The sequence below is a fragment of the Rana temporaria genome, chromosome 4 (genome assembly GCF_905171775.1).
Source record: "Rana temporaria chromosome 4, aRanTem1.1, whole genome shotgun sequence".
Taxonomy (NCBI): Eukaryota; Metazoa; Chordata; class Amphibia; order Anura; family Ranidae; genus Rana; species Rana temporaria.
Genome location: NC_053492.1, coordinates 112811810 through 113042399, shown reverse-complemented (window position 1 = coordinate 113042399; position 230590 = coordinate 112811810). Strand labels below are relative to the sequence as shown.

Genomic DNA, 230590 nt, shown 5'->3' with positions numbered 1-230590 from the left:
ACTTTAACATTCTAAACTGTTACCATATGTGCAGTAGACACCTAGATGTACCCATATACAGTGGAAAAATTGATCCTCTGCAGATTTTGTAAGTTAGGTGTATTTTAAATGATAGAGACAAAATATCAACCAAAAATCCAGAAAAAAACACATGATACAAATGCTATAGATTGAGGTGTAGTTCCGTGAGTAAAATAAGTATTTGATCCCCTTTCAACCAACAATAATTCTGTCTCCCACAGACTGGCTACAGTATGTGCTCATGTGGTACAAAGGTTAATCCTGACAATTTAAGAAGGTAGCTCCTAACAACAACTCATTATGTGTATACAAGACATCTATCCCAAGAATCTCTTTGTTCCATTCAAACCTCACCACCATGGGCAAGACCACAGAGCTGTCAAAGGACGTCAGGGACAAGATTGTAGACCTGCACAAGGCTGGAATCGACTACAAGACCATCAGCAAGAAGCTTAGTGGGAAGGAGACAACTGTTAGAGCGATTATTCGCAAATGAAAGAAATGCAAAATGCCAATCAATCGCCCTCGGTCTGTAGCTCCATCCAAGATTTTGCCTCGTGGGGTAAGGATGATCATAAGAAAAGTGAGGGATCAGCCTAGAACTACATGGGAGGAGCTTGTGAATGATCTCAAGGCAGTTGGGACCACAGTCACCAAATAAACCATTGGTAACACAATACACCACCATGGATTGAAATCCTGTAGTGCCGGCAAGGTCCCCCTCCTCAAGAAGGCACATGGACAGGCCCATCTGAAGTTTTCCAATGATTCAGAGAAGGATTGGGAGAAAGTGCTGTGGTCAGGTGAGACTAAAATGTAGCTCTTTGGCATTGATTCGACTTGCCATGTTTGGAGGAAGAAAAATGATAACTATGATCCTAAGAACACCATCCCTACAGTCAAGCATGGAGGTGGAAACATTATACTTTGGTATAGGTCAAATTTGCTGCATTGAAGGGCCAATGGCCAGGGCCATGTATTGTAAAATCTTGGATGAGAACAATCTTCCCTCAGCCAGAACACGGAAGATGGGTCATGGATGGGTCTCAGCATGACAATGACCCAAAACATACCACCAAGGCAATAAAGGAGTGGCTCAAGAAGAGGCAGATTAAGGTAATGGAGTGGCCTGGCCAGTCTCCAGACCTTAATCCTATAGAAAATGTATGGAGGGAACTGAAACTTTGAGTTGCCAAGTGATAACCCAGAAACCTTAAGGATTTAGAGAAGATCTCTAAAAAAAAGATTGGACCAAAATCCCTCCTGAGATGTGTGCAAACCTGGTAACCAACTACAAGAAACGTCTTACCTCTGTGCTTGCCAACAAGGGTTTCTCCACCAAGTACTAAGTCATGTTTTGCTTGGGAATCAAATACTTATTTTACACACTGAACTGCAACTCAATTTATAACATTTGTATCATGTGTTTTTCTGGATTTCTGGTTGATATTTTGTCTCTATAGTTTAAAATACACCTATGATAAAAATTATAGACCCTTCATTTCTTTGTAAGTGGGCAAACTTACAAAATCTGCAGGGGTTTGAATAATTATTTTACCCACTGTATGTCTCAAGCTTCCCAAAGAGCCCAAAAACCTTGGAGCTCTAATATGCAAATTTCTGCAAGCTTAGGAGGGGGGCAATCCTTAGCTCTAGACCGCAGTAGCTGGTTTAATTTGCATAACAAGTGCCTTGGTTTTCTGGTCTCCCTGTGCTGTCTATATGGTATCTGACTTTTCATGCAGGCACCTCTGGATATCTTCTGTACATGTCTGTTGACAGTTTAGAATGATCCATTCCTTTAAATATAATTTGGTGCCTTTATATTGGGTTTCTATAGAGGAACCATTTGGATCCCTTTTAGCTCAAAAGCGGCTAGTCCATACAGAGATATCTGCAATTAATATACAAATTTGGACTTTTAGCTAAAAGTTAATGGTATGTTCACCTACTCATGGTTGGCCTATCCCTCTGACCTGGGAGCATGTCTCATCTTTTGTGACCCTTCTGAGATCATTCAAAAATACAAAACATGAGCAGTTCTGTAATGTGCTGGACAAGATTGACACACTGGCGCTTTCATCAGAATGTCATACTTGAGAAAAGTTGGTAGTACCCAATGTTGAGATGCATGAGTCTGGGGGGGGAAGGATGGGGAAATAATTTTGCACAGGTGAGCCACTATTAGAATACATATTTTATATCTGGTAGTGGTTTTGCTCAATTCGGGTTTACTTTAATTATATGGCAGAATTTATGGTTTAGGAATTTCTAGATGTCTTGGGTTGGCCTTTTTCTTAAAAAAAACTTTTTGTGTTAAAATCATGGAAAAAAATAGACAAACAGCCAAATTACATTTTCAGTGTAGTTAGATTTTTTTTTAATTTAAATAACTTTGTTATTTAAGAAATTCTGAAAATCTTTGAACTCAACTTGTTGATTTTATTTTATTCTTTTAATTTTGCTACAATACAAGCTGTCAGTTCTTTAACTTTTTTGTTTTTAAAACCATATCTTTAGAGTGAAATGCATTGTAGATAGATTCCACATATGCAATAAATGACGTATCTTTTGACCAATAACCAATTAATTCCTATCAACCACTATGGAGAAATATTGTTACAAAAGTGCATTATTGAACATTGCAGAGAGGTGATCGCAGTATAGACGTATATATATATATATATATTTAACTACAAAATGGTTTTATTGGTCTGTTATTATTTTGTTCAGATCTTCTTCCTTCATTTTGTTCTGATATTTCATGTTTGTCATATAAAGACTGAATAGTATGAAAATGTGTGGAATATCTTAAAAAGTTGGTGTGTTGTGTCTGTTTTTAATTTTGTGAATTGCTAAAATGGATGAAGGTTTTAATTTTTTCTGAAAAAAATACAACGCATAATAAATAATCACTTTCTCAAGGTTAAAACCTCGTACACATGCTTGTTTTTCTCGGCAAAAACCAGCAAGAAAACTGCTGGCAGAGCTTTCTTGCCGAGTAAACCGAGCGTGTGTACGAGGCTTTCAGGTTTCTCATCTGGAAATCTGGCCAGAATCTCGAAGAGGAAAATAGAGACCCTGCTCTCTATTTTCTTGTCAAGATTCTTGTCGGCCTGTTTCCTGACGAGAAACCCAAGAGTGTGTATACTTACCTGTCGCCGTGGAAACCCGTGCATGCTCAAAATTACTTTGTCGCATGCGCAGTAGCTTCCACGGGATAGGTAGGGTGAAGCAATATGGCGGTGATGGCATCAAATGTGACGAGCGCATGCTCGTTGTACGCGATGACATCACCGCGTTCTTACCTTTCAAGAGAACCGTGGTTCTTTTGAAAGGTCTGTCTGTACACTCGGGCGGCAAGAGATTCTTGCCAAGAATCTCGTCAGAAAAAACAACGACGAGATTCTTGCCCGTGTGTACAAGGCTTTAGGGCCTGTTCACTCAAGCAAGACCCACTGAAAGTGCAGCCATTGGTGTGTGCTGTGAGACACAGTGCCAATGCGTTAATCCCAGCACATCGAATTGTTTACTTTTTTCACAGAACTTTATTTAAATGTCACAGCGGATATGCAATGCAGTAGTTTGCAATGCATCCTGCTGCGCTGAAAAAGAGTAGTGCATGCAGTACTTTTTTCAGCTCACACAACAGCAACGCTGTGGTGTAAACTTGTACCATCTAAGACAAGGTATTTGGCCTTGTCTGTGCATTGGGGTCACACTGGAGATAGCTGCATCTGGTGTGAGTGGACTTTAAACTGCATTTGATATCACATTATGTTATGCTACCCTCACTATGTGGTTCAGGCGCTCAGGCAAATTCATCATAATCATGTTTATAGTCATACCATTGACCTTTACCATAAGGGCTATATACATATTCACAAAATCTCAAATTTTAGACCTTAACCACTTGCCGACCTCCTCATGTACATATACGTCAGCAGAATGGCATGGACAGGCACATGTACATACCTGTACGTGCTCTGCTTGACGTGGGTCGGGGGTCCGATCGGGACCCCCCTCAGGACATGCGGCGGTCGGGGAGCGATCCGGGACGACGGCGCGGCTATTCGTTTATAGCCGCCCCGACGCGATCGCTCCCCGGAGCTGAAGAACGGGGAGAGCCGTATGGAAACACGGCTTCCCCGTGCTTCACTGTTGCGGCGCATCGATCGAGTGATCCCTTTTATTAGGGAGACTCGATCGATGATGTCAGTCCTACAGCCACAACCCCCTACAGTTGTAAACACACACTAGGTGAACCTTAAATGTTACAGCGCCCCCTGTGTTTAACTCCCAAACTGCAACTGTCATTTTCACAAATAAACAATGCAATTTAAATGCATTTTTTGCTGTGAAAATGACAATGGTCCCAAAAATGTGTCAAAATTGTCCGAAGTGTCCGCCATAATGTCGCAGTCACGAAAAAAATCGCTGATCGCCGCCATTAGTAGTAAAAAAAAATAAAAAAAATAAAAATGCAATAAAACTATCCCCTATTTTGTAAACGCTATAAATTTTGCGCAAACCAACCGATAAACGATTATTGCGATTTTTTTTACCAAAAATAGGTAGAAGAATACGTATCGGCCTAAACTGAGGAAAAAAAAATGTATATATGTTTTTGGGGGATATTTATTATAGCAAAAAGTAAAAAATATTGCATTTTTTTCAAAATTGTCGCTCTATTTTTGTTTATAGCGCAAAAACTAAAAACCGCAGATGTGATCAAATACCACCAAAAGAAAGCTCTATTTGTGGGGAAAAAAGGACGCTAACTTTGTTTGGGAGCCACGTCGCACGACCGCGCAATTGTCTGTTAAAGCGACGCAGTCCCGAACTGTAAAAACACCTTGGGTCTTTAGGCAGCATATTGGTCCGGTCCTTAAGTGGTTAAAGAAGAACTCCACCTTTACCTCCCCAAAACAACAGATGCCTTGTGTGTGTAAAGGAATTACAACCCCACTGTCAGTTTATGTGTAACTTACCCCCTTTAGCTGTACATCAGGTTTCTGTGTCTGTGATGTCACTCCTCCTGCTGGCTGAATTTCAAAGTTCTCCGACTTCCTTTTTCCTTCCTTTTCCAATCCTGATACTACATGGCCCATGATCCTTTGATCCTCTGTGGTTTCAGGGAGGGCTATGGTAGTCACTTGTACCAGTTCTAGGAGTTGATGTGTGTGGGTTCAATGGTTACTGTGGGTGTTTCTGGGCTTTCATGTGGGTGGTAAAAGGTGTAAATGTGTCATACCTCCTCTTGTGTCATTCCTGTCTTGCAACATGCTAAAGAATAATGGCTTACTGCAAGACTACAGAGAAAGGGCAAGGGGATGTTGTATGTAAATTAGTTACTTCACAGAGAGCAGGATCTGGGGGGTGGGACTCTCTCTGTTCACACTGGTCGGCATATTTAACTTGGCAGGACTGAATTATAATTGTGATCCATTCAATCCTGCCCAACAGCAGCACAGCTCGCTTTCAGAACAGGCTGTGTATGAAGGGGGTTCCTTCTTGAATAATGCTGTGATCTCTGAGGTGGGAGGCTTGGACTCCTCCTGTAGGTGTGACTGGGTGGGATTGAATGCTAATTAGGATGTATTCCATGCCATCCCATCCACCATCAGATGTTATGGAAATTACATTGTTTACAAAGTCTGAAAGACTACAACAGGGAGTGTTACAGGCTCTAGCTGCTGCAGGAAATGGCTGTGGAAGGGACACATTCTATCAACAGGATATACAGAGTGTCACATGATACAAAGCCACAACTAAACCCAGGACATCAGGGAATCTGCAGACACTAGAGCTACGTGGTACAGAGGTATGATCTATGCTGGGATTGACCATTCAGTTCTAGTAAAAAGAAAGTTGGAGCTCAGCTTTAAAGTAGAATTATGGCCTCCTACAAAAAAAAGTGCTGCAACACTTGAAAGTAACTGCATTTGCATCTACCCCTCACCCTTAGTTCCCTAGCAAAGTCTCACAAGCACCTGGTGAACCTGCCACTGAAGTCCACTTCATGCAGCTTTTTGTAATGGAGGGACAAGGCTGCTTAACTGTTACTGAATTTAAAGCAGTATAATCCCTTATCTTGACTGTGGCTGCTTGCAACACAGTGGGATGATATTTTTGATTCACAAGCTTGCAGTTTGCCAGTTAGCAACTGGCTACACCTAGCCCTGCCCACCCACTGCCTTCTGGACTGGCATTATTCTGGATTCTGCAGCATAATCACCATTTGCAACATTAACAGCTAAGTGTTTGTGTTTTTTATTACAATTAGTTTCCTCTTGAAGAGGACCTTTAGCCTGTTTGCAAAAAAATTAAAAGTCAGCAGCTACAAGTACTGTAGTTGCTGACTTTTAATTAAAGAACACTAACTGTCCAAGGATCCAGTGTTGTCCTCACCTGGGCCGGTTCTTTGCCGTTCTTCAAGTCTTCCCACTAGGAATGTTTGAGCCATGTTGTGCTGTTTGAATAGTCCCACAGCCTCATAGGACCTGTGACGTGTCCCAAGAGTTTGCGGCCAGGAGCAAGTGCTTGCCAAAGCTAAGTACCCCACCCCCACAAAAAAAATTCCCAAAGTGTTATGCCGTGTACACACGATCGGATTTCTGATGGAATAAAATCCGATGGATTTTATCATCGTAAATCCGATGAAGCTGACTTTCATCAGTCTTGCATACACACTATCAGACTAAATTCCGACCGTGTCAAAACGTGGTGGCGTAAAACACTACGAGGAGCCAAAAAAATTAAGTTCAATGCTTCAGAGCATGCGTCGACTTGATTCTGAGCATGCGTGGATTTTTCTCTGATGGAGTTCCACACAGACGATCAGGATTTTTGTTTTTTTATCCATAGGAAAAATTTAAAACATGTTCTAATTTTTTACACCGATGGAAAAAAGACAGATGGGGCCCACACGATTGGTTTGTCCGATAAAAAAAGTCCATCGGATAAACCGATCGTGTTTACACGGCATTAGAGGGGGAGAGGACATAAAGTGGGACTTAAGATGCACTGTATGTTCTGTCCTCCTTCTTGCAATCCCTAATACAGGCTACACAATGGACCTATTTTTACTGTGGTCTGTGCACGTGCAAACATGAATAAAAATAGGTCATGCAGTCTATTGTAAATGTCTGCATTCCAGGCTGCAGTTGCACCACACAGTGACCACACCACTAAAATAATTAATTTTGAACCATATTAGAATAGATATTGACAGTGTAAGATTGGGGTGATCAGACTCCAGCGGTAGGTGCATTTTTTAGTGAGTACGCCAGTCCAGAACTGAATTTTTAAGGGCCTGGTAGCCCACTTTAATTTAAAAGCACAAAAAGTTCACAAATACATCAGTAGCCCTTCCACTTGGGCTACCTCTACCATGGCGAGCGAGCCTAAAAAAAATATTTTTCCCCTTTTTCCGAGTTTTGGGTTAGGGTTAGGGTTGTTGGGGTTAGGGTTTCCCATTGAAGAATATGGCTAGGAATTGGAACAGGGACCTCTCCCAAAGGTCAGAAGGCGGGTTCCCAGAGGTCAAAGGTCACAGGGCGTGGCTGACCCACCCCCACCAAAGTGTACCGCCTACCCCAACTAAGTCGGGGAATGAACATACTCAGCACTTTACTCAACACTTTAGCCTCCTGGCTTTCATTCTTGCCATCCGGCTGTTTCAGGCCTTTAGCCTAGGCCTAAGTTCTGTTCCTCAGAACAAACAGAGTTTCCTAGAGATAAGCTCACTCCTCGCTTACTCCTGGTCAGTGCCTTGCTGCCCAATCACCAATGACATCTGCCTCCTGCAGACATGCATACTCTAGCTGCACCCATGCAGCGTCTCTGACTCCTCTCAGAGTGATGGGAGTTCACCTGACTCCCAGCACAGACTTCCTGTCCGTGGGGTGGGGCTCTGAGCCATAGTCAGGTCAGAAGTAAATAGCTGAACACACAGCTGTGCAATTAGTGCGTCTTTCTCTCCAAAATATGGCATAAACCAGCCATCTTTCAGGTAGGACAGAGTCCCACCACCACAACAGTCATGCAAAAAAATAGGTATTATAGGTACTAGTTATAGCACAACTAAGCATGTTCACACCCTGTATTTGAGTTATATCTATTAGAAACATTTAATTAGGGCAGAGAGGAACACAGTAAAGTTTTTTTACAGTGGGGAGAATAACTATTTGATCCCCTGCAGATTTTTTATGCTTGCTTCCTTACAAAGAAATTAAGGGTCTTTATCATACGTGCTTGATTGTAGGGATGGTGTTCTTATGGTCATGGTCAGCATTTTTCTTCCTCCAAACACAGAAAGTCCCCCTCCTCAAGAAAGTATTGTGGTCAGATGAGACCACAATTAAGCTCTTTGGTATTAACTCGACTTGCCTTGTTTGAAGAAAGAAAAATGCTGACACGGTCAAGCAGGGAGGTGGAAACATGATGCTTTGGGGCTGTTTCTCTGCTAAAAGTACAGGCCGACTTTGCCATATTGAGGGGCCAATGGACAGGGCCATGTATTGTAAAATTTTGGATGAGAACCTTCTTCCCTCAGCTACAACACTAAAGATGGGTCTTTCAGCATGACAATGACCCAAAACATACCGCCAAGGCAACAAATGAGTGGCTGACGAAAAAGCACATTAAGGTCATGAAGTGGCCTAGCCAGTCTCCGGACCTTAATCCTATAGAAAATTTATGGAGGGACCGGAAACTTCGAGTTGCCAAGAGACAGCCAAGAAACCATAGGGATTTAGAGAAGATATGTAAAAAATAGTGGACCAAAATCCCTCCTGTGTTCACCGGACTTTTGTGTGACTGTGTATATGCAAGGCAGGCTTGACAGGAATTCCGTGGGGAAAACCATTTTTTTCTTTTTTTCTTTTTTCTATCCGACGGAAAAAGCAGTCGTGTGTACTAATCATCAGTGTAGGCCCACAAATCAATGGACAAAAAAGCTGTTGTATGCTGGCAAAAGTTGTGCCTTCAGAAACCTGCTCCTGCTCTCATCATAAAGAATGATGTGTGCTAAGCTGCTGAGGGATGGCAAAGTAAGCATTGCTCAAGAAGCATGAAGATTTTCAAATATTCACACCTGTGCAAGGGCAATATAAAAGTAAGGCCTTGGATGAAGTAAAACAAAGTGCATGATTTGTTAGCCAGGGAAAGCTTTTTGTGTTCATCTTTGTGTTTTTATTTTTTATTAAGGCCTGACTTTAAGGCCACTGATCTAGCTTCATCCAATTCAAGAACTTTAGTGGCCATCAGAGCCACTTTTATTGGACAGGAAGACTATAGATGGGTATAGTTTAGCTCAGGGATCTGCAATTAGCGGACCTCCAGCTGTTGCAAAACTACACGTCCCATCATGCCTCTGACTCTGGGTGTCATGCTCGTGGCTGTCAGAGCCTTGCTATGCCTCATGGGAATTGTAGTTCTGCAACAGCTGGAGGTCCGCTAATTGCATATCCCCGGTTTAGCTTCTGGTTAGGGGTTAGCGATTATAGTCACAGATTCTCCACTGCCTACATAAGCAAATGGTAAAAGTTGCCCTCCTTCAAGAAACATATTTTGCTACTGGCAAAACTATCCTAGCAGCAATAACAGATATTTTATCACATGGTATCACTGTACCAACCCGGAAGGCAAGACTAAAAGGGTATCCACTGCCCTACATAAATCTTTACAGGCCCAAATCATTGATTAACCTCTTGCCGACCACCCACCATAGTTTTACAGCGGCAGGTCGGCTCAGCAGCCCAAAATCACGCAATGTAACGTTATTTTGCATGTCAGCCACTAGGGGCGCGCGCTGGTGCCGATGCGCGTGCCCGGCGGGCGGAATCACCGCCAGGCACCCGCGATCGCTCGTTACAGAGCGAGAACCGGGAGCTGCATGTGTAAACACACAGCTCCCGGTTCTTTCAGGGGGAGAAATTACTGATCGCATTTTCATACAATGTATGAACAGCGATCTGTCATTTCCCCTAGTCAGTCCCACCCCCCCTTCAGTTAGAACACAATGAGGGAACATAATTAACCCCTTCCTTGCCCCCTAGTGTTAACCCCTTCCCTGCCAGTGACATTTTTACAGTAATCAATGCATTTTTATAGCACTGATCGCTATAAAAATGCCAATTGTCCCAAAAATGTGTCAAAAGTGTCCGAAGTGTCTGCCATAAGGTCGCATTACCGATACAAATCACAGATAGCCGCCATAACTAGTAAAAAATATATATTAATAAAAATGCCATAAATCTATCCCCTATTTTGTAGACGCTATAACTTTTGTGCAAACCAATCAATAAACGCTTATTGCGATTTTTTTTACGAAAAATATGTAGAAGAATACGTATCGGCCTAAACTGAGGAAAACAATCGTTTTTTTATATATTTTTGGGGGATATTTATTACAGCAAAAAGTAAAAAATATTCATTTTTTTCAAAATTGTTGCTCTATTTTTGTTTATAGCGCAAAAAATAAAAACTGCAGAGGTCATCAAATACCACCAAAAGAAAGCTCTATTTGTGGGGAAAAAAGTACGCCAATTTTCTTTTTGAAGCCACGTCGCACGACCACGCAATTGTTTGTTAAAGAGACGCAGTGCCGAATCGCAAAAAGTGGCCTAGTCATTGACCAGCAAAATGGTCCGGGGCTGAAGTGGTTAAAAAAAAATGACCCTCTAGATCAGGGATATGCAATTAGCGGACCTCCAGCTGTTTCAGAACTACAAGTCCCATGAGGCCTAGCAAGACTCTGACAGCCACAAGCATGACACCCAGAGGCATGATGGGACTTGTAGTTCTGCAACAGCTGGAGGTCCACTAATTGCATATCCCTGCTCTAGATAGATACTTGCTATTAAAACTCAAACTCCACGATTCTATATTCGCCATTGCCAATTTTTATCCACCATCAATACCTTGCAAGTTACCAATTGCCTTCAATATCTCCATTTTCTTGAGAAGTTTGCAAAAGGGCAGATAACACTAGGGGAGGCTTTATTCATCCAATAGATCTCTTAAATGACACCTCACCAGCAGTAAAACTTGAATAACTTTCAAAACCTAAATGTAATCTTGCTCATTTAAAACCTTCTGTAAAATGACTACATTTTACAAATAGAGATGTTTACTTTATAGTACATGGTACACATAATTGAACTGACTATAACTTTGTCACCCAGAGGTTTTAAAACGGTCAACCAAAAGCAAGTATAGGCCCATAAATATCATTGCGGATGTAATATCTCTGGAACGGTGAGTATTGGGATTGTTATATCATGAAATGCTTACTTTTTTTCCACAGTTTTTAAGTGTAAATCTTAAAAGGGGGGTTCTGTTGGCTGAAAATAAAAATTTAAAACAGGTTCACGCTATGAGGATTGTTTTGTTTTCTTTGTGTCACGAGACATTTTTCCAGCAATGAGTCATTAAATGGAAAAACCTAATCTGACAGAAGATATATGTCGGGAGTGATGCACTTACCCTTTATGAGTATCGATAAGGATTTAAGGAAGTGTGGTTGCTGCTTGCCCAACATCCATCTCTACATATCAAAGCTGTTTTATTAGATCCATTTTAAGTGTTTAATTTGAGGGTAGCAGTGTCATGTGGTGCGGTGAAGGCCTGCCATCTCTTCTGACAAGATCCCATATGAACACTCTATGGTCTCTTTCACACTGAGGCCCCATACACACCATAGAATCTATCCGCAGATAAATCCGTGCAAACGGGTTTCAGCGGATAGATTCTATGGTGTGTACACTCCGTGGGATATTTATCCGCAGATAAATCTCCCCTGGGATGGATTTCCAGCAGATGGATATTTGCTGACATGCTCAACAAATCCATCTGCTGGAATCCATTCCAACGGATGGATCCGCTCGTCTGTACAGACTTACCGGATCCATCCGTCTAAAGGGATTCCCCGCACGCGTCGTAATGACTTGACGCATGCGTGGAATTCCTTATATGACAGCGTCGCGCCCGTCGCCGCGTCATAATAGCGGCGACGGCGCGACACGTCATCGGCAGAGGATTTCAGCGCGGATTTCAATGCGATGGTGTGTACACGCCATCGCATAGAAATCCTCTGAAATCTTTGAGAGGATTTATCCGCGGATACGGTCCGCTGGACCGTATCTGCGGATAAATCCTCTCGTGTGTATGGGGCCTCAGGAGTATTTCAGGCGTTTTAGCGCTAAAAATAGAGCATAAATAACGCCTGAAATACTCCTACCCCAGAATTCTCAATGTGAAAGCCTGAGGGCTTTCACACTGAGGCGATGCGCTGGCGGGAGAAAAAAAAATATCCTGCAAGCAGCAACTTAGGAGCGGTGAGAGGAGCGGTGTGTATACCGCTCCTTCACCGCTCCTACCCATTAAAAACAATGGGACACCGCGATAATACCGCCGGCAATGTGCCTCTGCAGAGGCGCATTGCGGGCGGTATTAACCCCTTTTCGGACGCTAGCGGGGGTTAATAACGCAACGCTAGTGGCTGAATACCGCCGCAATTCCGACAGGATAGCGGCGCTATACCGCCACCGCTTATGCTGCCCCAGTGTGAAAGGGGCCTATAGAAATTATAACATTTTGTTTTTTGTGCCTGTTGAGACTTGACCTTACCACAATTTGGTGTTTTTCATATCACCTTCAAGCGCTGCTTTAACCTATGAATAACATGCTATGGATTTCCAGGGATGTTGTTTTTCATGAATTGTTTATTATAGCAGGAGCTTATCTGTTTATATATACTGTAGTACTTTTGTCCATAAGTGCTGGATCAGCTGTTCTTAGTTGCTTTTAATTGAGCCCCATAAATATGGTCTGATCTTTCTCTAGTCCTTTGTAGCATAGCCCTAGGGGTTCATGATATTAAATATTGTACCTGGTGCCTAAATGATATTCTGCTACCAGACACGTTATGTGTAATTGACATCAGAAATGCCTATCGAAACTTCTTCATTAACCACTCGGCAGACAACACCCCTCTCCCAACACAATGAGAAGTGCTATAGTGTGTCTTACATGGACTGTTTATCTCATATGGTGCATGTCCCAAAAAGAGATACACCACTGAAATTAACAAGTTACTGCACAAACTTACAATTTTGTATACTAAGTGTCACAAATCAGGATCCAACCTCTTTCCTGCACAGCTTACTATGGTTTAACACCATTTACTTGAAATCCAAGACATAGGGGGTTATTTACGAAAGGCAAATCCACTTTGCACTACAAGTGCAAACTACAAGTGCAAAGTGCACTTGAAATTGCACTGGAAGTGCAGTCGCTATAAAACTGAGGAAGTAGATCTGAAATGAGGGGAAGCTCTGCTGATTTTATTATCCAATCAGGTGCAAGCTAAAATGCTGTTTTTTTATCTTGCTTGCATGTCCCCCTCGGATCTACAGCGACTGCACTTCCAAGTGCACTTTCAGAGCAATTTCAAGTGCACTTTGCACTTGTAGTTTGCACTTGTAATGCAAAGTGGATTTGCCGTTATTAAATAACCCCCATAGTCTCTTAAATTCCAAGGCTAGTTTAAACACATCTTGTGAATGCAGTCTCCTCGCACAGCTTCATTTTCACCAACAAAGATATAATATACTATCCATCAGTTCCCTACCCTCGAGCCTAGTACACAAGAACATATACATCTTAACACATTGAAAGACTATTCTTCTAAATTATACAACTTAAACCACAAATTTGGCTTACCCTCTAATGAAAGGAAAGTAAAAATAAATGATTTATATTTAAACAACACCCAACTACCCACTTTGTTCTCTGAAGGATTTGAATCCTTAAAGCGGGAGTTCACCCATAAAAAATTTTTTACCCTTAGATTGATGCTCATTTTGTCTAGGGGAATCGGCTAGTTGTTTTAAAATCGAAGCTGTACTTACCGTTGTAGAGAGCGATCTTCTCCGCTGCTTCCGGGTTTGGTCTTCGGGACTGGGCGTTCCTATTTTGATTGACAGTCTTCCGACAGGCTTCCGACGGTCGCATCCATCGCGTCACGAGTAGCCGAAAGAAGCCGAACGTCGGTGCGGCTCTATACTGCGCCTGCGCACCGACGTTCGGCTACTTTCGGAAAATCGTGACGCGATGGATGCGACCGTCGGAAGTCTGTCGGAAGACTGTCAATCAAAATAGGAACGCCCAGTCCCGCAGCCCATACCCGGAAGCGGCGGAGAAGATCGCTCTCTACAACGGTAAGTACACCTTCGATTTTAAAACAACTAGCCGATTCCCCTAGACAAAATGAGCAGGAATCTAAGGTTAAAAAATGTTATTTCCGGGTGAACCTCCACTTTAAACTCTTTCTTTTGGAGGATGAACTGCTTCTTGCCATCAAACAAACCTTCAATGTAAACTCCCAGGATCAGTTGGCTTTACTAACATGTTTTAGAAACAATATCAACAATAATTTACCCATCTCTTATTAGAATCCATTAATTTGATCGAATTATACTGTTTTTTACCCCGCAAAGTTCTACAGGCACATATTTCATTGATGTTGAAACCAGGCAAGGGTGACACAGACCCAAAACACCTACCACCCTATTTCATTACTCCATAACTGAAGATGTTCAACTATATTCCAAAATACTTACCAATCGCTTACAACTTGTACTGTACTTTCTTTGATCAACCCAGGTAGTGTTTGTGTCACATAGCGAAGCAAGAGATAACAGCATTAAATCCATCCAACACCCAAAAATGGAATCTCCCACTGTACCTATTGTGAATAAATGCTGAAAAAGTATGCCTTAAAGAGGTTGTAAAGACAAAAATATTTTCCTCTTAAATTAAAGTCTGACAGTAGCTAATAAAGTAAAAAGTAATGTTTTGCATTATAACTAGTTTGATACCTGTTGAAATGGAGCTGTTTTATTCACCTTTGTCACTCCTGAATCGTTATTCTCACTGACTTCCTGGTTTGCGGTGCGCATTCATTCTTGCTACATCACGGCCTAATGGGAACTACAGCTCCCATTAGGCTTAGCCTCCATGCCTGTAAGGGATAAGAGAGCATCTTCATGCAGGGCTGTAGTCATAGGGAGGGGGTGAGCACATTCTGCTTTCCACCATGCAAAACGGCTCAGATGCTGGTGGAAAGCAAGAAGAGGAGAGACAGGAAATGGCATTTTCAAACCTTACTGTATTTTGGAGGTCAAAAGGAAAAACGAGGTAAGTGATATTTAAATGCTCTAGCTTACAGCAATCAATTGATCTTATATAAAACAAACCTTTAGTGTTCCTTTAAGTTTGACTGGGACTGCCTTAAAATGATTCTGATGAACATCAAACTGAGCAATATCATGATATCCAAAATCATGGCACTATATATCTTTGCCCATGCCAGAGTTAGGACTAATGGCTCTCTATCCTCTAGTTTCCCTGTTGCACATGGGATGCATCAAAGCTACCCCTTCTCCCCAATTTTTTACTCACAATAGAACACCTGGCAACTGCTCTTCAGGCCAAACCCTCCATCTATACAGAGCCTCAAACTTGGATCAACGGAATATAAATGTGTGGGTGATTTATTACGTTATGTCTCAGCCCCAACGACAAGTTTCCTGGTAATCCTACAAAAATGTAAGGTATTTTGTGCCCTTTTATCTCCCTACTTCTACAGTTACTTCAACCTAGCACTCTTTTTCCTTTAAATGACAGCAATCATCCATAAATGATCTCTCCCAACGTTTTCATTGAACTATATAAAACGACATACACACGATCAGACTTCAGACAAACTTTTCCGCGGATTTTTGTTTGAAGGGAGTTGGCTGGGCACACCCATAGCATACACACGGCAAGACTTTTCTGCAAACTTTCCCAAACTTTCCCAACATCACATGTTTTTTCTGCTCTTTACCGCCACCCTTTGGTCAACTTCTGCTATTGTTGGTTGATTTTAACATTGGTTCTGGGCATGCGTGTTTGTACTTGGGACAAAAGTCCAATGAACTTCTTTACACACGATAGAACTTTGCACCGTAGGACTTTTGTTGCGGAAAAGTTTGTCCGTTTGCAGAGCAAACTTTTGTCCGATGAAAACCGAAAAAGTTTGTCCGATGGAGCATACACACGGAAGGATTTTTTTGAAAACTTGCTTATTTTGAAGTTTGTTGTCAAAAAGTCCTACCGTGTGTATGGGGCTTAAAGGGGTTGTAAAGGTAAAAACATTTTTCCCAAAATAGCTTCCTTTACCTTAGTGCAGTCCTCCTTCACTTACCTCATCCTTCGATTTTGCTTTGAAATGTCCTTATTTCTTCTGAGAAATCCTCACTTCCTGTTCTTCTGTCTGTAACTACACACAGTAATGCGAGGATTTCTCCCTGGTGTGGAGAAAGCCTCTTGAGGGGGGAGGGGCGAGCAGGAGTGTCAGGACGCCCACTAACACACAGCTCTTTTCTCTATCTGCAAAGTAGAGAGCGTCCTGACCATCCTGCTCGCCCCTCCCCCTCGAGAGGCTTTCTCCACACCAGGGAGAAAGCCTCCCATTACTGCGTGTAGTTACAGACAGAAGAACAGGAAGTGAGGATTTCTCGGAAGAAATAAGGACATTAAAAAGCAAAATCGAAGGATGAGGTATTTGAAGGAGGACTGCACTAAGGTAAAGGAAGCTATTTAGGGAAAAAATGTTTTACCTTTACAACCCAGTGTGACATTCAGACCTGCTTGACACTACTGCTGTCCTGGTTTGGCATATTCAATATTATTACCGTAATACTATATTTATTCGAAACTATCCTTATTCTCCTACTTAAAGCTTTTTCTGTAAAAACTTCAGCATCTTGGTAATAGATTTGTCTGGCACCACAATCACTACATAAGAGGAAGGTTTTACCCTATATCACATAACTTTCTTATTGGCATGGGCACTAGATTGGTTCCATTAGAAAACCCACAAACATTGGGAAACTATTGAAACCTTGCTCTCCCCCAGAGATTCCAGGGCATTTCTATGGTCCGATACACTGGTGAGATCTGAACTTAGACTCTGCTTTGATACTATGCTGGCTGAGGTCAATGTTTAAAGTGATCGTAAAGTCTTTTTTTTAAATAACAAACATGTTATACCTACCCTGCTCTGCAATGAAATTCTACAGAGCGGCCCTGAACCTCCTCTCTTTATGTCCCCTGCTGGTGTTCCTGGCTCCTCTGCTTCTGAGTATGCCCCCATTGCAATTGCTATGGGGACACACCTGTGGGCTAACTCCCGAGTTACGCTGTCTGTGTCCATAGACAGAGAGTGTGGCTTGGCCCCAGCCCTCTTCACAGGATTTGATTAAGAGCAGCTGGAACCAATGGCTCCTGCTGCCTCAGCAAAGCCTGTGAGACCAAGAAGTGGGAATAGAGAGCTGCTACAGGGGGGGCGTGTCCGGTTGGCAGAGAGACCAGACGTGTGAGACTTCAGTTCTGTCTTCCGAGTGGCATCCTGCAGGCATCCTATATCCGATTTGTACCAGACCAAATACTCCCCACGGTAGTGGGAACATTCCAGGCTGGCATCCATGGTGAAATACAGATTCAGATGGCTCCAGGACACAGGCAGAGCAGCATGGCATGCTGCTGCAGCCACCCATCTCCACTCCTCACAAGAAATCACAGGCTCTGGTGAGTGAATCTGCCCCTGCTCCCCACTGTGCACAGCCAGACCCCCTGCAGTCCCAGGACTCCCCCAAAGACAGTGAGGATGGCTCAGGCCCTGATTCCCCTCCTGCGGAGCCCACCCTGGCCTCCATCATGCATGCTATACAGGACTGCAGGGCCTCTCTCACTGCACAGATTGCATCAGTCCACATGGACTTTTCTCTCCTGAAGCAAGATGTGCAAAATTTAAGGGACAGAGCTGGGGAGGCTGAAAAACGTATCAGCTCCCTTAAAGGTATTGTCCACCCCTTAGCTGTTACAGTGAGGGACCTAACAGGGGAAATGGCGGCCCTCCGCGCAAAAATCGATGATTTGGAAAATCCTTTGAGGAGGAACAACCTCCGCTTCGTTGGTTTCCCTGAAAGGGCGGAGGGCTCCCACCCAGAAAAAATCCTATATAATTGGCTGAGAGACATTTTTGGGACTGACGCACCATCCTTTTCATGTCATTGAGCGTGCCCACCACACCCCTCGGCGTCCCCCGCCTTCTGGAGCACCCCCACGATCCATTATAGCAAGGATCCTCAACTTCCAAGACAAAGTTTCTATTTTGCGCCTGGCCCGAGAGAAGGGTCCACTTAAATACAATGGAAACACCATCTCAGTGTACCCCGATTTTTCAGCAGATGTCCAGCGACAACGCACCTCCTTTGCGGCAGTGAAGGCCCGCCTGCATACGGAGGGCCTCTCCTACGTCATGCTTTTTCCCGCCAAGCTGCGCATCATTTATGAGGGTAAAGCGCACTTCTACAACAACCCCAAGGAGGCTATGGCCTGGCTCAATGATCGATGCAGAGTTCTTCTTAGGCACAGGGCTGCCTAATATCTGTGGTCCTAGGCCCCTGCATTCTCCTCTATGTTTGCCTTGAACTGATTATGGATTAGTTCCATTTTGGAGGACTCGTTTATCTTGACTGCAGTGTCTGATCCGAATTTTCATGAAGGTATGGTATGCCTCCCTGCAATAGGCTTGGGAACTATTACCCTGCCATCTTTAATCCTAATAGACTGAACTTCCTCCTTATTAACAGGCCTATTCCCCTACAACTTCTGCCGGTTGTTTACTCTACTGCATTCACTGTTGGACTGTGATGCTTTTCTCCCCTACAATGCTGCTCGGGAGTCTCTCTGGACTCCACTACACCCCCCATACCAGTTAGTGGCAAGGCCACGGTACAGCTCTCCCTCAGTTTAAGGAGGGGGGTTTTCGTTTTACAGTTCAGGGATCCAAGGCTCGCTATGTTGGGGTTGGCCGAGCGGGGAGGGGGGCAAGGGATTTTATCTAGACATTCTGGGACTTTGTTGGTGTTTTTTTCTCTTTTTTTTTCTATGTTCCTTTTTGCACTTTTTGACTCCTATATTTTTTCTTAGGTTGCTGCCTATGGCAGACTATTAATGTTTTTTTATTATTTCATTGCTGGCTCATGATGTCCCGATGGCGGATCCACGCACTTTTTTTTACTCATGTACATGTATGTGCTTCAGGTGGCGCGGCCTGTCTGGTCATTTATATTCTTGTATGCATGTTACTTTGTGCTTATTTACTACTGTATGTTTTACAATGGCAAAGCCGCTAAGGATAGTCTCCTGGAATACTAGAGGTCTGAATGCACCCCAGAAGAGATCCCTGGTCTTTTCAGTATTAAAAAAATGTCGCCCGCACATCATCTGCCTCCAAGAGACTCACCTTACAGGCTCTAAAACAAGGGCCCTAAAACGCCCGTGGCTGTCTAACTCCTATCATGCCACTCATACTAATTACTCCAGGGGGGTTTCCATCCTCCTAGCCAAATCTCTCCAAGGTGAGACGGTACAAGTTAAAACCGACCTAGACGGGCAGTTTATTGTTCTTACTTTGCAAATTTCTACTGTCACCTTTACCCTGGTGAACATTTATGTGCCCCCCCCCCCTGTTTTCGGTGGAGGTACTCTCTAAGACTGTCACTTCAGCTCCTGACTAGACCCCCTGGCCCCTTACTTTATGTGGGGTACTTTAATTCTATATTGGATCCAACTATGGACCGCCTGGGTGGTGGAGGTAGACCCTTTCCCTCTTTTCTAGACTGGGCACGAGTTCATGGCCTTACAGAGGTGTGGTGATGGAAACATCCGGATGTACGCCACTTTTCCATGTCCAGACTGGATATGTCGTTTGCTGCGGCTGAGACCCTCCCTGTTGTCTCTGCCGTTTCATATCTGCCTAGAGGGGTTTCTGATCATGCACCTCTCTCAGTAGACCTCCTCCTTCTCATACTGGTTGGAGGACGAGGTAGTGCAGGGAGAATGCAGGACAGGCATCACAAACTATTGGAGGGATAATCTGGGAAAGGTAGACCCTTCCACTGAATGGGACACATTTAAGACAAGTCTGAGGGGCACTTTCATGTCCATCACAGGGGCCTTGCGCAAAAAAAAACGGATGCTTACAAAAAAACTTGAGACTGTTATGGTACGTGCTGAGTCTGCTTATGCCTCTAACCCTGCCTCCGACACAAGGGAGGCATGGTTACAGAGCCGTAGGGAGTATGAATTCCGTCTGTTAGATCTCACGCAAAAACGCATGTTGCATACCACACAAAAAACGTTTGAACATGGTAATAAAGCCGGACGTCTCTTGGCATATCTGACTAGACCTGACCATTCTCCCATTTCCATCCCACGTATCCTTACTGCTCAAGGCCCCATCAGTGACAACCCAGGGGATATCCTAGACTCCTTTTTATGCTTTTACAAAGACCTGTATACCTCTAGGGTTGACTACGATGACTCCCAATTGAATGACTACTTGGCTGACATATCTCTCCCCTCCTTGTCAACAGAGGGGCGTGATGTGCTGGATGCACCTATCTCGGTTGAGGAAATTGCTGCAGCCATTTCACAAATGCGAACCTATAACAAAGCTCAAGATGTCGGGATCCTCCCCCCAACGATGCGAAAGGCTTTGATAGTACTTCTATTAAAACCCCGTAAGGACCCACTTAAATGCAAATCTTACCATCCTATTTCTCTTATTAATGTGGATGTTAAGATTCTGACCAAAATATTGACAAACCATTTGAACACTGTAGTCACATCCTTGGTCAATAGTGATCAAGGGGGCTTTATTCCCGGCAGGTCCACCAGAATGAATATCCGCAGGCTGTTTCACAACATGCAATATCCACATGACTGTCCTGCCACTTGTGCTCTTGTGTCTTTGGACACTTGCAAGGCATTCGACAGTGTGGAATGGCCATATCTGTTTCAGGTGTTACAGATGTATGGCTTTGGCCCCCGTGTTGTAGCATGGATAAAACTCCTTTACACCTCCCCGTTAGTGTCACGGAGCCATGAACCAGACGTACAACAAGAGATAAGTGAAAATAAGAATGCTTTATTGAAAATCAAGCTGTAAAGCGGATGGTGAAACCGAAGCAGAGTCTTTGCGAAGCCAGAGGTCAGGAACCAGAAGGGTAGTCAGACGAAGCCAGGATCAGGAACCAGCAGGGTAGTCAGACGAAGCCAGGATCAGGAACCAGCAGGGTAGTCAGACGAAGCCAGGATCAGGAACCAGCAGGGAAGTCAGACGAAGCCAGGATCGGAACCAGAAGCAGCAGCAGTCTTGGAAGCATGTGAACACAGGAGGACCAAGCAAGGAACTGAAGCCACAGACCTCCTATATATATGAGCCAGGCATCCAGCTCCTCCCAGTGGGAAGGAGGAGCCGCAGGGTGGGAGGCTACAAGAAACCCAGAAACCAAGATGGCCGCCAGCACATGTCAAACGAAGGAGGACAGCAAGGAGGTAAGACCATGACAGTTAGCTTGGGTGCGGGTCAATTCCTCTATCACTGGCCCCTTTCCGATTACTAGGGGTACACGACAGGGATGCCCGGTGTCACCCCTCTTGTTTGCCCTGGCCATGGAGCCGCTTTCGGTTCGCATTCGCTCCTGTCCCTCGATTAAAGGACTCCCAATTGCTAATATATAGGAGTGCATTTCACTTTATGCGGATGACACATTGGTGTATCTGGCTTATACTACTGAATCACTTCAGGCCCTGTTGGTGGAGATTAATACCTTTGAAAACTATTCTGACTTCCGGGTGAATTGGGATAAATCTAGTCTTTTCCTCCTAGACGTGGCTGAGCCTCCACTGATTCACCTGGATTCCAAGCTTCAAGTGGTATCCTCCTTTAGGTACCTTGGGGTTCTGGTGCAGACCCCTTTATATTCACATGTCGCCAATAACTTAGATCCTCTATTGGTCCGCCTTCAGGAGCAGACCAAGCAGTGGATGGATCTGCCTCTGGATCTTATGGGGAGGGCCAACGTCCTCAAAATGATCTACCTACCGAGATTACTCCATATCCTTGCCAATTCCCCTTGCAAAATACCTACATCTATTTTAAAACGCATAGATTCAATATGTACTAATTTCCTGTGGAAAGGTGGCTCCCCCAAGGTAGCACTTGAAACACTACGGTTGCCAGCGCACTTGGCAGGCCTGGCATTTTCCAACTTCTTTCTATATTATTAGGCATCCCAGTTGGTGCACATACACGATTGGCTGTGCCCGGTTCCAGGAAATTCCTGTACCTCCACGGAGGGAGCCATCGCATCTTCTCTGGAAACCCTACATAATATTATCTACAGAAGCTGAGTCCCCGATCGCCCTGGAACCTCCCTACTTGCCACTTCCCTTTCCTCTTTCCGTTTTATTGTCACAAAAGTATCCAGGCACACCTGGCTGAAATCTCCCAACAACCCCCTATAGTTTAACCCTAATCTGCATGAACTATACTCCCTTCCTAATCCCAATCGCTGGTACTCAAAAGGGGTTAAATATATATGCCACCTGTACAATGCTCAGGGCTTTAAATCTTTTTCTCAGCTACGTTTAGACTTTGATCTACCAAGATCTTACCTATTTTATTACTACCAGCTCAGGCATGCTATCCGTGCCCAGTTTGGCTCCCTGGATGATCCCATTGACCTGCCCCCGTTGGAAAAACTGCTTAGACAGCCAGATACCACTAAACTTGTCTCCACCTATTATGCAGCCCTAATGACTGACTTTAACCCCAGGTTTCACAAAGCTCAGGTAAAATGGACCTCTCTGGACATCTCCCTGGTAGACGAGGACTGGTCATAATTTAGTGATACGTATACAACCTCTGTTATTGCTTCCCGGGACCGCATCATACAGGTCAAAATTTTTCATCAAACCCACCTCACTCCGGCTTGGTTACACAAGATGGGTCTCCTGCCCTCGGCTACCTTTTTCTGTGGCTGTGGCCAAGAGGCCGATTCCTTACACTGCTTCTGGTTGTGCCCGGTAGTCCGGGACTTCTGGGAAGATGTGGGTGCTTTCATCTCATCGGCGCTAGGCCTCCCAAACATAATCCACCCCAAGAACTGCCTATTAGGCATTTTTGGCGAATTACACCTATCATCACATGCCAAGAGACTGCTCTGTATACTCTTCTTCTATGCTAAAAAAGCTATTTTACTGTCCTGGAAGGGCGCACAGACCTCTCTGAAATCCCTCTGGTTAAAACGTATTAATGATGCTATCCCACTGTATAAACTTACTTTTGAACTCCGGAAACGGAACAAAACCTTCCACAAAATTTGGGGTAGATGGTTGGCTAGTCCGCTAACCCTCTCCCAGCACTGATTGTACTACTCTTGCTTGACCATTGATGGGCCGTGCCTCAGGGATCTCTAATGTCTGGACCTCCGCTTTTGCTATATCCCGGTATTATACCTGAGCCTTTTACCACTGTGCCTACTTTATATTTTGCACTGATGTCAGTTTATTTTTCTATGTTTAAGTGTATTGCCTAACGTTTATGACCAGGTGGTCTGGTGGTATTGTTGTTGTTTTTTGTATGTTTCTTTCTGTTTGTTGGTTTGTATTAAACCTAATAAAAATATCTTTAAAAAAAATATCTGCTACAGACAGGCATTGTGCTGGATTGAGTGAGGACTCAAGTAAGTATAGGGGGGGGGGGGGTAAGGGGGCGATACTGCTACCTAATCATTTTTTACCTTAATGCAGAGAGTGCATTAAGGTAAAAAAAAATCAGGCCTTAGAACCACTTTAATTATAATTTATCCACTATCCCAAGCCATTTGACCCCCGCCCCTTAGATAGTTCCCTATTCTCTCCTGGCCTTCACTCTGTGGGACTTGGCATGAAATAGAACATTTGTGCCTCCTCATCATCATACCAGCTACACTTTATTCTCATTGCAAAAGTAGTAGTTCTGCCTGGCTTCTCCACAAGCAATTATCAAGTCCATCCAAATCTTTTAGTCAGTGACACAATCTACATCATCCACTATTCGAAACAACTCTGTACCCAAGCATCACCACCTTTACATACAATCTCTACATTATATCAACTCATTTTTTTACACAGTATATCCAATATCTCGATACGTATCATATAAAACATGTATTGTCTGCAATTGTTGTTGTATTTTTTTTGTTGTATTTTGTCCCTTTCTCACTCTATAGCTAGGAGATGTCCTGTATAGCTTATCCCATCCCATGTTTTATTATCTGTGAAGATCTGCAGAGGTTTTCAATTAATCTTTCTATGATCTGCAAGATGTCATTTAGTTTGAGTCGCTGTCTGCCAACACTGCTGAGGTTGTAAGTTATAGCTATCTCACCACAACTGAATCAGGTATAGCGATTACATTTGTAATGCTTAGACTGGGGGAACAGAACATTGCACTTCCAATCACAGCGGGAGAAAGAATGCTGCCCACACTTCTCCAGTGAAGATCACACTCACTCTTTCCCTTTGTTGGTATATATTAACCCCCCCAAATTTAAAGCACACTTTCCACACTTCTAAAATGCTTTGATAATATTACTACTGACTTAATACCACATCTTTTTGACTGACATCCCTCTCCCCACACCTTTTTTATAGTCCCCCCACCTCCTCTTTTCTTCTCTTCCCCCTGTCCTTTTCATACCTCTTCTCACTTTTGTACTTAATAACTCCTTGCGCACTCAATCATTGTCATTTAGAAACAAATAGAAATTCTAAACTGAAGATTTGCCATTGATTTGTATCGAAAATGTTTCCTTACTTCTGCCCATAACATAACAATGCTTTTCCTCAAACAAACTTCTGACCAGATTCCTGGAATGTTAAATAGGCTATTGTATCAAACTGTACTGTCTGTTCTCATGTTATGTCCATTTTCAATAACAACTGATTTGATTAAAAATCAAGGGAGTCCATATCTACAGAATAGAGAGATTAGTCCAGTCCAGTCCAGGAGATTAAAGTAAAGTGTACCTGAAGCTGTGGATTCTGTGGAAACAGAATGCCCAAGGGTCACTCCAGAAACAGGACACACAAATGTCACTGGAGACCGGGTGACAGGGGTTGCTGCATTATTATCAGACTCTAAGATCACTGGAGACAAAGGGTTCGCTGGAGACATAGGGGTTGCTAGAAGCAAAGGACACTCAAGAATCTCTGGAGTTACAGGGTTCCCTGGAGACACAGAAGTCACTGGGTTTGCTGGAGACATGGGTCACTGAATGCAAGGGAGGTTCGGAGGACACAGATCACTGAGAGGAGGCATGGAAGGTATAGGTAGGATAGAGCAGGGGGTTAGGCTATGATGTAGCAATACATTACTCGAACATTGAACATAATGATTTCTGGGTGTCACATGCCTGGTAGAGGCTGAACTGATGAGTCGGTTCCCCTTATGCCTCCTGTCCAATACCCCTGGAGTTGGTGACAGGGTTTAGCATGATGAGAAGTGATGTAGCTGCCTGCAGTTGGTCCTGGTACAGTGGGTGGTCAGACAACAGTCTGGTTGCAGCTGAGATGCCGTGGATGCTCAGACTGGAGCTTGGAAAGGATGGTGACACACAGATGGAGCAAACAGATGGTACTTGCAGGTGCAGGAAGCAAAGCCATAGTCGAGATGAGCCAGAGTCATCAACAACCGAGTAGCAGAGGTACCAAATCGAAAGATAGAAGCAGGGTCAGAAGCCAGACCAGGGTCAATATCAGGCAAGCCAAACCAGGGTCAATATCAGGCAAACAGAAGAAGTACCAAAACAGTAGGCAAGGGACAAATTCAGGACACAAGCCAGAGTCAGCAACAGGTGATCGAGATAAAGCAGGATCATGGAGAAAGCTGGGTCAGATACAAGATAGCAAGATGCCGGTCTGGTCATGAGTAACAGAAGCCACAGACGACACATCAAATGTTGGTACCCAGGATATTTCTTCAGTGCCAAAGCCCTCAACTCAATGAGGTACTGACGTTTTCAATGAGAAGATTTGGAGTCCAGGATTTGGTGAGCTTCATATTTTTGAGATGGATTTGCTGGTGAGTTAACTAAAGATGAAGGGCGAGAGCATTTATTAAGGACCATGTTTATTTATTGAAACATAGAACAAATTTAGTAACTTAAGATGTGGAGGCAGAAGATGTTTGTAGCAGAGTGGGTAATCTTTTCAGAGAATACATAGGTTGGTATAATGCAGGGACAAACTGGACTGCTGGAGCTGGTTTGGGACCAAATTTGGTTAGAATCTTTCTGCATTACACAGAGTGCAGGAATCCCTGTGGAACTAAGTAATCACAAAGGGAGGCATGGATGCTTGCTGTAGACAAAGAAGAATGGGAATTCCTTGGTGTTAGCACTAGATGGTTATACTTTTAGCCGGCCATACAAATTTCTTCCCTGCAACCATGGGTTGCAGAAAATACATTTGCATGATTCCCCTATCAACACAGACAGTGCTAACAGGAGAATCAGCAATTGTCTTCTGGTGTGGGGGCAAGCGGGGGAAGATATCCCCACTAGGAGAAGACAGTGATTATCGCTAGCAGCTATAGCAGCTGTTAGCGATAATTGCAAGAGAATCCGGCAGGCTGGTTATACACAAGATGATCGATCGATTCAACCTGCTCATTAACATTTTGTATCTCGTCCGGTGCCTGCTGAACCGGCCAAGATTCGAACCGTGTATGGCCCGTCTTAGTCTGTGGATGATAGGCTGAAGATAATTGCAAGGAAATATCCAGAGATTTACAGAGGGCGTTCCAGAATAAGAAGTTGAATTGGACTCCACAGTCAAGGATTCATGCCATGAAGCCTGTAGTTACCAAGGGCAGCGAGGGAAGAAGTACGAAATGTACCATCTTTAAAAAGAAGTCTCCTACTAACCAAAGCCATACTGTACATCCATTAAAAGGAGGGAGGTCATTAATAAAGCCCATAGGGAGTTGGCACCTAGGTTCACAAAAAATGGGAGAAGAGGACCTGCAGGTACATAGGTAGGAGAATTGGTATGAACACAAATCGCACAATCTCTACATATATTTGGCTACCATTACAAGCGGGAAAGAAACTCAAGGATATTGTGTATACTGTGTTAATGTGCAGTATTTTTTTATGTTCGTTGGCACCTGCTGTACTTGTGCATTGGGGTGCCATTCTATCCCCTTGTAAGCCTCTCTGCAGGTACACAAGTAGACAGCTTATTTACTACCCTGTACCTCTGTCACTCTGCACCTTGACACTGCATAATCCTCCCACCCAACACCCCATATCACTGCACCCCCCAGCACCTCTGACATTGAACCTCCCTGTCTCCCAACACCCTTAACAATGCAGCCCGACACCCCAGACACTGTAACTCTCTGCCAACCAGCACTCTTCAGCCCCCAGTAAGTCTGCCACTACATACTCCAACATCACTTCCTTTCTCCCTCATAACCCCCTGTCACTGCCTTCCCTTCTTGTCAGCTTTGCAGGGACATGCAGAGAAAAGGAAAGACTTATCCTGGAATTTCTGGGCTCTATGCCAACTCGCTGTTTGACTCTGCCAACCTCCTCAGATGACATTTCCTCCTCAACAGTGAAGGGTGCAGATAACATCATCTTTTAGAGTTTTGAGAGATTTACTCTACTTATTTACTCTCTGTAAACCTGAGAAAAAACCCTCAATAATGGGTGTCGCCGGAATTTCTTGGGTGAATTGACAGCTACCCACTTGGAAACTATGCTATATGGGCAGGCAGTCAGTCCACTGGGCCTCTGGGGCAGGGCCGCCATCAGGGGGGTACAGGCAGTACACCTGTAAGGGGCCTGGAGGCCCACAGGGCCCCAGATGGCAACCCCCCTTTTTTTTATAAAAAAATATATATATTTTTTAATATATTTTTATTTTATTTTTTATTAAAGGGCCAATTTTTTTTTTAGGGGTCCGGAGGTCCCCAGGGGCCCGGAGATCCCCAGGGCCCTGGATGACAACCCCCCATTTTTATAAAAAAAATATATATTTTTTTATATATTTCTTTTATTTTTTATATATATATTATATTATTATTATTATTATTATTATTATTATTATTATTATTATTATTATTATTAAAGGGCCCAGAGGGCCCCGGATGGCAACCCCCCTTTTTTTATAAAAAAATTATTTCTTTTTTATATTATTTTATTTCTTTTATATATATATATATATATATATATATATATATATATATATATATATATATATATGTGTATGTATTTTATTAAAGGGCCCAGAGGTCCCCAGGGCCCCAGATGGCAACCCCCCTTTTTTTATAAAAAAAAATATATTTCTTTTTTATATTATTTTATTTCTTTTATATATATATATATATATATATATATATATGTATATATGTATTTTATTAAAGGGCCCCAGATGGCAACCCCCCTTTTTAAAAATAAATACATTTAAATATATATTTTTTATATATATTTTTTTTCTTTTTATGAAAGGGCCCCGGATGGCTACCCCCTTTTTTATGTATATTTTTCTTTATTTCTTATTTTTTTGTAAAGGGCCCCCCCCCCCCTGCTTCTCAATTCGTGGCAGCCTCCCCGCTTCTCAATTTCAGGCGGCAGCACCCCCCCCCCCCGGTTCTGTTCTCCAGGGGGCCCATGCCTGAAGCTGTGTAAGGGGCCCCATAATTCCTGATGGCGGCCCTGCTCTGGGGGCACTGTGCGCATTGTGTATGTTCCTGGGGAAAGGGGAAGGAGGTGCACACTTTGAATCAAGTAAACAAGAGAAGCCGAAGACTGAAATTTTACTATGAACCCTTCCAATGTGGCATCCATCATGTAGAAGCTCAACATCCAAATGTATTCTTTGTTTCTTTTTCTTTAACCACTTAAGGACCACCTCATGTATATATACGTCAGCAGAATGGCACAGGCAGGCACATCAACGTATATATACGTCCTCTGCTTGACGTGGGTCGGGGGTCCGATCGGGACCCCCCCCCGGTACATGCGGCGGTCCCCGTGGCTTCAGGAGCGATCCGGGACGACGGCACGGCTATCCGTTTATAGCCGCTCCGTCGCGATCGCTCCCCGGAGCTGAAGAACGGGGAGAGCCGTATGTAAACACGGCTTCCCCGTGCTTCACTATGGCGGCGCATCGATCGAGTGATCCCTTTTATTAGGGAGACTCGATCGATGATGTCAGTCCTACAGCCACACCCCCCCTACAGTTGTAAACACACACTAGATGTACCCTAAATGTTACAGCGCCCCCTGTGTTTAACTCCCAAACTGCAACTGTCATTTTCACAATAAACAATGCAATTTAAATGCATTTTTTGCTGTGAAAATGACAATGGTCCCAAAAATGTGTCAAAATTGTCCGAAGTGTCCGCCATAATGTCGCAGTCACGACAAAAATCGCTGATCGCCGCCATTAGTAGTAAAAAAAAAAAAAAAAAATGCAATAAAACTATCCTCTATTTTGTAAACGCTATAAATTTTGCGCAAACCAACCGATAAACGATTATTGCTATTTTTTTTTACCAAAAATAGGTAGAAGAATACGTATCGGCCTAAACTGAGGGAAAAAAAATGTATATATGTTTTTGGTGGATATTTATTATAGCAAAAAGTAAAAAATATTGCATTTTTTTCAAAATTGTCGCTCTATTTTTGTTTATAGCGCAAAAACTAAAAACCGCAGATGTGATCAAATACCACCAAAAGAAAGCTCTATTTGTGAGGAAAAAGGGACGCCAATTTTGTTTGGGAACCACGTCGCACGATCGCGCAATTGTCTGTTAAAGCGACGCAGTCCCGAAACTGTAAAAACACCTTGGGTCTTTAGGCAGCATATTGGTCCGGGGCTTAAGTGGTTAAATGCATTTTATTTGAAATTCAACACCATGATTTATCACTTTTTTCAAATATTTTTTATTCAGAGTAATACATAATCGCAATAAATTAGCACTTGTCATGTTGTCCCACAATACAGGTGTCAAGAGTAGCTTTCACAATGCAATCAAATATACTTGTAAAAATATCAGAACAACAGACATACATATAAATCAGTAAGTTTGTTCCAATCGTCACAGAACATACTCATTGCTACTCAATTCCTTCTACGCACAAGTGTGCGACTGAGAGCAATAAAGGTGTAATAAATGTCAAACCAGGATAAAAAACAAAGAGCCTCACCATTACTACAACCAATAAAGGTAACAATCTATTCCCTACAAAAGCGTGTCTACTCGCAAAGTATCCCAACCAACCACATCTGCCCGTGCTAAGCACCAGTCATTCCAGTATACATATCAGTATATATAGAATCAACATTGAAGAATCTGTATGCTAAGGGGGTTAAACCAGGAATCTGTAGCCATGGATCCAACAGTTTGTGAAACTTGTGAGAAGTGCCTTGTTGCAATAGTATTTGCATTTCTTTAAGTAAAGTAGTGTTGGCCTGTGTTGAAAGAGAGAGATAATGAGGGCAGTCCCAAAGCCTGCCTGCCTCCAATTGCACCAAAAAGGGATATCCACGAAACCATGACAAAAGGACAGCTTGAATAGGATCTCTATGGTTCACAGCACCCAACTCAGCAAAGTGATGTAATTGAGCAACCAGGAAACATTGTCTCGCAGATGGAATGGCTAGGCCCCCACCCTCTTTGAGTAATTGTAATTTAGGTAGAAGGATTCTCAGGTTTTTACCTTTGCAAATTAAAACTCTAAAAAGACAATCTATTTTTTAAACCATTGTAAAATAATTGACACCCAAATAATTTTTAATAAGGTTCGCTTGTCCTGCCACAGAAAGCAAACGTTTTGCCCTAAAGTTAAATTTTTTTCTAGGAGGGGCCTTAGGTTATGCTGTAAATAACCCTCTACTTTGAGATGAATCCATACCCCTAAATATTTTAAAGAGGACCAGGGCCGGCCCAGTTGGTCCATGGTCCCAGGCGGCATCTTAAGAGGGGCGGCATTCGGCAGTGATAAATCGTACATGACCCATGCCCATCCAATGAGTGTGCAGTCCGTGCTGCCTGTGAGACAGTTTCACACTGAGCCGATATCGACGCTTGCCAGAGCCACTCAGTGTGTGAAGCTGTCATGTAATGTAACTGAATGCAGAGACAGAGAGGCCAGCTTTCAAAATTCAGCGTTGATGTCAAGGGGTCTGCGGGACCCATCAAACACCAGCCAATGGGATGGGGTCTAAGCAGGATGCTACATGTATGTGGCCCGCCCCCTTTCTTAAGCAGCGCAATCATTGGCTGGTGTTTGATAGCTGCTGGGTCCCGCCTACCCCCGAAATCACTGCTGAATTTTGACAGCTGGTCTCTCTCTGCATGCAGTTACATTACATGTCAGTTTAACACACAGTTTCATTAAGCGAGAATATTGTGTGAAACTCCCTCTTCTCTGTCAGTGCCAATCAGTGCCACCTGTCAGTGCCAATCAGCGCCACCTGTCAGTGCCAATCAGTGCTACCTGTCAGTGCCAATAAGTGCCACCTGTCAGTACCAATCAGTGCCACCTGTCAGTACCAATCAGTGCCACCTGTTAGTGCCAATCAGTGCCACCTGTCAGTGCCAATCAGTGCCACTTGTCAGTTCCAATCAGTGTTTCCAATCAGTGCCACCTATCAGTACAAATCAGTGTTTCCAATCAGTGCCATCTCTCAGTGATTGAGGGGTTAAGGGCTGGTGATGGCGAATCTGCAGGCTGTCAGTGCGTTTGGAGGACAGGAGACACAGGTCTGGCGGATGTGCCCACCTGGGATATCTGAGATCCGTCACAGTGATATACTTGGACTTTGCAAAAGCGTTCGATACAGTTCCCCACACACGGCTCATGTGTAAGGTAAAGTCTACAGGTTTGGATATATCAGTTTGTAAATGGATAGAAAACTGTCTGAAAGACAACATTCAGAGAGTCGTGGTTAATGATTCATACTCTGAATGGTCCAAGGTTATTAGTGCTGGGAGCCTGGGACCCTTCTTTTTAATATCTTTATAAATGATATTGGGTCTGGGATCAAAAGTAACATTTCTGTCTTTGCAGATGACACCAAGCTATGCAGTGGAATAACATCCTTACAGGATGTCACCAATTTACAAGCCGACCTCAATGCTCTGTCTAATTGGGCGACTAAGTGGCAGAAGAGGTTTAGTGTTGATAAATGTAAAGTTATGCCCTTGGGGGCTAAGAATATGCATGCATCATACATACTAGGGGGAGTACAACTGGGGGGATCCGTAGTGGAGAATGATCTGGGGGTTTTAGTTGATCATAAGCTCAATAATGGCATGCAATGCCAAGCTGCGGTTTCCAAAGCGAGCAAAGTCCTTTCTTGTATTAAGAGAGGTATGGACTCCAGAGACAGAGATATAATTTTGCCCCTGTACAAATCATTAGTAAGACCTCATCTGGAATATGCAGTCCAATTTTGGGCACCAGTTCTCAAAAAGGATATCGGGGAACTGGAGAAAGTGCAGAGAAGGCAACCAAACTGATAAGAGGCATGGAGGAGCTCAGCTATGAGGAAAGATTAGAAGAACTAAATTTATTCACTCTTGAGAAGAGGAGAATAAGGGGGATATGATCAACATGTACAAATATATAAGGGGTCCATATAGTGAACTATATAGTGTTGAGTTATTCACTTTACGGTCAACACTGAGGACAAGGGGGCACTCTTTACGTCTAGAGGAAAAGAGATTTCATCTCCAAATACGGAAAGGTTTCTTCACAGTAAGAGCTGTGAAAATGTGGAACAGACTCCCTCCAGAGGTGGTTCTGGCCAGCTCAGTAGATTGCTTTAAGAAAGGTCTGGATACTTTCCTAAATGTACAGAATATAACTGAGTACTAAGATTTGTAGGTAAAGTTGATCCAGGGTAAATCCGATTGCCTCTCGGGGGATCAGGAAGGAATTTTTTCCCCTGCTGTAGCGAATTGGATCATGCTCTGCTGTTTTTTTTTGCCTTCCTCTGGATCAACTGTGGGCATGGAGTTGGGTGAATGGGATTGTACTTTGTTTTTTATTTTGTTTGTTTATTTAAAAAAAAAAAAAAATTGTGGTTGGACTGGATGGACTTGTGTCTTTTTTCAACCTGACTAACTATTTTTAGACACAGTAGGCAGTGTTCCCCTGCCACCCCGCTGTTAGGTTGCCAAGCCCTGGATAGGTGATGTACCTTATCAGGGCCGTGCTCTCTCAGGACATGTTTACCCCATGTCCATGAGAATGGTTACCATATAAGCGCTAGACCATGCTTCTGGGATTGGGATATGGCCCCATGTATGTCCTTGACCATGCTTGTGCCTGTCAATTTGGGAGCTGCGATGCGCTCTGCGCGTCAGCTTTGCTACCCACTTCCCCCCGCCCATTTGGGCGGGTGGTTGCGTGTTGGTAAGGTTCGGGCGCACAGTGCATCGGTGTCACGTATGCTGCCCAGCGTTGACGTCATGACGCTGGGCGTATGTTCACCCACCTCAGCCAGGAAATATGAGCTTCCTTAGTGGGCGGGTCTCCGTCCATGACGGCGCTCTTCCTGGCTTACGTTGTGCTCGCATGACGCAGGTGGTTGTCAGCGTGCACCTGTGTTCATATGCGGATCCTCAACCAGACACAGTTTCATTTGACTTCACTCTGAGACGTCACATCATACCATCTCACCTGCTTCTACCTCCGGCTCTTGGAGATTTGAGGATGCCAGCATTAGGTTATCTTCACACGCGATTCCCCCACTATCGCTGTTTTTTCCTTCATTTGGCAAAAACATAGTTTGACCCCATGACTCTGCATTACTTTTTAGATTCCCTTTGGCAGCCACCTTTGGTATAACATTCTGTTTCATCATGAACATCAGCAGATCGTGTTCCTGTGTCTGCGGGAGGGCTTCTGCAGTGCGCTTCGCAGGAGTGCGACTATACAACACCTCAGCTCCCTTGACAGATCAAATTTTTGGTCACAGCTCCATACTTACCTTTCCCACTGACCAGATTCCATGTAAGTACCCAAGGTGGGCTCCTTTGTCCTATCATTTATTTTTTTCTGACCAATTACCAGATCAAGTAATCATACTCTATATTATATATCTTGTAGATGTCCTGAGCATCAGCCCCTGATGAGTGTCATTATACACGAAACCTTTCGGGCAATAGAGATGCAGATATATGCCTCAACCGCATCAACTCAGTTGACAATATTATTATGTATTTATTCGTGTTCTTACTGGTTTTATATTTCTATGTATTATTATCAGCGCTTGTTGCCTTATGATATCTGTACATATGTAAACTCATTGGCCCAGATTCAGGTAGATTTGCCCATTAGTTGCACATGTGAAGAGCAGCTGATTTGCTCTACGCTGGGGCAAATTGCAAAGATTGCCACCTGATTCAGGATTCCTTTTGTCTGCTAACTTGCTCCTTTGTAAGGCAAAAATCAGGGCGTAAGGCAGCGCAAGTGAAAGTGGGTGTGCCCTATGCAAATGATCTTTTTTCCACTCAGCAGTGGTTTGCTCCTATTTTCAGGGCAAATTTTGCCCACCTGCTTGCACTGAGCAAATAAATAGGGGCAGACCTGCACAGGTCCTATGCAAAATTACATCCTGCTCCCCCCCCCCCCCCCTGAGCAAGGTAATTTTGCCCTTTTTGCTGATATGGCACCTCCTCATGAAAAAAAAAATAATTTTATAGCTTCAGAGATGGAGATACTTCTTGCAGCACTCACTCGCCATAGTGATGTGCTGTATGGTGCCCAGCGGCAGCACTCCACTGTAGCCCAAAGGAGGGCTATCTATGATGGCATTACCCTGGACATAAACGCCCTGGGTAATGAAGAAAGGACGTGGGAGGACATTCAAAAGAAGTTGAATGACATGCGGCGTAGGGTCCGGGATAAGCTTGTGCTTATCCGTAAGCATACGAGTGGCACGGGAGGAGGACCACCCTGCAAGATCCGTCTAAATCCTGATGAGGAGGTGATCGCGCAAAGTCTAGAGCTGGAGCAGGTGGAGGGAGTCCCAGGCTACGACTCCACTGTTGGGGACTTGGGGACTGGTACGTTTTTTGTTTTCATATTTGCTGTGTATCATGGGAGGGGGTAGAAGGGAACATATGAGGGGGTAGAAGGGAATATTTAACAAGTTTTTGTTTCTCATATTTGCTGTGTATCATGGGAGGGGGTAGAAGGGAACATGTGATAAGTGTGTTGCTCCAGCAACATATTTTTTTGTGTCATCCACAGATGTTGATGATGAGGCTGGGCCATCGTCGGCTGTAGGGCGACCCACGCCATCCCCAGAACATCATGGGGTCCAGTCAGGCCCCCTGCAGATACTGGGCATGTTGGTGGAGGAGGATATCGGCCAGACACAGACCACTATGTGGCGCCTGGCTATACACTGATGTACCCTTGTTGCCTATATTGTGCATGCCCATATTTTATGTGTGTGTGAATTTAAGGAACAGCATTTACTAGAATGTTGTTTCTCTCATGTGATTTCTGTTTGGAGATGTGTCATGCTTTTATGATTAATAAATATGTACCCCTTAAATACCTACACCATTAGCCAGATTCAGTAAGACCTGCCTAACATTAGGCAGGCATAGCGTATCTCATATACGCTATGCCGCCGTATTCACAAAGCACTTGCGTCCTAAGTTACTGCAGCGTAGCGTAAATGGGCCGGCGTAAGCCAGCCTAATTCAAATTGTGTTGAGGTGGGCGTGTTTTATGTAAATAAACCATGACCCCACGTAAATGACGTTTTGAACGAACGGCACATGCGCCATCCGTGGACATATCCCAGTGTGCATGCGTCGGATAGAATGCCTAACATACGTCGAACACTGCCTACTATGTGAACGTAACTTACGCACAGCCCTATTTGCGTACGACTTACGCAAACGATGTAAAAAGATGCGCTTGTTCCGACGTCCATACTTTGCATGGGCTGCGCCACCTAGAGACCAGCTTTATCTTTACGCCGGCGTATGTCTTCCGTAAACGGCGTAACTAATTGCGACGGGCGTACGTACGTTCGTGAATCGGCGTATCTTGCTCATTAGCGGCCAGCGTAAATATGCACCCTAAGATACAATGGCGTAGGAGACTTACGCCGCTCGTATATTAGCCTAATTTAAGCGTATCTGGTTTCCAGAATGCGCTTAAATTTAGGACGGTGTAGATTCAGAGTTACGTCTGCGTATCTACTGATACGCCGGCGTAAAGCTATCTGAATCCAGCTATTGCGCCACTCGTATCTTAGCCTAATTTAAGCGTATCTGGTTTCCAGAATACGCTTAAATTTACGACGGTGTAAATTCAGAGTTACGATGGCGTATCTACTGATACGCCGGCGTAACTCTCTCTGAATCTGGCTATATGTCTACAGTCTCACTCAAAGTCCCACACTCCTGTATTGTTCTTATGCCAGAACAAGGGATGGCTAGTCCAAGACTTTGCCAGAGAGCGGGGAAATTGCAAAAGTCCACTTTAATGCAGTTTTTATTGGTTTTACGAAATCCACAGAAACCCCTGGGATCACTACAGAAGCATGGAGGAAGCAGCAGGGGAAGTGTGGAGATCACACTATTTTGTTAAGATACCCTGCAAATCCTAAATGTACTAAATGTAATATAGCTGTAGTAACTTTAATTTTTGAGGATATAAGAAAACTGAAAGCATTGAACTAAATCCGTCAACATGCAGTTTTCCCCATTAGGTGTCAAAAATTTCCCTGTTGTCATATGGAAAGGGGAATTTCAATGATATCATGAAAATAGTGTCTGTATACTGTAACCCATTACCTAATGCTGTGCTTTGAAATAAATTTACAGCAACAAAGATAAGCCAATGTTTATATTTAAAAGATAAGTTTGCTTTTTTAGAAAAAATAAATAAATGCACATATTTTTGCAGAAATAATTATAATAATAATAATAATTTTTTCCTATAGGAGCCTGGAAAACATTGCACTTGTGATCAGTAAATCATGGGTGAAATGTGAGCTCCTGCAAACATGTCCTCCAGATTTCAGCCCGTACCTCTATAGAGGCTTTCTGTTTGTAGAAAGTGCTTATCAATGTCCCTGCAGCCCATTGAAACTACAAGTCCATTTGCCACGGTGGAAGACGGTCCTTATAGTTTATTCATTCACAGGAATCTGCAAGTACAGGGAGAAGAATCCCCCATCCGCTGTCACAGGGAGGGGAGGATCGAGGGGGAGGAGACAGGAGCTGGATCATGTTACAGGCTACACCCTAAATACAGATGGAACAGGTAACATGTTTCAAAGGGGAAATTATCCTTTACGCCCCTGTTCACATATCAGCTGCTGACTTTTAATAAACAGACACTTCCCCACATCTCTGGCCGGCGCCTCCATTCATAGTGTGGGCACCCGGACATGACAGCTTTTGGCTTCATGGCTGGGCACTCACTGCGCATGCGCGAGTCGCGATGCGGTCTATGAATGGCCAGGCGATCTCCTGGGACCTGTCACGTGTCCCTGGAGATCGCCGAAAGGGAGGGGCTGCCTAAGGCGAGAAGAGAAGTCACCAAGGCGGTCCCTGGGCGGAAGGAGGAAGTGGCACAGAAAGTCCCACTCCTACCGAAGCCCCGCCCCCCCTCAAAAAAAATAATGACATGCAAATGTGGCATGTAAGGGGGTGAAACTCCTTTTTAAGAGCTCTCAAACAAAGGGGCCTGAGAGATTACGTTTTAAAGTTGAACACAGATCTGCCCTCAGGATAAAGTAATCTGATTAAAGATTTTGAGGTGACTCTTCTGCCAGCTTTGTTGGGGCCCTTTGAAGATATTGTCGCACAGGGAACTAAGGGGTGTGTCTTTATGTTCCAATGTTTTTATTAGAAAAGATGAGATGATATTAACAGACAAGAAGCGTATCTAGTCATTGTACAATCATAATAGCAAATGAAATTTCAATATCAAGGGCCCTGACGTCTAAAACTTCTAGTTGGAATATCATGAAAACATTGGTAAAAAGAAAAACAAAAATAGAATACATAATCTAATAGAGATCACATAGACTAACAGCAAACAATTCTTTCCCTCAACTACGGGTCGATCGTTGACCGACAATGATCACACAATGCGTATAAGGCAGGAAAGAGGACGTCAACGCCCAGCAAACCCTGCATGGGCTGAATCCGGTCATGTTAATAACAACATACAAAAGCAATAAGGACAGAGAAGTCCAAGAAAAAAAAGTAAGATATAAAGGAAAGAATTAGAAAGGAAAGAGAAAAAGAAGAGAAAAGTAAGAAGTGAAGGGGGAGGGGGGGGGGAACCACGGAAGGGGTGTGTCTTTAGACTGAATTTTACAGTATTATACCAGAGAGGTTGGCTTTAGCCAGGGAAGTGAGTCTTTAGATGTGTATGAGTACTTTAGACAGGTAGACCCAAAAGCAGCAGATGTTAGAATGGGCACAGTAGCAGCAGTTAGATGGTAGGGTGTGCACAGTTACAGCAGTTAAATGGTAGGGTGTGCACTGTTGCAGCACTCTGCAGAGCAGAAGAGGTAACTTAACTGTGTTGGGCCTAGTCTAAGAACAATATGAGCAGTTAGCACAACAGTGGGTGCAGGTTTATTATCTACTGCTTCTTGTAAATGAGGATTGACAACATCAACAAGAGTTTAGCTTAGCTGTGGGTCTGTGACCCACTCTCCACTCTCTCTCTCTCTCTCTCTCTCTCTCTCTCTCTTTCTCTCTCTCTCTCTCTCTCTCTCTCTCTGTAAATCTTTTGTGGCAGTTGGTTGCATGAACAGAGGATGGGCCCCCTGTCTTGCAGATCACTGTCCTGGGAAGGCAGGAAAGATGGTGAGTACCTTGATGTTTCACTCCTGTGGTTCCCCAGCGGGCCTGCTCAGGGGTCACAGACTGGCGTTACAAAGTAGGACTCAGCCCGGTCCAGCCACCTGGTTCAGGATACAGCAGCATCAATCGACGCTCAGCACAACACGGCTCGGCACAGCACAGCAAAAAAAAACTTTTGCTTATGTAGCAAGGTCCCAGGCCTCCTTTGATTTAATGAGAACCTCCATGGCCAGGGGTAGCTGACATCCTTCTGTATATAGTGGGTTGTAAGGCATTGTGGGTGCAGAGTAGTTAAAGTTATTGGGCACCAGACACTTCTTGAATGCAAAAGAAAGTTTATTTCTCTTAACAAACTTTTTTGGAGGAGAGAGGGTTAGGGCCAGGACACCCTTAGGTAGTTGCAGGATTAATTGTCCGACTCTGAGACTTCAATAGGAGGACAGCCATGTAGGGAAAGTCATCCTGCAAGACGCTACATCTGCATGTGCAGGAATGCTGGCTCCTTTGGCAACAGTCATTAACAGTTCCTAACACAAACGTAACAGTTCTTTCACTTTCAATACGATCTCTCCTTGTAGATCTTCAGCTCACTGAGCTCCCAGTTTCTCACTAGACCCACTGATTCACTCCCTTGAGCTCCTCCAATCTTCACGGTGGTATCTTCCTTAAGCGTCACCCACGCTTCTCTGCTGGGTCCCTAGCTTGGCACTCTAGATACCTCTCAAGCTTCACCCCCGCTGGCCCGCTAGGTCCCTGGCTTGACACAAGGCTGCTCTGCAAGCGTCACCTCCGCTGGCTGGGTCCCTGGCTTGATACCCTCTGAAGTTTCCTGATTCTCCGCTGTCCCCGGTTGGTGAGAATGCTGCTCCAATACTTGCTTCAGTTACTCACTGTGATCCCTGGTAATTAGGCGGATAGTCCCTTACTGGCGACAGCTTCCCCTCTACCTCTGGTCCCCACAGGTTCTCCAGCCGGCAGAACCATCACTTTTAGTTGGACTGCAAGCCTCAGTCCCAACCCTGCTCTGCTCTCTTGCTTCTGTATAGGCCCCCAGACAGCCTAGCAGCCAGATGTGCCCGGAATAGGCCCAATTTCCAGCCTAACAGCACGGGCAATACAACACACGTCCACCCACCCAGACATCCATCCAGGTGGCACAGAACAGTGATCACCCGAATATATAGGCTCTCCAAGCAGGCCAAGGGATTCAAGAAAACCCCTGCTCATTGGCTGAGATACCCCATATACCCATAACCTGACCTTGCGTTGTCCTCGTATCTAGTACCACCAAGTACCCAGCCACCTAGTGGTAGAAAAGAAAAGTGCAACAAGGCCAAACTTAGGGAGAAAGCAATAGATCTTTAACAATCAACCAGGATGACTATTCCTGGCAAGTAAATTTGTGAGGATCAACCCTGCCCAAACTCCAGGGTGCTACACTTTCTATGGCATGGCACAGTAAAGCACTTCTTCCTCTCTCCGGTTGATGCACTCCACAACTGCCCCACTCCTTTCTTGGCTTTTCCTTTTATCAAACCCTCTCAGCTATTACTGGGTATTGTAGTGATGGCCGTGACTCCAGACTATATCTCCCAGAGTACCACAGCTAAGGTCAATTAGAAGCTAACTAAATCATACTTGCTACTGCTATTGTGTGGAAGAAAAAGAGTTCTGGAGCCAGTAACATAACCTTCTGTTACTCTCATGTAGTGCTTCCCCCGAAAAAAACACTTGATGTGTCGGATCCTCTCGCCCGGCACGTGGGGGTACTTTTCTCTGCTCACCAATGGCCGAGACAATGTGGGGACTGTGGTCATGTGAGAATCAAACATTAAGGCATTAGACATGAGTCTTGTCACTGTGTACAGTACTAAAAATACAGGGTTCTTCTGAAAAGTGCTGTCCTGTGTCACTACACACTGTTGCTTGCTGTATGTTGCATATTGGATGGATGCTGCCAAGCCCATTTAGGATGGATGCTGCCAAGCCCATGCCCTCTCCACCATTCCAGCATACTTCACTCCCTGTAACAGAATGGGGTCTATGGGCCTCATGCATGCACTTGTTAACTTCACTCTTGTACTGTGTGACCAGGTCATGGATCTCCATAAACGCGGGTTCAGTTCCGGTTTCTACTGGAATCCGACTGATGGGGAGGAAGCCAGTATATCGACCCTTTTGCTCACCTATACCAGGAACTACATTTCACGACTGGCAGCAATGTACCTTGCACTAGTCCTTTATTACCCATAGCAACTGCTTTACTCCTCTTGCTTGTCTTGCTGAATAGACATTTGGTACTGACTTTACTTCATATCTCGTATGTGCTTTACCAACCCAAGTTCTTTTGATACACCAACATGCACCTCTTTGAAATACGTCAGAACAGGCTTAAATGCAAGTTACTTAAAAGTCTTTTAGCTTTACAGTCCATCATAAACAGTAACATAAGAAAATCGCTATCTATTTCTAGCTGGTTGCTGAGGCATACCTCTGAAAGGTAGTAGTCCATTTAGGCATCCTCCAGTGTTGGCTGATCTCCAGATTTCTGGTGCCTCCAATAGACTGCAAAGTGCAGCAGTCCTTCTCCACAGAAGTCACATCATTTCCCCTTAATGCGACCCAAAAGAAGAACCTTGAATCGAGCCTTCCGCTATATTTATATCTCCGGTGGGTAGGCTGGATCCAAAAAGCTTGGGAACAGCAACACACAAGTTAACTGTTTACCCCCAGCCTGGGCTAGCCACTAGCTAAAACCACATTTCTACAGTATAGGCAACCTGCCTATACACCACTCGGTTAACAACTCTGTACTCTGTGGCACACCTGGCTGGGCTGAGGATATAGATGCAGACACCTGTGCGTATATAGGTATATGTATATCCCCAAACACAGTAATACATAAACAGCATAAAATGACACCAAACTGAGTAGTGACTCTGGCCCGGATTCACATACATCGCTGCATATTTATGCCGGCGTAGCGTATCTTTCTTACACTACGCCGGCGCAGCGCGGAGAGGCATGTACTGTATTCAGAAAGCCATTACTCACCAAGATGCGCCAGCGTAACGTATATTTCAAGGCGTAGACCAGTGTAAGTGGGCGTGACCCCATGCAAATGATGTTCTGAGCGTGTCGCAGTGGTTTACGTCGGGCGTATCTCAAACGGCGCATGCTCTGTGACGCCCGGCGTAACCCCTAAGATACGCCGGCCCACTGCCTACGCCCAGTGCATAAATACGCTCAGACATGCGCCCGTCGAGCGCAAAAGTACACCAGCAGCTTTTGTTGTTTTGGTGTAGGTACTTTTACTTTCTGATTTCTGAGCCATGTCTGCTCCAGTGACTGGGCCTAAGGAGAGGAGGAAAAAAAACTTTGCACCAGAGGAGAAGGCAATTATCATCGATGCCATCTCAAGGCACGACAAGTACCTTCATGGTGCTGAGAGTGGCACGACCAGCAAGGTCCGGAGGGAGGAGATCCTGCAGGAGATAACAACGCAGGTCAATGGGAGGTCAATAGAATGTTTACATTCCTTGTAATAGGAATAAAAGCGATCAAAAAAAATGTAAAAAAAAGTGTAAAAAATAAATAAATAAGTAAAATAAAAAATAAAAATAAAAATAATTTAAACGCCCTGTCCCCGGTAGCTCGCGTTTAGAAGCGAACGCACACGTAAGTCCCGCCCACGTATGTAAACGTCGTTCAAACCACACATGTGAGGTGTCGCCGCGTGCATTAGAGCGTGTCCAACAATTCTAGCACTAGACCTCCTCTGTAACTCTAAACTGGTAACCTGTACAAAATTTAAAGCGTCGCCTATGGAGATTTTTAAGTAACGAAGTTTGGCACCATTGCATTAGTGTGTGCAATTTTAAAGCATGACATGTTAGGTATCTATTTACTCAGCGTAACATCATCTTTCATATTTTACCAAAAAATTGGGCTAAGGCCCCGTACACACGACCGGATCCATCCGCTGAAAACGGTCCGCCGGACCGTTTTCAGTGGATAGATCCGCTGCGACCTCTGCCGGATTTCTATCTGATGGTTGTACACACCATCAGACAGAAATCCGCGTGTAAACAATACGCGGGGCGTGGCCGCACCGTCGCCGCGACGATGACGCAGCGACGTGGGCGGCCCTGGAAGTTCAAAGCTTCCACGCATGCGTCGAATCAGTACGACACATGCGAGAGATGGCGGTCGGTTGGACGTGTCCGGTGAGTCTGGACAGGTTTCCAGCGGATAGATTTCTTAGCATGCTAAGAAATTTTTATCCGCTGGAAACTGGCCGATCCGCTGGACAATTGTCCGCTCTGGCCTACACACGACCGGATCTGTCCGCTGGAACTGGTCCGGCGGACCAGTTTCAGCGGAACGATCCAGTTGTGTGTACGGGGCCTAACTTTACTGTTTTGTTATTTTTTAATTCATGAAACCATTTTTTAAACAAAAAAAAGGCGTTTGAAAAATTATTGTGCAAATACCGTGCAAGATAAAAAGTTGCAATGAGCGCCATTTTATTCCCTAGGGTGTCTGCTAAAAAAACATATATAATGTTTGGGGGTTCTGAGTAATTTTCTAGCAAAAGAATGATGATTTGTACATGTAGGAGAGAAGTGCCAGAATAGGCCCGGTATGGAGGTGGGTTTTAAAGCCTGGTATTGAGGTGGTTAAAGCCCTGTACATACGATCGGTTCGTCTAATGAAAATGGATCGATGGACCGTTTTCATCGGACGAACAGATCGTGTGTGGGCCCCATCGGTTTTTTATCCATCGGAAAACGGATAGAAAAAACGATCGTCCGTGCGGTCAAAAATCCACGCATGCTCAGAATCAAGTCGACACATGCTCGGAAGCATTGGACTTAATTTTTCTCAGCACGTCGTAGTGTTTTACGTCACCGTGTTGGACACGATCGGACTTTTAACCGATGGTGTGTAGGCAAGACTGATGAAAGTCAGCTTCATCAGATATCTGATGAAAAAATCCATCGGATTAGATTCCATCAGATATCTGATCGTGTGTACAGGGCTTAAGAGTTTGTGCATTCATTAGTAAAGTTTTCCTAGCCCCTCTGTCCCTCTGCTAGAAACTGCAGTGTATAGTTGGCCAGCGGCCAGTCCTGTGTATTCCAGGTCGCAATCTCCAAGGCTTTAGAATAGCTTCCGCTTTGCCTTCACTGCTCTTAGATAGGGAACACCTGCTCACTGTCCTAGGTGCTCTCAGGTGTGTTGCAGTTTGTCATAGCTCTGATCTCCCCACCGAAAGAGAGTCCTCTTTCTCTTTCAGCTCCTCTCTTGGGAATTGTAGTTTCCAGTCAGCCTGTGGGGATAGTTAATTCTCCTCAGCAAACTACATTCCCTACAATCCCCCACAATTTTGCTCAGTCCCTTGTAATCCATATCCCCCTGATGCCCTCTAGTGGATGGAGGGCAGAATACTGGCTGTAACTGTTCAACAGTAAGGACTTCTGTTATGTCTGTGCCAGTGTAAAAATCCTTTGTGGGAAAACAAGCAGAAGCAGACGGGGTCATTTTCTGCTCATTAAAGAGGTTGTAAAGTCAGAAGGTTTTTTATCTTAATACATTCTATGCATTAAAAAGCCTTCTGTGTGCAGCAGCCTCCCCTAATACTCATCTGAGCCCCACCTCTATCCAGCAATGTCCACGAGACCCTAGGCCAGAGGTGGGCAAACTACGGCCCGCGGGCCATATACGGCCCGGCGGACCTTTTAATCCGGCCCCCGGGCGGATCGCTAGAAATAGCATTGTAGTGGATGGCCGTGGCGGAACCCACGCGGGCGCTATGGGGCCCGCAGCTGAGTGAGGTTCGGGGGGGCCCGCAGTCCGATATTTGTTTATGACCGGGCCGCACAGCGGGAGGTAAGCGGGGACCGCGGCCTGGAGAGGGTTAACACAGGCCGCGGTCACCGCTTACCTCCCTCTATGCGGCTGTGCCTGTGTCTCCTCTAGTCTCCAGGCTCTCCTGCCCAATGTCATCTATCATCAGAGCAGGGCTGGGAGAAGCCGGAGACACTGAACAGCATGAGTGCTGTGCAGGGATCCGTGGTTGCTAGGAAGCAGGTCGGATCCAATCAAAACAGCTATTGCTGTCCCCGCACACGCTCTGCTGCCTGCAGTAGCTAGGCAACGCCGACGCTGCCAGGACTGGGGCCGCTGATGACGTATGACGTCTGGAGACCCCGCCCACCCAGACAGATTACGTCCATTCAAAAAACAACAGGAGGGAGGAAGACACGTGTGAAGTGAAGCCATCAGATCGGGAGACAAGTAAAGGAGACACAGAAGAAGCAAAACAGGTAAACGAGAAAGGGGGTAATGGAGGAGGAGACAGGAAAGTGTAAATCGATAAAGATGAAGGGTGGCACTGGCAAAAAGGAGATAAGAAAGGGGGAAGAAGAGGGAAGAACAGATAGAAAAAAAGGGGACTATATAAAGAGAAAAATAAGGAAAACAGAAAAGCAGAGGAAAATAAGAGAAAAAATACGAGTGAAAAATAAAAAGATGATAGAGAAATGAGAATAGGAAAAAAGGAAGAAATGAGTGGGAAAAGGAGACAAATTAAGAGGATAAGGTACAACTGAGAAAAATGTATGAAAATAAACTTAAAAAAAAAAAACTGGTGGCACACTGGCAGCAATTGATGGCACACTGGCAGCAATTGATGGCACACTGGCAGCAATTGATGGCACACTGGTGGCACACTGGCAGCAATTGATGGCACAATGGCAGCAATTGATGGCACACTGGTGGCACACTGGCAGCAATTGATGGCACACTGGCAGCAATTGATGGCACACTGGTTTATGTATGTCTTAGTGATTGATTAACATCACAACTTCATTGATTTGAAATTGATACCCTTATTTTTTGTATGATTTTTGCTTTTGCTCATCATTGCCACACACATGCAGCCATGCATTGCACGTGTGTGGCAGTAATGAGCAAAACTAAAAATCATACAAAAAATCATACAAAAAAAAGCTATCAATGAAGTTGTGATGTGAATCAATCACTAAGACAATAAGACATAGAAAAAAATAAAAAATAAATCTGCGCTATCAGGGTAACAAGCAGCTACATACAATCCAGTGAAACCAAGGAAAGAAATACAGACAAAATACAAAAAAATGCAGCGCTGAAAATAAATAGTAAAAAGACCGTGATGTCTATATTCAACATTCACTAGTATGAATGTAAAAAAATGAATCCATAAAATAAAAAGTGGTATCAAATATTATGGTGAAAGCACTATAGACCTTATTGAAAAGGCAATGACTATATATGCATGAGTCCACAAAATTATACGTGAAAATGAAAGTCCATATACATAAACGTGGAAAAAATTTGAAATCATCAATGAGAGATCATAGTGACAAGACACCCACAGTGATTCTATTGGAATGTGATGATAGTGATAACACCCGCCACCAACAGGAGGCTTACCGGATGCGGTGGACCCAAGTGAGCTTATACCCAAAGGGTCAAATAGGCTTGTAAGCAGTGCAGATGAGATGGTACAGGAACACACCAATACAAACGGACAACAAACAGCGATAGGATCTTCGCTTGGTATCAGGTGAAGAGGATACCACAGCTAGGAGATGGCTCATACAGTGAGAAGAGCTTGCCCAAATTATGTGGAGGAAAACGAAAGGCACATAGCGTGATACCGTAAAAACAGAAACGTTTATTTATCGGTTAAAAACACTTACAATTTAGTGGATAAAAAAAGGACATCAATGTTTGTAAAGTGCATGGCAGCAGTAGAGTCCCGACATGTTTCGCTACAACTAGCATCGTCTGGGGTGAGACATACATAAACCATAATTTTCACTAATATGAGTCACAAATAGTGAAAAATGTTCATTGTTTTGGGAAATTTTGTTTAATAAATTTTTTTTTCTTGTAAGGCAACCTCACTTTTTCATTGTTTAACTATAACAAGTACTCGTACCAGTTGTCCAACAATGATATTTACTGCTTTTTATAAAGAAATACAATTGATTTTATGCAGTATTGAGTTTAGCCTTTTGGCCCGGCCCTCCAAAATATTTTTAGTTTCTCATGTGGCCCCATCGAAAAAATAATTGCCCACCCCTGCCCTAGGCCATCCGGGACTCTCCCTCCTGATTGGCTGAGACACAGCAGTGGCACTATTGACTCCTGCTGCTGTCAATCAAAGTCAGTTAGCCAATCAGGAGAGAGAGGGGTGGGGCCAGGCCGTGGCTCTGCGTCTGAATGGACACATGGAGCTGTAGCTCGGCTCAGGTGCCCCCATAGCAAGCTGTTTGCTGTGGAGGCACTCAACCGGAGTGAGGGGCCATCAGCACAGAAGAGGGACCCAAGAAGAGGAGGATCCAGGCTACCCTGTGCAAATCCACTACAACAGAGCAGGTAAGTATAACATGTTTGTTATTTTTTTTTAAAAAAGAGACTTTACAATCACTTTAAGTACTGGGCTACAAGAAGAGGGTAGCAAGGTGCTGCTGAAAGAGATGTGAGCTATACAAACATAAAAAATGTTCCCTTAATAAGATCTTTAACTGGGAATATTGACATATAAACATTTAAAAGATGTTAAAAGATAATACTCAGACTACTGAATAGTCACCAATACAACTCGACTGATTTATCAGGATGGGATACCTCCACAACTATTTGGCAATGTCCAAATACAAGGGAAAAAGGGGGGATGAATTAAAGTGGGGGGGGGGGGGAACCAGGTTGGTCATATGTTTATTTTATTGCATTTGTTATTTTGAAAAGCCAATAAAAAAAAAAAATTAGTGGAGAAAAAATGCAATATTTGTTGAATTAATCATTTTTTGCATATTAATTCTTCATTGTCCATATATCTGGGGGTATGGCAGAGATGTATCATTTACCTACATAAGATGAGTTAAAAGATGTTTCTCATCCCAGAAAGTTGGTAGGTATGCACACGAGCACATGTAGCGCTTATTCCAAATTGCCCGCTTGACTTTGGGACTATTTCACAGTACCCACAGCCAGGCAAAATACATTTTCAACACACTTTCTGATGGTTTAAGAAACAGTCTAGGGTTTTGTTTTTTTGTGTTTATTTTGGAAACGTATAACTTGGAGATATGATTTGGGGGTACATGGGATAACAGAAAAAAACTGCTAAAATCTCTGGGCCGGATTCAGAAAGAAGATACTAAATATCTCTAAATCTGGCCGTCGTATCTATGCGACTGATTCATAGAATCAGGTTACGCATAGATATGCCTAAGATCCGACAGGTGTAAGTGACTTACACCGTCGGATCTTAGGCTGCAATTCCAGGCCGGCCGCTAGGTGGCGCTTCCGTATCTTTTACGTGTCGAATATGCAAATGAGCATTTACGCCGATTCAGAAACGAACGACTGCCCGGCGCTTTTTTTTTACGTCGTTTGCGTTCGGCTTTTTCCGGCGGAAAGTTACCCCTGCTATAGGAGGGGTAAGTGTGGCGTATCCTATGTTAAGTATGGCCGTCGTTCCCGTGCCGAGTTTTGAATTTTTTACGTTGTTTGCGTAAGTCGTTCGCGAATACGGCCGGACGTAATTTACGTTAACGTCGAAACCAATGACGTCCTTGCGACGTCATTTGGAGCAATGCACGCTGGGAAAATTTGCGGACGGCGCATGCGCTGTTCGATCGGCGCGGGGACGTGCCTGATTTAAATTGTACACGCCCCCTAGCCGCGGAATTTGAATTCCGCCGGGGGATTTACGATACACCGCCGCAACTTTAGAGGCAAGTGCTTTCTGAATAAAGCACTTGCCTCAAAAAATTGCGGCGGCGTAACGTAAATCAGATAGGTTAGCGGATCTTTAGATCTGAATCTAGCCCACTGGCTATTACAATCTAAACTGAACTGCACACAGGTGTGAGTACTGGTTCAGTTGAAACAGGGCATAAAAGACCCAAAAAGTAGCACCTGGCTGTATTGCACAACACCTGTCTTCTCTAGGCCAAAAGTTAGAGGTGTTAGGGGGCTGGCTGCCTTGCACTGCATTTAAAGTGATATTAAAGGTTCAGATTTTTTTTTAAATAACAAACAAGTTATACTTACCTGTTCTGTGCAGTGGTTTTGCACAGAGCAGCCTCGATCCTCCTACAGGCATACATTCTGAGCTCGTCATATATCTGTGTTAAAAATAGATATACAAAAAAACTTGTTTGTAAAGTGATATAATTAATTTGAAATTGTATCATAATTAATTTATAAGTACAAGATTTTTCACGATTGTTGTTTCTTTTGTAGTATATAAAACTTTCTGCAACACTTTTAGAATCTCCTGAGGAAGCTCTTTAAGCGAAACATGTAGCGTAAGAAGTGGTTTCAAATGATATACAAATAATATGCTTTTTGAACATTCATTGTTGTTTTAAAGAAACTATGTTTATTAATAAACATTTATATTTTTTAACACTTGGTCATACATTACCTTGGTACTTTTAAAGTCCCACCTGTTCTTTCACAATTGAATTGATTTCATAAGCCCATGTTTATATGTTTTTAAAACCTTTGCTGTGTTCACAAATTTTTTTAGCACTTTGAAGGTAGCGCCACATTTATATTTTTTACTTTAATTTATCTTTATGTGGGGACACATTTGAATGTTGACTGCTGCTCATACCATTTACTTTTATTTATTTTCTGTGCACTGTGGTTTGCATATTAGTTTATATGGTTATTATTTTTGTTAATTATAGATTGTTTTCAACTATGAGAAAATTTGAAAAAACAGGATGGAAAACATTTCTTGGTACTTATGTGAGTGAACTAAAATCAAGCTCTGAATTAGATTAAAAAAGTATTGTGAAGAAACCTGTTTAATACGTTATGTCTGGGATTCCCTTGAAGTAGCAGGCCTGGATACAATTTAAAGGGCTTTCAATCTAAATTAGTTGATTAAATGATGGCAAGATCAAATTCTCTGATGAAGGATTTTACTGAATTTTTAATAGTTCAAACAACATTTTACTGGTATGGTATGGGCAATTTGGAACTATTAAAACCACAATCATCTGCTCCTTGTGTATCCTCTGGGGAGATTACTGTTTGTCTTGATGACCTTTGTCAATGTGACAGAAAGTGAAAAGAAATCCAAAATGTTACAGTTGTCATTTAGATAGGGAGCTGAGGGGAAATCTTCCAATGGAAACTCCCGTTCATGTTACAATGATTTCCCCTCAGATCAGAGAATTTTTCTTCTTACTTCTTCTTCTCTCACTTCCTGCTTTTTTCCAGGCTAGGACATATGGGAAATCTCCCCAGCAGACAAAGATTTTCAATAATAATAATAATTGAAAAAAAAAAAATCTGAAAATACATTTTTCATCTGAATTTCCGATTGTGTGTGGGCCCCATCGGACTTTTTTCCGTCGGTGTTTAGAAATACAACATGTTTTTTTTTTCCGATGGAAAGAAAAAACAATAGGAAATTCCTATCGTCTGTGTGCAACTCCGACGGAGAAAAAACCCACGCATACTCAGAATCAAGTCGATGCATGCTCGGGAGCATTGAATTTCATTTTTCTCGGCTCGTCGTAGTGTTTTACGTCACCGCGTTTTGTCGGAATTTGGTCTGACAGTGTGTATGCAAGACAGCTTGAACCGAATTCCGACATCGGATTTTAGGCCATCGGAAATTCCGATCGTGTGTACGGGGCATTACTGTATTGATTTTACCAATTCTTTATTCTATCCAGAATAAAGCATTTAAATTGCTTCCTGTGCCATGCTGTATGGTATATGTCGATTCATAAATGCCATTAAGATCATTTGTATGCTGGGGGATGTGATCAGCATTTAATGCCTTATGTAAATTTATTGTGAGAAAAATAAATGTGATTACATTGCATTTCCTTCCAGGAATATTTCCTGGCTGTCACTTTGTGGCAAGTCAAAGTAATGCCAAAACCTCTGATCTGCATATTTATTTCAGGAAAAGACTATTAAAGTCAACGGTACAGACAGCCATTAACCAATTGAAGACTTCCTGCCCGCAATGTACTGCAGACAGGAGAGCCCATACAGGCAGAGTGACGTACTGGCAGGTCCCAGCCAATGATTCATGACCAGGACCAATCACAGCCCACAACCCTGTTTTGACAATGAACACAGGGCTCTGTACAGAAGGAACAATCTATCTGCTTCTTATCCCTGCAAAGCAGAGATAAGAAACAAAGATATTTTTTTAGTACAGACTTTATTCTAATACATTTCTCTTCTCATACAAAAGGATACAAAGCAAGGTATTCTGTACCCAAACAAAATTGTTGACATTGTCATACATAGTGCTGTACCATATCACAACATATTATTTCTCCCTATTTCCTCAACACAGGGGAACTTATTGAGAAGAAACAAAATAAAATACAAAACAGAAAGTCGGAACATTGAAAAAAAAAAAAAAAGAAAAAAACCCTACACAGCCGGAAAAAAAAAAGGGGGAAAGTTACACAGCTCCTATACAGGCCCCACATGTAGTGAGCCAACACAGTCTGCATTGCAAGAGGGATACGGTGGCTGTACTGCTAATACCTGTCACCACACATTCAAAAATTCAGGTCTCACTTTCACCGGGGATATGCATTGCAGAAGCCCACAGCATGATAAGTCACGAATACCACATTAAGGTTACTCTCTCCGCTCACCCAGTGTTTACATCACTCACCCACCCTCTATCTCGACAGTCGATCCGTCACCAGATCAACCGGGGACAGGCTGGCCAAGGTATTCACAGTCTGTCAAACTTCCCCGACTGACCCCTATGCTGATATAAAAATGTCTCCAAGCGCATGGTGTCACCCATTTGGGTAATCCATTCCCTCACCGTTGGTGGCTCAATAGCCTTCCAATGCCTAAGAATACTTTTGCGGGCCTGAAACAGGGCCATAGATACGGCCTGTTTAGAATTATCATCCATGGGGATGTCATCCAAGATTCCTAGTATGCATGGTTTCGGGTCTGTAGGTATGAAAGTCTGAAACACACTGTTCACTGTGGCTAAAACCCCTGTCCAATATAGGTGTAACTTGGGGCACTTCCACAACAGATGGATTAAGTCCCCGATTACCCGTGATGAAACAAAGATATTTAGTAAAAAAACAGCACACATTACACAAATAACACTTGTTAGGCACTAACACAACTGTCATTAGTACAGAGGCAGTGTATAGAATTATCACTGATCACTGTATTAGTGTTACTGACTATGCCAGCAGCAGTTAGTCAGTTCCTAACCAGTGTAAGTTAGTGTCAGATCACAGTCACAGTCCTACTATAAGTTGCTGGTCTCCGCCATTAGTAGTATAAATAAAAGAAAGAATTCCAGTATATATACCATAGTTTGTAGATGCCATAACTTTCACTCAAACCAATCAATATACACTTATTAGGATTTTTTTTACCAAAGCAGAATACAGATACATATCATCATATTGGTTATGATATATATTTGTTTCACACATGGACATAGATAATAATCTTTCTTTTTCTTTTTATCATCTTTAATCACCGGTATGATATTTTTTTTTAATCCCATACATGATAGTAGTCCATGTGTGACACATCAGGGTTCATCAAAGTGTTCCATTGACTAACAATCACCGGTGGGTTAATTGGTGAAACACCCCATTCACCTTTTCTCCCCCTCTTTTTAAACACAGTTTTTGTCATTGTTCACTAGCTATGAGTAAGCATCACATGATGTGAAACATGTCAGCCACCTTTTTCCTGTTGTCCACTTCATTTTGACTGTATCGCTTTGGTTGTTTTTTGGATTTTATTTGTACAATAAAGACATCGTTTTAAGGAGTGCGGCAGTCCAGGATCTTCTTCTATCCAAAGCAGAATACACTTTGGCCTAAATGTATAAATACATTTGATTTAGTATATATGTTTTATATTATTAATATGTAGCACTACCCCCGGAGGAGCTGCTGGTTTGTTTTGGGTGGCACATTTACCTCGTGGCTCTCCGAATTCCTAGGGGTGAATGGTGCATATAGCAGAAGTAAAGAAATGTCCACAACAGGTGTCTTTTGCTGTGCTCTTTATTACCCAGCCGGGTAAAAACAATAAAACTTGTGGTGAAGAAGGTAGAGTTGAAAGAAGAAGGAGAATAGTAAATTCAGGCGTAGCATTAGGGAAACAGTCCTGCTCCAACGTGTAACACTTCTTGCGCCACTCCTGCTTGAGTGAGAATAGCGTACATGGACAGGCCTCTCTCACTGACCTGGCAGCCAGAGTATCGCTCGAGCCTTTGAGGATAAGTCTCTGCCACAGACCCTCCTGGAATGAACTGGAACCTTTTTGGGAGAAGTCTCTGCTGCCACAGACCCTCCTGGAATGGATTCAGTAACCAGGCGCTACAAATATATATATATATATATATATATATATATATATATATATATTTATATTTAATCTTCAGCTTTTTTTGTTTATATAATAAAAAAAAGACAGTAGGGATCAAATACCACCAAAAGAAAGCTCTGTGTGAATTTTTTTTTAATTTTGGCTGAGCTCCGGCTATCAAGATCGTAATCCGCAGTAACCTCGCCTCCAGGGGACCCATCCAGCCTCCAACACTGCACCCTGAGGCCTGCCGGATAGGGAGTGCACCCCACAAGCCCCAAAATCGTGGCACCCTGAGTGCCTGTGACCGCCCGGGAGACGGATCGTGGCTCCGGCCTACCTCCACGATCGGCAGCTATCTTCCTCCACCAGCTAGAGGTAACCCCGCTTGTTCCCGGCCTTGCGGGCCTCCCTGAGCTTAGCTCCCCTCTACACAGGTTTCAGAGCCTACCCGCAGGCTGACCGCCACCTCTGGATCCCGAATATGGATTCATCTCCACTGGCTTGCGAAGGGATCAGAGGCTCCGGCCTACTTCACAGCGGCCATCTTGCTGCACCCGGCTGAGGCACCAGAGCCCACACTCTCTGTGACTTTCCTTGCGCCTGGATCTTTCTAGTTACGGCCCATGGCACATATCCACGTGCCACTCGCTGCACACCACATCTAGCGGCACCCCTTACTAGTGGCCTGCAGGCGGTGGATCGATTGCGGCCCTTTGTTAGGCGGCCATCTTGCTGCACCCTGGTCCCCTCCAAGTGGACTTTCACTTTTTTTTTTTTTGTGTGTTGTTTTTGTTTTTACTCAGCAAGACCTGAAAGCAAAAGTACTTTAGCTGGCCAGGCAACGGTCCCTGAACTGGACTGAATAGCTGCTTATCTTAACTTTTGTCATGTACTGAACCCTAGCCCTGGGGGGCACATACGCAGGGTCGGGGAGGATGACAGCTTGGTCTCCGTGCTTTGCGCCGTTGGACCACCTAAACTCGGCGTATAAGGCACATTTTGCTCCCTGAAGCCACCACGCAAGCTCCCTGAGCGTCTGCCTTCACCTGGCGCCTGACGGGTATGTACAATACACCCCGGAACCGACAGTGCTACCGCTCCCAGCTAAAGGCCTCCCCTGCCGTGGGGAGGGGGAAGGGAAAGGGCAAAATGGCGCCCGAGCCTCCGGAGCCGGACAACACTACACAGCAGTCTGAGGACAGCTTACTTCAGTTCCCCTCCAATTTAGCAATTTAGTGAGCCCCACGGACAATGGCTCTGATGCCCTGCTTTAGAAGTTCCACGGTATAGTGCAGGATGAAATTAAAGCTGCCTCCCGTAAGCTTTCAGCAGACCTAATGAGGGGTCTTAAGGAGCTGGGCCACCGCACCAATCAATTGGAGCAGTGGATGGACTTGACAACAACAGTGTTGGAGGGTCATGAGGACGAGGTCGAGAGGCTGAATGCTGAACATTTGACTCTACAGGACAAATTAGAGGATTTTGAGAACAGGGTTCGAAGGGACAATCTACGCATCCGTGGGCTCCCAGAGATAATCACTGACTTGCAGGGGATAGCCACGGCTTTCTATTGGGAGCTGGCGCCTGAAGTCCCTGGCGCCTGATCGAATTCGACCGCATACACAGGTCTCTTGCTCCCAAGCCCACAGAGGGTCCCCCCAGAGACATTATCATCAAATTTCACTACTGCCAAGGAAAGGCTCCTACAAGCTGCAAGGGATCTCCCAGACCTCTCCTACCAGGGCGATCCCCTCCAATTATTTGCTGACCTCTCCCCTGTCACCATAGCCAAGAGGCGGAGTCTGAAGCCTTACTTGCTGATTCTACAAGCTCGGGGCATCCGTTACAGATGGGGGTTCCCCTTTAAGCTCTCCTTTTATCATCTTGGTCTTCAGTTTCATGCGTCCTCGTTGACTGACTTACGCCGATACTTTCAGGATCTTCAGTTTGATCTCCCTCCCTCTCAACCAAAGTCTTCCTCTGCCCGGCCGGGTCCGTCCCGGTCGCCCCACGGATCCTCGCAGAGGTCTCAACGGGGGTCCCAGGCTCTTCGATCATTGCAAGCTCAGCGATTCCAAGATGTCCCCTAGGGAGGACAGCATTGATTCTCGTTTGACGTTCCAGGGGCCCTGAGGGACTGGCCCTCCCGACGCTTTTGGTTTTGTTTTTTTTTGTTTTTGTTTTAGATATCTGAGTCTCATCTTGAGCTATGAAAATTACTCTACGTCCCACCATTGACTTCTCAGTGTGGGGGACCAGTTGCAGGACATGGACATTTCTGCTTCCAACTCAATGAGACATCTGGACTGCCCCTCCCTCTTTTTTCCCCCTATCTGGGCTTGGTACAGTAGCTGTCAGGGACCTGCCAATAGGTTCCGGCGCGCAACACAAAATCAGCAGCAGCAGCTGTCGGTACCTATGCGCCGGCGCGCACCAAATGCGCACGCTCGTGCGTGACGGGTGCAAGCACGGCGGGAGCGTGCGTGCACGTTAACGCACGATTGGTGCCATTTTTGCCTTTAAAAAGCCAGCAGCTGCAGTGACACTTTGCTGTCTGATCTGCAGCGTTGCACCCGTATTCTGTAACCCGTTGAACCTGTTACCAATACCGACCCAGCTCCGTCTGACCACCCGAACCTCTCCAATCCGACCCTTGGCTTGTTCTGACTCTGCTCTGCTCTCCTGCCTACTGTTGCCAGACCCCGTGCCTGAACCCGACCACGCTTATAACCTGCAAGATAAACTGTCTGATTACCTGCTTGACCCGGCTTGTCTGACCCCGCTACCAGCTGTTGCTCTGTACCTAACCCGGCTTGCCTTACCAGCTCCTGTTTCCGCTGTTCCAGTACCTGTGCCAGCTCCAGAGTCACTGATCCTCCGTCTGCAACCGCTGTCTCCTGCGCCAGCCCTTCCTAAAGGACCACCGTCCGTGCCTGACTGCTGCCATCACCCAGGCACTCCTACCTCGCTGCGCTCCCGAGCTCGCTGTCTCCACTCCAGCAGCTCCTGAGCCAGGGCTGTAAGAGAGGCCTCCTCCTGCAAACTAGGCTCTGACTACCAGGTACGTTCCCGTACATAACAGTATCAGACAGCCATGAAAGAGCCTGCAGGAGTAGCCCCTGCCATAGAGGAGATCTGCAAACACCTGGCAGCCCTCACACAAGCAGTATAGAGCCTACAGCAGGGGTGCCCAACCTTTTGAAGAGCAAGGGCCACATAAGTGACTTGGTAACCGGTTGCGGGCCACAATGAGTGGAGTGGGTGGATGGCACCCAACTCGGCTCTATAGAGCCCACTCTACTCTTAGCACACCAAACTCACAGTAACCACTGCAGAACAGGTATGCCCATATTTAATAAACTTACCTTTAAAAACAGTATTCTATTCTATTTTATTCCATCCCAGAGCAGGAGGTCGTGGGCCACATCAGAGGGCTCCGCGGGCCACATGTGGCCCCCGGGCCACTGGGGTTGGGCACACATGGCCTACAGGAAGGTTACATGAGGCTAGAGGGACAAGTGCAAAATCTGTCCGCTTCCGGCGATACAGCTCCTACATCTGCTGCCAGGCCCGCACCAACTGCCTCCGCTCCCTCAGTAGTGATGCTTCCACCCGAACCAAGAGTCCCTGTGCCTTCCGTAATGCCTGCCAGCTATACTTTGCCTTGCAACCACGGACTTTTGGGATTTGTGATCTCCCTACTTCAAGATGAACCTCAGACCTGGGCCCATCGGCTATTGGAAGAGAATCGTGACCAGACGCAGACCCTGCTAGCTTTCTTTGAGGCCATGGCCCAGCTTTATGATGATCCCCAACGAGCCGCCACCGCTGAGTCTGCCCTGCTCGCGCTCCAGCAAGGTCGCAGAGCGGCCGAGGACTATGTCACGGACTATGGAACGACGCAGCTCTGTGGCCTCAGTTCCGCCTGGGCCTCTCTGAGGGTCTTAAGGACGAGCTCGCCTGATGGTTCCAGTCAACGCCATCATTGACTCTGGCGCATGTAGCTGCTTCATCGACTCTGCCTTTGCCGACTTGCAAAACATTCCGCTACAAAGAAAAGCTCATGGACACTTTTTCTGGCCGATTGCTCCTGCATAAGTTCAGGGCAGGTGACCCAGGAAACCCTTCCTCTGCCTGCTATAATCACCCCCCAACACAAGGAACTGTTGACCCTGGACGTCATCTCCTCTCCTCTGTTCCCCGTGATCCTAGGCATACCCTGGCTCCAGGCCCATAACCCTCTGATTAACTGGGTATCCAGAGAAGTGTCGTTTCCATCTCCCTACTGTCAGAAATACTGTATGTCCGGACCCTCTTGCTCATCTACTACCCTGCTATGTATGGACTCTGACCCAAACCTGCTTCAGTCTGTTCCAGAGCCCTATCATGAATTTATTGACGTTTTTAGTAAACGGGGAGCCGACTCTCTTCCGCCTCATTGCCCCTATGACTGTCCGATCAAGCTCCTTCCGGGGGCCGAGATTCCTTTTGGGCGCATCTTCCCATTATCAGAAAAGGAGCAATCGGCCCTGAAAATATATATTGACGAAAATTTGAACAAGGGGTTTATTCGCCCCTCTACCTCTCCAGCAGGCGCTGGAATATTTTTTGTTACCAAGAAGGACCAGTCTCTTCGTCTGTGTGCGGACTATCGTGAACTAAATAACATCACTGTCAAGAACCGTTATCTGCTACCCCTGATACCCGAGCTCTTCCAAAAACTAAGATCTTCCATCATCTTCACCAAATTGGATCTGAGGGGAGCCTACAATCTGGTCCATATCCGGGACGGGGATGCGTGGAAAACAGCTTTTCGCACCCGATTTGGTCACTATGAATATCTGGTCATACCCTTCGGTCTGTGGAACGCACCCACCACCTTCCAGCATTTCATCAATGATGTGTTCAGAGACTTCCTTGACATCTTTGTTATTGTCTATCTAGATGACATTCTAGTCTTTTCCGGGTCACTAGACAGACATCGGGAACACGTCCATAAGGACCTAAGCCGTCTCCGTCTACACGGACTGTATGCTAAGGTGGAGAAATGTGAGTTTGAGCAGCAAACCATCCAGTTCCTGGGCCTGGTGATCTCCCCTACGGGAATTAAGATGGATCCCCAAAAGGTGTCCGATATACTAGACTGGCCGGTACTCCTGGATAAGAAAGGAGTGCAACGTTTCGTGGGGTTTGCAAATTTTTATAGGAGGTTCATCAAGGGGTTTTCTGCAATAATCTCACCCATTACACAAACTGACCAAACAGAATTCACGCTTCCGCTGGAACCCAGAATCCCGACAGGCCTTTGACACACTTATAGGACTTTTTACATCAGCCCCTATCCTCAGTCATCCTGACCCAGCACTGCCTTACCTCCTCGAAGTAGATGCATCCGAAGTAGCAGTGGGGGCTGTTATCTCCCAACGCCAAGAGAACAAAGATCTAATGCATCCTGTCGGGTTCTTTTCCTGGAAGCTCTCCCCTGCGGAGAGAAATTATGATGTGGGTGACCGAGAATTACTTGCCATCAAGACAGCCTTGGAAGAATGGAGGTATCTATTAGAAGGCGCAGCACATCCAGTATTATTTTATACCAATCACAAGAATCTGGAATACCTGAGATCTGCTAAAAGATTGAAACCTCGGCAGGCCCGCTGGGCACTGTTCTTCTCACACTTTTGTTTCCATATCACTTACCGTCCAGGTTCAAAGAACATCAAGCCAGATGCATTATCACAGATGCATGACAACCCCAAGGATATATCTGTTCCTGACACCATTCTAATTTTCTACTCTTACAGACTGATCTGCTCTCTCGAATTAGGGAGGCATCCACGGACTCTTCCAAACCTCCTGGTATCACCTTAACACCCAGGGATGGGCTATTCTGGAAGGGAAGCCAAATTTTCGTTCCGGGAAGCAATCGAGTGGAGGTCTTGAAGCTCCTTCACGACCACCCGTTGGCAGGGCATTTTGGAGTTCGCAAGACTCTTGAACTGGTACGTTGTACCTTCTGGTGGCCAGGCTTGGAGGAATTCTGCAAATCGTATGTCAATACGTGTCCCATCTGCAATCAGAACAAGACAACAAGGAACTGAGCCTGGGGACTACTAAAACCCTTACCTGTACCTGATAGACCATGGAAGATGATTGCCATGGATTTTATAGTGGAGTTTCCATGTTCCGAAGGGCGTATAGCAATTTTTGTGGTCATAGATGGCCCATTTCCTCTCATTAAAGAGCACCCTGTTGGCTGAGACTGCCCGTGTCTTCATCAAGGAGATTATCAGACTACATGGAGTCCCTTCAAACATTGTGTCTGATAGGGGGATCCAGTTCACGTCATGTTTTTGGAAAGCCCTATGTGAGACCTTGAAGATTGAACTTGCCTTTTCCTCAGCCTACCATCCCCAAACCAACGGGCAAACTGAGAGAACAAATCAAACTCTTGAGCAGTACATTGGATGCTTCACGTCCTTCTCCCAAGATGCGGTTTCCCTGCTGTCTTTAGCAGAGTTTGCCTATAATAATGCTAACCATTCGGCCACTGGGCAGTCCCCCTTCTTTGCCAATTATGGCTTTAACCTAACATTTCTACCTGATTTTCGTCCAGAATCTCCAGTTCCGGCAGTGCAAAAAAGGAGCATTAAAAGCTTAATGCATGAATGGGGACAAAGATGACATTCACAGCATATTACAATCATGGTAATTCGGGAATGATGAAAGAAATACAATACATTAGCATACATTAAATACATAGGCCCAGATTCAAGAAGCTATTGCGCCGCGCAACCATAGGTTGCGCGGCGCAATAGCTGTTTTGCTCCCGCGTAGCGAATGCCCCTGATTCAGGAACATCGCTACGCGGACTGCAGCCTAGGATATGACAGACATAAGCCTCCTTATGCCTTCATATCTCAGGCTGCATTCTTGCGTTGGCCGCTAGGGGGCGCGGCCATTGTGATCGGCATATAGTATGCAAATTGCATACTACCACCGATTCACAAAAGTTGCGCGGGCCCTGCGCACGCAAGGTTACGGAGTTTCCGTACGGCGACTTTAGCGCAAGGTTGCTCCTGCTAATAGCAGGGGCAGCCAATGCTAAAGTATAGCCGCCCTTCCCGCTCGTGAAATTTGAATTTCACGTCGTTTACGTAAGTGATTCGTGAATGGCGCTGGACGCCATTCACGTTCACTTAGAAGCAAATGACGTCCTTGCGACGTCATTTGCCGCAATGCACGTCGGGAAAGTTTCCCGACGGAGCATGCGCTTTTCGCTCGGCGCGGGAGCGCGCCTAATTAAAATGATTCCCGCCCCCGGCGGGATCATTTACATTAGGCGCCCTTACGCCGGGCTACTTAGCATAGCGGCCGCGCAATTTACGGAGCTACTGCTCCGTGAATCGCGGGCAAATCGAAATATTTGCGTGGGCGCAGAGCAAAAATCGTTGCCCTTTGCCCACGCAAATATTGCGCGGATCTACCTGAATCTGGGCCATAGTATGTGATGTTAAAGGAGAAAACTTACCTTAATATAGTCCTTCTTCAGGACTTGAATGATGGCAGAACAGGTCTCTGGTATAATGATCCCCAGAGCCTGGGGGGAGATGCCTGTCATGAACTTCAGGTCCTGCAGACTTCTTCCAGTCACTAGGTATCTCAACGTGGCGACTAGCCTCTGTTCGGCAGTGATGGCTTGTCGAATGGCGGTGTCCTGCCTCTTAATATAGGGGGACAGCAAAGACAACAGACGGTGTAAAATGGGGTCTGTCATCTGGAGATAATTCCTGAAGTCATCAGGATTATTCTCCTGGATCTCCCGCAGCAGAGGCATATGACAGAATTGGTCCTGCTGGAGCAACCATTTCTTCGTCTATGAACTCCTCCTCACCCTGTTCATGGATTGAGCTTGGGTTAAAGTATGAACCACAACACCAAGCCCATGCACAGCACGAATTCTACGAGGAGTACGTACTCGCAACATGGCTAGAAAACAGTTGGCTAGTCAACGAACTAAACAGGACGCACTGAAGAACAGAAAGTCCTATGAAGAACGACCTGAAAATCAGAAACGAGCGAACAAGAACGCACTGAAAAACAGATACGACCTGACTACAAGCCCTGAAAGACAGATACGAACCCACAAGCACCAAATGAACACCAGAAAACTATCTGAAAAGCACGAAGACTGAAAAGCGCGAATCGTCTCTCACCAAACTTTTACTAACACGCCGTAACACGAGATTAGCAAAAGCAGCCCAAAGGGTGGCGCTGTTGGATTTGAACTTCCCCTTTATAGTGTTGTTGTACGTGTTGTAGGTCACCACGTTTTGGACGGTTGGAATTTGGTGTGACCGTGTGTATGCAAGACAGCTTGAACGGAATTCAGTCGAAAAAATTTAGTTTATTCCGACGGAAATTCCGATCGTGTGTATGGGCATTTGTTTTGTGCCACACATAGGGCCAGATTCAGAGAGAACTTACGCCGACGTATCTGTTAATACGCCGCGTAAGTTCTAGGATGCGCCGTCGTATCTATGCGCCGTATTCTTGAAACCAGATACGCCTGAATTCTGGCTCCATTCAACCGACGTAAGTCTCCTACGCCGTCGTATCTTGGGTGCATATTTACGCTGGCCGATAGAGGCACTTCCATTGATTTACGCGTTGAATATGTAAATTACCTAGATACGCCGATTCACGAACGTACTTGCGCCCGTCGCAGTAAGCTATGCCGTTTACGTAAGGCGTACGTCCGGCGTATAGTTATCCCTCATAAAGCAGGGGTAAGTCATGTTAGGGTATGGACGTCGGAACAGCCGTCGGATTTTACGTCATTTGCGTAAGTCGTACGTGAATGGGGCTGAGCTTAGGTTACGTTCACGTCGTAAGCATTGAGCCGTTGTTTCTTAGGGAGTATATGCGACGTGATCCTGAGCATGCGCGCGCATGCGCCGTTCGTTCGGCAATTCATTTACATGGGGTCACGGTTAATTTTAATACAACACGCCCACTACCTTCCAAATTTGAATTAGGCGGGCTTACGTTGGCCCATTTACGCTACGCCGCCGTAACTTAGGGAGCAAGTGCTTTGTGAATACTGCTCCTGCCTCTCAGGCCCCATACTCACGAGCAAACATGTCTGCTGAAACTGGCCCGCAGGCCAGTTTCAGCAGACATGTTTGCTCGTGTGTGGGCGCGAGCGGGCCGAATTCCAGCAAACATTTGCCCGCCGGGCCTTTTCCCAGCGGGCAAATATTCCTGGACTTGTTTTAAAACAGCCCGCTGGAATTCAGCCCGCTCGGACATGTACGGTCGTCAGTACAGACCTACCGTACATGTCCAGGCGCCCGCCGTCCCTCGCATGCGTCGAATGACTTCGACGCATGCGTGGAAGCATTTTAAAGGCGGGCCGCCCACGTCGCCGCGTCATTGTCGCGGCGACACCGCGTCATCGACGCGGCGACACCGCGGACACGCCCCGCGTATTGTTTACGCGCGGACTTCTGTACGATGGTGTGTACAACCATCGTACAGAAGCCCTCTGGCAGACATGTATGGTGAAAACGGTCCGACGGACCGCTTTCACCATACATGTTTGTCCGTGTGTACCCGGCCTCAGAGTTACGTCGGCGTAGCGCATATGAGATGCGCTACGCCCGCTCAATGATACGCTGAGCTACCTGAATCTGGCCCAAAGTGTTTTGCTTTTAGGCCAAAAAGATAAATGTTTTCATCTGACCAGAGCACCTTCTTTCAAATTTTTACTGTGTCCCCCACATGGCTTTCTCGCAAGCTGCAAACGGGACTTATTATGGCTTTCTTTCAACAATGGCTTTCTTCTTGCCACTCTTCCATAAAGACCAGATTTGTGGAGTGCACAACTAATAGTTGTCCTGTGGACAGATTCTCCCACCTGAGCTGTGGATCTCTGGCAGCTCCTCCAGAGTTACCATGGGCCTCTTGGCTGTTTCTCTGATTAATGCTCTCCTTGCCCGGCCTGTCAGTTTAGGTGGACAGCCATGTCTTGGTAGGTTTGCAGTTGTGTCAAGCTCTTTCCATTTCTGGATCATGGATTGCTCCGTGAGATGTTCAAAGATTGGGATATGTTTTTATAACCCAACCCTGCTTTAAACTTCTCCACAACTTTGTCCCTGACTTGTGTGATGTGTTCCTTTGCCTTCATGATGCTGTTTGTTCTCTAAGGTTCTCTAACAAACTGAGGGCTTCACAGAACAACTGTATTTATACTGAGAATAAATTAATTAGGTGACTTCTAAAGGCAATTGAGTCCACTAGATTTTAGTTAGGGGTATCAGAGTAAAGGGGGCAGAATACAAATGCACGCCACACTTTTCACATATTTATTTGTAAAAAATTGTGAAAACCATTTATAATTTTCCTTCCACTTTACAATTAAATGCCACTTTGTGTTGGTCTATCACATAAAACCCCAATAAAATACATTTATGTTTTTGGTTGTGACATGACAAAATGTGGAAAATTTCAAGGGGTGTGAATACTTTTTCAAGACACTGTAGGTACCTTTATTATTTGATGGGACTATCCAACAATTAAACACTTATGGATCAACGTTTACCAATTAATATATACAGTTTTAGGTCTGGGGATATATAAAAACCCATATTAGGCCCTTCTTAACTCACAAATTGAAGTTTGCACGAAGCACCAAATGAAACGTTCACTTTTATTTTCCTGTGGACCAGGCAATTACCACCAACCAAAGGTGATAGCAAGAATGACTTTTGGGTAGATTCAATAAGATCGCCGTAACTTTGCGGCGGCGTAGCTTAAGGAATTTAAGCTACGCCGCCGTAAGTTAGCGAGGCAAGTACATGATTCACAATGTACTTGCCTGCTAAGTTAGCGTAGCCTGAATCGGCGGGCGTAAGGGCGCCTAATTCAAATGTGTTGGGGGGGGGCGTGTTTAATGCTAATGAGGCTTGACCTCACGTTTTTTACGTTTTTCTTAAAGTGCGCATGCGCCAGGCGCCTACATTTCCCAGTGTGCATTATGGCTACGTACGCCGCACGGGCCTATTGATTTTGACGTGGACGTAAACGACGTAAATCCCGATTTGCGGACGACTTACGCAAACGACGTAAAAAATTCGAATCTCACGGCGGGAACGGCGGCCATACTTTAACATTGTTATTCCACCTAATAGGCGGAATAACTTTAGGCCTGCTAATGCCTTACGGAAACGGCGTAAATCGACTGCGGCAGCCGGGCGTACGTTCGTGAATCGGCGTAGAAACTCATTTACATATTTTACGCCGGCCGCAATGGAAGCGCCACCTAGCGGCCATCGAAAATATTGCAACCTAAGATAGGACGGCGCAAGCCGTCCTATCTTAGATATGTTTAAGCGTATCTCTGTTTGAGCATACGCTTAAACATAGGTCGGCGTAGATTCTGAGTTAGGTTGGCTTATCTACTGATAAGCCGGCCTAACTCTTACTGAATCTACCTACTTGTATTTAACCAATGAAAAAATGGTGGCCATGTTGGGGGACTCTGTTTATAGATTCCAAAAATGTAGGCACCCAGGATAACTGAACATCCCCAAAAGTACTCTGATCATTCACTATTGACCATATAACATTCCCCAGCTTTTCAAAATTTCCTGGAAATCCCCTTTGTTTTGTGGTCACCCTGGGTTTCTTCCCTATTGTACCACACCTATCCCTGACTCTACTCTTTCCCTGTTATTTATTAATTCATCTTCCCATATCCTATGACTTATCATCACTGGTGTTCCTTTGTATTTTTCAGGATCTGGCAGTTTGGTTACCCCAGCAAAGTTGGAATACTGATGCATCAAACTCATGGGTGATCTGGCTGTGCGCTGTGCCCATATGCTGTTGTACCAGGAGCAGCTCATATTTAAATGTAGCCAGGTATTGCCTTTCTGTTTGCTTGCTCATACGTCTTCTTTGGTGGACACAATTTGATTCTGGGCAGTTGTAGTTCTCTGGCCTGTAAACGTACCATTTGTCAAAGTTCTTTAACGCCATTCGTTTTTTTTTTGGGGGGGATTTTTGCAAATCTTTGATAACATTTTATGAAAACAAAAAAAAGATTTTAAATGGCATGACTGGTCACTTAGGGAGATACAGTTGTGCTCATAATTTTACATACCCTGGCAGAATTTATCATTTCTTGGCCCCTTTTACAGAGAATATGAGTAATAACACAAAAATTTTCTTTCACTCATGGTTAGTGTTTGGCTGAAGCCATTTATTATCAATCAACTGTGTTTACTCTTTTTAAAATATAATGGCAACCGAAACTACCCAAAAGTTTACATACCCCAGTTCTTGATACCCAGTTGTTTAACCACATTAGCCCTGGAAGGTTTTACCGCCTTTTAATGACCAGAGCATTTTTTGCGATTCGGCACTGCGTCACTTTAACTGACAGTTACGCAGTCTTGCGACGCTGTATCCAAATAAAATTGACGTCCTTTTTTTCCCACAAATAGAGCTTTCTTTTGGTGATATTTGATCACCCCGGAGGTTTTTATTTTTTGCGCTATAAACAAAAAAAGAGTGTAAATTTAAAAAAAAATATATATATTTTTTACTTTTTGTTTTAATAAATATCCCACATTTTTTTTTTTTAAAACAAATTTCTTCATCAGTTTAGGTCGATATGCATTCTTCTACATATTTTTGGTAAAAAAAAAATGCAATAAGCGTTTATTGATTGGTTTGTGCAAAAATAACAGCGTCTACAAAATAGGGAATTGATTTATGGCATTTTTATTATTATTATTTTTTTTATTAGCAATGACGGTGATCTGCAACTTTGTGTGGACTGCGACATTGCGGCAGACAGATCGTACACTTTAAATGCTTTTTTGGGACCATTGACATTTATACAGCGATCAGAGCTAAAAATAGCCACTGATTAATGTGTAAATGTCACTGGCAGGGAAGGGGTTAGCACTGGGGGGCGATCAAGGGGTTAACTGTGTTTCCTATGAGTGTTCTAACTGTGGGGGAGATGGGCTTACTGGGACATGACAGAGATCACTGTTCCCGACCACTGGGAACAGTAGATCCCTGTCATAACGAGGAAATGCCTTGTTTGCATTTCCCCATTCTGCCTGTGTACAAGGCAATCGCGGCCAGCCGGAGGACATCGAGTCCTCCCGACCCGCGGGCACGCTCCTGCAGCGTGCAGAGGGAGCGAGCGCACGCTGCCAGCGGTGCGTGCCCACCCGCATCTGAGCCTGTGCGAGCCTCTGTACACCTACGGCAATTTTCGCAGGAGAGCCATTATTTGATGGTGGCCGGTCTTAAAGTTAACATCAATGACAGCTTGAAGTCTTTTGTGGTACTTGTGGATGACGCTCTTTATCTTCTCAGATGGTAAAGCTGCCCATTCCTCTTGGCAAAAAGCCTCCAGTGCCTGTAAATTCTTGGGCTGTCTTGCATGAACTGCACGTTTGAGATCTCCCCAGAGTGGCTATTGAGGTCAGGAGTCAGTGATATTGAGGTCAGGAGACTGAGATGACCACTCCAGAACCTTCACTTTATTCTGCTGTAGCCAATGGCAGGTCGACTTGGCCTTGTGTTTTGGATGATCGTCATGTTGGAATTTCCAAGTAAATCCCATGCACAACTTCCTGGCTGATGAATGCAAATGTTCCTCCAGTATTTTTTGATAACATACTGCATTCATCATGCCATCAATTTTGGCACATTCCCCAAAACATTAGCAATCCACCTTCGTGTTTCACAGTAGGAATGGTGTACCTTTCATCATAGGCCTTGTTGACTCTTCTTCAAATGTAGTGGTTGTGGCCAAACAGCAACATTTTGGTCTAATCACTCCAAATAACTTTGTGCCAGAAGGTTTGAGGCTTGTCTCTGTGCTATTTGGAGTATTTGTGGGGATTTCTTTGCATCCTGAACAATTTTCCTGGCAGTTGTGGCTGAAATTTGAGTTGGTCTACCTGACCATGGTTTGGTTTTAACAGAACCCCTCAAACTATGATGCATTGCGTGTTCTGACACCTCTCTATGAGAACCAGCATTAAAATGGTTGTATCCCTTAAAAAAAAAAATGGATCCAGTTCCTTTAAAGCATGCCCCCCCTGCTGTAGTTCTCAGATTGAGAGAGGAGAGTGACGGGTGGTCATGTGAGTGGCGCAATGAAATAAGGTATACAGCAATATTTTTTTTTTTTAAAACACATACACTGGGGACATCATTTAATGTAACACAGTGTATTGTAGCAATATCACACAGTGGCTTTACAACAACTTTAACTGTTTCAGCAGTAGCGGCTGGTGCCAAAAATAAATTGGGGGGGGGGGGCAGCAAACAACACGGTCTTGGCACCATGGCTTCCTCAGCTTCTCCTCCTGGCCAAATCAATCCACCACCTGTCCTGATTTGCCGAGAGGAGAAGCCGGAAGACAATAGTGAATATTGATTCGCTAGTGTCAAAAGTGGGAGGGTTTGGGGAGCCCCAAGTCCAACGTTTTTCAAGCCAAATAGAGCCTCAGGCTTTAATCATGTGGCTGAAAAAAAAAACTCATAGAAACCTAGAAATGCAAACCACATGCAAACTAGGGGGGTAACGCCCCTTATGGACTGGCCACTCCTGTGTTTCAGCAGTTTCAACTACATTATTATTATCTATTGAATTGGACTACATGGGCCAGTCCTTGTTCCCAGGTGCATCAATGAGCCTTGGCTGCCCATAACCACGCCACTAGTTTTCCTTCGTCTGACCACTTTTGGTCACTGCAGAACATCTCACAAGAGCTGCCGTTTTGGAGATGCTCCCACCCCAGCCATCACAATTTGTCCCTTGTCAAAGTCACCCAAATCCAGTGGCGTCTGGGGCTCCATTTTTTTTGGGGGGGGGGGGCTGCCAGCCCTTCTCACAAGACCACCAGCTCTTGCACTTACCCCATCTAGGTACCAGGCGGCTTCTCCTCCTTGCCAATTCGGCCTCAGGACCCGTTCCCTGTCCTGATTGGCTGGGAGGAGTATCAGAAAGACAATACCGAATTTTGATTCGCTATTGCCACAAGTGGGTGGGCTCAGTGCTCTGCGCCCCAAACCCACCCTTTTTGAGGCCACTCAGAGCCTCCAGCTCTAATCACGTGCTTTGCGGAAAAAAAAAAACCTGTAGAACTCTATGCATCCGGTGCCCCTGCATGGAGATTAGGGGCTGGGCGCATAGAGATTATGGGGTTGGTGCCCCTGCTCCCCTTATGGACGGGCCACCACTGCCCAGATCCTCACTGTTGCCCATTTTTTCTGCTTTCAACACCAACTTCAGGGATAACATGTTCACTTGCTGCCTAATATTCACTTTTGGGTGTCATTGTCAGGAGATAATCAATGTTATTCATGTTACTTCTCATTAGTCATATTGTTATACTGTGTGTGTGTATATATATATATATATATATATATATATATATATACATACATACATACAGAGGTTGATTTACTAAAACTGGTGCAGATGTGCATGGCAGCCAATCAGCTTCCAGGTTTTTTGTCAAAGCTTAACACGGAGGTCCGCCTAAAAAAAAATATTAAAAGCCAGCAGCTACAAATACCGAAGCTGCTGACTTTTAATAAATGGCCACTTACCTGCCCAGGGTGCCCACGATGTCGGCAGCTGAAGCCGATCAATCGCTCGGCTCTCGGCTTCCCCCGCCGCCATCCTCGGTGAGGGAATCAGGAAGTGAAGCGTTGCGGCTTCACTTCCCGGTTCCCTACTGCACATGCGCGTGTCGCGTCACGTGTCCCCGCTGTCTTCTGGGACCTGTGTGTTTCCCAGAAGACAGCTAGGGGGGGAAGAAAGTGGCGTAACCTAGGAGGTCTATGCCCGGAAGTGGGTGCAAATACCTGTATTATACAGGTATCTGCACCCCCTGCCCCCTGAAAGGTGCCAAATGTGACACCGGAGAGGGAGGGTTCCGAAAAGCAGAGGTTACATTTTTGTGTGGACCTCCGCTTTAATTGAACAAGCTGAAGTTAGAAGCTGATTGGCTGCCATGCACAACTGCACCAGGTATTGCACTCTCCAGTTTTAGTAAAGCAACCTCACAGTGTGTATACACATATCTAAAAACGTGAGGTTATTCTTGTCTATCAGTAGTTGCAATGGTCACTTCCACAATAAAGTGTGCTACATATTACACAGACTGACGTCACAGAGAAGAGTTGTGTGTAGCACAGAGCGCACCGTCCCCTCATTGCCCCCATATATCCCTATGCTGTGTCCACCACACCGTCCCAGTGACGGCCACTAAACTCCGCTCTCACAGGCCCCGCCCCCTGCAGAGACGTATGGCCGTGTCTCTCAGAGGCTCGCCTGCCCTGCGTATCCTTCCGCGGCGGGTTACTTCTCCTGTCTAAATACGCTTGTTCTCAAGTAGTTCGGCTGGCGGAAGAGCACGGGCAGAGCGTCTGCTGCTGCCGCCAGAGATGGCAGGGAAGCAGCAGGCAGGAGGGAGAGGAGAGGCCGGGGATCCGCCTGCGGCCCCTGTGCGGGTCCTGCAGAGCCTGAGAGTAAAGATATGTGAGTATGTCTTGTGCTGTCTATAGCCCAGCATCATCTCTTCTCTCCGTATAAAGGGCTCCAGTAGTACTAGTCCTCCTTCACACAGTCCTGGGCTCATGAACTTGTGTACTAGTGTGAGTGGCAGGGACTGAGGGGGGGTCCCTTCATAGCCAGGGACATTGGGGGAGGGACTGGACCAATGCAGTGTCAGGGCTGGGGGGGCTCCAGGTATGAATGTCCTATACATTGTCCTTATCATGTAGGAGATTGTTCTTCTTCTATTCTGTGCAATCAATGTACACCTCAGCTATGTGCTCCTAGAATGATCCTCTGCTGGGACTGTGCATGTATGTGTGCTCACTGGATGTATAGAGGTGACCACACACCGGCAGATCTGTCACCAATCTCCAAAACATTCACAACCGCCTTCCAAACATTCGTCCTGTACATAGAGATGACCCGCGCTGTACATTGTGTGTATGGGGACACCCTTCATGTCCTATTGAGAAATTCACCGCCAACAATTCTATGCTGGAAATATTGCTACAGAGATGTAATGCCTACTCACCCGATTGTATTGGAATTCTACTGTCAGCCTTTATTTTCTAACGTAAGTCTTGTGAAAACTTTTATTATTATTAGTAAGAGATTATTATTATTATTAATAATAAGAGCGTATATTTTTATTATTTATTATTATTATTAGTAAGAGATTATTATTAATAATAAGAGCGTATATTTTTATTATGAATATATTTCTAATAGTAGTAATGTTGTCATCATCTATTATTATTATTATTATTATTATTACTACTACTAATAATAAAAAAAAATATATATATATATATATATATATATATATATATATATATATATATATATATATATATAATTTAAAACAAAAATCGAGTCTAATCTGCAGCACCTTGTAGATTTATTTTTGGAAACTCTAAAACCTTAATGCACAACACTTTCAGACCCGTGAGGATCCCCCGTCCGGTAATGACTTTATAACTGAAAAATAATAGCCATAGAAGGGCGTACCGACCTAGCGCATTACCAAAATACATTTTATTTTAAATAAAAGCAACTATGGTTGTACTCCACATACAAACGTGTTATAAGGCCTCATTCACACCTTTTGCATTTTTAGTGCTTTTTGCAGATTTGCACTACAGAACATGTTCCATAGGAAACCATGTTAAATGGATTGTAGTGCAAATCTGCAAAAAAAAGCACTGAAAAATGCATGGGTGTGAATCGGGCCTAAAGGCTTATCGCAGGGATATGCAATTAGCGGACCTCCAGATGTTGCAAAACTACAAATCCCATCATGCCTCTGCCTCTGGGTGTCATGCTTGTGGCTGTCAGAGCCTTGCTATGCCTCATGGGATTTGTAGTTCTGCAACAGCTGGAGGTCCGCTAATTGCATATCCCCGGCTTATCGCAACACAGGCTGATGCAAACAATCACCTTCAGGTCAGATGTAGAGGGCCGATACTGCCGGAAGTAATGTTTTGTTACTTTGGCTCTGAGGAAGAGGGTTCTTCCTCGAAACGCGTAAGCCATTGCCAACATCATCTGGTCTTTCCCCGGCAGTATTGGCCATCTAAATCTGTCCTGCCGGTGACTGTTCGCATCCGCCTGTGTTGTGATATGCCTTTATAACACATTTGTGAGTGAGTACAACCATTGTTGCTTTTATTTGAAATAAAATGTATTTTGGTAATGCGCTAGGTCGGTGCGCCTTTATATGGCTAATGTTTTTCAGTTATAAAGTCATTGCCTGACGAGGGATCCTCACGGGTCTGAAAGTGTTGTACATCAATGTTTTAGAATTCCCTAGAATTTTTCAGTCTTAAAGGGGTTGTAAAGGTTCGTGTGTATTTTTTTTTTTTTTTTTTTCTTTTCACCTTAAAGGGGTTGTAAAGGTAACAATTTTTTTCCCTAAATAGCTTCCTTTTCCTTAGTGCATTCCCCCTTCACTTACCTCATTCTTCGATTTTGCTTTTAAATGTCCTTATTTCTTCTTCGAAATCCTCACTTCCTGTTCTCCTGTCTGTAACTACACACAGTAATGCAAGGCTTTCTCCCTGGTGTGGAGTGTCGTGATCGCCCCCTCCCTTGGACTACAGGTGAGTCAGGACCCTCTCTACGTTGCAGATAGAGAAAGGAGCTGTGTGTTAGTGGGCGTCCTGACTCTCCTGTATTCCAGGGGCGGGGGCGAGCACGGCACTTCACACCAGGTAAAAAGTGTTGCATTACTGTGTGGAGTTACAGACAGAAGAACAGGAAGTGAGGATTTCTCTGAAGAAATAAGGATATTTAAAAGATCCTATGCATTAAGGTAAAAAAAAACCTGGCAATGACGGGCCCCCCGGTTTTACTTACCTAAGCCCCGAAACTCCGTGGGCTTGTTCCCGTGACTGTTTCCCCCAGCTTGAGTCGGCTCGTCATTGGATATTGATGGCAGCCCAGCCATTGGCTCGCGCTGCTGTCAATCATATCCAATGACGCGGCATGCTGGGGGCGGCACCGAGTGATACAGTGAGCGGGTATAGCCGCCGGCTGTATTATGGGAGCGCGCCCGCAATAACTTTCCACCATGTGAGAGAGCTCGCATGAAGGTGGAAAGTTCTTGCGGGGGGTGGCCCGAGACAGCTCCTGAGGGACCCCAGAATACCAGGTTCGGGGTCACTCTGTGCAAAACGAGCTGCACAGTGGAGGTAGGTAGAACATGTTTGTTATTTAAAAAAATCTCTTTAGTGTTCCTTTTAAGGAGACCCATTGTCCCAAGGAGGGCAGCAAGCTGGTGTAGAAAGAAGTTTCCTGTACTATGCACCTCCAGGCTTCCTACTCAAGCGCCGGAGAATTCCTTTAATGGCTTTATAACTGTAACCTAAAGCACTCCATACCAACCAGCAAGTTGTCTCGCCATCAGAATACACTGATCAGTGCTGTTGGCTATGGCAAAAATCCGACAGGGCTGCTTGTACAGAAATCGTAAGGTAGATTACTTCTTTAAAACTACCCTGCCTATACATGGATCGACATGAATATTCTTAGGGGGACATGCAAAGAATGAAAACCTGACAGGAGGTCTAACCCCTTACCACTCTATTCCTAAAGGAAAAATGATAAACACAATGTGAAGATGCTGGACATGTCCATATGCATTGGAAGCCCAAGAGAACAAATCTCTTCCTCCCAAGGGAAGTCTGCTCTCTGTCTCTTCCATTTGAAGATGAGTAGAGTCCTTTTTGTGGTCTGTTTTTTGGGCTGCCTGTGTTTTTCTGTCCTGTGTCAGGACATTTAATTTGTATGCCCATGGGAGGATCACGTATGGGTCCTGTGGTTCCTACGTGGTCAGTAGTTTCCCTCCACTGCTAGGATTGACTCATGGAAGCTGGAACAAAAGTAGAGCTGTTGTCTAAAGTAATCGGCTTGATTCTAAAAATGAAACCTTGTTGCCTTTGGTAACACTTCTCCTTTTTTTTTTTTTTTTTTTTTCTTGGTTTTCATTAATCTACTTTGGTGTTGGTTTTCATAGCGGTTCACATGATTCAGAGATGTCACATGAGTGTGCTTCATCAGAAATATCAATCAGTTGTTGCATCAAAATGGTAACAGGGGACTAGTATGATTACATAGAAAATGTTACTTGTCTGACTTGCACCCAGCTGAACATCATTATAATGATTGTGTTATTGCTTTACTTAATTTTATTTTTATAGATATGACTGTAAAATGGTTTATGAGTATGTCGTGTGTGAAGGCTGAGCATAGGCTGACATAAAACAAGTATGATTGCTAGCTACATTGTTGCTTTTGTATACTTTTTTTTTTCTTTGTGTATGAATTTGTATCATTCTGCATTGATTCATGTGTATGTAATTTCATGTGTTGACAAGTAGAAGCGCGGTGGCTGTTATGTTTTATGAATGTATGAAGTCTTCATGACTTGTTTACACTCTTCTATTACACCTCGATATCCCGAGTCTAGTAAGAAACATGTCACACTGACTATTCATTATGTTATGATGTTTTCGCGAGTTGTTTGCAGTAGTCATGCGACATGTTCAGCGAAACATTTAGGGACAGAGATCAATTGTTCAAATTGATCCCAAATATCTTTAGGTCTGTTCAGTAAAATAGGGGCCCATGAATTTATTTTATTTAGATTGGAATTTAAAGGCAGAGTTTAATTTTGTTTTAAAATGCACTATGCCAGGGGTGTCGCATACCATTAGATCGTTGGCCGCATCAGCAGTATGGTTGCCCTCAGAGTGCAGGGTTCTGGGGGTGCGCTAGGCACAGAGTGCAAAGTTTCCTCGCATCTCGCTTTTCTAACTTGCCCGGCTCTAGTACCTCCCAGTGTAGGTGGCTCGGCCTCATCTTGCAGGGAGATCGTTCTCGCTCGCTCTCTCTTGCAGATTGTGGAGATTTGTGCCCGCTGTGAGTGTGTAGGCATCTGTTCATTCCGGGAGCTGCTGAGAGCAAAGCTGTCTCTTGTAAACACAGAAGGCTACAAGTGACAGTGGGGAGTGGGAGCAAAGAGTGGGAGCCGAAGGTGGTGAGATGGATTTCCGGCTGCAAAACTGGTTTGACATATGTGCACCATGCAGTCAAGGGGCCCGGTGCTTTTAAAAAGGTTGTGTAGCTTTAAAATTTGCAGTTTAGGTGCCATGTCTTTAAGCCCATCGCAGCCTACCCACAGATGGGATAGGAAACAACTAATGGGGGAGAGTTTGCTTGTAAACAGGGACTCCTCATATGTTGGGTGCCCTGCCATCCATCACTGAAATAAGTGCTCTCCTTCTTTCAAGTCTTGCACATTGGCTTTACAGTCCTAGTGCAGCAGTGCTGAATCCATCTACCCAATGTGCAGGGCATACCAGATCGCAGGCAGGATGCCACAGATGTGGGTAAGATGTGATGGGTCTCCAGGAATGCCACTTGACTTAAACTCTGAATTTTTAAAGCTGCACAGTTTTTAAAAGTAATGGGGCTACTTGACTGCATAAAGTAAACTTGGGGCACTTGCACATGCGGCTACACTGGCATAACATATGCCTAGAGTAAAAAATGCATAATTTTCCTGTGGCTGGGGAGTTGCAGTTGGGGCCACTTCTGCGTTTGGCAAAATGCGCTGTTTGCCCATGTGTGGGTAAATGGTGAAGCATTGGCATTTACACGAGTACAGAGCCGTACAGCCATTCTTGGACAACTCTACGCCCCACCTGTAGCTTGTCAAAGCTTAACTGAACAAGCTGAAGTTAGAAGCTGATAGGTTTCTATGCAGAGCTGAACTGGATTTTGCACTCCAGTTTTAGTAAATCAACCTCTGAGTTGTCTGGGGGTTTATTTATTTTTTTGCTGGCTATATTTTACTCTCTGGTTTTAAAAATATAGAGAAACTGCTGTAAAAGTTTTTATACAACTTCCTTTTTTTTCTTTAGCAATTTAGCCTATTATCTCCTGAGATTTGTGATATTGTCAAATTTTCCCAATTATTTATTTATTTTTATTTATTTTTGGCTTTTTTTTATTTAGCTCCTTTTTTTTAGATGCAAGGATAAGTTCAACATTTTAATGAGTGGCATCTACATCCAGCCTTTGTGTGTACAAGGTCCTAAAGCCCCGTACACACGATCCGAAAATCATACGAAAAATGCCGCTTTTGAAACTATCGTACGATAATCGGATCATTAGTACAGAGCTTCCGAGAGTCGATCAGGACAGTTCATCCGATTTTATTCTATCACACATGCACGGAATTTTTTTCAGATTTTTTCAGATGCCAGATCGTACGATTTTTGTTTAATCAGTACAGCTGTCTGAAAATGCAATACAAATGCATTACAACACATGACATCACTTCCGATTTTTTTTTTTTTTTTTTTTCTGCCGTACGAGAATCTTTGTGACTTTAGTAAACTTGTCAGATTCTACTTGAGATTAGCATACAAAAAAAAATGGACGATCATTCATCCGATAATCGGATCGTGTGTACTGGGCATTTATTGCAGCAGACTTCCAGAAGTTTACTCTTGCTTATGTCACATCATGGATCTGTGTACTAGCTAAAGCCAGTGGTTTGTCGTTTCCTATCTGCTACATAACATATAAGCTCAAATGTTGTCCTTGTGACAAACTTTAGAATATTATTTTTTTTTTTTTAAGCAATATAAACATTTTAACTTGTTTTAACCTATCGACATATTGCAGTCATCTTTTGTAAACATAAAAGTATAGTCATGCATTTGTGGTATCAGTTGAGGAATGTACTTATCAGGAAAAGCATGACCTCTTTCGTAAATAACGTTACTATTGCGTATCACCTGAGTTCTTTATACCAAACTTGTGTGTGGCTTGTAATGTGCATTTGAATGTAGCAGCAAGAGGTTATTATAGGGCTTGTATAGTGGTTTTGCACATAATTGCATTATTTCTTTATGATGGTCAGGACTCGCATGGTAAACGTTTAATTTAAATTTTATATATATATATATATATATATATATATATATATATATATATATATATATATATATATATATATATATATATATATATATATATATATATATTGTATGAAAATACAATTTCCACACAGCAGTATCCTCACATGAGTTCCAGCTTAAAGGAACACTAAAGACACAATTTTTTTTAAAATAACAAACCTGTTATACTTGCCTCCACTGTGCAGCTCAGGGTGGCCCCGAATCTGTCTTCTGGGGTCCCTCAGGGGCTGTCTCGTCTCCTCCTCTCAAAAGCTTTCTACCTTCATGCGAGCGAGCTTGCATGGTGGAAAGCTTTTGCGGGGGCGCTCCGGTGATACAGCGGCGGCCATAGCCGCCCACTGTATCACTCGGCCCCGCCCCCGCCCCCCGGTGCGCCGCGTCATCCGCTGTGATTGACAGCAGCGCCAGCCAATGGCTGCGCTGCTATCAACCCGCCCAGCCTAGCCAATCAACGACCAGGCTGTGAACCGAACAAGATGACAAGCACGCGCCCGGGACTTTCGAATGGTGAGGGAAGTAAAACGGGGGCTGGGGGGTCAGTGCTGTCAGATGTTTTTTTACCTTAATGCAGGGGTTGACAAATTTGCTTGGAATCTAGGAGCCAGCTAAAAAAGTTAGGAGCCAGAAAACGTACCCCGTCCCGATGAGCTTGCGCGCAGAAGCGAACACATACGTGAGCAGCACCCGCAAATGTCAACGGTGTTCAAACCACACATGTGAGGTATCGCCGTGATTGGTAGAGCCCTCCTCTGTAACTCAAAACATGCAACCTGTAGATTTTTTTAAACGTCGCCTATGAAGATTTTAAAGGGTAAAAGTTTGTCGGCATTCCACGAGCGGACGTAATTTTGAAGCGTGACATGTTGGGTATGAATTTACTCGGCGTAACATTATCTTTCATAATATTAAAAAAAATGGGGATAACTTTACTGTGGTCTTATTTTTTAGTTAAAAAAAGGGTAATTTTTTCCCAAAAAAGTGCGCTTGTAAGACCGCTGCGCAAATACGGCGTGACAGAAAGTATTGCAACGATCGCCATTTTATTCTCTAGGGTGTTAGGATAAAAAATATATATAATGTTTGGGGGTTCTAATTAGAGGGAAGAATATGGCAGTGAAAAATAGTGATTCATGTGGTCACCCTGAACGTAAAGGGACTTAATGTCCCCGAGAAGCAGCGGATGCTGCTCAACGACATGAGACGCCTGCAGGCTGATATAGTTCTCCTGCAGGAGACACATTTCAGAGAAAATACCTTCCCAATCCTCAAAAATAGAATCTACCCGACGGCGTACCATTCCGCGTACTCGGAGGCTAAATCCAGAGGAGTTTCGATTCTGATTTCAGAACTACCGTGGACCCTGACGGCGGTCCGGACGGATCCGCTGGGCAGATTCCTTTTCCTCCAGGGCCTGATGGGAGGCACAAAGGCTACCATAGCCAGCCTATTTGCTCCAAACAGCCAACAAGACACTTTCATCAAAAAACATTTAGCCGCCCTCCGGAAATTCTCTGAGGGTCAGCTTATTGTAGGGGGAGACTTTAATACCCCCCTTCTTCCTGAAAAGGATTCCTCCATGGGGCCATCCACTTAGCTCTGCACACATTACAGCTTATTGACACCTGGCGTCTTTTCCCCTAATCGTCTTTCAGGACAGCCACCTGAGAGACCTTGGCTCCTCCCCTCTGTTGGAAACACCGCGCCAGCCCATAAATTTCCTCCTCCCCTGCTGGTCCTCAGTTATTTGTGTTTCCTCCAGAGGGGAGACACCATAGGAACAAGCCAGGAGAGCCAATGGAGGCTCAGGCAAGACGGTCCTGAAAGGGAGCAGGGGCTCTCTGGACAAAAAGAGACAGGTACTAACCTGAAATACAGCCACCCTCACATCCCTGAGCGCAGGTGTAAGTCGGGGGGGCTCCGGTTTTTGTATGCACCGAGTGCGGTGTGAGGAGGTACAGCCAGCGTCCTAGACCAGCGTGTGTGGCTGCCGGAGGAATGGGGATTCCAGACGCGCAAGCCACGCTGTGTACTAGGACCGCTCGGAGCCGATGGCGGGTGACGTCATTCAGGCACGGGGGCGGGTACTTCCGGGTTCGCGGCTTCCGGTTCCGGGCGCGAAACTCAAAAACGGAGCCAGGCAATGGCTGGAGGGAGCTGCATAGACGCTGTAGAGACAGCACACGCGGCGCTGGTGACACAGACATGTCGGAAGCAGAGGAGAAAGATGTTGCTCCAGCAGAGACCAGCTCCAGCCACAGCAAGGTAAGGGGAACCTAGGGTGGATTTCCCCTCTCCTAAAAAATAGCCTACCATCCCTCTACACCCCCCAGGGTAATAGGGAGGGGGAGGTGGGTTAACCCCTCAGTGTCAGAGGGTGATTCATAGGGCCCCTAGCGTGGTAAGCCCATATGAAGACACTGCGCACCTGCCGTGAGCAGGGGGAAGGCTACGGTACTAATCATGGGGTATATATTTTCGCTTGTGTCTTTCAGAAAACTGAGAAAGACAAGAATACCCACAGTACAAAGAAAAGATGTCCATCCTGTAAAGTCACACTTAGGGAGTCATGGAAAAAGGCTATTTGTAGCGACTGTATTGATAAGTTAGTACAGGAGCACACTGCGGAACAAAGTGATTTGGCATCATCAGTGAAAGAACTTTCTAATACCTTTGGGTCATTCAAAACATTTTTTGAAAACTTCCAGATCCCGCAGCTTCAGTCAGCTCCTCCTGTACAGGCAACAACATTAGTCCCGGGAGTAAGACCTTCCACTAGTGCAGGCCCTTCAAGAGTTCCTAGTGAGGAGCTAGAAGAGGAACCTGACAGCGCAGTGTCCGGTTCACAGGAATCAGAGGAGGAGGCTCGGGAAGGTGATTCCAGGAAGCCCTCCCGCTACAAGCTCTCCTTGGAGGATGTAGACCACTTATTGGAAGCTATTTATGCCACTCTGGGTATTCAAACAGAGAAAAAACCATTATCATTGCATGACCAAATGTATGAGGGTTTAGGCGACCAGGAAAGTAAAAATTTCCCAGTCCATGATGTCTTGATCGAAGCAATTAAAAAAGAATGGCAGGAACCAGAAAGGAAACCATTCTTTTCCAAAGCTTTGAAAAGACGATTTCCATTTTCGGATGACCCATCCTCAATTTGGAATAAAACGCCAAAGCTGGATGCTGCCTTTTCTCAAGTTTCAAGGCACACAGACCTAGCTTTTGAGGACATGGGCATTCTATCCGAACCAATGGATAAGAAAATGGATTCATTACTAAAAAAGTCCTGGGACTCCACGCTGGGTAGTTTAAAACCAGCAATGGCAGTCACCGTGGTAGCCAGGAACATGGAATTTTGGCTGAACCAGATTCAGGAGCACATTGAGGAGGAGACGGCAAAAGACCAAATCCTAGCCTCATTTCCCACATTGTTGAGAGGCATAGCTTATATTGCAGACGCTTCAGCTGAACTGGTACGGATGGCAGCTAGATCGTCTGCATTAGCTAACTCAACCAGGAGGGCCTTATGGTTAAAGACGTGGCAGGGGGACTGCGCGTCTAAAACCAAATTATGCGGCATCCCATTCACAGGGGACCTGCTCTTTGGGCCGGGATTAGAAAAAGTGCTGGACCGTACAGCGGACAAGAAAAAAGCGTTTCCGCTGAAACGCAAAGCACCCTGGAGTCAGCCACAGCAGACCAAAAAGAGACAGAACAAATTTAATTGGGTACCTAAGGGCCCCCGCTTTACACCCAAGGTAGACAATCAGAAAAGACCCTGGGCCCAGAGAGGGAAAGGCAAAGCAGGAGCTATTTTTCGTGCTCCTGAACAAGCCTATGATAAGAAATGACAGATTGCTCACAGTGGGAGGAAGACTGGGGGACTTCCTCCCTCAGTGGGAAAAGGTGACTTCCAATCGATTTCATATTGAGGATCATAAAGGAAGGTTATCATCTAGAATTCTCCAGAACACCCCCAAAAAAGTTTTATTTAACAAAACTTCCGAAGGACAGAAGAAAGGCCGAAGGGTTAATGAGAGCCCTGTAGGATCTCAAGAAACAAGAGGTAGTAGTGGAGGTCCCCAAAAAAGAAAGGGGACTTGGGTTCTACTCCCACATTTTTGGAGTACTAAAACCCACGGGGAAGGTCAGACCAATCTTAAACCTAAAACCCCTCAACCTATCCATAACCTACAAGAGGTTCAGAATGGACTCAATTTACTCAGTGAAAGCCCTACTACCTCCAAACTGTTTCCTGGTCTCCTTAGATCTAAAGGACGCCTACTTACACGTTCCAATACACAGGGACCACCAACAGTTCCTGAGATTGGCGATAGAGACGGGAAACAGAACCTTACATTTACAATTCCAGGCTTTACCCTTCGGCCTCTCTTCCTCACCCAGAATCTTCACCAAGATTCTGGCGGAAGCCCTGGCACCCTTGCGAGTCCAAGGCATTTCCATCATAGCATATCTGGACGATCTGCTGCTGTTCGCAGAAACCCCAGAGAGGTTGCAAAAGAACCTCGAGACCACACAGATCTTTTTGAAGGATCTAGGGTGGTTAATAAATGTGGAAAAATCAAATCTAAAGCCCACACAACAGATAACATACTTGGGGTACGTGATAGACTCTGTACAGCAAAGGATTTTTCTACCCAAAGAGAAGATAGAAAAGATCCAAAAAGAAACAAAGGCAATTCAGGTGAATTCACCATGTACCATCAGACAGATCATGTCAACACTGGGGCTGCTAACATCGGCAATCCCAGCTGTTCAATGGGCAGCCTTACATTTCCGACCACTGCAAATGTTCCTTCTAGAGGTTTGGGACCACAGGCAGGAGTCCTTAGACACTCAGGTTCGAATACCGACACAGGTAAAAAGAACCCTTTGGTGGTGGAGGACGGTGGAAAACTTGACCATAGGTCGGCTGTGGACACTTCCCATTTCCCAAATCCTTACCACGGACGCAAGTGGGATAGGATGGGGAGCACATCTAGGCTCCCAAGTTACCCAAGGAATTTGGAAAGGGGAAGAGAGGAGGAGATCCTCCAATTGGAAAGAGTTGAAGGCAGTGGGGCTTGCACTTCAATTCTTCCAGGGACAACTGAAGGGACATCATGTTCAAATAAGATCCGACAATGCTTCAGTTATTGCCTATGTAAACAAGCAGGGTGGAACAAGGAGCGGAACCCTGTGGGTATTAGCGAAAGAAATCCTGACATGGGGAGAAAGGAATATTCTCTCGCTATCAGCAATCCACCTAAAAGGGGATTTAAACACAGTAGCGGATTTCCTCAGCAGAACTCGGCTGAAGGAAAGCGACTGGGAACTAAATCAGGAAGTGTTCAGGCAGATCACACTAAAATGGGGAACACCTCAAGTGGATTTATTCGCATCCAAGAAGAACAAAAAGGTCAAGACCTTCTTCTCACTAAACAGAGAGGACGGAGCAATAGGAGTGGATGCTTTAGCACAAAGGTGGACTTTCAGGACATGTTATGCCTTTCCTCCACCCGTATTAATTCCACAAGTGTTACGGAAACTGCGTGCAGAGAACACCAACCTGATTCTCATAGCACCTCACTGGCCCAGGAGACCATGGTTCTCTTTACTGAAAGAGCTAGCTATAGAACCCCCCTGGTTGTTGCCAGTCCAGGAGGATCTACTCTCCCAAGGCCCAGTATACTGCCCCCAAGTGGAAAAGTGGAACTTGGCCGCGTGGTTTCTGAGGAGCAACTGCTGAAAGCAAAGGGTTTCTCAAACCACTTAATTGCGACTCTACTGAAAAGTAGAAAGTTAGAGACACGCAAAATTTATGAAAAGGTATGGAAGTGCTTTGGCAAATGGTGCACAGAAAACTCCTTTAATACACAGAGTTCAGTGGCCATCCTAGAGTTTTTACAAAAGGGAGTAGAAAAAGGACTAAGCCTTAGTACGCTAAAAGGTCAAGTATCCGCACTGTCAGTGTTCCTAGAGGAAAGGCTAGCATCTGACCCATGGATAGTCAGATTCTTCAGATCCTTGAGCCGACAGAGACCTATTCAAACCTCGGTCTTCCCGAAATGGGACCTGTCCTTGGTACTACAAGCTTTGACAGCCAAACCTTTTGAGCCTTTGGAAGATTGCAATCTAAAGACGCTGACACTAAAAGCAGTCTTTTTGGTGGCAATCACCACTGCAAGACGGGTCTGTGAGTTAGAGGCCCTATCGATCAGACCCCCCTTTTTTCAGATCTTCGCAGATCGTATAATTTTTAGATTGGATCCGGGATTCCTGCCTAAAGTAATCTCAAGGTTCCATAGAGAACAAGAAATTATATTACCTTCATTTTGTCCGAACCCTTCCAGAGAACAGGAAGTGAAATTCCATAACTTAGACGTCAGGAGATGCGTCTTGCATTATTTAGAAGTGACTAAAACTTTAAGGAAAACGGACTCTTTATTTATTTTGCATTCTGGAGCTAGACAAGGACATAGAGCTACCAGGCGCACTATAGCTAGATGGTTAAAAGAAGCCATTGAAAAAGCTTAGTTTAGGAGGCATACGATCCCAGAGGGTATCAAAGCGCACTCCACAAGGTCTATGGCAGCCTCACAGGCAGAGAGAGCTGGAGCAACGCCGGAGCAGATCTGTAAAGCGGCGACATGGTCCAGTTTTGCCACCTTCGTAAGACACTATAGGGTGGATCTTTGGTCAGCTAAGGATCAGACCTTTGGACGTAAGGTCTTACAAGCTGTGGTCCCGCCCTAGGGTAAGTGCTCGGTTATCCTCTCAGGTGGCTGTCCTGAAAGACGATTAGGGGAAAAACGAAGTTACTTACTGGTAACGTTCTTTCCCGTAGTCTTTCAGGACAGCCGGGTAACCCACCCAAAGGTATGTATAAGATTTCCTTACAGGAATTGTGATATGGTTAACGATGTGTATCATGTTTTCTTGTGTCTCCCCAGCAACTGGAGGTGCTCTAAAAGAACTGAGGACCAGCAGGGGAGGAGGAAATTTATGGGCTGGCGCGGTGTTTCCAACAGAGGGGAGGAGCCAAGGTCTCTCAGGTGGCTGTCCTGAAAGACTACGGGAAAGAACGTTACCAGTAAGTAACTTCGTTTTTTCACCCAGGGGAGCGAGATTACACTTTCTTCTCCCGCCCTCACAATGCGTACTCACGCATCGACTATATGTTCGTCCCTCATAACCAACTGCAGGCGGTCAAAGGAGTCTTTTTGGGTTCCATCACATGGTCAGACCATGCACCGACCTTGATGCGGTATGCCCTGACCAAATTCTACAGAGGCCAAAGGAAGCCGTGGAGGGTCAATGAGAGTCTCCTCCAAGACCCCGAGATAGTGGCTGACGTGACTAGAGAAATCTCCAATTATTTCCGTACTAATACTACCACAGACAGCGGGGCGGGCCTGATTTGGGAAGCTCATAAAGCGGTGATTCGTGGGACCCTCATAAAGCACAGTGCGAGACTTAAACGGCTAAGGACGGCCCAATTGACCTCTCTACTTGACAATCTTCAGGCCCTGGAGCTTAGTCACAAACAATCCCAGACGGGTCCATTGAAGGCGGAACTTGACACGATACGTACGCAGGTCACTAGGGGTGCAACGGATCGTGACTGATCCGTGATCCGAATGGGTCGACCTGTTCGGATTGGCACAGAATGCGATCCGCGGAGCGCACCGCCGCTGCGGCCTTAGGAAAGGAGCGGCCGGCCATCTTGGTACACCCGGCAGCGGTGCGCGCTGACGTCATCACCCCTCCCTCTGCTCGTGTATCTTCTATTCTGCAAGAGCGCGTACTGCAACCGAACCGAGTACAGTGAGTTCAGTTGAATGTTGGAATTTCTATTACTGTATGATTATACTAGTGGGGCAATGTTAAAATGGCTATTACAGTGTTACTGTTTACTAGTGTGGGGGCAATGTTGGACTGGAACAGTGATGGTGATGATGACGAGTGGGGGACAATGGTGGACATTACAGTGCAAGTACCGTGAGCTAGATGTTGGACTGGCTATTATATTACAGTGATTACTAGTGGGGGCAGTGTTAAACTGGCTATTATTACAGTGTTTACTAGTCTGGGGGCAATGTTGGACTGGAACAGTGATGGTGATGACGAGTGGGGGGCAATGGTGGACATTACCATATAGAGCCATTGGCCCAGCTAGAGCCCAGACTTGAATCCGACTTTTTTTCATAAATCTTTTGTTTTTTGCTGATCCGAAAATGATCTGATCCGTGACTCAGGCAACAAGTGTGGTAGGCTCTTAGCACAATCCCTGCGAGACCAGAGGCTGGCATCCTACATTCCACACGTGCTCTCCTCGACTGGCCAGAAAATTACCATGCCCCAGCATATATCGCAGGAATTCAAGTCCTTTTACGAGTCACTTTATAATCTATCCACGACGCCCCCACCCTCGAGTCATATGACGGACTACATAACCTTCTCTCGCATGCCCACTCTGCCTTCCGAGACACGCGCCCTCTTAGAGGACCCCATCACGTTAGCCGAGCTACAGCTTGTGGTGAGCAATACCAAATTAGGAAAAGCCCCTGGTCCGGAAGGCCTTGCGCTACAATACTACAAAATACTACTTCCATCCCTGGGCGATCACCTGGTGGGGATGCTTAATGACCTTACTGAGGGTGGCACGCTGCATGCCTCTACGTTGCAAGCACAGATTTCCGTTATCCCTAAAGTGGGCAAGGACCCGTCGTGCTGCGGAAGCTATCGTTCCACATCCCTCCTTAATACAGACCTGAAATTGTTTACCAAAATTATTGCCACCAGACTACAATCCCACCTCCCCCCATCTTATTCACCTGGACCAGGTGGGCTTCGTCCCAACGAGAGAGGCAAGGGACACCACTAAAGTCCTGAACCTGCTCTACTCCGCCACCCGAACCAAGACACCTAGTATTTTCCTGAGCACCGACGCGGAGAAGGCGTTCATTCGGGTTGGCTGGGCTTTTATGCTCGCTACGCTTAGACATATAGGGCTAGGAGGCAAAATGTCTTGGATCTCGGCGACCTATGTGTCGCTGACCGCCAGAGTTCGAGCAAATGGGGTGTCTTTGCCCTTTCGTTGGAACCATTTCTCTGCCACGTACGGTTAAAGTGGAGGTTCACCCAAAAACGTAATTTTTTAACATTAGATTGAGGCTCATTTTGTCAAGGGGAATCGGGTGTTTTTTTTTTTTTTTTTAAATCGAAGCAGTACTTACCGTTTTAGAGAGCGATCTTCTCCACCGCTTCCGGGTATGGGCTGCGGGACTGGGCGTTCCTATTTGATTGACAGGCTTCCGACGGTCGCATACATCGCGTCACGATTTTCCCAAAGTAGCCGAACGTCGGTGCGCAGGCGCCATATAGAGCCGCACCGACGTTCGGCTTCTTTCGGCTACTCGTGACGCGATGTATGCGACCGTCGGAAGCCTGTCAATCAAATAGCAACGCCCAGTCCCAAAGACCATACCCGGAAGCGGCGGAGAAGATCGATCTCTAAAGCGGTAAGTACTGCTTCGATTTTAAAAAAACACCCGATTCCCCTTGACAAAATGAGCCTCAATCTAATATTAAAAATTGTTTTTCGGGTGAACTCCCGCTTTAAACCCTGACATATCTAGAGTGACAATCGTACAAAAAGATTTGTCGACGCAATGACATCGTCATACGACCAGCCGACAAGGGGAGCGGCATTGTCATTCTTGACAAATCCCAATATGTAAAGGAGATGAATAGACAATTATCAGACCATTCTACCTATACCCCCCCTTTCTCATAACTCCACAGTCAAATTTGGAAAACTCTCCATTCTCATAGACTATGATTTTAAACAAGGGATTCTAAATAAGAAAGAAAAAGCCCATTTAATACCCATCATCCCACGAGTACCGGTGATTTATTATTTGCCCAAGCTCCATAAAAATTTGACCAACCGGCCCGGCTGCCCCATTATAAGCGGCATTGATTCTGTAACAGCAAGAATTGGCAAATGCGTGGATGCTTTTTTACAACCTCTTGTGGTATCTACTCCTGCATATCTGCGTGATACCACGGAGGTTATAAACCTGTTGAATGACTTCCAGTGGGGGGAGGGTCACATTCTGGCAACAGTTATGTGACTACTGTTATTTCCCATCAACATGGTTTTGAAGTGGTAGAATTTTTCCTCCATCAAGATATCTCTTTATGCTTTACAGAAAGATTTTTTTAATAGATTTTCTACGTTTTGAAACCACTCATAACTATTTTTGGTTTGGAGAATTATTTTTACAAACTTGCGGTGTAGCAATGGGGGATAAGTTTGCTCCAAGTTTAGCAAACGTATTCATGGCATATTGTGAACGTGAAGCTATAGATGCCCATCCCTCTAATGAATTACGTCTGTGGAAATGTTATATCGACGACATGATTCTCATATGGGAGGGAGATTTAACATCTTTAGAGGCCTTCTTTCTTAAACTCAATCAAAACAATAGAGGTATTTCCCTGCAATATGAGATTTAGTAATTCACATATCCACTTCCTGGACCTAAATATTATGGTCAAAGAAGGATGCTTGATCACCAGTACCTTTTTTAAGGAAACGGACCATAACGCTTATATTCCTTTAACCAGCTGCCACCATAGATCCTGGCTGGCTGCTGTCCCCAAGGGACAATTTCAGCGCATTGGGCGGAATTGTTCTGAAATTTCAGATTTTTTTATTTTATCAACAGGCTAATGTCCTTTTAAACGGAGGTTTTTAAACAAAGGGTATCAAGAATGTGAAATTGATGAAACTATTACCCAAGTTGCAGTTATGGACAGAAGTTATGCTCACTGGAGTCAGAATAGGGGTTCATCTGAGAAATTTGGATGGTCAATGATTACCCGATACTCCAGTCAGCATTTCTCTATAAAGAAAATTTTGAAGAAACATTGGGATGTACTGAAGAATGACAAAGTTCTCGGTCCTATTATTCCAGACAATCCGGTCTTGATATACAGAGGTGCTCCACTTTTGAGACAAAGTATCGCACCCAATGTTATAGATCCACCCAAGAGAATTACCTTTTTTCAGTCCTTGAAGGGTCTCTATCCTTGTCGCAAATGTAGTATTTGTCAGATTAATACTTTCAGGGGGCGGAAATGTCTAAATTTCCAATCTACTGTTACTAACCAGTCTTATGACATTGAATCATTTATGACATGTTCTACCAAATATGTGGTATATATGATCCAATGTCCGTGTTCTAGACACTATGACAAACATCATGGAAGACAATTGAAAGGAACAATCTTTTTAGCCCTAGACACCATCCGCCCACATTTGGCGAGTGACTAATATGGTTAGATCAATTTCCAGACTTGAGACTAGGTGGATTTTTAATATGAAATCTTTTGTACCCTTTGGCCTCAATGTAGATTGGGACATCAACTGTTTTATTAATAATTCATAATTGTTTTAATTTTTTATACCATATAAATTTTAATAAAAAAAAAGTATCTTTATATAATCACATATATATATATATATATATATATATATATATATATATATATATATATATATATATATATATATATATATATATATATATATATATATATATATATATATATATATATATATATATATATATATATATAGTGACTTATTCAGCATTATTGTTTTTATTTTTTTATCTATAATTAATTTTATATAAAATTTATCACAATTACTTGTAAATATGTTTACATGTAACCACTGGCGTCTCCATTACTCCATTTGCTTGCTCTTGTCCTCTATGTATTTGTTTTACTGATTGTCTTATTCTTATGCGCCACAAGATGGCTCTGCTCTATTCTCTTCTGCCACCCTCTGTCTCATTAGCGGCTAACACTTAAGATGGTGGAGCCGTTTTTTTTTCTGTCCATTATACCTCTTAGACTGCCATTACTCAAGATGGAGTCAGGGGGCGTGTATAAACACTACTCGCGATGGTGCCTGTACTCGGTCAATCCCCCATAGAAGTCCTTTGGAGACGAAACGTGTGTAGGGTGCCGGTGACATCATCGCGTTTCTGTCCATCAAGACGGAGGTGTTGCAGACATGCAGGAAGTGAGAGGAAGCAGATGGAGACGCAGCGGTTTTTATGATTTGTTATGCTGGATTACTCATCGCTTTTGTAAGTGCATTATTTTTTTCATTAAATTCATTGCATCAACATATTGCGCTATGAGAGATTCTGCTTCTATTTTCTGAGTTACCCCTGGATTCACTAGCTGCGGTCCTGATTGGTTTTGGGGAGACCTATATCCCTGAGCTTGGAAAAACTGGTTCAAAACAGTCGCCCTTTCTGGTAAGCAGCCAACCACACTTATGGGTGTTTGAAGACACGTTTTGGTTCTTTTGGGAAGATTGGTGTTCTTTTTTTTCTTTGGAATCACCTGGATATACTCTGGAAGTTTACCCTTCACACGGACCATTTCCATACTATTATGAATGGGACTCTGCCTTAGTTTTTCATTCACCACTCTAATTTTTTCTTTACCCTTTTTTTTTTTTTCCTTTTTTTGAGTGTTCATTATTATTAATATTTGTTTTGTATAGATCACTGTTTGATATTTTGATTCAGGGTTCATTACCTATTTGCTTAACATGTATTTATTTAATTTCACAATTAGCGCTGCACTCTTTTGAATTTTACTTGTATAAAAGACACCTGTTCACAGAAGCAATCAATCCGATTCCAATCTCTCCACCATGGCCAAGACCAAAGAGCTGTCCAAAGATGTCAGGGACAAGATTGTAGACCTACACAAGGCTGGAATGGGCTACAAGACTATGACCAAGCAGCTTGGTGAGAGGGTGACAATTGTTGGTGCGATTATTATTTTTTTTTTTTTTTTTCCGCAAATGGATGAAAATAACTGTCTCCCTCGGTCTGGGGCTCTATGCAAGATCTCACCACGTGGGGTTTCAATGATCATGAGAATGGTGAATAATCAGCCCAGAGTTACATGGGAGAATCTTCTCAATGATCTCAAGGCAGCTGGGATCATAGTCGCCAAGAAAACAATTGGTAACGCACTATGCCATGAAGGACTGGCATAGGTCCCCCTGCTCAAGAAAACGTGTGTACAGGCCCATCTGAAGTTTGCGAATGAACATCTAAATGATTCGGAGGAGAACTGGGTGAAAGTGTTGTGGTCAGATGAGACCAAGATCAAGCTCTTTGGCATCAACTCAACTCCTGTGTTTGGAAAAGGAGGAATGCTGCCTATGATCCCAAAAACACCATCCCCACCGTCAAACATGGAGGTGGAAACATTATGCTTTGGGGGTGTTTTTCTGCTAAGGCGACAAGACTACTTCACTGCATGAACCTCCTTCCCTTCCAGCATGACAATGACCCAAAACACACAGCTAAGGCAACAAAGGAGTGATTCAAGAAGAAGCACATTAAGGCCCTGGAATGGCCTAGCCTGTTTCCAGACCTTAATCTCATAGAAAATATGTGGTGGTATCTGAAGAATGAGTATAAATTCCCAGTTCTGGGATGTGGCATGGGACTATGCGAATGCGATAAGGAATGTGTATAATAATTGCAAAGAGTTTGCTGAGATACCGCAGGGATCAAACATGATGGACAAGATTTGTTTAAATAAAAAATCATAATTTAATTAATATTGGACATGTACATAAATCTATAGAATAAAAAACATGATCACATAAGATAATATATTTCACCAAATTTGTGGGGTGACAGAGTAATGTATGCAGGGGGTCCAACATGTTTCGCCCGTCGGGCTTCTTCAGGGACAAGAGTGCATACTATATTATCTATAAATGAAAAACAAGTAAGTATGGTGTTTTTTAAAATTTTTACATAATATAGAAAAATCACAATAATTCTGCGGACATAACTGCAATTTACTGTAGCTATAAGAATCAACATATTTAATATAGAAAACAGGTAGATTAAGAATATAAGCGCACAACAAAAATTGAAACTGATGCTCGTCTAAGACTGCCACCACTATGTGAATAAACAAATGCCCTGGACACGTGTCTGTACCTCAGTAGTGATCGCACACAAAATTCCCAGACGTGTCCACCAATGGTTGCTAGATGGAAAATCGGTATACGGTACAGGTCATGGATGGTCCATGGGTCGCACTGGGGGGCGCATATAAAGGCAAGTAACGTCAGAATAATAATATCAGAAAGGGATATACTCTATCTATGGAAGGATACAAAATTGAGGGAGTGTATAAAGAAAGAAAGGGTAAAAGAATTGTTTGCAGGTGACATAGGAGTATTCACCTGCTATATATGTATGCACAGACAAACCGTATACCGATTTTTCCATCTAGCAACCATTGGTGGACACGCCTGGGAATTTTGTGTGCGATCACTACTGAGGTACAGACACCCCTGTCCAGGGCATTTGTTTATTCACATAGTGGTGGCAGTCTTAGACGAGCATCAGTTTCAATTTTTGTTGTGCACTTATATTCTTAATCCTAATACTGTGCAAAAGCTCTATATGTACTCCATATATCTTTACCGGTGGTATCTGAAGGTTCGAGTTGCCAAACGTCAGCCATGAAACCTTCATGAATTGGAGAGGATCTGCAAAGTGGAGTGGGACAAAATCCCTCCTGAGATGTGTGCAAACCTGATAGCCAACTACAAGAAATGTCTGACTACCTAGATTGCCAACAAGGGTCACTTTTTCATTCCTATTTACAAGTAATGTAAACATTCCTTGTAATAGAGAAAAAAAAGCATGACCGGACCTAAATATTAGATCTGCGTTGGGCAGAAGTGATGTTTGACAACGCTTCTACCAGTCAATGCCATGGAGCTGAGTGGGGCCATTTTGCCCTCGCTCGACAGCCAGCCAAGCAGGAGAGAGGACCCTGTTGTCTCCGCCATTACCAACGGGGCGCAACGGGAGGGGGGCCCCCTCTCCCACCCCTGATTAAACACTTTCACAGATTTGAACCCTCCCTATATGCTAATACCATTGTTATCAAAAAGATAGTTTAACCACTGCAGCCCAGGACACATGCATCGACTCAGTGATGCGGCAGGTTTTTTCTTTGTATCCTGTATCCAGTTTTTTTGCTGCAATCTTTCCTGGTCTACCTGACCTTGGCTCGGCATCAAAAGAGCCCCTAATTTTCCACTTCTAAACAGTACTGTCCATATTCAAGGCTTTGGATATATTTTTATATCCTTTTTTCTATCTTTTTAAAGTTTCATTACCTTGTTACGTAGGTCTTGACTGTTCTCTTATACCTCCTCGTGGCTCAGTGTCTAGCCTTCTTAGTGTATCCATGTGAGGGCTAACAAACTCATTGACTATTTATACAGACAGTCCCCGTGTTACGAACATCCGACTTGCGAACAACGACTCCTTACTAACGGAGGCAGCGTGACTTTACTGCCAGAAGCTTGCTCTCCACGCTGGTCCCGGTGTTCTATCGATATGTGCCGGCACATATCGACAGAACACCAGAAATTGCTATGTAGACCTCTTGCAGAACGGGATACATCCCACACTGCAGTACTACATGTACTGCACACCCACATACAGGATGGCATGCCCATAAGCAACCGCAACACCCCACATTGCACAGCCAGAAGCGCTTGCCTGGAGTTGCACTTAAAAAAAAAAATGTACTGTTCGACATGCTCGGACATGCAAACAAATTTGACTTATGAACAAGCTAGGGACTGTAAGTTTGTTATCTCTGGGATTGCCTGTACACGGACAGTAATTGGGATTTAAAAAGCCACCAATGTGGGAAATTTAACCTTTTACTTGCCATTTTGAACTGTGTGTGTGTGTGCCACCTTCTGTGTCTGTACCAAGGACAGACATTCCAGGGTATGTAAACTTTTTCTATCAGGGGCCTTTCGGGTGATTTTCTGTTATGATTTAAAAAGGATCCAAAAAACTATGAGATAATAAATGGCTTCAATTGCTATCCCTTTTTTTGCATGATCAGTCAATTTTCTATATTGATGCCAAAATTTCACAAGGTATGCAAACTTTTGAGCACACTTTTGAGCACAAGCGTGTGTGTGAGTGATATCTATCTAGCTCATTCAATAATTATGACACTGAAATGCGTATGTTTTCAGTTCATAGATCCATTTTGCTTCTCTGTGGAGGTTTTTTCTATTTTTCTCGATTCCACACGCTCCAATGGGAAGTTTAAAATATTAAAGGAAATGTCTTTTTAAAATAACGTGTCATACTTGCCTGCTCTGTGTAATGGTTTTGCACAGAGCAGCCCGATCTTTCTCTTCCTTGTTTCCCCCCCGGACGCTCCTGGCCCCTCTCTCCTGCCCCCACAGCAAGCAGGCTCATTCTTGAGCTGATTCTCTGCATGTCCAATGACACGGAGCCACAGCTCAGCCCTTCCCCCTCTCACTACTGTCAGTCACAGCCATTGAGGGAGGCTCTCGTGCACATCGTTGGATCGCATTGAGGCTCAGGAAAGTATTAGGGGGGCTGGGGAGGCTGCTGCACACAGGTGTGTGTGTGTGTGTGTGTGTGTTTGTTTTTTTTTTTTCTTAATGCATAAAATGCATTAAAGTAGAAGTTCAGACTAAATCTACTGGTAGCCCCATTCTAAGACTAATCTATCTAACCCTGTAAAGCAAAATCGATATAAAAATGTTTTCTGCAGGCGATCTGGTCCAGTCACACGCTGAGCTGTCAGCAGTGGCTTCAGTGTGCAGGTGAGGCAGCCAACGATGGCAGCTCTCTGGGGTGACGTCACTTCCCTGGCATTTCCCAGCCATTGTCGGCTGTCTCTCTGAATGGAGCCTTACCTGATTTTACCAATGAGCTCTGAAAAAAGGGTTAATACATTCCTCCAGTAGTACTGATTGTACACTAAACACTTGCAACAGTTGGCCCCATATGGAGTAAGGCAAACAAGTAGCATTTAGTGAAGATGAACTGCTTATGATTTCACAATGCTCCAAATGTGTGCACTTGCTAATTCAGATTAATATTAGTTAATATTTGTTGTTCAGGATTTATATAGCGCAGACAGTTTACGCAGTGCGTTGCATCTTGAGGGTAGACAATACAAATACGATACTTTAATACAGTAGGAATCATTGGGCCCTGCTCGTTAGAGCTTACAATCTAAAACAAAGGGTCAAGAGATACAAGAGGTAATGACACTGGTGGATGTGCTTATGGAGAACTTTGAAGTTGTTAGGTGGGGTTAGATAGGCTTCTCTGAAGAGATGAATTTTCAGGAATCGTCTAAAAGTAGACAAAGTAGGAGATGGTCGCACAGATTGGGGTAGTGCATTCCAGCAGAGGATGTGAAGAATTCCTAGAGGCAAGCATGGGATGAGGTGACAAAGGGAGCTAGAGAGCAGGAGGTCTTGGGAGGAGCGACAAGAATGATTTGGTTGGTATTTTGAGACCAGGTTGGAGCTGTGGATTGCTTTGTAAGTTACTGTTAATATCTTGAATTGAATTTGTTGGTTTAGTGGCAGCCAATGGAGGGATTGGCCGAGAGGGGTAGCAGACGTTGAATGGTTTGTAAGGTGGATGAGCCTGGCAGCAGCATTGGTATTGAACTGAAGGTGGGTAAGCCAATGAGGAGGGAGTTGCAGTAGTCGAGGCAAGAGATGACCAGGGAGTGGATTAGAAGCTTTGTGGTGACATTGGTTAGGAAGGGTCGTATCTCGGAGATGTTACAGAGGTTGAGGCGGCAAGCTTCGGACAACGATTGGATGTGGGAACAAAAGTACAGTTCAGAGTCCAGGATTACACCTAGGACCTTGGCATGGGGGGGGGGGGGCTAGTTTATAGTTAAACTTGAGCTGTTGATTTTGACAGAGAAATCGGGGGAAGTGGCATGTGGGGGAGGAAATATCATGAGCTTGGTTTTGGATAGGTTGAGTTTGAAGCAGTGATGTGACATTCAGGATGATATATCTGTTAGTAAGTTGGGGATGCATGAGGAGATGTAGTGAGTTGAGGGGTGGAGAGGTAGATTTGGGTGTTATGATATTGAAAGCCATGGGAGGCTAGCCAACTGACCCAGAGGGGAGTTGTAGGTTGAAAAAAGGAGAGGTCCAAGGACTGAACCTTGGGGGACCATGACGGAAAAAGGAAGAGGAGAGGAGGAAGTAGAGTTGTAAGTGTCACTGAAGGAGCGGTGGGATAGGTAGGATGAGAACCAGCAAAGAGTATAGTTACGGAGACCAAAGGAGTGGAGTTTTTTGCAAAGGAGGGAGTGGTCCAATGTATCAAAGGCAGCAGCGAGGTCCAGGAGAAGTAGTACAGAATAGTTTATGTTGGTTTTAGCCATTAGGTCATCAGTGAGTTCAAGGAGAGCAGTTTGCGAGTGTTGAGGGTGAAATCCAGACGGAAGGGGATCAGGAAGTTTGTTCATAGTCAGATGGTCGCTCAGTCGGTAGACCAGTCTTTCAAGGAGTTTAGAGGATAATAAGGAGATGGGGCATAGGTTAAGATTCATGGGGTCCAGTGAGGCCTTTTTAAGGATAGGGGTGACTAGCGCATTAGAGAGTTTGGGGAAGAAAAGGGGCTACTTGTGTGTCTAGATCCTGTGTGCTACTACTGGCTAGCACTAGTGATTTTAGAAAATTGTCTGCTTCTTGTTTGGTGGATTTTATCGAAACTAAACAAGCCTAATTTTTTTTTATGACGTCTCTTGGACATTTTGGCTATTTTTAATTGCCCACTCTGTACAATTTTCAAATAGTCAGTCATTCTATTTGAGATGTGACCTTTACAAGTGATTTATAATGGGACAGGACAGCATTACATTTTTTTTTTTTTTTTATATATATCCCTTTTCATTTTGCTCTCCTAATTTTGTTACTAAGGGTTTGCTTTCCTTAACTTTGGATCCAAGCTTCTCCACCTGTAATCTGCTGGTCAAATAGGAGCTCCTCCATTGAAAGTAAGGGAATTCTGATTGTATTTAGAGATAGTGGGTGGGCATCCCGTAAGAGCCTGTTCATGGCTTGAAAAATAGATATGCGTTGCCTTCCATTAACATGCATTTTGCAGGTTATTGCCTCTGACATCACATCTTTTTACTGTTTGTGGTTTGAGAGGGAGACCGAGACAAACCCTTCTTTCTTCTTCTTTCTTCTTTAATTTTGGACCTTATACCAGGATTTACGATGTCGCTCATTTATTCCTATACACACTTCCACTGTGACACCTCAACACACTTTTTTTTTAATTCAATATACGCTTATTGCGATTTATTTTTATTCATTTTTTCAAAAATGTGTAGAAGAATACGTATCGGCTTAAACTTGTAGGCTGCAAAGCCACGGCCTCAATTACCGGGCGCCATATCACAATTTCTTGTCGCAATTGCGACCTGGCGGCTGGGGATTGTCGACCCCTGTGTGTGATATATACCTTTTATGGATTTAGAGAAGATCTGTAAGGAAAAGTTGCCCAGAATCCCTCCCTGAGATGTGTGCAAACCTGGTCACCATCTACAAGAAACCTCTTACCTCTGTGCTTGCCAACAAGGGTTTCTCCACTAAGTACGAAGTCATGTTTTGCTTGGGGATCAAAAGCTTATTTTACTTGCTGAGCTGCATTTGTGTTGTGATTATTTATTTATTTTTCTGGATTTTTGGTTAATATTCTGTGTCTATTTAAAATACACCTATGATAAAAATAGACCCTTCATTTCTTTGTAAGTGGGCAAACTTACAAATCTGCAGGGGATCAAATAATTATTTTCCGAATTGTATTATCAAATTTTATACAAACTAGGGCATTTGTTCCTAATATTTTAGTAATGCAAGTTTGAATGTGTTTTTCTTACTGGCTAACAGGGTTGAAATCTGGGTCACTTACATATTTTATATAGTTACTGGCCCCTCCCTTTCTTCATCTTCCCAATAATTAATGAACACTTGTCATTTTGTCTTGGAGCCGGTTCACACTGGGGCAATGGAATGAATGAATGCAATGGAACCGTTCTAATAGGAGCGACGCTCCGACTTAGAAAAAGGTTCCTGTACGACTTCGGGGGCGGCTCGGGGCGACCTGCATTGACTTTTATACAGAAGTCGTTTTGCAAATCGCCTCTGAAGTTTTCCTCAGGACGACTTAGAGTCGCCCCCGAAGTCGTGCCGCTGCAGTGTGAACCGACTCTTGGTCTTATGGAACTGACTCAGTTAAAATGGTATTTAAGCCCAAAAGCAAACATTTATTATATTGGAGCTTACCACTTAGTGATGACTTGCATTTTCATTGTTTTCACCTGGTGACCTGGTCAGTAAGCCTGTTTTTTCAAAAGATCAAGCTGTTCTGCAGATGTAGCAGGTAGAGAGTTGAGATAAACCATGGACCACTGACAAGAGTGCTTACGATCAGCATTTGTTTATGTAAAACATTTTATCCCAAAAGGAACAAAACTGCTTGTAAAGTGTTAGCTGGAGTTTGGCTTCAATTTGTTGTTGTATCTAAATCTTCTAGAACATATAGGAAAAAACAAAGGTGCAGAAAGGGGAATATAGTGCCTTCGACCACCCACAAACTAATGGACTTTATTGGCACAACAGGAGACCTATAACAAAAAGTACACAACACAATAAGATTATTGGGAACAAGGCTTGAAGTCCCCAAAATTCCAAAACGCATAAATACCCAGTACTTTAGTTAGATACTTTATATATGTCATACACGTATTGGATAGGCGGTGTATCAAGCTTGTCTAAATTCAGATGTCTGCTCGTTTCGCGATGGAATTGCTTCATCAGGACCAATGGGTATGAAGATGTGTATAAGTGTATAAACCAAATTCCACAATGGGAAACACTGTAATAAATGTTACATCCTAAAACAACATATATTCTTATTTGAATAGTAGTTATGCTTGCATCACGTTCTGGCCACACCATGGACACCACGTGTATAAAGTCTGGCAGACACATACCGGGGCAACAAACCACCCTGGTGGTGACTCCAGCACCTCTTCTTGCATTTTTACCATCAATGACACAACTTTAATCTCTAAATGTAAAGGTTTGTGTTATGTTTAAGGGGAATACCTGTGTGTGTGTGTGTATATGTATGTATGTGTGTGTGTGTGTGTGTGTGTGTGTATATGTATGTATGTATGTATGTGTGTGTGTGTGTGTATGTGTGTGTGTGTGTATATGTATGTATGTATATATATATATATATATATATATATATATATATATATATATATATATATATATATATAATATTTAAACTTCAAACTTCACTAAGGCAAGTCTGCAATGACGGCTCTTGTTTCTGTCCTCATAGGTTGGCACAGCAGTGTTAATGGCAATGATTATTTGCAGGGTCACAGAGCAACCAAATGTCAACTTACTCATTTTAAGACTATTGAAAAAGTGAATGAATTAAAGTGGTAGTAGATCGCAAAAAATAAATCTTGCAGTTATTGTATGCATCGCATACTTGCACATTATGAAAGACTTAACCAAAAATAAAGTCCTCCAGCAGCACACTGTCACTGCCGATGGGGCTTCCATCTTCACCTGGTCTTCCTTCTGGGTTTGCGGCTGCTTGACTGACCAAGCCGCAATGTCACTCCCGCAGGACGGCTTACTGTCCTTTGAGAATGCAGTGCGCTTGCACCGATGACATCACTGCACTAATAGTAAAAATTATGTAAGTAGTGCACACTTAGGAGATATTTACTGTACATACAGGTAAGCCTTATTATAGGCTTACCTGTAGGTATAAATATGCTATTGGGCCCCTTTCACATTTGTGCGAATTGGGACTGCAAAGTCGCATTACAAGTTGTACCCCATGATTTCCAATGAGTACCATTCATATCTGTGCGACTTCAAAGTAGTCCCTGCACTACTTTGGTCCAACTTTGATGCGACTTGAGGTCCATAGAACAAGATTTCACAGGCATTGCTTCAAATCGCACAAGTGTGAAAGGGGCCTTACTACCACTTTTTAAAGCAGTATTAAACCCAAAAACAAACCTTTTTTATTATATTGCAGCTTACCAATTCTTTGTTTTTCTTCCCTTTTTTTTTTTTTTTTTTTTAAGCTTTCTTTTATTTTCATCTGGTCATCGCGGCAGTAAATCTCTTTTTTCAGAAAGAACAAGTTCTCTTTCAGATGTATCAGTTTTACAGGGATGGGACAAACCATTTAACGTGGAATGGGTGCTTGCAATGATCAGCATTTATTTATTTGTGTAAAACCTTTATTGCAAAAGTGAAAAATAAAACTGCAATAATTGATTTTATAAAGTGTTAACTGGAGTTTGGCTTTAATTTGTTAGTGTATTGTAAGCTGGCCATAGACGTATCAATTTATTTTCCCTGCAACCGTGGGTTGCAGGAAAGAAAATGGTGTGTGTATGTGTGTGTGTGTGTGGGGGGGGAAACCCCCCACACAATCAGTGTTGATGGAGGAATCCCTCCCATTGAGCCATTGTGGTCTGGAGCTGCCGCCACTGGGAGAACACTGTAGCTATTCCAATGCTAACAGTACTTTCATGTAAAAGCTGACAGGTTGGTTGTACCCAAGTTGATCAACTGTGGTAGATACGGCCTTCCCATACATGGTTGAAATCTTTGGTCGATTCCTGCTGAACCAGCTGAGATTCAAGACAGGCTTAAAGTGATAGTTGCGTTTTTTTCCCGCGGGAGTTCTGCCCCCTGCAATGCCCCCCCCCCCCCCGCCCTCTTCTGAGAAACACACAGGTCCCAGAAGACAGCAGGGACCAGTGAGGACACGCAGCGCGACTCGTGCATTAGCAGTAGGGAACCGGGGCAGTGAAGCCATAACGCTTCATTTCCTGATGCCCTCACCGAGGATGGCGGCAGGGGCACCAGAGAGACAAGTGATTGCTCGGCTTTGGCTGCCGACATCGATGTCGGCTTTGGCTGCCGACATCGTGGGCACCCTAGACAGGTAAGTTGTTCATTTATTAAAAGTCAGCAGCTACATTATTTGTAGCTGCTGGCTTCTAATTTTTTTGTTTTGTTTTTCAGGTGGACTTATGCTTTAATGCATTATATACATTAAGATAAAAATCCGCCTGTATGCAGCAGCCCCCCCCCCCAATACTTACCTGGGGTCCCTCTCTGTCCAGCAATGTCCACGAGTGTCTTAGCTGTCTGAGATTCTCCCTCCTGATTGGCTGAGACACTGGCTGCCATTGCTGCCAATCTAAGTGAGCTAGCCAGTCAGAGAGCGGGGTCATTGTTTCGTGTCTGAATGGACTCAGGGAGCTGTGACTCGGCTTGGGTACCCACATGGCGAGTGCCCCCACAGCCAGCAGCTTGCTAACAAGGAGGGGCCAGGATCACAGAAGAGGACCCGAGAAGAGGAGGATCCGAGCTGCTTTGTGCAAATCCACTGCAACAGAGCAGGTAGGTTTGTAAAGACTCAAATTTTTTCTCCCTATAAAAATAACAATCACTTTAAACCCAAAGCCAAAAATGTAATACTGTGTATTGCAGTTTTACTAATTATATGTGGTGGCTGCATACATTTTTAGTCTTTTTTTTTTTTTTTTTTTTTCACCTGGTGATCCCAGCCTGATGAGTGAGCACAGGGGGCACATTTGGACAGCAGCATTGTCGGGGGTGGGGGGTGTTGTATGTACTAACCGATTTAGATACACTAACAAATAAATTGCAGCCAAAGTCCAGCTCAATTGTTATAGGCAGTTAGACAGGCAATACATTATTCATTTGTTTTCCTTCAGCCACTGGTTGAGGGAAAGAGAATCCCTAAATTTCTCTATAAACACATTGGGGCAGATCCACATACATCTGCGCCGGGCGCAGCGTATCTAAGATACGCTGTGCCGCTGTAACTTACTTTTGTTTGGTTTGAATCCTCAACGAATTTGCGGCGTAGTGTATTTGTTGCGGCGTAAGGGCGCGGAATTCAAATGGAAGTGATGGGGGCATGTTTTATGTTAATACATCGTGACCCAACGTAAACAACGTTTTTTTTTTTTAACTGCGCATGCGCCGTCCCTGGGGGTATCCCAGTGCGCATGCTCGAAATTAAACCGGAACCAGCCAATGCTTATGACGGTGATGTCATTCTACGCAAATTCCTATTCGCGAACGACTTGCGCAAACAACGCAAAAAAAAAAAAATTGTACGCGGGAAGGACGGCCATACTTAACATTGAGTACACCTCCGAACAGCAGCTTTAACTATACGCCGGAAAAAGCCGACCGCAAACGACGGAAAAAAATGCGCCGGGCCGACGTACGTTTGTGGATCGCCGTAAATAGCTAATTCGCATTTTCGACGCGGATTTCGACGGAAATGCCACCTAGCGGCCGCCTAAAAATTGCATCTAAGATCCGAAGACGTACGCCTGTCGGATCAAGTCGAGATGCCGTCATATCTTGTTTTGAGGATTCAAAACAAAGATACGACGCGGGAATTTTTAAATTACGCCGGTGTATCAATAGATATGCCCGCGTAATTTCTTTGTGGATCTGCCCCATTGAGGGGGGGGGGGGATCCCTCCTGTTGCACTGTTATATTTTGATGGAATGAGGTTTCCCTGCAATCGGAATACAGTGATCGCTGCTGCCGACTATAGCCAGTGGCAGTGATCTTGCAGAAAGAAAAAAACAGACAGTCTAGTTGTACTGAAGTTTTATCAATACATCAACTTTAGTACAACCAGCCTACCCGCCGATGGATTGAGATTTGTCTATCTCCTGCTGAACAGGCCAAATTTAAAATATGTCTGGCTGGCTTTACAGCAGTGTTTCTCAATTCCAGTCCTCAGGCCCCCCCAACAGGTCAGGTTTTCAGGATTTCCCTCAGATGAAAAGGCTGTGGTGATTACTAAGGCAGTGAAACTGATCAAATCACCTGTGCAAAATAATGGAAATCCTGAAAACCTGACCTGTTGGGGGGGGGGGGGGGGGCCTGAGGACTGGAATTGAGAAACACTGCTTTACAGCAACGTTTTTTTATTTTTCTGGGGGAGATAAAAGTTTTATGTAAATAAAAGCTGACAATTGGCATCCCTGTCAGTGTGAAATGGTTTGTTTCATCCCTGAAACTACTACATGTGCAAACGAGCTTGTTCTGTTAAACTGATTTACTGACCATATCACCAGGAGAAAGTCTAAAAAAATTAATTAACCACTTCAGCCTCAATTGCGCGGTCATACGGTGTGGTATCCATACAAAATTGATGTGTTTTTTTTTTTTCAAAAATAGAGCTTTCTTTTGGTGGTATTTGATCACCTCCTGTTTTTGTTTGTTTTTTTGCGATATAAACAAACTATAATATTTTGTTTTTGCTATAATACAATTTAAAAACTAAAAAAAAGTTTAGGTTGACTTGATATATATTCTTCTACATATTTTTCTCTCCTGACAGAAATGCCTCTTTGATAGATAACTGGATGACAAAGAGTTATCTTAAACTCAACGGTTCGAAAACAGAACTTCTCCTGTTTCACCCCAATCGAAAGAATCAACTGGCAACAACCTGGACACCTCCACCCATTCTGGGAAAAATCATCACCCCTAGCACCAAAGTCAAAAGTCTCGGAGTCCTCTTCGACACCTACATGACTATGGATGCACAAATAGGGTCAGTAGTCAGCGGATCCCATCATCTGCTGCGCCTACTACGCAGACTTATTCCTTTTATTCCTAAAGAAGACATAGCAGTCGTGGTGGGAACAATTGTTAACTCCAGACTTGACTATGCAAATGCCCTTTACCTCGGACTCCCAAAGTACCAAATCACGCGCCTGCAGGTCGTTCAGAATACGGCAGCGCGACTGGGAAAAACCTTGGGAATCAATCTCCCCTCACTGAGAAGCCTTCACTGGCTCCCAGTGAAAGACAGAATCACTTTCAAAGCACTCTGTCTGACGCATAAATGTATTTTAGGAAATGCACCCAAATATCTATGTGAAAAACTAAAGGCTTACAACCCCAATCGCGCTCTGCAATCCTCCAGCCAAAATCGACTCCAAATTCCCAAAACTAGATACAAGTCCAAAGGAGAAAGAAGATTTGCTGTCCAAGGCCCTCGACTTTGTAACACTTTACCAACCTCCATTCGGTTGGAGGAGAACCACTTGGCCTTTAGGAGAAAGATCAAAACCCATCTCTTTTGAGGTCAAAGGAGAAATGGTCAAACAAGCGCCCAGAGGCGATTCAGTTAGCATGTGCAGCGCTATATAGGTTTTTCACTCACTCACTCCTGTGCCCGCGATCGCGCATAGGCTCCTCCGCTGTGCAGTGGGCGCACGCCCAAGCTCTAGCTGTTTAAAGGGTTGGCGTCAGCTACATCGATTTGCGGGAGAGAGGCGACTTGCCGCAGTAGAATGACAGTGGCTAGTGGTTAATGCAACCACCGCTAAAACTGGTAAGCTGAAATACAATGAATGTTTGCTTTCGGGTTTAATAGCACTTTAAAGATATTAAGGAATCGGTGTGGTACTTTTAATAAAATGCAAACTGATCCAAAATATGCAGTATTAAAAAAATAATTATTTTTACAAAGCACTAGTATGCATTGCCTATAAGAGCCAATAGTGATACTTTTTATCTAAGGTGTTTGAGCAGCGCACAAGCCATGTGGGCCTTGCTGCTTGTCATTGACAAAAATGACCTAGTTTAGCAAAGACCGCAGAGTGTGAAAAGCATTTCCCTTGTGATGAGGCAAGTGTGAAAGCTTTATTGCATACCAGGTTCACTATGCAATATCCGTGTATATATATATATTTTTTTCTTTGCACTTTTTTTTTTTTTTTTTTCTCAAGTCATTGAGGTGGGGTTTCTAGCACAACACAGATTGTGTGTGTGTGTGTGTGTGTGTGTGTGTGTGTGTGTATTAAAAAACAATGGTGGAGGAAAGGATATTGTGGTTTCCGCTTTAGACTGAAACTGCACAGATGTACAAAACGCATCATACTCACTTCCTAATGTATGTCTGCTTCTTACTGCACCATTCTTTACATTTGAAAATGGCTTTGTTGTGCCCTGAAATCAACTGTGCTCTTTGATTGATGTAGATATCTCTATCCGTATGTATGTATGTATGTATGTATGTATGTATGTATGTATGTATGTATGTATGTATGTATGTATGTATGTATGTATGTATGTATGTATGTGTGTGTGTAATAAATAATAATAATAATAAAAAAAAAATAGATATATATATCTATCTCTTTCTGTATTGCCCCATAGATTGTGTTTTTTTTTATTTATTTTTTTTATCTAAAGAACAAATTGATGAAAAATTGCTAAGCTGATTTTGGTTGATCTTGGAACACTGTTCTGTTTGTCATCATTTTTAAAGAGCAACTGTCATCTCTGTCCTACAATGGCTCCTCCTCTGACCCGCTGTTTGCTCACCGACAGTCTCATTCACTTTAACCACTTAGGGACCGCCTCCTACACATTTACGTCGGTAGAATGGCATGGCTGGGCACAGGCACGTACCTGTACGTCCCCTATAAGTGCCCAGCTGTCGGTCGCCCGCGACCCAGTCCGAAGCTCCCTGACCGCGGGACCCGATCGCCGCCGGTGTCCCGCAATCAGTCACAGGAGCTGAAGAACGGGGAGAGGTGTGTGTAAACACACCTTTCCCCGTTTTTCACAGTGGCAATGTCACTGATCGTCTGTTCCCTGATATAGGGAAAGGCGATCGGTGACGTCACACGTCCAGCCCCGCCCCCTACAGTTAGAAACACATATGAGGTCACACATAACCCCTACAGCGCCCCCTAGTGGTTAACGCCTAAACTGCAATTGTCATTTTCACAGTAAACAATGCATTTTTATAGCACTTTTTGCTGTGAAAATGACAATGATCTCAAAAATGTGTCAAAATTGTCCGATGTGTCCGCCATAATGCCGCAGTCACGAAAAAAAATCGCAGATCGCCGCCATTAGTAGTAAAAAAAAAAAATATTAATAAAAATGCCATAAAACTATCCCCTATTTTGTAAACGCTATAAATTTTGCGCAAACCAATCGATATACGCTTATTGTGATTATTTTTTTTACCAAAAATAGGTAGAAGAATATGTATCGGCCTAAACTGAGGAAAACACATTTTTTTTTTATATATCTTTTTTGGGGGTATTTATTATAGCAAAAAGTAAAAAATATATATAATATATTTTTTAAATTCTCGCTATATTTTTGTTTATGAGCAAAAAATAAAAACCGCAGAGGTGATCAAATACCACCAAAAGAAAGCTCTATTTGTGGAGAAAAAAAGTACGCCAATTTTGTTTGTGAGCCACATCGCACGACCGTGCAATTGTCAGTTAAAGCGACGTAGTGCCGAATCGCAAAAACTGACCAGGTCCTTTTTACCTGCATAATGGTCCGGGTCTTAAGTGGTTCATGTGACGGCTGGTGATGCAGCAGTGACACAACAAAGTGAGGGACGTGGATGCTCGCTAACGGGCATTGCCATGATAGATCTGAAATGACAGGTGCTCTTTAAATGTAAGGACTTATTTTTGCTGGTAGTTCGAATCTTTAATATTTGCAAACAAAATGAAGGTTTCCTATTTAGAATAATAGGCTGTCAGGTTAGTAAAACCGTGCTATCCGAACCGACTTTAGGTTAATCACACATAGTTGAACTACTCAAATTATTTTATTTAATCAAAACAATAACCTTGCCAGTGCATGTTATCTCGGCTTGCAGAGCTTGGATTCAATGAATGAGTTTAACAAAAATGTAACCATTGCAGAATATACAGCTCCATTTCATGCTGCATAAACTAAATAATTTGTATTTAAAATAAATTGATCTATATAAAGAGTTTTCAAACTCCAAAAGCATTTTATTAAAATAAATTTTGATTAAAAATCAACAAATCCTGATTTAAAAAAATAAAAATCTTTTTTTTTTTTTTTTTTTTTTTTAAGACAACGATGTGTGTTGGTTGTTGTTAAAAAAAAAAATTGTATCCACCCTGGCAGGAACACAGTTAGGAGATGAGGTCAGACTTGTCACTCTAACAGGAAGTGTCTGAACAAGGACATTTTATGGCAGGATCACCAGATATTAGAGTATAATAAGTAAAAAAAACAAAAGTAACTTTTTTTTCCAAATTGCATTACATGACCAACCTTAATAAGATTTTAGTTATTGGGTTTACATACAATTTTTAAGGATAATGTACATTAGCATTGGACAAAAAAAGCCAGACCAATTCTATATTTTTCAGAAAAAAATAGCTGGTGTTTGGTAATGAGTTTAACATTCACATTGTGTACATTCACATAGAGCTGTTCAGATGACTAAAAGCAGATTTGAGCATGCCGATTTTTAAATGGATTGTAGTTGGTGTGTGTGTGTGTGTGTGTGTGTGTGTTTTTTTTTTTTATAAATGTGCTTGTTAGGTTTTTATTTTTTTATAATTCTATACGTGGAGGCAGCCATGTATGTTCGTTGCATACACATGTCCTGCTTCCTGTTTGGCCATGCATCCTGTTTTTTGCAGTGCTATGTAAAGTACTTTACTACTCTTTCGCAAAATGCATGTTTTAGCTGGCCATACACAGTTAGCCTGTGATTAACCCTTTTTATACGTGAATTATGAAAGTCAGTCAGGATTATTTTCCATTTGTTTTTATTACTTGTTGGGCATAAAAAAGAGAATATATATATATATATATATATATATATATATATATATATATATATATATATATAATATATATTTTTTTTTATGTTAATTTTTCAAGGAGCTCTTCACATATCCACTTGAGTGGACTGCATGCGTTTTGAGGCTTTAACTAAAGGAACAGTTTAGATGGTATTTGCTCCATTACCCTGTAGGCCTTTCTATTATGCTTTGCACATGAATTCTACAAAATATAAAAATGTGACCTGTTAGGCCTCATTCACATTGTATGTTTTGAACGTTGCTTCTAGGGGCATCTGTCGTGTGTTTTTTTTTGCTACTAAACGCCCCTGAAATTAGTCTGTAGACCACTGCCAGCACATCCAGGATCAGCTGTGTTAATTCATGACAATGGGCAAAAAAATAAAAATTATTCCGACCAATTAAATTTTAACTCCCAAACGCTTCATGCGCCTAAATGCATTACACGTTTTTACAAGTGTCAAGCATTTTTTTAAACCAAAATGCTACTGCCAGGAGGAAAGGCGTCTACGAGCTCTTACTCACCTAATATTCACAAAATGATGTTTTTGTTACAAAAACTGCAAATTACATTCTAATGGCATAAATATATTGATTTACAGCCAAAAAAGTTACTGCAGCTGTATTTTCAATAAAATCGAAATCCCAGTGATGCATGGCGCCCAATTTAGTGGACAGATTATTGTAATTTCACCCAAAATAAAATCGGTAATAGTAAAATTTTAATTACAATATGTTTCTTTAGGTGTGTGTGTGTGTGTGTGTGTGTGTGTATATGTGTGTATGTGTGTATATATATATATATATATATATATATATATATATATATATATATATATATATATATATATATATATATATATATATATATATATATATATATAATTTATTATTATTTTATTTTTTTTACCTTCAAGGGTCTTCTCCTCCTGTAGGAGTATTACCGTAGTAAGATATTCCTAAACTGCTCGGCCTTTCTGGATTTTCATCACCAATCCTTGGTTTTGAGAAAAATTTCTTGCACATACAATGGATTTCCAGTGGGAGGCAGAGTATAGCGTGACATGCAACTATACAATCGGAACCCATGCATATACAAAAAACATTTAAATAGCTGTCCACTGTAGTGACCACTGTGCATGAAAGGGTTAAATGAGAAAAATCTAACAGATTTATCCATCCACGCTATGGATGAATCTCCCATGGCGGTTTTTGTATTCTGACAGCATTTGCTGTTCAGCCAACAATTTTTCATATGGCTGCTTTGATTTTTCAATCAAGACATGAACTTTTGAGGCTTCTGACAGAAACATCCACAAATAAATTTGCATAGAGTGTGGCCAGCTTTACAGTCTGCTGATTGAAAATGAAGCACTTCCTTTGAGGCTGAGATCTGATCTTGGTGGTTAACCACTTAAGGACCCCTTTACGCCGATATACGTCGCCAGAATGGCACAGCTGGGCACAATCACATACCTGTATGTGTCTCTTTAAGCCCAGTCGCTCGCGACCCGGTCCTAAGCTCCGTGACCGCTCCCGCGGACCTGATCGCCGCCGGTGTCCCGCGATCGGTCACTGGAGCTGAAGAACGGGGAGAGGTGTGTGTGTGTGTGTGTGTGTGTGTGTGTGTGTAAACACACCTTCCCTATTCTTCACTGTGGCAGTGTCATTGATCGTCTGTTCCCTGATACAGGGAAAGACAATCAATGACGTCACGCGTCCAGCCCCGCCCCCTACAGTTAGAAACACATGAGGTCACACTTAACCCCTACAGTGCCCCCTAGTGGTTAACTCCTAAACTGCAATTGTTATTTTCACAGCACTTTTTGCTGTGAAAATGACAATGGTGTCAAAATTGTCCGATGTGTCCACCATAATGTCGCAGTCACGAAAAAAAAAATCGCTGACCGCCATTGGTAGTAAAAAAAAAAGATTAATAAAAATGCAATAAAACGATCCTCTATTTTGTAAACGCTATACATTTTGCGCAAGTCAATCTATAAACGCTTATTGCTTTTTTTTTTTTTTTTTTTTTTTAATCTATCTATATTTTTGGGGGATATTTATTATAGCAAAAAGTAAAAAAACTATTTTTTCAAAATTGCCGCTCTATGTTTGTTAATAGCGCAAAAAATAAAAACCGCAGAGGTGATCAAATACCACCAAAAGAAAAGCTCTATTTGTGGGGAAAAAAAGTACGCAAATGTATGCTGCCAATAGCTCATCATTCTCACCTGGAGAATAAGGAAGTGGGAGGGAGCACTACTAAAAATTAGGTACTTGCTTTAAAACAAAATGTATTAACTACTTGGTAACCGCCCTATAGCCGAAATACGGCTACAAGGCGGTTCCCTAACTCTAGGAGGGCGTCAATATACGTCCTCCCAGAGAGTCACAATTGCGCGCCCGAGCGGGCGCGCACACGCGATCACCGGCGCTCGGCGGGTCCACGGGACCCGCAGCAACACGGATCGCGGTAAGGAGCCAATGGAAGCGGCTCCTTACCACGTGATCGCGCCGTCCAATGACGGCGCGATCACTTGTAAACAAACCGGCGTCATGTAATGACGCCGGTTCCTCCCTCTCCTCTCTGTACCGTTCGGTACAGTGTGAGAGGAGAGGGAGGGGGGGGGGGGATCGGGCGGCAGCAGCAGCTGCCGCACTGTGGGCTGGATCTGTGACAATTGCAGTCACAGATCCAGCCATCCCTGCGCAATACTCTGCAAAATAAAAATAATGATGAGTGCAATACTCTGCAATACCCCACCCCATACTCTGCAATACCCCACCCCATACTCTGCAATACCCCACCCCATACTCTGCAATACCCCACCCCATACTCTGCAATACCCACCCCCCCATACTCTGCAATACCCACCCCCCCATACTCTGCAATACCCACCCCCCCATACTCTGCAATACCCCCCCCATACTCTGCAATACCCCCCCCCATACTCTGCAATACCCCCCCCCCCATACTCTGCAATACCCCCCCCATACTCTGCAATACCCCCCCCCATACTCTGCAATACCCCCCCCCCATACTCTGCAATACCCCCCCCCCCCCCCCATACTCTGCAATACCCCCCCCCATACTCTGCAATACCCCCCCCATACTCTGCAATACCCCCCCCATACTCTGCAATACCCCCCCCCATACTCTGCAATACCCCCCCCCATACTCTGCAATACCCCCCCCATACTCTGCAATACCCCCCCCCCCCATACTCTGCAATACCCCCCCCCCCATACTCTGCAATACCCCCCCATACTCTGCAATACCCCCCCATACTCTGCAATACCCCCCCCATACTCTGCAATACCCCCCCCCATACTCTGCAATACCCCCCCCATACTCTGCAATACCCCCCCATACTCTGCAATACCCCCCCATACTCTGCAATACCCCCCCCATACTCTGCAATACCCCCCCCATACTCTGCAATACCCCCCCCCATACTCTGCAATACCCCCCCCATACTCTGCAATACCCCCCCCATACTCTGCAATACCCCCCCAATACTCTGCAATACCCCCCCAATACTCCGCAATACCCTCAATACTCCAATACCTTGCAATACGTCGCCTATGGGGATTTTTAAGTAGCAACGTTTGGCGCAATTTCACGAGCGTGTGCAATTTTGAAGGGTGACATGTTGGGTATCTATTTACTCGGCGTAACTTCATCTTTCATATTATGCAAAAACATTGGGCTAACTTTACTGTTTTGTTTTTTTTTTAGCACAAAACTGTTTTTTTTTAAAAACACGCGTTCAAAAAATTGCTGCGAAAATACCGTGCAAGATAAAAAGTTGCAACAACCGCCATTGTATTCTCTAGGGTCTTTGAAAAAAAAGCATATATAATGTTTTGGGTTTCTATGTAATTTTTTAGCAAATAAATGATGATTTTTACATGTAGGAGAGAAATGTCAAAATTGGCCTGGGTGCTCCAGAACGCCTGCATGTTGGGCCTCTCTATGTGGCCACGCTGTGTAAAAGTCGCACACATGTGGTATCGCCATACTCGGGAGGAATAGCAGAATGTGTTTTGGGGTGTAATTTGTAGTATGCATATGCTGTGTGTGAGAAATAACCTGCTAATATGACAGAAACTAGATTTTTTTTTTTTTTTTTTTTTTTTTTTACAGAATTTTCAGTCTTTTTTCTTTTATAGCGCAAAAAATAAAAACCGCAGAGGTGATCAAATACCACCAAAAGAAAGCTCTATTTGTGGGAAAAAAAGGACAAAAATTTCAGATGGGTACAATGTTGTATGACTGAGTAATTGTCATTCAAATTGTGAGAGCACCGAAAGCTGAAAATTGGTCTGGTGATTAAGGGGGTTTTCGTGCCCAGTGGTCAAGTGGTTAATACAGTGTGTGTGTTGTTGTGTTTTTTTTTTTTTTTTTTTTTTTTTAAGATTTGTCTTGTCTGCTAAAACCTTGTGCATTAGTACTGCATGGACCTTGATAAAGGGGGCATACTCCTAAAGCTTTTCCTGAAAAATTGCATGTTAGTGCAAATAATAAAAAAAAAAAAGTGCTCAAAGTGGTTCTAAAGGCTTGTTTTTAGACCTTCATGCATTCTATGCATGAAGGTAAAAAACCTTCTCGCTGCAGCAGCCCCCTAATACTTACGGGAGTTTCACGATCCAGCGATGTGCACAAGAACCTTGGCTCTCTTCAGCTCATTGGCTGAGGCAGGAGCCAATGAGGAGAGAGGGGGTGGGGCCGAGCCACAGATGTGTGTGAATGGACACAGAGCTGTGGCTCGGGAGCTGTTTGCTATGGGGGCACTGGGCAGGTGGGAGGAGCCAGAAGCTCTGGGGGGATCGGGTCAGGTTTGTACAAACTACTACACAGAGCAGGTAAGTGTAACATGTTTGTTATTTAAAAAAAAAAGCCTTTAAAGCTAAGTTCCACCAAAAAAAAGGGGGAAGCTCTACTCTTTTGGACCCTCCACTCCCCCCTTCCACTGCCACATTTGGCACTTTTTGGGGTGGAAGGGAGAGCAGGTACCTGGTTTTGACAAGCGCTCGCTGTGGCAATCTGAGCCAGAAGTTTACTCTCCACCCCCCTCGGGACCATTCACAAGGCGCAGCGTGACTTGTGCATGCGCAGAAGGAAACAAGCTGTGAAAACGGAAGACTTCACTTCATGTTTCCCTCACTTGAGATGGCAGTGCCTGCACCCAAAGCCGACTGAAGATTCAGTTCAGGTGAGGACTTTGCTGGATCCCTGGACGGGTAAGGGTCCTTGTATTAAAGTCAGCAGCTAAAGGATTTGTAGGTAATTTTTTGGGGGGAGCCTTGAGCTCCTCTTTAATATCACTTCAATTGTTTCTGTCCCAAGTGCACTAATACGGCAGAAAGAAGATCGATTGCACTGAGCCACACAGCACTCCCCCTTTTGGCTAATCTACAGACCACTATATTTATTACAGTAAAATCTCTGAAGGTGAAAGCTAGTAAAAATATGAATGTCTTGTAATGACTGTGTTTACCCAGTGGTCATTTAACTAACTACATTTTCTCTATTCCTTCTCTTTCTCAAAAAAACAAGTTGATAGTTGGCAAAAGAAAAAGTGTATAGAGGTAAACATCGCATAGTTACATAGTACGTGAGGTTGAAAAAAGACACAAGTCCAACCTATACAGTGGAACCTTGAATTACGAGCATAATTTGTTCCAGGAGAATGCTCGTAATCCAAAGTACTCGTATATCAAAGCGCGTTTCCCCATTGAAGTCAATGGAAACGAAATGAAAATAATTTGTTGCGCATTGACTTCAATGGCATGCAATACCACATGTGGCCAGAGGTGGGGGGCACTGGACAGCCTCAAACGGCCGGAAAGACCCGAGTACACCTCGGCTGCCCTCGGAAAGGCTCAGAAACGGAGTATTTCCATTTGGTTCCTGCACCCCCCCCCCCCCACCTCGGGCTATACTCGGTACTGCACACCGCTTTGGCCTGAATCCTGCTCGTGTTGCAAGACAACACTCACAAACCGAGTTAGTATTTTTTTAAATACAGTGCCCGTATTGCGAAAACGCTCGTTAACCGCGTTACTTGCAAACCAAGGTTCCACTGTATTGCTTAATGTGTTCCAGATCCAAAAGACTAGCTCAATACCTATACCATAAAATTCATGATTGGCTGCAGATATTCTAATGCCATTCATTGACTGCGGCATTCCAACACCGATGTACAGTGACTGAAAATTTGTCTGCAATACCGAACACCCCAGTGCGCTAATTTTGTGGCGTACGGTGTTGCTGAAAATGGTGCAAGTCTTGTTTCTACGTTGAGTCGACTCCAATAAATCGTATGATCTTATTGATTACAGAATAACAACAAAAGAATTAAGCAATTGGTGCACGATCATTTGCCCGTGAGCATTTTCCCTAATGATGCCAACATGTAAAAAAGCAATAAAACTGAACCCTAGGGAATGTAAAAATCCTTTACAGTGCGGAAATCCCCACACTGCGGAGGTTAAATACTTGTTACATATGGGGGACAGAGAAGCAGTTTTACTTGCCTAATTCTTCCTCTCCCTTTTCTCTGGAGTTGGGCTTTTATGCCATGCTACAGAATACAACTGCTCTAGTGGAGGGTTTATAGGACATCTGAAAAAGGCTTACACAGGTGTGATTGTACCCAGCGCTGAAATGGCTATTGCGAAGCAATTTTTATTTATTTTTTCCTAAGGTTTATTACCATCGGTGCTTTTTACTGTAAAATGGGCAAATCTTGCCTAGTGTATATGTAAAGACTTTTTTTTTTTTTGTTTTATGGTGGTATGGGTATAGTGGTAAAGCATCTTTGTTGGATGTTACATCCCCCTTTAAATAATACAGAGGGACATCTTGGCTAGTAGTAAGTAATTTTGTTCTTGCTCTGTCTTCCACCCACACACTTAAGATCATCTCCTGGTTCTGGTGTTTTTGTAAGAAAATTTCCTACTTGTTTCTCTAATCGCTCTGCCACTTGTCCTGCTCCCCCTCAGTAAAAAGTGAGGTCTAAAAACCATTTGCATTTTCTTACAACGTTTGTTCAAAGGAGTGTGTCAAACGTGAATGTGCTAACAAATATTAGATAGCACTGGTTTTATCTTTCACAGATAGATTTTTGTCTGTTTTTGCAGTGTGTATTGGCCTATCGTTTCTGTTAAAGGATCACCAATGACCACTAAACCTACAGTGAAAAGTACTTGTTCATGGACGGACACAGCAACATAATCTTGACAATAGGGTATTGGCCTTCTATCAGGAGAGGACTAGGCAGAAACATGTTAATATGTTAATACAACTTTAAAACTGTACAGTACCGCCCAGGAGGTGGTCCCTCTGGGTACAACCCCTCTCTCTGCATGCAGCAGATCAGTTTATTTTCTGCCTAGCATAGGAGTAGGACCTGGCTCCCTGTGGGCCCTTTGGAGATTTTCTCTTTTTTTTTTTTTTCTTTTTCTCTGGGCATCCTGAAAGCATCTAAGGAGGGTGGGCTGTGTGCTTTGGCTTGCGTCCCCAAGGGGGTCAGGCACGTGGGTTAGCATGGCGTCCAAAGCTGATGCTTCTTCCCCAGACATACACGTGATATCAACTGGTGCCCCTGCATCTGCTGTTTCTGTGGAGGCCTTTGTTGCCAGGGTGGCTGCGGTGTGTGGGGGGGAAAAAGGGGAGTAAAAAACACCCCCCCCCCCCCCCCACCCCCCCATCTTCCAGGGATGTTTCTGACTCTGATTTGGGGCCCACCTGCTCCTCCCGGGCCCTAGTTCTGATGTATCGGAAGACGCGGACCACGACCATTCAGACAGTGAGTATGATTCCGTGTAGCGATCGAACGATATGGGTTTTTCTCTGGCCGATGCTCATATTTAGAAGTTGCGGTGGCCGATATATGATGCCTATTATTATTATTATTATTATTATTATTATTATTTTTACCAGCCGAATAGCGCCGCTAAAATGATGGTAAAGCGCCACTAAAACTAGCTGCGTTTTACCGTCAACGCCTGTCCGCTCCAGTGTGAAAGCAGTGGGGTTCCGCAGAAAAAAAATAAATTAAGTCCGCAGCTACAAATACTGCAGCTGCTGACTTAATATATGGACACTTACCTGTCCTGGGTGCCCGCAATGTTGGCACCCGTAGCCGATCTCTCCCTCGGCTCTTGGGTGCTGCCCCGGCCATCTTCGGTAAGGGAATCGGGAAGCCGGCACAAAAACAGGTAATCAAAACTTTTGGACGAAGAAAAAAAAAAAAAACCGGCTAACTTTACTGTTTAGTTTTTTTTTTTTGTAATTCATTAAAGTTCCCCCCCCCCCCCAAAAAAAATTGCATTTGAAAGACCGCTGCGCAAATACCGTGTGACATAAAATATTGCAACAACCGCTATTTTATTCCCTAGGGTCTATGCTCAAAAAAAAAAAATATAATGTTTGGGGGTTCGAAGTGATTTTCTAGCAGAAAATACAGGATTTTTAATTGTAAGCAACAAGAAAGATTTAGGGGTAGATTCAGATAGATTACGCGGATCTAAAGCTCTATCTGATTTACGATCCGATGGCGCAAGTTTTTGAGGCTAGTGCTGTATTCAGAAAGCACTTACCTCAAAACTTGCGGCGGCGTATCGTAAATCCCCCGGCGGAATTCAAATTCCACGGCTAGGGGGCGTCTACAATTTAAATCAGGCGCGCCGATCCAACAGCGCATGCGCTGTCCGCGATTTTTCCCAGCGTGCATTGCTCCAAATGACGTCGCTAGGACGTCATTGGTTTCGGCGTGAGCGTAACTTGCGTTCGGCTGTATTCTGAATCGACTTACGCAAACGACGTAAAAATTCAAAACTCGGCGCAGGAACGACCTCCATACTTAACATAGGATACCCCTCACAAAGCAGGGGTAACTATACGCCGGAAAAAGCCGAACGCAAGCGACGTAAAAAAAAAGCGGCGGGCGTTCGTTTCTGAATTGGCGGAACTCTTTGCATATAACATTTTCATATTCGTCGCGTACAAAAAACGAAACGCCACCTAGCGGCTAGCGGGAGATTGCAGCCTAAGATCCGACTGTGTAAGTCACTCACACCTGTTGGATCTTAGGGAGATCTATGCGGAACCTGATTCTATGAATCGGCCGCATAGATCCGACCGTCGGAACTCGGAGATACGACGGCGTATCAGGAGATACGCCCTCGTATCTCTATCTGAATCCGGGTCTTAGTCTTTAACCACTTAAGACCCGGACCTTTAGGCAGCTAAAGAACCTGGCCAGTTTTTGTGATTCGCCACTGCGTCGCTTTAACGGACAATTGTGCGACGTGGCTCACAAACAAAATTGGCGTCCTTTTTTCCCCACAAATAGAGATTTCTTTTGGTGGTATTTGATCACCTCTGCGGTTTTTATTTTTTGCGCTATAAACAAAAATAGAGCGACAATTTTGAAAAAAAATGCAATAATTTTTACTTTTTGCTATAATAAATATCCCCCAAAAATATATAAAATAATTTTTCCTCAGTTTAGGCCAATACGTATTCTTCTACCTATTTTTGATAAAAAAAATCACAATAAGCGTTTATCGATTGGTTTGCGCAAAATGTATAGCGTTTACAAAATAGGGGATAGTTTTATTGCATTTTTAGTTATTTTTTTTTTTTTTATACTACTAATGGCGGCGATCAGCTGCTTTTTTTTTTTTTTTTTTTCTTTTTTTTTTTGTGACTGCGACATTATGGCGGACACTTCGGACAATTTTGACACATTTTTGGGACCATTGTCATTTTCACAACAAAAAATGCATTGTTTACTGTGAAAATGACGATTGCAGTTTGGGAGTTAACCACAAGGGGGCGCTGAAGGGGTTAAGTGTGATTTCATTTGTGTTTCTATCTGTAGGGGAGTGTGGCAGTAGGTGTGACGTCATTGATTGTGTTTCCCTATAAAAGGGAACACACGATCAGTGACAGCGCCACAGTGAAGAACGGGGAAGCTGTGTTTACACACAGCTCTCCCCGTTCTTCAGCTCCGGGGACCGATCGTGGGACTCCGGCGGCGATCCTGTCACGGAGCTTCGGACCGGGTCGCGGGCGCGCGCCCACAGCTGGGCACTTAAGAGGACGTACCTGTACGTGCTTGTGCCATGCTGCCGACGTATATGTGCAGGAGGCGGTCCTTAAGTGGTTAAATTGTTAAACTGAGAACTTCTAGTTCAGTTCATTGATAAGTAGAAACATTGTCTCACTTTTCTCACACTTGGCAGGCTGCCCAGACACAAGTCGCTCCACGGGAAACTTCAGGCAACTTGCATTGACTTCTATGATACAGAAGTTATTTGCAAGTCGCGCTGAAGTAAATCGGCTGGTGTTTTTAAAACAATTGGCCGATGCCAATTAAATAAAAAAAATGTCAAAAATCGTCCGATATATCGGTCGACCTCTAATTCCGTGTCCGGGTCGGTGCACGATAGGGCACTTGTTGGAGCACTTGTCACCGGGGTGCGGGATACTCTTAAATTGGAGGATAAGACGGATGCATCTACAGAGATGTCGGTCCCTTTCAGGTTCCGCAAGCCTATCCGCTCTGAAAAGGTGTTTCCTTGTGTTCCTTATCTGGACAAACTTCTATACAAGGAATGGGAACGTCCGCAGAGGACTTTTTCGGTCCCCAAATGTATAGCGGTCCATTATCCCTTTTGAGGAAGATTTCCTGAAAAAATTTACTTCACCGATTGTGGACCCCCCAGTGTCCAGGTTAAACAAGGTAACCACGCTTCCGGTAGAGGGGTCTCCTGCCTTCAAAGACCCTGCGGACAGGAGGGCTGAGGCAGTGGCCCGCTCCCTGCTGTGGCCGGCGGGGCCTTGGTGTCTCAGACACTTACTGAGTGGGCAAAGATGCTGCACCACGAGTTAAAAGAGCAACAACCTGTGTGAAACTGGCCGACCAGTTAGTACAGGGCCTTAAGTTTGTGTGCGAGTCGGCTTTGGACACGATTCCGTTCCTGTCCAATGCCTCGGTCTCTGTGGTGGTACTGCGTCCCCTGATTTGGCTAAAATGTTGGTCCGCGGACCAGGCTTCTAAGAAGGCCTTGCTTGATTTACCTTTTAAGAATGAGAGTCTTTTTGGAGCCTCGCTGGATGACCTCCTCAAGGATGCCACGGGAGGTAAGTACTCTGCTCCCGCAATCCAGGAAGGGTAAGGAGCCATGTCGTAGGCATGGGTCCTCCTTCTCGGCTCATAAGCGTCTTTTACGTCCGCCCGGAGCTGCAGGTTTTGCAAGCCAAACAAACCTGCGACCGCATGAAGGTCTGCCCCCACCCGACACTTGGGTGGTGGGGTCGTCTTCGCACTTTCGCAGCTCGGTGGTCTTTACTGCTCTCCGACTGGTGGGTTTGCGAAGTAGTTTCCTCAGGGTACAAGATGGTTTCTCTCTTGCCCTCCAAACAGATTTCTTTTTTTTTTTTTTTTCCCTCAAACCTTTAGCTTTCTCCGATTCGCCGGGTGGCCCTGTTTGGGGCCGTACAGGATCTGCTGGTGTGGGGTGATCATGCCCGTACCATTTCTGGAAAAGTTTCAGGGGTTTTATTCAAACCTGTTTGTAGTCCCAAAGAAGGAGGGGGTCTGACCGATCCTGGATCTCAAGGCCCTGAACTGCTTTGTGAAAGTTCAGGATGGAATCGGTGCGCTCTGTGGTCGTCATCAAGGACGCATACTTGCATGTCCCCATGTTTGTCAGACACCATTAGTTTTTGCGTTTTGCGGTCGGGGGACGACCACAATGAACCAATGCAAGCTTCCAATACTGCAGGAGTGTCATAAGTAGAGGCTGACATGAGTGGATGCAATAATATAAGTAGTGTGGCACTCAACTTTTTTTTTTTTTTTTTTTTTTTTGGGGAATTGGCAATTCAATAAGGGAACCTGTCTGCATAGTAGGGTTGCACCGATACCACTTTTCTAGGACCGAGTACAAGTACCGATACACGCTGATGCTGATTACCGATACCCCCTTTTTTTGGGGGGGGGGGGTGTTTTTACACATTATGTGAAAGGTTTTTCTTAGTTTCTGTCAATTTTTTTGTAAATAAGTACATTTTTCTCCTTCACCAATGAGGTGGCACTTAGAAGTCACTAATAGGCAGCACTGATGAGCAGCACAGCACTGATGGGCAGGCACTGAAAGGCAGCACTGATTGGCATTTGGCTGGCATAATGGAGACAACTAATACTTAAAGCATTACATTTTGCTAGCAAGACAGACAAGTGCCTGTTCCATCAGTATCAGCGACCCATCATATTAGTTAACGGAGTGACGTTCCTTTAGAACACTGGAACGCCCATCTTGGTACACCCTGCACTCGGCCATAGTAAGCCTGTAGTTAGAAGGCGGCAGCAGATATCTTGTTACACCCAGCCCATAGTTGTGAACTCTATGGGCTGGGTGTCCACTGCCGCCTTTTGACTGCAGGGTTTACCAAGATGGGCGTTTTAGTGTTCTGACGAAACGTCACTTGCGTTACCGAATGTGATGGGTCGTCGATTCTGACAGAACACTGGGCATTGGGAGTATAGTGTTTTGTTTGTTTTTTGCATGGGTTTTCTCCCACCCAGTTATGGAGGATCTGACAACAGAAGCCCTAGAGTTTGTGTGTTTGTGCAAGTGTAGTAGTTGTAGAAAGTGAACCTATTAAAGGATAACATCACTTTTGTGAAATAAAATGTAGTAAATAAAAATGTAGCATGTACAATTGATAGACAAGTCTAATCGTACTTTTAATGTTATAAAAAAAAAAAAGTTTTCTATACATCATTTGGTGTATGGAACACCCCCAGAAATATTTCCTGCTTGTGTGATTGACTTACTAATTTCCTTTTTAGATGTCTTGACATGGAGGAATGGGTTGTATGCAGAGCACACAGCCATTTCCCCTTGTGCTAAATAAGCACACATTTCGTCTTTGTGATATAATGCATCTCAAGCTAAAAGTCCACTCGCCATTCATTCGCTTTCCCATTGATTCAAGTAAAGAGACATCACCAGACTATTATTCATCTCAGCATCCCAACATGACTGCCTGGTTGCTCTTCTTCTTTTTTTTTTTTTTTCTTTTTTTTTATTAAAATCCCAACAGGAAGTGATGTCACATCATGTGATCTTCACACAGGAATATGACCATATAAGGACATCCCTCTAACAGGATGTCCAATACAATACACTTGATACAATTAAAGGATCCTGATGGGTGTGTCTGAGCAGAGACAGGGTAAATGGGAGCTAAACAAACATGGATGCCATTTCTGGTCATAACCCAAGACTTCCGTTTTTACCGCTGATAGGAATCCTTATTCTTCGCTATTTCAACAATGCATACCCAGATTATACTATTATCCCTTGTGGAAGGGAGTCTATCTGCCAGCGTGTGCTACGAATCCCGACCATGCTGATCAGACAAGAGCCAAGAGCGCACATCCGCCTATAACCAATAATGTCCTTGCAGCGCGAACATGTCCCCGCTAACGCACAGGGGCCCTTCGTCAGTGGACATATCCCCACTCTGCAAACATTACTCTCCAACCTTAAAACATTTTCCACTACTAGACTGGACTCAACCAGCGTCGGTCTGCCCCAGTCAGCTCTTTAGAGCGGGTTGCAGGAGAACTAACACTGGGAGACACTATGACAATACATATTAAATACATCTTCATAACATTTCCATGACAGTCTGCACTGAGATACAAGTCAAATTTTAGTGTGAGAGTCTCCAAGGGTTAAATACTTCTGTGGGAATGCACACACTAAGCTGTTCACATTGGAACACAGGCAGTGCAGCAAGGGATTATAATGATCCAGACCCTCCCATTCAGAATATGTCTGCAAAGGACATGGTGAAACAGGCTGGGTTCACACTTGTGTGATGCGGGAACCAGCGTGATTCCAGTGTGGGTTCCTGAATCGCCAGCATTCACACTGCCCTCTGCGAACTGCTGCGGGTGTCAATACAAAGTTAATGACGCCCCCAGATTGGTTTGCAGATCGCAGTGTGAAATGGTGCAAGGAATTGGATCGCATAGGTATAAACACCCATGCATCTGATTCCAGTGCGGACAACAAAAATGGTCCTGCACCATTTTGGTGCAAATTCAGCCATACAAACTGTGTGGCTGAATTTGCATCACACAGACATTGCATGGTATCTGCACAGCAATAGGTTGTGAATCACGTGATATCTGGCATCGCACAAGTGTGAACCGAGCAGAAAAAGAATCTGCAACAAAATTTGTTATAAATCCGGCATAGATCACCCATATGTATGTGTGTGTGTGTGTGTGTGTGTGTTTGTTGTGTGTTTTTTTTTTTTTTTTCAACAAAAGTGTATTCCAATTAACATTTTGGGTGCCTAAGAGCCGGTTCACACTGGGGCGACTCGGCAAGTCGTCCTGAAGACGACTTCAGAGGCGATTGGCAAAATGACTTCTGTATAGAAGTCAATGCAAATCGCCCCGAGTCTCCCCCGAAGTCGTACAAGAACCTTTTTTCTAAGTCGGAGCGACTTGCGTCGCTCCTATTAGAATGGTTCTGGTGAATAGAATGGGATGCGACTTGTCAGGCGGCTGAGTCGCCCCAATGTGAACCGGCTGGAACAGGGATTGCGTTATAATATGACAAACCAAATGTAATTCCGATAAGCAACAGAGACTTTTTTCACATATTACAATTGAGAAACATGGTGGATAGCAAGTTATGTTGCATAGAAATGATTATAATTGGCAGAGTGCTTATTTGGGAGCTGCCCATAGAAGCCCAAGTTATGACAAAGATCACCCCAAATGAAGTAACTTCCAACAAGGTGTATTCAGTGAATTAAACATACTAAAAATACTAATTGCAAAATGCCTTTTTAGAATCTGTAATGCAGTAAAATAGTTTTTCTTTGCTTGCTTATAAGAGTGTGCTTAGTATGCTAATGATCTGTCTCTTTTCATAACAGCCGCCCCCCCTGCTGCATGTCAGTACTTACTAGAGTAGAGCTTTGGAGAAGGGGGCCACATCACTGTGATTAAAAGGTTGGCCAGACTATTTAGACTGTTAGATGGGTGGCTTGGCATACTAATTGCCCAAAGTGTGTTTTTTCTTCTTTCTTCTTTCTTCAACAAGCTTTGAATAGCTTTTACTTGCAGGGTGGTAGGCAAGGAGAGGACCTGGCAGATACAGCCTCAATAAGCTTTTCTAATGGGCGTAGAAAATATTCGCTCCTGCATGTTGTATCGGTGAACATGGTTGGTTGGTAGGTAGCTGCTGACTGTACATTGGACCAGTACACCTTCAAAACAAAAATGTGTTTGAAAAAACAGATTTTTCAGGTACGTAGTCAATGAATCCTGTCAATAGATTTAAAGGGGGTGTAAAGGTTCCCTTTGTTATTTAAAAAAAAAAAATCATACTTGCCTACACTATGCAGCTCGTTTTGCACAGAGTGGCCACGATCCTCCTCTTCTGGGGTACCTCTGTGGCCGTCTCTGCTCCTCCCCACAAGAGCTAACCCCCTTCTGGGAAGTGCTCTCCCAAGGGGGTTAGCTTGCGGGCGTGCTCCCGTTATACAGTCAGGGTCTATGGCCGCCGACTGTATCATCACTCAGCTCCACCCCCCCCCCCCCTGGCAGGAGCCAATGGCTGCGCTGCTATTAATCATCCAATGAATGAGCAGAGAAGCCAGCGTGTTCAAGACGCGGGACTTTCCAGGGCTCAGGTAAGTAAACGGGGGGCTTTGGGGCCGCTAATCGTTGGATGCTTTTTCACCTTAATGCATAGAATGCATTAAAGTGAAAAAACATGTACCTTTACAACCCCTTTTAAGCCCCGGCAGGATTTGCCCATAATGACCAGGCCATTTTTTTTGCAATACAGCATTGCGTCGCTTTAACTGACAATTGCGCGGTCGTGCAACGCTGTACCCAAACAAAATGTATGTCCTTCTTTTTTTTTTTTTTTTTTTTCTTTTTTTTTTTCACAAATGGAGCTCTTTTGGTAGTACTTGATCACCCCTGCGGTTTTTATTTTTTTGGCGCACTAAACAAAAAAAGCTTACATTTTGAAAGAAAAGCAATATATTTAACTTTTTGATATAATAAATATCCCCCCCCCCCCCCCCCAAAATATAAAAAATGTCTTCCTCAGTTTAGGCTGATATGTGTTCTGCTACATATTTTTGCATATATTGATTGCTTTTCACTATTATTATTATTAACATATATTATATATATTTTTTTTACTAGTAATGGCAGTGATCTGCAATTGTAACTGGCCTGCGACATTGCAGCAGACCGAACACTTTACGTTTTTTTTTGGGATCATTGACATTTATACAGCGATCTGTGCTAAATATAGCCACTGATTACTGTATACATGTCATTGGCAGGGGTTAACACTAGGGGGCGATTAAGGGGGTTAAATGTGTGTTCTAGGGAGTGATTCTAACTGAGGGGGGGGGGTTATGTGGAACTGCCTGGAGGAGGAGACCAGTCGCTGTTTATACTTGGTATGAACAGCAGATCTGTCTCCTCTCTCCTGATAGAACGGAGATCTGTCTATTTACACTGATAAATCTCTGTTCTGTAAAAATGTAAACATCCCTTGTGACAGTAATAGGTGGTGACAGGTACTCCCCTTTTTTTTTATTTTTTTATGGAGGGATCAGGGGTCTAAAAAGACCCCAAATCGCTCCTTTGCACTTTAAAGTGGAGTTCCACCCAGGAAAAATTTTGTAGCCCAAAAATCCTAAAATAGAAAACAAAAAATAAAAAAATAAAAAGTATACTCACCCGAAATACCTGTTGCTATGCGGAAGTCGTAATCTGCCCCTTCCGTAGCTGCGGTCTATCTTTCTTTTCATCTTATTTTAGTGAATGGAGCGCGCGGCTTTCTGGGAACTGTGTGTGTTCCCAGAGAGCAGCCGCCCATTCACAAGTCGGCGCGAGACTCGCACATGCGCAGTAGGAAACTGCCTGTTTCCCTTGGTGTGAATGGCGGCCCCGGGACCTGCACAAAGGGTACATATAGGGATAATATCTGAGGGAATTAATATGCCATGAGACCATTCCTAGTACTGAAAAATAATACCAAATATAAACTTGTATGGCAAAGTTTATATTTCCCCACAGAGGGACTGTTGTGGGGATAGGTAAACATAAACTTTTCCAAAAGTCACCGTTCTTTCCTATGCCCTTCTAGCGCTCACTGAAGCACCGGGCTGGAGAGGGGGAAGGAGTGGTTGACTCTGACTCAGGCTCACAGAAGCACATATATTTCATGTGCATCAGAAATTCTTAAAATTTTATGATGGGGAACCGCAGCTTCAGTTGTGGCCCTACCCCTTGGGCTGGCCACAGCTCCTTGGGTTTTCACAAAAATATTGGTCCCAGTGATGGGCTTGTTGGAGGTTCAAGAGCAATGCATCTTGGGGTATCTGACGACCTGTTTGGAGAACGTAAGCACTTTGGTTAAGGCAAAAGTGGGTTTTCAATCTGGAGGACATCAGTGTGCAGCAGCACAGAGCTTGAGTATCTGGGCCTAATCCTATACACCAGCGATGGTGAACCTTGGCTCCCTAGATGTTTTGGAACTACATTTTCCATGCTCGTGCACTCTGCAGTGTAGCTGAGCATCATGGGAAATGTAGTTTCAAAACATCTGGGGTGCCAAGGTTCGCCATCACTGCTATATACTGTGCGAGTAAAGGTGGTTTTCACCTCCAGGAAAGAGTCTTTCCCTGAAAATGGGTATTAATACGAATAAGTCACAGGTGGTCTTTAATTTTCTATTTGCATGAGTTTGCTGGGGAATATGGTTGCCATGTTTTGAGGCAATTTTATATGCGTAGTTCCATTCCAGTCCATTGGAGAAATATATCTTGTTGGATCGGAACAGGAGGATTGAGTCGTTGGAAATGTACCTAGCCACAGTATGTCTTGGGCCTTAAACTGGTGGATGGGATCCTCTTCTGGAATTTGGAGAGAGGGAAGTCCTTTTTTTTTCTCCCAGTTGCATGGAAAATAGTAATCAGTCTGGCATGGCTTTAAAGCCATTCTAGGTTCCCTTTCAGTGCAGGGGAGCGTGGTCTCCTTAGGAAAAGGGAAAGTTTACCCATCAACGTTTTGGGAGCTTCGGGCGGTACGACTTGTGCTGGTTTACTGCACAAGTCTGCTGCGGAGGGCACCAGCCACAGTCCATCGAAACAATGCCACGGTGGTGGTATATACAGTGCCTTGAAAAAGTATTCATACCCCTTGGAAATTTTCCAAATTTTTAGCATGTTACAACCAAAAATGTAGGGCTGCAACTACGATTATTTTCATAATCGATTAGTTGGCTGATTTTATTGTTTCCATTATTCGGTTAATAAACCTTAAAAGTGTGGCCATACAACAAAGTGTTCCTTCAAAAATCAATAATTTTAAGAACGTTCGTTTAGATTATCTAATCGTCATTGGGGTCAAATCGACGTTCGTTTTCAACCACAGTGACGGGGAAGTTTAGAAGTAATAAAAAACTTTTTGTTCAAAGGAATTTTTCAGACCATGTATGTGGTTTTCGTTCAGAAATTTTCACATGCTTTTAATATTCAAACAACATTCTTTCATTCAGCGAATGTACAAAAAGATTTTTCGTATTAATATAATACAGTATTGATTATTTGCTCTCTATGTACTATAAGGGCTAACTGTTTTTTTAATCGATTATGAAAATGGTAATCGATTTAGTTGTCGATTAATCGATTCGTTGTTTCGGCCCTACAACCGTGTAAATTTATTTTATTGGGATTTTATGTGATAGACCAACAAAGTGGCACATAATTGTGAAGTGGAAGTAAGATGATAAATGTTTTTAAAAAAAAAAATTTGTACAAATATATACATGGCATGCATTGGTCTATCACATAAAATCCCAATAAAATACATTTTTTTTTATTTATTTTTTTTGGTTGGAAAATTTCAAGGGGTACTGATATTTTTTCAAGGCACTGTATCAACCATCAGGGCACTAGGGGTCAGGCAGCGCAGACCATATTCTGGTCAGGGCAGAGCGTCATGTTCCGGCCCTGTAGGCGATGCATATCCCAGGTGTGGAGAATTGGCAGGCGGAATCCCTTAGTCGCCAGCAATTGATTCCGGGGGAGTGGTCCTTTCGTCTTGAGGTGTTCAGTGCAATTTGTCAGCATTGGGATACACCAGATATTTATCATTCATCATCCAGGTTCATTACGAAGCTGGACAAGTTTGTCTCCAGGATGAGAAATCCACAGGCAATTGATGTGATTGCCCTAGTACAGTGTTTCTCAATTCCCAGTCCTCAGGCCCCCCCCAACAGGTCAGGTTTTCAGGATTTCATTATTTTGCACAGGTGATTTGATCAGTTTCACCTGCCTTAGTATCACCACAGCCTTTTCATCTGAGGGAAATCCCTGAAAACCTGACCTGTTGGGGGGGCCTGAGGACTGGAATGAGAAACACTGCCTAGTAACACCAGTTCCAGGTCTGTTGCGCGGGATTCGGTAGAAAAAAAAAACGCTGGTAATTTTAGTCATGTCAGCTTGGCCCAAGAGGCATAGGGGTGAGTTACTAAAGGCAAATAGTCTGTGCACTAGCAAGTGCGCTAGATCTGAGGAAGAAGCTCTGAAATGAGGGGAAAGCTCTGCTGTTTTCTATCATCCAATCATGTGCAAGCAAAATGGCAATTTTTTTTTTTTTACCTTGAATGTTCCCCTCAGATCTATGCACAGACTGTTTGCATTTAAATTCAGTTGATTAGTAAATCAACCCCGTAATGTGCCAACATCGTGAACTTGGTGTGCGACAGTCCTTGTCTCGGCATTGAGTATTGTGTTCTGTAAGTGTGTGAGAGGTTGCATTTTGGCTTTTCTGTAACCTGGAGTTGAAGTTAATTTGGCCTTGAGTGCCATTAAAAGCCAGACATCGGCCCTGACAGTTTGTTTACTAGAGACCAATTGCTTCTAATTGATATTCACTTTGTTCAGAGGGTAACCCGTATGGGTTCCTCCTGTTAGTCTCCCCTGTCTCCATTGGACTTGAATTTTGGTTTTGTCTGTCTTGCAGAAACTTTTTTTTGAGCCAGTTCATGAGATTCCAATAGTCCTGTTGAAGTCCTTCTTTTTTTTTTTTTTTTTTCTTGGTGGCAATCGGTGTTCATTTTGGTAGTTTTAGTCTTGGGCCTCGTACACACGACCGTTTTTTCCTCGTCAAAATCCATCAAGAAAAATGCTGGCAGAGCATTTTTGCAGAGAGAAACAGTCATGTGTTTGTTTTTTCGTCGAGAAAACTGTCGTGATCTCGACGAGAAAAAGAGAACCTGCTCTTTTTTTCTCGTCGGGAGTCTCAATTTCTTCGTTGTGGTTCTTGTCGGGCTGGTTTACGATGAGAAACATGTTCGTGTGTATGCTTAGAAACCCGCACATGCTCAGAATAAAGTATGAGACGGGAGTGCACCTTCGGTAAAGTAGCCGTTCGTAATGGAGGTAGCACATTTTTCACGCTGTAACTGACTGAAAAGCGTGAATCGTCTCTCACCAAACTTTTACCTAACACGCGGTAACATGAGATTAGCAAAAGCAAGCCCCAAGGGTGGCACAGTTGAATCGAACTTCCCCTTTTAATAGTGTCGTCGTACGTCACCACACCGCGTTTGAGAACGACGAGATTTTGTCTTGACAGTGTGTATGCAAGGAAAGCTTGACAAGAACCTCATCGAGGAAAACTACGTTTCTTTTACAATGAGATTCTCGTCGTGTGTACGAGGCCTCAGTCTTAGAACTAAAATGGCATTTTAGTGTTAGTCACGTTTTTAGTCTTCTGCAATTGTTTTAGTTTTAGTCGTATTTAGTCGACCAAATCTCCAGTACATTTTAGTTGACTAAAACTCACTTTAGTCGTCTAAAATCTAATGGGTGTAATTAAACTGTAATGCATTAGTTAACCTTTCTCTACAATTTCCAAACTCATTAAATACTGCTGGAGTGAAAAATCTAATCTGTTATTTATTATATTGAGGTATGAACATGCACTACAGACCAGTGTTCATTTTGAAGTCAAATTTCAATTTAGTTTTAGTCATAGTCTGTTGACTAAAATGCCGTTTTAGTTGTATTTTAGTAGACTAAAATGTTTTGGTCGAAATTAACACTGGTGGCAATTACTTTGGCAAGGGGAATGTTGGAATTACGGGCCCTTTCCTGTGGAGAAATTTTTTAATACTCCATCAGGACAAGGTAGTACTATAAACTCCTCCTGTCTTTTTGCCGAAGGTGTCTAGTTTTCATTTAAATCCGCATATTGTTTTCCCATCCTTCTTCCTCCACCTGATGCAGTTGCTGGGAGACCAGTACCTGCACACATTCGATGTAGTTTAGGCAGTCAAGGATTATTTGTAATTGTCTACAACCGTCAGATTCATTATTCATACTTCTTGAGGGTCTAGGAAAGGTCAGGCAGCTTCTAAGTGACCATTTCATGATGGATCCATCGGCCTATTGACAAAGCCTTTCGCATGAAAGCATAAGGCTCATCTACTAGGATGTTGGGGGCTCTTGGACATCTGTCACCAGACATCAGTGGCTCAGGTTTGCTAAGCTCCAACTTGGTCTTCGGTTCACACCTTTAGGGCCCTTTCACACGAGGGCGGATCAGTAAAGAAAAAAATAGGGTTTTCTTTCCGTCCGCAAAATCGGATCGTTGCGGAGGCGGGTGATTACGGGTGTCAGCGGATGTTTATCCGCTGACACCCGCAATCACATAGGGACCAATGTATGTCCCTTTTATTTTATCCGCAAACGGATGGATGAAAAAGCGGACATACGGTCCGCACGTCTGAAAGGGGCCTAATGCGGTTTTACCAGGTGGACATAAGGTGGTCAAGGATGCTGCTTTTGGCAGCAGTGTTTTGCAGGCTGTGGCGTAGTTTCCTTGTGCCAATGGTGGCTGCAGTGTCTCCCCTCCCCTCATGTGCAATGGGACATCCCAGGAGTCATGATTATAGTCTTTTATGTGTCCCATAATTTATGAAAAAAACCGGCTGTATTTATGCTGAGATTAAATTTACACACATGTGGACTCTATTTACTAATTAGGTGACTTCTGAAGGCAATTGGTTCCACTAGATTTTATTGGGTATCAGAGTAAAGGGGGCTGAATACAAATGCACACCACACTTTTCAGATATTTTGCTATGAAAGGTTTTGAAAACCATTTATCATTTTCCTTCCACTTCACAATTATGTGCCACTTTGTGTTGGTCTATCACATAAAATCCGAATAAAATAAGTTTGTTTTTAGTTGTAACAAGGCACAATGTGGAAAATGTCAAGGGGTATGAATACTTTTAAGGCACCGTAGTATCAAAAGATTCTGAGAATCTGGAAAAATCTCTGTGCGCAAGGGGCAAAGCCGAAACACTATATTTGATGCCGGTGATCTTCGGGCCTAGAAATGGCACTGCGTTAAACGACATAGTTCTGTGATGGACCTCCCTGCAGCGCGCTCAGGAAATACTTCCAAAAATCACTTTGTGAACACAGTTCGATGTGCTATACAAAAATGCATGTTAAAGCTCTAACCTGCAAAGAAGCTATATTTGAAAATGATACAGAAATGCCACCATCTTCCTCTTGGCCAAAGCTCATTTTAAATGGTCGGTTGCAAAAGTGGAAAACTGTTCTGTGGCAGAGACCAATCTAAATTTGACGTGGGCATCGCGTCCTCCAGACTAAAGAGAGGAGAGGGACCTTCCAGCTTGCCATTAGAGGTCACTACTAAATTCTGGATCTCTGATGGTATAAGGGTGCATTGAAATGGGCCAGCTTGCACATCTTGAAAGGCTCCATCGCTTCTGAAAGATGTAAAATCCAGGTTTTAGAGCAGCATGCGCTAACATTCATTTAACATCTTTTCAAGGAAGGCCTTGCATATATCATTAGGACAATGCTAAACTGCATCTATGACAATAGTATGGCCTTGGGCGTAGAAGAGCCCAGGCTTAATTGGCCTGCATGCTATCCCAGACCTTTCACCAATTGAAAATTGTGCGCACATTTTGAAATGAAAAATACAACAAAGACCCAGCACTGTTTAGCAGTTAGAACCCTAAATCGGGCAAGAATGGAGGTAACATTCCTATCCTAAAACTCCAGCACAACTGGTCTCCCTCAGTTCCCAGAAGTTTACAGAGGGTGTTTAAAAGAAGAGTTTATCCTACACTGCAGTAAACGCCACCCTTTCCCAGCTGTTTTGAGACATGTTGCCACCATCCATTTCCAAAATTACCTTGTTTTTTATTTTATTTTTTAAAGCAAGCAGTGCAAGTGCCCACATTGACTTGGTTATCCTCCATTTGCAAGTCCATAAAGTTTTAGTGGAGGAAAGCAGAACAAGGAGCCAATTCGAACCGTTGTTCTGACAAGAAGCATGCTGATAGGTGGATAAAGCATAATAACACAGGGATGAGATCATCCCTGTGCTACTTATTGTTTCATTGTCGATTTCGGTTTTAAGGTGAATATTATTGCAAAAGCTGGGCTATTTATTTTCATATTTGGCTACAGCTCTGCTTTAAATTGTATTTGGCATCAACACTTCCTTCAGAATATAGCCTATTTACTAGTACATTTTTTATTTTATGTTTTATTTGCTGAGGCCGGGTGTTCGGTCAACAGGTATATGGGTGGATACCAACTTCACTGTTGCGATCTTGCTTAAAGCCTGGACCAGCTCTGTGACGTCAGCCAGCTTCAGCCTGCTGTCTGAAAACTGGTCACAGGAATGCAGAACGAACTGCAGTCCTGTGATCCACAGGAGAAGTACTGCCAATGAGCTTTGGCTGTATTTATCATTTTATAGGGGTTGTAAAGGTACCCCCCCCCCCCCCCTAAATAGCTTTCTTTACCTTAGTGCAGTCCTCCTTCACTTACCTCATCTTTCGATTTTGCTTTTTAAATGTCCTTATTTCTTCTGAGAAATTACTCACTTCCTGTTCTTTCTGTAACTACACACAGTAATGCACACTTTCCCCCTGGTGTGGAGAAAGCCTCTTGAGGGGGGGCGAGCAGGATGGTCAGGACGCGATCTACTTTGCAGATAGGGGCCCACTAACTCACAGCTCCTTTCTCTATCTGCAAAGTAGATCGCGTCCTGACCAATCCTTGCTCGCCCCTCAAGAGGCTTTCTCCACACCAGGGGGAAAGTGTGCATTACTGTGTGTAGTTACAGAAAGAACAGGAAGTGAGGATTTCTCAGAAGAAATAAGGACATTTATAAGCAAAATCGAAAGATGAGTGTAAGTGAAGGAGGACTGCACTAAGGTAAAGAAAAGCTATTTAGGGGGGTGGGGGTACCTTTACAACCCCTTTAAAATGATAAATAACAAGCCAATAGCTCATTTTTTTTACCTTTACAATCCCATTTAAGTGAGTACCGATAAAAGCAAAATATCCTTTGTACCTCCAGAAAGTGTGTGATTCCTAATTTGCTAGTAAAAACAAATGCATGTGCACCTAACTTTGACACCTGCAATCAACATGCATCTTTCTTTTGGCAGCTGCAGAATAGTTGCCTTTTTAGTCCAATACTTTTTATTCATACTGATCATTATGGGTTTTATTTTTTTGATTGATAAAATGCATAGTCGCCATCAATTTAAAGTAATAATTTTCACATCTCCTTACAGGTGAGGCAAAAAATCTGCTACCATACCCAGGACCCACAAGAATGAGAGACTGCTTTTCTACTGTGAATCTGGACCAGGGGAAATCTTTAGGACCAATGTTGTTGAAAAAGTCACTTAAGTAAGAATATTTGCTTTGTTGCAGGGATTGAATTTAATTCTTTAAATTTATTTCAGTAATACTTGCCAAAATGCCTTTGTCAGTCGCTATCAGGAATATCTTCCAAACCATTTGCAATATGTGCTCTAAAGGGTGGGAGGTGATATTACCTAACATGCAATCCAACTTGCAGGAAGATGATTTTTTAATGCCTCCCACCTAAGCTGCAGGTCCTCAGTGCTGGTGCCAAACAGGTGATGTGGCCTGTTATGCAGCGTATACACACAGTTTCTTTGTCATTCAACCAGTGGGTTGAATAAAATCCTGACAGAATCCCCACATCCACACAATGTGGATGCAGAGATCTCCCATGCTAACGCTATTGGTATTATGCCACAGAGACCCGCCCCCACCCAATCTTTGAGTACAAACCATTGTGTGCATTAATAGAATGTGAGGATTTCTTCGTGTATGCCCATGGCATGCTGGGAGATTCTGGCTTCTTAAAGCACAAATTTCTCACGTCTTACTATAAATTAAAATGCTTAACAATTATCTCTGTAGTCGATAAGGTTAAGCAAAATATATGCAGAAAACCTTAACAAACAAGCCTATATGTACACAGAAACTGGGCTTTGAATAAAGAAAAAAAAAAATCACACTGAGGTTCCTTTTTAACAATGAGTTGGGCATGTCAGTCTAGCTTACGTTTCATCTTTGAACTTGAGTGGCCTGCCATTGATATCTAAACACCACTGTTTTTCAAGGTATCTCACATCAGGACATTTATTGACCCTTTTAGGAGATGTGGCTTTAGAATACTTTCAGAAGGTTGGCATTTGAATAAACAAAACTCATCTTGCATAGGAAACCACAGCAGTTTGACTCTTGTTTTTGCATCATTTCCCCTGTTCACTTCTTCAGTAATTACTATTGCACAAGAGTCATTTCCGGGTAATGTTCTGCTGACGTGGCGTCTCTGGTTGACATGATTCTTTCAGTAATGCTTTGCATCTTCATTTCATTCATCTATCGTCGCTTCCTGGAATTTAACGGCTACAAAACGTACCTACAAACCTAAGATTAAGTTCTTTCAGTCCATACTGATGTATGATTAGCCAGTTATCAAAAGTCCATATGCACACCCTGACATCTGGAGGAATCTCACGACCTCACGATCCTCAGATAAGGATAAAGTTGTCCATTTTGGATTTTCCCAGACAATAGCTATAGATTTAAAAGGGGGGATGGAATATTGGCTGAATATTGTCACAGGCTGGCTAAGTAGACTTCTGAGCCTTGAAAATTTAAATACTGGTCCATAAATTTAAAATCGCCTTGTTTTTCTAGCATTTTTATTTTCTTGTTTAAAAAAATATATATTTTTATGGTACAGACATGAATGCAGGCAGAATAGCGTAGTCCCAAATACTGGACAAACCCAGGATAATAACACAAGTATCCAATTATGGCATAAACCATTGTAGGGAGAAAATACCTTTTCACTACTTGCATTCATGCATGCCGGCACCTCCCCTGCCAGAAGCCCAATTTGTGGCTTATTGTTGAGTTGAGACATTGCTCAGTTCCCTGTTCGGTGTCTTTTCCTGTCCTACAAAAACATAGCAAATATATTTTGTTTTATGTGTCCTGCACTTTTTGAATAATATACAGCTCTGTGCTGCTGACAGTCTTCTTTCTCTTTTCCATGCAGTGATCAGAATGTTTGTTTATATGGAGCAAAAAGTTTAAATGTTCTTATAGTAACAAATTAACTGGCTGATCCACTTGAAGTTGCATTCAATGGGAAATGGAGAAATAATTTAGTCCATTTCCATACAATCTTCAATTTGATTTAGGCCCTCCATGTTGTGTCCTTCTCCCCCCCCCTCTTTTTTTATTATTAATTAATATATATATATATAAAAACAAATTTTTTTAGTGTGTGTGAGAAACGGACACAAAAAAAATTGCGGGCAAAATAGAATCTGAATGGAAAAACTGAAGGCCTTACATTTTGGTGAAGCTGCTTTTATTTTTCTTTTGTGCATATGTGCACATTCTCAAAGACAAGTTCTTCTTTATCCTTGTTAAAGGACTGCACCATAATGGAGACTAACATCTATCAACTAGAGGTCTGAACAGACATTCTCGCAGGCCACTCAAAACTGGAAGCAAGAACCTTTATATTTAGCTTTCATTGTGTAACTGATGTTCTCTACCTGTTCAAAAGTGGCAGCTGCTGAAGGGGAAAAGAACCACCACACAATAATCCATGTTACACCCTAAATATGGGTGTAACCTGTTGCTAAAGCTGGAGTGTGTCTTTTTAAAGTACAACAGTGGCTTCTTGCAACCTTAATACTACCTCAATGTTTTTAATAGTTTAAAATCTAATAAATGTTATGCATGTAGATATTGAACCAACAGCAAAACTTCCACCACACATTATATCATTCTGTATTTATAATACCGTATTTTCCAGCGTATAAGATCGACTTTTCGGTGGAGTCTGAAGTGGGTAAGAAAAAAATAAAAATAAAAAATATCGACTTTTGGCATGTAAAAAAAATGCCTTAAAACTCGGGGGTCGTCTTATACGCCGGTACCTGTGTGTTCAGGCTGCGGGCATCCATTATTCAAAAGCTGCACCTCCTCCTCCATGCTGTTCTGTGATTTTCACAGCAGAGCCTCTGTTTCAGTGTTCCGCCTATCACGGATGCCTTCTCATCCTCGGTCTCCGACGAGAGGACATCCGTGATAGGCGGAACATTGAACAGAGGCTCTGCTGGGAAAATTAGTGTTCCGCCTATTACGGAACAGCATGGAGGAGGAGGCGCGGCTTTTGAATAATGGATGCCCGCAGCCTGACAAACCATACAAACAGGAGAAGGTAGTGAGATTGAGACAGTGGGGCATGTGTAATGGCACAGTGGGGCAGGTGTATTGGCACAGTGGGGCATGTAATGTAATGGCACAGTGAGATTTGAAAAAAGCTTGTTTCTGTCAATGGTGGTTCTGGCTACCCCTCAGCTTCCAGGCAGACTAGTAGAAAGGGGGTCGTCTTTTATACGCCGAGTATATCCCAAAACCAAAATTTTACCTGGAAAATTAGGGGGTCGTATTATACGCCCAGTCGTCTTTTATACGCTGGCAAATACGGTATTTGAACAAAAACATCCAAAGAAAATGTCCTAGTGTATGAAACTGAACTGTCATGGGCATCATGCAGTCTCTGTGTTTTGTGATTCACTTCAGGAGAATGTAAAGCTGATCATAGATACCCCCCCACACCCCCAGTTAACACAGTCAGTACCTCGATTGATCATAGTCCCTGCTGAACTGGCTGAGATTTGACAAGTCTGTGGCTGGTTTAAAGCAGTATATATTATTTTGGAAACATTAGTGCTGTATGTGTACAACCTATCTCTATTGCCCCCACATTGTAAATCTGAAAACGATTTTTGTACCACCTAACTTGCTATTAGGGGGCTATGGAGCATAAGAACACATTCCATCTTGAAAACATGAATCCTCATGTAAACAAAGGGACCGAGAAATCCAAAAACTGGTATTATGAGACAGACAATGGACTGTTGTATAATCCAATGAGATTCACCCATCTATATCAGATACTAGGATACCCCTATTTGATCCACAGAGAGCTGTAGAGTGTTATTATTAAAACCCAGCCGTGTCGGGTTAAGTAGATACAAATGGCTTCCAACCCAGGTTATCCGGTTTAATGCCAATGCCTCCATTTGCCCCTTTTATCTTAGATGAAATATGCTTGCATCATAATCCATTATTGTGTCATTCAAAGTGCTTCAGTCCCAGTAATAAGGTCTCTAGCTAATGCATCCAGTTTCCCCCTAATCAGTAGGCACCACAGGGACTCTAACTCTGTATGTTAAGGGACAAGGTATACATGTAAAGGAGCGAAAGTTTTTTGGGGAATTCAAACTCCTAAAGCTTAGGTTTAGTGAAGGAAAAACAAAATGGCACAAGGGACATTGCTCACTATAAATCTGAGGTGTCCTCTGTGCTGCTGGCTGTATTGGTTGACATTTTCCTCCTCAGATCTCCCTCCCTACTCTGGTGTGGTTGGGCCTAATATAGGCGGGGGGGGACTTGTCATATGCCCTCCCATTCCACCCACCTCCTACATTCAGAGAAGTTGTACAATTGCTTCTTTGAATGAAATGTGATCAATGAATGGAGGACGGGAGGAAGAATAAAAGGTTAGGGCCAGATTCACGTACAGCCGCGTAAAATTGTGCGGGCGTAACGTATCTGATTTACGTTGCGCCTCCGCAACCTACACGGACAAGTGCTGTATTCTCAAAGCACTTGCTCCGTAAGTTGCGGCGGCATAGCGTAAATCGGCCGGCGTAAGCCCGCCTAATTCAAATTTGGATCAGGGGGGCGTGTTTTATGTAAAACTACTGTGACCCGACGTGATTGACGTTTTTGCGGAACGGCGCATGCGCCGTCCGTGGAATTTCCCAGTGTTCATTGCTCCAAAGTACGCCGCAAGGACGTCATTGGTTTCGACCTGAACGTAAATGACGTCCAGCCCCATTCACGGACGACTTGCGCAAACGACGTAACTTTTTTAAATTTCGACGCGGGAACGACGGCCATACTTAACATTGTTACGCCGCACTTATTCCTCATATAGCAGGGGCAACTATACGCCGGGAAAAGCCTAACGTAAACGTCATAACTTTACTGCGTCGGCCGCGCGTACGTTCGGGAATTCGCGTATCTAGCTAATTTGCATACTCCACGCGGAATTCGACGGAAGCACCACCTAGCGGTCCAAAAAAAAAAATGCAGTTAAGATCCGACGGCGTAAGAGTCTTACGCCTGTCGGATCTAATGGATATCTATGCGTAACTGATTCTAAGAATCAGGCACATAGATACGACGGGTCGGATTCGGACTTACGACGGCGTACATGGCGCTGCGCCGTCGTAAGTCCTTTCAGAATCTGGCCCTTAGTCTTCTCATTTGACAGTTCACATTTAATTCATAGAAAGTATAGCACAGCTTATTTTAAAAGGAAGAAGTGGGTATAGTTGGCACTCTTGATGTGTGCATATCACAGGTTCCTTGGCTCTATTGACCCCAGCCACAAAGTAAGATTACCGAGGTGGGTGTAGGGGAAGGTCGGAGGATGAAGATGGCAGGGATTCTAGGAGCCAGCAGCATATTGGACACATGGGATTGATGGTACGTAATGTCCCTTGTGCTGTTTGTGTGTGTGTGCGTGTTTTTAGTTATTAAAAAAAAAAACTTAGGTTTTAACTATCTTTATAAGCCCTCTCATTAAAATTAAAGGAAGTGGATGTTTTTATGATGTATTTATTCCTTTCACTAGCTCATTATTATAACAGAAGCCTGTAATACATTAGAAGTAAGCTGCTTTTGGCCTCTTCTAAAAATGCTACTTCCTTGGCGGTTATGTTGATCTTGTGTCTCCATTAATTTTTATGGCTCAAATATGCAGATTGGAATTTGTGACATTACTTCTATTTCACTGGCCACATGTTTGCTCTGAACCAGTGACTAAAAATACTAACCGCAGAAGCAGCCAGGCAAATGGCTTATTTCAAAGGAGATTAATAATTACAGCGCAGGTTTTTTTAAAAAAAACAAACAAATGTTTTGTCTTTTCCTAGAAAAAATTGCTTACAACTTTTTAAAACTGGTTCAAGCTATGGTAACTGGTACATGTTTGTTTGTTTGTTTGTTTGTTTGTTTGTTTGTTATATGAACATTTATTTTTTTACACATTGCTAATTTTCACGTTTTTTCTTTTAATCTCTCTACAGCCCATTTTATGGTGAAGATTTCTACTTTGAAATTCCAAGAGCATTCCAAAATTTATCCTTTTATATCTATGATAAAAATGTTTTACAGAGAGATTTAAGAATAGGTGAGTGGTCGCTGGCAAATGTTTTCTAAAATGTATTTTCTGCTCAGAGAGCACAGTTAAGGATATGTATGCTCCAAACTGGTGGCAAGTTTGTGCTCATTACTTGGACTCTGTTCACATCTCTGCGTTCCAAATCATGGGCGGAATTGCCACGATTCGCAATAGCCTGACTTGGCAAATCGCAGGATTTTTCCACGATAAACATCGAGCGATAATTGCTGTAAAATCGCGCAACGCCTGTCGCTCAAAAGTACATGAGCGTCTTTTGGGCGACGGGCGTCCCGCGATTCTATTTTCCATTTTACAGCGATCATCGCCCACCCCCCCATACACCAAGATGTGAACAGAGCCTAAGGGGAACAGACCTTGACCAGCACTGCAAGTGGGATTCCTCTGTATGTGTTGGGCATGGCTGTTCCAATGAGGGTGCATAGTGGAAACCATTAGAAACCGTTCTTGTTCTTCTCTTTTACCTGCTTTATGTGTTTTTTGTTTACAGGTACTCTTCACACATGGTTTAGTGTGCCTTTTTAGACATTTGAAAACAAACAGGCTTCATATGCACACATCTGCTATGGGCACAAAAAGGGACACGCATGCTTGCTTAAAATTGGTGGTAGGTGGGCATCATTGTGTTTTGCATTAGCTCTGATACTGAATGCCAGTTAGGACTATCACAGCAGGATTGCTTACGCCTGTCATGAAGTGTTCCATACTTGGCTTTTTTTTTATTGTATAATGTCTTGGGGACCAGTCCCTGGTAACCTAGGGCAGTGCATTTTGGAGATGGAATTTCAGCTATGCAAATTAATGTGAATTTAATTAGAAGCGTTCTTACCGTTCCTGTTTTGTCCATAAAATGTATAACTCTTAACCTATCTCGCCTCTTAACATTGAAAATGGAGGCAACTTCAGATAGGGGTGTGTTTTTAGATTTTTTTATTTATTTTTTATTCACTTACTGATATCAGTTACCTCTCGCATAGATCACTGTGCTTCCCTAGACTGTGCCTTTAGCTGCCTTTCTCTCCACAAGGAAAGGGCTGTCTTTTTTTGGTGTAGGCATCTACTCCCTGGACTGAGATGTTGGCTCACAGATGAACAATAATGGAAATCTTGGTACCTGTGTAGTTCATGGCTGTTCACAAATGTCTCACACCTCTTGCCATTTATAATGGTGATGCCTGAGTGACCAGTGAGAGGAGAGCGAGGAAATGTTTGAGCAATAACACTACCTAAACCTAGGCAAAAGCCACCTGGGCTAAGCCCAAGGTCTACTTTAATGATAAAAAGGTTCTACTTTATTTTGGTAATTGTTACTGTAAATTGTGACCCATCGGGTATACATTCCTGCAGACTTGTAAAGTTACTGAAAGGTCCATGGTTAATCAAATGGCTCTGTCTAGACCTTGGGTCAGGGGTCCTGCAGCCTCATAGGACAGTCAGAGGAGATTGAAAACTCCTCACACAAGCTTAACTAGACACTGATAGAAGTCACAAGACTGATATTATATATATATATATATATATATATATATATATATATATATATATATATATATATATATATATATATATATATATATATATATATATATATATATATATATATATATATATATATATAAAAATATCAATCTCTGAGGAAGGGCCGTTCTCATCGGTTTACCCGATGAAGCTGTTTGATGTGCCTACACACCATCAGTTAAACCGATCAAGTCCAACGCGGTGACGTAAAAAACGACGACGTGCTTAGAAAAATGAAGTTCAATGCTTCCAAGCATCCGTTGACTTGATTCTGAGCATGCGCGGGTTTTGAACCGATGCTTTTGCATACTAACCGTCGGTTTTGACCGATCGGTTAGGCGTCCTTTGGTTCAATTTTAAAGCAAGTTCTAAATTTTTCGAACGAAGGATAACGGACCGATGGGGCACACGCACGGTCGGTTTGGACCGATGAAACTGGACTTCAGTCCGTTTTTTGTCAGTTTGGACCGATTGTGTGTACAGGGCCTTAGATTACATGGCTTGCTGTGTCTTTACAAGTCTTAAAACTGAAACTTTTTGCATGTTTATAAAACCTGTCTCAATTGCAAAAAAAAAGATACTGATTGCACTGTATCATTAGCCTTCTTCACATGTCTGTGTTAATGAGGAGAAGAAGGATTTGCGGGTTTAAGCTTTATCCTCTGTGACAGACCTGTGCGGTGGCTTTGTGGTGCAGACTTTCAAGTCCTTTTCCCCGTCAGCTGACTAGGCAGCAGCTGCAAGGAAATAAAATATTCTGTCCCTATGACAGATTGAATTTCATATTGATTTTCACACCATGTAGGGCAATTTTGGGTAGAAGCTCTAACAGTAATTCCAAGTTGTGTGATCACACAACAGATTTTGTGAACAAAAACATTTTTTTTTTCATTATGTTCTTGCACTGGGATATGTGTCTGAGCATTAGTTACCTTATCAAAACCTTCTGAATATATATCTCATAAATGTGGTTGTCTGAGTACAAAACAGACACACCAGCCTGATCTCAAGGGAATAATATTGATTGTTCAGGAAAACCCATTTGGGCCAGTGGACTTCATCATTGACGTTGATTAGCTGGGTATGTCTGTTAATCTTCAGATGCCCACACACTACTTGTCTTCTAAACTTAACAGCGTTGCTAGAAGTAAGCATTGACTGGCTAGGGCCTTGTAATCTAGTATGCAGTAAGTGGCCAAAGTATGTGAACGCCCCTTCAAATTACTGAATGTTTGCTTTCAGTGTAGGATACTGTTAAAGCCACAACTTTTATAAAGGCACTTCTGAACTATGGGTATAGTATGTTGGGCTACTTTCACACTGGGGCAGGGGTGCATAGTTTTAGTGGCGCCTTTTCGGCCGCTAGCTGGGCGCTTTTAACCCCTTGCTAGCAGCCTAAGAAAGGGTTAAAAGCGCCCATGTTTCGGCGCTGCCAAAACGCTTTGCAGGCGCTACAACAGTGCTGCCTATTCATTTCAATGGGCAGGGCGTTTTGGGAGCGGTGTATACACTGCTCCCAAACAGCCCCAAAGCTGCTGCTTCCAGGACTTTTTTTCCCATCCCACAAGTGCACCGCCCCAGTGTGAAGGCATCATGTAGATATGATGGTATAAAATCAGAATTGCTAAACTAATTTTAATGAAAAATGTTGTTTAAAATGGTATTTCAGCTTAGTATGATGGCTCCGTAAACTGGTTTGTCATGTTTTCTCTAGTTTGTGTCATGCTAGGTTACAGATTTTGTTTTTCTCCACAGGAAAGGTTGCCATTAAAAAAGATGACTTGTTCGGATACAGCGGTAAAGAGCCATGGTTTCCACTTCAGCCAATTGATTCCAACTCGGAAGTCCAGGTAATCCTCCTCCTCCTCTTCCTCCACTATGGGAGAGAATAGTTAGATGTAGTGTGTGCCCTGACCTGCTATCCATAAAGTTCCCCTCTTTTGGCAATTTGGCAATACAGAACCCATCAAGGAACAATGTACAGAGTTTGTGCCAGAGGTGGCCATTATAAACTGCTCTTCCAGTTAATAGGTGATTTATGGAATTGTTTAAAATGTAAAAAAATATGTAGTAATAGGTATGGCGGGTCGGCAACCTGCGATCTGGGCTTGCCAACCCGCTATTCCAGAGCAGGAGGTCGCAGGCCACATCAGAGGGCTCCGTGGGCCACTGGTTGGCCACCCCTGCTCTAAGATGTAGTCATAAAGTTAGTGTGTACAGTAAGACGGTTGCCTTTTGATACCGTTCTTCTATTCAAAAAAAGTTTACATAAACCAACAGTAAGTGGAGTTTAGGAAGAGGGGAAGCTGAAAAAGAGATGAGAAAGAAAGCAAGGGGGTCGGAAGTGAGGGAAAGGGGGAAACTTAAGCAAACAAGAAATAGGGAAAAGGTAAGGCAAGGTAACTTAAGTGGAGGCCTCAAATTGGGTCCATGAACTCATTCATAAAGAGAAGCATATTTTAGTTGTAAGAGCTTCCATAAGATGTCTTCTATAGGTGCATGGAGTTCAATAGGTAGATGGTCTTTTGTACCTGTCTCCAATGAAAGGCTGTCGAGCATCTGAGGGTAGAAAGGGACTGGAGAAACTGTGTCCTCGATTCCGTTTATCTGCCATTTCACCAAAGCCCCTCGTTGGGACTCCTAATAATATATATTTTTTTAAATAATAATAAAAACAAACTACTAACAGCAATCTCAAAAAGCCCGCGACTGGTTACCAAGTTGCTTAAGTAGCCCTTGCTCTTTAAAAGGCTGGGCACCCGTCTTAGAGGCTCTGGCTGTTAACACATGCAGGGCCAAATGTTTACCATTCTTGAGTATAATTGGTAAAAGACAGAGCAGGAATATTGCCGCGTTGATCTTAATGTGTATTTTAGTGCATAAAATGGCTTTTACTTCTAACCAAAAGGAGCGTTTCTCTGGGCATGATCAGTAGATGGAAACTCTGCTTCATAAGCATTGCTGACATCTCCAGGATTGGTCAGGGATATTGGGATTGAAGGAATGTAAGAGGAATATGGTACCAACCATAGATCTTGAATCGATTCTCCTTGTAGATTGTACAAAATAGAAGATTTATATGCATTTCCAAAATTTTGCTCCACTCTTTAGATGTGGGTTCTCGACTCATGCCCTGTACACACGATTGGTCAATCCGATGAGAACGGTCTGATGGATTTTTCCATCAGTTAACCGATGAAGCTGACTGATGGTCAGTCGTGCCTACACACCATCGGTTAAAAAAACGATCGTGTCAGAACGAGGTCACGTAAACCACGTACGACGGCACTATAAAGGGGAAGTTCAAATTCAATGGCGCCACCCTTGGGGCTGCTTTAGCTGATTTTGTGTTGGTAAAAGACGTTTCGCGCTTTTCTGTCTGTTACAGCGTGATGAATGTGCTATCTCCATAACTAATGCTAGTTTTACCAGAACGAGCGCTCCCGTCCCCTAATTTAGTCTGAGCATGCATGGATTTTTAACCAATGGACATGCCTACAAACGATCGTTTTTTTCCCCCTATCAGTTTGGTATCCATCGTGCCTACACACGATCGGTTTGGTCTGATGAAAACGGTACATCAGACCGTTCTCATGGGATTGACCGATCGTGTGTACGCGGCATAAGTCTATTCCAATGTCCTTTAACAATGTCTGGAAAATGTGTCGGGACTAGGGGACATTAAAGTTTTTGTATATGTCAGAAACCAAACCTCTGCAGGTTGTGGCCATAATGTCCTTTTTTTTTTTTTTTAGGAGGTAAGAGGGGGGGAAAGTCAGATTAGAAGTAATGGATTGAGACAGCCCAAAATTGTTTTAAAGTGGTTGTAAACTTGATTATTTTAGTAAAAAGGAAAAAATATTTTACATTTTGTTATACTTAACTGCTTTGTGCAAGGGTTTTGCAGAAACCCCTCTTCTGGGTTCCCCTGCCAGTGCTCTTTGCACCTCCTCTGTGTGCCACTTATAGTGGAACATGTGCAGGTTCACTCCCAAAGTGGGCTGTGTGTCTACACAATGTGACTTGGCCCCACCCCCACTCCCTCCCTCCTGGATTTGATTGACATCAGCAGGAGCCGATGGCTCTTGCTGTTATAAATTTGCCCTGTGAGACCAGGGACAAAAGCCGACTGGCACAGTGCTGGATTGGTACAGACCTCAGGTTAGTATTTAGGAGAGTGGGGGGCAAGGGACAACTACTGAAAGGTGGAAATAGGAGGAGGAAGCACTCACATTGCCTCATCCGTAAATAATATGGAAATACAGGAAAAGGGGTCCCAAAGGGTGCCCCAAGGTTGGACTTTAAGGGGACAGTAAACAAGAAGGATATAGAAAAATACTAATAAAACACTGACAGAACCTGATATATCTCTGCCTACAATACACGCAATACTAGAAAAATTCAAAGATGTCTCATACTATAAAATCAATCAGGAAAAATGCTTTATCCTCCCTATGAACATACCAGACTCGACTCAACTCTACGCACAACACATAAATACAATTGGGACAACAAATCGATAACATACCTAGGGATCCAACTCACATTTCCTCCAACAAAAATGTATGATGCCAATTTCCCCACACTTTTAGGCCAAATATCCCGTGACTTATCACATATTCAAAAAACCAACTTATCCTGGGTTGGTAAAATAGCCGCTTTCAAGATGCAAACTCTACCTAAAATTCTATATCTCTTTAGATGCCTCCCCATACCAATTCCTGCTAAGCTCTTTAAACAACTAGACAGCAAACTAAGACAATTTATCTGGAACAAAAATAAACCCAGAGTTGCTTTCTCGATCCTTACTACTAAAAAAAATTCCGGTGGAATGGGCCTCCCAGACATTAGAAATTATTATTTTGCTTCTATCTTGGATCAGATGAAACATTGGTTTAACCCAACAAATGACAAATTATGGGTAAACATTGAACGTCTAGCCACACACAATTTTGACCTCCCTTCTCTCGCAATAGCTAGCGCCATTATCCCCAAGATAACAATCCCCAACCTAATAAGCATTAAAACTACTTTATTCGCTTGGAAACACATTCTCTCAAAAACCAGACATGTAGAGAAAAAGGCTAAATTACATCTTCCCACAGAAGTCATTAATTATTGCAGAATCAGATTCTCTGTAAACGAGTGGATCAGTAATGGATATAATCTATACCAGAACCTACCCCCTAATGTTAAGAACATCATCGAGAATAAGATTTGTAAGTGTGCCCGACTGAAAGATTTCTCTACCAGTAATTTGATCGAAATCCCTATGAACCTTTGGGAGTTCCTCTCTCCTCAGAAAAATGATAAAAAGAAAGGTATATCTTTCTTCTACGATGTGTTATCCTCCCAACTCTTTACCAAAAACACAAATATGCTGAAATGGGAAAAGGATCTGGACCAAATTTTTTCCCCGACTCAGTGGATTAAAGCATTTCAAACAATAAGTAAGTCATCCTCTTGCATTGAACACTGGGATAATGCCCAAAAAATAATTAATAGATGGTACTTAACACCATACAAGTTATCCGAAATGTATCCAACAGCATCCGACATCTGTTTGAAATGTAACGAGCAAATGGGAAACCTCCTGCACACGCTTTGGAGTTGCAAGACTCTAAAAAGTTTTTGGAACTCTATCTCATCCTTTATCGCCAATCTTACGGGCAACCTTACCAAGCTTACTCCTACTAACGCATTATTGGGTATAGATCTAGACAAATACCCCACTTTGTATAGGACTATTGTCTTACATATTTTGATAGCCTCAAGAATTACAGTGGCCTCTCTATGGAAATCCGCAGACGCCCCAAACCTACCAATGGTCATCACCAGATTAAACACCCAAGCTCGATTAGAACTATTATTAGCCTATAAGAATGATTCTATGGGGGGCGTGGCCTGGAGCGGCATGTAAGCGGACGTCTTTCCTAGCAGCTCCGAGATCCCTCTGTACAATCCTGCACCATCCTGCCATCCTGCCCTTATACACCGACGGATAACCTTGCTAATCCCTCGGGGGACCCCTTGGGATACTTTTCGGAGGAGTCTGGTGGATGGGAAAGAGGAAAAAACAGCCCGCGGCCAGGATGAATGTCACCACGCGCTCCGGCCATGATGGCCGCCGCAGCATCGCGCCACTCTCCTCTCTGGCATCCACGCCGGAATTGTTTGCAGATGATCCGGAAACATCTCCCCCACCCTCTCCCAGGTCCTCCACCACGCCAGCGCTGCCTGCCCCTGGGTCGCCCAGTGAGGATGGCCTGGAGGAAGGCCCGGAGCCGGAGCCTACGCTGCTGGAGGTCCTCAAGTTAATGAAGGTAAACCATGCAGACACTATGGGAAAGATGGAGGAACTTAAGCTGGACATTACCATCATGCGCCAGGACATGCACAAGATGCGGGACCGCGTTAAGGAGACTGAGCGCCGTATCAGTGACCTGGAGGATACTGTGGGCCCCGTCCTTCCTACTGTTAAAGCCCAGGGTGTAAAAATTCGCTCACTAGAGGACAAAATGGACGATTTGGAGAATCGTTTACGCAGAAACAACCTGCGCCTGGTGGGCCTTCCTGAGCGGGTCGAGGGGTCCGACCCGGTAGCTTTCCTGGAGAGCTGGTTTACCCAGGAATTTGGGAAGGACTGCCTATCCCCCTGCTTTGTCCTGGAACGGGCCCACAGAGTGCCGGGCAGGCCGCTGCCTGCCGGAGGCCCCCCTCGTACTATGGTAATGCGCCTCCTTAATTACAGGGACCGGGACTCTATCCTGAGGGCCGCCCGGATTAAGGGGAGCCTAAAGATCAACAACGCCTCGGTGTCCCTCTTCCCGGACTACTCCCCTGCTGTCCGTGCCTCGAGAGCCAAATACCAGCATGTCAAGCAGAAGCTGAGGGAGAAGACCATCCAGTATTCTATGCTGTTTCCTGCTACGTTGAGAGTGGTACACCAGGGCCAGGTGAATTTCTTCCAAACCCCTGCCAACGCCTTATCCTGGTTTGAATCCCTGCACCAGCCTGGCCGTGCATCTGACAGGGCATCCGATGGGTGATTCCTCTACTTTTGTTGTTTTATTTTTCATACATTCGTTTTTCTTACCTGGGATAGCCCCCCATGGGGTTTTTTTCTTTTGTTGAACTCCGCTCCACCAGAGTGCCTCCGGGGCAGGAGGTTTTTTCAGATACTCACCGTTACAAGAGGACTAAGGTCTCCTCAAGGTGACTGTGCTGCTATTATTTAGCCTATAACCGTTCTGTTTGAAATACGTTTATGTCAGTCAAGTGAACATTGACTGTTCCTAACTCGCTTGCTGGCTTGCCTGCGGCGGGCCATGTTCCCTGTGTCCACAGGAAGTTCGGGGTTAAAGCCAGCCCCGTGTTTTTTTGGGGGTCTGGCAGGGGTTAATTGTAATGGGTTGCTGTCTAAGATGTGTATGTTTTGGAGTGTGATTGATTTCCTGCATGTGGTGTTGTGTGTTGTGAGCTTGTGTGTGTGTGGGTTTCTGGCCCTCTCTCTGCCCCCGCCTGCGCCCTGTCTGGGTCACTGTCACTTGATCCGCCCTGTGTCCCATTGTATTTAAAGCTTTAACATGTCTGTGGTAAAGTGTATTTCATGGAATGTTCGGGGGTTAAACTCTAAATTTAAGAGGGCTTTATTGTTTGATTTCCTTAAGGCGTACAACCCCCATATTTTATGTCTGCAGGAAACGCATCTCTTGGGTTCAAAGGTTATGGCATTGAAGAAATGTTGGGTTATGCATGGGTTCCATTCCACCTACTCTAGCTATGCACGGGGGGTATCCATTCTAGTGCGGAAGGGTCTCCCTTTCTCCTGCGAACGGGTGGTGTTAGACCCCAAGGGTCGGTATGTGTTCCTCCAATGCACAGTGCATGCCACGCCACTATTGTTGGTGGTGGTATACGCCCCCCCCCCTGTAACAGCAGACATCTTTACAGACTTAAGTGTACAATTTGCTACCTTCCCGGCTATGGCTGCCCTTATAGTGGGTGACTTCAACTCGGTGTTCGAGACCGCTTGAGGCCCATCCCTTATGACTCTAAGCTGTTTAGTCAGTGGTGTGACTCCTTCGGTTATGTAGATCTCTGGAGGCTCAGTCATCCAGGGGCTCAGGAATATACATGCCAGTCCCGGACGTACCGTACTCTTTCCAGGTTGGACTATGCTCTGGGGACTCCAGACTTGACTCCCAGTGTACAGACAGTTTCCCACTTACCTCAGACGTTGTCTGACCATTCCGCAATGACTGTGGAATTGGTGATGGGTCATAGGCCCTCCTTTCGGGTGTGGCGACTCAGTCCTTTTTGGGTCTCCGCGCCTGAATTCCAGGAGCCGATCAGGCAGGATATGTCCCACTATTGGGGGGACAACGCTGGGTCGGCCTCCTTTGGTCCCACCTGGGATGCCTTTAAGGCGACGGTGAGGGGTTCATACATTTCCAACATCTCCAGTCATAGGAAATCCTCCCGGGCCGCTCTTTTGGCCCTGGAGTCCTCCCTGGTGAACGCCAGGGCTCAATACTCCGCGCACCCCACCCCGGACTCCCATGGGGCCCTGGTGGGGGCGCACAGAGCCCTGGACCTACACAGGGTGGATGTGACGCGGAAACAACAGCTATATTTGTCAGCTAGGATACTTGAGCATAGTGGTAAGAATGGCAAGATGTTGGCATATCTGTCCCGCACGGAGTACGTGGATCGGACGATACCCCGTATTCAGTTGCCGGATGGCTCTGTCGCTTCGGATCCCATAGCCATAAATCAGGCCTTTAAATCCTTTTATGAGAGCCTGTACGCCGCCCCTCCCCCCCCAGACGAGGAAGAGACACTGGGATTCCTAGAATCCCTTCGGTTCCCAGTCCTAGAGGAATCGCATGTTTCGATATTGGACAAACCCCTAACAGTAGAAGAAGTCACCGAGGCTATTTATTCACTCCCTCCAAATAGGGCCCCTGGGTTAGATGGCTTGCCCGCCGAGTTGTACAAAAACTATGCGGAAGAGTTGGCACAGAAGCTACACTCCTTGTTTGGGCAGGCTCTGCAGGAGGGTGAGCTCCCCTCCTCCATGTGTGAAGCCCTGATTGTGGTGCTCCCTAAGCCTGACAAGGACAAGTTGCTATGTGGGTCGTACCGCCCCATTTCGCTACTAAACAGTGATGTGAAGGTGCTAGCTAAAGTTTTGGCTCTAAGGTTACAGAAGGTTATTCTCCATCTTATTCACAGAGATCAGGCGGGGTTCATGCCTGGAAGGAGTACGTATGACAACATCCGGCGACTATATTTGCACATCCACAGGGCTGAGGCCAGGAAAAAGGGGGGCTTGGTGCTGTCTTTAGACGTACTAAAGGCCTTTGACACTGTCAACTGGTCGTTCCTGTGGGAGGCCATGCACCGAATGGGCTTTAGTGCCCGATTCATCAGGTGGGTCCGCTTGCTGTACACCAATCCCAGAGCCAGGGTTAGCACTAATAAAGATGTTTCCGATGTTTTTACTTTGCAGAGGGGTACCAGGCAGGGCTGTCCGCTCTCGCCACTCCTGTTCGCATTGGCCATTGAGCCTTTGGCTCTGGCGGTGCGACAGACGGCGGAGGTGGCTGGGATCTGTTATGGTTCCCTCTCTGAAAAGATATCTCTATACGCTGACGACGCCCTGATTTACCTCGACGGTACGGAGCGGTCCTTTGTCTCCCTGATGAGGGTGGTGGAGGAATTTGGGAAGGTCTCCGGGTTGAGAGTTGGTTGGGAAAAATCGGTTGCATTCCCTATAGGCCCTATGCTTGATTATTCCTACCTCTCAAGGTCCAAATTGTCAATTCAACCTACCTTTAAATACTTGGGGATAAATATTAACGCAGACCTGTCTTCCTATGAAACCCTAAATGTTACCCCAATTGTTGCACATATGGAGACTAGGCTCAAAACCTGGACCTCCTTACCGCTCAACCTTATTGGCCGGGTGAACATTTTCAAGATGATTTACCTACCAAAATTTTTATATGTGTTTCGGGCATCCCCAATTTTTTTGTTAAAGAAACTTTTTAAAAAACTTGACTCGATCCTTTTCACCTTTCTGTGGCAGGGATCGAGCCCTCGCATGGCCAGGGCCTCTCTCCAGGCGGCTAAGCTGGAGGGGGGTCTGGCTTGCCCTAACCTACGTCGGTATTTTATAGCGTCTCAACTAACGTATGTCTATGATTGGTTCCTGGAGGCCTCCCCATCATGCTCCACTGCTCTACTGACTGCTCAAGTGGGCTCCAGGGACTCGTTGGTCGATGACCTTCTCAGGTCAAAGGTGGGACGATGCTCCCGTTACGCTCCGTCAGAGGTTGGCTGGTTGGCGTGGCACGAGGGCAATGGCTTGCTCACTGATTCAGGTGGGGTATCTCCTAGGGCCCCCCTATGGTATAATTCAAATTTCCCTGAGCTCCTGGGCCATCCCGACTCTGGGTGGTGGACCCAGGTTGGGATCACACGTGCTTCCCACATTTTTATCAATGACCGGTTTCTTTCGTTTGAGGAATTGCGGGCTCGCAATGGGGTACAGGCGAAATTTCTATTCAGATACATGTCCCTCCGCCATGCGGTTCGGGCACAGTTTGGGGGTCTGGCCCAGGGGCTCACAGAATCGCCCCTGGAGGCACTCATGTCCTACTCAGACATAGAGAAATTGGTCACAGCGTTCTATACACGCCTACAATCAGTGGGGGTTAAACCCTTTCAGCTTGCTCAAAGAAAGTGGGAGGTGGATATTCCGGGGCTGTCCGAGGAGGGGTGGGAGGAGGCCTCGGAGGCGTGCTTCCTTGATCTTATAGGCTCTAATGATCAATACATACAATTTAAGTTCATCCACCAGTTGCACTATACCCCCGCCAGGTTGGCCCGCATGGGTCTGAATCCCAGTGCTTCCTGCCCCAGGTGTGACTCCACTGAGGCCGACTATTCACATATGTTTTGGTCATGTCCCGCTGTTTTATTATACTGGAGGGAATTATTTTCTTTTTTTAAGGACACTTTACACATCTCTGTTCCCCTCGCCCCGGAGACCGGATTGTTGGGGGTGCTCAATGACTCTGTACCTACCACCCATGCTCGAACTTTAATACGAATTGTTCTATTCTATGCCAGGAAACTGATTTTGTTACATTGGAAGAGTGCCTCTGCCCCGAATACCCAAATGTTGTATCGTATGGTGAATAAGGTATTACCTATGTTTAAGTGTATATATAAGGGAAGGGCCTGTCCCAAGAAGTTTTACAAGATTTGGCAGCCCTGGTTGGACATAGCGGACTCCTTTTGGGGGGACACCCCTCTCTCTCAGCCATAACTGGCTGCGGGTGGGGGGGGGCTCCGGGCGGCCTGGGTTGGGGGGTGTGTGTGTGCGGGGGAGGGGGCTAGGAGGCCAGTATGGTTGTATGTGGGTGTGAGCTGGAGTGAATGTTGGCGGTGTGTGATATGTCACGTTTCTATCTGTTCCTTTTGCTGACAGCCAAATGTTTGCGCCGGTGGACCAGCTTGGGCTCGGGCTGGGCCACCTGGCGGCAAATTATCCCTCCGTTGAGGGACTGGTGCAGCTATGTTCCGGGAGGGGACGGGGCATGGGGGTTTGAAATGTTTGTTTCTATGCCACCTCATGCTGATTTTGTGACAACCATTGTTCCCTTTCTTCCTTTCCGGAAGTGTATGTCAAAGTAAAACCAATAAAAATTGTTTTAAAAAAAAAAAAAAAGAATGATTCTATAATCCCCTATCGTAGAAAATGGAAAATGTGGTTAACCCACCCGAAAGCTTCCAAATATTTAAAAGATTCCTTACTTTAATATTCTTCCTATAGTCTGAAGAATAACAGTATAAAATACTGAATCTTTGGTATAGATAATGACTAACGGCAGCCTTTATTTCAGTTTTCTCCCTCCCTCCTCCCTCCTTTATTTGTCTTTACTTTAGCTGTATAGGTGTACCACTGATCATCTTGGTGACTTCCCAGTCCTACAGTTTGTACCCAATTGGGGTAGACTGGCCTAGGTCGCTGAGTACCGTATTCTTTTTCTGTTAAATGTTTGCCTGTACATGGTGATTATACTACTCAAGTTGTATATTATTGCAACTATCTCAAGTGTTGTAAATTGATAAACCCAATAAAAATGTATTGATAAATATTAGTATTTTTTTTTTTTTTTTTTTTTAATTAAACCTAAATGCATACATGATATGCAAAGGAGCATGAAAAACAGATTAAAACATTTATATTGAAGAGCAAAAGATATGAGTGAGCCCTAGTGCGTCAATATGTTTTTTTTTTTTGTTTTGTTTTTTTATATCTGTTTTTCACGCTCCTTTGCATATTATGTATGTATTTGTTTCATTAAATATTAGTATTTTTCTATATCCTTATTGTTTACTGTCTTTAAAGTCTGACATTGGGTCACCCTTTGGGACCCCTTTTCCTACAACTACTGAAAGGTGTTTGTTTTTTGTTTTTTTTACCTTAATGCATAGAAGCACTTTAGTTTGGGGGTAACTAAACAGGGCTTTCATCTGGTCAACAGGATTTTACCATTTGTAGTCATTTCAAAAGTCTACCGTAAGTACGCACTTAATATCCGCTTGCTGACCATATACTGTATGTATATGCCGGTTAGAAGTCACTGATCTCAGCCATTACTAGTAAAAAAAAAAATCCAGAAATCTATCCCATAGTTTGTAGACGCTATAATTTTTTGCACAAACCAATATATGCGTATTGGGATTTTTTTTTAGCCAAAAACATGTGCCAGAAAGACATATTGGCCTAAATTTATGATTTCATTTTATTGGGTATGTTTTATAGTGGAAAGTAAATGTATAAAAAAAAATTATAATTGCAATTATTTTGTTGATAGCGCAAAAAAATAGACCGCAGAGAACTGCCAAAAGAAGGCTCAATTTGTGGGGGAAAAGGACATACATTTTGGGTATAGCGTTGCACAACCGTACAATTGTCAGTTAAAGTATTGCAAAAAATAGCCTTGCATGAAGGGGGGGGGGGGGCAATCTTTCGGAGGGCAAGTGGATATACATTACTGAGTTCTCCATTTATGGTTAAAGTGGTTCTAAAGGCTGAAGGTTTTTTACCTTTGTGCATTCTATGCATGAAGGTATAAAACCTTCAGTGCTCAGCTCACCCTAATACTAACCTGATCTCAATCCATCGATGTGCATGAAAGCAGTGGCTCTCCTGGGTGTCTCGCTCCTCATTGGCTGAGATGCAGGAGCCATTGGCGCCCCCTATGAATTGCACATTAAAAGACCACAGCGGTTTAGACATTAATGGCTGTTTTGAGTTATTTTGTAGGGACAGCAAATGTACAAGCTGTACACTCACTTTATTGTAGCAAAGTGTAATTTCTTTAGTGTTGTCACATGAGAAGATAATATATTTACAAAAATGTGAGGGATGCCCCAATACTTTTTACAATATAGTGTATGTCAAAAAATAACAGGGAAATTAAACTCCATAAAGCAATTAGTTCATATTGTGCATAGAAACAATTTCTTTTATACACTAAAAATGTATATCTAATAATGACAGGTATTATTAATTTCATCTGGGTTTGTCTGTGTAATGTAATGCAGTTTTTCAGCCACTCCCAGAATCTAATTACCCTTATTTGGTACTCGGGACTGGTTGGTGCTGAAAATCCAGCAGCTATCCATACGTTTTCCAGCAAAAAGGATGGACTGTTCATGTTTCAAAGTTTCCTTGGAAAGCTGCAGCGAAAATGCCTTTCTTTCTGGTGTTACTACACCGAACTCTCCACCTTGATCTAGCACAATTAACAAATATCTTTCAGCATAAGAAACTACGGTACTTGCACAGTGACCTCATCCATATTTGCAAATTTAAGATCCAATCTTTCTTGTGTGCTCTGTTCAGGGCCTTGTTAGGTTTGACCATATGCTCATGTGGTCAAACCTAACAAGTGGAGCAAAAGCTGGGAGATTCTCTGCCTAAAGCTAGAGGCTTCCCACACAGAAGATATTTAACGATAAGGGTGTAGGGACAGCAAGTGTATTGCTATATTTAAGACAAGGAGTTGATTTGCTAAAGTTGGAGAGTGCAAAATCTGGTGCAGTTGTGTATGGTGGCCAGCTTCCAACTTCAGCTTGTTGAATTAAGCTTTGACAATAAAACCTGAAATCCGATTGGCTTCTATGCAGAGCTACACCAGATTTTGCAGTCTCCAGTTTTAGTGAATCAACCCCAAAAAGAATGATTCTGCAAGTATTGCTTAGGCACAATCATAATTTCCAGGTCTTTCCTGTAAGATAGCGGATCTTTACTTTTCAAGTTCAGTTCTACTTTAAAATGCACAGCCATCTTAATAAATATGTGTGTACATAGTATTGTAGACCTTTTTAATATATTTTTTTGAGAATTGTGAATAAATCTGGAATAGACCAAAGATTTTTTTTTTTTTTCTCATTCTCTGCTTCCTCGTTTCTTGCCTCACCAATTTGCTAATGAAATGTTTAAATAAAACCTTTCTGTTTGTGACATACCTTATTTTAGACTTGGTGGCATAATCATTGCGTCCCTGTGCTTACAATGCAGATAGATTGCAATTGCAATGTAGACAGATAATTGGTTGGAAGGGTCAGCAGGATGCTGTACATAACTTGCTGAAATCATCACAAGAGCCCTTAGTCCGCATGCAAACAGTTGGCTGGCTCTTGGAAGATGCTGTGCAAAAAACAATTCATTGATCTGTGCAGGCAAGTCTGTAGAAGGGAGCATTCCTAGGCAGGTTGCATTTGCATGCAGACTCCCCTAGATAATCCTCACATATAATGCTGAGCCCCCACGATTGAAAGAACTGAAAGGGGCCGACCAGGGACAGTCAGGCAGGTGAGGAAAGAACTAGATGATGCTGAGCACCCTGGATGCTCTGACTTTCTGCAGCTTCTATTGCATACTGTAAGAAGTTCAATGCAGATCAGAATTTCAGTACGGGGAGAACCCTGTACATCTGTACCAGACTGAAGGTAGGTCCGGAGTTCAACTTAAAGCGGAAGTAAACCCATCGATTTAACAGTTTCAAAAAGCAGTTACATTTCCGGCATGCTGGGATTGCTAACTGTCCCATTGGTTGTGCTCTCAACCAAACGGTCAAACCATCCAATGGCTGGTGTCATAACTGATCACATGTGCAGCACCATGGCAGTTGAAGATTAAATATAGGCCAAGATGGCAGCTTCCTTGGCTGAAAATGATAGGTGGGTTTACTTACACTTTAAGTGCCTGGACAGCACTGCAAGCACTTCTATACCCGTCCACAGACCTGTCATTTAGACTTGGAGCAATGATTGTCAACTTATGAGGTATAGGGTCCTCAACTGTGGCTCCCATACACCAATAAATGAATGCACATAATGTTCATAATGTAATGCTAGAGAGGACAGTTAACGACTGCATTTGTACTAATAGAAATGATGGTCAGACTGTGAACATATAGGCCTAGATTCACGTACAGCCGATCTACGTTGCGCGGGCGTAGTGTACCGTATTTACGCTACGCCGCCGCAACTTGGAGAGGTAAGTGCTGTATTCACAAAGCACTTGCCTCCTAACTTGCGGCGTAGCGTAAATGGACCGGCTTAAGCGCGCGTAATGCAAAGTAGGCTGTAGGGGGCGTGTTGTATTTAAATGAGGCTTGACCCCATGTGGATGCATGGCCGAACGAACGGCGCATGCTCAGTAACACGTCGTATTTATGCCCACAGATACGTCGGCTCAATGCCTGTGACGTGAACGTAATTTACGCACAACCCTATTCGCGTACGACTTGCGCAAACGTCGTAAAAAGATACGCTTGTTCCGACGGCGCAGATTCGGACTTACGGCGGCGTATCTACTGATACGCCGACGTAAGTCTCTGAGAATCTGGCCCATACAGTTTTGTTATATGAGACAAGTAAAGGATAGTGATATTACTACTTTAAATATCCATGCTGCCACTCCAGCTCCAGTTTGCTGGGGTCCAAGGCTGCTAAATAAATATCAAAGGGATACTTGTGGCTTTCAGCTGCAAGTTGAGAACCTGGGACTTTGGGGCTTAATATAGCCTTTTCTCAGGTGTGAAGTTTTTAACACCTGGATGGTAGCGAGTCCCAAATTTTCAGTTGGCTGTGATGGAAAATGTGTACTGCACTGTAGGACAATACAGCAGTTTACTAATTGGGCTTGAGCAGCCAGATGCCTAAAAGTGTTAAATATTGTGGCATTGCTGCGAATAAAGTGTTGGATGTGTTGTACGTCAATACTTCTATATTGGAACTTTTCCACAGCTCTTGTACATCAGCCCTGGCTTGCTGTAATGTACTTTATTATAAACGTGTGTGACAGTGAGTTGTTTTGTAATATATTATCCATAAGAACATGCTTTGCAATATTTTTTTTTTGTTGTTTGTTTTTTTATAGGGAAAAGTCCACCTGGAGCTGAAACTAAATGAACTGATTACAGACAATGGATCTGTGCAGCAGCTTATGGTACAGTAAGTATATCTAGGCCTATGTAGTGAGTGGCATATTGCAAGTCTGTGTTGTGTTTCGTGGTCAGTGCAACAAGCTCTGTAAAGCCACCAGGACACTTCCTTTTTTCCGTAACTTGCAAAGAGAGGAAGCGTAGGCGGCTGCATAGAGTGTTTGAATAAATACAAATTACTGTTAACCTCTTCCCATCTGCCAAGCATAAAAAGGCCATAAATTCACTGGGTGGAAACTTTTATTTATTGTTTCTTGTTCGCTGTATGCAAAGAGGCCCCCTTACTATTTTGTAATGCAAGCTCTAATTTATATCTTTTGCTTTAAAAAAAAATGAATAGGGCTTGGTCATGTCATGTTTGTTGAGCTGTGTTTTTCTGTACACCACCGCACATGTATAGTGCGAAGAGGGCACAAAGAAGACAATTGTTTACAACATATACATGCTTGGTGTTGTGAAAAAAAAACACATCTCAATGGAAGTAGTGTGAACAAGGAAACCAGAGGCTGCCTTTCATAACACAGAATTATGCATCCCAAACGATTACTGTTACGGTTTGGTCCATGCCTGTTTATCCAGAGTATTTACCAAAGAAACCTCTGAATATAGATATTTCTAATAGACCGCATTAGGGAAATTCATAAAGAATGTCTGCAACACTACGCAAATATTGGCGCGGGCGGGAGATTTAGAAACGAGTACGTGAATTTTGGGAAGCTCGAGTGTCTGTAGGCCACTGTTGCTGGCACACAGATTGTAGTGGCTGCGTTTTGTAGCTGAGTGGGCGAGCCTGATAAAGATTACATTTTTGTATTACGGTAATTAACCACTTCCGGAACGCCGCATGTTCATTTACGTCGGCAGAATGGCACGGACAGGCACATCAACGTACCTGTACGTGCCTGCCTAGACGTGGTTCGGGGGTCCGATCGGGACCCCCCCGGTACATGCGGCGGTTCCCGTGGCTTCAGGAGCGATCCAGGACGACAGCGCAGCTATTCGTTTATAGCCGCCCTGTCGCGATCGCTCCCCGGAGCTGAAGAACGGGGAGAGCCGTATGTAAACACGGCTTCCCCGTGCTTCACTGTCGGAGGCTGCATCGATCGAGTGATCCCTTTTATAGGGAGACTCGATCGATGATGTCACACCTACAGTCACACCCCCCTACAGTTGTAAACACGCACATCGTGAACCCTAACTCCTACAGCGCCCCCTGTGGTTAACTCCCAAACTGCAACTGTCATTTTCACAATAAACAATGCAATTTAAATGCATTTTTTGCTGTGAAAATGACAATGGTCCCAAAAATGTGTCAAAATTGTCCGAAGTGTCCGCCATAATGTCGCAGTCGCGAAAAAAATCGCTGATCGCCGCCATTAGTAGTAAAAAAAAAAGAAATAATAAAAATGCAATAAAACTATCCCCTATTTTGTAAACGCTATAAATTTTGCGCAAACCAATCGATAAACGCTTATTGCCATTTTTTTTTTTTTACCAAAAATAGGTAGAATACGTATCGGCCTAAACTGAGGAAAAAAAAACATTTTATATATGTTTTTGGGGGATATTTATTATAGCAAAAAGTAAAAAATATTGCATTTTTTTCAAAATTGTCGCTCTATTTTTGTTTATAGCGCAAAAATTTAAAACCGCAGAGATGATCAAATACCACCAAAAGAAAGCTCTATTTGTGGGGAAAAAAGGACGCCAATTTTGTTTGGGAGCCACGTCGCACGACCGCGCAATTGTCTGTTAAAGCGACGCAGTGCCGAATTGTAAAAACCCCTTGGGTCATTTAGCAGCATATTGGTACAGTCCTTAAGTGGTTAACAGAATGCAAAGCGGCATATGAAAAGCTGAGTACCACTAAGATCCACTTTACAGTGTTCTGTATGCGAGATGGGAATTCTCGCATCTGGAACCCAGTACTGTGTACTGTATGTAGCTGAAGTACTGCAGTGTTTAGAGCCAGTTCAGCACTCGGTGAAGTAAATGGTTAGTTTGGGTCAGCTTTCTCCAAATGAACTGTTTAAGGTGGCAGAAAACAGGAAAATCAGCTTTAAAGGAGTTGTAAAGGTAAAAAAGTTTTCCTAAATGGCTTTCTTTACCTTAGTGCAGTCCTCCTTCACTTACCTCATCCTTCGATTTTGCTTTTAAATGTCCTTATTTCTTCTGAGAAATCCTCACTTCCTGTTCTTCTGTCTGTAACTACACGCAGTAATGCAAGGCTTTCTCACTGGTGTGGAGTGTCGTGCTCGACCCCTCCCCTGGACTACAGGAGACTCGGGACGCTCTATACCAGGGATATGCAATTAGCGGACCTCCAGATGTTGCAAAACTACAAATCCCATCATGCCTCTGCCTGTGGGTGTCATGCTCGTGGCTGTCAGAGCCTTGCTATGCCTCATGGGATTTGTAGTTCTGCAACAGCTGGAGGTCCGCTAATTGCATATCCCTGCTCTATACGTTGCAGATAGAGAAAGGAGCTGTGCGTTAGTGGGCGTCCTGACTCTCCTGTATTCCAGGGGAGGGGGCGAGCACGGCACTCCACACCAAGGAGAAAGCCTCGCATTACTGTGTGGAGTTACAGACAGAAGAACAGGAAGTGAGGATTTCTCAGAAGAAATAAGGACCTTTAAAAGCAAAATGGAAGGATGAGGTAAGTGAAGGAGGACTGCACTAAGGTAAAGAAAGCTATTTTGGAAAAATGTTTTTTACCTTTACAACCCCCTTTAGTTGCCGCAGTTTCCCTCTGGACATACATATATTATAGTCCTCATCCTACTCGATGAGTACTCTACAGGGGAATACCTTCACCCATAGCTGTGACCCTCTCTCAAGGCCCAATTTATGATTATGACTTTTAATCCAGGGCTCAACATTCAGCTACTAGCCAGGCCTTAAAGCGGTTGTAAACCAAAACAAAACAAAACAAACCTGCAAGACAAAGGCATAATGAGCTAGTATGACTAGCATACTAGCTCATTATGAATTGCTTGCCTTAGGTCGAAGCCGTCCTCGTCTCCTCTGGCCACAGACAAAGGTTACTTCTGGGTATCACCCGCTCCGGTGCTGTGATTGGCCGGAGCGGCGAAGACGTCACTCCGCGCATGCACGTGGGAGCCATCAAAGCTGGCATTAGCCATTCACAAAACTGGCATTCTCAGTGTGCCTGCACACATGCGCCGTAGACATCGGTGCATTCTTTTTGGCAAATATCTCCTAAACCCTGTGGGTTTAGGAGATATTGCAAACACCTACAGGTAAGCCTTAATCTAGGCTTTCCTGTAGGTAAAACATGTCAGACAGGGTTTACAACCTCCTTTTAAAGCAGAGTTTCAGCCGTTTCTGTGTTTATTAAAAGTGTAGCTGCTGACTTTTAATAAACACGCACTCTCGCCTGTCCCACAATCCAGCGATGCGGACGACCCCGCATCGGCCGCTCTCCCCCCCCCCCCCCCGGTGCCGGCATCACTAGTCTGGGCACACGGCTGTGACAGCCTGCGGTTTGACAGCCGGGTGTTCACTGCGCATGCGTGAGTCAAGCTGCATGTCTTTAATGGCAGGCAATCTTCTGGGACTTGTGTCCCAGAAGCTTGCAGAGAGGGAGGAGGAGAGGAGAACTGCTTATTGGGCCGCCTAGGCGGCCCAATCGGAAGTGAAAGCTGGGTACCTAAACAAAAATTAGGTACTCCCCCCCCCCCCCCCCCCTTAAAGAGGAACTTCCACTTTTGGATGGAACTCTGCTTTTAGGAGTTATTCGCCACCAGTTGCCCCACCCAACCCCTACTCTGCCTCTAATTCTGCCCCTTAACACATCCTCATAAATGTTCCCAACTTTATTAGTACCAATCAATGCAGCCCATTAGTGCAGCTTTTCTATGCAGCCTCACTGGTACCCATCAATGCAGCCTCACCAGTGCACAGGGATCAGAGACAGGAGAGCCTCCTTCAATTTCTTGGCATTGGACCAGTGTGCTGTCTATCATAGGAGCCAGTCCAGGAGGCGGGACTTGGTTTGAATGCGGCTGCTGAGCAATCCAAATCCATGCTGTGTCACAGCAGGAGATCCCCAATCTGTGTCATCCGGCCGACTCTACTCTTCGTCTTCTCTCTCTTCCCCAGGTTTCCAGCTGAACTCTGGGAGAAGAGGCTCATCCCCGCCCCACACTCTCCCTCAAGTTTATTTCCACTCACCAAATGCGAGCAGGCTGAAATTTTGCGAGTTGCCTTGGCCTTTCTGAAATGCTGGAATTTGCAGTGCTTCTTTTTCCTATTTAATATACCTGAATGCCCTTTTCTGCACCATCACCATAAGATTAAAGCATCATCTTGTAGACCATAGAGGCAGTACAGATTTGGAACCATTAAGAGCAACAAGGATGAAGTCCTTTTGGTTTAAAAAATATTTGACACGGACAGTTTTTGTTACTTACATGAAAGAGGGTAAATGGGGAAGTTGTCTATTTTTGCATTTCTATGTTATATTTCAGAATTGTTCTCTATTCACAGCATATTGGCGTGTGAGGGATTACCACTTGTGAATGGGCAAAGCTGTGACGCGTATGCTTCTGTGTCTCTTGTTGGCCCATCTAGGTAAATATATACAGTACCTTGGTTTTTAGTTGAAGATTTAAAATGACATTTGCACTTATTTGTCTGTAATGTCCTTGTCAGCAGTACTTGTTTCTCTGTTATTTAATTATACCATAAAGAAATTTTATGCCAAACGTTAGAGGAAATCCAAACGTTCTGTCTTGTTGACATCTGCTGTAGGTTGAGGCAAATCTCTTCAGCTAGGCAGCAGTAAAACCCTGACAATGTCCTTCATAGAATCAGGAAAATATTGCATTACGGCTGCTAGATGGAGTTCATAGACCTGTCTGGTTATACTGCCACCTACAGGAGGAATGGACAAAGGCAAGCACAGGATAATCACATTCACAATCATCATGCTTCATTTTTTTGCTACTGTTAACACAAAAGTGACTTGTCTTTTTTGCTGGTCACTGTTGGTAGATTTTTTATTTATTTTTTTCCCTTACTAAAAAACAGCTTCTGGGAGATTCTTGCCAGATATGTTAAATCCTGAAATTCTCTCCAGTAAGCCACTGAGCACAGTTTTTCCCAGTTTTATTTCTGAGACAATCCTGCAGACAGCAGTGACTTACCGTCTGTGTTTTATTCTGACAGGACTTGGGCTACTTTCACACTGAGGCATTTTTCCGATGCTAAAGGATTTAAAATAGCTCCTGTAAAGCGCCTGAAAAACTCCACCCCTGCAGCCCCAGTGTGAGAGCCGAGTGCTTTCACGCTGGAGTGTTGTGCTTGCAGGATGTTAGAAAAAGCCCTGTAAGCAGCATCTTTAGGACCGTGCAGGAGCGGTGTATTCACTGCCCCTGCCTTTGTAATAAATGGCCATTGCTGCCAAAGCACCTGCAAAGTGCTTTTTGCTGCGGTCCTATAGTCCTTTATGCAGGCGTTAAAAGCACCCCGCTAGCACAACCCCCCCCCCCAAGTGTGAAAGTAGCCTTAGCAATTCGGGCTAGGCCCAGATATCTGGGCATTCCCTGTTGAGTTATCGGTCTAGAGCTGAGGCAGTTTTCTTGACCTGAACTTTGCAGCTCACTGTTGTGGGTTCTTAGCTTGCTTATGTACTTTGCAAGATGGCCATATGAGGGAGCCCTTTAAATTTGTTTTACTACTATGGGCCACTCAAGGGAAATATTGCTGTTTTTACTGTACCACCTCCTTCCACTTGACTTTTGATGATGCAGCTTTTAATCAGGAGCACACTTTGCTGGCATGTGTGTTCTATTTGGTGCCTATTTGAAGCATTTCAATTATCATATCCCCCAGAAGCTTGAGTGTGTAAAGCTGACTATACAACTCTTTTATACAAATTGCTTAGGCGTAGACAATTGATAAGGCAGACATCTCAAGCGGCAGTGCCTGAACACAGGGCCTTTAGACCCATTTAATAACCTTTGTGCAGGTGGAGGACTTTAATTGTGGAACTGTCCGATTACTAGGTTCAACAAAATATTGGACAACTTTTCTCTTGGTACTGGGATCCTCTGACAGAGGTGGTGAATGCTATGGTGCAATGGCGTCACTAGGGTTGGTGTCACCCGGTGCAGAAAAAATTGGTGTCGCCCCCCCCCCTCCCTCCCCTAACTATAGACCCCCCCCCCCTCTTAGTGCAGACCCCCCATCAGTGTAGAATCCCCCCTCAGTATAGACACCTCTCCCCCTTCAGTGCAGACCCTCCATCAGTATAGAATCTCCCCTTAGTGCAGACACCCCCCTTGATACTTGGTATAGACACTCCCCCTCAGTATAGACAGACACCCCCCCCCCCCCAGTATAGACAAACCCCCTCAGTATAGACACCCCCCCTCTGTCCTCCCATAGCGTGCCCCGCACATGTCCATATACATTACATATAATAGTGTACAGACCTCAGAACGCGCACAGATACACACAGCAGGGTGTGTCCCTCAGCTCCTCCTCTTTAGATGTAAACAGAGAAGTGGAGGCGGCTTTGGTCTGCTCCGCTCCACTGAGGGACACAGCCTCGAGATCAGAAAGGAGCAGGGCATCAGGAGGTATTATCGTTGCTGCTACCGCTACGGGTGTCGCCCCTCTGGCGGGTGTCACCTGGCTGCGGCCGCCCCCCCCTAGCAACGACACTGCTATGGTGGTTTGTGAGATCAGTACATCCTTATCTGTGCTTTTCTGCCCTTGAAACTTCTTCCTTGTCTGCTTTTGAGGGCTCATGATAAAAAGCATACTGGTGATCCTTGTTACTCCAGGCTGTGCCAGGCAAATATGGTATGCAAACCTGGTAAGGCTCCTGGCAGATGCTTTGTGGTCTTTCAGATCATCAGAATCTTCTGTCCCAAGGGTGATTTTTGCCATCCTACTTTTTAAGGTTTTGTTTTTGTGAGTTGGAGGCATCTCTGAATGTGTTTCATACATTGCTAATATGGAAGGCATGCTTGACCATACTACTTGTGCGACTCTTTCCACCCTTCATTAGTTTTTTTGCATCCGGGTCTTGAACAACATTTGGCTCTTAGCATTTTTGAGGGCCAGGTTTGTGTCTGAACTATTTTGTTTCCGGAGGTCATTGATCTTTGACTCCTTGGTTTAGACCTTGTACATGTAGCTACCCCTTTGTTCCCCTGTGACTCTAATGGGATCTAATTGTGTTTATGCCTGCTCTTCAAAGATCACCCTTTAAGGCCTGTGTCTGAACTGGCTTTGCAAGTAACCCTTTTTAGACAAGGTGGTGTTGAGGCCCAGAAATTATTGACCGAGATCTCTGCCTCCAGTTCACAGAAAAATCTTCCTTCCCTTGCCTTTTGATGGACCTTGTAATGGTACTCGGATGTCTTGGTCCATCATCTTTAGGGGACTTAAACAGACCCTTGCCTAAATGTATGGTCCTAAGGATGGAACTCGATCCTTTTCTGGTCAAGGTGCACTCTATTCTATCTGTGAGTGCTTATTTTGCTCTTTTTGTCAATCGTGCAGCATTTCAAGGCTAGCTACCACCTAGTCTCTTTTTATGTTCTACTAGGCAGATATTCAGGGCTCATCTAATGTCAACTTCATTTGTGGAGTCCATCGACTATATGAGCTACATGTAGTCCTCAGTTTTCTTTTTTATTCCTGAGTCTGTTGGCCTTTTTTGCTATGTTGCCAACCCAGAATGTCCAGAAGCAGCCAATATATGAATTCTTGTGTCCCTAATGGACTAAAAAAGGAAATGGGATTTTTGTACACGCCATAAAATTATTTTTATTGGAGTCCATTGAGGGACACGGGCCCCTCCCCTCTGTGTTTACATGTTATTGGTACTAATTTGTGAAGTGTCCTTTTTCTCTCGTCGATGGCAGTGTAAACCGACAGTTAGGAAGTTGTGTCTTTTGGTAGATTCCTAGAAAAGGACAGCGGGTGTATAATACACTTAAATGGCATTCAATTTACCTGAAGACAGACCTTGCACTAGCAGCCTCTATTTTCATAGTGTTACCTCCATGTAGAGCAGGGGTGGGCAAACTCTGCACTCCAGTTGTGGTGAAGAGTGAAACTACAAATCCCATTAAGCACTGTCAAACTTTAACAGCCACCGTCATGGCTCCTAGAGGCATAGACCTTGACAGGATATGTAGTTTCACTATGGATGGAGTACCAAGGTTAGCCTGCTTCTGAGCTAGGGAACCTAAATATGAATGATTGCAGGCACCAGAATAGAACACTGTGGACTGCACAGAGCAGGAATGTATTTCCATTAAGATTAAAATGTAGGCTAGGATTTTCTTTTTCCATATAAAAGAAAACGCATAGTTTAATTTCTGGCATTTGCTTTTAGGATCGATCAAAAGAAAACCAAAGTGAAGAAGAAAACCAGCAATCCCCAGTTCAATGAGAAGTTCTACTTTGAGGCAAGTTGAAATGATGTGTGAGGCAATTTTGAGGTTTACCTTGTATACACGTATAACCTGTTCTCTTTTTTAAAATTTGGTGGTTTGGGGATATATGGGTTTTCATACCAGTTTGCAAGATGAAACAAAAAATAATAATGATGATTTAAAAAAAAATGGCTAAATGAATTTCCCCACAACACCTCTTAAAAACACAATGGGTTGCTTTTTTCCTGCTACAGTAACCGTTGACTGTCAATAAAAGTATATGATGGAGAACAGCAGCAGTATTAACTGTGGCTTTGCGCCAGCTTTTCAGGATAGTTTTTTTTTTTATATTGACATTTCTAAGCTTAAAATGACCATAAAATGTAGATCAAAATGTTGGTATAATATCAAGGCATAACTTTTGTTAAATTTACAGACACAGTGGGCATGGATTAAAAAAAAAAATTGACAGGAGTTCTAGCCTTCTCTCTACTGTACTAAAGAAATACTATTTTATTTTGTAATGCTTTTGGAAAGTTTTTCTTACTGTATGTCTACTAAAACCTTGTCAGCAGAGCAAGATGTAAGAGTAAGACCCCTTTCACACTGAGGAGTTTTTCAGGCTGTACAGCGCTAAAAATAGCGCTGCTATACCGCCTGAAAAACTCCTGCCCAGCAACCTCAATGTGAAAGCCGGAGGGCTTTCACACTGAGGCGATGCGCTGGCAGGAGAGAAAAAAAAATCTCCTGCTAGCAGCATCTTTGGAGCGTAGAGAGGAGCTCCTTCCCATTTAAAACAATGGGAAACCGCGGCAATACCGCCCGCAGAGGCGCATTGCGGGCGGTATTAACCCTTTATCGGCCGCTAGCGGGGGTTAATACTGCACCGCTAGCGGCCGAATCCCGCGGCAAATCCGACAGTATAGCACCGCTATTTTTAGCGGCGCTATACTGCCACCGCGCCTCCCGCCCCAGTGTGAAAGGGACCTTAATCTATCTAACGGAGCCCTGCATAACCGTACATTTTTGACACAAGCTGCAATCCTTCCCCACTCTGTCCAAAATGAAGAAGAAATGTTTTGGCTGAACACACACTTTTAGGTATACTTATTATTTAGGTACTTGTATAGCGCCGTCAATTTACACAGCGCTTTACATATACATTGTACATTCACATTGACTGTGAAAGAGTTACTAATATCATGCATATAACTGTATATAAAAACTACCCATAAACTATAGAGAAACGGAGAAGTGTGGCCTAATCTTCTATACCTTTTTTTTTTTTTTTTCATGTTCGGCATGTAAATGGCCTTTGTTTGTTCCATCAAATGATATTTCTGGGCAGGATGTTAGCTGCGTGTTAAAATATTTTCCCTACTGTACAACCTATTTTGTGTGATGTGTGTTTTGTGGAACCTTAAAATGGATACTAATTTTAATGAGGGAGATTGCAGCTTCCATATGGTGTTACTGACCATATTAATATACATTTTTATAATAAAATATGTATTAATAAATGTCTCTTTTCAGGTGACAAGATCAAGTAGCTACACTAAGAAGTCACAATTTCAAGTAGAGGAAGAAGATATAGAAAAACTAGAAGTGAGGTTTGTAGCTCAGAATAGTATTTTTATGCTATAAAACTAATAATATAACCTCTGGTTTTGGGAAAGGATACCCAAAGGGTTATATTTCAAAATAAAGAAAATTGTAAAAAATCTGTAGCTTCAGTTAAAGAGGTGAAATACACATAGGAGCTATTTTACCTGACTAAGAATTTTGTCTTTTCTGTCTATCTAACGCTGACATTTAAACACCTCTTATAAACAGAACAGGTCTGTCTGACACTTAGGTAAAGTAGCACTTTATCCTAGCCCTTCCTAAGGTCAACATACTTTTTGCACTATAGCACAAGCATTTGGCTCATTATGCACTTTTTCCTCCTGCAGTCCGAGCTCTGCTGCTCAGGATATGCAAGATACTGATGTAAGTCCCATTCATGCACTTGCACTGCTCTAAAATATGAATGTGCAGCACTCCTTATGATAACAAGTGATCCTCGCTTAATTAAGTATTTCATTATATAACCAAACATTACTTTCAAATGTAAAGTAAATAGTGGGTGATACTAATAACACAAACATTGATCTAGAGATATATTATATATATATATATATATATATATATATATATATATATATATATATATATATATATATATATATATATATATATATATATATATAGCCATGAGGTGCAATGTCGAACTTCCAGTGACCAGTATAAGAGAGTGAGAGCGATAATGGCAAATTTAACACACCTGCTCCCCATTCACACCTGAGACCTTGTAGTACCAAAGAGTCGCATGACACCGGGGAGGGAAAATGGCTAATTTGGACATTTTCACTTAGGGGTGTACTGACTTCTGTTGCCAGCAGCTTAGATGTTAATGGCTGTGTGTTGAGTTATTTTGAGGGGACAGCAAATTTACACTGTTTGTACAAGCTGTACACTCACTACTTTACATTGTAGCAAAGTGTCATTTCTTCAGTGTTGTCACACGAAAGATAGAATACAATTTCTACAAAAATGGAGGGGTGCACTCACTTTTGTTAGATACTCTGTGTATGTGTGATAGAGAGCGAGATATATATACCGGTACTCTCTATGTGTGTGTGTATATAAGAGAGAGAATTATTTTTTTGTGTGTGTTCTAAGTAAATTTTCGAGCAAAAAATATATAATTTCTCCTTTTTAAAGTGAAAATTATTAAATACAGCTTTTGCAAAGAAACCATAAAAATGTACAAAGTCTACATAAAAGATAATCCGCAATATTAGTTGTAATATCCCAAATGGTGGTGCATGGGTCACAAAAATTCATCCAGGTCTTAAATCGCCAATCTCCCAGTGTGCCACTCCAAAACACCACAGTGTTCATCAGGTGGCCTCTCACCTATTCAGATGGATCTCGGTGTTCAAAAGAGGTCAAACACGGCATTAAAATCCAAAGCCACCACTGGATGTCTCAGTCTGCAGTTAAATCGGCTTCTCAACTCCCCTTTACACCATATTATAATGCTCATAGAGAATATGTAAAGAAACCTCAGTGCTCACTGAATATTTTTAGAAAGAGCAATCAAAAAAAGAACACTCCACATTTTATAAAAAAAAATTGCTGTCTATAATTCACTATTACCAGATATAACTCAGTGTGACACACTTTATGGAGATTGTATATGTGTGATATCATCTGTATAAGTAGTGCTATTGGTTTATTAGTTTCACCCACTATGTACTTTACATTTTGAAAATAATTAATTTTGTTTATACCTGTATATAATAAAATAGTTGGTTAGGTGATGATCAATGGTTGTATAATAGAGAGCTGCACACTGTAGCCCTGTTGGTGGTTTTATAATGGTGTTGGCTACTATAAAATTGAATATTCGTGATTCATTAGAGCAGTGTGGGGATAGTTTACATTTAAATAAAGAAGCAGTGCATAATTTTTTTTTTTTTTTTTATAGTGTTCACCTTTTCATTTTTTGAAAAGGTGAACACCGTAGACCCCCAACCCCCTAAGAAAATGTACCATTTAAAAAAATGAGGCAATTTTAAATTGTGAGCAACACATCTCAAAGTTTGGACACGGCCATGTTGCTGGAGTTTTGGGAGAGGAACGTTGTCCTATTTTTGCCTGATATAGGTTTCTAACTGCTCAACAGTCCTGGGTCTTCTTTGTCATATTTTTAATTTCAAGATGCACCAAATCTTTTCAATTGGTGAAAGGTATGGACTGCAAGAAGGCCAATTAATCAACCGGACTCTTCTACTAAGAAGCCATGCTGTTGTCATAGATGCGGTTCAGCATTGTCCTGCTGGAATATAAGGCCTTCCCTGAAAAATATGTCTGGATGAGAGCATATGCTGCTCTTAAACCTTGATAAATCTTTCAGCATTGATGGTGCCTTTCCATATGTGCAAGCTACCCATTCTATATGCACTAACACACCCCCACAACATCAGATATGCAGACCTTTAAACTGAGTGCTGATAAGCCGGAAGGTCCCTCTTCTCTTTATTTCGGAGAACACAGCGCCCATGGTTGCAACAGAAATTTTAGATTTAGTTTCGTCTGACCACAGAACTGTTTTCCACTTTGCAACAAGCAATTTTAAATTGGCCCAAAGAAGACGACAGAGTTTCTGGATGCATGATAGAGTTTTAACCTCCATGGAATGGCCAACTGTGTTCAGACAGTGCAGTGATTTTTGGAAGTATTCCTGAGCCCATGCAGTGATGTCCATCATAGAATTATGACCGTTTCTAATTCAGTGCCGTCTAAGGGCCCCGACGGCATCCAATATTGCATTTCAGCCTTGTCCCTTGCACACAGACTTCTCCAGATTCTCAGAATCTTTTAATGTTATGTACTGTAGATGATGATGATATTTAAAGTCTTTTAATTTTACGTTGAACATTATTCTGAGGTTCAAAATTGTTTAATGCTGTTCAGATTGGTGTACCTCTGCCCATCTTTACTTCTGAGACACTGACTCTCCAAGATGCTCTTTTTAACCAACTTTTTTTCCAGCTCTTCCTTGTTAGTACCACTTACTTTGCCCTGTCGCAACTTTTTTTGAGACCTGCTGCTGCCATCAATTTCAAAATGACCCTATTTTTTTCTTAAAATTGTACATTTTCTCAGTTTAAACATTTGCTATGTTTTCTATTTTCTGTTGTGAATAAGATATGAGTTTGAGGTTGGCAGATCGTTGCATTTTGTTATGTAGATTTTACACAGGGTCCCAACTTTTTTGAAATTGTGGTTGTATATCTGCCTGGAGTTCAGTGTCATTGTGAAATTCAGCTTTAATAAAGCTTAAATATCCAAAGTACCGTATTTATCGGCGTATAACACGCACAGGTGTATAACACGCACCCTAACTTTGAGGGAAGTTTCGGGGGAAAACTTTCCACAGCCCCCTGCGTACAACACGCAGGCACAGTTTACCCTCTATTTTCAGGGTAAAAAAGTGAGTGTTATACGCCAATAAATACAGTAATTGTTTTTGAGCAGGATTACTGTACATTAACTACATTTTGCTGTCCGAAAAATAATTTCTGTGCTTTCGATATGAGCACTTCCCAGTAAATAACAAATTTTTTAAATGGTAGTCAAATGTGCATTTCTACAGGAATATGCTTTTACAAGGCACACAATTTTTCCTTAGAACTTCTAATTGTTCAGCCATCACAAGCTTATTTTTTTCTTTTGTTTTTCAATCTATTATATCTCAACTCCTAAAGTTGCATTCGATTCATTGCAGTTACATTACTAGTAAAAGTACCTGGATTTTACTTAATTTTTTAGACCTTTGTACAGCAGCATTCACTATGGGATAGAGATTGGCAGCACTATTTGCAATTTTGGACGTTTCTGTAGTGCACATGTGCTATCAAGATAAATGCTGACACTGAAGTGACAGAGATGAGCTTATACGTCTGCTGCTGCTCCTTTACTTTTTAGTCTAAAGCCTGGGGGCAAGGATTTTACCAATCTGCAAGGCCCTGCAATAGAAGGTTTTGTACTCCTCCCAGGTGCCAGTGTCTCTTGCTCTCCCTCCATTCCAGCACTGCAGCCTATTTCTACGACTTTGCAGGCTTCCTGAGAGGTGAGTATAATAACTCATGTGTTTAGGGACATGTCAGGGTCTCTAACTGCAGTCAAGCTACAAAGGTTCTGAGAGGAGGAGTTTCAGGAGGTGGGGTCAGTACAGAAATCGCTGCTTGCAGGCAGCAAGGTACCATGGGATATGTAGTTCTTAGAAGAAGAAGGTTAACAGGGAATCCAGGAAGTTGTGGAAAGGGATAGCTAGCAGACAGGCAGTACTCGACATGAAAGGGTCTTTTTCAAGTAAGTTTATATTTGCTTGTCAAAATTAACTATTTGTGGTGTTACAATGCTAAAAGTGCTTGCTGTGACCATAGCAATCTTTTAATTGCATTGGTTGTCATACATGGGCCAGGCGGTATATGGATAATTGCCTCTCACCATCCAAACCAATGGCCTTGCCATTGCTGCTTCTTTTATCTGCAGGAATCTGTGGCTTGGATAATGATTGTACTTTACCAAATGATTTAGTCACACGTTTGCTTACACTGAACAGGGATCTGCCATATTGTATTTCTTGTGCGCAATCCTTTTCTGCATCACAATTATGCATGGTCCTTATGCGTCATTCTTTTTGTCCTTTTATATGGTGTATTTGCTGTTATTGCAGACCAGCGCTGGAGGGTAAGCAGTGACAGCAGCATGTGTCTGCAGTTTTGATGTGTGTGTTTTCCTTTACTGCTATCGAGGTGATTTTATTTGTGTGTGATCCCTGTAGCAGCAAAGGGAATTCCTCTTTTTTTCCCCTGAAGATTGCTATTTACCTATGAATATAAGCAGGTTAACTGCATGTTTTTTACTTGGCATAGTTTGAGACTAGTATTTAGGGGTGTGTGCTTTGTGTGTGTAGTGTCTTGTGCTTTGACACGTAACTGATAAAAGTCTGTTTTGACTTGAGCATAATTGCCATTTTGGTTGTGTAGCTTAAAACTGCTTTGTAATGTGATCATGGAAGCTTGGCAGTCACATCACATCTATTGAGCAATCTCCTTGTTCTGAGGTATGCGTGGGTGCCTGTCACAAGCAAGCTTTATTGTGCATGCTAATTTACACCAAGAACATTCCTGACAATAAGTCTCTTACTTTCTTTACTTCCTTATCCGTAAGGTACCAGTAACAGCTGAAAGTTGTGTCATTATTAAATGGCTACTTGGGGGGGGGGTCCTCCAACTTGTTTAACATTTTTACGCTCCAATTTTATAAATCTTAGTGGAGTGGTAATTTCACCACTGATATTTTTTATTTTTTTGTTTAATTTTTACTTTAGTTTTTAGCAACATTGGTTACGTTGAGTATTGTTGAATAAATAAAAAATATATATATTGTGTGTGTGTGTACCTAAAGGGATAATATGGTCACTTTAACTGCAGTTTTTTTCCCAAAAATGTTTGCTTAAAAGTATTTACATTTTTTTATTTTATTTTTGCAAAAGATGGACTTGGCCTTTAAAATGATAAATAAATACACATATTTATTGCAGATAATACTGTGGTGGCATACAAGACTTGTAGTTCATTCATTTACAGATCTCTGCAAATTAATGACATGGAAGAGCCCCACACAACTGTGCCGATTTCAAATCTGCAAGGTGTTGCAGGGGAGATGAACCCCCACACCCTGTCACAGGGAGGGCCTTTTGGGGGGGGGGTACAGTTCGGTCTTCTGTTTGGCATAATGTTACACCCTAAATGTGGATGTAACATGGTCTTAAAGTTGTACTTGGCCTTTAAATCCACTAAAAGCTGGCGTTCTTTGTTTTGGATATATTTTTTTTATGTTTAAGTTGGTGACCACTGCAGGGATAAAGCCAAGAAAAGTATATTGCATTTGGTGCAAGTGTGGTGGGCTTGGAAATCCCAACACCCAAAGGTCTCATTTTCACAGCTGTAGAGGGCTGTACACTGTGATGGAACCTATTATTGCACCTGGGAGTTCTCAGTGTTTGCATACAGCCCTGGACAAGTCAATAATAGGCTGAAGGGCATTGCAGCTGCACATCCAAGTGGTTACATTAACACAGGGACAGAGGAGTGGCTCTGGATGCAGACTGTCTCTGTCCATGTTCTCGCTTCCATCCCCGTACTGATGCAAGTGCTTGGATGTGTGGTTGCATGCTTACAGTTGTGGCCTCTGTCAGCCTGTCATTGATTTGTACAGGCTGTATGCAAACATCAGTGACTCTCCATGCACGGAAATTGCACTCCTGTGTATGCTCTGTGTATGTGTGAATGAGACCTAAGAACATTTAGAAGTTTGGGTAAGCCACTTAAAGGTTAACCATTACTCCTAGTTCTACATCAGTTATTGAACATTTGATCATACTGGCTAAATAAGTTTGCCTTGATATTTTGTGCTTTCTTCTGTTAGACCTATTTTGTAAGCCATTGGTGGTCGGCCATTAAAAGAAAACTTCAGGCAATTGGAAAATACATAACGTGCTCCCCCCCCCCCCCCTCATCTTTTGGTTTTTGGATGCACTATTTAGAAGAGAATGTCGTTTCTTTAAATGCCTTTTGCTCAGAGAAAATCTCCATATTTATGCTATGGGTACCAACTAACCGTTGCACAGAATGAAGATTTTTATTTAGCACCAATATGCACACAGTAGGCCTCGTCTAAAGCAATTGTAATTGACACTTTTCCAAAAATCAGTAAAGGGGAAATGCAGCATCTGATATTTTAAGTTCACTGGTGGCTTTATCCTGAGTGGAGTTCTCCGGTTGTCCAGGGCCCTGTTTGGGATGCACCACTACCTCATTTCGCAATGATCCAGTCTCTGTGTGGCCCTACTTGTCTGGCCTAATATGCTACAATGCTTTTCTGCCTAACTCTAATAAGATTTTATTATGAATGCAAAAATAGAGGCATGTTTGGTCCTTGTTTTTGAAGCTGTTTTTGTATGTATTAGTTTATTGCAGATCCCATTAACAGGAAGCTGTAATAAGATGCAAATGGACATAAATGTCACATAATGTTCACTTTTGCAGAGTGGATCTGTGGAACAATGGGAATCTTGCTCAAGATGTTTTTCTTGGAGAGGTCAGAACGTCCGTGAGTGTTTTAAGGAATGATTCAACCCACAGGGCATGGTATGTATCCCTTCTTTTGACCAGACACTGATGTCCCTACTGTACCTGTATGCCTTTTACAACACCTTCACAGAGAATGGAGAACTATTTGCATCACTGGCTAGTAGTTGCCTTCAATTGTGCTTGCTCTGTAATGTTGAAGATGATTTGCTGTTCATCCAACCTTTTGAGTTTTAATGCGTTTTCAGGATCATACCCAAACATGTATAGCCATATGGGTAACTCTGTATATACTCATGTGACTGTTACTGCATGTGCTCGGCTTCTCCTCTGTTTTGGGATCCTTCAACATCATCTGTTACCCCACATATTATGCTATTTGACAACCATTCACACCTTCAGGTTATTAGAATAAGGTGCATTGGGAGACTTTCACACCTCCCCATTGTTATGGACTATTAACATTTGCCTAAACCCATTCCATGGTGATTGGATAAAAGTGGCATAGTTACACAGGTGGATACAAATGCCAGGCTATATTGCTGACAGCCATTAGAACTGAAGAAGCTGCTTGGACAATAAAACTCTGTTACAGAACAAGTCCAGTAGACTACTCAGTATACCAGGCTTGGATACATGAGAACCTTCAGACATGTAAGCCCTCTTAAAGAATCCTGTCATGAGGGAATTAATGTGATTTGCCATTTCTGACCTATGCTTTTGAAAATGCTAGTAGCCTTCCTATTGTGTTGATGCTTTGCCTTCCAATGCTTTCTGGACCACAGTAAAAACAGAGATAAATAATATGGATTCTTGAACACTTGTGCATGTATGTATGTATGTATGTATGTATGTTCCAAGTTTGTGAAGCACTAAAGCCAGAAACAGCCAGGCAACTGTCTTTTTCAGAATCAGCCTTGTAGTTGCAGCCCAGAATGATATTCTTTTAAACGTTTACAATCTTCACCATCTGCTGGCCAAATCGGGTATTACAGCCTTTGATTATGTTAGTGCGAACACCAACTTGTCATAAAGAAAAAGGGAAAAAAAAAGTGAAGGCTTCTAATTCAGATTTTTCGTTCAGAAAATGCTACTGTTTAGCTGCCTTGCTTACCCTGTCATTACAGCACAGTGGTCCCCAAACGGTGGCAATCAATGGGGGCACTATTGCTGCCACTGACACCAATGATGTTATTCCTCCCAATAACCACAGGCGCTATTCCATTTTTTTTATTTTTCCCCCACTGCTGACCAATCCTAGGGTATTTTTTCGCTCCCACTGACCACCAAGCCTTCAGCATTGTTTGTGCACACTGATGATGGGGCATTTTTTGTTCCCACTGGGTTTGGAGGGGGAGGGGGTGGGATTTATAGTGTGAAGGTTTTTGTTTCTTTTTACTAGGGGCTAGTGTCTGTATAGTCTATATAACCTCTTGCTCTGCTTTTACCAACTGGGATAGAGCAAATGCACAGGAGGCAGTATTGGTCATGTGTTTGGTAAAGGAAGTAATTTTATAGGCAGGATAAATATTTCTGAAACTTCGAATGGTATGAAACCTCTATGGTCACATTAGTTGTTTGCCATTACTGTGTATGTGTGCAGGTACGGACAGTAATCTCTTCCAAAAATTAACTCCTCAGCAATTGCAGCAAAAGTATTACTACGCCTTATTCCTCTTGCCATTTTGTAATTGTTGCCATGCAGATGTTAGATGTGACACTAATGAATTATTTTTGTTTTTTAGGTATCTTCTCCAGCCAAAAGACAATGGAAGTAAATCCTCAAAGTATGATGATCTTGGCTCCCTGAGGCTGAGTATCTCCTATACAGAAGACTATGTGCTGTCTTCAGAGTTCTATTCACCTCTAAGAAATCTGCTGGTGAAATCATCAGATGTTCAGGTACTTAATAACACAAGTCATCAGGACTCTGGATATTATTTATGAGCAAACTTTTACGCCAAATAAAAACTCAAAACGCACCACAGAAATGGGTCAAAGGCAAACTGCATAGGTGTGAAGCAGGCATAAGGGAGAAGTACAGCCAAAGCTCATTTGTCTGTACTTCTCCTGTGGATCACAGTAGAGCAGCTGTGGCCCATTTTCAGCAGACAGAAGCCCGCTGTCTGCTGACGTCGCAGAGCCAGCTCAGGCTGGGGAAAGATCACGACACTATGGTCAGGATCCACCTACAGCCCTGGATCAGCACCTAGCCCAGCCTCTCAGTGAGCCACTGAGAGCCTGAGCCAGCCGCTGGCTGAATATACTGAATTATTTGCTTGCACATGATCGGATGATGGAAAACAGCAGAACTTTAATGGTGCAACTGTACTTCTAAAGTCTATATCGCTTCAATGCGTCTGTATTTACATGTGCTTACGGCAGTACAGGGGCATACAGCTGTTCACTTTTATGACAGGCGTTATGCCCCACCTGCTTTGCTGCAGGAAAATGCAGTGTTTTTTTGTTTTTCATGTTGGGCATATCTTCTGCTTGTATACGTCCATGTGAATGAGACCTCAAACTATCAAATCCAAATTATCAACCATAGTTGCACAAATTGATGTTAAGGTCGAGTTTGACACAAGTGAGTGAGTGGATATGTAGCTTAAAATGCAAGTTGGCCAGAAGCAGTAGATATCTTTCCCTAACACTTATGTATATTTTTATATTCCAGCCAATCACTGCCTCAGCTGCCTTTATCCTGGGAAAAGTATGTAGAGATAAAAATGATGCTGTCCTTCCACTGGTCCGGCTCCTTCTCCACCACCAGAAACTAGTACCATTTGTGGCAGCCATAGCACAGCTGGACTTGAACGACACAGAGTATGTACCTATGCAAAATACATGTTTAAAATAGTTTTGTTTTTCCAGTCCAAGATGTTCAATGCACAAATGCCTTTTTTTCTTTTCTTTTTTTTTTTTTATATAGAGAAGCCAATACTATTTTTCGAGGAAACTCCCTGGCTACTCGCTGCATGGATGAGACAATGAAGATAATTGGTAATCATTATCTGAAGGTGACTCTGAAGAGTGTTCTAGATGAGGTAACTGGTAATATTATAAGGGTACTTGTTTTTAGTAATATTGATTTAGAAATATACACAGTATTTATCTTCTCTGCATAATGTTCATTTTTATTTCAGTTTTACAGTGCAGATCTAGATGGTAATTTTAGCTATATCTCATTTTTTCCAGCTTTGTTATATACGGTGCAGCAGGAGTGACAGGCTGAACAAATAAACCTTTACATCACAAACGCATGTGGTGGTGATTCCAACACATGCCTTAGGAGGGGATTTTTTTTTTTTTTAATAGTTACTGTATTTATTGGCGTATAACACTCACCTTTTTACCCTAAAAAAAAAGGGGTATACTGTGCCTGCGTGTTATACGCAGGGGGCTGTGGAAAGTTATTTTCCTGAAACTTTCCTCTTAAAGTTAGGTTGCGCGTTTATACGCCTGTGCATGTTATACGCCGATAAATGCGGTATCTATGTGTTTATTATCCTTTCTGAAGCTTCATTGCTACACCTGCATAGGATGTAAATTACATTTAAACTATGTACGCAATCATTTTGATCTAAATGTAATATTTTGATTCAGCTTGATCTGTTACTTTTAACAAAGAGAATGCTCATCCTGGACTTCATATTTTAGATATGCGATTCCCCGAAGCCCTGTGAGATAGACCCTAATCGCCTAAGAGAAGGAGACAATGTCGATAACCACAAGGTGCGTCTTCTGTTTAAAGAGTGTTCTTGGCATCTAACCTAGAATATGCAGCTAAAGCTGGTGGGATAAATGCATCTTTATTATGCTTCCCCACTGCTGATGCAAATGGTTCATTTTTCAGGCCTAGTCGCCCTTCAAAGTTATTTATCCTTTCTAGAAACTTGGATACCACTCTCAATCTAACAGAGTAGTAACAATTTCAGAGAGGGCAAATCTGAAACATTCAGGTTGCCATGTATTTGTGTATTACAAATACTGTATATACTCGAGTATAAGCCAAGTTTTTCAGCAATTTTTTTTTGTGCTGAAAATGCCCCCCCCCCTCCGCTTATACTTGAGTCTCCTTCCCCACTGTGTCCATCTGCAGCGATCTCCCGACACTGTAATATGTAGTCAAGTCTAGGTACATGGTCACTGGCTGTCAATCATTACTGCACAGCGTCTTTTGTTTCCATGAGCAATTACATACGTGGCACAAAAGACTACCAATGTGCAACCTTGCAATCTCAAGCCCTGTGATATGTAGTCCAGTCGGCGGCCATGCAGTGTACCAAAGCCCCGCCTCCTCCTAGTCCTCGTCTGTGATAGGCTGAACACTGGCTTCCTGCTGGGAGACTGAGTCAGTGTTCAGTCACGAATGAGGACTAGGAGGAGGCAGGGCTTTGGTACACTGCATGACCACCGACTGAACTACATATCACAGGGCGGGAGATTGTAAGGCTGCACATTGGTAGTCTTTTTGTGCCACGTATGTAATTGTAATTGCTCATGGAAACAATAGACACTGTGCAGTAATGATTGACAGCCAGAGACCATGTACATAGACTGGAAGCTAAAGGAACAGTGTTTTTTAAGTTAATGGCAAAAAAGGGCACCAACTCACTGAGCAAGCATCCCAGAGGTTTAAACATAACCGATGCATTTAAATATATAAAATGGTAATGGTATATAAAAACATGTAGATGTATACATTACAAGAATAATGACGACTCCAGAAGTGCAATTTATGGTATATATTTATACATGTATTCTCTGCATTATCTAAATGCAGCAAAAATATATTTTCCATTTTTATTTTTTTCACTTGTGCAGATGCCTGTAAACCCCCACATTAAATGCAGCGTTACATAATTAAGGACAGTGAGGCTGAGGCATGCAGATGGACACAGTGAGGCTGCAAATGAACATTGTTACAGTATCTGCTGCATTATCACCCTAGATCAGGGGTCTCCAAACTGCGGCCCGAGGGCCAGATGTGGCCCTTTGCTAGTTTTTATCCGGCCCTCAGGGCTTTATTCCTCCCACTGATGTGAGGCACTATTCTTCCCACTGACTCCAACAAGGGGGCACTTGTTTTTTCCACTAATACCAATGATGAGATACAATTACTCCTAGGGGCACTACTCCTTATCCTACTGATCGCAAACTATGAGCCCATATTTATTCTCACCAATGCTGGGCCCGGGGAATTTTGTACCCCCGCTGGTCACAATCTGGCCCTCCTAAAGGCTGAAGAACAATAAACTGGCCCTTTGTTTGAAAAGTTTGGAGACCCCTGCCCTAGATTATACTCAATAAGTCTTCCCAGGTTTTTTTGTGGTAAAATTGGGTGGCTCGGCTTATATTCAGGTCGGCTTATGCTCAAGTATATATGGTACTTTTATCAAAATGCAACCCCTACTAATTTTTTTAATTCCTCTTCATGGCATTGAGAACTTATCCTAATGAACTCTGAGCATCACCTGTTAATGTACATTTGTCAGATATTATGCAAGAGAAAGGGAAAATTACAGCTTGTAGTTTTCTTTTGGAAAAGCAGTGGACTGTGTTTGAAAATGTCAAGCCACTGTGCCGCCACCTTTTTTGTTTTTAATATTATTTGTTGTGATCATCTTGTGAAACCATTGAATATTTACCGATAATTCTCAAAGTAAACCTTCACTCACATGTTGGACATAATGTCATCCTCCCCCCTTTTTTTTGGGGTAGCAAGTACTTCTTTTTTTTTTTTTTGAGTGGGTACTTGCTCCCACTCTTCATGACACTCTTCTCGGTCCTCCCTCTGGGTTTTAAGAAGCCAGTGCTAGACTTGTTTGTTTTAACTGTGTGACGTTTCTCTTTAATTTTTGTACCTAATTTTTATAACCATATTCAAATTAATATTTATTGGAACTTTAAACTATCCCCAGTGAAATTAGTGCTAGCCAGTAGAGGGCAGTATGTAGATTGCTTATAAAATACAGTACAAAATAGAAGACAATAAACATCAAAAGGAACAGGCTATTTAATTTCAGCAAATGCTTGTAAATGCCAACATGTTCTAAAATACAGGTTCTCTAGCTATGATTTACAGAGAGCTGTTTTGGATTTATTAGTTTTCTAATACTTGTACCTAAATGCAGCTTAGTTTAACAGCTCATTCCCAGTATTCAGCACAGTAAATTGTATTTATTGTGCATATCGTTGCTACAAGAAGCAACCTCATCGAAGGAGCGCAAAGCGCCCATTTACACCTTTGCGATGCTGCACATCACCAAGGCGTATACAATTGACAACAGTAGAGAAGTTTAAAAAAAACTTAACCCAACTACCCTCACCTCATGTTAATTGACAGTTTGACCCCTTGTTTATCAGTTTGTTCAAAATATGTTGATGTTAAAAAAAAAAAAAACTGTATAATATAAATGGATATACAATTTTAAATGCCAGAATGGTGTTAGATCTGTCCTGTTGAGACAAACTGTCTGGGATCATTTGGGAGAAAATGCAGATTTCTTCTTGCACGCTGCTCAGCATCCCGAGCTTGTGGGGAAATCTGTGGAATTGTCTTCTAAGATTCCCCAGTTTGACGCTGTGGGAGATGGGACAAGTTTTATTTTTATTTTATTTTTTTGACCTACAAAAAAAAAAAACAGTACTTGCAGCCTCTGTTATTTTCCACACGATCAGCACTATGGACAACATACAGCCTTTTTTAAATCAAGCCCTTTTTTAACCATATTGGACAATGTTTATCAATCGTAGAGCCCTGAAATATTTTCATTATGCCCTGGTAGAATTCCAATTTCAAGCCGTATAAATATTGCGTTGTGCAAGTGCATTTGTAAATTGCAATTAATAGATTGTATTTGTGCTTAAAAAAAACTAAAACCAAAAAAAAGTTTTAACTGCATCTCTTTATAATCCAATTATTTTGGTTCCAGTGGACAAAATTATTATTTGATCCCCTGCAGATTTTGTAAGTTTGCCCACTTACAAAGAAAAGGGTCTAATTTTTATCATAGGTGTATTTTACATGAGAGAGACAGAATATCAACCAAACATCCAGAAAAAAAACATGTGATACAACTGTTATAGGTTGAGTTGCAGTGAGTAAAATAAGTATTTGATCCCCAAGCAAAACATGTCTTGGTACTTGGTGGAGAAGCCCTTGATGACAAGCACAGAGGTCAGACGTTTCTTGTAGTTGGTTACCAGGGTTTTCACACATCTCAGGAGGAATTTTGGTCCAGTTTTCTTTACAGATCTTCTCCAAGTCCTTAAAGCGGGAGTTCTCCCATAAATGTTTTTTTTAACTTCGATTCCCTTAGATTGATGCTCGTTGTGTCTAGGGGAATCGGCTAGTTGTTTTAAAACCCGAGCAGTACTTACCGTTGTAGAGGGCGATCTTCTCCGCCACTTCCGGGTATGGGTCTTCGGGACTGGGCGTTCCTTCTTGATTGACAGTCTTCCGACAGGCTTCCGACGGTCGCATCCATCGCGTCACGAGTAGCCGAAAGAAGCCGAACGTTGGTGCGGCTCTATACTGCGCCTGCGCACCGACGTTCGGCTACTTTCGGAAAATCGTGACGCGATGGATGTGACCGTTGGAAGCCTGTCTGAAGACTGTCAATCAAGAAGGAACGCCCATACCCGGAAGTGGCGGAGAAGATGGCTCTCTAAAAAGGTAAGTACAGATTCGATTTTAAAACTAGCCGATTCCCCTAGACACAACGAGCATCACTCGAAGGGTAAAAACAGCATTTTAGCGGTGAACCTCCGCTTTAAGGTTTCTTGGCTGTTGCAACTCGAAGTTTCAGCTCCCTCCATATATTTTCTATAGGATTAAGGTCTGCAGACTGGCTAGGCCACTCCATGACCTTACTGTGCTTCTTCTTTAGCCACTACTTTATTACCTTGGTGGTATGTTTTGGTTATTGTCATGCTGGAAGACCCATCCATGACCCATCTTCAGTGTTCTGGCTGGGGGAAGAAGGTTCTCATCAAAGTTGGCCTGTACCTTTTAGCAGAGGAACAGCCCCAAAGCATAATGTTTACACCTCCGTGCTTGACTGTAGAGATGGTGTTCTTTGGGTCATAATCCTAATTTTTCTTCCTCCAAACACGTTCAGTCGAGTTAATGCCAAAGAGCTCAATTTTGGTCTCCTCTGACCACAGCACTTTCTTCCAATCCTTCTCTGAATCATTTAGATGTTCATTGGCAAACTTTAGGCAGGCCTATCCATCCGCCTTCTTGCTGCAGGATTTCATCTATGGTATTGTGTTACCAATGGTTTGTTTGAGGACTGTGGTCCCAACGGCCTTGAGATCATTCATATTTTCCCGTGTAGTTCTGGGCTGATCCCTCATGATCATCCTTACCCTCATGAGGCAAAATCTTGCATGGAGCTCCAGACCGAGGGTGAGTGATGGTTATTTTGTATTTCTTCAATTTGCAAATAATTTCTCCAACAGTTGTCTCCTTCTCGCCAAGCTTCTTGCTGACGTTCTTGTAGCCTGTTCCAGCTTTGGACAGGTCCTCATTCCTTGTCCCTGACACCCTTTTGACAGCTCTTTGGTCTTGCCCATGATGGTAGAGCAGGACTAATCTGTGTACCACATGAGCACATACTGTAGCCAGTCTGTGGGAGCCAGAATTATTGTTGGTTGGTAGGGGATCAAATACTTATTTTACTTGCTGAACTTCAACTCAATTTATAACATTTGTATCATGTGGTGGGTTTTTTTCCTGGATTTTTTGGTTGCTATTCTGTCTCTAATATTTAAAATAAACCTATGACAAAAATTATAGACTCATTTGTAAGTGGGCAAACTTACAAAATCTGCAGGGGATCAAATTATAATTTTCCCCACTGTATATCCATAACACTGGTAGGCTGATCAACCCACTAGGTTACTGTGTCAGCAGTAGATCTATCCTAATGCTAATAGTTTACAAATGTGACCTACCCTGTCGTGAAGTCTCAGTCCTCTTGCACCATTTTTATCCATTCTTGTATACATGATAATGTTTAATGATCGCTATACAGTACTAATAGCTTGTTTTAATGCCTCCTCTACAGGACAATCTGAGAAGCTATGTGGACAAAGTTTTCTCCTGTATAGTCCAATCCAGCATGAGTTGCCCCACTGTAATGTGCGACCTTTTCTCTGCACTGCGCCACATGGCTGTCCGCCACTTTCCTAGTAAGAACTGCATTTTCTTTAGCTCTGATGGTTAGAATGGGTTTTATTGCAAGCTTCTATGGGGCAGCTTGGCTATGCTAAGATGAACTGACTGTTATGTTAAAGGTGCTTCACTTGTACTACTCATAGAAGTGAATAAAACAGTGATTTTCAGATGAGAATTCGGGCTCCAAACCGCCTTGTGCGCTTTCATGGTGGTTTAGGCATAGTGCTTTTCGCTACTAAACAGATCCCCTGAAGTAATTGAATTGGTGGAAGTTTTTAAGATTTTTATATACTTCTGTTTCCTGCACATTTTAGGCCTCTTTCACATGGGGTGGATCCGTAATGATCCGCTTCCGTAAGCTCAGCGGGGATCGCTCCGTTGATCCCCGCTGAGGCGGCGGATAACAGGGCGGTCCCCGCACACTGTACAGGGACCGCCCTGTCTTTTCTCCGCTCTCCCCTATGGGGAGATTGGATGAACATGGACTGTATGTGCGTGTTCATCTGATCCGATCTGCTCTGCAGACGGAAGAAAAAATAGGGTTTTCTTCCGTCTGCAAAATCGGATCTTTGCGGAGGTGGACGATTAAGGGTGTCAGCGGATGTTCATCCGCTGACACCCGCAATCACATAGGGACCAATGTATGTCCCTTTTTCATCCGCAAACGGATAGATGAAAAAGCGGAAATATGGTCCGCACGTGTAAAAGGGGCCTTAGACTTTTCTTACAGGAGAAGTATGATCAAAGCTCTTCTGGTCATACTTTTTCTGTGGGTCACAGCAGTGCACTTAGTCCTGCACTCTTGTGATCCAGCTAACAGCGGGCTAAAGTCTGATGTCAACTGATGCTACAGAGCTGGTCCAGGCTCTGCTCCGACAATGTTGGAATCTGCCCAGATGCCTGACTGGCAGTGCACCACTGAGAGCCTAAGGCAGCCACTCCTGCATAGCCCGGTGGTCCAGTGAGCACTGGAGGGGCAGAGCAGTGACTGACAGTGACAGTCGCTGCTCCCTGCTCAGAGCAGAACTGAGCGATCACTGATCAGTTTTTGATCGCTCAGCTCTAAGGGTAGGCATGGGACAGGTGTGTGTGTGTGTGTGTGTGTGTGTGTGTGTGTGTGTGTGTGTGTGTGTGTGTGTGTGTATAGATTATCTCACAAAAGTGAGTACATCCCTCACATTTTTGTAAATATTGTATTATATATTTCTCACCTCACCTTGCAGGACAGCAATGCATGAGATAAGAGGCTCCTCCCTACAGGAAACACAATCAGTTCACAGCTGTTTAAAAGGCCCCAGCTTACCTTTTTGTTCCCTCAGTATTGATTGTTTTTCTCCCACAGCGGAAAGTTTTTTATTTATTTTTTCTCTGACCAGAAGACGGATGTCGCCCTGTGAGCCAGGTTTAGGATTGGCGGTGCTGCACTAACCTGCCTCCTCAGAGCTTCTCACAGTTCGCCACCACAGCATTGTGCAGGTGGTTTGGGTGTAACCAAATCCCCTGCCGGTGCACGCCGCTCAGCAGCCTGGGACTCCTCCTGTCTTCCCCTGCGTGCAGCGGGTGCCAATTTGCTGAAGTCTAAACGATGCAAGACACCAAGGGGAGGACTTGGCGTGCTCCAAGCCTCACAGAAACACAGTTTCTCAGGTTGAAACTTCCTGTCAGAGCAGGAGGGTGGTGTAGCGTGACCCAGGATGTGGGCTTAAAGCATGAAGGAGATGCAAGACCCACGTGGCTGCCGAGGCTGAAGCATTCCTATCTCACAGGGCTCAGTGAGCTGCAAGGAGCTGAAAGTCTGTCTGAGCCAACCTCATGGAGGAGGCTGGAAAGACCGCACAGGTGGCTGCAGGCAAGAGCAAGCCGGGGCAGGGTAAATGCTGTTTACCTACTATGGGGGTGACCCCAGATTAAGAAGTAATCCCCCATGCTCTCATCTCTGAGGAAGGGGGCCTGCAGTCCTGATACAGGGGGCAGTTCTTGCAGATTCCCCAAGCGGAGTGCAGGAGGTCTCTGACAAACCACCTTTCTCATCCGCTAGCACTAGTGGTAGTAAAAAGTGCGGTAACTGCGGGGAAAGATTGTCTGAATCCCATACCAAGCCATTTTTGTAATAGGTGTATTAACAAACTGCATGGAAAAGAGTCCTCGGGATTAATAAAAGATTCAATCTGTTCAAGAGGAAATGGCCACTTTTTAATCTTTCCGCACCTCTGTACCCACACCTCAGGTGGTGGGCTCAGAGCAACTCGCCCCTAAAGAGGGTAATGGCCCTGGCACCACCACCCCCCCCTTTTGAAAAACGTTTGGATCCCAGAAGAGGTGTGTGGGCATGCTACTGGTGCAGTGCACAATGCCCAACTTGGCAGCTCCCAGTGGGGACAGCAACTTGGAAGGGGGTGATTTTTCTGGATCAAACCTCTATGCAAGAGCTACATATATTAACCTGTATCTAATGGTTGCTCTTTAAGCCCTACAGTTGCCTGATTGCCTCCAGGCTAAGATTGTGACCACCTCTTGAGGCTGGCTTAATTGAACTCTAGGTCTGTGCCCGTTAAGACCTTAGATGCTTGGGAGGCTTGGACTCTTTCACATGTGTAATAAGTGTGTGTGGGGCCAACTACACTTGCTCATACTTCAACAGCTATTACTACTTTGGGGTATTCGCACACCTAAAGCCCTGTACACATGATCGGTTTGTCCGATGAAAACAGACCGGTGGACTGTTTTCATCGGACAAACCGATCGTGTGTGGGCCCCATCGGTTTGTTTTCTATCAGTGAAAAAAAAAATAGAACGCGTTTTAAATTTTTCCTATGGATAAAAAACCCATAGAAAAAAAACGATCGTCTGTGTGGAAGTCCATCGGTCAAAAATCCATGCATGCTCAGAATCAAGTCGACGCATGATCGGACGCATTGAACTTCATTTTTTTTAGCACGTCGTAGTGTTTTACATCACCGCATTTTGGAACGGTCGGATTTTTGACTGATGGTATGAAGGCAAGACTGATGAAAGTCGGCTTCATCGGATATCCGACGAAAAAAAACATTGGATTAGATTCCATCAGATATCCGATCGTGTGTACGAACGCTTTAGACTTCCATTATTTGAAACTACCCTGCTTCCACTCTGGTGGTTGAAGGTTTAGTATATAGAGTCCAGGCTATGCCTGTGGTAGATTTTGCCCATTGCTGGGCAGTTGATTATACCATGACACTCACTTCATGCTTTGTCTGGTTGTACATCAGAAACACACATTGTGGAAGTTATTTGTGTCTTTTCTGGTTGTCTTACTGCTCATCAGAAATACAAAACCGTAAGTGACACTGTACTTTGTAGCTAAGCAGCAAATGCATAGCGTTAAGGTTGTTGGCGACATTGCTGTTGATCATAAGACTGTACCCTGTAGCTAACCAGATATACACAGCAATGCAGTAGCTAGTGACATCTCTGTTATGGCTATACACTGTTGCTAATCACAAATGCACAGCATTTAAAGTTTGTTAGTGACTTTTCTGTTATAGGACTGTACACTGTTGCTAACAAAAAATGCACTGCATTTAAAGCAGAGTTCCACCCAAAAAATGAACTTCCACTTTAAGGGAAGGTGACCCCCTGACATGACACATTTGGAGGGGGGGGGGGCGGGCTCTTTTTATGGCGCCAGAAGAAAGTTTACCTCTCTCCCCTCCCTCTCTGCAATCATCTGGGACACGTCACAGGTACAATGAGTGTTGGAGGCAATAGTGAAGCTTGGTGGAGGTTCCTTGAAGTTTAGGGCTGCATTTATGCAAATGGGGTTGGAGATTTGGTCAGGGTCAATGATGTCTTTAATGCAGAGAAATACAGGCCGATACTTATCTGCCATACCATCAGAGTGGCATGTGATTGGCCCCAAATTTATTCTGCTGCAGGACAGCAACTCCAAACATACAGCATATGTCACTATCTTAAACTATCTATGCATACTAGCATATTTATGGAATCTGAATAAAATAAAAAAAAATCTGAATAAATATCTGTGAATAGAACAAACACAAAATGAAAAATTGACCAGAGTAATCAGCCCCATACATATTGTACTTTTATTTTATGCATTTTAGTTGTATGATCCAAAGATAGAGATATTGTCCAGAGCACTTCACTTTTTGTTCTCGGTGATTTGTTTTATATGCCCCTGTGTATATCTCTTTGCATCCTGTGGGAATCCTAAAAAACACGGCTGGCAGCTGCTTTGAATAAGACCTCAATGTTTGATAAATATTGCACAGTTGCATGTACAAATCTCTATAAAATAATAAAGCTCCACTAAATTGTTCATTACATTCTGAACTTTTTGTCAAATGTTCTAAAGTGCAACTCCAAGCATTTATGTTGACACCTGAGATTCCCAAAGGCTTCTGTGTCTCCAACACAGAGAGGGTTATGGTTTCATACTTCCTGATTTTATAGAACTCCCCTTTTCCCCAGTGCCATAATATATGGCAAGTTACATTAGTGGGGCTCTGAATATTGGATTCTCCTTTTGAGCTGGAGCAGCATGAACCCATTGCTTGTTGCTCGACCAAAAGAGACCAATTTTAGCAGGTGAAATTGGACAATTCCTGGGATATAAATCATTGGTATGATGTTGAGCAACAATACCTTTCCGTAATACACTCCTATACTTAGAAAAGCTGGGTTGAACTTTAAATCTTTTTACAGTCTAGAAAATGAGGGGAAATGTTTTTGGGGACATGCACAATGTAATACTTTGGATGGGTTCGAAACATTTATCAGAATTCTGTTGCTTCCCTGTGCATTCACAGTTTGTCTAGTTGACCATTGACCTTTAGAGGGGCAGTTTAAAATGATTACAATTTTATAAGCTGGCCATATATGATTTGAATGTCTGCCCGGCTTAGCAGGTACCTGCCGAGATTTAGTATGGGAAGGCTGAATGTACTGAAGTTGATTGATCAATTTGGGTACAACCAGCCTATTGATTTTACATGCAATTATTGCTAGCGGCTGATGTTCTCACGGTGTTCTCCCGGCGGGGGCAGGAATGGCTTCTCAGGAGGGATGCCACATCAACACTGACTGTTTATTGGGGAAATCTAGCAATATTCTTTCCTGCATCCCATGGTTGCAGGAACGAAAATTTCTATGTCTTTGGGTGGCCTTATTCAAACGGTAATATTGGTAATATCCTACAATCGCTATTTGGGGGCAATCTCCCAAATGTGAGCACAGACCACAGCAGATATTTGAAAGAGGTACGAACATTTCCAAAATGTCCTAAACAAAAATGTTTTAACAGGCGTTCTGCTTTAATACACAATAGAGGCTGTTAGTTTGTGGTTTGAACAACAATTCATTAGAAAGCAGTGACCTCAAAAAGTACTTCCTAAAGTGGTAGTAAAGGTTACAAAAGAAAGGGGAAAAAAACACATAAAAAAAAACCCTGCAAAATTAAGGCATAATGTGCTATGTGTATGTATTGCATAGTTTTACATTATACATTCAAATAAAAATTCAGAGTTTACTATTAAAAGTCCTTGTTATTATTGCTACCACTTAAAAAAAATGTCTGTCTCCACTGTGAGAGTCTAGAGCAGGCGAGGGTAAACTCAGCCCTCCAGCTGTTTTGAAACTACAAGTCCCATGAGACATTGCAAGACCCTGACAATCACAGGCATGACTCCTAGAGGCAGAGGCATGATGGGATTTGCAGTTTCACCACAGCTGGAGGGCCGAGATTGCCCACCCCTGGTGTAGAGGGTCTCTAAATTAGTGAGGTTATGGGCATAAGAGAAATGCAAAGACTGAGATGAAATACAAGGTTCAGTCTTTAACGGCTTGCATGTTACTGTAGCTGGGACAGGTAAAGGATGTTTCTGTAGAGATGCTTTCAGTTAATGACAATACCACACTTTGTTCCTTCTGGTTGCTCTTTATCTTTCTCTATTTAAGTATATTGGTGATTTTTTTTCATATAGAATGGCCCAAGAGATGTGGAGCTGTTGGCTCCAATAACCAGTTTCCTGCTTTTTGTTACTTTGCTGTAGGCTAAATGTCCAAAGTAAACACCTACAGCTGCTGTATCTTCTGATGATCCATCTTTTATTGACAATTCCTGTATTTGTGTATCCATAGCATTGATGGTGGTATACATTTAATGTAATCTTGGTAGTGTTTTATAATGCATTTTGCAAAATGCACTGATGCATTTTAAAAATATATATTTTTTTTAGTATTCCTTCATAAATAATTATTTGGTGGGTCAGGAGGCACTGGTTTATTTTTCTGTCCAAGGTTTGTTCTCGCTCCTTTCAGTAATGCATGTTTTTGTGCTGCACGGTTTGTATACCACTCTGCAAGATATGACTTGGAGTCCAATCTAAACAATTAACATTGTTGGACAAAACATGGTCTTATATCTGTATTTCTTTATCATCCTTCTACAGATGACCCTCATGTACGGTATTCAGCAGTCAGCAGTTTTGTCTTTCTGCGATTCTTTGCTGTGGCCGTGGTGTCCCCTCATATATTCCATTTGAGATCCCACCACCCAGTAAGTAAATGTATTTGTGTTCCTCCTGGATATCATGAATGTTAAGGTTATACATATGCGATGATTTAACCAAAAATCCCGTGCCGACCTTTAACATTAATTCTAAGGCCCACCCCCCAAACGGCTATATAGTATCTTAATAATAAAAGATACTAATCACAAAAAATATTGTCTACAGCGCTAATAGTAATACCAAAACAATATGTTTTAAATTACTGATCAGCGCAAGTTAAAGGGGTTGTAAAGGTAAAAAAAAAATCCCAGAATGGCTTCCTTTACCTTAGTGCAGTCCTCATTCACTTACCTCATCCTTCGATTTTGCTTCCTGTTCTTTTGTCTGTAACTACACACCGCAATGTGAGGCTTTCTCCCTGGTGTGGAGAAAGCCTCTTGAGGGGGGAGGGGGCGAGCAGGAGTGTCAGGACACCCACTAACACACAGCTCCTTTCTCCATCTGCAAAGTGGAGAGTGTCCTGACACTCCTGCTTGCCCCCTCAAGAGGCTTTCTCCACACCAGGGAGAGCCTCGCATTACGGCGTGTAGTTAGACAGAAGAACAGGAAGTGAGGATTTCTCAGAAGAAAGAAGGACATTTAAAAGCAAAATCGAAGGATGAGGTAAGTGAAGGAAGCTATTTGGAGATTTTTTTTTTTTTTTTTTACCTTTTACAGCCCCTTTAATCATAAAGTGCTCACAGTAAAAACCTCAAAGAAAGACATTGCATTCATAACAAAGTTCATCAGAAATATTATATAGTGCTTTGGTGAAAAGTTGAAACGACATTCATAGTACCACAGATAAATGTGATCCAATCAGTGTTTTTAATTACACAGACAATTCTAGAAACGATGAAATTATCACACTCATAAAGCTATTTTCTCAAAGGCTCTCTGGTAATAAGCTCACCACATGGTTCCCTTACTGAATGGGGTAGTCGGAACAGCATATGTATGTGTATGTCCTCCAAACGTTCTCCCTATACAAATCCTGTGACCCCCCCATATACAGTTTCCAAATAAAACTCCATCCCAGGTGTCATGAAAGGAGATAAGATTTGCAGATGATCATTGCGCCTAACCTTTATGAGAGCCTAAAAGCATAAATATATTGTATTACTACTGTATTACTGTACTTATCCTAGCACCTTAGGCTTTAAAACCCAAACTCTGTCCCTTTTGGTGCAAGGTTTGGAACTCAAAACCTTCTAAGTCCACCCCTTAACACTGTTTACAAAGAGGCACCCTCACTTTAAAGATTGGGGGGACGTCTTGCCTTTCTCTGTCAGACATCCTAGACCTGTGGTTTAATTTGCTGGTTTTAAAGGGATAGAACCGAGAATCAAAACTTTACCCACTATCATTTTTCTTCTCTCAAACCAACCAAAATATTCTCAAGCACAGTCAGATGTGCACACAGCCCTAAACCATCTCTTGTCCCAGGATGTGGCTGTTCGGTTCTTTTGAAAGACGGGTTGAAAAGATTCTATTCAAAATGTATTCGCAGTGCCAAAACCCAACAGGGGCATTCATCCTATACTGGACCTAAACTCCCTAAACAAGGAATTTTACATGGAATCTGCAGAGTCAGTTATTGCCTCTGAGACAAGAGAAATACTTGGCATCAGTTGACATCCAAGATGCTTATCTACACATTCCCATTTACCCACCTCATCAGTGCTTCACAGAAGGAGACCAACACTGCCAATTTATCACACTGACATGTGGCCAAGAGTATTCACAAAGGCACTTGCCCCTCTTCTTCCTCTTAAGAACTTGGGGCATTCAGGTAACCGTGTACCTAGACATCCTTCTTCTGAGGATTCCTCTTACCTTCAACTATCTGCAAATGTCTAAAGTACTATTCAACTACTTAAGGCCTTCGGTTGGGTAGTACGCTTTTAATAGTCTGCTCTCAAACCTTTAATTCTCCTGGAATGCTAAGGTCTTATTCTGGACACAGCCAAGGCAAAAGTCTTTCCTCCAAAAAACCAAATCCTCTCTAAAAGCTCAAGCCCAGATCTTGGGATTCAAGAGATACCTCTTGGTGAGATTCTCTGAGAGTTCTGGGCCTCATGGTAGCTTAATTCTGCGGTTGTCCCCTTCGCTCAATTCTATTCAAGGCTTCATCTAGTTGGCCTGGAACAAACAGGCTTCTTTCAACCTCCCTATGTGCCACTCTAGCCAGGCAAAAAGCTCCCTAGCTTGGTTGATTTCCAATCCAACCTTAACAGTGGGGGAAGTCATTTATGCCACACCCATTAAGGAATAAAATGGGTGGAGTTTTCAAATCCCTCCATAGCACGCTGGCTGATCGAAAAAAAAAAAAAGATTTCTGTGGTCGGCCTAAGGCTGGTTGGGCCAAAACACTGGGAGCTGCTTTGTTGGGCGCTAGTTTTACCACGTACAGGTTAGTGCTGTTGTATCAAGTGCTGATGTCATCTGTTGGTGAAGTGCTGCATGTGTACTCCAGGCTCTCCTTTCAGCCTGGGGAATAGTGTCATCCTGGTCTAATTCTACTGTCTGCCTAAAGTTACTTGGTCACCTCCTGCCATCTAAAATCCTCATCAGCACCAGCTGCCCAGGTCTGTGAGCACTTGAGGCCTTGCTTCACATTGGGCCTGCTTGCAATACTGCTATTAGGACTCAACATGTGGTGTTTCTAACCTCAACAACATAGTGTATACTACCTTCCATCTTGAGGATTAGCTTGCTCTTCCAGGGCTCTGGTCTTTTAGAGCTTCTACTACTTCAAAAACCTTTCCACTACCCCCACTATATTGGCATTGACCTTGGAAATGGTCTAAAGATTCATGGGCCCCACATGAGTGTGTTTTAGAGCCTTTGAGATTCAATTTAAAAACCAGTGATCCAGCTTTGCAGGCATACCACCGAATGGGTTGAAGATGTACCCATCTTCTGGTATTTCAGTGACTGTGAGTTGGGAGAGGGGGAAAAAAATAAATTTCTTTAAGGCACAAGGAAGAAACCACCTTCACTAACAAGGAGGGCTTGGACCTTAATACAACCTTTTTCTTGTGTAACAAAAGAAAAGGTTCCTTGCAGGGTAAATTGGCCAACTTGGAGGCTCTCTTCACTGAGATAATGCCACCTTGCACATGAGGGGGAGACACCTGATAAAGACTCTGAAAAAAGAATACCCAAAACAAAGATCTTCACCAAAGTGTGGGATGCCAATGGCCTCTGAAAGAAATCGGCAAGCACCAAAACCTGCGCTTGAATAGTGTTCAGAGTGGGGTGCTGGTCCAGACCTAACTGCAGAAAGGACAGGAGTATCCTGGGATGGCGCTTCCATGCCTCACACCAAGCAAAATACACTCCCCGGATAGTGATGAACCCTGTGAGAGGCAGACATTCTAGCCTTGCAATAACCAAATCGCTATCCTTCAGAATTTGGGCTTGAACAGCTAGGCAATCAAAAACCAACAACTGTAAAACAGGAAGGTTAACCTGGTGGAGCATGTGAGGAAGGGGCTAAGGAGGAGGAAAAGCATAAATCAAACAAAACTGACCCCACACAGTCACCAGAAAGGCCAAAAGGTACCTGGAGACAAACCTGGGCAATTTGCTGTTGGATCTGGAGGCCAGGAGGTCCACATCTGCCAACCCTCCACTTACGAGAGAGTTCTTAAAATACCTCTGAGTGGAGAGCCCATACCCTGGCATCCAGATGCTGTTGACCAAGGACGTCAGCCTGCCAATTTGTCACCCCTGGATTGTGGACTGCAGACATGACTTTCTGCCCAATGTAGAATTTGCTCAGCCTCCTTGAAGGTCAATAGGTTTCTGGTTCCTCCTTGGTGGTCGAGGTAGGCCACTACCGTGATTTTCCAAAAAAGTGTCTTGTCCCACACAGCCAAAATGATAAATTGCAATGGAACTGGGCATAAAGAACCACTTCAAAGTGGCCTACAGCCCAAGACACTTTTGCAAAAATGGAGGCGGAGTGGCCCCTGGACCGAAGAGCCTAAATGTGGGAGCAGAGAGTCAGAATTTTTAAGCACTACAGATATATGTGTGCCCAGGTCCGATTTCATGAATGGGGTTTACATCCACTTTAACCACTTAAGGGACCCGCTCATGTATATATACGTCCTGTTTTTAAAGATGGATATCTCGGTAACGGTAGCAGCTGCTGCCACAACCGAGAGATCCATCTTTTCAGTGAGTGGTCCTGTAAACGATAGCGGTGGTTTCCGCCGCAAAATCCCTGTTGGCGGCGGGAAAGGGGGCCCCCCCTCTCCCGCGCCCTCAGTCGCTTAACGGAGCCGTCAGCGGAGGCGATCGGGTCCTCTCTCCTGCTCAACAGGTACAAGTGAGGGCAAGATGGCCCCCACTCGTCCCCCATAGCATAGCAGGGCGGAAGCAATGTCACTTCCGCTCATGCTTCTTAAAGCAATATTTTCTCGTCATTTTTTCAAATGACACCTTTTTTTATTTATTTTTTGCATTTTAGTATAAATATGAGATCTGAGGTCTTTTTGACCCCAGATCTCATATTTAAGAGGACCTGTCATGCTTTTTTCTATTACAAGGGATGTTTACAAATGTTTAAAAATTATCTTTTTTTTTTTTTCAGTGTAAAAATGAATAAAATAAATAAGAAAACAAAAAAATGTTTAAAGCGCCCCTTCCCGACGAGCTTGTGCGCACAAGCGAACGCATACTTGAGTAGCGCCCGCATATGAAAATGGTGTTCAAACCACACAAGTGATTGTATCACCGCAATCGTTCGAGCGAGAGCAAGAATTCTAGCCCTAGACCTCCTCTGTAGCTCAAAAGATGCAACCTATAGAATTTTTTAAACGTCGCCTATGGAGATTTTTAAGGGTAATGGTTTGACACCATTCCACGAGCGGGCGCAATTTTGAAGCGTGACATGTTTGGTATCATTTTACTCGGCGTAACATTATCTTTCACAATATATAAAAAAATGGGCTAACTTTACTGTTTTATATTTTAATTTAAAAAAGTAAATTTTTTCCCCAAAAAAGTGCGCTTGTAAGACCGCTGCGCAAATACAGTGTGACAAAAAGTATTGCAATGACCGCCATTTTATTCTCTAGCGTGTTAGAAAAAAAATGTTTGGGGGTTTTAAGTAATTTTCTAGCAAAAAAAAAACAGTTTTAATCTTGTAAACACCAAATCTGAAAAGCGGGCAAGGTCCTTACGTGGTTAAGGAATTTTTCACTTCTAAGATTTTGTATATAGTTTGAAGATCCTGCAGCATATATCCTGGCTTTTAAGAAAGGTTTAATGCAGTAAACATAATTTATTAAAAATGTGTATTGGGAAGCTAAAAAGTTCTCGACCCAACAAAGAAGTAAATGAGCTAGAGCAAATTTTCTTGTTAAAAAGAAAAAAAATGAGCTCGAGCAAAGAAACTTGCCTGCTATTCTACATATTTCCCCATAAGTTCCACACCCCTTGCATATCATCTCTCAAGTTTCTTTAACCCTTCAAAAAAAAACTGCTCTGTTTCTGCTATGACCTCTGAATCCATCAAATCTGTCCAAGGCAAGATCTGGTGAATAGGGTCTATGCACTGAAACCCTAAATCCTTCAAAACAGCCAGTGTCTTGCTTGCCTTGTATGAGGGTGCATAGTCCTGCAAAAACTGCACGCCGTTCGCAGATTTCCTCACCACTTCTCTCTGTTCATGCCACTCGTACTTTTTTCATCAAGTCACAGTAGTTATCTGCAGCAACTGTGTCATCTTTCTAAAGGATGGTCTGATGGTATAATACCATCCTTATCCCAAAGAATTATGGCCATGTCTTTGCCTACTGACTTCTAGGTCTTGAATTTATTAGGCCGCGGAGAACCAGAGTGCCACCACTTTAAAGACTGTTATTTGGTGTCAGGGTCATAGTGGTGCAACCGTGTTTCAACAGTGACTAATCGTTCTAAAAAATTATCACTTAATTCCTCAAAATGCTGCAAAATAAACTTTGTTGCTTTTAACTCTCATGTTTTTGGTCAGCATTCAAACATTTTGGTACCCACTTGGATGAAAGGTTGTGTACTGTATAACCACATGATCATGAATCCCACATGTTCCTTGGATGTCTGTAGAGCCTCAGCAATTTTTTGATTTGAGATTTCTTGATTTTACAAAATCGTGTCATGCTCACGATCAACATTTTCAGAAGATTACGATGGGATGGGCCTTCCAGATCTTGCAGCATCTTCTGTTGAAAATCTGCCACGCTGAAAGTTTGCACACCATTTGTTCACTGTAAATTCCACCACCTTCTTTGCCATGGTTCATTCAATTACCTGCAACAATTGAGAAAATAGAGCTCCAATCCTCCAAATTGGCATAATATATGAAATGTCACTCTTTTACAACTATAATAACAAAACTGGTGTTGCATATTGGGAAGGAGGTCGGGCCCAGAACTTTACAACCCCCCCTTTGTGTTACTATTAACATACCTTGAGAAATCATTATGTGGTTTGGAGGTGTTCTACCCCAGAAGAGATTGTGAAAATTCAGTCATAGCTTAATTTACTGAGATTAGTGCCATTAAATGGGGTAACATGTTGCACCGTTCTCTCATTTCAGGATGCAGCAACATCACGTATTTTGACTCTCATTTCCAAAACCATCCAGACTCTTGGGAGTGTAGGCAATTTGGCAAAAAGCAAAACTGTAAGTTTTTTTTTGTATTGGCATGGTCTGTCTTGCGAACATGATTTATAACTTCCCATAAATAATCATCTGCTCTGTCTATTCAGTCTAGCTTCAAAGAGCCGTTTATGTGTGATTTCTACAAGATGTTTGAGGAAGAAACTTACACAGCTGATGCTAAAAAGGTTTGTTGATCTTGACTATATTGGGAATTCCCAGTTCATATTTTTGGGTGGTTACAGTCAAATGCACCCAATATGGGTTATGTTCCTTAGAACTGGCAGTGTCCCAAGTGTAGCTTCATTAAACATTTGATGACTGCATACAATAAATCTAGTTCCTATAAAATACCACTTGGGGCATATTGTAGATCTGCGTTACAAGGGCAGGTAAAGATTTCTACATGCAAAGCTGAGACCTTAGATCACAGTGGCACTAGAAAGTCATATTCCTATAGCCAGGCCAGTTGCTAAGCATAGGGTGCTGTTCTTGGAAATGTGATTACTGGCACAGCCAATTAGGTTATTAGAAGTGAAAAACTAATTTAGGAAAGTCAGAAGGTGTTTACCAATTTACTTACCGTACTTTTAGATCTGCGTTGCTTATGAAAAGTAAATGCTTGTCCATTTTTTTTCTACTAAAAACACATTTTGTTGGATAAATAAGTAGGACCTAAATAAATGTTTTATAAAGCTTTTAGTTGGATCTCTCAAATCCAATTTTAATGAAGGGATGGGTATACCTGCTGAACATTATCGCATGTCTGCTTCCATCGTCCGGTTTAATAGAAACCGGCTGACATTCGGCCTGTGTGTACTGCAGCCGATCCGACAGAAGGCGGTCGAAAAAGGTCTTTTCCAACTGGCTCACAATTGGCACTCACAGCCAATGGCTGAGAGCGCCGGCTGGTGTGTTCTGGCAGGGGGCCCATCCCCCTCTCAGAACACAAGGGGAGATCGATGTACTAACATCGGATTGTGAGTACAGCAGCTCTGACCTGAGCAGTTTTTTTTGTTGCTTAAACTGGCTATGAATTGGGTTCAGCTCACTGCTATATCTGCCCTGCGATGAAAGCTAAAATAACAGAAGAAAGAGCAAGAAAGCCAGCCTACAGAGTGTCGCTGCTTTGTGTGGGAGAATCCAGTGAGCATGTCCCTACCCTGTGAAAGCATACATAGAAAGCATCTGTATGTGTAAAGAGAATGTGTGTGGTGAAAATGGCCCTGCATAAGAGAAATTTGTGAGTGCCCTTATTCTACATCAGTGGCTCTCAACCTTCTAGTGCTGTGACCCCTTGATAAAATTTCCCAAGTTGTGGGGACCCCTAACAGTAAAATTATTTTCGTAGCTGGGGGTTGTCAGCACCGAAGGCAAGACAAGTAATTTGTGCCCCTAACACACAGACATTTAGCACTACCTGAGTCCTTTTAATGGCAACTCTAATCACTGGTAGTGTTGCTCACTGTGTCTCCGGCTTCACTGTGTCTCCAACTTTGTGGTGTCTCGTAGCGGTGACACCTATGCCGAAATCAGTAGATGGGGTCTCCTTGAGCCCCTCCCACTTCACATTCCTCACCAGTCAGCTGACCTATAGTCTCTGCCCCACAGCCCTGCTGTGAACTGAATGGGTGCCTGTGAAGAGGCTGAGTGGGCAGCTGCAGGCTCCAGGAACAGCTGGGCGGCCACAGGCTCTAGTGATAGCCCTGCTTGGTGGCCCCAAAAAGGCTGGGAGAGTGGTGTGGGCTTCAGGAACAGCCCAGGATTCGGTGACCCCTGGCAAATCATCATTCGGCCCCCAGGTTGAGAACCAATGTTCTACATCTTATCGGCCATGCAGAGCTGTGCAGGTACATTTCTTCTTCCCTTTGCTGCCTTTCCACTGAGTCTTCCAGTTAATTGGTGTTTGTGACCTGTGGTTACACTTTTAGAACCAGGGGACTCCTGGGAGAGCTGAAAGATGGTGAAATTTACTTTAACCACTTAAGGACCCCTTCACGCCGATATACGTCGACAGAATGGCACGGCTGGGCACATCAACGTACGTGTACGTTGCCCTTTAAGCCCAGCCGTGGGGTCGCGTGCGCGCGACCCGGTTCGAAGCTCCGTGACCGCGGGACTCGCGAACCCGAAAAAAATTAGCTGAACACCGCCATTAGTAGTAAAAAAAAAAAAAAATAATAAAAATACAATAAAACCATCCCCTATTTTGTAAACTCTATAAATTTTGCGCAAAGCAACCGATAAACGCTTATTGCGTTTTTTTTTGTTTTTTTTACCAAAAATGGGTAGAAGAATACGTATTGGCCTAAACTGAGGAAAAAAATTTTTTTTATATATATTTTTGGGGGATATTTATTATAGCAAAAAGTTAAAAATATTGAATTTATTTCAAAATTGTCGCTCTATTTTTGTTTATAGTGCAAAAAATAAAAACCGCAGAGGTGATCAAATACCACCAAAAGAAAGCTCTATTTGTGGGGAAAAAAAGGACACCAATTTTGTTTGGGAGCCACGTCGCACAACTGCGCAATTGTCAGTTAAAACGACGCAGTGCCAAATCGCAAAAACTGGCCGCGTCCTTTAGCTGCCTAAAGGACCGGGTCTTAAGTGGATAATAGTCCTAATCGGTCATATAAAGTGTTTCTGAAGCCAGCCACCCCCCTTTCCCTACTCCCAGATATCTGCTGGTTATCTAGCTCTGAGGAACATCAAATGTCTAAATTCACTTAGGAGATTTACTTGGAAGATCAGATTAATGTGATCAATTTTTACTTCCTATTCATCGTCCATCCTTTTTTTTTTTTTTTTTAAGATTCTAATACAAATGACATTCGTCTTTAGTGGTGTTAGAATTTTTAATATCTTATGTAATCTTAAGTTTAATATGTTGGAATATGCACACTGTTTTGAATATATTTCCTCCCCCCCCCCCCCAATCAATTCTGTATAATGTAGGCTAAATAATTGTGCAGTCGGTCTACAAGAGAATGATAATAGTCTAGGGCTGTGGTCGCTAAGCTACGGCCCGTGGGACAAATACAATAATATATAATAAAATTCTTTGCTTGTCTTTATCAGCCCTTAGGACACTATTCCCCCCCCCCCCCCTCCCATTGCCACCAACAAGGAGGCACTATTTCTTCCACTGACACCAACCGTGGGGAACCATACCTCCCACTGACAACAATGATGGGGCACTACTCCTTCCCAATAATTCCAATGATGAAGCACTACTTCTTCCACTAATACCAATGATGGGGCACCATTTCTCCTTCAGCTGACTACAGACACTGTTGTTTTTTTTTACTCCCCCTGCTGCTTCTACTCACAATGGCCACTCCAGCCCCCCTAAAGTCTGAAGGACCGTAAACTGCTACTTTGTTTAGAAAGTTTGGAGACCCTTGCTCTAGAGGAGGGGAATTAGACATAAATTACCCCATGCTAAAGCTAATCCGTAAGGTCTTGGACAGACTTTTGAAACTGAAGGGTTATGCGGGCACAAAAGCCATTCTGATGCTAGATGAGTGGCTGTGCATGTTTGCTGCAGACTGAAGCCTTGCTTTAATAAAGTCATCATTGTAAAACTTCTCTTCCTGTCCAGTTTTTAGAGGAAATATCATCAACTGAAAGTAAAGAGCCGAGCGGCGTGAGTGAGTCTGTCATTCTAAAAGATGGGTAAGGAAAGAAATGAATTTGTGGCTTCAATTTGGTAAACAGAAAGCTGGTACCCTTTAGAACAGTAATTGACCACTTGGTTAGCAAACAATCTTTTTTTTTTTTTTTTTTTTTCTCTACAGAGAGATGTATAAACGTGCCCAAGGTCGAACACGTATTGGAAAGAAGAATTTTAAGAAACGCTGGTTTTCACTTACAAGTCGAGAATTTTCATACCACAAGCAGAAAGGTAAATGTGACGTCACTGTAAGGGTCCACAAGCTGGCCACCTATGACAGCTTACAATTCCTATAACAAGCATTCACCTGTTCTATTTTGCCAAAGAAGAATGAACCCAGTGGATTTCTTAAAGAGGCTGTAAACCCCTCCTTAAAAAATAAAAATAACAAAAATGTTGTGCTTGCCTCCACTGTGCTGTTCGTTTTCCAGAGTGGCCCCCGATCCTCAACTTCTGTGGTCCCCCAGCGATGCTGGTAGCTCCTCCCAGCATCGAGTGTACACGTTGGAGAAGGCTCTCCTAAGGTGGACACTCGTGCGGCGAGCTCCTAAGTCCTGCATCTGTGTACATTTACGCAGAATGCAGGACTCTGCCCTGCCCCCCGCGCCAACGCCATTGGATTAGATTGCCAGCAGCTGGAGCCAATGACTGTGCTGCTATCAATCTATCCAATCAAAAGCCGAGGCAACGGGCAGAGAGGAAGAGCGCGTCTCCCCCCAGGGAACGAACAGGCTAAGGTGAGTAAAACGGGGGGACCTAGGGCCCTGGTCAGTGTCAGAAGTTTTTTCACCTTAATGCATAGGATGCATTAAGGTGAAAGAACACGAGGGTATACAACACCTTTTTAAACACCTTGCAGATCTCTTGTTGCATTTAAAATTAGCCTGTTTGTATTGATCAGTAACCAAAAACAAGTGTATCCAAAGCTCAAACTTTTTTACGAAGTTCATGGTAAATTAGGGAGGGGTTAATGGTGTTTGTTTTTGTTTTTTTTACTTTCTGTGTTCTTGTGGGGGACAGATGCTCTCTGTTTCCTGATCTTTATCCTCAATGGACTGAGGAAAAGAACAAAAAAAAATGTAGGTCAGCTTATCAGTCAAAGATCTGAGGATTAATGTACCACAGCCCAGAATATAAAACATATTTAGACACACAAGGATGGGATTTTTTAAAGTACCAACATTTTATTCCTAAAATCACAAAATGTTCTTGTAAATATTCAATAATTAAAAACCTTTTTAAACCCATCATTAAACAATTCATGCGGTCAGTGTGTGTACAGTCATTTCAGCTCACCATTCAAATGGTTTCCTCAGGAGACTTGTGAAGTATTGCACAGAATGCCACTACATTTAGAAAAAAATCACATATATTCTTACATAAGTATGCAAACTACATCAGTATATTTGTACATCAACTAAATATCATCAATTCATGTAATCAAAATCATGATCAATAAGTCATCTGATGGAATGATTGCCTTTCAGGTGGGTTTAGGTATACCTTCAAACCCTTGTGATTCAATGTTCTACGGCAATAAAATATGAAAAACTTCCAAAGAGGTATTTTATCACTTGATTTACAATGTGGCAGTTACAACATTTGCACATTGTCAATAATTTCATATGGAAAGTCCTGATTCTGTATCATCTGAAGTGTAAGAATCCAGTGGGCAATTCCATCATATTCCTCATGACGCCTACACTATTTAAAAACCAGAATGGATATGGCAGCTCCTATAGTGGTATCCTTACAGTTTTTAAATAAAGCTTTGTCAAAACGACCCTCAAGATTCCCCCATTTGTAAACTTAAATGCAAGTTCACTTTCAGTTAACGTGTACTAAATTGCACAACCGCAGTGCAGTCTGTTTCTGAACACCGGAAATATTCTCGCAAATTGGATTTAATGAGTTCTTGGGTGTGCGTGGTTACTAGGAAGAGCAGTTGGCAGAGATGCATTTGCTAGAAAGGTTATGCAGTTTCAAGCAGGACTGCACAGTTAATATTGCTGCAATAGAGGGAGTAAGAGCGTTTACGATGGCAGCCTGTACTCAGGATAGTTGGACAATTAAGTATAAAAATGCATCTGTTATCTAGAGATCTTTGCTTTAATCTTTCAGCTATTCCTGGTGCTGAAACACTTCTGGTGTAAGAAAAGCATTCTAGTTTTGCACTGATGCTTGCTTGTTCATTGAATCACTAAGTAATAAAACAAGGATAATAAGAAGGAAAGACCAAATCGTGCATATTCAAAAACAAGTCAGTAGCAGCTCCTATATCTGTTCCAACAGGTTCTCTTAAAAGACCCTGTCACTTTTTTATCCAGAAAATATAGAAGGGTTATCCCTCCAGAAGTCGACAAGGGAATGGTTTATGCATTTGCAGAGCTGGACCATTGCTGCTTTTCAACACTTTGAAATTAATTTTTCTGACACATTGGGGATCTTTATGGCTTCGCAGCGCAATACTAGTATATTAAAAAAAATTAAAAGTCCGCAGCTACAAGCGCTGAATTGCTTGGGTCTCAGCTGCCCTGCTGCCATCCTCAGTGAGGGAATCGGGAAGTGAAGCGTTGCGGCTTACTGCCCGATTCCCTATTGCGCATGCGCGAGCCGCTCGACGCTATGTGAATGGGCGGATGTCTCCTGGGACACACAAAATCCCAGAAGACACCGCTCCCCCATTTCCCAGCAGGCAGTGAGACGAGGAGAAGAAAGAAGACCTACTGCGGACAAGGAAGTGGCAGATTAGGAATCGCCTAGTAACAGCCACTTCGGGTAAGATATATATATATATATATATATATATATATGTGTATATGTATATATATATATATATATATATATATATATATATATATATATAAGGGGGGGAACCAATGCGCAAAACCACAACTAACCTAGGGTAACCTAACTAATAAACAAAGTGTATAAATAAATAAACAAATATATGCAGCAGCCACTACATGAAAGTGCTCACGCACCAATCAGCATATAAGAAAGAGGGGGTGTAGTGGCGCTTGCAGTAAATAAATAAATAAAATAGACAAGAAACGCACAGCAACGTGTGATAATGTCCAAAAAAATGTGTTCCACTCCAAATTCCTCTTTAAAATCCTCTCGCATCAATGACTTAAGATGTGAAGGAGGGGATGTGTGAAGATAATGAGATCCAAACAATATTTATGACTCAATGTCTAGAGTTCATACACAATCATATATGATGAAGCAAAATGTGGATAATTGCATTTGTATGAGTGAATCCATGTAACCACAAATAAACGTAGTAAAAGAGTGAACCCAAATGACAGTACGTGCACTATAATACTATAATAATAGGCAAAAAAAAAAAAATGCACAGCAACGTGTGATAATGTCCAAAAAAATGTGTTCCACTCCAAATTCCTCTATAAACTCCTCTCACATCAATGACTATGATGTGAAGGAGGGATTGTGTGAAGATAAGGAGATCCAAACAATATTTATGACTCAAAGTCTTGAGTTCATACACAATCATATATGATGAAGCAAAATGTGGATAATTGCATCTGTAAGAGTGAATCCATGCAACCACAAATAAACGTAGTAAAATGGTGAACCCAAATGACAGTACGTGCACTATAAAGTCTGTGCCTCAAAATATATAAATATATAATAAATAAATAAATAATGTTCCAGTTAAGTGCACTAATTAAATGTGCCAAATAAATAAATAATGTTCCAGTAATCAAAGTGTCCCAAAAAAATTCCCATGCAAAAAACAGGATATTTGTATCACAGTGAACGTGGAATAAATAATAAAGTGCTTGATGCAAAAATTCCCAAAAAGTGCAATAGTGCTAGGTTAGAGGATGATGCTGCAATCCAATGCACGATCCATTCCGTGTAGTAGTGCAGAATCAGAAGGTAAATACTAGCCTCTCACCTCATGAAAGGCTAATTAGAGCCTTTAGGTAATATGAAGGTCAGCAGGGGATAGCTCTGGATCCAGGGCAGCCCAGGTAATTTTCATCACATAAGGTCCCAGGTAATTTTCATCACATAAGGTCCCAGCCGCTCTCAATAAAGCATAAGGCAAAACTCCATAGTGTAGTAGGTAGGAATAACATTTAATAACACATAGTATCACTTACAGTTAAAATCTTTGAACACCAGCAGCAACAGCAAACGGTTCACAGACAAACAAAATGACAGACAGCTAATCTCCGCTCTCGGCCGCGAGCGGAAATAACGTCACCGACGGCACTTCTCCAAACACCTGACGCGTTGCGTGGCTGAACTACGCCACTTAATCGTAGGTAAGGAGTGCCGTAGGTGAATGGTGACTTATAAAGGGGCTATGATTGGTGCTAATTTTGTGCAGCTGCAGACACTTTCACAAACGCCAACCAACATTCCAAGCTTCAAAACAGATTTTTTCACATCAAGTTAGAGTACTGACATAGTTAGGATCAAGATGCAAGGTTCATAATACTATTATTAATATCAACAATACAAGTCCGTTTTGCTCCCTCTTGTGGTGGAAGGTGGTATTGCTCATAATGCAAGAAGCAAAGAAAAAAAAAAAATATATATCTGTGGGACAAAGCATGCTCTAGCCCCCTCCTGTGGAGGAAACATGCAATCAATGATAATAATTTGCTGACAACTAAGTGCCACTCTCCCCATAATTAATAAGGGAAATGCATGAAAATAAGACCCCAGATAATATGCGATAAAAATTGTAAAGGTCTATGTAATAAAAACAAGGTAATTAAAAGAAGTAAAAAGACTAAAAATTGCTTAAAACTACTTAAAATTCCTAGAATAAGAGGGCAATGCTAAAATGTGGCAAGGACCATGAATGAAATCTAAAAAGTGGAAATAAAACAGTTCAGATCAAATTCTATGTTGTGTCCATTGGGGGTCAAAGTACACAATTCATGGATCCATCGAGATTCAGCTTGGCTAATTTTTTTCACTTTGTTATCACCCCTCCAATGGTGGGAGGGGCGATATGCCCCATACTTTTAAAGAGGAGGGGTCTTTGTTATGACATTGCTCATAGTGACGAGATAGGCTGTGTTTTGGAAAACCATTTATCTCGTCACTATGAGCAATGTCATAACAAAGACCCCTCCTCTTTAAAAGTATGGGGCATTGAGAAGTATAAACCCCATTGGAGGGGTGATAAAGTGAAAAAAATTAGCCAAGCTGAATCTCGATGGATCCATGAATTGTGTACTTTGACCCCCAATGGACACAACATAGAATTTGATCTGAACTGTTTTATTTCCAATTTTTAGATTTCATTCATGGTCCTTGCCACATTTTAGCATTGCCCTCTTATTCTAGGAATTTTAAGTAGTTTTAAGCAATTTTTAGTCTTTTTACTTCTTTTAATTACCTTGTTTTTATTACATAGACCTTTACAATTTTTATCGCATATTATCTGGGGTCTTATTTTCATGCATTTCCCTTATTAATTATGGGGAGAGTGGCACTTAGTTGTCAGCAAATTATTATCATTGATTGCATGTTTCCTCCACAGGAGGGGGCTAGAGCATGGTTTGTCCCACAGATATTTTTTTTTTTTTTTTCTTTGCTTCTTGCATTATGAGCAATACCACCTTCCACCACAAGAGGGAGCAAAACGGACTTGTATTGTTGATATTAATAATAGTATTATGAACCTTGCATCTTGATCCTAACTATGTCAGTACTCTAACTTGATGTGAAAAAATCTGTTTTGAAGCTTGGAATCTTGGTTGGCGTTTGAAAGTGTCTGCAGCTGCACAAAATTAGCACCAATCATAGCCCCTTTATAAGTCACCATTCACCTACGGCACTCCTTACCTACGATTAAGTGGCGTAGTTCAGCCACGCAACGCGTCAGGTGTTTGGAGAAGTGCCGTCGGTGACGTTATTTCCGCTTGCGGCCGAGAGCGGAGATTAGCTGTCTGTCATTTCGTTTGTCTGTGAACCGTTTGCTGTTGCTGCTGGTGTTCAAAGATTTTAACTGTAAGTGATACTATGTGTTATTAAATGTTATTCCTACCTACTACACTATGGAGTTTTGCCTTATGCTTTATTGAGAGCGGCTGGGACCTTATGTGATGAAAATTACCTGGGACCTTATGTGATGAAAATTACCTGGGCTGCCCTGGATCCAGAGCTATCCCCTGCTGACCTTCATATTACCTAAAGGCTCTAATTAGCCTTTCATGAGGTGAGAGGCTAGTATTTACCTTCTGATTCTGCACTACTACACGGAATGGATCGTGCATTGGATTGCAGCATCATCCTCTAACCTAGCACTATTGCACTTTTTGGGAATTTTTGCATCAAGCACTTTATTATTTATTCCACGTTCACTGTGATACAAATATCCTGTTTTTTGCATGGGAATTTTTTTGGGACACTTTGATTACTGGAACATTATTTATTTATTTGGCACATTTAATTAGTGCACTTAACTGGAACATTATTTATTTATTATATATTTATATATTTTTAGGCACAGACTTTATAGTGCACGTACTGTCATTTGGGTTCACCATTTTACTACGTTTATTTGTGGTTGCATGGATTCACTCTTACAGATGCAATTATCCACATTTTGCTTCATCATATATGATTGTGTATGAACTCAAGACTTTGAGTCATAAATATTGTTTGGATCTCATTATCTTCACACAATCCCTCCTTCACATCATAGTCATTGATGTGAGAGGAGTTTATAGAGGAATTTGGAGTGGAACACATTTTTTTGGACATTATCACACGTTGCTGTGCATTTTTTTTTTTTTTTTTGCCTATTATTATAGTATTATAGTGCACGTACTGTCATTTGGGTTCACCCTTTTACTACGTTTATTTGTGGTTACATGGATTCACTCATACAAATGCAATTATCCACATTTTGCTTCATCATATATGATTGTGTATGAACTCTAGACATTGAGTCATAAATATTGTTTGGATCTCATTATCTTCACACATCCCCTCCTTCACATCTTAAGTCATTGAGGGCTTTGGAATTTGGAGTGGAACAAATTTTTTTGGACATTATCACACGTTGCTGTGCGTTTCTTGTCTATTTTATTTATTTATTTACTGCAAGCGCCACTACACCCCCTCTTTCTTATATATACATATTAGAGAGAGAGAGAGAGATCTAACTTATTTATTTTTTGTAGCCTTTTTGGCTTTTTTTTTTTTTTTGCTTTTTTTAGGGTGGCCCTCCGTTTTAATCCTGTGACCATAGCAGTATATTCTTGGTATGGTTTATCTCATGTGTTCCTCTGTGTATATCCTATAAAAGTTATACTAGTCAAGTAACCTATGTGATAAACTGATTACCGTATTTTACTTTTATTAAAGGGCATGCAGACGGCTCCAGAAGTAGTTTGCTGCATTGGTTCTGTTACCTTGTGTAAAAGAACTGGATATATATTATTTTGCTTTTGGCACTAATCAAGTAAACCATTTTGTTTTTGCCAGATAAAGAACCAATGTTTCGTATACCTATTAAAAATATATTGGCTGTGGAGAAGCTGGATGAAAATGCCTTTAATAAGAACAATGTAAGTACCTAACCTAATCACTTTTTTTTTTTTTGTAAGACATTGCTAGCTTTATTAAAGGATCTGGTAATAAAAAAGGGGGAACTTTGGGACTTTAAATGAAGCAGCTGACTGATTGGGGTTGGGTACAAAATAAACACATTTTATTTGCATAGGTGCAAAATATGTATCACATGTATGAAGGTGGCATGTGCAACTGCACATAGTAACACATGTTTGTGGGTGGCATGTACACCCGCACATAGTAAAAACCAACATTGAAGCATGAACATAACAGGTCATTAGCACAAGATAATGCAATAAAATGCTAAGGATAATATTGTACCCATATAGACTGGGCAGCACAGAGCAAACTAATGAGAAATAGATGTAAAATTGAATCAAAAATGATTGAATATATCTGAATAGAATCCTATTTTGGTATAAAGCAAGAAATAAGCAATTAGCGGACCTCCAGTTGTTGCAAAACTACAAGTCCCATCATGCCTCTGCCTCTGGGTGTCATGCTTGTGGCTGTCAGAGCCTTGCTATGCCTCATGGAACTTGTAGTTCTGCAACAGCTGGAGGTCCGCTAATTGCATATCCCTGGTATAAAGCTACATCCTTGATGACTGACACATTTTGTGTAAAAAACACTTCCACAGGGGCAGATGCCATAGGGTATCTGTAATAACAGAATAGTATGCAGTCAAATGGTTGAAGTATAATAAAAAAGGACAAAAATTAAGATTCTGGGTACTCGCGAACATATGCAAACAATGGTATTAAAGGATCTGTGCCAAAATGAAAAGGCAAGTGATCAAGCCTGGGGAAAAATGTATTTGCTGATACAGATCTCCGTTTGTTGTGGGGTTTTTTTTCTCTGATGTAGGTTAGAAATGTAGGGAAGCATTTGCCATGGACAGTCCACACAAGAACTTATGACACTTAAAATAAATTATAAGGTATATCGCAAGAGGATAAAGACAGTCGTGACTCTCCTTACAATCTGTACAACTCAGTTTTATGAATATTGGTAAAACATACATGCATGGCTTTAAATATTATCCGCTGAGTTAAGCCTCAGATTTTTAGTATTAAACAGCACTTTTTTTTTATTTATTTGTATTTAATTTGTTCTATGTTAACTATAGGCCGCTGTTGGTAAAATATGAATACAATAAGGAAGTGTTCTTGTATAAATCCAGTTAAATAACCAATGGGCTGTACGTGGGTATAGAAAATAATCACCCCCCCCCCCCCCCTTAAAATCACATTTTTGTGGCTTTGCCGCCTGAAATGAAGGCAGACAGTTTTTGTTTTATCAGCTGTATTTACTCAGTGCAGCTTATTGACATCCAATCGAAACGTAGAACACCAACATGTCAGAAACAAATTTCAAAAATGGAATCACTGATGTGTAAAAAGGATTACCTCCTTGTGTCAGTATTTTGTTGAACCATCTTTTGTTTTAATTTACAACCTTTAGTCTCCTGGAATATCCTCTACTAACTTTTCACATCTAGACTTTGAAATATTTGCCACTCTTCTTTGCAGAACTGCTCAGTTAATTTGATGGTGACTGTTTGTGGAATGCAGTCTTTAATTTTGAAGATTTTTCAATGGGTTTAAGTATGGATTCTGACTAGGACAAGTGCTCTAGTCCCCTGCTGCAGAGAAACGCCCCCATACCAGGACATAACCACCCCATGTTTTACTGTAGGAAGAGTGTTACCGTATATACTCGTATAAGCCGACCCAAAATATAAGCCGAGGCACCTAATTTTACCACAAAAAACGGGGAAAACTTATTGACTCGAGTATAGCCTAGGGTGTCCATCTGCATGCCTCACTGTGCCCATGCCTCACTGTGTCCCATGACTAGACATGTTAAATATGGGGAAGTATATAGAAGGGGTGCCCAGCTTTGAAAAAGCGGTGCTCCCCGGCCATAGGTCCCCCAGACAGCAAACTTTGCACACTTGTAGAGGTGAACTGGGGCTACATGTGTCCAGGGGACCTATGACTGGCCGGTACCGGGTCCCCAAAGTCCAGAAGATCAGGCGTAAAAAAGTTGACTCGAGTATAAGCTGAGGGGGGCATTTTCAGCACACAAAATGTGCTGAAAAAACTTGGCTTATACTCAAGTATATTCGGTATTCGGATGTGGAGTTGTACTGTATTGCCGCTAGACAATATGTTTGATGTTGAGGCCCAAATAATTCCATTTTAGGTTCATCTGATCATAACACATTTTTTTTCTATGCGGCCTCTGAATCTTCAAGGTGCGTTGAGGCAAAGCTCAGTCGTGACTGCAATGGGGCCTTTCTTGAAGAGTGGCTTTTTTTTCTTGCAACCCTCCCATTCAAGCCACATGTTTGGAGAATTTGTGATATTGTTATCACATGCGCACACAATGACCACTCTTTGTTATAAATTCCTGCAACTGCTTCAGAGTTGCCTAGGCCTCTTGTAGCCTCTCTGACCAGTTTGGAGTGACGTCCTGATTCAGTGAGGTTGTGTGTTGTACCAAATACTTCCACTTTCTAATAGACTTCACTGTGCTTCTAGGCATTGATAAAGCCTTTGTTTCTTGTATTTTTTTTGTGCCTGTTCACAAGTTTATCCAGAAGTTTTTTGAGTGTGCATTGCCACCCATAGTTTGCTTCAGTTGCACACCAGGGACTGAAATGCTCCAGGAAAACTCTTTTCATGCTGGTCACAGCATGAATCAAAATGATCACAGCTGATCACTTGAAAGCCAAATGGCTTTGTGTGCCATTGCAAAGGTGATTGCTACACCAGAGTGAATTTGCAAGTTATTTTAGGAGGGGGTGATCCCTTTTCTAACTCTGTGATTCTGTTTTTGAGCTTATTTAAAAAAAATTCTGACATGTTGGAGTTATTTTTTACTTGGATGCTATAAGTTGCACTGAGTAAATGCATCCGGATAAAACAAAAACTGTGTCTGTCTTCATTTCAGGCTGCAAAGCAACAGAATGTGATTATTTTATAGGAGGATGATTCTTTTCTATACTCACTATGTGCTATGTTTTTTGTCCTTGCTTTTGTTTGACGTTGGTATAGGTATTGCCCCACAATATAATTTTAGTGCCATTTATGTTTTGCCTTTACCTGTGTGCAGAGAATACGCTTTGTGCTTTTAAATCGGTATTATGATCCTGGTCCACTCTGTGTTGTGATATTTTGATAGTACAGTGCCTGTGTCATCTTCTGTGTGTGCACTGGATCATTGGAAGCACATTTTATCCTGTGTTTTTATCGACAGATGTTTCAGGTGATCTATGGAGAGAAGCCCCTTTATATCCAGGCCAACAACTGTGTAGAGCTTAATGAATGGATAGAGGTGCTCAGTAGAATAAGCCGACGCAATCAGCGGAGACTCAGCAAGTATCACTCCTCTGCTTTCATTAGTGGAGCCTGGCTCTGCTGTAAGGCATCATCTGAAAGTGCTGAAGGCTGCCACATGTGCACTGTCGTAAGTGTGACAGAAGGGTTACCATTGGTAAAACCAATAATGAGGTCTTCTTTATAGATATGTGCAAATAGAATTTGCAGAATTCAAAGACCTATCATCACTAAACTGCTCTTGTACAATGTCTGATGATAAAAAGTGTGAAACTTGCCTGCATGAAAAAACATACTGAAACCCATATTTCATTATTGGCATCATATCTGTAGTGGGGTTTTCTCAACAAATTTCCTGGTGGGGTATCAAATAAGCTCAATATGTGCCTGTACGTTTGCCAAATTTCGTCAGCATGTCACTGCCAGAAAGCTACTTGTGGTCCGCATACTCATCATACACTCCCTGAGCAATTTTATAGCAACACTATACTAAATGTGGGTAGTGCCTCTGCTCTCAAATACCCTCAGTTTTTTGTGGCATAGATTTCCTAAAACATTCTATTGGGATTTCAGTCCATGTTGACAAGGTTGCATCACACAATTTCTTCAGATTTGTCAGCTGCACATTCATTCTGCGTGTCTCCCATTCTAACACATCCCAAAAGGTGCTCTACTGGATTCACATCCAATTGACTGAAAGGGCCCCTGAAGAACACAACTTCTTGTCATGTTAATGAAATGAAATTTATTTTGTTATTGGTACGGATATAGTGCTGTCAATTTATGCAGTGATATATGTGTGTGTGTATATATATATATATATATATATATATATATATATATTATACCGTATTTGTCGGCGTATAACACACACACAAGTAAGGTAACAGTGTAAGATCCTTAACTCACATTCATACTTAAACATACAAGGGCCAATTTAGACAGCAGCCAATTAACCTACAGCATGTCTTTTGGAGTGTGGGAGGAAAGAAACTAGGGGTGCAAAAAGGAAATGAAAAAACTCACGGTTCGGATCGTTCCTCGGATCAGGAGTCACGGATCGGATCATTTTTCGGCAAAAAATAATAATTCTCCCCCCACTGTAATATCCACATCTCCCCCCCCCACCTAATGTAATATGCACATCTCACCCCCCCCCCCCACCAACTATAGTACCCCCTCAGTGCAGACACCCCCCCTCCTCTCGGTACAGAGACCCACCCCTACAGGTAGTACCGACAGACCACTCCCCCCCCCCCCCCCTCAGGTCATACAGACTCTCCCAGCGTGTGTAGCACGAGTGCGGGCTCCTCCTCTGTGGGTGTAAACAGAGGAGGGCCGCGGCCGGGTGTACTAAGATGGCCATGGTTTCAGGGCTAGGCCGAAGCCGCGGCCTTTCCTAATTTTATGGCCGCGGCTCCGGAGCTAGGCCGAAGCCGCGGCCTTTCCTAGCGTTATGGCCGCGGCTCCGGAGGTAGGCTGAAGCCACGGCCATATCGTTGGGAAAGGCCACGGCTTCGGCCTAGCTCCGGAGCCGCGGCCATAACATTAGAAAAGGCCGCGGCTCCGGAGCTAGGCCGAAGCCGCTGCCTTTTCTAATGTTATCACAGTGTGTTCCGTGATCCGTTGCACCCCTAAAAGAAACCATTGCAGGCACAGAGAGAACATCCAATCCAGGCAAGTTAGTGCCGTGGTTGGGATTCAAAATGACAACCCTAGTGCTGCTGCTAGGTAGAAGAGCTAACCAGAGACAACTTTTGCTTGTCTTTGCAACGGTCCTGTTTTGGCGAGACTGCAGCCTCAGCTTTCTGTTCTTGGTTGACAGAAGTGAAACTTCATCATGGTCTTATGGTTCAACATGTGCCTTCTTAGATGATTTGCTTATCACCACGGTTTTTAAAGGTTTATTTGATTTACTATAGCCTTTCTGTTGGGATAAACCAGTCTGGCAATTTTTCTGAGTTCTCTCATTATCAAAGTGTTTCTATCCGCGGAAATGCAACTCACTGGATGTATTTTGTCTTTTGCACTCTGTGTCTGTGTATAAATTGTCAATAAATTTCATCTCTCGCATGAATGCACTGAGCAGACTAGATACTGGCCCATGGGGAGCAGAAAAGAACTGTCAAAAGACCTGCCTAACAAGATAATGGAACTGTATAAAGATGGAAAAGGATATAAAAGATATCCAAAGCCTTGAATATGCTGGTCAGTACTGCTTTTAATCTCTTAAGAAGTGGAAAATTCAGGGATCTCTTCATGCCAAGGTTAGGTGAAGCCAGAAAGATTGCAGCCACAACTGCCAGAGGAATAGTTTGGAATACAAAGCAAACCCCACAGGTAACCTCAAGAAAAATACAGGCTGCTTGGTGGGGGGGGGATAGCATTGTTTTTCAAGGAGCACAATATGACAATACTTGAACAAAAATAATCATCTGCATTGTCGAGCTGAAGGAGAAGATGGGTGACTCACCCTAGTTTAGGGAATCCCTAGAGGACTTGTATTGCATCTGTCATTTCACAAATATGAGTGTGGATCACCATACCGAAGAACCAAAATGTGCAAAGAACATTGGGAAGAGTTCTCAGTCGGTATATAGTGACCCCCAGACCGTACGCTATCAAAAAATATTCTGTTTATTGAACTCAAAATTTTATTACAACAGCAAATATAAATGATAAAGGTAAGGTTTATCATTATCATTTATATTTGCTGTTGTAATCAAATTTTGAGTCCATTAAACATAATCTTTTTTTGATGGCATTCTGTCTGGGGTCACTATATACCGACTGTCTGGGTATCTGCTTGGTCGAGTTGCCAAAAAGAAGCCTTTTACTACGTTTATGCCACACAAAAAAATGATGGTTACAATATGGCGAGAACACCTTGACATGCGTCACTGGGCGCAGTAAAAGCTTCTTTCTTGACCATGCAGATCATTTTTGTTCAACTATCATCGTATTGTGCTCCTTTTAAAAACAACCACACTGTCTTTTTAAGAGCAGCCTGTATTTCTCTTGAGGTTATCTTTGGGCTTTTCATTGTATCCTAAACCATTCTTCTGGCAGTTTTTCACCTGGTGATTGAACAACACTTATTGGCAAATTTAAAGAGGAAGTAAACCCACTATAAAAAAAACACCACCTGCAAGACAAAGGCATAATGAGCTAGCTCATTATGTAATACTCCCCTTAGATCAGTGTTTCTCAACTCCAGTCCTCTGGGCGCACCAACAGGTCTTGTTTTCAGGCTTTCCATTATTGTGCACAGGTGATTTTATCAGTTTCACTGCCTTAGTAATTACCACAGCAGTTTGATCTGAGGGAAATCCTGAAAACATGACCTGTTGGTGCGCCCCGAGGACTGGAGTTGAGAAACACTGCCTTAGATTGAAGCCCCCGCAGCCGTCCTCGTACACCGTTTTGGCGCCTGACGTCTTTCCCGTGTGTTACTTCCGGGTATCGCCGCTTTGGCGCTGTGATTGGGCGCGATGAAGTCACGTTTGCCAGTCACGGCACAGCCTCCTTTAGGGACGGCATGATCGCCGTTGCTAAAATGCGCCTGCGCCGTTGTGTACGCTGCATGCGCCGTAGACATAGGCACCCGTGATTTTTGTAAATATCTCCTAAACCGTGGAGGTTTAGGAGATATTTCAAGCACCTACAGGTAAGCCTTAATCTAGGCTTACCTGTAGGTAAAAGTGGTTGTACATTTTTTACAACCACTTTAAGCTTTGCATATCTTTTATATCCTTTTCCATCTCTATAAAGTTCCATTACCTTGTTACTCAGGTCTTTTCTCTTTCCTGCTCTCCATGGCTTAGTATCCAGCCTGCTCAGTGCATTCATGTGAGAGCTAATGCATTGACTATTTACACACAAACACTAGTTGCAATTTAAAAAGCCACAGATGTGTGATATTAACCTTTTAATTGCCATTTTAACCTGTGGGTGTCACCTTGTGTGTCTGTACCAAGGCCAAACATTTCAGTGGAACTCTCCTTTAAAGATATACATTGTGCAATGTTAAGTTATCTGCAATTGTATCTAGAGCTCAGTGGATTTGAAGCTGTCTGCAAGAAGTGTCTGGATTCTATCTCATCAATGACATGGGAATTGGTGTCCCTGCAGCTGTGTATCAGAGTGTTCTGTGTTTGGTACAGTATGTCATGAACTAATTCATACTTCGCTCTGATCTTCATTTTAACAGAAATGTTCCAGCTGATGTAGCATTGGATATAGATGGAGACCGTGAATGTGAGAGGATATATTCCCTATTCAACAGGAGCATGCCTAAACTACAGAAGATGGAGGGTAATTCCACCATGAGTTCAAACAATGATAATCTTGTGGGCTTGTCTGTCCATATGCTAGTCGCATGTTGTGGGAGATTGGTTGCTCATCAGTCATTATGCCAAGATCACTACTATGGAGCATGATCACCGTATACAGATCTATCCCTTTACGTTTCACGGAACACTTTAAAAAAAAAAAAATTATAATTAACATGCCAAATCCTTCTGTTAACCATACACAGGCAGTCGCGTGTTTTTAGGTGACTAAACTTGGGCTTTGAATCCTGGCAGAAACTTTTGCATGCGTGGGCAAAAGTGTCTGATAAATTTGTTTGGCACACCTGCTGAACTTTCAGGTTCAGCTGTTGGGACCAACGTGCCAAACATTCAGGGTGGCTCATACAAGCACCTGTTTGGTAGTTAAATATAAAGTGACCGTTTACAACAGTCGGAGAATTTTTTTTGATCTTGAGCAATCGGCGATGTTTGATCGCTCAATTCTCACTGCAAAGCTGGCAGGGGATAAATACAGTAGCGGATCAATGCTGCATCCACTTAGGAGAGTATAATTGTTTTTGTTTTTTTTTAAATCCCGAACTTCTCTTAAAGTGGTTAACCCAATTGCCCTCTGTTAATCGGGCACACAGTACATGGTTCCCTAAGCATTGCAGCATCTTCTTCTCGTCTTTTTGTGTAAATGCCTTTTTATTAGAATTTTTAAGCTCAGTCAATTGCCCATTTCATCTCCATATCCGAGTAGGAGGGACACAGATACCTTCTGACGTATGCAAGATACGTCCGAAGCTATGAGTAAGCACTGATTGTAGTGCGAAACATCAGCTGTATGCCCCTGTCTTTGCTGTGATGTGTGGTGTTTGATAACTTTTATCAATAAAAGGCAACCGAGAAGGTTTTTCCAGAGTGCGGCTGTCCAAACATTTCTTTCTACAATTGCTTCGTGCATTGCCGGCACCTGGGTTTCTCTGAGAGGATACGGATTTATCCACATACCAAATTGGAGCGGTGACTATCTTCCCTCCAGTTTTGTAGATGGGCCAGATGTTAAATAGGTCATGTGACTCGCCAACATTCTCGTTTTTTTTAGGCCCTTTGAGAAGCTGATTTAACCATGTATTGGGTATGCAGCTTTTTCATCTTTTTGTCCTTCAGTTTAAGCCGGTGCCATAACCAATACCCCATGTTTCCTAATTTAGGGAGGCTTCTTTCACTTGCAGTGTCTTATGGAGCCATCCTTGTATGCAGGAACTGGAACTCTCCTCTCCGTGTACTGTATGCATCAATAGAAATACACAGTCCTGTAGCGTAGGGTGGTAAGGCATTCCCATGCTCCTCACCCCTCCCCTCTCCAAGCTATCAAACTGGCTGGCGACTGCCCTGACCACTGTTAATATTTTCCTATGAAGATCAGAAGTTAAAGGAAGCTTCACTTAGCAGGAGACAACGGCATTGAAAATGGTAAACTGCTGGGTAAGCATTTTTTAACAAATGATTTACTGGGCAATATGTAGTATTGGTAAAAAACCACTGAGGGTTAAATACTACTTGCTAAAATGTGAAATATTCACTAAATGGCATTAAAACCTTGTATTTCCTCTATTCAGTATTAACCCATTCCTTGGCACTTGACAGAATATGCAGACCATCAGAAAAGTGTATGCTGCTGAAGGATCTTATGAAGTTTTATTGCAAATATTTTCATTCAAACATTCACATTTATCATAGGGCTAGATTTTTTTGCTTTTGAAGCCAATTAAACCTTCCTTGTTAGGGGGTAAGGAAAAAGTTAAGACTGCAAAAAACAGTCTACATTTTTTTGCCTTGGTTATCATGTGAATTAAGTTATTCTTTCACTTTTCAGAGGCTTGCGGTAGCATTGCTGTATACCAGGGTCCACAAGAGCACAGTGAATACCACTTTACCATAGATGATTCCGTGGAGACATTCAAGACCATCCAGCAGATTAAAGCAATGGTAGAGAAGCTCAATGAACCACACGAAAAATACAAAAAATATTGTACCAGTGCAAAATATGGCAGCCAGTAAGTATCAGTGTATTGGGTAGTATTCTCAATGTGATTTACATTTCTTGCTATGTCAGTTTAATTTTCTTCTTGTCCATTGGGGGACACAGGTAGCCATAATCTTTCTGGCTATGCTGCAATCTACATGAGGTTTAGACACTGACAAACAAACTTTTGACCAGCCCAAGTTATATACTGAATTTCAGAATGCAGGTGTTGCTTAAATCCCAATAACGTATATGGTATGCTGAGCAGCTCTCTATCTATGAAAAGTTTATAATAACTCATGTTGTTGGGTTACTGTCCTACTGGTAATCCATGTAGCCTAGAGTAGTTCCCAATCTCCTCAGTTTTCCCTAGCAGCTCCACACGCCGGCTTGCTATCCAAGTCTCCATTGCACTCTGCATACCAATTTCATCCTTCACCAAGTCCAACACCTTTCAGATCTAACCCTCGGCCCTGGAAGACGCCAACAGGAGGGCTGTGGAATTGCTTTACCCCATTTTCTAATAAAAATAGAACAAGAGACGCTAATTCCTTTCTGCAGTATAAAAAAAAACTATTATTCCAACAATGCTGGCACTCATAAAATAAGGTTACTCAAGCACAGCAATAAGACATTCACCATTGTTGGTCACTTATTAGGGCCATTAAGAGAGAAGTGTGGGAATGGAAAAATTAAACATGATTGCCTACCTGCTGCAGCTTTTGTCCTGCCGGCTGTAAGCTCATGAACTGGGCAATCATATCGCAGGAGTGGCCGCCTTACCCTTTCAGCAGCACACCATACTTCTCTTTTAAAGGAGAAGTTTAAAAAAAAAAATGGATGCACATTTTTTTTTTTTTCAGGTAAAAGTGTGCATTTATATTTTTCTTAGGACCCTGAAGAGCTTTGTACTTGCGATCAGTAGATCACAGTTGCAATGTCAGGCAGCTGCAGACTGTCGGTACAGTCTTGTATGGGCATGCAGTTTTTGAAGCCCAGGACGTAAACTACAAGAGCACTTACCTGTGCCCTCAGTTCATTGAAAACCGCAGGTTGTCTGGCATGATGGCAGACAGTGCTTGTGAATGAATGACATGGCTTTGTGGGAAGAGCCCCACTGTTTTTGTGACTGCGGGTGCGGGGAGAGGTTCCCCACTAGCTGTCATAATGGGGTGTCTGGTTGCAAGCACCCTTGAATATGGTTGTAACATGTTAAGGGGAACCTCGCCCTTAAATGAATACAGCGCAATAATTAATCCCTAGAAAATATCTCTACATCTATCAATCTAGAATTTGTATATCTACCAAACATTACCTCCAGTAATAATAAAGTGATCAGTGATTTTAATCCGTGAAACCTAAAACATTCAAAAGAGAAGTAAAGGTGTTTTTTTTTTTTTTTTTTGTTTGTTTTTTTGTTCTTTAGGAATTATACTTGCCTAGGTGCTCGGTGGATGCATCTTTTCCCCCGGCGCCTCTACACTGAGCGCTCGAATGCTGCCGTTCGCTCAATTTTTCAGAGCTCCCTGCTCTGCTCCCTCATCACTCATTGGTGGGCTGGGCTGTGGAGGGGGTCAGCCTGCTCTGGCTCTCAGTGGCTCGCTGAGAGGCTGAGCTGGGTGTTGGTCCAGGCATCCGGCGAATCCCAACTCTGTAGTTGTGATGACGCGGTGCTTGGACTGACAGTGACATCAACACAGAGCAGACTTTAGCCCACCTTCTGCTGAAAACTAACTGCACTCCTGTGATCCATAGGAGAAGTCCAGCCAAACGAGCTTTGGCTGAACTTCTCCTTTAAAATCAACAGTGATGTCCAGTTTGTATCAAAGTGCTGCACAACATTCCAATTGCTATCAGAGTGCTTTAGCTTGTATCAAGGTGCTCTCCAATTTTCCATGTATCAAAGTTTTTCAGTTTATAAATAAAGTGCTCCATGACAATCTTCCCATGTGTTGTATGTCTCTGACGTCCGATGATGAATTGCGTTGGACGGATCTAGGCACAATGACGTCACTCTGCAGTGTTACCCGCTTGCACTAGGCAGGGAAGCTGGTGGAGCCGGCATCTACACAGGACTGTGCTTGTACAGGATATTGCTGGGACAAAAGCATAGTGTGATGTGAGTGCAATTTTGTTTTGCTATTTACATTTTGAATAAAAGGTTTTATGCTATGGCACCCTATGTCTCTTGTACGGTCCCAAAGGATGATATTACAAAGGAGGAAAGCAATTGAAGATCTATAGATGCTTTTAGATTTATTCACTGTGTTAGACCCACTTGTAACCAATGTATCAAAGTGAGTTCTTGCCCATTGGGAACGTTTTCTGCACAGGCATGGATGAAGTACAGCACATGGAGAGTGTTGTGGAGCACTTTGTTTATAAATTGAAACATTTTGATACAAGGTAGAAAATTGGGTGAGTCGCTTTAGGTTTATGGGTAAAGGGTTATGCATAGCATAGTGTTAAAACATATATTCAATAACTCGCTATGGGCCAGCTCCTGTCAATGTTAGTTAAATACCATTGCAAAACTCAGTTTTTCCAAGGTGGAATCTGTGTATATTACGTTAAGGCATATACATAATACAATTTAGAATTTTTAATCCCTTCATGCTGGCCATATGCCTATTGGCGGGTGAGCCTTACAGTGTATATAAAAAGTCTACACAACCCTGTCAAAATGTCAGGTTTCTGTAATGTAAAAAAAATGAGACAAAGCTAAATCATTTCAGAACGTTTTCCACCTTTTTAACCACTTCAATACAGGGCATTTTCACCCCCCTTCCTGCCCAGACCAATTTTTAGTTTTCAGCGCTGTCGCACTTTGAATGACAACTGCACGGTCGTGCAACGTGGCTCCCAAACAAAATTTACGCCCTTTTTTTCCCACAAATAGAGCTTTCTTTTGGTGGTATTTGATCACCTCTGCAGTTTTTATTTTTTGCGCTATAAACAAAAGAAGAGCGACAATTTTTCATTTTTTACTTTTTGTTTCTCCTCAGTTTAGACCGATACATATTTTTCTACATATTTTTGTTTAAAAAATAAAAAATAAATCGCAATATGCGTATTTGATCGGTTTGCACAAAAGTTCTAGCGTCAACAAAATAGGGAATATAATTATGGCTTTTTTTTTTTTTTTTACTAGTAATGGCGGTGATCTGCGTTTTTTTTTTTTTTTTTTTTTTTATTGTGACCGTAACATTGCAGCGGACATATCGGACACATTTGACACATTTTTGGGACCATTCACATTTACACAGCGATTAGTGCTATAAAACTGCACTGATTACTGTGTAAATGTGACTGGCAGGGAAGGGGTTAACACTAGGGGGCGCTGAAGGGGTTAAATATGTTCCCTAAAGTGTGTTTAACTGTAGGGGGAGGGGAACTCACAAGGGGAGGAGATCGATGTGTGTTCCTCTGCACTGGTACATGCAAGGACGTCATATGACGCCCAGTCTGAAGGACAAAAGGTCCCTGCCGACGTCATTTTACTATGACTCGGTAGGGAAGTGGTTAAAGGGTAAGTTACGCTTTGTACACTTTTTTTTTTTCTTCTCCTAAATTCCAGCTCCCCTATGTACCACTATATCATGTATTTATTTTTTACAAAAACGTCAAAGCTTTCCATTAAATCTGCAGTCACTTACTTTTCTTGTCCCAATCCATTTTTCCAGATGTTTCCATTAGTAATGTCTTCTCCCTGATCAGACTTTAGGTCATGACACAGGAAGGAGTTGACCAGCTGATCTCATTAGCACACATCATCCACCCTCCCATTCCCAGGTGCACATTTTTAAATGAAATGCAATCATCGATCACCCTTCTCACCAAATTGCATAGTGTATGGCCATGTTTATTGGCCTAAAATTAATAGTTGGGCTTTCAGTGCCATTAATTAACGGCACACCAAACACAGAAGCAAGCACACATTTTGCCATGTGAAAAAACAAGGGTTAAATGCTGCAAAACGCACAGTAAAAAACACAACCCACAACGCCAAAATGTCCCATTAACCACATGTAGTGCAGCCAATTGAAATCAACAGGCTGCCCTATGCGTGTCACAAGAGATCCGAGACACAAAATGTGCGCGCCCACTATGCTAGATGTGAATGGGGCCGAAAGTGAAATTGGTACAAGAACATCTGTGCGTTTCCTTGCATTTCAGAAATGCGCTGCACCAAAAATCGCAGTAAAAATGCACCAAGCTCCACTCTCTAAAAAAAAAAATTGTTCTGAAGCTTCTTTGGGGTGATTGCTGTGTGTAAAGCAACCCATTCAGGTAGATGGGCTGCCCTATGTGTGAGAAAAAAAGCACATGTGGGAATGCGAGTTCCAGCTATGCAGAGTTGTGAACGGGGCTTGACAGCTGAGTTTCTGTCCACTCCCTCCTATGTACTTGTGTAAAGATTGCCATACACTATGATTGTGTATTTGGTGAGAATGGTGACCACTGATGGCATTTAATTTAAAAAACGTGGGTCTGGGAATGGGATGGTGGATGATGCAGGGTGTGTCCTAATGAGGTCGGCTGGTCAACTTCTTCCTGTGTCTTAACCTACAGTCTGATCAGATAGAAGACCTTACTAATGGAAACGTCTTGAAATGTTGATCAGGACAAAAAAAGTGACTGTAAATGTAAAGCTTTTATATTTTTGCAAAAAAAATACATGAATGCTATATTGGTGCATGGGGAGCTGGAATTTATGGGGGGGGGTGTACAAAGGGGAACTTACCCTTTAATGTGACCTATAAACTGTACAACTCAATTGAAAAACAAACTGAAATCTTTTAGGTGGATGGAAGTAAAAATAAACAAATGTGGTTGCATTTGTGTGCACACCCTCTTATAACTGAGGATGAAGCCGTGTTCAGAATTAAGCAATCACAATTAAACTGTTAAATAGGAGTCGGTACACACCTGCCATCATTGAAAGTGCCTCTGATTAACCCCAAATAAAATTCAGCTGTTGTAGTAGGTCTTTCCTGGCATTTTCTTAGTCGCATTTTACTGCAAAAGCCATGGTCCGCAGAGGGCTTCCAAAGCATCAGAGAACTCATTGTTAAAAGGTATCAGTCAGGAGAAGGGTACAAAAGATCTTACAAGGCATTATATATACCATGGAACATAGTGAATATAGTCGTCATAAAGTGGAGTAAATATGTCGCAACAATGACCTTGCCAAGAACTGGACGTCACTCCAAAATTCATAAAAAGACGAGAAGAAAACTTGTCAGGGAGACTGCCAAGAGGCCTAAATCAACATTAAAGGAGCTGCAGGAATATCTGACAAGTACTGGCTGTGTGGTACATGTGACAACAATCTCCCATATTCTTTATATGTCTGGGCTATGGTGTAGAGTGGCAAGACTGAAGCCTTTTCTTACCAAGAAAAACATCCAATCCCAGCTAAATTTTGCAAAAACACATTTGAAGTCTCCCAAAAGCACGTGGGAAAATGTGTTATGGTCTGATAAAACCAAGGTTGAACATTTTGGCTATAATTCCAAAAGATATGCTTGGCGTAAAAACAGTGCACCAAAAGAACACCACACCCACAGTGAAGCATGGTCGTGGCAGCATCATGCTTTGGGGCTGTTTTTCTTCAGCTGGAACAGGGACCTTAGTCAAGGAAGAGTGAATTATGAACAGTTCCAAATACCAGTCAATATTGTCACAAAACTTTCAGGCTTCTGCTAGAAAGCTGAACAACTTCATCTTTCAGCGTGACAACGACCCAAAGCATACATCCAAATCAACAAAGGAAAGCCATTCCAGAAGAATATTAGAGTTTTGGAATGGCCCAGACCTGAATTTGATTAAAAATCTGTGGGGAGATCTGATGAGGGCTGTGCACATGAGATACCCTCACAATCTGACAGATTTTGAGTGTTTTTGCAAACCGTAGCCAAATCAAGTCAAGATGTGCCATGCTGATACACTCGTACCCAAAAAGACTGAGTGCTGTAATAAAAACAAAAGGTACTTTAAAGCGGGGTTCACCCGAAAAATACATTTTAACATTAGATTGAGGCTAATTGTGGGAAGCACAATCGGGTGTTTTTTTTTTTAAATCAATGCAGTACCTACCGTTTTAGAGATGTTCTCCGCGGCTTCCGGGTATGGTCTTCGGGACTGGGCATTCCTATTTCATTGACGGCCTTCCGACCGTCGCATACAGCGCGTCACGAGTTGCCGAAAGAAGCCGAACGTCGGTGCGTCTCTATACGGCGCCTGCGCACCGACGTTCGGCTACTTTAGGCAACTCGTGACGCACTGTATGCGACGGTCGGAAGGCTGTCAATCAAATAGCAACGCGCAGTCCCGCAGACCATACCCGGAAGCGGCGGAGAACATCTATCTCTAAAACGGTAAGTACTGCATTGATTTAAAAAAAAAAAACACCCGATTGTGCTTCCCACAATTAGCCTCAATCTAATGTTAAAAATGTGTTTTTCGGGTGAACCCCCGCTTTAACAAAGTATTTAAGGGTGTGCACCATTATGAAGCCATATTTTAGTTTATTTTTACTTCCCTCTACCTAAAAGATTTCAGTTTGTTCAAATTAAGGTGGAAAAAAATCTGAAATTCTTTCTTTTTTAGATAACACACTATGCGGTTTCTTATGATCTAGCACTATAGTGTGCTACATGTACCTTCCAGCCAGCGCTCCCTTTCTGGTTTTAAAGAATGTAGGCCAAAAGCTCATTTAAGAGAAGCTTTTTTTTTTTTTTTTATATTCATGCTAGTCTCCATACCGAAAATTTAAGGTTACTAAAGTTCAAACATTCTCGTCCGAAAAAAATCGTACAATCTGGTATCGTACAAGAAAATTTAGTTTTGTCCCTTCGGATAATTTTGGACAAAAGCTGTGTACAAATGATCAGAAATATTGTATGATCGCTTTGAAAGCTGTATTTTTTTTTGTTCGATTTTTCTAATCGTGTGTATGGGCCTTAAAGCTGAAAAGACCTTGCCTAACACACACTTTTCCTGTTGCTTCTATACAAAGATTGTAAGCATCCGGATAAGTTGTTTTAAGCACTTACTCGGTTTCTATTCATTTGGTGCAGACTTTATTCAAAATGTTTTTTTACCTCTGAATTCAGCCATGTCTCCCCTTAACAAAGTGACTACCATATACTGGGGAGGATGCACCCACTACTGGGGACCCAACTGAGAAGTGGAAACCATTTCCAAAACTGTTCTCACTGGCGGGTCCAGGCTTTTCCTAAGAATGTGTGTGTTTGGGACTATATTGAATTGCTTACTAGAAGCCCTTCCACACTCGTGTCTTTTGTTGATACATATGTGTAAGGCACATTGGCTGGCTGGACTGCAAAACTGCCAAGTAACAAACATTTAATCTGAGTGACCTTTGAGGGACCGCACCTCTATGAACTAGCCTTCCCCTGCATGAAGGCGCACCACCACTTTTTCTGAAGGGGAGATGGCTCTTGACTTTTGTGAATGCTTGGACTACTTGGATTCCAGATGCCAAGGTGCAAGAGATGGTCTCCCAGGGTGTCAAACTCCATTTTCGTTTCTTGCCCCTTCTTGTTTTCTTACTTCAAACGTTTGTGTCTTCTCACCGACTGACAAATTTCCTGCAGGCTTCCCAGGCTTTTTGGATCAAGGTGTCATGGCCCTGTTCACTTATTCCTACAATGTTCAACGATAGACCTTACAGGAAGAGGATTTTCTATCAGGGGACATAGAATGCATACTTAATTTGGGGTAAGTCCAGGGGCCACCCAAGTGGCTTCTCTATGGGACAGATTTTCTCCTTCCTGCAGAGAGAAATTCCTCTCTTCTCACTCACAAGATTGCTTTCCTTGTAGCTGTCACTTCTGTAAGGTGAGTGTCTGAACTGGTGGCTTTTAAGTCTTGCATAGGGACAAGGTGGTGGTGTGGCCCCGGATTTCCTTCTTGTTTAGGGTATTCTCTGCCTTTCACCTCCATCAAGATATGGTTTTTCCATCCCTTTTTGCAGCCTCTGGTTTATCTTAGTAAAATTCCTCTCCATTGTTTGGATGTTCAGGCAGTGTGCAAATCTTTCAACCACTGCTTCTTTCAGAAAGACCGATTTCCCTTTAGTTTTTCTGGAAGAGCACCAGGGAATGATCTCACGGATCATCTTTACCAGAGCTGAGAATGCTTAATGGCTTTTGGGCTTTTCTGCATCAGGCTTCTGTTTCTCAAATATGCAAGGTTGCCACCTGGGCTTCTGTGCACATGCTCTTAGGTTCTACAAGGTGGATGTTTCTCCCTTATCTGATGCCAGCTTTGTGCCTTAGGGCCTTCAGGCAGCTGTACCGGCCAAATTTCAATACGTGTATACCCTGCTTAACAAGGCTGCTGAATAGAAGGACATAAAAGATGGTTAAAAGATAAGACATTTGAAAAGGAAGTAGTATGTATATACAGTGCATCCGGAAAGTATTCACAGCGCTACACTTTTTTTACATTTTGTTATGTCACAGCCCTATTCCAAAATTTGATTAAATTCACTATATTCCTCAAAATTCTACAAACCATATTCGATGATTGAAAACTTGAAAGAAGTTTGTTTTGAAATCTTTGCAAATTTATTAAAAATAGAAAAATCCCAATACTTTGTGGAAGCACCTTTGGCACCAATTACAGCCCAAGTCTTTTGAGTATGATGCTACAAGCTTGGCACACTTATTTTTGGGCAGTTTCTCCCATTCTTTTTTGCAGGACCTCTCAACCTCCATCAGGTTGGATAGGGAGCATTGGTGCACAGCCGTTTTCTGATCTCTCCAGAGAATATCAATCGGGGTTCAAGTCTGAGCTGAGCTTTGGCTGGGTCACTCAAGGACATTCACAGAGTTGTCCCATAGCCACTCCTTTGTTATCTTGGATTGTGTGCTTAGAGTCCTGTTGGAAGATAAACCATTGCCCTTGTCCGTGTCCCAGAGCGCTCTGGAGAAGATTTTCATTAAGAATGTCTGTGTACAATGGTGCATTCATCTTTCCCTCAATCCTGACTAGTCTCCCAGTTCCTGCTGCTGAAAAACATCCCCACAGCATGATTTTGCCACCATAATGCTTCACTGTAGGAATGGTATTGGTCAGGTGATGAGGGGTGCCTGATGTCCTCCAGACATAACGCTTGCGGTTCAGGCCAAAGAGTTTACTCGGGATATCTTTGTGTAGTAATAAAATGTGTTTAATCCGAGTCATTTAGGTGTGACAAATATGCCAAATAATTTATTATTATTGTATAGAGAGAGAATAACGGCTTCAGCTCTTCTGGGGTGGCTGTCCACAAGGTTTAGGAGTGTCTATGGGAATGTTTGACCATTCTTTCAGAAGCATATTTATGACGAGACGTCTGGCTCCCAGTCTCTGCTCTAATTCATCCAAAAGGTGTTCTATGAGGCTGAGGTCAGGACTTTGGGCACTGGTCCGGAATCATTTGATGGAGGGGGTATTATGGTATGGGGTTGTTTTTAAGGGTCGAGCTAGGCCCCTTAGTTTAGGTAAAGGGAACTCTTAAGGCGTCTGCATACCAAGACATTTTGAACAATTTCAAGCTCCCAACTTCGTGGGACCAGTTTGGGGATGGCCCCTACTTGTTCCAACATGATGGTGCACCAGTGCCCAAAGCAAGGTCCATAAAGACATGGATGAGTGAGTTTGGGGTGGAGGAACTTGACTGGCCTGCACCGAGTTCTGACCTCAACCCGATAGAACACCTTTGGGATGAATTGGAGCAGAGACTACACACTGTAGTCTTAAGAGAAAGAGATTGCAATGCACAGTTTTGCCATCTTACTGCATTTATATCAGATACTTTTTGACTAGTATATATGTATTGCTACACTTTGTTTACAGTCAGTTTTTTTTTTTTTAAAGAATCACTGGGGCTTACAAAGAATGATTCTGTGTATCTTTGCAGTTTGAGGAGCTAGGCCAAGGTTATTGAAGGTTACTTTTCACTTGCTACCTACTTGGCCACTGTGCTTGATTAGTCAGAAAGCCTCAGCATGCAAGCTCTGTGCAAGATGGTGATTAGTAACGCTGTCTGCTGTTGCTTTATCTTTCTGCTTTTGCTTTTCAGAGAGAATCCAATTGTGGGGAAAGGATCATAGCAGACACACATGGACCCAGGAAATGGAACTGGAACAAAGTAATGCCAGATGAAAATACACAGCCACAATCAATGCTGGCGTTTGTAAAAACTTGGCAAGAACTTTTACACCTGTATTGCAGGAATATTTCTGAAGACCTGGGAGAAAAATGGCTAAAAACCTGAGAAAATGGAGTCAGTATCTACTAGGAGAAGCAGACAGTGATTTTTTTTTTCTGGCCTGCGACAATATTCACACTGCAGGCAGTGCTTTGTAAACGTACAGATGCTGCCTTTCATTTCTCGGTCACATTCCCCAGGAAGTCACACTTCACGTTTTGAGTTGTCTGTTCTCGATTTAGCTGTTGAGACTGCCATCTCTTATAGAAGAGGAAACTCACATGAATGTTGGAAATCCTGCTTGGTGTGCTCAGCGTTGTACAATCACACATAATCCAGATGGGACCTCGTGTCTTAGTCTGTGAACGGTCCGGGGCTGAGTGAGAAGTGCGATTGCCAGTTTACAAGGAATTGTGGTTCAGTGATGGTGAAGAGGAACCCTGGCAGAAAGCCACATTGGACTGTACCACATATCCCTGCACTAGACAATTCAGGGTATTCAGACCTGTTTTTCTTTAAACGGTACAAGATGATTTTAGTGTTATTTATTTTTTTGCTAATTTGCGTTTTTCATATTCACATGTCTCAAGTGAATATTTCCCCAGTAATGTTTTTATGGTAGACCTGATAAAGGCACATGCTCGATGGCACACTTTCCTAATATATTCAGAGCTGGAGCAAGACCTAAATTGGTACTTCTGTTTGATCTTCGAAGACCTCTAATTTACCTTTAATATTGAGATATACATGCACCATAGAAGTTTGTAGATGGCTTCCAGATCCACACTGGAAAAAATGTGGACTTTCTGCATCAGTCCTTTGATGTTGCAGTCTTCTGTAAACTAGTTTAGTTGGTTTCCTTAACCCGATTTTGGGGTTAAATTGAAACTTGGCTGGTACTTCAGAAGAGTTTATGTAGTAAACTGGAGGAGATGCATTAGCAGACCCTTGTTCTGCTACTGTTGGCATTCTCCTAACAAAGTCTGAACATTTGGCTATGATGGTGCTCCTAGCAGAGAGCTGCATCAGAACTAAGCCTGTATATGACAACGGTCATTTGTGTGAGTGCAGGTTCTCATGCAGCTTAAATAGGTTATAAGTAAAAGCAAAGAAGCAGTACAAGTATAAAGGGAGCACTTTGAGTAAAATAAAATGTCTAGCTTTGAGTATTACTCTGGGCTCCAGATGGCAGGTATCCGAGGTTAGTATGTAGCGTAAAAAATGAAGATCTTTCCAGGTCACAAGCTAATATTTTTTTATCTTACTGAAAATTATACATGTTGTGCCATATTTCACCTGCATGCACTGCACGTGAAATAAAAATGCTTGGTTCTTTCCATTTTTCTACACAGCTGGGGACAGAATAACTGGGCAAATATTGTTTACCTATAATGGAGTTCTTTGTAGCTGTAATGCCCAATCATGATTTCTATTTAAATATGTGCATTGGCCAAGCCTTGAACACTTACTATTAGTGTTACTAGTAACAAAACTCTGTGGTAAGGATATAACATGATTAAGCCAGAAATGTCCATCTTGTGAGTTTCAACTGCAAATACTATCTCACGGTTGTTCTTTGAAGCCCTGGAGATGGCCAATTTTTCATATACATTTTAATGGCAAAGTGTATATTTTGGGGTCTAAAAACAATGGAAAGCATCACTTGGGGGCTGAATAGTCCTACTAAATTGTACTGAAGGCATACATAATGAAATAGAAAAAAGTGTGTGGGAAGCCAGTATCTGCTATACTTTTTGTCAATGTCCTGTGTAGAGTTTAAAACATTTGAGAGCCTGAGCTAGGGCTGATTCGATTGAAGAAGTGCATATTGATGGTCAAAGTGGAGTCCATATGAATTACTGAGGACACCATATTTGGGACCAAAATGTAAGACAGGACCTAGAGGCCAAGGAAGAGATCTAAAGAAATCAGTTTTTTTTATTGCACTAAACTTTGCAGGTTATTTCAGCGCATATTTTCTTTTCCTTTTTAAAAAGTTCTAATTTCATTAGAATAAATACAAGTGAATGTACCCTGGGTTGGTTGTTGCAGTGCTTGGGACATCAGGCATAAAATATATCTCTTCGACTAGAGGGAATTGCAGAAGCTCTTGTACAAAGGATCAATGCTTTTAATTGTGGCCCTGCTGTAAACAAATTGGGCTCCCAACAATAAATTTGTATGATTTTGCAGATAAGCAAATTAAAAAGATTGATATGGGTGAAAAGCCTAACGTTTACATTTTGGATCTCTCTAAATATGCCCCCAAGGGTCTATTGGATTAAAGCGTACATTCTGTAATCCTTTTGGGTAACCAGAGCCATTAGCAACCAGTGACCAATCGCTGAAATATCGTAAAGTATTATTTAAAAAATGTAAGTGTCAATGCTATATTTCTAGCATTTTTGCTAGTATCATTAGAACCCTGGTCTGGATTGGCTCTGCCTCCTTGATTAACCTCTGGGCTTTGCCTTTAATACATTGCTGTTGTGCATTGTTAAACAACGATGAAGCCCAACTGTAACTGGGAATCCTATTCTGTATATATGAAGATTACGGTTGAGCCAATCAATCCATTGATGGGCTGCTAATATTCAAATACACCAGTCTTGGATTGAATTCCTGGTTTGAATTTTAGGTTTTTGTAGATCACAACTTCTCTGTTGAGAAAGTTTCCAAAATGATTTAGTTATTGCTGCACCTGTTCATAATTTCCTGGTATCTATAGGAAACGTTCTAATTGGTTAGATTAGTGACTTCTTAATTTGAGTCCTCCAACAGCAAAGTACATATACCATGATTGTGTTCTCAGAGGTGACCACTTTTAGACCATCACTGTGCATTTTCCTGAGCTTCTGGCAGAGTGTTGAGAATGCCTAGACACGGCGTAGGCTTTTGTCATAGGAATAGCCTTCTATAATGCACCACTTTTCCTGACCACTCTGAGCACTTTAGTAATCTGCTCTGTCCAGATTACGTGTGTCATTTTAAGTTTGTTTTTCTTTTCTTTTTTTTTTTTTTAAATATAAGATGCATAATGTATCAAGTTATTTTCTTTAAGATCAGTTCCATGATCAGTGCTGTAATTTCTTTAACAAAAAAAAAACATAAAAATGGAAAAAAAAATAGTTTTATCATATGTTTAAAAGACCAAAGATGATTTATATTTGTCCTGTATATATTTATTTTAAAGCCGTTCTTTATGTGTATAGAAGATATTATATGCTTTGTTTTGTCTGCATTACACACAGGTACTGCCTTACTCACATTGCCATAGCTGGAGAAGCTCTTCTACTGGAAACAAACTATCATTCATGCAATATAGACATAATAGCCCAGTAGGCAGTACAGGGATTAAAGGACACGTGTATGTTGCCATGTATGAATAGATGATTAAAAGCAGCAATATGTTTGTATAAAGTGTGGATCTGTCAGATGTAAAAGATAAAATAGGAAGTTGCAGGGGAAAGTTTATTTTTTATTTTTGTTTTCAATGCTTTTATACATTAGGTTAGCGTATAATGACCATAGTTTATATAGACCTAGATTGCAAAGGTATAGCTCAAAGCTGGCCTTACATAGCCCAGTATTTGTAGGCAATGCAACTAATTTGGTCATCGTGTGGAGATTCATCTTGTATCAATTTCCAGTGAGCTGTCATTATGTTCTTATGAAAAGAAAAGGTGCATTTTGTCTGAGAAGTTGTGTCAGGTCTGAGCTCATAATGGGGATAGCTTGAACTTCCCTCTGCTGCTAAAATAGGGATCCAACTGCCCATGGCCAGCTTCACAGAAAAATGGTCAGTCCTCCTCAAAACTAATATTTAATTTACCTAAATTTTCATTCCAGTGCCTAGACATCTATAATGTACAACTGCAGAAATTTCTAGTGATTCGATGTGGGGAACTCTTGGAGCCCTTAACCGAAGTAGCCAGTTTAATGTAGTGTTCGTTTAAGGGCAAGGTTAGGGGGAGGTGCAGAATTAGTCTGTGTTTTGGAGGGGTTAACTCTCCACTAGTTTAAACCTAAAGGGGGGGGGGATTGGTTAAGTGTCAGTGGCAGGTTAAAGTAATGGTAAAGGAAATTTTTATTTTTAAATAACATGTTATACATACCTGCTCTGTGCAAAACCACTACACAGATCAGCACCTATCCTGTTCTGTGGTCCCCCGCTGGTGCTCTGTGCTCCTGCTCCCTGCTGAGTAAAAAAAAAAAAAACCTCCGCCTTTAGAACAACTTTAAGGCAGGCATTCATGAATAATAATGTTTTCAATTGTACGAACAGATTCCCCCATCCATACATTTGCTATGGATTCTACACTGATCGTTTGGGGGGGGGGGGGGAATCTGAGAAGCTGGTTCTACACAAGTCAATCTACAGACTAGCCTATTCATGAATCAAAATTTGGCCAGTCCCTGCTGAACGGATGGGAAGGGTTCACTTAAGTGTGTGGGGTCGGTCAATTGTTTAGGGAGCAGGATGAGTTCAGAATGGAGAAGGTTGATAGACAGAATCTGCTTAAGAACTAAGTCAAGTTTAAGTGGTTAGGGTACTTGTGAACACATTTTCTGTTGCTTGTTTTTTTACCATCAGAAACCTTCCTTTCAGTGTCCGAAACCAACAAACTGTTGTCAGTTAGTGCAGTTTGTTGGACCAACGTGTCTGCTTTTCACATTTTGGGGGCTAGGGTTTGATATCTCCCCATGGTTTTGTTCCTGCACATGGTGAAATATCAATTATGTTACAGTGCACATGTTCCCATGCCACCTGTTGCTTTCTTCATGATGCATAAAGGTATTAAAAAATCCCGCAGTTTAAATAGTAGCCACCATAGCTTGCTTGTGTGAAGGCCTGGGCACCACCACATTGACTTCCTGGTAATTTAACCCTCCAGCCTCTACTGAAAAGCAAAATAAAGTTTTGGGAGGACTGAACCCTTTCAAGCTTGAGGTTAAGGCAAGTCTTAAAGGAGAAAATGCTGCTTGAATTTTGGAGAGAAATGGTCTCCCAATTCTTCCCTATTAATCTTTCTGCATGTAATTCTTTACACAGCTTTTTCTAGAATACTTCAGCCCACCTGGAACCATC

At 43.0% G+C, this 230590-nt stretch overlaps 1 protein-coding gene across 2 annotated transcripts; it reads left to right on the top strand.

The window, feature by feature from the left end:
• Window positions 1-69666: 69666 nt before the first annotated feature.
• RASA2 (RAS p21 protein activator 2) lies at window positions 69667-227728 on the top strand. 2 transcript variants are annotated; one of them, XM_040348803.1, is made up of 24 exons: window positions 69667-69833; window positions 130746-130863; window positions 136680-136783; window positions 140066-140160; window positions 154782-154855; window positions 159358-159441; window positions 163226-163298; window positions 164799-164875; window positions 171932-172033; window positions 173719-173875; window positions 174651-174799; window positions 174906-175020; window positions 175634-175708; window positions 181051-181174; window positions 187610-187716; window positions 194301-194387; window positions 194474-194551; window positions 197968-198041; window positions 198164-198270; window positions 205522-205604; window positions 208873-209081; window positions 213163-213266; window positions 215127-215307; window positions 225373-227728. In XM_040348803.1, the coding sequence occupies exons 1-24, from the start codon at window positions 69740-69742 to the stop codon at window positions 225401-225403; spliced, it is 2502 nt and encodes an 833-aa protein (XP_040204737.1). In that variant the 5' UTR covers window positions 69667-69739; the 3' UTR covers window positions 225404-227728. The 2 variants fall into 2 exon arrangements, with proteins under 2 accessions (XP_040204737.1, XP_040204738.1); XM_040348804.1 differs by lacking the exons at window positions 69667-69833; window positions 130746-130863; window positions 136680-136783 and having other exon boundaries at window positions 140076-140160; window positions 154782-154850.
• The last annotated feature ends 2862 nt before the right edge of the window (window positions 227729-230590 follow it).

What these genes read in the sequence shown, in the direction of transcription:
- RASA2 (XM_040348803.1), top strand. Translation starts at nt 69,740, where the DNA reads ATGGCAGGGAAGCAGCAGGCAGGAGGGAGAGGAGAGGCCGGGGATCCG. An exon ending in ATTTGGCAAAAAGCAAAACT is followed by an intron (nt 194,388 to 194,473) that starts GTAAGTTTTTTT and finishes CTGTCTATTCAG; the next exon opens with TCTAGCTTCAAAGAGCCGTT. An exon ending in TTCATACCACAAGCAGAAAG is followed by an intron (nt 198,271 to 205,521) that starts GTAAATGTGACG and finishes TGTTTTTGCCAG; the next exon opens with ATAAAGAACCAATGTTTCGT.